We start from the raw sequence: 226,888 nt of genomic DNA, 5'->3' as shown, positions 1-226,888 counted from the left end.
ACCCCCAGGCAGGAGCCCGGGGGGACGCTTCACAGAGGTAGAAGAAGTGACATCAGGATTTCTACAAAGGTATAAAACTCACAACGCAGTGCATGTTTGTGGAGCAGGTAGCTCCCAGGCTGGGGGAGCCGGGAGACCTGCCCCCAGGAGCCCAGGCCACACGCTGGCCAGGCAGGGGTCTCGACCCGGGCTCAGCACGCACCCAGCCTGGGGCACACAGGCACCTCTGCCCACCTCAGGGCCGGGCGGCGGCTGGACAACAGCATTCCGGACACGTGGCCACCCTGCCACACCCCTCCTGGTGTCCGTCCTGGCAGCAACAAAGGGCACAAGGGGAGGTTGAGGGCCCAGCCTGTGCCCAGCACCCCCTGGGCCATCTGCAGGGGTGGGGCAGGGGCCACGCAGCAGGAACAGACATCAGGGGACAGGAGGGGCCACACCCCTGCTAGGAGGACCCCCTCAAGGCGCTCCAGTCCACACCAACAGACGCCGAGGGCCCTCTGCCCCGCACCCCTGCTGGGGACAGGGGCCCCAGAGGCACAGGGCCGGAGGAAGCCCGCAGTGTCCCAGAGCCACCACCAGACAAGAACACAACCCGCCAGGCCCCAGGCCGGCCGCAGCCCCGCCGTGCCCCTCGCCACCTAAGGCCACCCCAAACCGACACCAAACCAAACAGAAAGAGGAAAAAGGCACAGCTTTGTTTTCCGTTTTGCTAAAACACTTTACGTCTGTCTGTATTATCCAGATTAACAAAATCTGAGAGCTGCAAGAAAATAGGGGGCCGATTTCTGTACAGTCTACAAAACTCCCACCCCCGACGGGGGCTGGGCGCCACCAGGGAGAATGTACAGGGCAGCGCGGGGTCTGTACAATGTTCCGCAGGTTATCTCAGCCGCTCACAGTCCCCAGGGCCCCTCGGGTGGCCAGGCGCGGCCGGCTCAAAGCGCCTCTGATGACGCGCCCTCCAGGGCCCTGCACATGGCACCCAGGTCCGTGGCCCACGCCGCCTGCCACTCCCCCGCAAAGCGAGGGGCCTCTGCGGGCCTCTACGCCCCTCCAGCCACCACCTTCCTCCCCGACTCTGGGCCACTCCCACTCCCAAAAGCCCCTGCCTGCGACCTGGGGCAGCGAGTGGGCACTTGGAAGGCGCCCCGCTCCTACACTGGACGCTGCTGGCAAGCTGCTCCCGCCTGCGCCCGCCCAGGAGTGCCCTCGGGGCGGAAACGACGTTCAGTCAGGGTCTCCCTCCAGACTCCAAACCAACCCTCCATCCCCCGGCACCCACCCCTACCAAACTGGGCCGGAAGTAGTGCATATTCTAGACCACACAGGTGTGTGTGTGTGTGTGTAGGTATCAACTACCGTTTTGTCCCAAGAGTTAAAGTCATGCAGAGTGCTATTCTGTCTAAATAACTTATTAAAAAATAGGTCGGCTTCAGGCTGGGAGAAGCTACGGGCTCGGTGGTGCGGGCGTCAGCCTGGGTTGGTCAAGATTCACAGGACAGAGCCCGGCCGCTGTGGGGCAGAAAGTTCCCAGGGAGGTCCGGGAGCGGCCACCACGCCCGATCGAGCTGGCCCTGGGGGAGCGGGGGCCCCCACGGCCGCCTCCACCTTGCCCTCCTGGAGGGCCCTGACCGCGGCTGGACCACACGTCGCTATGGGAACCACACCTGGATGACGACGCCAATCAGCAAAGTCCGGGCGGAGGGGGGGCAGGTACCGAAAGGAAAGAGGGGGTGATCAACGTCGAAGCAGAGCTGGACTGGGGGAAGCGAGGGGCGAGGTGGACAGCAGGGCTCCAGAGAGCGGGGCACGGGCCGGGGCGCTCACCAGTCTAGGTCCAGTCTGGGCAGGGCGGGGGCGGGGGGCTGCGGGCATGCGGCATGCTGCAGCCAGGCCACATCCTCGGCATGCACGGAGCAAAGCGGCCGTGGGCAGCCCGGGGCCCGGGGCGCAGCAGGCCACGCCCACTGGGGGGCGGACGGCCGAGCCCCGCCCCACTGCCGGCCGGGGGTCTGCTGGGCGTCGGGGGCCTCACCCCAGAGGCTCTGTGCTTGGTGGGCAAGGCGGGGCCCCTGGCCACCTCGGGGCTGAGCGGGATGGGGCCGCTCCGGCTGGGGCCAGCAGCTGCGTGGGCTCGCGACGGCCCACGCTGTCACTCTTCAGGGCGTGGCCCGACCCAGGGCGGGCAGGGGGCGTGGCTGGAGGGACCACCCACCTTCCCGCGTGTCACCGATGCACACCGGCCCGGCATCCCCCAGGAACCAGCCAAGGAACCGTGTGGTGTCGAAAAGGGAGGAGCCCAACACACACACCAAGGTGAGCGTCTGAAAGCGGCCCGGGCGGCGGGCGGGGCGGGCACAGGCGGGCGGGCGGGCGGGGTGGAGGGCGGACGGCGGCGGTCACTCCTCACGCAGCTGCAGGCGGTAGCGGTGGTAGCGGACCTGGAAGAAGAGGCGCTCGGCCAGCGAGAGGGTCATGCCGGGCATCACGTGGCGGTCGCTTGAGCCCATGTGTCTGAAGCCCAGCGACTCGTAGAGCTTGTGGGCGGCCGCCTTGACGGCCGTGGTGCCCAGCACCACCGCGGAGTAGTCATGCGCCAGGGCGAACTCCAGCACCTTGCGGCCGAGAGCCTTGGCGATGCCCCTGCCGCGGAAGCGCGAGTCCACGGACATGCGCAGCAGCTCCACCGTGTTGTCCGCCGCGTGCGCCCGCGCCGCCACGATGCCCACCACGTTGCCGTCCAGCACGGCCACCCAGAAGCAGGAGCCTGCGGGGAAAAGGGAAGAGGTCAGGGCCACGGGCACCACCGCCTTCCGGCCAGCCCGCAGGGCCCCTCTGGGCCGAGCACCGGGCCCCACCTGCCTGCCACCCGCAGCAGCCCTGGAGCCACCCTGCCCCTGGGCCTGAGGCTGTGCAGCGAGCCCTGTGGTCAGGCCAGCCACCCCCACCCCAGGCCCAGACCCATCGCAGCCCGGTGCAGGGCAGGAGGGGGCATGGGGAGACCTCTGGGGAACCGAGAGGTGCAGGAGGGTCAGAGGGACGAAGCCTGGAGGGGAGAGCCGTATTCTCCAGTGACCCGAGGCCCAGGTGCTCCAGGAGGCTAGACCAGCATGGTGCCCATCCAGGGAGCCTGGCCTGTGCCCGCCCTGCCCACAGCCACACCAGCCCCCACTGCCACATTCTCCCCATCGGAGGCCTAACCTCCCCCTAAAGCACCTTCATGTGACCCCACCAGGAAGACACTTGTCTCCCGTCCGCTGGGTCCCCCCTGCCTGCTTCCCCAGCATGCCCCACCCCCCTGCCACCCCAGCCTGTCACCTCTGTGGGGGTCTCCTTACCGCCGAACCCCAAGACTGAGCCCGGGCACCCAGCCAGAGCTCGGGAATGACCACACCCCGCCCACTGACCTGCCCACTGGCCAGGGGCGCGGGCTCTCCCCACCCACCCAGCCCGGGTCAGAGGTCAGCACAGGCTCAGTTTCCCCAGAGCAGAGGCAGCCCCCACAAGCCCCAGTGCAGCCCATCAGCTGCCGCTCAGCCTCCCCGCCCCCGTGGGGTCTTCCTGCAGACCCCCCAGCTGTCTCAGCCCACCTGATCTCACATCCAGGGGGACTGCGCCCCAGAGACGGGGGGCCATTCCAGGCTTTGGTGCAAGGCAGACCTGGGCTGAAGCTCCAGGACGCTGATAAGATGCTTTGTTTTGGGCTTGGAAGAGGGTCACGCAGAACCGAGGGTGCCCAAGGCCTGCCAGGTGGCTTCAGGGCTGAGAAGGACCAGCCGCCATGGCCCGGAGCTGGTCACGCTGGGCAGCTCAGCCCTGCCCCGGGAGCCTTGCTTCCCCTGCCCAGCTGCCCTTCCCTGCCACCCGCCAGGGTCCTACTAGACCCTCACCAGCCATTCAGGCCCCTCTCCACACAGACCTTCCTGCACCTGGGGTACCCTCACATCCCAACTCTGGGCACACAGAAAAGCCTGCCCCTGCCCCCAGGCCAGCCTGAAGCATAAACTCCCTGGAGGGGATGGCTCCAGAGCAGGTGCCAGCCCCTCCATCTACAGAAAGCCAGGGCCGGGGCGAGATCCTGGGATTAGTAAGTGGCCCAGGGACCAGAAGTGGAAGCCGTGACATGAGACCCCCATTCTCCTAGGGTTCTCATCCCCCCACCGTGGGGTCCCCTGTCCTGCCACTCAGGGCCCCAGCATTCCGGGCCAGCCCAGGACCCACGAGACGCACCGAATGGGCCCCTGGGGGGTGAGACGGGCACCAGGCGACAGGCAGCAGCAGCCCGAGCAGCAGGGCGGGTCAGCGTGGCCCAGGGCCAGCTTGGGCCAGCAGCGCCCGGCCCTCAGAGGACACAGGACGGAAGCCAGGGACGCTCTGGGAGGAGGACCCAGTCCTGCCAGCCCGGCCCTGCCAGCCTGCGGCACCCCACCCCCCGGCCAGCGCCCTCGTCCCTAGGAGGCTCAGTTCACGCTGCGCCCGGCCCAGGCCATCCGGTGCCCACCGGAGGCTGCTGGGGCGGGGGCGGCTCTGCGGGGAGGAAGGGCTGGGGGGCGGGGGCAGGGGCGGGGCCCGGAGCCTCACCGGGGGGCTTCATGTAGTACTGCTCGATGTCGGCCATGTCCGTGTGCAGCGCGCAGTCCAGGTAGGCGAGGACCACCTTCCGGCTGTAGTAATAGCGCAGGGCCAGCAGCCCTGCGGGCACCAGGCAGGTCAGCAGCAGCGAGCGCGTCAGGGCGAAGCAGAGCGCTGCGGGGAGAGGGCGCGCTCAGTGCCCTCTGGGGCGGGGCCTGCGGGCCACCCGAGTCCCGCACCGCACTGGCCCCTGGTCGATAACCACCGGGGCCATGGGCAGAGAAGACCCCAAGCGCAGAGCCCGGCCCGTTTTCTCTGGAAGAGCAAAGACCATCGCAGCTGCCGCTTCCACTTGGCCCTGTGGGCAAACTTCTCGTCCGTGAGGACACGATGCCGTCACCCCTGACATCAGGACTTCCAAGTGTCCTGAGCACAGCAGCGGCCTCTGGCAGACTGCCCTCAACCGCTGGCAGGCACAGATCAGGGCATGACTACGGAGGGGGGGAGCCCTGCCCATCACCCCAGACCCTTAGCTGGGTCCATATCCTGGCCTACATGAGGCTGGGGGGAGTCAAAGAGCCGGCAGGCCAGGCACCGTCCCTCTCTTGGGAACTTGGGGGGCCCCACCCCAGCCAAGAACCCTCAGGGCCGGCCTCTGGGCGTCGTGAGGGCAGGGGCCAGGGAGGAAGGCCGAACCGGGCCTCCAGCGCTCGGAGGCAGACGTGCCTGCAGTCAAAGGCCTCTGCTGCGTGACCTTGGGAAGTCCCACCCGCCCAGCCTCAAGCTCCACATCTACGAAATGGGGAGAATCGCCCTCCCGCTGCAAGGCCTCAAGGGGCCAAGCCTCAAAGCCCCCCACTGGGGCGCCCGCGTCAGGCCCACCGCCCCTCGCCCAGCCTCCTCGGCGCGCTCCCTCCGCCCGGCACCCCGGGGAGCTGGCTGCCTGCCCCTCATAAATTAGCACTTGGAGCCGGCGAGGCAACCTCCCCCGCCGGGTGGATTATATATAGTTACACGCGCCAGGCGCGGGGCCTCGGCGGCGGGCGCTACCTGCTGCTCCCCCGCCCCCACCCGGGATGACCGGGGAGGAGACGCGGGTGGAGACCCCAGTCCTCCCCGCCCGCAGCCCCTGCACCCGGCCCACACCGGTTCCCACGCCCCCGCCCAGCGCGCCTTGGCCCGGAGCCCGGACCGGCCCCAGCGCCGGGGGCCACCTCGCCCCGGGGCCGCCGCAGAACATGCGCGTCCAAGGGGAAGGCAGGGGTCCGCCTCCTTCCCGGGCAGAGACCCGGGGCCGAGGTGGGGGGGCGGGGGGCGAGAGGGCCGGAGAGAGCCCCGTGCGCGTCCCCAGAGGGCCGGGCGGGCGCGGACTGCGGCAGGCCGGGGTGCACCCCGCGGCCCCGACCCCGCCGCCCCGCCGGGTCCCCGCGCACTGACCGGCCAGCAGGGCGTAGAGCAGCTGCGCGCGCGGGTGCTGCCGCAGGCCGCGGAAGGCCGTGTTGGGGATGCGCTCCATGATGCCGTCGTAGAAGATGCGGCGCGCAGCCTCCTGCTCCGCCGCGCGGAACTCGCGGATGTACACGCCGCGCCCCTCGGGCGGCTCCGCGCCCCCGGCGCCGCCGAGAGCCTGGGGGCCCGGCGCGGGCGGGGGAGCGGCGGGGGCGGCGGCCGGCCCGGGGGCAGCGGGCAGCGGGGGCCACATGGCGCCGGCGGCGGCGAGCAGCGCGTCCTTCTGGGCCCCCGGCAGCGCCTCATGGTCCTCGGCGGCCACGATCTTCGTCTCGCAGACCATGTCGGGAGGCCCACAATGCATGCACCCGGCCGGGCGGCGCAGCGCAGGGACGCGGGCCGGGCGGCGGGCCCAGGGCAAGGGCGCGGCGCCCTAGGACCCGCGGCGGCGGCGGCGGCAGCGGCGGCGGCTCAGGAGCGCGGGGCGGAGGCGGCGGGCGGCCGGGGCGCGCGCAGGGAGCTGCGCCGCATTTTGGAGAAGTATTTATAATGCAGCGGCGCCGGTGCAGTCGCGGCGCCCGGGGTCCCGCAGGGTCCTAGCGTCCACTGCATTGGCTGCCGAGGGTCACCATGTGATCTCGAGGGTGGGAGCAGACGCCGCCCCCGCGCCCGCCCGATGGCACACTCGGGCGCTGCACCGCGGCCGGCCGGGGGCGGCGCGGGCGTCCCCGGGGCGCGACGGAGCGGCCGAGTCCCCGCGAAGCCGGCCGGGGACGAGCGAGCGTGCGGCCGGGGGTCGCGGCCGGGGTCCCGGCCCGGAACGGGCGCTCCGTGGGACTCCCGGCCGGGCGCCTCCCGCCAGGGCCCTGCGCCCCCGCGCGCGCCGCCGGTGAGCGCTCGGGCCTGGGGCCGCGCCACCGGACCCCGCACCGCCTCGTCCTCTTGCTCGTCCTCCTCGGCCACCGGGCGCTGTCACGGAAGCGTCTCCGTCTCCATCTCCCGCCCCTTTGTCTGAACGCGGCGCTTGACCGAGATCCTGGGGAGGGGGCGCCCCGGCTTGCCCCGCCCGGCGCCCCTGGGAACCTGCGCCCGGGGCCGCACGGGCTGGCGGCGCGGGGACGCGATCAGAGCGGGGTCCGATGCCCACGCCGCCCGCAGCCTAGCGGGTCCCCGCGCCCGGATGCCGGATCCCCAGCGCCGGCGCGGGGGCGCGGGGCCCGCAGGACCCCTCCCGGCTCGGCCCCCGCCCTCCGAGGCCCGCGCATGCGCCCCGCGATCTCGGTGCAGGTGCAGGGAGGGCGCTCGGGGCGCGCGCCCCGGGCCCCCGCGAGCCCCCCGCGCCGACGCCGCGGGCAGGAGGCGAGGGGGGCAAGTGGAAGGGGAAGGGCGGGAGTCCCAGGCCCGCCCCCAGAGCCTGACGAGCCCAGCCCCCCGGTATCCCCGCACCCCCCTTCCCCGCGTCGCCCCAGTTCCCCACAAGTGACCCCGCGGGCCGGCCTGGAGCGGAGCTCACACCCGCCAGAGTGGACAGCAAGCCTCGGGCTCCAGGCTTGAGGACCCTCTGGCCGCTGGGGCCCAGTGAGGCGGCGGCGGTCACCCAGAGGCCAGGAAAGAGACCGCCCCTCGCGGAGTCGCCCTGAGGGACCCAGGGGGCGCGAGAAGAGGGAGGACCCGGGGCCCAAAGCGCTGGGTCCTAGCGGGAGGGGCAGCCGAGCTGGGGCGTCACGCACTCGCAGTGTTTCGTGTGTCAGGATTTGCCCGGGGTCCGCCTGTGACTTAACAGGAGAGCCGGGTGGGATCACGGACAATGTTAGGGGCCCTCATCCAGCCGTTCAGACAGCCCTCCACACGCCGCCCGGGGCTGCCCCGCGCCGCGCGCCGGGCTCTCAGGCATCCTGAGGATGGCCGGCTCCACGGCAGGAGGAAGGTCGCAGCCAGAGGACAGCGTGTAAGGAGTCCAGGAAGGAAGAGGGGCGGGTGTGGGAGCGCCGGGGCAGCGTCCTGACACTCGCCCCTAGATCCGGGTCTGCAGGGGTCCCTACAGGCCAGTGGCCTCTGCTGGCCGTTGTCAGTCGCTCAGTCATGTCCCACCCTTGTAGCCCCCCAGGCTCCTCTGTCCATGAGATTCTCCAGGCAAGAATACTGGAGTGTTCACCATGCTCTTCAGGAGATCCTCCCGACCCAGGGATGGAACCCGGGTCTCCTGCACTGCAGGCGGATTCTTTACCAGCTGAGCTGCCAGGTCTTTCCCGGTCCATAACCAGCCCTGCCCCTCCAGGCCCAGAGAAGGAGGGGGGCCTGGGCCCCCACTCAGCCTGACCTTGTAGGGCACCCTCCTGCCTTAGTGGGTTGAGCTCACCCTCCAGCCTGCACAAGGCTGGGAAGGGCCACGGCGCCTTGAGGCAGTGGTCCAGCCCCTGGCTGGGAAGAGAGAGCGCCTGGACCAGGTGGGGAGGGACAAGGCTGGCCCCCAAGGAGGCCTGCCCGGGTTCTGGACTTCAGGGGGCTGCGAGTTGGGGAGAAGGAAGAGGGGAGAGGTGCGGGCAGCTGGGCAGTCCCAGGCCCTGCTGCCCGGCCTCAGTCCAGGGCCCAGGGAGGGGAGTCCCCTCGCGCAGCTGGACTGGGGGCAGGGTCCTGGGTGCTGTCAGGAGCCTGGGGCGGGCGGAGTCCAGCTGTCTTCCCAGCACCCCCGGGGTCACTCACCCTGGCCCACCCCACAAATTCCCGCCCGTGCCTCTTGACTTTGGCTGACCCAACTACCCTGGCCTGACGCCTACCAGAGCCCCACGGGTCCCCGATGGGGGTAGTGGGGGTCCTCTGAGCACAGCAAGACCCCCGTCCAGACCCCAGAGTGGGGAGGAGGAGGGCCCAGCACAGGACCGTTCGTTGAGTGGGAGAACTCCCACCCTGGGGGAAGGGGACCCAGAGCAGAGAGGGTCCTCGGGATCCTAGGGAGAGGAGGACCTGGGAGGGCTGCAGAGGTGGTGGGGGTGCTGGCGAAGTGAGCCCTGGAAGGCGAAGAAAACCAGGATCAGACTTGGGGCGGGCGGCCAGGGCCCAGCCCACGGGAGCTCTTCCCAGAGAACGTGAAGGAAGGAAGCAAGAGAAACCAACTGCCCAGCTGGAGGCCTGGGTCCTCTGCTTAGAACCTGCCAGGTGGCTCGCTGGGCCCTGGGCTCTAAGAGCTCCTGAGGGCAGGGAGGGCGTGACGCTCCTGACCCGCCTGCTGTACCCAGGCTGCCTGCTCCTAACCGGGAATCTGTGACGCAGCACCCGGCCTTCCCACCGAAGCTCTGCTCTCCCGATGCTTTACAGGCTGGGGGCTGGGGGCTGGGGGCTGGGTGCAGGAGCCGCCAGTCACAGAGGGCAGCACTCCAGCTGGACTTCGGGACCAAGGAGAATAAGCTGGGACAAGGGCGGAAGAGCAAAGTGGGTGGTGGAGGCCGCGTGGGAACTCCGTGGAGAGGGACAGCACGTGCGAAGGCCCGGGGGTAGCGGGGACTACGAGGCCAATGTGCTTGCAGAAATTTTCAGACGGCTGATTTACCACACGGTTGTCTAGGGAGCTATTTGCAGGCAGGCCACCGCGAGAAGATGTGTGGAATCTAAGAAGCAGTGCCTCCAAACGAGAAGTATGAAGGTGGGCAGTGGGAACGCCCAGCTGGTTGGGAGACAGAGGGCACAGGCTGGGGGGGACACGCTGGGAAGGACCAGACTGCTGGAGGATGGACGGACATGACGAAGGCAGACGAGTGGGAATGATCAAGTGAACAGTCTGCAGGGGCAGCAAGCGCTGCCCCAGAGGTGACGCCGTCCCAGCTCACGCGGCCCCAACACGGCCACGAAGACGCTCTTGGTCCAGTCAGCAGAAAGCGGCGGTACTGCTCAGGACAGAGCCAGGATGTCCTTGGCCTTGCCTGCACACAAGGCTAAACCCTTCCCGGGGCCCCAGCGGCTTCTCCAGCACCACCCCCGAGCGGGCCTTCCCCACCTCAACAGACTCGCTCCCACCAAGGTTGCGTGGCCAGGGCTGCCCACCCCAGGGGGCCCGCCTGGGGCCTTGCTCGGCCTCCAGGGCCTGCGACAGGCTGGCTTCTGCCCAAAGCCCCCCAGGGGGCTCCGCTCCCTCCCTGCCCTGTGAATGCCCCCTCCTCGGGGGCATCACCTCCCCGCCCCCACCCCCGAGCCCCAGGGGCCTTCTCTCCCCAGCGCCTTCCCAGGTGTGTCTGCCCCGCGGCCTCCTGGGCCTCTCTGCTCACCCTTGTCCCCCAGCCCTGGCCCCTCACTCCCGACGACGCCGACTCTGCCCCCAGCCCGAGTCGATCCTCGGCCAGCAGCCAGGAAGGTCCGGCTCAGACAGACTTCAGCCTGCCCACCTGCCTGTCCTTCACGCCGCCCGCCGCCCTCTGCGGGCAGACGGCTCTGCCGCCGCCTAGCCCTTCAGCCTGCGGCCCCTGCCACCCCGCCTGGCAGGGCTGTCTCTTCCTCCCAAAGGGCACCCCCTGCAGAGGTTTTCCATGAGGACCCCTCCTTTCTGTTCACAGGGGCTCCAGTTGGAGCCAGGCTTTGGGGCTGCCCGGCGCAGTTAAACTTCTATTTTAGATAAACCGGTGATTTTCAGGTTAAATGTGTCCCGAGTACTTCCTGGGACGCGCTACACTAAGAAGTGCCTGCCTGCTCCCTCAAAAGGGCTCAGCGATCCTCGAATCTGGGCTCCCTGGCAGCCAGGAATGGCCACATGACGGAGGCCAACCCGTGGGACGTGGCCACTCTCTGGCAGTGCCCTGATGAAGGTGCCTGTTTCTGCCACCCTCTGCTCCTTTGGGGGCCCCAGGACAGGCGGCCCCGGTCCCTGCCCCCCACGCCCAGGCCCAAAGGCCACCGAGGCTGCCTGCGGCTCCAGCTCTCCCTCCCCCAGGCCTCGCTCTGGCCTGACTGAAATCAGCCCATGGGCATCCTCACCCTCAGACATCGAGCTCAGCCCCCCTTGAAGCCAAGGTAGGACTCTGGTTTGTTCCCTGTGGTCCTGACATCTGGAGCAGCACCCACAGGCTAGGCGGGTCCAGCAGAAGAGAAGAGGACAGGAGGGAAGTCACAGTCAAGGGTTGGGAAGCCACTGGGGTAAGGAAGGGCCTGGACAAAACATCTGAACAGCTGTGTGCACCCAGACGCCAAGGACAGGACAGGCTGGGCTGGGGACTGGGGTCACCCTCCCGGGCAGGGGACCAGGAGTGTCCAGCTCTGGCCACCTTGGATAGCAGCGCCAGGCACAGAGATGGCCATGGCCAAGTGCACCCTCCACGCTAAAAAGGAAGTGCAGACAGGGAACAGGGGAGGCCCCTGGAAGGCGGTGGCCACCGTGCCCACGGGTGCACACCCCTAGCCTGGTGCCAGGGTGGGAGAGCTGCCCGGCGGGGAAACCCAGGCCCAGGCAGGGACTCCAGGGGACGACGGTGGGCGCTGGTGGCCAGAGCAGGGACACAGGACACCAGCGTGGGGACCAGGCTTTTATTGGTGAGAGCACGTCCTGGTGGGTCCTCAGTGCCCGGCCGGCCAGCAGGCACACAGGGCCCGGCGCTCAGCCTGCAGCAGGAGGCTGTCCGTCTGCAAAGCAATGACGGGTGTGAGAGCTCCACCAGGCGGCACCCAGAGACCCGATCCCGGGGGCCGCCCAGCTCCCAGCTTCCCCCCAAGACCTGCCGGCTCCCAGGACTCCTGACGCCTGAACCCAACTGTGTCCGGACAACCCCCAGCCCCAGTCCCGCAGACTGACTGCAGGAGACGCTCAGCTGCCCCCCAGACCTCCCTGCACTCTCCCTGCCTCTGCTGCTCCTACCCTGGGCGCAGCCTCCTTGAGCCCCACACCTAGACAACTCTTCCGGCTTCTCTTTCAGGGACCCCTCTGTCCTGACAGCTCCTCCAGCCCCCCAGGGTGGGCTGGCCGCGGGGGCGTCTGGTGGCTCCAGATGCATCCCCAGGGGGCACTCCAGGTCTGGGGGAGCCCTTGGGAACTGGGAGAAGAGGGAGCAGGGCAGGGTGTCCCATTCTTCCTACTTCTCCCCTTCCCAGAAATACACCTTTCTGTTACAAACTTCCTTGGCTGGGGCCCAGCGACAGTGGAGGGGAGGGGGCACTGTTCATTCCATACTTGGGGGGTGACTCCGGGCACCCGGGCCTGCACCCACCCCCTGCAGAGGAGGCGGGGTGGGGGGGGTGGGGGGGGGGTGGGGGGGAAGCCCCCAGACAGCTGGGCCCAAGCTGGCCTTCCAGCCCACTCGGACGGTCTCCTGCCCCACCCTCTCTGCCCACTGGGAAAGGCTGGCTTGGGACAAGCTGTCCTTTCCGGTGACCTCGGGAAAGGAGCCAGGGAGGCCACCGGGAGGAGCGGAACGGGGCAGATTCCACCCTCCACCCTCCCTGCACCCCTCGGGAGGCTCACCCGAGCGTCCAGGCTGTAGGCCGTCTTGCGCAGGTCCTGCAGGGCGCGCTGCATGAACTCGAAAGCGTGGCAGTCCACGCACGGGCGGCCTGCGCGGGGGTCGGGGTGGGGGACCCGGGTCAGGGCGCGCTCGCAGCCGGGTCCCCCCAACCCCGGGCAGCGGCCTCCACGCACCCCCCGCCTCCCGCCCGCGGGGACGCCCGGACCACCGGGGAACAAAGGCGAGCCACGCCCCTCCCGCGCGCCCGAGTGGGGTCAGGGCCCCCGGGGACCCCTCCGCGTGCGCGCGCGGCACCTACTCTGAGCGGGGACGGCGCTCCCGGCGGCGGGCTCGGCGCGGGCCTGGGCGCCCAGCAGCGTGGCGCTCAGTAGCAGCAGCAGCAGCAGCAGCCGCGGCGGCGGCGACCTCGGGGGTCCGCACGGCGGCAGGGGGGCCATGGCCGAGCGGAGGGAGCCCGGGCGCCCTGCAGGAGCCGACAGTCAGCGGCGTCCGCCCCTTGGGCAGGCGGACCCCGACCCCGAGCTCGGTTTCGCGCGACCCACCCGCCCCGAACCCCCAGGACCCGTGAGCCACCTCCAGGGCCCCGCCCCCAGGGACGAGCGAACCCCCCTCAACCCCGCCCCCCGGGTCTGGAGGCTCCCCACGCCCCCGAGCCCCCACTCCCGCCACGCCCCCCGGGCTCTGCGACCCCTTCTCTCTCCCGCGTTCTCCGTCCAGTGAGGCCCCGTCCCGCCCTTACCGCGGTTGGGGGACCCCGCGACAGCGGCGCGGCGACTCGAGAAAGACGCGCTGCGGCCGAAGCGCACCGCGCATGCGCCCCGACCCCGCCCCAGCACCCCCCCACACACACAGCACCCCTCCCTCCCCCCGCAGCCAACGTCGTCGTCATGGAAACCCCGGGACCGCGCGAACCGCTCGCTTAAAGGGACCGAGGTGATGGCTCCAGACTGGGTACGCGCGGCCCCGGTCGGGATCCGCACCCAGGCGCCGTCAGCCCTACCCTACAGGCATGGGCTCCTGAGGGCTGCTTGGAGGAGGCGGCACCTGGACAGCAGCTCCAGAGCCACTGCCGGCGGCCCGAGGACCCGGGTGTCCCTGGAACGATACCGAGGTAGAGCGCTCGGTACCCGCCCGGGGCTGGGGGACAGCGAAATGCAAACGCGCGGCCTCTGCGCCCAGTGGGCCAGTGGGTCCAGTCAGGGCGGGTTGCTCCGGGGAGCTCGGCTTCGGGAGCGACCCAGGTCCGGGGGGCCATCCGGTCTCCGCCCCTCGCCCCGGCTCAGCCTCGTGCCTGACCTTCAGGCCAGAGGCACAGGTAAGAAACCATCGGGCTGCCCGGTCCCCTCCAGCGCTCCGTGTCCGGACACACTCCACGGCGGCTACGTGACCTGGGACGGTTCGCGTGGCCTCTCTGCGTCCTTTGCTCCCGAGCGATCACACAAGGTCGTAGGTAAAGAGCCGAGTGTGGCCCCCGCGGGCGCCCCGAGGCGCGCGGGAACCACCCGTCCTTCTGAGAAGGGTGCTGCCTACTTGGCGTCCACCGGATCTTCACGAGGCGCAGCCCCGATGCGGAGGAGGCGACCTCCGGGTCGTGCGCCCTGGAGCCGCCAGCGGCCCGCGCGGCGCGGGGCAGCGCTGGGCCCCCTTGGTGGGGGCAGCGCCGGGCTGAACGGCCTCCACCCCACCCCCGGGCCTTGGGTCGGGTGGAGGCCGGGCATGGGATGGGACGTTCGCGGCCCCGACCGGACGCGGGCGCGCTGGCCTAGGGGCGGGGCAGGGCTCGCGATAGCCACACTCTGCTCCCCATCGGGCTCCGGGGAGGGCTGGGCTGGGCAGGGAGCGTCCGGAAACTCCGACGGGCCGCCTTCCCGGACGCGCGCGTTTCCGCGCCCTTCGTCCAGAGCCCCGCGGCGCGGTCCAGCCTCACCGTCCCTGCCCCGCTCGCTCTCGGGCCTCGGCTGCGTCCTCCCTGCGACCGAGCGGGTACCGAGAGGACCGCGCCGCCGGCCCGCGGGGGCGGCACCGCAGGGTTGCCTGGGTCCTGAGTCCCTGCCCCACTCCCGCCCGCGCCGGGGTCCCCGCGCCGCGCCGGCCCCCGCCCCTCCCCGGGTACCGACCTTCCGTCTCCACTGGGTCTTCCGCAAGCCGGCTGTGAATTCTTTCATATCCCAGGGGGCCAAACTTCCTGAGCCCCTCGACTCCCCATCACTTCTCCCTGTCCAGTTTCTCCCCCTTCCTCTTTTAAAATGCCTTTATTTTTGGCTGTTGTGGGTCTGCGGGCGGGCTTTGTCTAGTTGCCTGGCGGGCGCTTCTCACTGCAGTGTTTCTCCTGCTGTTGAGCTCGGGCTCAGTGGTCCCACAGCGGGCGCAGTCTGCCCAGACCGGGGGCTGACCCTGTGTCCCCTGCGTAGGCAAGCGGATTGTTAACCACTAGACCACCAGGCAAGTCCTTTCTCGAGCCCACACCTGTTGCCTGGGTTGCCAGCAGCTGTCCGGCTGGAGATGGACGCGGAGAGGTGTGGTCCACGTGAGCATGGCCGGTGCGTGAGTCCAGGAAGCCCTGGGAGCGACTGGCTTTGATGGCGCAGAGCCCCCAACCCCTCGGCGCCCTCCACTGTGGAGCCGCGGCCAGGGGCATCTGATCAGGGCCCGGGAGGAGGCTGCCTCCTGCTCCTCGTGCTCGCCGCCCCGGGCGTCGTCTGGGGACCCTGGCCCCGGTCCGGAGGAGATCCGCCCCCAGACTCACCGCGCCCACTCTGGGCTGTCACCTACCCCCTGCACTTACACCACCACCACCCCGCCCCCGCCAGGGGAAGCCCAGTGGGGAGGTGGAGCCCAGGGGGGTTGCCAGTGAGCAAGCGGGCACAGAAACGGAGGAGGGGAAGGTGTATGTGCTTGGAGGTGGGGGGAGGGCAGGCTGGTTTCCAGCGGCAGAGGCTCTGCCAGCAAACAGCGGGCGGAGAGGAGTGCGAGCCCGGCTTCCGGCACCCCGGGTGAGCGGCTTGGGCGCAGCGTGAGTCCCCCGCAGGCCTCTCTGCTCGCCTGCAAGCCTGCGGGTGGACTGTCTTGACACTGTAGGGGCAAGAGTGGCTGTAGCACAGACGCTACAAACAAAACCCACACCACTGGAAGCACCAAGAATGTGTCGCGGGGAAGTTGCTTTAAAATGGCTCTGGACTAGGGATGCTCCCACAAGTGGCGGAAGAAAATTCACATGCTACTTGGAAGAAAGCATCTTCATCTCGGGCCTTGGAAAACCGGAGCGAAATGGATAAAAACACACAATCCAGCTCCATGCTGTCTGCAAGAGGCTCGCTTTATTTTTTTATTTGCGTCTTTTTAAAAAGCGTGTTTATTTATTAGGCTGTGTCAGCTCTGAGCTGTGTCCTCGTTTGTTGCAGGGTTGAGACTCTGTCTGTGGCTCTCTAGTCACAGAGGGCAGGCTTACGGCTCCCCAGCTTGTGGGATCTTCGTTCCCCACCAGGGATTGAGCCCCCATCCCCTGCCTTGCAAGGCAGATTCTTAACCACTGGACACCAGCAAAGTCCATCCCTGAAAGAGGCTCAGTTTAAATCCAAAGACACAAATAGATCAAAGGCGAAAGGATGAGAAAAGGTATTCCCTGCAAATAATAATTAGAAGAGAGCCAGGGTGACTAAACCATGGCCAGACAAAAAGGAGTTTACATCAGAAAAGTTTACAGTAGACAAGGACATTATCACATGTTAATAAAAAGTTTGATAAGGCAGGAAGATATGGAAAATATACATGTTAACACACCTAAGGACAGACTGTGAAAATACACGAAGCAAAACTAACAGAATGTAAGAGACAGTTCTCCAGTAACAATAAACTTGAACACCCCACTCATAGTATGGGACAGAACAACCAGAGGACAAGTCAGGAAACAGGACTTGCCAACCAGGTCTAACGGACGCGTCCAGGACACCCACCTAATGACACCCAACCTTCTCAGGCACACGTGGGATGCTTTCCAGGAGAAACATTGTCACTAATTAAGTCTTCATAGATTTGGGGGCAGGGAGGCACTGCACAGCTTGTGAGATTTTAATTCTCAACCAGGGATTGAACCCAGGCCCTCAGCAGCAAGAGCATAGAATCCCAGCTGCTGAATCACCAGGGAATTCCCATCAATAGACTTTAAAAGCTGCTGCTGCTACTGCTGCTAAGTCGCTTCAGTCGTGTCCAACTCTATGCGACCCCATAGACAACAGCCCACCAGGCTGCCCCGTCCCTGGGATTCTCCAGGCAAGAACACTGGAGTGGGTTGCCATTTCCTTCTCCAATCTTTAAAAGCTAGATGCCATAAAAAGTGTATTCTTTGACCGCAGCAGAAACTGGAACTCAATAACAGAAGGAAAAGCGAACATTGAAGAATCAGAGGATCAAAGGAGAAATCACAAGGGAACTTAGAAATGACTTGGAGAGGAATGAAAAGAAAACAAAACGCACCAACATGTACGGGACGCTGCGAGAGCAGTGATGAGAGGGAAATTATAGCTATAAACACTTACATTAAAAGAAAAAGATCAAACCAACTGCCTAATTTTACAACTTAAGGAACTAGAAAAAGAGGAACAAGCAACCTAACACGAAGGAGGGCATCCCACGGTGGTCCCAGACTCTACTCTCGCTACTGAGGACATGGGCTCAATCCCTGGTCAGGGAACTAAGGTCCCGCAAGCTGGGTGCTGTGGCCAAAAAGAAAAAGCCTAGCAGAAGGAAAGAAAGATTAGGATGGAGATACAATGAAAGAGCTAGAGACTAGAAAAACCATAGAGAGAGATCAATGGGACAAAAAGTTGGTGCTTTGAAAAGAGCAACATACTTGAGAAACCATTAACCAAATGGACTAAGAAAAAAGGAGAGAAGACACAAATTACTAAAATCAGACACGAAGTGTGGAGGCATTCCTACCGATTCAGCAGAAATGAAAAGGATTAAAAGAGAATATTGTGAGCAGCTGTGCGCCAGCAGGTTGGGTCGGCTGGATGAAATACACAGATTTCTACAACAATGGGGAAGTGAGGAGATTGCGTCAGCGATCAACAAAAAAAGCCCTGGGTCTGATGGCTTCACTGGCGAATTCTAGCAAACATTTAAAGAAGCATTAACACCAAACCTTCTCAAACTTTTCCCCAAAATTGAAGAGTATAAAATAGTTCCTAACTCATTCCATGAAGCCAACCTACCAAGGCCAGAGAGACCCTCCAAGAAAACCACAGACCAACGGTTCTTATGAACATTGAGGCAAAACTCCTCAACAGAATCCAAGCATCCTGGACTCGGCAGCAGCGTAGAAGAACTGGCTGGGAGCCGGCGCAGCAGGGATCCCAGGGCGGGGGCGGGACTCCGTTCCGGATTCCGGTGTCAGAGACGGTGTGTTTACTCTGTGCAAGTTCAGCTGTGTGTTTACGCTGGGTGCACGTTCCTGTACGTATTTACTAAGAAAAGTTACGTATAGTTCTAAACAAAGAATGACACAAAATAGACACGCATTCAGAGACAGAACGTCCTTAGGAAGGAAATTCTGAAGGATGTAGTTCAGGCTGAGATAAGAGATCCGAAATGGAAGATCTGGAACTAAGCGGGGGGCACAGTGAGAGGAGAACCTGGGAGTGAGTATAAAGAGGCTGTGATTCGGCTAAACAACAGTAGGAATTAAAATACCAGAATTAAAAAAACAGAATTAAAATACCGGGCAACATGTAAATCAAGAAGGGGTAAATGGGGTTAAAGTGCTCTGGATAAAATACCCTTTCAAGGATCTGTATTTCTGGTAGGACAGTGAAAGCATCATTAAATATATTTTGTCACTTTTTTTTACGTTCATTCAGGTGTGGTTGACTTGTAATACACAATTTGATCGATTTTGATATACTTATAGGTGGGAAAATTAATAAAGGGAAACCTCACTAAAATGGGAGTTGGGAGGCCAGAAGGGGGCGCTCTCTGCAGTACCACTTAAAATCAGTCACCGGAAGAATTCATCACAGGTCCCCGCAGGAAAACTGGGTTTCCCTGGTGGTTCTGCAGGTAAAGAATCCGCCTGCAATGTGGGAGACCTGGGTTGGGAAGACCCGCTGGAGAAGGGATAGGCTTCCCACTCCAGTATTCTTGGTGGCTCAGCTGGTAAAGAATCTGTCTACAATGCAGGGGATTCCTGAGTCGGGAAGATCCCTTGGAGAAGGGAAGGGCTGCCCACTCCAGCATTCTTGGCCTTCCCTGGTGGCTCAGATGGTAAAGAAACCGCCTGCAATGCGGGAGACCTGGGTTGATCCCTGGTCGGGAAGATCCCCTGGAGAAGGGAAGGCTCCCCGCTCCGGTATCCTGGCCTTTGCAGCGCATGTTTGTCCCAAACCGCAATTCTCTGCTATTCTCCGTTCTACACAGCCCATGGGGGCGCAGTCAGACGGCTGAGCAACTTTCGCTTTCAATTTCACAGGGAAACATGTGCCTGGAATCTCCTACAAGCAGTCACCGCCCCAGCAACTTCGACAGAAACCACCCCCACTCTGAACTCTCACTTTTCTCCAGTGGACTTTGGTTCAGAACAACCCTCCCAACATCCACTTTTTTCTCTAGAAAATCACGTGCTTCTCCTTTGTTAGACCCGCCTCTGGCCTTTGTATTGCATCTTTGTCCCACACTGCAATTCTCTGCTATTCTCCAGCAAACTCTTTTGCTGCTAAGAACTTTTATTTTTAAGGCCAGCATGCACCTGTGAGGCCTCACCTCCTGAAGGTGGGAGCACCCCACCCCACCCCTGCCCGAACACCCTCGGCCTCTTGTTGGTCGCCACCTCCTCTCACTGGCTTCTCCCCCAGAACAACCGGTCTGCTTTCAGTTGCTAGTTTGCATTTTCTACAACTTTATGTAAGTGGAATCATGCCATATATTCCACTTTTTGTCTGTTTTTATTTTTTGGCGACATCATGCAGCATGCGGCATCTTAGTTCCCCCACCAGGGATCACGCCTGCACCGCCCGTGCCCCCTGTGCCCCCTGCACTCCTGAGCAGAGTCTTAACCACTGACTGCCAGGGAGGTCCCTTTGTCTGACTTCTTTAAATTAGTAAAATTACTTTGAGATTTGTCTATGTTGTTGGGCTCATCAATAGCGCATTCTTTTAAGAATAAAAAGAGAAAAGAAAAAAAAATTTTTTAATAGTGCATTCTTTTTATTGGTGAGCAGTGTTCCATTGTTTGGAAAAACCACAATTTGTGCATTTGTTTGATGATAGACATTTGGGTAATGTCCAGCATTTGGCCATTACAAGTAAAGCTGCTCTGAGTATTCACGTACAATTCTTTATACTGACATGTGCTTTCATTTGGGGTTTTTAATATCACTACTTAATACCTTTTCATCTTTCTCCTAGCTTTCCAGCTATTTCAGATAGTTGTATAACCTTTAATGCCCTTGTGTCTTACCTTGTCATCTGTCTTATTTCTGGTTCAGTTCCCAATTGATTTTTTCTTCTTTATTATGAGTTGTATGTTCCTGCTCCTTTACATTTATGGTAATTTTGTTGGATGCCAGATATTGTACTGTTTATAATGTTGGGTCGCTGGGATTTGTTTCTTTTTTAATGTTTTTGAGCTTTGTTCTGTAATGCACTTAAGTCACCTGGAAATAATCTGATCCTTTTGGGTCTTCCTTTTAAGTTTAACTAGATAGGCTTGGAACACTCCTTGTGTGTCTATGTGTGTGTTAGTCCCTCAGTCGTGTCTGACTGACTCCATGGACAGTAGCCTACCAAGCTCCTCTATCCATGGGATTCTCCCAGTAAGAGTACTGGAGGGGTTGCCATGCCCTTCTCCAGGGCATATTCCTCACCCGGGGATGGAACCCAGGTCTCTCGCACTGCAGCCATGTTCTTGACCATCTCAGCCACCAGGGAAGCTCAGAAAACTCCTTGGTCTGGGCCTGTCTGACCCTGTTACTAAAGCAGTAGCTTTCTGAGCGCTCCGCTCGATGCCCCGTGGCCGCTGGAAACACAGCCCATTTCTGGCCCCGTGAGGGCTGTTCGGGGTCGCGCCCAGCCTTGGGCGCTCGGTTCACATGCTGAGGGCCTGATGGGACACAGGGCAGAGCCTGAGAGCTGAGCCTCTTCTCTCTACAGCTCCACCCTAGAAGTTCCAGTCCCCGTGCGCCCCCAAGTCAGAACGCTGTCTCCTCAAGTCAGGGTACACCAGTGGTCTTGGGGTTCCTCCTCCCTGTCCCACAGATGGAACGTTCCTCCAGGGGCAGGTCAGCCAACCGTGGACCGGTCTTGCTACCTCCCTTCTCCACTGTTCTGCAGTGCTTATCTCCACCTGAAAAGCTTTGGTTTGTATATTGTCCAATATTTTTAGATGTTTAAAGTAGTCATAGGCTGATGCAAAGAGCTGATTAATCAGAAAAGACCCTGATGCTGGGAAAGACTGAGGGCAGGAGGAGAAGGGGGCAACAGAGGATGAGATGGCTGGATGGCATCACCGACTCAATGGACATGAGTTGGAGTGAACTCCAGGAGATGGTGATGGACAGGGAGGCCTGGCATGCTGCGGCTCATGGGGTCACAAAGAGTCGGACACGACTAAGCGACTGGACAACAATAACTGATTTCTACAACAAAGTGGTAGGCCACATGAACACACGTTGAAATCGGTATTATTCGTTTTAGATTGTAATAAGTGAAGCAGTGAATCACAATCATCCATTGTGATTGCTGGGGAAACTACTGAAAAAAAGAAGGAAACAGTGAATAACTTGTAAACTAATGTGCGTGATAAAATGAGCGGTAAAGAAGAACCAATCCAAAAGAAGACAGAAAAGGAGAGAACCAATATGTCAGCGATTTTTATTCAACAATAATGGACAAAATGTTCCAGGTGGTGGACACAGACTGTCACTCTTAAAAAACGACAATGAAACCAACACAGCTACATGCTGTTTATATGGACACACTGCACCCTAAGGAGACAGAAAGGGTGAGAGTAGAAGAGTGGACAGGACTTCCCGGGGGTCCAGTGTCTGAGAATCTGCCCGCCAGCGCTGGGGACACGAGTTTGATCCCTGGCCCGGGAAGAGCCCACCTGCGGCAGGGTCCCCAAGCCCGTCACAACTACTGAGCCCGTGCCCCCCAACAAGAGAAGCCACCCCAGTGAGAGACCCAGCATCGCCACAAAGACCCAGCACAGCCAACAATAAATGAATTAACTAAATTTGTTTAAAAAAGAATGGATCAAAGCTATACCATGTAAATACTCATTAAAAAGCAAGGCTAGGATCACTATGTTAGTATCAGATAAAATGGATCTTAAGGCAAGCACAGAAAAGACACAGATGAATCCACTCTGATGGTCGGAGACTTCCATGGCCCGGTCAGCAAGGAGATCCTGCAGGCAGAGATCAGGAAGGCCGTGGGTGAACTCGGCGCCACCGTGAACCTCACATACCAGACATCTACAGACAGCATGCTCCAGAGCAAGACACGCTTTCTCCTGGATGTCCCTGCCGCTCCAGGGGTTAAGAATCCGCCTGCCAGTGCAGGGACCACAGGTCCCGTCCCTGGTCCCACGTGCCGTGAAGCAGCCAGGCCTGGGCACAGCTGAGAGCCCATGCTCTGCAACGAGAGAGGCCGCCACCCTGAGGAGCCACGCACCGTGGCTCGAGAGGGGCCCCTGCTCCCACACACAGCTTGAGGGAGCCTGTGCAGCAATGGAGACGCAGCACAGCCAGGAGTAAAGAAATGCATAAATAAAGACGCATTCTTCTCACCCTCACTGGGAACGCTCATCAGGACAGACAACACTCTGGGCTGAAACACACTCCCTGACAAACTCAGAATCGCAGAAATCACACAGTGTCTGCCCTGACACCGCAGTGGAACTGAAGTGGAAACCAGAGGCAGGAAGATAACTGGAAAATCTCCCAACACTTGGAGACTTTAGAACACACGCCTGGAAATTCCCGGGCAGTCCACTGGTTAGGACACTCCATGCTTTCCCCTCCAAGGCCTCAGATTCAATCCCCCGTCAGGAACTAAGATCCTACGAGCTGAACCAGAGCCACGAGCACCCCCCCCCCAAAAAAAACCAAAAACAACAGCCACAAGAAAACCTACACACTGCTAAAAAGCACATGAATCGAGGAACTCTCAAGAGAAATTAAAAATAATTTGAACTAAATGACTAAATAAAAAGGAAACACAACTAATCAAAATGTGTGGGATTCAGCAAAAGCAGTGCTTAGAGGGAAATTTATAGCATTGCTTGCATATGTTAGAACAGAAGAGGCTCTGTGGGCAACCATCTAAGCTTCCACCTTCGGAAACGAGAAAACGAAGAGCAAGTTAAATCCAAAGTCAGCAGAAGAGAAGAATTTTAAAAAGTGAGAGCGGAAATTAGTGAAATGGAAAAGAGTAGTGTGCTGAAACAAAACCCGTGTTTTATGACAAAACGGAATCGTTTTCCGTTTTCTCGTTGAAGCACAGCTGATTTAAAGGTTGTGTTCATTACTGCCTTACAGCAGACGGATTCAGTTATCCGCACGCAGCCGCTCTTTTACCCTTTCCCATTATGGCTTCTGTGCTGAGCAGCAGGGCCGTGTTGTCTGCTCGGTCCACTGACATATATAGACGCTCACACCTTCTAGCTGCAACTTCCCGTACCCCTGTCCTTTCCCTGTCGTGATTCTGGACGAAACAAGAAATATTTGAACGTACCGTTTTTCTCTGCCCATCTGGGCCCCCTCCCGCCCCTCGAGTAAAGGCTGAGTGCCTGCCTTCACCAGACCCCAGGAGAGAAACTTTCTTCTCGCCCTAGTGAGGGGCCACGGCCCACCCTCGCCGGGTGTGTGCAGGCCTGGACTGCACGGCCTGTGGCTGAGCCGTCTGACGTACAGCCTCTGTCTCAACAGCTCACATACCTCGCTCTGACCTCTGGCGGGCAGGCCCGAGAGCTGAAAGACTGTCTCCCGGGTTAGGCTTATCAGGTTGGTGCCAATAAAAATTTCCCTTTCTTTCTTAGATCAATTATTGATGAGTCTTCTGTCGATGCTAGCCTGGGGTATCAGAGACAACCCACACTCCCCAGAGGACAGCTGGAGTTCGCCCCTGTGAAATGGAATATTTCCGGCCACATCAATAAACAAAGACGTCTCGGCCGTCAGGGGTTTCGGCCCTCCAAACGTGCATTTCTGAGCCCGGGAACGACAGAGCCCGCTATCAGCCAGTGAGCTGCCACCGCGAGCCGCCACCACTCCCTCCAGTGAGTGAAGAACTAAGGACGCATAGCATCCAATCGCAGGACGCCGGCCCAGAAGGCTGAGATGCGTGTGCAAGGAGTGATCTCAGGGGCCCACACGCCTGGCCCTGCCCGTGCAGGTGGCGCCAGCGGTAAAGAACGCCTGCCCAGCGCCGAAAGCCGCCTCTTACCATGTGTGAAACGTGACCAGTGCGAGTTTGATGCGTGAAGCAGGGCGCTCAAAGCCAGTTCTCTGGGACAACCCAAGGGATGCGGTTGGGGAGGGAGGTGGGAGGGGGCTTCAGGACGGGGGACACGTGCACCCGTGGGTGATTCACATGGATGTATGGCAAAAACCAGCACAATATTGTAAAGTAATTATCCTCCAGTTAAAAGAAAAGAAAAGAAACTGCCAGCCAATGCAGGAGACATGAGACGTGGGTTTGATCCCTGGGATGGGAAGGTCTTCTGGAGGAGTAAATGGCAACCCATTCCAGTATTCTTGGGCCTCCCTGGTGGCTCAGATGGTAAAGAATCTGCCTGCAATGCAGGAGACCTGGGTTCGATCTCTGCTTTGGGAAGATCTCCTGGAGAAGTAAATGGCTACCCATTCCTGTAATCTTGCCTGGAGAATCCCATAGACAGAGGAGCCTGACTGGCTACAGTCCATGGGATCGCAAAGAGTCAGACACAACTGAAGCGACTAAGCACATACCTAGCAAAGTGCTAAATACCTTAGCTTGAGATATCTGGCTTTCCTTAACTACAATAATCCTTTGCTGTTCAGACTACCACCGCTTGTTACAAACTTCTCTCCGCCCCACCCGCCTCCTCAGGACAGTTCTCCCAGGATCACTTGAGATGCTGTCTCCCAGGCTTAAAGTCCTAAAAATTCCCACCAAATAAAATGTAACTCTCAACTTCGGGGTTGTGGCTATTTTTGTTTAAGTTGACACCCGACCCTGTGCTCAATACCTCGGGGACCGCGGGCCCCACTGGCTCCTCGGTGCCCCCGGGGTGTTCCGGTGGGCTCTCCTCCTGGCCAACCCTCACTGCTCTTAAGGGATGATCCTGACATTTTTATTCAAGCGGTTTCTACTTGACCTGTAGCCTTTCCGGGCCGGTGCATTTCCTAGTCAGGGACCCAGGAGGACAGGAAGAAGGCCCAGGGAAACAGGTGTGGCCGGTTTGTTAAGTTTTGCTTAAGCTGGAAAAAAAAAAAAGTTGCTATATGGTCTGAATAAACCCTCTGGCAGTGAAAGGGCAGATCGAGTTAATTCCGTTCCCAAGAACAGGGCGACCTGGGTTCAGGCCCTGGATGGGCAGATCCGCTGGAGAAGGGAAAGGCTGCCCACTCCAGTATTCTTGGGCTCAGCTGGTAAAGAATCCGCCTGCAATGCGGGAGACGTGGGTTTGATATCTGGGTTGGAAAGATTCCCTGGAGAAGGGAACTGCTCCCCACCCCAGTATTCTGGCCTGGAGAATTCCAAGGACTGTATAGTTCATGGGGTCGCGGAGAGTCGGCCACGCCTGAGCAACTTCCACTTTCACGACCAGGGACGTCTGCTCCTTCCAGCCGCAAGTGCCCCCGGGTGACTGGGAGCCCGGTGGGGGTGTCCTGGAGCCCCGAGCACCGCGGCAGTTTCAGCCAGAGGGAGAGACCCGACCCAGAAGAGAGTCAGCAGCCCCCCGCCCCCGGCCCGGGAGACTCCGCGGGGGTCTCGGCGCAGACCCGAGCATGCGCACTGCCTCGCCGAGATTCCTCCCGGAGCTCGGCTCACGGCTCACCGCCGACTTGGGCGCCGCGCCGCAAAGGCCCAGCAGTCCCGCGCGGACGAGGGCGCCAGCTGAGCTCAGACACCGGCACGTGTGTGCACGCCTGCGGCCTTCCCTGGGAAGTGAAGGGGCCACCCCGAGGCTCTCCCGGCTTCACTGAACTTTGTAGGCACAGAGAAAGGCGAGAGGACAAGGTCCGTCCCTGTTGGCAGGTCTCTGGGACCCCTGCCCACAGGGTCTGCGGGATACAAGGGGGATCACAGCTCTCCTCTTCTAAAATAGATCCCCGGGACTGGAGAGACTTCTAAATTATTAAACTTCTAGAGAGTTCTCATCCTATTATTGTACCTTTTTAAATTGGTATGCAAAAGCCCCCAAAAGTTCAAAACACCCAAACAGCTTCATCTAGGGGTGCTGCAGAAGGGTAGTGACAGGTAAGGGGTGTAAAAGTGCCTACGCAAACAGAACCCCTGACACTGACCTCACCTCTGCTCCCTCCACGCTCCCGTACTGATGCCCATTCCGGTCTGCCGTCTGAATGGCCTTCCATCCCGAAGAAACCATTCAGTGGTCACCTTTAGAAATGGGACCACCTAAGGCTGGAGGCGAGCCTCTTCACATCAAGGTTGGAACTGAGGGCCGTAGGTAAAGAATTTCTTAAAACCAGGTAGGATCAAGCTGGTTTTAGAAAAGGCAGAGGAACCAAAGATAAATTGCCAACATCCGCTGGATCATCGAAAAAGGAAGAGAGTTCCAGAAAAACATCTATTTCTGCTTTATTGACTATGCCAAAGCCTTTGACTGTGTGGATCACAAAAAACTGGAAAATTCTGAAAGAGATGGGAATACCAGACCACCTGACCTGCCTCTTGAGAAACCTATATGCAGGTCAGGAAGCAACAGTTAGAACTGGACGTGGAACAACAGACTGGTTCCATATAGCAAAAGGAGTACGTCAAGGCTGTATATTGTCACCCTGCTGATTTAACTTATATGCAGAGTACATCATGAGAAACGCTGGGCTGGAGGAAGCACAAGCTGGAATCAAGATTGCTGGGAGAAATATCAATAACCTCAGATATGCAGATGACACCACCCTTATGGCAGAAAGTGAAGAGGAACTAAAAGCCTCTTGATCAGAGTGAAAGAGGAGAGTGAAAAAGTTGGCTTAAAGCTCAACATTCAGAAAACTAAGATCATGGCATCTGGTCCCATCACTTCATGGAAAATAGATGGGGAAACAGTGGAAACAGGGTCAGACTTTATTTTTTGGGGCTCCAAAATCACTACAGATGGTGATTGCAGCCATGAAATTAAAAGACGCTTACTCCTTGGAAGGAAAGTTATGACCAACCTAGATAGCATAGTAAAAAGCAGAGACATTACTTTGCCAACAAAGGGCCATCTAGGCTATGGCCCTTTGGCTAAGGCCAAAAGGCTATGGCTTTTCCAGTGGTCATGTATGGATGTAAGAGTTGGACTGTGAAGAAAGCTGAGCACCAAAGAGTTGATGCTTTGGAACTGTGGTGTTGGAGAAGACTCTTGAGAGTCCCTTGGACTGCAAGGAGATCCAACCAGTCCATCCTAAAGGAGATCAGTCCTGGGTGTTCTTTGGAAGGAATGATGCTGAAGCTGAAACTCCAATACTTAGGCCACCTCATGCGAAGAGTTGACTCATTGGAAAAGACCCTGATGCTGGGAGGGATTGGGGGCAGGAGGAGAAGGGGATGACAGAGGATGAGATGGCTGGATGGCATCACTGACTCGATGAATGTGAGTTTGGGTAAACTCCAGGAGATGGTGATGGACAGGGTGGCCTGGCGTGCTGGGATTCATGGGGTCACAAAGAGTCAGACACGACTGAGCGACTGAACTGAACTGAGGATCCTCTCAGGTTTTTTTTAAGTAGATTACCAAGATCAAAGGCCACTGGTCGGACTGAACTAAACATAGCTGATATTCAGAGCCTGGGAGGATTTTTTTTTTTTTTTTTTGCCTTCTCCGCTAAGCTAGATGAGGGAAAGTGAAACATTCCAAGGCCCCTTGGACACCAAGATAAAAACAGTCCATCCTAAACGAAATCAGCCCTCAATAATCATTGGAAAGACTGATGCTTAAGCTGAAGCTCCAATACTTTGACCAGCTGATGTGAAGAGCCAGCTTATTAGGGAAAAAAAATGACGCTGCAAGACTGCGGGCAGAAGCGGGTGGTAGAGGATGAGATGGTTGCATGGCATCACTGACTCAACGGACAGAAGTTTGAGCAAACTCGGGGAGACGGTGAAGGACAGGGAAGCCTGGCGTGCTGCGGTCCATGGGGTCGCAAGGAGTTGGACACGACTGAGCGACTGAACAATAAAATGTTCCAGCAGGTGGACGGGTATGTCGGCACTTTGGTGTCATTTTCCCTGCAGTGGCCACCCCATTCTTTGACGAATTAAGAGTTGTCCTTATTTCACAAATCTAGTCTTTACCGGACTGAGATGAGGCGCCAGAAAAACTCAAAGCCCATCAATCTTTTTACCGCTCCTCAGACTTCCCTTACTTAGCTTGAGACTTAAATATATATTATATATTAATATTGTGGCCTTCAGGAAACAGAAGTTACTCCTAGAACTTGCCTTTTTCCTCCTCTGCGTCTGAGATGTAAATGGCCCACCTAGTCTTCTCCAGAAACACTTATCTAGACCACCTTTTGAAATTGCAAATTTCAGGTAAGTAACTCTTCTCAAAAGAGAGAAACAAAAGTGGGATAGGTGCTTGAAACTTGACTTGTCAAGGACAAGTCTTGTGTCTTTTCCATAAGTATCAGTGAAAAGACTTTCGCCATCTAAACAGGTGACCTTTGTTTGTTCTATGGGGCAGAAACCCAATTTGAATCCAACTTTTTTTTTAGCCACACCATGAGGCTTGCAGGATCTCAGTTCCCAGACCAGGGATTGAACCCAGGCCACAGTAGGGACAGCCTGGAATCCTAACCACTAGGCTGCCAGGGAAACCAACCTCTTTTGCAACCGATGGGTTTTGTATTACTGTACCTGATTCATGGATGAAATTTGGGGATGCAAAGTGATGCCAAAACTCAGTCTCTGTGAACCAGCACTGAACTGAATCTTGGAGACAAGAGTTTTAGGTGAAGCAGGAAAGTTTTATTGCTTTGCCAAGCAGAGAGGGCCACTACCGGCTAAAGCCCTGAAAAGTATGACGGGTTGGGGAGTGGGGGGCGCATCATGAGGCAACCTGTAGTCAAGGGGACACAGGAAGGTTGTGTGTCCAGGAGCCCACAGGGCCCTGTTTGGTTTCAGAAGTACAGGATCTCTGTGGTATGAATCCACGTGTGTGTGTGCACTGCAGGCATGTGGTCCTGCCAAAATTAATTGGTAAAAGAGCTCTAATTGGCTAATACTGAAATGAACTTCAGGATCACATGATCCAGGATTTACTTCTGTTCTTGGCTGCCCCGGGTCTTTGTTGCCGCGTGTGGGTTTTCTCTGGCTGCGGTCACCGCGGCGCGCAGGCTTCTCACCACACTGCTGGTGCCTTACTCACTCAGGCATGTCCAGCTCTTTGTGACCCTATGAACTGTTGCCCACCAGCCTCCTCTGTCCATGGGATTCTCCAGGCAAGAACACTGGAGTGGGTTGCCATTTCCTTTCCAAGGGATCTACCCGACCCAGGAATTGAACTTGAGTCTTCTGCCTTTCGGGCAGATTCTTTACCCACTGAGTTTCTCATCACACGAAGTTTCTCCTGTTGTGAAGCGCAGGCTCTAGGGCGTGCATGGGCTCAGCAGTCCTGGCACACCGGCTTAGTTACCCTGCAGCCTGTGGAATCTTCCCAAACCAGGGCTTGAATCCATGATCCCCCCGTTAGCTGGCAGATTCTTAACCACTGGGATCACTAGGGAAGTCCCTGGGATTAATTTTTAATGAATGAAAACAAACTTGGTTTAATCACTGTATCTCTAGACTCATTAACATTAATATTTTCATTGTACTTAGGTTTCAGTTCAGTTCAGTCGCTCAGTCGTGTCTGACTCTTTGCGACCCCATGAATTGAAGTACGCCAGGCTTCCCTGTCCATCACCAACTCCTGGAGTTCACCCAAATTCATGTCCATCGAGTCGATGATACCATCCAGCCATCTCATCCTCTGTTGTCCCCTTCTCCTCCTGCCCCCAATCCCTCCCAGCATTAGAGTATTTTCCAATGAGTCAACTCTTCGCATGAGGTGGCCAAAGTATTGGAGTTTCAGCTTCAGCATCAGTCCTTCCAAAGAACACCCAGGACCAATCTCCTTTAGAATGGACTGGTTGGATCTCCTTGCAGTCCAAGGGACTCTCAAGAGTCTTCTCCAACACCACAGTTCCAAAGCATCAACTCTTTGGTGCTCAGCTTTCTTCACAGTCCAACTCTCACATCCATACATGACCACTGGAAAAACCATAGCCTTGACTAGACGGCCCTTTGTTGGCAAAGTAATGTCTCTGCTTTTTACTATGCTATCTAGGTTGGTCATACCTTTCCTTCCAAGGAGTAAGTATCTTTTAATTTCATGGTTGGAGTCCCCATCTGTAGTGATTTTAGAGCCCCCAAAAATAAAGTCAGCCACTGTTTCCCCATCTAATTCCCATGAAATGATAGGACCAGATGCCATGATCTTAGTTTTCTGAATGTTGAGCTTTAAGCCAACTTTTTCACTCTCCTCTTTCACTCTCATCAAGAGGCTTTTTAAGTTCTTCTTCACTTTCTGCCATAAGGACTTAGGTAGGTTTACTAGAAGTCAAATTTTAAGATCTGATAATTCCTGTTACAAAATTTGTCAGCAACAAAGATAACTTGAGATGATAAAACTCAAACTCAAATAGGGCAGGACCCATGCAAACTTCTCTTCTGGTGCGCAGAGGCAGAGTCAAAGCTTGTAAGTAAATGTCAATGAAGTAAGAGCTTTTAGATGAACTCTTTAGGAGTAATCGGCTTCCCTTGTGGCTCAGCTGGTAAAGAATCTGCCCGCCAAGGCGGGAGACCTGGGTTCGATCCCTGGGTTGGGAAGATCCCCTGGAGAAAGGAAAGGCTACCCACTCTAGTATTCTGGTCTGGAGAATTCCATATAGTTCATGAGGTTGCAAAGAGTCGGACACGACCCAGCGACTTTCACACACACACACACTACGAGTAATTATGTTTTAGGACTGCCTACTTGAAATGGTTTCTCCAGATTTTTGGTAACTTGAAACAGCGCAAATAAGATGCAGGTGTGGAGTGGAAAAAAAAAAAAGTACAACTTGAAAGTTATGTTTTATTTGGTAGACAAAACTGAGGACTTAAGTCCAGGACACAGCATCTCAGCTAACCCTGAGACTGCTCTCAAGAGGTAAGGGAGGAGCCAGGATATACAGCAAGTTTTGTAACAGAGACTAGGTAGTTGGGACATCTGGTGACTCAGCGGCAGTCCGCCCGCAATGCAGGCGACCCGGAGGCCAGCTGGCCCTGATGGGAAGGGTGTGATGGGCCCGCTGCCCTCCCCACAGCCCGGGCTCCCTGACCCTCTGCCCCCAGGGGTCTGGGTGAAGGGGCAAGGCTGGAGCCTGTGGCCCAGAGGGGAGAGCTGGGGCGCTTGGGCCACAGGTTCCGGCGGGGCGGGGCAGACGGAAGGCAAGTCTGCGCGGTGAGGAGCTCTCCCCTACAGCAGCGCCCTCCCTCCCCGGGCCGTGGGCTGGAGCCCCAGGTCCGCCCAGCCCGAGGTCAGGCCCGAGGCTGGCTGGAGCCTAAGGGCGCTAAGAACCGCCCCCCTCAGCACCCACCAAGCAGGGCCGACTCCCTTTCAGATGGGGCTCCCACCGCCCGGAAGGGCACTTACGCTCGGGCCCCGGGGGTGCTCCCTGAGACTGGCCAGGAGCCCGCAGGCTGGACGTGTGGCGCGCAGGGCCCTGCGCACTGGGCCCCGCGCCGGCTCTCCGTCCGCAGCGCGCGCCCGGCGCAGCGCGACCCCCCACCCGAGGCCGCCAGGGCGAAGGCTCGGGCAGGACAAGCTCCCCCCGTGTCCCCAGCAGCTGGGGCAGCGCCAGGCCCGCGGCGGGGGGCGCGCGCGGACGCGCTGGACGGGCGCGGGCTGGACCCCAGCCGCCCTAGCTTGGCGAAGACTCCCGACCAGCACAGCCTGAGGGACCCGGGTCGCGGCCGCCCTCGGGCGCTCGTCCCGCGGGGAAGGGGCCGGTTCGCGCGGCCGCGCCCGCCGGCCACTCCACACCCTGGACTAGCGGCGCCGACGCCAGGCCGCCGTGCCCACGCCCCCGTGACGTCATCTTCCGCGACCCGGGAGGCCGGGCCGCAGGCGCCGCCATGTTACCTTACGGCCGCCGCCGAGAGGACCTCGCACCGCCACGAAGCCACTCACCGAGGCCCCGCCCCCTCCGGTGACGTCACCGCGGCGCGCCGGGCGGGCGCCGCCATGTTGGGGGTCCTCGCCGCGGGCGCGTAGGTGTCCTCATAAGATGCCGGCTCGGCAGCGCTCAGCTTTTTTCCCCCCAAGATGGCGTCCATGCGGGAGAGCGACACAGGCCTGTGGCTGCACAACAAGCTGGGGGCCACGGACGAGCTGTGGGCGCCGCCCAGCATCGCGTCCCTGCTTACGGCCGCGGTCATCGACAACATCCGCCTCTGCTTCCACGGCCTCTCGTCGGCCGTGAAGCTCAAGCTGCTGCTCGGGACGCTGCACCTCCCGCGCCGCACGGTGGACGAGGTGAGGCGGGCGGCGGTGCGGACGCGAGAGCGCGGCGCTCGCGGCCCCCTCGCGCGCAGCCGCCTCTCCCCTCCGCTCGCGCCCCTCGTACCCTCTGCCGCCCGGGCCGCGCCCCCTCCTCGGCCCTCCCCGCGCTGGAGGGGCTCGGGCGCCGGCCTCGCTCCCTCAGCTTCTGGGGTCTCCGCCCGGTTGGGTCACCTGGCGCTCCGGGGTCTTGCCACGCGCTCGCGTTTTTCGCCTCGTTCTCGTCAGTGGGTCTGTCCTCTTTTTTTTTTTCTCCTTAACGGTACATTATGTCACTTTTTGCGCAAAATAAGGAGTTTTTCAACACGGTGAGGCACTGTCCTCGTTCACGCGCGCTCCGGCTCCCGGCTCCGCGCCTCTGCCGCTCTCGTAGTTCGCGGGGGTTTCCTGCCCCGTCGTGCGCGGGACGTCTGGCGCGTCCAGTCACTGCAGTCGCTCAGGCGTGTCCGGCTCTTGGCGACCCCATGGACTGCAGCACCCAGGCCTCCCCGGCCATCACCAGCTCCGGGAGTTTACTCGGACTCGTAGGTGATGCCATGCAGCCGTCTCGTCCTCTGTCGTCCCCTCTCCTCCTGCCCCCGGTCCCTCCCAGCATCAGGGGCTCTTCCCGAGAGTCAGGTCTTCGCATGAGGGGCCACAGTATCGGAGCCTCAGCATCTGCCGTGCGCAGGAGTGCACAGTGGTCGGCTGACCGAGCCGCACGGCAACCCGCCCGTGCCCCTCACGCTGCTTAGGGAGCAGCAGGCTGCGTCCGGAGCCCCCGCCCCTGCGCCCGCTGCCGGGGGAGGGGACCGCCTCCCCGCCCCGCTTTGCGACGTGTCAGTCGGCTGTGCCTTTTCCAGCCGTCCACTGGGGTTTCCCCTGCTTTGAGCTGGACGTCACGGTGTGGTGTCGGGTGTTTTGTGTGAGGGGTGTGGGTGTGTCTGTCTGCTTCCGGGGACACCTTTGACAAAGGCATCCGGCAGGCGGCCCCCGCCGTGGTTTAATTTTCACCGCCGGATGGCATTCCGTTCCCTTAGTATGCGTGTGGTTGAGCACCTTTTCCCATGTTGGTTCAGTGTTCTTTTTTGTGAATTGTCCGTCCAAAAGTTGTTTTCCTCATTGTGGTTTTTTTTTCATTGTCTTGTAGGAGCTTTTGAAAGTTTATTTATGCGTTGGTGCAGCAGGTAGCTGGTAGGATCTTAGTTCCCTTCTTCCTGCAGTGGAAGCTTGGAGTCCTAACCACACCCACAGGGAGTCCCACTTTGTAGGAGTTTTTTTAAAACATAAATTTTGAATAGTAATCTTTTTTCCCACTTATTTATGTTACAAATGTCTTCCAGTTGTGTCTTGACCTAGCTTTCTTCGCAGAGTCTTTGGATCCTAGAAGCTCTTAGCTGTAACTAGGCAGCTGTACTTCTCCTAGGATATGCTTGTGGGGGGGGCTCCCTGATGTCTGGTTTTGCCTTTCACTTCTGCAAAGCATTTCTTTGGTGCAGAGCCCTCCAGGAACCTGGCCTAGGGTGGGTGGAAGTTTGCACCACCACCCCACCCTCCACCAACCTATTTATTAACCATACTTGTCCTGAGTTCATGGCCAAACTTTAAGAAAAAGCGATTTGGGGCTTAGGCCATTTTGCCATCTAAGCCTGGCCACAAAGTTTGCCCTTGAGCAGGTCTTAGTAATTAATGATCTTGAGGGAAGTGACAGAAGGCAGGAGCAAAGGAAAAGCAGTCAAGGGACTGTTGTTCAGTCACGCAGTTGTATCCGACTTTTTGCAACCCCATGGACTGCAGCACACCAGGCCTCCCTGTCCCTCACTATCTCCCAGAGCTTGCTCAAACTCATGACCATGGAGTCTGTGATGCCATCCAACCATCATCCTCTGTCATCCTCTTCTCCCGCCTTCAGTCCTTCCCAGCATTAGGGTCTTTTCCAATGAGTCAGTTCTTCACATCAGGTGGCCAAAGTATTGGAGTTTCAGCTTCATCATCAATCCTTCCAATGAATATTCAGGACTGATTTCCTTTAGGATGGACTGATTTGATCTTCTTGCTGTCCAAGGGACTCTCAAGAGTCTGGTCCAGCACCACAGTTCAAAAGCATCAATTCTTTGTTACTCAGCTTTCTTTATGATCCAACTCTCACATCCATACATGACCACTGGGAAAACCATAGTCTTGACTGTATGGACCCTTGTCAGCAAAGTAATGTCTCTGCAGTCAAGAAAGCGTAGTTGCCATAAAACACACTCCTAGTTCTTCCTCAAGGGCTATTCATAACAATCTGATACCTGTCTTTGAGTTCTGCAAGAACTAAGGCCCCCACCCAGGTAGAGGATGGAGTGGTAATCTTGACACCTGGGACTCAGTCAGCTAAAGGTTGCCCTTTCATGAATATGCAGGCAGCCTCGCTTAGGGTAGCTTTCTCCTCACTTGCTGCAAGTGATGAATCCCTCCTTTCCCACCGTTTAGCTTGGTTGTGTCTTTTGGCTCAGTGCCAACCAGGAAGTGACCCGGTTTTGTTAGCAGTTGTGGGAAGGGTGAACGTGAACGAATGTTGAATTTACCGAATGTTTTTAATGTCTGTTGGCATATTGGTTGCCACATTTACAAAGTAGCATTAATTGCTAGCCAGCCTAGCTTCCGTGAGGTAAACCTAACTTGGTCATTTTATGTGTAGGACTGTGTCATCCTGATGGGCTTCCCAGGTGGTGCAGTGGTGAAGAACCCGCCTGCCAGAACAGGAGACACTAGAGATGTGGGTTTGATCCCTGGGTCGGGAAGATCCCCTGGAGAAGGAAACGGCAACCCACTCCAGTGTTTTTGCCTGGAGAACCCCATGGGCAGAGGAGCCTGGCGGGCTGCAGTCCACGGGGTTGCAAAGAGTCGGACGTGACTGAGCGCACGTGCAGCGCCGTGCTTGTTGTCCTGACGTTTCGTGTAGGGATTTTGTGTCTGTGTTCATGAGTGAGATTAACTCTAGTTTTACTTGCCTGGGCGGTCTTCGTTAGATACTGGTATTGAATTTCTTTATAAACGCGGTGGTAATACGGCTTCTGTTTTCCTCTCTTTTAGAAATTTTGTTTAATAGTGGAATTATTTCTTCCTAAATGTTTGGTAGAACTTAAGTAATAAGCCAGCTAGGGGACTGGATTTTCCCTGTGGGAAGATATTTGAGTATTGATGTTTGGTTTGATGTTCTTCTTAACTTTTCTGGGTGCTGTATATTTTCTAGTGGTTTGGCAGTTTGTATTGAAACTGCAGCCTTGTTAGCATACAGTGGATGACAGCCCTTTTTCATCTTGGAATGTGAGAAGCATGCGCCCTGGGGTTTCCTCCCCCTGGTTTCCCCCGGGATTTATCTCAGCAGATGTTTGTCAGCCTCAGGAGACTTTGCCAAGTATCACCTTTTGACTTTGTTCATTGTTCTGTTATCTGTTCATTTTCTGTTCGCTCATCTTGGTTATTTCTTTATTTTTAAGGTTTGTTTACTTACGCATTTTATTTTTCGGCTGTGGTGGGTCTTGTTGCTGCGCTCGGGCTTTTTCTGGCTGCGTGGAGAGGCGGCTCCTCTCCAGTGTGGCGCGTGGGCGCCCACTGCAGGGCCCTTCTCTTGTGTGGCCCATGGGCTCCGTCACCCTTCAGCGTGAGGGGTCTTCCTGGACCAGGGATCAAGCTGGTGTCCGCTGTGTTGCAAGGTGGGTTCTTAACCACTCGACCCCAGAGGAGCCCATGTTCACTAATTCTTGTACTTTAATTATTTTCTTCCTTTGTTTGGTATTTATGTTGTTCCTTTTCTGATCTCTTAATGTAGATATTGATCTCATTTTCCTTTTCTAAAATATTCATATTAAGTCAGGTTTTCTTCTCTTACGTCTTTAGCTGTGTCCTACAAATGTTGATAGTGTTATCATTACCAAGGCACACTATTTTGTAATTTCTATGATGATTTCCTCACTGACGTCTTTGTAATTTAAAATGTTTTTTAATTTTTGTACATTAGAGGGAGAGAGGTTTTACTTATGTTTTTACTAGTAATTTCTAGCTGGGATGAGTGCTTGTCAGAGAATATAGTCTGTTATTTCAGTCATTTGAAATGTAAGAGTTGCTTAATGGCAAAATATACGGTCAGTTTTCATAAGCATGGCAAGTGAGTTTGAGAAGCATTTTTTTCATCTAGTGTTGCAACCCATTGCCCAGTATATATTCAGTAGGTCAAATTTGTTTAATCGTCTGTATCAATGTGTATGCTTATCTCTGTTACGATTATACCTTTGTTTTTTTATCAGCTTCTGCTTTCTGCACTGTGAAGCCGTGTTACTAGGTGTGCACAAGTTGAGCACTGTAACTCTTGCCTTGTGAATGGACAACAGATCCTTGTGTGAAGGTCTCTGTAGCTGGCAATGTAGTGTCTGTGTTTTTTGGTCCAGCATTGATAGAAGTATACCAGCTTTCTTTGGTTGATTCCTCTGTAGTTTATTCTTGGAGTTTGCCTGTCATTACAAGAAATTATAATGAAAAATTTACTTAGCTAGATTGAAAGAACTAGGCCTTTCTGGATAATTTACTTTTCTGAAAGGCATTTTTATTTATATATTTAGTGTTAAACTTTTTATTCCAAAACATCCTAATTTACTTAGCTATCTTAGTTACTTTTCTTCAGTTATGTGAGGGTCTGATACCTTAGGGGACAGCTTTCTGTTCTTTTTTATGTGGGACCATAGATGAAGGGACACCAGGTAGCTGGGCTGCGTGTGCTCCACCCTGATGGCAGAAAGGGAAGAGACACTGAAGAACCTCTTGATGAATGTGGAAGAGGAAACTGAAAAGGCTGGCTTAAAACTCGGCATTCAAAACGCCAAGATCATGGTATCTGATCCCATCATTTCCTGACAGATGGATGGGGGAACATTGGAAGCAGGGATAGATTCTACTTTCCTGGGTCCAGACCCAGTGTGGACTATGATTACAGTCATGAAATTAAAAGACACTTGCTCCTTGGAAGGAAAGCAGTGACAAACCTAGACAACGTATTAAAAAGAAAAGACATCACTTTGCTAAGAAAGGTCCCTCTAGTCAAGGCTATGGCTTTCCCAGTGGTCATGTATGGATGTGAGAGTTGGACTATAAAGAAAGCTGAGCGCAAAAGAATTGATGCTTTTGAACTGTGGTGCTGGAGAAGACTCTTGAGAGTCCCTTGGACTGCAAGGAGATCCAACCAGTCCATCCTAAAGGAGATCAGTCCTGGGTGTTCACTGGAAAGATTGATGCTGAAGCTCCAATACTTTGGCCACCTGGTGTGAAGAGCCGATTCACTGGAAAAGACTGATGCTAGGAAAGACTGAAAGAGAAGGAAGAAGCAGGCGGCAGAGATGAGATGGTTCAATAGCATCACCACCTCAGTGGACATGGGTTTGAGCAAACTCTGGGACATGGTGAGGGACAGGGAGGCCTGGCGTGCTGCAGTCCTTGAGTTTGCCAAGAGTCAGACATGACTGAGCCCCTGAACAGCAGCATGTGTCCCACGCTGGGTCAGGGTTCTCCAGAGAAACAGGGCCGACAGGACGCCCGTGTGCGCCGTGTGTGCGCTCTGTGCTCAGCTCAGTGTCCGACTCCCTGCGGCCCCACCGACTGCAGCCCGCCAGGCTCCTCTATCCGTGGGATTCTCCAGCAAGAATCCTGGAGTGGGTTGCCATGCCCCACTCCAGGGGATCTTCCCAACCCAGAGATTGAACCCCGAGTTTCCTGCCTCTCTTGCATTGCAGGCAGATTCTTTACCATGGATCCATCAGGGAAGCCTTATGTGTACCTATATATGCCACGTAGAGGGGGAGAGAGAAAGAGGTCCTGGCTTTATTAAAAGGAATTGGCTTATGACAGCCTCCTGAAAAGGCCCAGGATCTGCAGCCAGCAAGTTTGAGACCAGTCTGAAAAACCAGCAGGCCAGAGAAGGGCCAGTATCTCAGTAAAGTCCCAGGGTTGGGAAAGATCAGTCTCAGCTTAGTAGTCAGGCTGGAGGAGTTCGATCTACTAGCCTGTCTGCTCTGTTCAGGTCTTCAGTTGATTGAATGAGGGGCAGCCACGTGGGGAGGGCGGTCCGCCTCACTCCCTGCAATTCCGGGGTTGATCTGATATAGGCACACCCTCAGACACATCCAGAACAGCTTTGGACCCCTTGGCCCAGGCCTGTGAGTGTAAACATTATATGCAGCATCTGCTCCAGCTTGTGTTTCTTAATGAAATCTTCAAACCATTCCACGTGTTTTGTGATGTATCTGTTTCTCTTTAAAGCTAAGTAAACCAAATAGGAAAAGGAGTATGTCAAGGCTATATATTGTCACCCTGCTTATTTAACTTCTATGCAGAGTACATCATGAGAAACGCTGGGCTGGAAGAAGCACAAGCTGGAATCAAAATTGCTGGGAGAAATATCAATAACCTCAGATATGCAGATGACACCACCCTTATGGCAGAAAGTGAAGAGGAACTAAAAAGCCTCTTGATGAAAGTGAAAGAGGAGAGAGAAAAAGTTGGCTTAAAGCTCAACATTCACAAAACTAAGATCATGGCATCTGGTCCCATCACTTCGTGGGAAATAGATGGGGAAACAGTGGAAACAGTGTCAGACTTTATTTTGGGGGTTCCAAAATCACTGCAGATGGTGACTGCAGCCATGAAATTAAAAGACGCTTACTCCTTGGAAGAAAAATTATGACCAACCTAGATAGCATATTCAAAAGCAGACATTACTGTGCCAACAAAGGTCCATCTAGTCAAGGCTATGGTTTCTCCTGTGGTCATGTATGGATGTGAGAGTTGGACTGTGAAGAAGGCTGAGCGCCGAAGAATTGATGCTTTTGAACTGTGGTGTTGGAGGAGACTCTTGAGAGTCCCTTGGACTGCAAGGAGATCCAACCAGTCCATCCTAAAGGAGACCAGTCCTGGGATTTCTTTGGAAGGACTGATGCTGAAGCTGAAACTCCAATACTTAGGCCACCTCATGCAAAGAGTTGACTCATTGGAAAAGACTCTGATGCTGGGAGGGATTGGAGGCAGGAGGAGAAGGGGACGCCAGAGGATGAGATGGCTGGATGGCATCACCGACTCGATGGACATGAGTTTGGGTGAACTCTGGGAGTTGGTGATGGACAGGGAGGCCTGGCGTGCTGCGATTCATGGGGTCATGAAGAATCAGACACGACTGAGTGACTGAACTGAACTGAATCAAGAGTTCTTAACTAATGCCAGGGAGGTAGAAAAGGTAGTCTGATAACCCAGTATTTTAGGTTTATTCATTGAAGTGGGTACAGAAGTGATTTAGGGCCCCTTCCTCTAAGAATTTTGAAATTGGTTCAGGAAGTCAGAAAGACGTCAGGAGGCAGTGTCCATAGGTGTCTGGCTAACTGCCAAGTGTCAAAAAGCATAAATACTGACTTCATGATGTTTTAGCTGAATTTGAAAGGGCTTTGAGGAAACGAGATGCTCTGCTAATAAAACCAGGGATGGCTCTTGTCTGAGCCCTTATCATTGCCACCATAGGAGATTTGAGGGATGGTTTTAGGGATGACTGATATAATGCTTTAAATCGTAAAGTTATCCCGCTTGCAAGACTTCCGTGGGATCCCTGTAATCCCCGACAGGGTCAGCTGTGGTTCGTCGCCTGGGAAACCAGGCCAGACGCCCAGTGAAGGAGAGACTGTTCTGCCCACACGCGCACCACCGCTGACTGCAGCCAGGATGCGTTTTGGGGAAGACGTTTTGTAAAAGGGATCCTCCAGAGTCCGCTGGGCTTCCTGAAACTGCGCTTGTCTTTCCCCTGATGATCGGGAGCAGGTGTCGCTCCGGACCTGGCCTGTCGCCCGGGGCCTGTCCTTGCTGTGGCCGCAGTCGGCTGTGAGGCTCCCCTCCGTGTGCTCTGCAGCCACTTCGGTGTTTTCTGACGGCTTCTTCCTCTCTTGGGATCTGGGCAGCCTCTGAGTTACCGTCTCTTCCTTCTCCTATTGTTAAGCTGATTTACTGCCAAAAATAAATAAGTTAAGAAGATTTTTTAACTTTACATTCCCATTTCCCTCCATAGTCTCATCAGTTCACTTCTCTCTCACCCCCATTCCTACTCGCACTTCCCCCACAGGCAGCAGCTTTCCCTGTTCTTCTTGTGCAGACATTTTAAAAAATTGATCCTGCAAAGTCTGTTGGGCTTCCTGAAATTATGTCTTTCAACATGTGTATTGTTTTTAGGGACTTTTTCGCAGTCTAAGTGCAGCTGATGTAAACGTGGTTTTTGATCTGGCTTTCACTCGGCAGCAGCGTTGCAGACCCACGTGTGTGTGATGTGTGTGAGCGGCTCGTAACTTCCTGCTGACGGGCGTCCTCCGGAGCGGACACGTTCCACGTGTGCACTGTGGCCGACTCTAGAGGCAGAGCCCGGGGCGGACGGCCAGGTTTGGTGGCGGAAACCGCCAGACTGCTTTCCGAGGCATTGGTCTCATTTATTTCACTGTCCCGCTTGGCGCGTGAAGGCCGTGAGTAGATTTCAGATTCAGTTTTTCTGTCGTCCCTAACGATGTTGAGCATGTCTGGCAGAGTGTTCAAACTGAAGAGAGGTGGCATCTATTTTTAAATGATTTAAATTAATTGTCTTCTGTAGCTCGCTCAGCTTTTTTGCACAAAACCTATTTTTAATATTCATCCATGTTGCTGTTCATCTAATCCAGGGGTTGACAGACTGAGGCCTGCGACTTGTTTTCTGTGTGATCTTTGAACAGACTGTTTTGAACCTTATTAAAGGGTTGGTTAAAAAAGACAGCAGAGCCTGGGTGGCCCCAAGGCCTCAGGCAGTCCCTGTCCAGCTGGCCACTGTCACCGCTGTGCGTCGCCCTCCAGCCCAGGTGGCGACAGGCCGAGACCCGGGGCTCCTTAGTTACCATGCATGCCTGGCTGCAGCTGCAGAGGCGGCGAGGCGCACCTCTGCTCGGTGCCCCACCCGGCTGTGCGCCGAGCCTGCCTCTGGAAAGCTGCTGGCGGGAGGCGCCGCCTTGTGTGCCTTTGCGGGCCTCTGGCCACGTGTGCCCCCTTCTCTGGTGTCTGCTTTGTTCGTTGCCCCTTAGTAACGCCCGCCTGTGTTTCTGCCGTCCTGTTGTGGGTCGGCGGGGGCTCTTTGTGCATTTTGACGTTAAACGCTGCTGGGTTTGAACGTTACAAATCTGCCATCTTGCTACCGCCTGCTACATTTTCCTTTTGCTCATCACTTAGGCACCCGAATTAAAAGACGCTTACTCCTTGGAAGGAAAGTTATGACCAACCTAGATAGCATATTGAAAAGCAGAGACATTACTTTGCCAACAAAGGTCCATCTAGTCAAGGCTATGGTTTTTCCTGTGGTCATGTATGGATGTGAGAGTTGGACTGTGAAGAAGGCTGAGCACTGAAGAATTGATGCTCCGGCGAGGGCCGCGGGCCTGTGCCGCCAGCCCTTCTCCGCCCGCCTGTGCTCCTGGGGCCGAAGTGGCCCCTGCCCCGCCCTCCCCCACGGGGAACTGTCTGCTTCTGCGTTTATTTTACACTTCTTTTATGTTGAATGAGGGCGAGTATCCTTTGCAATTTTAAGAGTTTTAAATCATTTTTCTAATGGTAAAGTTTTAAAAATTGGCATGTAGAATCAGTCTCTTTGTTTGTTCTTTATGTATAGTAGAGACATCTATACAATATAACACGTGTGTGTGTGTTTAATTAATTGCCTGTGATAGGAGTTACAAATTTTTTCCACTCAGTGTGACATTCCTCTTGATTTCATTTATGGGATTGGATTTTTTTGTGTAATATTTCATAGAAAAAATACTTAAGTGGTAAACTTCAAGCTCTTGTCTTTTATGGCTCCTCAGTTTAGAATCGTAACTCCCGAGGACTTGCCCTCACCAGTCACACAAAAGAGAGACTTCTATGGTCCTTCCAGGGCCTTTATGTCTCATTTCTGAAATTGAAATGCGATTCGTTTGAAGTTTATCTGGGAATGCAGTGAGAGGTGAGGGCCGTGTCTAGCCCACGTGGCATTTGTAACTGCGGCGTCTGGCAGGACCGACCTTTCTCGCCTTAGCTGCTTTTACAACTTCTTACTTGTACTGCTTTTCTCACAGGAAGGTAGAATCAGACTGTAGTTTTGTGAAGGAAATATTCCTGCAGCTTGAGTGGGGCCCCCCGGACTTAGAGGTTACTGAAGGACAGCGCCCATCCATACGGTACTGGGGGCACCACGCACTTCGTCTCTGTTGTCCATTCCGGCTCTGGGGGCTCCTGGCCATTGGAGGGTGTTCTTAGACATTGCGTGATGCCTTAAGTCTATTTCTTGGTACGGTCTTCTTATTGCTTTTGTTACCTCCTGTTGTCTTGCCGTGTCTAAACTCATTTCTCTGCTTTATCTCCTCATTTTGTAGAGTTTAAAAGTTCTTGGCACTGTAAGCAGTCAGAGACGCCGTGTGCTCGGTGGGGGCGCACCCCGTGGACACTGGTGTTTTCCGCCCTTTGCTCTTCCCGTGTGACTCTGGCTGCCCCTCTCCTGGTTCCTCCCTGACTGTGACTCCGCTCGACTGAAGCAGGCGCTCGCGAGTGTGGCTCTTCCAGGAGCTCCGTGTCGGGGGGCCGGGCCGAGGACTGTCCTTGCCCCTGCCGGCTTCCTCTCCACAGAGCCCAGCTCTGTCGCCCAGAACTGACACCTGGGCACGTGACGCGCAGCCAGGCCGGGGACATGCCGCCTCCAGGCGGGAGCCCAGGTGTGCCGCCAGTTTTGGGGACGGCTGCGGGCTCTGGCTCCGCTGCAGCCCCCTGTTCTTTGCTCATAGTTTTTCAGACTGAGATACTCAGGTTAGATTCACTCTTGAAACGCATAGACCAGTGGTTCGGGCGCCTCACAACGCTGTCTGAGACCAGAACACTTGTGCCGCCTGGAGGAGCGACGCCGAGCTCGCCGGCAGTCTGTCCCCGCGCCACCTGCAGCCCTGGGACTGCCGTCCGCCGCCCGCGCCTGCGGGGTAACCTGTCCTGGTGCGTCACCTGCGCAGAGCCGCGCGGCGTGTGCGCTCAAGTCTGGCTGCCTTCACAGAGCTTCCGTGGCTCGCCCGTGTTACCATGTGTGTCCTTGAGCTGCCAGGCCAGTGTTCCCTTGTGCGGATGAAGCTTTCGTCAGATGATGGCCTTGGAGTCGCTGCTGCTCTGGGGGTGCTATGAAGACAGCTGTCTGCCTGCAAACTTGGGAGGACGGGTGCTCCAGTCTCCGGGTCTGGGCCCCAGCATGGAGCTGCTGGCCCTCGTGCTCCACGGGGTCTGTCTTTTTCTTTAATTTTGGTTGTGCCTTGCAGCCTGTGGGATCTTGGTTCCCCGGGCAGGGGTGAACCCGGCCCTCCACAGTGAGAGCACGGCCTCCTCGCGGGAGGCCTCCAAGGGGCCCTGTGTCGGTCTTCTTGAGGAGCGGCCAGGTGGTTCTCCAAACGCTGCGCCATGTGCCTGGCCCGCCGCCCCGGCCCCCTCTTGTGATCCTGGGCCTGGGCGCGGGGCGGCCGCCCTGCCATCCGCCCGCCTGGGTTCCGCGGTCCCGACGGTGCCCAGGGCCCAGCCTGCCTATGGAGCCCCTGGTGAGCCAGGGTGTGAGGCGGGGCGTTCTTGTTCTGCGTTTTCTAGATTTAGTTTGTCGCGGACACGTTCTTACCGTCTAACTCATTCTAGTAAGTGACAGATGAAAGTGTTTTTCATTTCATAGCTTTTGTTTTTAACGGAGGAAAGAGTGAAGCTCAGCTAAATCAAAGGGGCAGGGTAGCAGACGCCGTAATAGCCCCACCACCAGCATTAAATGAAAAAAAGGACGCTTACCGTTTAGTCACATGGTGAGAGAACACGTTTCCGGGTATTTCAGGGTGCAGCCCTTGAGAGCTGGGTCAGCTGGCCCTCGACCCTGCCCGCGGCCAGCAGGAGGGACCGGTGTCGGGCACCAAGGCCGGGCCTCGTGCTCTGAGCCCTGGACACCGGCAGGCAGCCAGGCGTGCTGAACAGGGGCTGGGCCCAGGTGGGAGGGCCCCCTGTTCCCGAGGGCCGTGCTGGGGGGTTTGGTCTGCGGGGTGGGGCCAGGGGTCGGGCGAGTCTGGCTCTGTCTGGGCCCCAAGCTGCAGGGAGTGGGGACACTCAGCCGCTGGCGGCCTGGGGAGGTGGCTGGGGCCTCAGCAGACGCAGCCACAGCCCAGGCCCAGGACCCTGTCACCGGGGCCTCGGGAGGCCGGCCTCCCCAGGTACTGCTCCGTCCCAGGAGCCCAGTTGTGGCCTCGGCCCGGGCCTCCCGGCAGCCCCTGCCCGCTCCCTGCCCGCCAGGACCGCGCTCCACTGCCTACCCTGGCCAGCTCCCGCACCTGCTGCCCCATCTGCCGGCTCCCGTTCTGCCTGCCGCGCGCTGGGAGGCCCCCTTGAGACTGGCCCCTCAGCGCCCCCTGGAGCCCCGCAGGTCTGACGCGGGCCCACGTGTGAGACGGCCAGGTGCTCAGAGGCCCAGCTCGGCGCCTGCCCTCAGACCCGCGCGGGCAGCACGGGGTGGGCCCAGACACGCGCCTGTGCTCTCTCGCAGATGAAGGGCGCGCTCACGGAGATCATCCAGCTCGCCACCCTGGACTCGGACCCCTGGGTGCTCATGGTGGCTGACATCCTGAAGTCCTTTCCTGACACCGGGGCCCTTAACCTGGATCTGGAGGAGCAGAACCCCAACGTCCAAGACATCTTAGGAGAGCTCAGAGAGAAGGGTAGGTCGGGTGTGTGGTCTGCGGGGGAGGGGGGCCTGCCCTGACAGCGCTCCTGAGGTGATTGTCGGTCTCCCCCTCCCCGGCTTGGGCGCCGTGGTGACCTGTCCTCGCCCCACACAGCCCTCCCCTCAGCTCCGGGCGGGCTGTACCCCGGAGCCTGGGTGCTCCCTGGCACCGGCTGGCCGCTTCTGAGCGCGTGCTGAAAACACCTGCAACGCATCTGTTTAGAACACGAACTCCAAACCACTTATGCACTGCTTGCAAACAGACAGGGGAGCACGTGGAGGCGGGAGGCCTGTCCCTCCCCGAAGCCTCTAGTTTGGAGAACTAGCACCGCAGCCCCGGGAAGGCAGGCCCGCGCCCCGGGGCTGCTGCAGGGCCGGCAGCCTGGGCGTCCGGGGTGGCTGCCCGCGCCTGCTCCCAGCCCTGAGGTGGCCGCTCCCACTCTGCAGCCTTGCGCTCGCTCAGTGGCCGCCCCAGAGCACCGGAGCCCACACCCGGGTGTCTGTGTCCCAGGGACCAGCTCGTCCAGGCCTCCCGGGTGTGCGCCCGGGGGGGAGGGGCCCACTCTGTCTGTAGCCCTGGGGAGATTTGGAGTGCTCCCCCGGGGCCGGGAGCATGGGGCCGTCTGCTTTCTGCTTTCCCTGGGCCTTGCTCTTGAGCTCTCGGCCCCAGCTTACACACGGGCCAGGACACGGGCCTGGGTGCTGCTCCCGGGGGCCAGGGGCCAGCAGGGCCCAGGAGCGTCCCCCAACGGGGTGGGCGGGGGGAGACCCGGGACGGCCGCGGGCGCCCTCTGCTTGCTCTGGGCGTGCACGGAGCGCCGTCCAGACACAGCCATGAGGACGCCAGCTGTGCTGGGCCAGGGGCTCTGGCCTTCAAGCCGCTCCCAGGGGATTCTGGTGCCCTTGGGCCCAGGTCGGTGGCCCTGACTGCTGGGTGAGGGCAGGCGTGCGGTCAGCGGGTACTTGTTCTCTGTTTTGAGTTCAAAGCAGAAGCTCCATGAACATAAATAGGAAACTGCGCCTCTACATTGGCTGTGGAAATGGGGCCTGCGTGTGGAGGTGCACCTCCTGACACGCCGGCTCTCCGAGCAGTGAACGAGTGTGAGGCGTCCGCCATGCTCCCGCTGGAGTGCCAGTACCTGAACAAAAACGCCCTGACGACACTCGCGGGCCCCCTCACCCCCCCGGTGAAGCACTTTCAGCTGAAACGGAAGCCGAAGAGCGCCACGCTGAGGGCCGAGCTGCTGCAAAAGTGTGAGTGCCGGGCCTCTGTCTGCCCGGGGCTGGGGGTACCCAGGGCCTCTGTCCGCCCGGGGCTGGGGGTACCCGGGGCCTCTGTCCGCCCGGGGCTGCGGCCAGCCTGCGCAGCCAGGCCTGGGAGGTCCTGCAGGCTTTGGGAGACTGGCTGCTGGCAAACCACGCCTTTTGTCCCATGTCAGTAGTTTTTGTTCTGAAGTTTCCTTCAGGTTTTACGGTTCCTAATTATCTTTTAAAGACAGTGTCCTACATCGTTTTTTCTATTAGAAATTCATTGATTGCTGTGCTAAACTGCATGTTCTAAAAATCTCCTGTAGAAACTTGCTAGTTTTCAGGTGAAAGTATTTATAATCTTTGTTCCAAAAATGATGTCTGAACCAGCTGAATCACCCAGGTGATGAGACAGTTACTCCCTTGACTGTTCTGGAGTTGCAAATGGCCTGAATTTGACTATAAAGATGTTTGGTCATTTTCTTAAACGTTTCCATAAGTAGCAGCTATAAAATGTACGTAGAAGGTGCTTGTTGGAAAAGAGGCTAGGATATTGATTCTTTCAACCGATAGCAGACTTCATTTTAAGTGGTTCTGGTATTGGTGTCAATAAGTGTGTAAGTGGCCTGTTTTCAAAGAATCAGATAAAGCACCGCCACCATGGCTCCCCTGGACAGCATCCAGGGTCCGCAGTGGTCTGCAGCCTTGTGGAGCTGGGGCCTCGACCCCGCTCCCCAACCAGGGAGGAGCCCCCGCTGTCCGCTCCCCTGTGAGCCCACGGTCAGAGGCGCTGCCCTTGGGAGCGCTGACACAGCACTTGTCTTCCAGCCACCGAGACAGCCCAGCAGCTCAAGAGGAGCGCGGGCGTGCCCTTCCACGCCAAAGGCCGGGGGCTGCTCCGCAAGATGGACACCACGAGTAAGGCCACCACCCAGGGCGGGGGGTCTGGGAAGGCGCGGCCGTCTGCAGCCGACAGGGCCCTGCCGTGTGGACTGGGGGGCTCTTCCGCCCTGCCGAGGAGGGACCTGGCTGGCCCGGGACGGCCCGGCTTCTCCGTGCGAAGCTCCGACGGCCCCCTGGCCTACCTCGGGGCTGGAGCTCCCCCTGTGCTGTCTGCCTGGCCCGGCTGGGCCTAGCCCATAGGCGGGGGCCGGAGAGGGCAGTAGCCGTGCTGCAGGGGGCCCGCCCCGCCCCCTGGGGCCCCGTCTTCCTCTCCAGCCCAGGCTGGGCCTGACCTCCACAGGGGCTCGGGGGCTCCCCGCTGCCCGCTGGGCCTGCTGAGGACCCGCGAGCACTGGTGTCCGCTGATGGGTGCTGGGCCGGGCCCAGCGGCGGGAAGGCACCGTCCCTCGTGCGTCAGGGACCCCGCGGGGGATGGGGGCGGTGCTGGTGCAGCTGGGACGGCCCCGCCTTGGGGTCTGCATGCCCCCTGCCCTCACGGATACCTAGGACCCTGGGGGCATGGAGGAGGGTGCGGGGACTCACCGGGCAGCGCCTGAAGCCCCTAACAGCCGCCGCCGCCCCCCCCCCAAGCTCCACTCAAAGGCATCCCGAAGCAGGCACCCTTCAGGAGCCCCACCGCCCCCAGTGTCTTCAGCCCCGCCGGGAACCGCACGCCCATCCCACCGTCCAGGACGCCCCTGCGGAAGGAGAGGGGTGTGAAGGTGGGCACAGGCCCCACGCGGCCCCGGGCTGGCCTGGTGCGCCTTCGCCAAGGCTGAGGGGCTTCTGTTTGTCTGCAGCTCCTGGACATCTCCGAGCTGGATGTGGTTGGTGCCGGCCGGGAGGCCAAGAGGCGCAGGAGGGCCCTGGGTGCGTACTCGGCCGCCTGTGCCCACAGGCGGCCTCGTCTCCTGAGACCGGCCCGGCTGCCCCTTGAGGCAGCCGTGTCTTTGGGGGCCCATCGCCCCGGCTGGGGGTGCTGAGGCCATGCTCTGCCCGCAGACACGGAGGCGGTGGAGAAGCCTGCCAAGGAGGAGACGGTCGTGGAGAATGCCACCCCCGACTACGCGGCCGGCCTGGTGTCCACGCAGGTAGGGCTGCGGGCCCTGGGTGGCGGAGCGGGTTCCCTGTCCTAGCGTTAGCCGCTGGGGCGTGTCCACGGGGACACACGCAGGAGATTGGGGGCCTAGGGGGCCCTGGTTGGACACTGGCACAGAGCGGGGGGCTCCTTGGCGTCCCCTCAGTCCCGCGGCACGGCCAGTTAGCCTCACAGGAGGGCGTCCCTGCGCCGAGGCCCCCCTGTTGTGGGGGCCGCACAGGCGGGCACCGGGTGTCACCTTGTCCGTCAGTCTCCTCCGTGGAGCGTTGCAGAGCTGTGTGTTCTCACGGTCTTAAAGGTCTGGGTTTATCACATGCTTGTGGTAAGAAAAGCATCATTGGATTCTTTACTCAAAGATGGCTCGTTTGAGGGGCGGGGGGTGTCCCTGACCAGACGGGACGGCCCGGCCAGGCCCCCAGCCCACGGGGAGGCTCCAGGCTGGGGGTCAGGCCCTGAGGGGTCAGGGCCCAGGGCTCCTCTGGGAGGAACGTGGCCTCTGTGTTCCAGAAACTCGGGTCTCTGAATAGTGAGCCCGCGCTGCCCTCCACGAGCTACCTGCCGGCGACGCCCAGCGTGGTCCCGGCCTCATCCTACGTTCCCAGCTCCGAGACGCCGCCAGGTGAGCGGCCCGCCGCCCTTCCCCGGGACCTGCGGCTCGCTTTGGGGGCAGGGGGCCGGGCCGTGGACCAGAGCGCGTCCACTTCTCGTTCGGGGGCTGGACGCAGAGCGGGGGATCTCGGGCCTCAGCAGGCTCCGCTCTGCTCGCAGCCCCGTCTTCGCGGGACGCCAGCCTGCAGGCCAGCCGCCCCCCCGAGGAGCCCGGCGCGCCGAGCCCAGCGCTCCCGGCGCAGTTTAAGCAGCGGGCGCCCCTGTACAACAGCGGGCCCAGCCCCGCGGCGCCCCCGCCCGCCGCGCCCCCCTCGCCCCTGACGCCCACCACGCCCCCAGCCGCCGCCCCTGCCGCCCAGACGCCTCCGGTGGCCATGGTGGCCCCCCAGGCCCAGCAGGCCCCCGCCCAGCAGCAGCCCAAAAAGAACCTGTCGCTCACGGTAGGTGGGGGGGCTGGGGTGCTGGCGGCGCCCGGGGAGGGGGTACCCAGTGCCCACACCAGCCTCCCCACAGAGGGAGCAGATGTTCGCGGCGCAGGAGATGTTCAAGACGGCCAACAAGGTCACGCGGCCAGAGAAGGCGCTCATCCTGGGCTTCATGGCGGGCTCCCGAGGTGGGTCAGGGGCGGGGCCTGGTCCTGCGGGGGCGGGGTGGAGCCGGTGGGCTGGAGGCGGGGCCTGGCCCTGCGGGGGCGGGGTGGAGGCGGGGCCTGGCCCTGCGGGGGCGGGGTGGAGGCGGGGCCTGGCCCTGCGGGGGCGGGGTGGAGGCGGGGCCTGGTCCGGCGGGGGCGGGGTGGAGCCGGTGGGCTGGAGGCGGGGCCTGGCCCTGCGGGGGCGGGGTGGAGCCGGTGGGCTGGAGGCGGGGCCTGGTCCTGCGGGGGCGGGGTGGAGCCGGTGGGCTGGAGGCGGGGCCTGGCCCGGCGGGGGCGGGGTGGAGGCGGGGCCTGGCCCGGCGGGGGCGGGGTGGAGCCGGTGGGCTGGAGGCGGGGCCTGGCCCTGCGGGGGCGGGGCCGGCCCTGTGGCCCCGGGTCCCCGCCCAGCGGCCCCCGCCCGCCCCCACAGAGAACCCGTGCCAGGAGCAGGGCGACGTGATCCAGATCAAGCTGAGCGAGCACACGGAGGACCTGCCCAAGTCGGACGGCCAGGGCAGCACCACCATGCTGGTGGACACGGTCTTCGAGATGAACTACGCCACCGGCCAGTGGACGCGCTTCAAGAAGTACAAGCCCATGGCCAACGTGTCCTAGGGCCGCCGGGCGCGTCCCCGCCCACTTACGCTTTAGATCCGGTTTCTCTGGGGCGTCCTGGACTTGTTTTCTAAATTTTAATATGGGTCCTTTTTGTGTGATTTAAGACACTTTTGGATTCAATATTACATTTTTGAATGTTAAACTTAGCCAAAAAAAAGTAACTTCTTAATCTTGGCCACAGCTCCTCCTGTTAGACTTGGGCCTTTTCTTAGTTTTTCTTAAATCCCGCTGACCTGGAGGGCTTTCCTGCTAGGGCAGCACGGGCCCCCCGCAGGGTTGAGGGACCAAAGGTGGCGCCCGCGGTGGTTGGGAGCTGGGTGGGGCCGGCCCGGGACCCAGGGTGGGCCGTGCTCACGCTCACGGGTTTTGTGTTTGCCTTTTGTACGGCTGTGAGCATGTAAGACCAGTCCTTGGGCACCTGTTTTCATTGTAAAGACGACCTAATTAAAGTTTAGCTTTTCTAAAGAACCACCATCAGAGCTGTTTCCAGCCAGCTCGACCTCTCTGCTTCGGGGAGGGGGGACGGGGGTGGGGGATGCACACCAGAGGCTCTGAGTCAGGAGACCCAGGGGCCTTGGGGCTGAGGCGCGCGAAGCCTCCTCTTCTGACTCGGCCACGTTTGGGGGGGCAGGGGCAGAATCAGAGCCCCCCCCCCCCCGCCACCACCACTTCCAGGGCCACCGTGGCCTCTCCCCGGACGTCAGGACGGTGTCAGATGCTCAGAGCAACAGACGATTCCGGGGTGGGGCGGGACGGCCCGGAGTCCAGGCTTAGTACCCCTGCTTCTGCTGAAGGGGGCTGCGGCTTCAATCCTGGACGGGACCTAGGACTCCACATGTGCAGCGCGATCCCCCCCCCCCCCGCAAAAAAATTGGGAAAATTGGAAAAAAAAAAAACTTAAAACACAATCCCACATAAAATAAGTTTAAGAAAAAAGCCTTTAAATTTTTTTTAATACAAAAATACTCATACAATCTTTCAGACACAATTTCCGACCTTAAAACGCTATTTCCCCCCAAACAGCGAATCTACATTTCAGTATATCCCCCAGAAGTGAAGTTCAAGTTCTTAAGTCTGTCAGAACTGGCGGTAGCACCGGGTACCCCAGAGCTGGAGCCTGGCCCCCTTGCGGGCGACCGACACTGACACAGTGTGCTGCTCGAGTTGTCTCGGCTCCCTTCTCGGCAGGGCGGTGGGCACCGTGCCGCCCGCAGACAGCGTTGTACGTGAGCGTGTCCTCGTTCGCTACACGTCTCGTAGGGTCAAGAATTTGGCACCTGACAGTCTCTGTACTGAGTGGTAAGAACAGGCTTGTCTTACTCCCGAACGTGAGGTGGCTGGAGAAGGGGCTGCACACATGTGGCCGTTCGCCAGCTGGGGGGGTGGGTCCTGGGATGGTGGCGGGCTGACCCCCACCCCCTGGGAGGACAGGATAGGGGCCGGGAGGCTGTCGGCACCCGGGGAGCCTGTCCACCCCTGTGCTGAGTCCCGAGGCCCTCAGGCAGCTTTCTTTTGTTTCGGCCTCACATTAACACCAAGAACGGAGACTGAGGTTCAGAGCAGACTGAATTCCCCACGTCCAGCGCCCCTCTGATTCGGGGCAGAGGCCTCAACAGAGGGAGGCCGGGGCCCCGCCGGGAGGGCCCTTCTCCGCTGCTCTTCCAGGCCCGGGTTCTGCTCAGAGCTGTGAATTGGCTTCTTAGAGACTCAGAACTTAGTGTTATTTGCTCATTAGTTTATAATAATTTTTGGAAAAAGGGCAACCACATCTAAAGTAAGTTTTCCAGTATTTCCTTCAGAAAAATCATAAAAGAATTTGGAAATATCAGTGATTCAAAGATCACAAAACTTGACTACTGTCAAATATAAGTTAACCTGCACCCACCTGTGCCCAAAGTGCAGCAGCAGCTGCAAGAGCAGCGGCAGTGCTCTGGTGGGCAGAGGCCCCTCCTGGCAGGAGAGGATGGGGGCCACTCCCCGGGCCTGGCTCTGCAGGGCAGGGCTACGCCCGGCCCCCCGAGCACAGGGCCTCAGGAGGTGACCTACGTCCTCCCAGTACTCTCCGGACGGAGTCTGAGAGACAGAGCTCTGCACAGAAATGCCCCCAGTCCCCCCAGAGATGGTGGGGCCGCTGAGGACGAGCTGCTTTTGCCTCTGGTCCCATGCGGTCACTCGTCCCAGGGTCACTAGAAAAGGGCCAGTGGGACGGCCTTGGTCAGCAGCACCCCCCCCACCCCGGTCTGTGCTCAGGAGGCCGCGGGAGCCTCAGACCCAGAACAGATTCTTCCCAGGGGTCAGGGATGCAGAGACCCCCCCCCCCCAACCCTGACGGCTCAGCACTGCATCACACACCCCGTGATTCTGCGGCGGGATGGCAAGACGAACGGGGCCTCAGGCGCGGTTTTCCGGGGCAGGTGTGTAAACCGCAGGATGTACGTCATCCAGGCAGTTTCAGTGAAAGGGTCAGAGAACAGCACCTGCTGAGTGGCCGCTCCCCTCATGTGGAGACGGGCAGGCAGGGGGGCTCCTGCTGGGATTGTGCCCGGGCCCAGGTCCACGCGGCGCCCCAGGGTGTCAGCCGGCTGTCGCAAGGCCAGGTGCCCACGCCCGGTGGCCCGGCCTGAGTGCCCCCACCGAGCCTGTCCGCCCAGCCCGGCTCCCGCTACCCCTGCCCAGGCAGCCTCTCCTCGGCCCGAAAGGGCTGTCCGGACACAGGTTCCCCTCAAGCTCCGAGCACAGCGGGGGCACCGGGCAGCCCAGGCTCCTCAGCAGGGCGCACGCCTGCTGCTCCATCCTGTGGCCGCGGGAACTCGGGGCGCACGGCGGGGGCACCGGGCAGCCCAGGCTCCTCAGCAGGGCGCACGCCCGCTGCTCCGGCCTGTGGCCGCGGGAACTCGGGGCGCACGGCGGGGGCACCGGGCAGCCCAGGCTCCTCAGCAGGGCGCACGCCCGCTGCTCCGGCCTGTGGCCGCGGGAACTCGGGGTGCACGGCGGGGGCACCGGGCAGCGCAGGCTCCTCCGCAGGGCGCACGCCCGCCGCTCCGGCCTGTGGCCGCGGGAACTCGGGACGCGTCAGTAAACAAGCACTGCACTCGGTGCTACTTTGTGAAACAAGTTTAGCAAAAATATATTGAGAGTAAAAGCCAGAAACTGGTAAAGAAAAACCAATCAAAACTATCCACAAATGCTTCCGTGTGAGGGCCCCTCGGGGAGCTGCCCAGGCCTGGGGTGCAGGCCTGCTGTGAGGCCAGATCCACAGCCAGAGCCGCGCCAGGGCTCACACACTATACTATCGGCTTCTCACTAGGATGGAAAAGAAGCACTTTGAGGAAAAACTTCACATTAGTACAAAAAAAAAAAACCATACAGCTGTTTCATAAGCGCAATAGTCAAAACCACGTTCCCAAGGCATCCTGGGTCCCGGTGCTTGCCAGGCCCCACCCTGGGCTCCTCTCCTGAGTGACGCGGGCGGGCAACGTCATGAAGACTGGGGATGAGAGACCCTCAGGGAAACACTATACCCCTCGGGTGAGAGAAATGCATTTCATGTGCCAGTTAATCTTCAGTCCTAAGCTCGGCCTAGAAGGACAGCGGGGCAGGGACGGCTGAGGTTCGAGTGTAGCTGTGATGCTGTGTAGTGAGGCTGTCTGTCCTGGGACGTCGGCGCCTCGCGGGGCGCCCACGTGGCTCGGACGGTCAGTGCGGGCGCAGCGGGCGCTGCTGAGATGGCTCAGTGGCAGGACGCTCCTCCGCGGGGAGGCCTGTGCGTCTGTGCCGGGGGCCAGGGGCGGGGTCCTCTGACACTGCCAGGCCCGGCCCCCCGCCCGCCCGCGGCCACCCCTGGTCGGACCCAGCCCCAGCCAGGCGCTATTTGCCTTCCATGACCCTGCGCCAACACCGCCGCCGCCGCCGCCGCCCCTTGGCCTTGCTGGGCCCCGGGCAGGGCTGCTCGGTCTTGGCGCTCCGGGCCGGCTCCGCCCGGAAGTCGTGCTCGCTGCAGTACAACCGCCCGTCCTGGGTGGAGCTGAAGGCCGCTGTGTCCTGGTGGTCCTTGCAGAAGGAGTTGGGGCAGAAGTGGCAGAAGGCAGTGGAGGGCTTGCCACACACGTCGCAGTGGTGCCAAGGGCACTCCCACTTCCCTGCAAGGACAGCGAGTGTCACGGGGGCTCAGGGTGGGGACTCACTTCAGCTCTCACTCCAGTGAGACGGGCCCTGCTTTGCACACGACTCGCAAAACATAAAAAAAGCTAAAGCTGGGGCTCAGAGACCTGGCGGGCAAGTGGGCCTGTGTCCATGGCCAGGCCACTGGCCGGCACGGCTGCTCCCAGGACCGAGAGTGGCTGGATCGAGCTTCCGGGGGCCCCACCTCGGATGTGCCCATGAAGGTGCTCTGTTTACCACCTGCCTGCCGGCCTGTCCTCCGCCCCCAGCTTCCTGTCCAGGCTCGTGTGTCCGCCTCCCTCCGGTCTGGGGCCAGGGCCTTGGGGCTCCCTCCTGACAGCAGCTGGCAGCGTCCCTCTCGAGAGCCCAGCGTCCTCCCCGCAGAGACTGGGGCACCACCCCCGACCCACCGAAGGGCCGCTTGCCCAAGCCCAGGCAGGGCAGGTGGTAGGCCTTGGTGCAGGACTTGCGGTCGCACAGCACCAGCTGGCCGCCGTCACCGCAGCGGAAGCACTCGTCCTCGGACGGCTTCTTCCCCTCGCCTCTCGTGCGGCGCCTCCTGGCCTTCTTCTTGGTCTTCTTGCCCTTCTCCTCCGAGGACGAGGCTGCTGACGTCTGCAACGGGGAAGCAGCACAGTCACCGCGGGCGCTGGGAGCCCAGGCGGGGCTGCAGGGGCCACCAAGGCCGCGGGCGTGCTGGTCCGTCCGCCTGGGGACCACGTGGCGCGTCCAGGCCCCGAAGGACCTCCTTCAGGATGCGAGAACACAGCCGAGCTGGGCAAGGCAGAGCAGGCAGGCACGCTGCAGCTCCAGGCCCGACGCCTGCGGCGACCCATGTCCTCGGGAGGACGCCGCTGTCCCCGCCCCCACCCCTGCTGGCACCGCAGGGAGCAGGGCTGTTGCCGGCATCACGCAGCTGGGACGCAGGCCTGGGGAGGTGGATCTGCAGACATGGGACACTGCAGACACAGGCGCGGGCAGCAGGCCCGGGCACAGACCCACCCTGACGGCCCTCGGCCTCGGCTCGTGGCCCCAGACCATGAGCCCCGTGACGCCGCGGCGGCCTCACCGCGCCCGCGGCCCGCGCCCGCCGCCACTCGCCCGCGGCGGCCTCACCGCGCCCGCGCCCCGCGCCCGCCACTCGCCTTCGGCCTCACCGCGCCCGCGCCCGCCCGCCGCCACTCGCCTTCGGCGGCCTCACCGCGCCCGCGCCCGCCCCCGCCACTCGCCTTCGGCGGCCTCACCGCGCCCGCGGCCCGCCCCCGCCACTCGCCTTCGGCGGCCTCACCGCGCCCGCGCCCGCCCCCGCCACTCGCCTTCGGCCTGTCGCCCAGGAAGCCGCTGCAGTTGGAGGCTCCGCAGCGGCACACCGTCTTCTCGTTGCCCAGACAGTCGAGGTTGTAGTTGAAGGTCAGCTCTGTCCCTGCGAGGGGACACGGCACTGGGGGCGCGGCCTCCCGTCCTCCCCGCCGAGAGCCTCGTGGCCGCGCAGGCAGCCCCGGAGCCTCCCAGCCCCCTCCGTGAAGGGGACGCTCCCAGCAAGACACACCTGCCCCACCACCCGCCCTCCTGGCCCACCACGCGGCCTGGGACGGGTCCTCAGAGTGCTGCCCCGCGTGCAGCCCGAGGCAGCGTACCTGCGGGGATGTCACACACGGCGAACAGGCCCACGCGCGTGTCCCCGTTCACTGTCCACTTGAGGGTCTCGCAGTTGGGCTGGCAGCTGTGGTTCATGAACCGGGAGTAGTTCCCCTTGGGGCCGGCGTCGATGATGCGGTCCTGCAAGGCACAACTCGGGCGTCACGGCCCCGCGGTGCGGCCAGCGCCCCCCCGAGGCTCTGCCCCGCGGAGAGCCGTGTCGAACTGGAAACCGTGGGCTCCCGTGGCTGCTCGGATGGGAGACCCCCAAACCAGTCCTGTTTCTCTGGCTCACGGAGGGCAGGTCAGCACCACAAGGAGAGACCGAGCGCTGGTGAGCGGGCGGCAGGGAGGGAGAGGTCAGGCGTCACCCCACCACCTAGAGGCATGCGCCGATGGGGGCGAGACAGACCCGCTGAAGACACGGACAAGCCTGCAGGTCCAGCCAGACCAGCAGCGGGGCAGACGAGTCAGGAGGACACGGGACTGCACTCGGGGGGAGGCCGGCCGTCCCACCACTGCTCCGAGAATCGCCCTTCTCTTCTCCGCTGTCCTGGGGAAGGGCCCTCACTGCCCGACTTGTGGGGTCTCAGTTCCGAGGCCAGGGATGGATCCCAGGCCCACGGCAGCGCCAGCGCCAGCCCCCAGGCGCAGGGCCCCCAGGAAAGCCCCTCTCGCTCGCTTTCCAAGTCTTCACAACGTTTGGCATCTTACAGTTTTGTTTTGCTTTTTTAAAATTGTATAAAGGTGTAGGTTTTTATTTACCCCGTTCAAAAACTTGGTCAGCTTCATCCATGAAACGATCCGTGCCGCACGGATCCCAGACACCTCTGTCCGCACAGCCTCTCCGTGAAACGATCCGTGCCGCACGGATCCCAGACACCTCTGTCCGCGCGGCCTCTCCGTGAAACAATCCGTGCCGCACGGATCCCAGACACCTCTGTCCGCACGGCCTCTCCGTGAAACAATCCGTGCCGCACGGATCCCAGACACCTCTGTCCGCACGGCCTCTCCGTGAAACAATCCGTGCCGCACGGATCCCAGAGACCTCTGTCCGCACGGCCTCTCCGTGAAACGATCCGTGCCACACGGATCCCAGAGACCTCTGTCCGCATGGCCTCTCCCCCAGGCCTCCTGCCTCTCCTGTCGCGCCTACTGAACATCCCTCTCCCGCCTCCCCACCTCTCCCGCCCGGTCTCGGCACGTCTGCTGCATCTGGGCAGTTTCTTGGGAGCTTCTTCAGCGGCAGAAACTTCCTCTGTCACCATCTAATTTTTCTTAACCCATCCAATGGGTTGACTTCAGTGAATTTATGGTAACTCCCAGTTTTGACCGTTTTATCAAATCTGCCTGATTTATTCCTCCGTATCTTGTTTTTCTGTCTCTAAATCTCACTTCATGGTTTTAACTGTTTTGTAACGTATCTAATACTTCTTTTCAGATCTGGGCTTCTTATCTCAGATTCTCACCACAGTGAAGCGTGTGTGAGGGTCTTCTCACAGAGACCTTGCTCTACTGCAAGGGAGGCACACTTAGGGAGGCAGGGCTTTTTCTTTGATTCTTGCAGGAAAAAGATGGAGGAGGAACCATTTCATGGGCTTTCTCTTTGCTTCGGCCAGGGCCCTCGGTGAATTATCATTTCAGGGACTGATTTGTGTGTTAAGTGATCAAACTGGCATTTCTCACAAGACAAGTAGTTCAAGTTTAGACTCTGAAACACAGGAAGGCACAGGCCTCGGGTTTTCATTTCTTATAAAATAACCTCCTTCACGACCACACCCCCAAGGAAGTGCGGGATGGCAGGGGGTGCAGACATTGGCCATCTCCTGCGGTGGCTGTGTCCCCTAGAGCCCCTGGAGAGGGCTGGTCAGCAGGGCGCTGTGTCCTGACGACCCTGCTCTCCTCCACCTCACCTATGACAGTCCAGCTCAGCACCGCTGAGAACACTGGTCCCCGCAGAGGACACACGTGCCAAACTGCTGACGGACGTGGGCTTCAGACAAGGAACAGATACCTCAGGAGTCTCCCCGTGTCCCTGAGGGCGGCCTCCTGAGCCCCCTTCTCTGACCCTGGGAGGACTGAGCGCATCAGGGACGCACGGGGCTCCCAGAAGCCCTTCACGGGCTGCACGGCGCTGGTCCCAGCCCCCAGGCAGTGGCCGCAGGCGTGTGAGACACAGCCGCGCTCACGGCACAGCAGCATCACGTGGCGTGCGGCCCGATGCCAGACGGCGCGCTCCTGTGCGGGGACGGCCTGGGCCGCGCGCGTTACCTTGTCTATGGTGAGCATGTAGAAGTGGGTGATGTCGTTCTCGTGCGCACGCTTGATCCTCGCCATGCACTCCTCCTCGTCAATCAGCTCGCCCACATACTCGTTCACAAACTCGCCCTGGAGGCCAGAGGGCGCGGTGGGGTGAGCAGCAGACCCTGCCGGGCACAGCCCGGAGCCCCACGTCCCCGCCCATCAGTCAGTCAGGTGACCACATACGCTCTGAAGGCTGTGGGTGAGGAGCTTCCCTCAGCACCCCGGAAGGAGCGACACGCCAGCCCCTGCCCCCCAGCGCCCATGGCCGGCACTGCAACACTCGCCCTCCCCAGCAGAGAGCAGGGTGGAGACCACCAAGCTCTCCCGCGAGAGCCCCTAAACCGGCAGTCAGGGCAAGACGAACGGGGCCGGGGCACGCGTCCTTCAAGCGCCTCTCAACTCCTCTGTCCTTCTCGACACTGCTGGGGTCAGCCGCGACAGGCAGCCTGAACGCGGATGCCGTGTGGTCCGTGTCTCCCCGGTAGCCTGGCCCCGCCTGCCCGGTCCTGGGACGGCCTCGTGAGAGCGACTCCACAGCACTGCTCAACGACACTCCGGCCACCCATCTCAGTAAACCTTTCACTTCCCAACGGCTGCCGTCAGAATTCTGACAGAAGGCCCGACTCGTGGAATTTCAGAGTTTTACTTCGGTAGACATCTTCCATTCAATGTTTTATAATATTCAATCGTAACAATTCATAACCCTTTTTTGAAATCCTGTTCTCAATGAGTGCAAAAGCAACATGAGCTAGGGAGTCTAGGAGGAGGAAGAGGCGAGTGAGCCCTCGATTTACACACACACGCTGTACACATTCACACATCAACGTTCATGCATGTGCTCACGCACACGTGCACGCACACACATTCACACACATGTACACGCACGCACACGTGCACACACATTTAACACTGCACGCACGCACCTTCCTGATGTCCCGCTTGGCCACCAGGCCCCAGCCCTTGCCGTCCGTCCTGACGATCTTGGTCTCGGGGTACTGGCGCTTGGTGAAGCACTGGTTCTGGCAGGACTCCCCCGCGGGGCAGACCTGCGGGTGGCACTCGAACATGAGCATGCGGTTCAGACACTGCGAGTCCGAGCCGCACGGGTTCTCGTCGGTGGGCTTGCAGTTGCACTTGGGGATCTCAGAGATGTCCGCCGTGTGGACCTGCACCTTCCCATAGGGCTTGTTCACCTGCGGGCAAGAGCCGAGCTCAGCCTCCTGTGAGCCCTCCTCTGGGCTGCCCCATAGCAGCAGTGTGCTCGCGAGAACCCCCAGGCGGGGCGCGCAGCCGCCGGGCCCTCTCCTCACAGGGGCAGGGCAGCCCCGGCCTCCTGAGCTCAGGGCAAACGCACAGGAAAGCGGCAGGGGAGCAGCGGCTGGGCGCAGGAAGAGCAGCCGGGAGGCTGTGGTGAGAGGCACCTGCTCACCGGTGCCCGGGTGGGGCGGAGGGGCTGGAACAGCCTCGGGAACCCCAGCACCACGTCACATCCCCTGTAGTTCCGTTCCAGGGGACTCATCCCAAAGCGAAGGCTAAATGCACGTTAGTCACAGACGCTGACCACGGCCCAGGTATGGGGAGCCAAGACGGAGCCCCTGACCTGCCTCGAGGCACAGCACGGGCGCCCACCCTGGCGGCACGGACCCACCCGGGGCCCCGGCTGGCAGCACGTGGGAACATGGCCCCTGCCCCGCCGCCTCGCTCCCCGCACCATCTGAAGAAGGTCCTCCTGGGTCGGGGGGCCTGGGCTGACCACCTCTCATCTGGGCTTATGTCTAGCGCTCGGCGGCAGCGAGTGGGGTTCAGGAGGATGGCCTGTCGTTCGCGCCCTGCTCTGGGCAGCCGGGCCAGCGCTGCAGTTCCACGGCTGACCACTGGGCTGAGCGCAGGCCTCCTGTGGGAAAGCCCTGCCCGCACCCTGGCCTTGAGCCAGAGGACACATGGCCAGTGGCAGCACCCACTCCCGCCTAGCACACCCGGCGCAGCTGTCCAGGAGGGACGCCTGCCGGGAGCAGCCCAGCCCCGCCGGAGCGGTCACCTTGATGTGCTTGTAGGGCGGGGGCCTGCGCTCGCTCTCCTGCGTCTCTCGGGCTTCCCTCTGAAGTTTGATTTCACGGAAACGCGCTTCAGCTTCTTGCAGTGCTAAAAGTCAACGAAGTGCCAGTAAAAGATTTTAGCAAATAGATACGTCCACCCATTACGGTCTGTACGTTAATGACTTTGTCTAGACTTTCATCTCACTGCCAAGTGTTGTCTCTGGTCTCCTTAAACCAGGAGGAGGCCACACGGCACCCACACAGACAGGGGCGCAGGACTGCCAGCCAGCAGCCAGCTTAAGAACCAGGGGGGCTCTGCAGGGCCTCCGGGCAAGGGGCGCTGACCCTGCCCTTGCCCAGCCACCCGCCCGGACCACCTCTCCTCGAGAAACCTGGGTGGGCCGTGTGCAGGAGCAGGGGCGGGTGCGCGGGGGGGGCAGGCTGCCTCCCCAGGGGGCGAGTGCCCAGGCCCCCTCACGTGCTGCCCTTCCTGACCCCTGCGTCCCCCAAACGAGGCCAGCCCTCTGTGCCCTCTGCCCCCACCCGGCTGTGGGGAGGAGCCCCCGTGACTGCTGACGGGGCAGCCCCGACAGCTGGTGCAGCAGCCACAGACTGCAGTGCACTCCCCGCACAGGAAGGGCGGGGAGAAACCCCTGCAGGCCAGTACTGAAGAGAGCTCTAATGCATGCTGGTGGCGGTCACCACAATGTTAGGAGACTTATTAGATGTCACGTCTTATCCTCTGCTTCAACAAACCTAGCCACAAGCATGGAAGCTACAGCTAGAAGAGAATGCTGCATCCAGCGTTTCCCACAGAAACCAAACACTGGAAACGAACTCAGCATTAGCAGAGGCCCCCAAGCACCGTGCCCGACCCCGCGGAGCCCCGTACCGTTTTTGAAGACTCTTCCGATCCCTCTGACCCCCTGGTAGCGGCTGCCCCGGTCCCCCTCCATGTACGGGAACACTCGCGCCTGATGCGTCCAGTAATAATCTTTAGACCCAAAGAAAAACACAGGGAATTCTCCAACCTCGTGCTTCATTTTCTGAATATTTGGGGGGACATTTTTGGGATGGCAAACTTCTGCCGGCCACCATCTATTATAAATATTAAAAACAGGGTTCACAGACTCTTCAGAGAGAGTGACAGAATTTCACTGCGTTCAGCTCTGTAAAGGAAAAGAAGACAGTGACCGCGGCGGCGGGCGGGCGCTTCCTCCCCCACCTGTAGTTCCCGAGCTTCACCCAGATGATGTCCTGGAAGTGCAGCTTCTTCCCAGCCCTGCAGTCGTTGCAGAACCAGCTGCCGTCCGGCATCTCGATGCTCAGGCAGTCGGGGTGGAAGGCCGCCGGGCAGGACTCGCAGCACAGCAGGCTCCCCCCTGCAACAAGGGTGCCCTTAGCCCCCCCGCCGCAGCCCCCCACCCCAATTCCCGGGATCTGCGTCACACAGGAGCACGCTTTCTTTTTAGCACGAAAGCCATCCCCCGAGTCTGTGGCACAACCGTGGTTAACTCAGAGACCACGAATGCGACTACGTGGGCAAACACGGACCGAAAGCGGGTGGACAGAGCTGGAGAAGGGCCACGGCTGGCTGGCCCTCGGCGCGCGGCCCCGGGACCGCCCGGGCCAGCCACGAGCGAGCGCGGGGCTGGGAGGCTCACCTTTGGAGCACACGAAGCACCAGCTCACGTTGACGTGCGCGTGGTGCCTCTTGCCCTTCCGGGCGGTGAAGTGGTTCGTGCAGATGATGCTGTTGGATGCGATCACCGAGCAGCCCGCGGCCAGACACGCATCCCCTCCATGGTAGGCGACGGGGCACCGGACACACCGCAGCATCTTACCTGGAGTGGACATGCCCACACCCCACACCTCAGCGGGGCAGCCGGGGGGGCCGGGCCTCCGCAGGCTCACAGCGCTGCTGCAGAAATACCCCGGGGGCAGCAGAAGAAAACAGGGACTCGGGTGGGAGGGTAAGAATACCGTTAGGCGTTGTGAAGACACATTTCCTTAAGGCAATGGTGATTCAACAAGGTATCAGAAACCATCAAGCATTTAATGCTGTTTTCTAAAAGGAGGTCAACCAGGGTTTCTCAGCCTGGGCACTGCGGCCCAATAGGGGCCCATGGGGGCTGCCCTGTGCACGCCAGCAGGGACCCCCAACACCTCTAGACACGGCCTTATGCCCCCTGGAGTGCAGGCCCCTGGTTGAGGACCACTGGTGTCAGGAAGCAGACACCAGCTGCCCTTGAGTCCCACAGACTCCACACTGTACGATACAGATGGGACTGGACTTGAAAATATGGTTCTCACACATGAAGGACCATCAAAGCCTGAACAAATAGAATCTGTCAAAAGGGCTCAGGCCCTCCTTCCTCAAGTCAGCAATCATTAGGATGACATTTAAGGCAGGAAGAAGGGAAATCAGGAGGAAAAACCCTAACCCCCACCGCGTCCAGTCAGTGACAGAAGATATCTAAACCTACGTGGGGCAAAGCTCTCCGGGACAAGCCTGCCACCCCGTGCCCCCTCGATGGCTCGGATCTGGTCACACCCGCATGGAGCTTCTCTGTACCTTTCGATGGCCTTGGGTTCGAGGGGTTGGAGGCGTGGCAACTCAGGCAGCTGTGAAGCGGGCATCGGAAGCCCCGGCTCTCGAACACCGTCAGGGGGAACCTGCGCACGCAGGCCTCGTGGTAGAACTTCCCACACTGCGACACCACGCAGCGCTTGACGTCACTCTTGCTCTCCTTACACACGAAGCAGGAGTGGATCCCTGGCGGCCGGGGCGAGAAGGGGCGCGGAGCAGGGCTGAGCCGCCGCGCCTCGGGCGGGGCACCGGCTCCTCCTCCAGCCCGCCGGCCCTCGAGGGGCCCTGCCCGCGGGGGTCTGACCAGGCTGCCCGGGAAGGGCTGCGCCCTCCAACAGGCGAGCAGCTGCAGGGAGGGGCTCCTCCAATTAACACCCCCTCTCCTTCCGTGGGGACGGCGCCCCACAGCCGGCGCCGCGATCTCCTCCTCCATCTGGACCCTTTCCGACGAGTCCGGACGCCCTCGGCCCGGATAGGGAAGAGGAGGTGGGCGGTGACCGCAGCCGCATGGGCCGTCCACGCCCCTCCCCAGACCGTGCAGCGAACCGGGAGGCAGAGACTGTGCGGTGCGGAGAAAGGGGCGGGGAAAGGGGCGGGGCGGGACGTACCTGAGGTGCACTCTCCGCACAGGAGCCGCCCCTCCGGCCTGCGGGAGAGGCCTAGGCAGGCCAGGTGGAAGGCGCCGCAGCAGGGGCCCTCGCACAGCACCAGGCTGCCCGGCTCCTCGCACAGCTGTGGGGAGAGGGCCAGAGGCTCAGGGGGTCCCCGCGCCCGCCGGCCTGGTGGAGGGAGGCCGCCCCGGCCCGGCCCGCCCCTCACCTGGCACACGTGCTCCTTCCTGGCGGTGGCTCCGCGTTCCGACCTCTTAGAGGAGACGGACGCCTCGGTCTGGGTTTCGTCAGCGCTCTCGTCCGGGGACTCCGGGGGTTCGTCTCCGGGGCCGTCCGAGACCTGGGAGGAAGGAGGCGGACGACAGTTCACAGTGGCCGCCAGCAGCCCCGCCGGCTCCCCCTCGGCGTGGGCCCGCTGCGCGCGTGCACACACGGGGAGCGGCTCCCCGCCTGGTGTGCAGGTCACGGTGCGCGTGGGCACACGCGCCACCTCTCGCCATGTTCCTTAAAAATGAAGCAACTTTTGTGAAAACCCAGTTTGCTCTTGCAGGTGAGTTAGGACAGGCATGGGGCCGACGAGCTTGACTTTTCTTACCCGATCAATAAAGGGTCAATGATCTTAGGCTAAGAGAGACGTGTCCACACCCAACGCGGTGTGTCAGATGCGGGCCTCTGGTCGGATGGGCAGCGGCTCCGCACGCGTGGCTACAACGCGTGCTCCGCCAAGGGCAGGGGCCGTCGTCCGGACATGCGGCCCAGTAACTGCCCAAGAGCCCCGCCCACCCAGTCCCACAGCCTCCTCCCTGCGGAGGGGCGGGGGGGGGGGGGGGGGGGGGGGGGCAGTGTCTGGGAGAGGCGGGCAAAGGCCCCTTCCTGCTGCTGGACACAGCCTTTCCCTCACAAGACCAGCAACAGTAAATCTTTATGGATAGAAACCAATAAATGTTTAATCAGAAACCTTAAATTCAAATTTTTTAAAGCCTAAAAAATACATTTAGTATTTACCGGATGTTAGGCAAATAAACACTGAAAACTGAATTTTCAGCACAGCAGAAGTAATAAGCTAATTTCCTGGACACCTCAATAACCACACCAACAAGTAATTATGACCCAGGCTTGCTGTTTACCAAGAACACAGAACTAGAAACTCAATTGGGCCACGTTTCTTTTTAAAAAAAAAACCAACAAAATAAACCCCGCAGCCAGTTCATCCAATTCTGGTTATCAGTGGCACTCCCCCAGGTTTACCTCCCTGAAATGACAGGGAGAAGCGGAAGGAAAAACCCCTGACGAACAAGGGGCTTCTGCTGACTTGAAATCCGGAGTTAAGGCGTGCCCTCTCTGGGGTGTGCAGGCTGCCTGGCGTCTGCGGGCGGCTGACGGACGTGGGCCCCCGTGCCAGCCTGGCCACGCGCCTAGGCCTGACGGAGCCCCATCTCCAGAGAAAGCAGCCTGTACCTTTGACTTCCCCACCTTCTCCCACAGGAAGGAGACGGTGTGGACGGCCACTGTCGCCCGAGGCCCTCCCTACGGCTCACCGCCGCCTCCTCCACACTGCTGCCCCAGAGAAGGCAGCCGGGAGAACGCCCGGAGTGCAAACCCTGTTTGACGTGTGTGTCCGAGGCACAAACAGGGCGAGCCCCAGGAGGGTCTGCACTGGTGCCAGGCAGCAGGCAGGCAGCAGGCGGGCAGCGGCCCCCCGGCCCTGGCCCCACACGGCCACTGGAGAACCGACCCACGGGAGGGCCTTCACGGGGACTCCCGGGACAAACCCGGCGCCTGACCCACCACCCAGGTCCTCCCCTCGACAAGGCTGCAACAAATCTAAAAGCTAAAAAAAAAAAAGAAAAAGAAAAAATGCACGGAGAGAAAGACAGAAAACACAGACCAGTCCAGGGTCAGAGGAAGGAACAGCACCTTTTATTTAAGATTTACAGAAAAAGTGAGCACGTTTCCACTTGGAGATATTCCTAAGTTAACAAAGTCTGGTTTGAGGAAATAAACACGGAGTACATATTTTTGAATGGAAATATAAATGTTCAAGACACACAGGAGGCGCGTTTTCTGCCGGGCTCTAAGATACACGTACAGCAGCAGACCTCACAACAGTGCAGTCCGTGGCGGGTGGGGAGGGTCCGCTGGCATCCCAGCGCGCCCCTGCCCGGGCCAGAGGCCGCCCGAGGCCCCCCGCGCGCCGGCCAGGGTCTGACGCGCGAGGGCGGAGCGCAGGCCGGGGTTGACGCACGAGGGCGGGGCGGGGCGGGCGGCACCGGCTCCGGCTGCAGCTCCACCTCCGGGGCACCAGGGCCGGGCTTACTCGGAGACACATTCACCTGCACGGTCCCAACACAGTCCCAACTCTCAGGCTACGACCTCTAGGGAGGCCTCCACATCCGACAGGAGGCCCCGGGAGAGACGCCCAGGGCCGGGCGGGGGCGCAGCTGCCCCCCACGCACACCCGCTACCTACGCGCCCCGCGGCCCGCGGCGGCAGGGACACGCTCCTGCAGGCTGGCGCGGTCTCCGGAGCGTGCCAGGGCCTTGTCAGCGAGACACCAACGGACACGTGCGCCTAGGGAACAGGCGACCCGACTGCTAGAAGCGACTCGGGACTCCCAGCAGGCCCTACGCTCGGACAGTGTTACACAGTGAGGTTCACATCTTTAACAAACATCCCTTCACAAGGGGACACTACATCAGTTTAGATACAATTACAGACCTTGAGCAACACAGTTCCATAACCGACATCACGTTTTTGTTCGAGTTGCGCTTTTGTAAAGGGGAATCAGATCACCAGACGCACGTTCACAGAGGGTGGGGTTGACAAATGATGCAACGCCTGTGCCTGGGAGCTTTAATAAGCTTAAAACCAAAAGACTAATCTCAAACAGGTCTTCCAAGTTGACATCACAGTGAAGTATCAGGGTGGAATGAAAATAATTCGTTAGTCATTCATCACCTGAAGTGCTACAATGCAAACAAAAGTTATTGGACATGTGTTACAGTGACCGTTCCTGGCTGCCCCAAGCCCGGGTCTGAGTCGGGAGAGCACAGCCTGGCCCTGTCCTCACACCATCTGACCAGGCGGCCCCCAGAACCCCAACAGCCCCCGGAGGCGCCCCAGCAGGTCGTGGGGCTGCTGCTCCACATTCAAGGCCGGCCCTCGTCACAGGTGAAAACGAGTCTCTACAACGTCCTGTGAACCCAGCGTGGTCCCAGCTGCGTCCCCAGCCGCTGCCACCTGCAGAGTGGGCTGGGGAGGGCCGCTGGGGAGGCCCCGCTGGCGGCTGTCAGCAGAGGCTGAGCCACCGAGCCCTCCCCACTGTTGCCCCCCATCCACTTCAGTCATTTCTGCAAGGTTCAAGATGCCCTGAATAAGCGGTTAGCACACGCTTCCAAACACGCACTAAAGAATAATGCGAAAGACCCCACACCTACACCAAGGCCAGAGAGAACCGTACACGTGGACCTAACACGGTTAGCTGCCTGTGGGAGATGGTCAACCTCTCGTCACTGGCAAGTCAACCAGTAGTAACTTCTACTATTCTAGGTGAAACAGCAAAAACAGTACTTAAGAGGGTGAAAATCAACTTTACTGACCAAAAACCTAAAATATACAGGAGTCAACATACTTCTTGGGAAAAACAATGAAAACCAATCACAAGTTTGACAGCACTTTGAGAAGCCTTTTGTAATAACACAGTAGTATTTCAACTCTTTTAGCAAAAAAACTGTAATTTAGCTTCATAATCTAATAGATAAACTGGGTCCTCAGAAATTACTTCTGTTCACAGATTTTTAAAAGCTGAGGTGATAAAACTATTGATTTTAAAAGCATAAACGCTAGTTTCACACTGAGTCAAGGCAGCTCTCATCCAGTCTGACACACGCGCATCCCTGACCGAACAAGCTGAGCAGTGCACTGACAGGTGAAGGACGCGCCTCAGAAGCGGGAGCCGGACGGCTAGGAAAGCAAGGCAATCCAGTCAACTCGCGAAGCCACAGTGACCGTGTCCGCCGCCCCCTCTCCTCCGGGGAAGGGCTGCTCTCTTGCCCAGCTGGGCCACACTCCCCTGCCCGAGCCCTCCAGAAGTGCCCGCCAAGCTGGCACTGCCTGACCAACAGAGGACACGCCACACTTAAAGCGCTCACACCGCTACTGAAAGGGACAAAGTCCCAGCACTCCGTCTGCCACAGCGGGGCCAACGTCCACTCACAGCCATCTTTGGGGAGAGAACCCTAATTTTAAGCTCATACGTGGGCACCTTTTATGTTTCTGGATCTAGATACTAACCGACAGCCTGAGTTTTCTTCTTTACACCATCTCTGAGACTCGCTGGGCGTGAGAGCTGCCCCGGTCTGGCCAGGCTCACGCGCTCCCGGTCCTGCGCCGAGGCGAGCAGCTGGGCCCAGAGACCCAGGGGTGGCAGGCCTCCCCCTCCTCCACCCTTCCTCCGCTGTGTCCAGCTGCTCCCATCCAAGACCTGACCACCAGACCTTTTCAACTGGCCACCCTTGTCCCCCATCCTGGACCTGAAGCACTCCGCCCGGAACATTCCTATGGTTCTGCATGGACTTCCATGAAGACCACAGCGCTGGGCCTCCCAGAGACCACTTGGGGGGCAGTCTAACCCCCAAGCCTGTGGGGTGGGGGTGGGGCGGACACGCCGAGCGCGAGACACCCTCTGCTGGGTGTTTACTCTCAGCTGGGAGGCACAGCGACGCGAGATGCTGGAGAGTGAGATGCAACCTCCCCTGACCCTCACGAGGACGCCTCACAGAAAGGCAGCGAGGTGAGGCAGCCTGCGGATGCCGGGGCCGCTGCGCTACAGTCTCAGGGCCCCTGCGTTTCTGGAATGGCCACCACCTCAACTTCTGGACATCCAGACACACATCCACCTATGGCCTCCTACTCTGCCAACACAGGTGTGGCGAGTGGAAGGGGTGGTCACGGCAGGGTACGCAGTGTAACCAGATTCACCTCAGCAACAGGCAGAAACAAACAGCAGAACTGACTTCAGGAGTGAGGACCGCCCACGTCACACAGCACGCCGTCCACCTGCACTCCCGCACACACTACTGCTCATCTCTAAGCCCTCTCCAACCTGGAGCCCCTTCCACTCAGCTCCTCCAGAAGCCAGAACGCCCTCTGGGGAGCTTGGCTCCCCCAGCACCCCAAAGTGAGACGCCACTGTGTCCGGAGCAGAACGATGCAGACACAGCTGCCCTTCCCACTGGCCACCCTCCCGACGTCCCAGCCTCTCTGCCCAGCCGAGGCTCTCCGTGTGGCCTCACGCCTGCTCTGCGCACCCTCCCCACTCCGCTGATGCAGACTGCGTGCTGCTCGTGGGGCACACTGAGTCCTCCCCATCAGAGGAAGGCTCGTCCGTGGCCGACTGTGGTGGCAGCTGGTGGGCTGGCCACAACTCAAACTTCCTCAAGCTATCATCTCACACGAGCCTCTTAACTCTGGTCACAGGCCTTCCACGGGGGAGTTTTACTCTGGGTAGTGGCTTTTTGGACTAGGTCATGTTTACCCTGCTGTTTTTTGACATTTTACAATTTAGTGACTGGTTTTGGGGAATCCTCCACCATTCCTCTAGGAGCCATGTGACCGCGACCATCCTGGAGGCCCATGTCCCGCTATGTCCGAGCAGGGTCACCGGCCAGCCGCAGGCAGCGCCGGAAGCGGGGCCATGCCCAGCACGTGCCGCCTCTGGGTCTACTTTAGCCCCATGAGCATCGTGCAGTCCCAAGGACCACTTTGCATGCCAAAGCAAAATGTATACTTTTGGATAAAAATGGAATGATGATGGTTTTATTGTTTTTATTGTTATAACCATTATTGTCACAATAGCGAACCACTAAGTCCTTGCAAGGCGCCAGGCAGCCCGAGCGCTTTACATGCGGTACATCACTTAATGGTTTAGAATACAAGTGTCAGTGAGAAACTCGCGTTAAACGTAAAACACATCTGAAGCGTCTACTCAGCTTGAGTCGAGTGCTACGCGCCTGGTAGCATGAAGAGCCCCCCGCCTCTGTGAGCTGATGGGCACGGAGGCCTCTCCCCACCATGCAGACACATGGGCCCCTGGGGCACACCAGGTGGCCACCTAAGACTGAGACATTTAATGTGATGGCTCATGTTCTACAAAAGCAACCGAGGGAGAGGTGGGAGTGAGTAACCTGGTGACGGGACTCCTGGAGAACCGCTGCTGCAGCAGGAGGCTGAGCGGCTCACGGCGACAGTGCAGGCGGCGGCTCCACACGCCCACTGCAGCTGGCGTCAGAGCAAAGCTGCTCAGTGAGAAAGGCAGAACCAAAAGCCTGCTGCCTTTTATGCTGGAGGTTAGTTTGCTATCTACAGGGCTGGGCACACTCCATCAGCAATGGCAGCAGCCACCAGGACTCTCAAGTGTGCTGCCTGTTCTTTGTGTTGAAGGTACAGATGCTGACATTTTTTTCAATAAAAATTCAGAAAGTTATGAACTAGAGAAGAAAAACGACCTCTAACAGAGTGAACCCCTTCAGTGTCCTGTCCTTGTCTCAGGCCCAGGACAGCCCCTGACCAAGGGCACCCTTTCGACCACTGGATATGAACGTGTTTCTGTTATGAGATGAATGTGACTGGTTAAATGGCCTCGATTAGGTATCTTACCTTGGTCTTAAAATTTATGTTTTCTTCATTGTATGTGTTATTAATACCAGTAAAAACAGATTATCACACATCTTCCGTAACTGCCTGTGAAAGGAGTACCACTGAGTGTGCATGACGACACGCCGCCTGCAGCAGACATCTCGGAAAATTACGTCATGTTAAGTGCAGCACAGAGCAGCCGAGTTCAAATCCAGCTTGGCTGATGTGGCTCCCACAAAAGCTGTTACCATGAAGGCGAAAAAAATAAGAATTTGCTCTACTAAGGGAATAAGAAACGAAATTACAAAACACTCATATCCCATTAACTCTTCCCAGGCCTCTGCCATGCAAGCGCGTGACTCCCATCTGTCCTCCTCGCAGACGCAGCGCTGCCACGGAAGGACCACTCTGCCGTGAGCTTGACTGGCCACACACCCCTGTTTGAGAGGTGTTCAGACCGCAGCATGACCTGCAACACCTGCAGATACCAACCCTGTGAGAGCGCCTTATTCTAACAATGGCAGTGAAAGGAGAAACTACAAACATGCAAAGGGCACGTGACCCACCCCGCACGGGGCCAGGCGAGCCCTGCCAACAGCAGCCCAGTGGTCACCCAGGGCCTACTGGAACCGGAGCTGGTTGTTTAGAGGGTTTCTTCTCACACTACACTGCCTCTCGTGCTCAAAAAAGGCACTTAGCCTGGCAGACACTGTGGCCGCACAATGGAGTGCAGTGGTGTTAACACAGACACAGACGAGCCTTCTAGCTCACCTAAAGTGAGTTTTAATAAACAATACAATTCTGTAAAAATGAATGCGAGATTTATATATGCTGCACAGAAGTGGCTAACAGAAAAAGCCTGGTAATCTAAACGTTTTTATGTGAGAGACAGAGCGCACACTGTGGAATCTATGTATCACCTTCAAAATGCAGAACGGTGTCTGCGTGTATCATCTCAATGTATTTAATACATGATATATAGGTATTCAATAACCTATCTACTTCTGAAGTTCCAAAAAATTAAAAATCAATTAAGTCTAATGACTGTAAAATGCTCCATCAGTCTTCCCAAGCTGAGACCAGATGTCTCAGCCAGGGAGACAAGGATCGCCCTGGTCCGAAGCAACCCAGGGCCCCGATGGACGTCCTCCCCTCCGCCCACCGGCCTGGGGCGCTGCTCCAGGTCCGCACCTCTGACCCACATGCCTCATGACAAGGAACAGGAGACGAGACCTCGGTGGCCTCGTGAGTTTCTGTTGATGGTATCTGTCAACAGTAGAACTAAAAAAACTCTACCAAATAAGTGAGCCAAAGTATGGAACCAGAAAAATTCATTAAAAAGTTCTTTACCAAAATAGCTAACTGAAGAGAAACGGTCTACAGAACTGAAGCTTATGCTCCTCTTCTTCACAACTGCAGATCACCTTTCACTTAGCGTTAGGATACTTGGACAAGAAATACAGGAAAAAGCTTTGTACGGAGCCTGCCTTTTCACGTGTCAGTCAGCTCCAGGGGCCCAGAGAGGCAGGCTACTGCCACGTCTGGAGAAAGACTGCGTCACCTGCGCTGGCTCAACAACAGGGAGCCACACAGGCCTGCGGGCACCGTCCCAGCCCTGCACTCCCCCGGCTGCCCACCAGCCTGAATGCACGCAGAGCCCTCGCCCCAGAAGGCCTGCCCACCTCTAATGGGCACGGGCACCAGAGTGTCCCCAGCACAGCCCGCGCTGGAGGCCACGTCAGCAGTGCCCCCTGCTGACCTGCCTGCTGCCTCAGAGCCCTGTGCCAAACAGCCCACGGTGAGCGTCTCTTCAAAGACGTTCTAGAGACAGGACTCACGTCCACCACGAGGAAAGGACCACAGGGACCAAGGTAACTGCATGCTTCTACCTGAAAATAAGCTCCTTGGGCAGTCCTGAAACTGGGAATCCCAAACTCCCTCTGCACAAAAAAAGACCAGACCTCCATCTGGAGGCTGCCTCCGTTTTGCTTTTGGTCACACAGAGAGGCAGGCTTGATGGTGCTCGTGGCGCCGCAGCCCACGGGTGTGAGAGCCTCCAGCAGCTCTGTCCACAGTGCAGACCACCAGGCCCACAAAGGAGGGCCACGGCCACGGCAGTCCTGACTCACCTCACCATCAAGCACTGAAGAACACTCCAAGCTAAGTATGAAGCTGGAGGCCCGCGGCCACGGACGCACAGGGCCTGGGCACAGCGGCCCGCCCTCCTGGGGGTGGCTGCCCTAGGCCCACGGGGTCAGGTCAGGCCCGTGTGGAACATCACAGACCAACATCTTGAAGACAGGTTCCAAGCACAATGAAATGCACCCGTCCTGAAGTGCAGCCACACACGTGCACCACACGCCGGGCGTGCTTCCACATGGAGCACACGCAGCCCACAGAACCTATCTCCCACTATCAGCTCTGACCTCTACCCCACTTCAACGTGGGCAACTACACAGCCTCCGTGTGAGTGCGTGCTGACCACCCTCATTAAGATTTTACCTCGTTCTCAGTTAAGGACGCGGAAGGAGACGAGCTTTTGCTAAAGGTGAGGGTGGTGGCGGCCGCTGCGGGGGCCCGGTGGCGCTTCTTCAGGGGCTTGCAGGCATCAGACAGGTGTTTCGTGGCTGTAAGATAATTTTGGTTTATAAAATAAAGTTTGAAACCTTAAACCTTCAATCTCCTTCCTGCTTTCAAAGTACCCCTTTAATAACCGAATTTCTAAAGATGAATTTTCTGGGCATTAACTCTTCGCTATAGAACGATGAGGGCTGGCGAGCTGGGTGGTGAACGGCCCGAAGCTCAGCCTGGGCCTCGCCAGCCCACCCACGCCTGGTGCCAGCGCCCTTGCCCGTTTCTCTGCAGCCAAGCCCCGACAGATCATCTCCCCTACAAGCAGCTCAGAACATCCCTGAGCACAGGGCAGTCAGGGTAACCACAGTACCACTCTCACACTCAAAAGTATCCACTCCATCAGCAAATGTCCACTCTGTTCAAACTACTTACAAATACCCGTTTTGCTTTTGTAAAAAAAGTCTGTTCAATTAACTTTTAAAAACCAGTATAGTTCTTTATGGAAAATAAGGAAAAGAGTCACTTTCAATCTTCTCTTACTCTGAATTTTATTTTCCTTTTAAATTAAGATTTGGAGATGGTAAGTATTCTTCAGACAGATACATCAAAAACATAATTAATGAAAAGGTTAAAAAAAAGTGGTGTGGTGGCCTGTTCCCCTTTATTGCTTTGACAGCTATTTTCCCCAAATATTTTAAGCTAGTTTTTTCAACACATAAAACAGAGATAATTAGTCATCACTTTCACTGTAGCAAATACACATGGAGAACTCGGTACTAAACACAGTGGAATTTACCGCAACAACTCGTACCATCAAGTCACAAGCCTTGACATTTCTGATTTGAATCACTTTTCAAGTATAACTTGAAACTGAAGACAATAAAGCCGGGTAGAAGTCAGAAGAGCGACTTGGGTGAGCAGCAGCCGAGCACTGCAGCGACTTCCCACCAAAGCAAGGACCCTGTCGGCACGGGCGCCTCCTCCCAGCTCAGCCTGCAGGCCCGGCCTCCCGCTCACCCGCCGCCCGCGCCCGCAGGGAGGCTCCCTGAGGACGGGGCCGGTGCTGCACCCCCAGCCCGCGGGCCTGGCAGCTGTGCTGACCGCATTACCTGCCTGGCTCTTCAGCGAGGACGCTGCCTCAAGGGCCTTGCACGAGGTCGTGCGGGCTGTTTTGTCAGTGATCGTCTCTCTCTGTTACAAAAAAAACGAGAGAAAGGGAAGAAGGAGGGAAGAACAAAGAAAAAGCAAAGAATGAAAGCAAGTCTCCAATGGGAACCAACACGGGGCTGGAAAGCCGTACCGCAGAAACGCTCCTGGGGACACGGGCTCCGCACAGCCGTCCTGCAGCTGCACATCGACCCCTCTCCATTCACAGGGGCCAATCTGCCCCCCCGGCCACCCCACGCACATGGAGAGCCTCCCGTGGGGCCTCCTCGGTGCACTGCCCACCCTGCCCTCAGACTGGAGCGGACTGACTCAGAGGCAGCCACCCTCCTGATTGAGGCCAAGCCCGGGATAACTCCACCCTCTCTCTCACTGATGGTTTCCAGTTCTGAGACCAGCTCCAGATAAAGCTCACACACAGAGACCATGAAAAAGCACATTTCACAATGGAATAGCAAAAAAGAATGAACATGCGTCTAGTGTTCAAATTCAAACACTGTGGTCTGGACAGCACTGTGGCGCCGCTGCCCCAGGCCACCTGCCGCCCAGGAGGCTGCCGGTTCCTGGGCACAGCGCCTGGGCACACCTGGGCACACCTGGGCACAGCGCCCGGGCCCAGCGACAGGCACAGCACACAGCACGCGCCCTGGCCACCCGTGCTCAGGGCACACTGGGGATGACGCGCGATGCGGCTCAGTGAGCGTCGTACAAACCGAACCAGCACCACCCCTCTTCTCAAAATCATGCACTATTTCCTGAGCTACTAGTTAGTAAATTTCTATCTAGCTACTTCATATGAATTTTGATATTTCAAATGTCTGGGGTCACACTTTTAGGTAAATGATTTACACGAAGATTCCAAAGCAACCAGTGTCTGCATGGCGGCCAGTAAAGGACCACTTCCAAGGCAGCAGCCGGAGGAGACCCTCAGCCCAGGCCCCGGTCACTGGACACAGGCGGCTCAGCGCGGGGGTCACCTGGCTCATTAGCTGGCTCACTGCTGGAGCCGACAAGGGCCCTGGAACAACGCTCTCCGGGCCAGAAGAACAGGGCGGGACCTGACTGCTCCCCTGAACTGCAAATACACCTTTAAAAAAATAAGGCAGATGATGGGGTGGCTACACTTCTGTGTTTGAGCAACATATGAGGTTTATTTTCCATTCTTTGAAATAAAGCAATTAAAAAAAAAAAGGCAATAAAAAGAACAACTTCTCAATTCACATCAGTGAAAGACAGTTTGGGAAATTCCCTGGCAGTCCGCTGGTTCTTCCACTGCAGGGGCCTGGGTTCAATCCGTGGTCAGGGACTAAGATCTCACATCCCACCACAAAAAGACCCCACAAGGCGCACAGCACAGTCAAAAAAGACAGGTTGCAGCGGCACTCAGAGCGATGAGTCCGAGTCCAGCCAGCCTGGAAGAGCCGCCCCTAGATACGCACGCGCTCGGCCGTGAGGCACGAAGCCTCATCTCGCTTCGTGACGACACGACCCAGGTCCGTCACAGAGGGCCCGGCAAAGCCCGCGTGCTCCTCACACACGGGCACCAACGCCGGGCACACAGGCCCGGCTCCCTGAGTCCCTGAGCCTCGGTCAGCTCCGTGTTCCTGCAGGCCCAGGCCAGCCCTGCCCTGGACACCACCGGCCCCTGCTAGAGCAGGTCCTGGGGCTGCCTTTGCATCGGTGCCTTCTTGGCGCATCAAACTGGTCTGCACAGCCTGCTTAGTATCCCTAATCACACAAACAATTGTATGCATTACTCATAAATGGGATGGGTTCATAAAACCTATTTTTAATGGATATTTCAACCTCTTGAAAAATAACATAGATAGTGGACTTTGACGTTCACCTGTCAACTCAGTATTTACACACAGACTGATATAGTCTTCACTGAAGAGTCACTTTAAACACGCGATTCTGCTGACTCAGAAACACCCAGTGGTACTCAGTGTTCAGACCTGCTAAATCCCCTGGCAGACAAACCCGTGCTCTGCTCAGCGGCCTCCGGGAAGGAGCTCCCCAAGGACCCCCCACGGCCCGGCCCGGCGCGATTACCTTCCGCAGGCCGTGCCTGTCAGTCCTGAGCCTCTTCCTGGGAGCCTCCTCAACTTCAGCGTCTCCGCTCAGGCCCTGTGTCCTCTTCGTGTGGCTCCTTTTCTTCCCATTTAAGTTACCTTGGGATGAGGATGGGGAAGCTGACGTGAAACCCTCCCACAAGCCGCCCCGGGGGCGCCAAGCAGCCGCTCAGCGCGCGCAGGTGCAGGTCCGGCTGTGACGGGCCCCCCGAAACCCTGCTCGTTTCCGGGCCCCAGGATCACAGGTGGAGCTCTGGGCACGTCCCACATGGTGAGCAGAAGCCCCGATCGCGCCCAGGGGCGAGCACCCTGCTATCGTTACACAGCGTGAATGTACCCAGGATTTTCACAAAATCCTTCGCTTATGTTCAAAGACTAGTGGAATTTAAGTCGAACTTAAAAAATATAAACGACTTGCTACTTTTAACACATTTCCTTAAAGAGGCATCTTAAGGAAAACGCTCCACGTCCATCTGCAAACTAAGCACTTTCTAAGCACATCACAAACTAAGCACATTTGTGGACTGTGCACATTAGGTGTCCCCAGGGAGACCACCTGACCCAAAACTTAAGGGGTCCAAACAGCACTGACAGAAAGGCAAGACGTAAGCTAAGAGTACAGGTCTAGAGAGAGGGCTGATCTGAGCACACCAAGGTCTATTCAATGCAAACCCAGGACCTGCCTGTGCAGGACCGCATTACAGAGGTTCAGGGTTTCCTCCTGGGCTGTGCGCCTCCCACCAGCATCCCGTGGGAGGGCGCTGTCGCCCTCAAGCCCTGCCGGGGCCGCAGGGTGCAGTGGCCAGAGGCTCAGGCCCCTGCGTCCGGAGGCCCTGCTCAACGTACAGGCCCGACAGTGCTCGCGGAGAGCCACGCTGGAGCGCTGGCCTCTCCAGCGCTGGACCCAGACCGGCTGAACTGGCCAGAGTGGCCTCCACTGAGCTCTGGGCCAGCACAGCACCAGGTGGCCTCAGGGAACACCAGGAGAGGCCCACAGAGCCGTGGCTGGTGGGGCCCACCGAGCTGCTGCCTGACCGTAACCAGCAAGGACCAAGGTTGGCCTGAGCTGCCAGGACCCCCTCAGGACCTGCATGCCAGGCAGAGAGCCCCCAGGGAGGTGAAGTCACTGTCCTTCCCCTCGCCAGGTCGTCTCTCACAGAAACAAGCAGGAGGGGCACCTGTGAGCCCGGCACTGACAGGCCGGGACCACAGGCACCGCATCCTGGGCATCAGCCCCGCGGCCCCTGCGGGAGGGCTCGAGGCTGGCAGAACAAACACACCAGACATCCCAGGGGCAGGGACCGCACCTGCCAATCACTCAGGCGGTCCTCGGTGACAGAGCGGACAATCAGGTCACACTCTTCAGGGGTGAGGAGACTCTGGCTTCAATAAAGCCCACCTATTCTTACATCAGCAGTCACTGAAAAGGGACCCTTTCCTAGATTTACATACTGATGAACTATCTGGTAAACTTTCTGCTTTTTAAAAAAAATACACAAATCCTAAACACCCTGCTATTCTGAATTATAGCATTTGCAACCAGCCCTGCACACACGAGTGAAGTTTTCTACTGGTGTCACTGGACGGTGCGTGGGGTCGAGAGTCCGCCAGCCAGGGTGGGGTCACTGGGGCACACGGGAGGGCGGCGCCCTCCTCCTGAGCTGGCCTCCGGCCCCCACGCGCACGCCCTGCACCTGGCCTCTCCAAAGTGCCTCAGGGGCGAGCCTCAAGAGATGTAGGCCTCTTCTCCATTTTCAACTGACGCCCAAACACGCCCACTTATGTCCACATCGTGGGCGTCAGTCCCCACCATGGGCGTCCGGCACGCGGATGGCACGGCTGCGGCTGTCACGTGTGTCCCCAAGCTCAGTGTGAAGCCCCCTCCTATCAGTGCCCGGGGCGAAGGGGCACCATGTTTTTTCACAATGACAACCAGAGGCTGCCCACACCCACTGCCAGGCCATGGCCAGCCTCCTCACCCGGTGAGCTTCCAAGCCCACAGCCCTGCCCCCAGGAGTGTGAGGGGCGGGAGCAGGACCTGCCAGGAGGCCTAACCCCGGCCCGTCAGGCGTGCCCCCGGCCCTGGAGGCCACACGGGCTGCCTGCCTCCCTCACACGTCCACCACGTGGCTCTGGCGACACCACGCTCAGGTGGCTTTATCGCGACCGCGGCACGCTGGGCAGGCCTGGCAGAGGATGCGGGCACAGAGGCGCCGTTACCAGAGTCTTCCTCGGACTGAGGAGGAGCCACGAGCGCAAACTTGGTGTGATAGCGCGCCTTCTGCTTCTCATTCAGCATGTTCCACTGCGACGCGAGCAGCTCCTCGATCTCCTCGGCAGAGGCGTCCGGGTGCTCAGCAACCACCTGCGGGCACAGGAGAGGGTAGGAAGAACCACGGGCACACTCATCTCCGCGTCCTGGAACCTCGTCCCAGAAGAGCTCCAAAGGAAAGCGGCGTCTCCCTGCCGTCGTAACCCACTGAAATCGGGGCTGGTGGGAGTGAGCCAACTGTATCTGTATAAACGCAGGAAATGATAAATGACGAAAGAGAAGAGTGCACTTTCCCCACATCAGCCGACGACGGGCGCCTTACGACTTCCCAGTGCCCTGCAGAAGCCGGCAGCAGGGTCGCAGAGCACTCTGGCCCTGCAGGGCCCCGGGGAGCCCCTTCCCAAGGCCTTCAGGAGCCCCCACCCGCACTGTGCGCCCCGGGCGGGGAGGAGGCCCCGCCGCCCGGTGACGAGGGGTGGGGTGGGTGGGCAGGGCCACGGCCCCTCCACCCCGCGGGCCCCACTCTGCTCCTCAGAGGTTCCGTGCGTGTCTGTGCGCCCCATGCTGAGGACCACACGAGAGGTCACTCACTGCGGCCAGAGCAGCCCCAGCCCACCTGGTACGGACGGCTCAGGAGCCGAGAACTGACTGCACACTATTAAGCGCTGACACTGACCGGGTGTCCCTGGCAGGCCGGCTGCCAGGCCTCGCCACAGGTCAGTGAAGCGAAGCCTGCCCACTCTGCCCACGGGCTCACGAGGACGCCACCCCGCACAGCTGCCACAGGAGCGACGGCATCGGTCAAGCTGGTGCCAGTCTGCTACCCCTGCCGCCCTGCACCCCCCACCGCTGTGGGGCCCGGCCACGCGAGAAGGGGTCACCGTGCCAGCCTCACCAAACACGGTTGCTAGTGAAAACTACTGGCAGTGGGCCTGAAGTGTGGTGCGCACTCCACAGTGACCACCGCCCTGCTGGAATAAATGACCTCAGACACACAAGGATTCACAAAACCAGCAGTCACAACCTCCCCAGCGAGCCAGCCACGTGGGGCAGGTGGCCAGGCCGGGAGCGCAGCGGGCGGAGTCCGAGAGCGGGGTGAGGAGGGAGCCACTGGGCAGAGCCCGGCCCGGGCCACATGCCCTTAGGGAGGAGGCGGGCAGCGAAGGCAGGCCCCACCCGGAGCTGGGAAGGCAGCAGTCGTCCCGGAGGAAGACCTCTACAGCCTGGTCAAGACCAAGTTCAGCGGGAGCAGGCTCCAGAAGATGCCTCAGGAAAGGCTCAACCATACACTGACGGACTCGGGGAACCGAAGGGCTGCCGACAAGCTCGATGGGAGGCGGCAACACTGGCCTGCCCTCGCCGCCCGCGGAGCAGCAGCAGAGCACACAGCCCGCCGCCCCTGCCCTCAGCCTCCTCCCAGCCTGCTCTGCCCCCCAGGCCCTGCCCTCTCTGCTCCCTCCAGACCTTCTAGAGGAAGGAGGGCGCCCCCCATGAGCATCTCAGGCCGGGGAGCCTCCCTGAGGGTCTCACCCCCGGAGCCGGGCAGCCCATCGGCCCCTGAGACAGTGCCCACCCGCCCTCCGAGGCTCCTGCCCACGCACGTCCCCCCACTGCAGAGGCCAGCGGGCGGCTTCAGGGTGCCCCTCCCGGCGAGGCTCGGCCCCCTGCTGCCTGGGTCCCTGCATGGTCAGCAGGGCGGAGCACTCCCTGGCCCCCCTCAGCACCCAGACAGGCAACAAGGGCGGGGTCTGCAGCTCGTGTCCCCTCGCCCAGCCCCTCCATCACAGTCATGGAAACCTTCCCCTCCTTGGAAAAAGGAAACATGGAAAGCCAGGTACCCACGAGCCCACAGCACAACTCGAGACCCCAGAAGTCCCTTGGAGAGGCTCTCCCGTCCTCGGCCTCCACACACTTGTACCCTGGAGAGCCTCCTGCTGTCTCAGACTCACAAAAACACTCCAGGGGCCCCCAAGACTTCGTGTCCAGGGTGTGGAGGGCCTCCGCCCTGGCCCGGGGACCACCTGCTGGGGGGCTGGCCTCCTGCTGTGATGGGGACCCCCCCGGCCACACACACACACACACACACACACACCTACTGGAGAGGCCACCCGGCGAGGAACGGAGGCCCCGTGGGCACCAGGATGTGGCACCTTGGGGAGGGTTCTCGGCCCCAGTCCAGCCCTCAGGTGACGCAGCCCCACCAGGCTGACATCTGAAAGCGACCTCACAAGAGACGCTGAGGCGGAACCACCTGGCCAAGCTGCTCCCGAAGTCCCAACCCACAGCCTCTGAGGCCGTCAGTGCAGGTGGCTGTTTCAGGCCCCTGCGCTCAGAGGTGACCTGTTACAAAGCAACAGGCGCCCAACACAAATGTACAAAGAACCGAGGCAGAAGCACCGCCACCCTCTAAAGCAGCTGTAAAAACCAGGGCAGATAAAGTGGGAAAATACCCTTTAAAAATCAGAAACTGTGCTGAAAACATCTGCTAATAAAACTGCTCCTGGGGACTCGCAGGTAGCCCAGAGGTTCAGAATCCACCTTCCAATGCAGGGGCAGGGGCTCAGTCCCCGGGGACTCGGCCGGTGGTCTGGCGGCTCAGAACCTGCCATCCAGCGCAGGGGCCAGGGGCTCAGGCCCCGGTCTGGGTGCTGAGGCCCCGCAGGCCACAGGGCAGCTAAGCCCGAGCAGCACAACTACTGAGCGTGCACCACAGCCAGAGACGCCCACGCACAACTCAGGCCCCACACGGCCAAACAAGCAGATCCAAGCGCCACGGACACTGGCGCCCTAAGCCAACGCTCCTCGCAGGAGGCCTGGAAGCCACATGCGGGCGCCGCCCGGCTGCTGGGGGCCACGCCCCCGGCCTAGTCCCGGCAGGAGCCTCGGCCCTGGGGACCCGCGTCCTGCACGCTCCTGTCCCTGGCCTCAGGGGGAGCTGGACTCCAGGAGGAGCCAGGGCTGCACGGCCAACCCGAGCCTGCTGTACAAAGACTAACGGGCACAGCGTGTAACAAAGAACGAAAGCCAATGCAAGGAGCACGGCCTCTTCTTCACCTGCAAGAACAAAGTTGGAAATTGCTTTTTTAAAAAAGCAGCAAGTGGCGACCAGATGTCCTTGATGGGCACAGTGACTCCAGAAAAGGAGACTCCACCCACTCCATTCCTCCAGGGCCGGCCACTGGTTCATTAACAACCAAATAAAAACCACCCTGGGGTGCACGGCCACTCTCCACAGGAAAAGAGCACCTAGAAAAAACCACCCTGGGGTGCACGGCCCCTCTCCACAGGAAAAGAGCACCTAGAAAAGCCAGATCCTTCTACAGGCTGCAGTCAGCAGTTTGGTGCACTCAAGACCAGCGTCACTCACTACAGAAGCAGCGCAGCACACCTGCAGGGACCGGCAGCACCGCGCTGACAGCGCCAGGCCCCGCCCGCAGGAGGGCAGGCCCGCGGCCCACCGGCAGAGGCAGGCCAGGCGGGCGTCTGGGTCTGCCGCGGGCCTGACTGTAGCCGCGCACCTGCAGTCTGGGCTGAGGGTGCACTAGGGTGCCCACAGCAAAGCTCTGGAGGGACGCTCAGACCAGAAAGGCTGTGCAGGGAGCTGCAGGGCTCCCTCACAGGAGCTGCAGGGCTGCGCCCATCGGCACCTGCTGGAGTGGTCGGCCTGCTTGCTCTCAGCACATACCTTAGTGCCAGAAGAGTTGACTAAGAGCAATTTGGGTCCCCACAGCAAAAAGGGTGTCCTCTGGAAAGCAGCCTGAGGTCTCCCTCATAAACTCAGATGAGTGCACATTCTAGGGAGATGCAGACTGGGAAGCGGCGCAAGCGCAGCTGGGGGGCAGGCTGTCACGGCGGCACCGCCTGGCACCTGAGCAGGCACAGGTCTGGATACGCCCAGCCTCTGTGGACAGAGGCGGGAGGCAGGGAGGCACAAGCGGGCAGCGGGCGAGCAGGCTACACTTTCACGCTTCGGCGATGGGATCTGAGGGTCCCTATCCTGGACGTGCAGCAAGGCCGCCTTCACGACTGAGGAACGCTGCAGGAGCGGACCACAGCCTGCCGGGCCTGCCAGAACGTCTTACAGCTTTGAACATTGTGCTAGGGCGAAATTTCTCTAGGGCAAATCCCTAGGGGTGAAATTTTAAGACAAAAAGAACATGCATCTTCAGGCTCACTAGGTACTGCCAATTTTCTCTTGAAACTAGATGTAAGCAATGACCCTCCACAGCCTTGCACGTGGATTCCCACTGCAGCCCCGGGCCCTTGGCCACAGAGGTGCTGGCCGTGCAGTGGCCGTGATGTGTGGTCCCTGCCGCCCCAGGCTCGGCAGCCGGTCAGCTCACTGGCACCTGGGGTCTCCTATGACCTGCTCTTCGCAAAGCCTCTCCCCTTCCTCCTCCAGGACTGTCCTGAGCTCTGCACACGCAGCTCTCGTTTCATTTTAACAACGTTCCTTTCCGGTTTGTGAACTGTTTGGCTGAAGAAGCCCTCCCTCTCCTAGACTGACAGAACTCTCCTCCTGGAGCCGCTGAGTTCTGAAGCCAGCAGTGTGGGCCAGCGCCGGCCCTGAGCGGCAGGCCCACTGCTGGCAGTAGGAGCGCTGCCTCTGTGCAGGGCCAGTCCTCGGGCCGAGCTTCCTGTCCAACGTGGCCATGCTAGCACCTGCTTAAAAAGGCAGACATTCCTGCTGGGAGCTTCCCTGGAGGACTCTGGAGTTAGGAGTTAACAGAGGGGGATGACAACTTTAGCTTCAGGACAGTGAGCCTTCCCATTAATCTCTACTTAGGCCGGCTGAAACATCGGTCATTTTTCTCCAAAGTCACACCTATTTTGTTACCTTCCCTCCTTGCGGCCTCACAGACAGGAGCCCGTGAGGCTCCGGGTCCCGGTGCTGGGCCGCTCCGTGTCGCCGCCTCCCGAAGGGCCGGGGCTCTGCCGCGGGCGTCCTCTCGCTGCTCGGCCTTCGCTGCGTCCAGCAGCGGCGGCGGCACAAGGGCGCCCCGTCCACGCCCGAGGGGCTCCCGCAGTGCCCTCAGCCGGCATGACGCTGACTGCTGCCGAGAATCACCCCTCAGCAGACCCCGTCTACTCCTGCCTGCTAACTTTGTACCAAAAAGCAATCACGACGAAGGGCCTCCCCAGGGGTCCAGGGGTGAGGAGTCAATGCTCCCACTGCCAGCCACTCAGGTTCAACCCCTGGTCACGGAACTAAGACCACAAAAGCCACACGGCGTGACCAAAAAAGCAATGACTTTTATCAAATGCTTTTTCTCCACCTACTGAGATGATTATTTAATCTGCAATGAGGAATCATAACAGGCGTTCTAATATCACACCTGCCTTGCAATCCTGAGAAGAGTCCCACCAACCCACTCATTTCAAGTAACAGCGAAGAACCAACAACACCGGCCTGAGAGCCCTTAAAGTGGAACCGAGACTTGACAATGTCCAAATAAGCTCAGCTCACTCTACGACAAGTGATTAAGAAGACTAGTCAAATGTTTAGCCACTGGCACCGGGCCGCCCTTCACACACCACAGCAGCAGTGCCAGCACGCGCAGGCCCGTGGCAGCGTCAGGTTCCGTAAACCCAATCTCGCACCACCTCCTGGGGAAGGTGCTAACCTGGGCTGGAGGTCAGGGTAAGGCCAAGCTTCTAGCAAAGAGCAGCCCACCTCCCGCTGTCCCTGGACCTTCCCACCATAGTCAGGAGGAATATTCTAGAGCACAAAGGCAAAGATCTCTGCCCCCAAGGGTTGCACTGGCTGCCCCCTAATGACACTTGCCCCTGAGACCCGCGTGTACAGAAGGCGCGCGACGGCCTGGCCGGCAGTGCTGGGGGCCGGGGCCGGGACCGGGGCCGGGCGCTGCAAGGATGGGCCTCACAGGCAGACCCCCGCATGAAGCACAACCCCTTAGAGCCATCCTTACACCGACCTCGTCCCTGTGCTTCTGACAGAAGACCAGGAACTGGGACGCCGCGTCGCCCCTCCGGCTCCTTGGGGTCGAGGCCGCGGCCTTCTTCCTGCCGAGGGGGGATCCCGCGCCCCTCCTGGAGTCGGCCTCGGCCACCTTCTGCGGCGTGGCCCGCCCCAGCCCCGGGTCGCCAGGGAGGTTCTCGGTGGAGCTGGACAGCTTGGCCCTCCTTCTCCTCTTGACAGGCGCGCCCTCCTCCCCTGAGGACTTAGGGCTGTCTGCAGCTTCTTCCTCGACTCCTGAGGGCTCTGCCGCTTCTCCCAGTGACTCTACAGCCACGCCCGCCTCCTTGGCCACGTGGGGGTTGAGGCGGAGCTGGTCCCCCACGTAGAGGAAGGTGAACTTGGCTTTCCGCTCCTCCACCGCCATGCGTGCGGCAGCCTCTGCCTGAACGAGGCCCATTTCCCACTGGGCCCTCAACTTCCCTGAAATGGGTTTCAACAGCTGCAAAGAAAACATGAGACACATGTAAGTTTCATCAAACAAACATTAAAGATTAACCCACTTTAAAGAAGGATACTTTTAGAATTTCAGGTAAATTTAGAAACCAAAAACTATAAAAACCAATTAACTTGAAGGTTTTAGAGTTCAGACCAGTATAACTGTTTCTTGAAATTAGAAATCAATTGCAATTACAACAAATACTTATATATAATATCATATATAGATATGTGTGTGTGTGTGTGTGTGCGCGCGTACATAAAGGAAAACAAAACTTAGAAAAACTATCTCTGGGAGTCATCAAAGGAGTAAACAGGATAAACCATGTGTCTAAACAAAGTTGCCGTACTGTGTAACACAGTGCGCTGGGCAGAGAGAGCAGTGACAGACATAAGAGGCCATTACAGTGTTTCAAGCAACCACAAGTTCAAAACAAGATAAATAATTAAGAATAAAAATAAAAGTTTCGTCTAAAATTGTACTTAAGGAACATCTGTCACCTTAATTTTCTCAGCTTTCGTGGGTGCCTGCTTGGCACTTTCCTGGCATAATTTTTCAAACTGTCCTTCTCCTTCAAAAGCTACAAGGCTCTTCTCAAATATCCAAGCTCTTTCTGGGGCATCACCAAAGAACTGTACGTGATACTGGCGTGCACTCTTTTTCTGACCTAGTTTTTAAAATAAAATGTTAGAACTTGAAAATTAGAATTTGGGATGAAATTAGGCAAATGTATTAATAATTACTGATATCAAGTTAGGAGTGGCTTTGAAGTCATTTTACTTGGTGCTGTTAGAATCCATTAACCACAAAATAAATCCTTTTTTTTCCCGACCACACTCTACAGCAAAAGGAGAAATGCGTTCAGGAGACTCAGGGCTCAAAGCTGGCCAGGAAAGACCACTAACCAGGTTCACAACTCATCTCCCTCCAAGAGCCACCGAAGAAGACACTCCATCAGTCAGAGCAGAGAGGACACCAGCCAGGAGGCCGGGCAGCCATGGGCTCACATCCCAGCCCCGCCCTCCCCACGCTGGGGGCTGGGGCAGCGCAAGGCCGCCAAGTGCCCCGGTGCTGAAGAAGCCACACCCCCGGCCCCTGCCCCGCACACAGGACACGACACGAGGCAGCAGAGCGCACTCCCCAGGGAACCAGCACACCACAGGAAACCCTGCCCGTGTTGTCTCTGCCCCAAAAGCTGGAGACTCCCTCAACCAGGCGACCACCAGCCAGCCAGCGCCTCTAAGACAAGCCAACAGCTCCCCCTACGGGCCGCAGGCAGCTGACTGCCATCCTCTGGAAAAAGGCCCAGAGCAGGCACCCCAGACCCAGAGTCCAAAGCACACAGAAGCCAACAGTCTCTGCAGGGCCACAGACACCACACCAGGAGGGCGTGGCGCTCGACAGAGAAGAACTCGAGTTTGCTGTCAGAAGAGAAGAACGAGAGAAAGCGCCATTTGAAATTTAACAATACCACCATGAAAATAAGTAACTGGCCTTCCAAAGAGAAAAACAGAGAAACTCATCAGAGAATTTACCAAACACAGGAACACGTGTCAGAACTAACCCCTCCCAGCACCTCACCCAACACCCAGGTCCGGGCACATCTTTGGGACAGTCGAGCTGCTGAGGGAAGGAGAGGCAGCTCCATGTTCATGAAATGACAAAGAGAACAGCAACTCTGGATGCTCGAAGGAAATGCAGTAATACCTTCAAAATTCTGAGAACTACGTTCAACATGAAACCCCACACCCAGTCAGACCGAAACGCGAGCGTGGCGGCAGCTGCACCCTGAGCCCGGGTCTCAAAGCGGCCCCAGCCTTCCTCAGGACGCAAAGCCACGCTGCAGCAAGACAGGAGAGCTGACCGCGAGAGAGCAAGCGTGGAGCCCAGGAACGATCGGTAACCAAGGAAAAGCATCTCACAGAGTCTCAGGTGCCTGCCGGCCAGTGACAGCAAAACAGGGGGAAGTGGGGCCCAGGAGCGCGAGGAAGGGGAGAGAGAAGGGGGGAACGGCCGCATGGGCTCTCCACGGAAGGAGAAGGCAGGCGAACACGAGATCCAAGCGGCAGAGGGGAGGCGGGACTCACACACAGCGGCCCATTTTTACCCCCAATCAGTGAAATTCACCACATGACAGGATGAGTTTTAAAGACAGAAGAATAAATACTTGAAAAAATTTAAGCTAAATGGCAGTGAACTATACAATTTCACAAGAAATGCAATAGTTATCTCCAGAAAAAAGACAAAAGGCTGTACAAGAAATAAAATGCAATTACAGAACACAGCTCTTTTTCACTGAATGATATTTACATGGTCAAAATTAAATGAACACTTATGTTTGATGTAATAAAAATAGTGAGTTAATTATATGGGAAGAATTGAAGGGAAAGAAACAGGAAATGATTGAAGAGATCAATCTTCATTTACCGTAACAGAAAGTCAACAGAAAATATCTAATGATAAAAGAGTAGCTAAAACCAAAAGAAAATGTTTAAAGAGTTAAAAATAATGACTTCTGGGGGGGCAGGGGACTATTTTTCACTATTAATCTCTCAGGACAATTTGACTTAAGTGTGTATACCTCTTTTGATTTTAAAATAGCTAAGATTCAAAACTATGTCAAGAGATTTGTGACTTCTTCCATTATTTTAGTATTTCGAAAGACCTCTTGATCATGAAAATGAATATAGATATATGCCATAGCATTTGCAGAATTAAGAAAAATGTTATAGTATATATGATGAAATAATATGAACGCACATAATTTTTTAAAATAAATAGCTAAAGACAGTAAAAATGCTCCTTACATGTCAGCTGGAAAAAAAAAAATCAGAGAATATGACAGGCTGATCCCAAGCTTATAAAATTAACATTTTTTAAGTTATTTTCTGCTCAGAAATGTCATAACAAACGTAACCCAACTTTCTCTTATTTTTAAGGTTTTTTTCTAAGCCATCTGAATCTCATTTTGGTCCAAATTGAGAGGAGAATCCCTTACTTTCTTTGACCACCATAACTAACCAACTGCCCCACCACCCGTTAGCAACCTTGGATTTTCATCCTGTGTAAGTTGGAGGAAAACATTGTTCACTGAGGCCCCACCCGCCCTCCGTCCTGAGAGAAGCTGGCCTCCACCACAAGCTCGGGCAGTTTAATGTTGTGCTGAGTTCGCTTCCTCCCCATCACGGCCCGTCAGGCGCAAGGTGGACCCTGAACCTGGGCGAGACCGAGCAGACCAGAGTCTGCTCCATGGGAAACAAAGGACAAGGGTGGCCAGGCCCACATTTCCTGGTTCGGTCCCTGGCGGGGGGTCACCGGAACCCCAGAACAGGTCAAGTAGAAACTGACAAAAACTCAAATAGGAAAGGGCATGTCCACCACCACAGCGGGAAACCCTAACTCACCTCTCTTCCTAGTTGACAGAACAAGCAGAAAGGAACAACCACAGTATCAACTCAGAAGGTGAGAAAGTCAGATTATCTGTAGTATTTTCAGAAAATGCTGGAATTTACAAATACAGCAATGAGGACTCCTTTCTCTATAATAACACAGAAAAGGCGAGAATAAGAGCCTCCACACAGAGAAGAGGCGGACCCGACACCCCAGTGTCTGCAGGGAGACCAGCAGGACCCAACGGAAGAGAGTCGGACCCAACGCCCCAGTGTCTGCAGGGAGACCAGCAGGATCCAGGTACACCAGGGAGACGGTAACGTTCCCAGGCTCAAGAGAATCCAGTCTTCTTAGGTGTAATACCCAAAACACCAGTCATCTCCTGATTCCAACCTAGAGGGTCAGGCCTCAGAGCTGCTGGCTCGTCCACGCATGCCCTGGAAGACAGTCGCCGAGTTCTGCTGCTACAAATGACAGAAACACGGTTAGATGCGCAAAGGAAATCTGAACTCTCTAAACAGCCGTGCTCTCTTCTGCACATAGATTCTACTTCAGTTTTTACAGCTCAAGTGCGGGCTTCCCTGGTGGCTCAGTGGTAAAGAATCCCCCTGCCAACGTAAGAGACACAAGTTCGATCCCTGATCTGGAAAGATCCCACATGCTGTGCAGCAACTAAGCCCAGGCACCATAACTACTGAGCCTGTCCTCCGAGCCCACGCGCTGCAACTCCTGAGCCTGGGCCTCCAGGCCCGTGCACCACCGCAGTGAGAAGCCCGCATGCTGCCACCAGAGAGGAGGCCCCCTCCCCACACCTGGGGAGACGCCCGAGCAACAAGAAGACCCAGCACCGCCAAAAATAAATGAATAAAATTATTTTTTAAGTAAAGCTTAAATGAGTTGCTACCGATTCAGACTCAAGTACGCCTGTAATCCCAAGTATGATAAGTAAAAAGCAGCACATACAGAAAGAGAAAATCGGGGGTGGGAATCAGGAGCAGGCTGAGGGAGTTCCATCTTACAGGAATCAAAAGGCCTTGCTTCCCAAGCCCCTGCTCGGCCAGCTCTGCACCCGAAGCCACCCTCCTCCACGCCGTCTTCCCAGCAAGGACTCCTGAACCTCAGGCCCGCCATCCCAGGTGCTGCAGAGGGAGCGGGGGCAGCGTGCCAGCAGGCCCGCATCACCCTCCGTCCTCTGCCTTCCGGGCCTGAGACACAACCAGAGCCCAGACCTGGGCGGCCACACACCACTCGCTACTAAAAGGACCCAGGCTTCCTCCGAGGAATAGCTGGTTCAAGGACTGGGGCAAAGAAAGTGTAAAGGGAGCCCGCAGCGTGGTTAGTGCTTACACACGTAAGGAAGTGCTCCAAGACAGACGGAGCCAGGGCAGGAGCACACAGCTGAAAGGGCCCCGTGGGCTCCCAGGGGCCACATCTGGAACAACGGGAGCATTAAAGAGGGTAAAGACTGCAACGTTCAATATCTAAGGAATCTCTTAGGAGGGAGCTCACCTTCACAGGAAAGCGCCAGCTCCTTAACCATGAAAAGAGGATAAAATGGAAAGCAGCATTCAACAGGCCAGTGGATCCTCAGGGAGGACCAAACCTCAGAGGAAGGCGGTCAGGGAGCCAGGCCCCAAGTGCAGCACGGGTCAGCCACCGAGACAGCGGCCACAGCCCACTAGACACTCTGGTCCACACCTTGTGGGCGGGGGCCACGGCACAGGCCAGCCCCACAGTCTCACAGGTTCCTCTGACCCCTTCACTTTCCAAAGGTCATCTGAGTCCCCTTGCAACTCATCCTGGCTCTCAGACTTCTGAGATGCTTTCCAAATGCACACTGTCAGTCCGCTGAAGCTGGCCTGTGCTGACCAAGGCTGCTCCCCCTGCAACCCAAGACAGTTCCTAGTGAAGCACACTGTTGGACTGAACCCCTTCTTTCAAGAAGGTCTCAGTGAAGGGCCAGGTCTGGGCCCTACCTGCATGGTGCTCGCCTGACTCTGTGGGCCTGAGTCTGCTCACAAGGCCAGGGCTGGGGGTCTGCTCTCACCCACAGGGACTGGGAGGGCACCCTGACTCAACCTCAGGGTGAAAAAAAGATCAAGCGCATGGCCACACTGGAGCTTCCCGGGAGATCTAAGCAAGGCCCCAAGAGACAAAGGGTCAGTTACTGATGGGCCGCTTTCTCACATGCAGGTGGGGTACTGGCCTTGTTCCAGGAGGACTCCCACTGACAAGTCAGGGTGAAGTGTCAGAATGGGTACAGCACCCACTCAGATGAGCTGGCAAAGGGGAATGTATTTATACACAAAAGAGAGAGAGAGAGCAGGTGAAACAAAGCATTTAAGGGTTGGCAAGTCTAGCTGAGAGTAGATGACATCCACAGCACTGTTCCACTCTGAACGGCGGGCTTGAAAAACTTCTAAATGGAAAAAATAATAATAATAAACAAAATATTTCACATGAAAACCAAGACAAGACAGAATCCAACTGTAACCACTTGGCATTGGGAAAGTTGGGGGGATACCTGGCAACATAAACATTGGAAGTTGGCACAAAATTATTAAAATTAAATCACCAAACACAAGGATTGTGCAGGGGAAATAACTGCTCAAACAGCAATGTTTTCAGGAAGAAGCCCAGAGGTGATCAGGGGAGAGGGGGTAGACACATTACAAAGTCTGGCTTTAAACGTTTCAAAAACAAGAGGACGATAGTAACATCTGAGCTCACTATCTCTGGGCTGAGATCTTTCCCCAAAAGTAGTGTTATCATCACCTTTGTCTTTCACACTCAGGAAGGACACCCTAATCATCTCTGGAGCTTAACAACGCTGCGTAGCAGCTTACTACAGGCTGAGCCGGGCCCCAGCAGCCGACTCTCCAGAGTCTGCACCTCAACCAGGAGGACACGGCTGCCGTTCCTTAAGCAAACGTGCACAAGTGCTGAGCCGGAGCACGCACACCAGTGGAGGTGTGTCAGTCTCACTCAGAGACGCTGCTCTCAGTTCAGTTCAGTCCAGTCATGGCTGACTCTTTGCGACCCCACAGACTGCAGCACATCAGGTCTCCCTGTCCATCACCAACTCCCAGAGCTTGCTCAAACTCAGGTCCACTGAGTCGGTGATGCCATCCAACCATCTCATCCTCTGTCGTCCCCTTCTCCTCCTGCCTTCAATCTTTCCCAGCATCAGGGTCTTTTCCAATGAGTCAGTTCTTTGCATCAGGTGGCCAAAGTATTAGAGCTTCATCTTCAGCATCAGTCTTTCCAATGAATATTCAGGGTTGATTTCCTTTAGGATGGACTGGTTGGATCTCCTTGCAATCCAAGGGACTCTCAAGAGTCTTCTTCAACACCACAGTTCAAAAGCATCGATTCTTTGGTGATCAGCTTTCTTTATAGTCCAACTCTCACATCCATACATGACCACTGGAAAAACCATAGCCTTGACTAGACGGACCTTTGTTGGCAAAGTAATGTCTCTGCTTTTTAATATGCTGTCTAGGTTTGTCATAGCTTTTCTTCCAAGGAGCAAGCGTCTTTTTTTAATTTCATGGCTGCAGTCACCATCTGCAGTGATTCTGGAGCCTCCCCAAAATAAAGTCTCTCACTGCTTCCACTGTTTCCCCATCTATTTGCCATGAAGTAATGAAGCTGCTGCAGACTACAGAAATGACTCAACCCTAAACCGGGGGACTGTGTAATGAAGTTAATTAAGCCCTGCAGCTGGAACAGAGAGACATGGAAAGACGCCTTCAGTTAGTACGGTCTGAGACACTGGCAGGCTGAAATGAGGCAGAAACCCCAGTGCTAAAGAGGCCCCCAAGAGACTGCACGTGATGCACTCTGCAGACAAGTGGTGTGGAGTCGAGGGGCCCGGAGGCTCTGCCTGGGCCACCAGGAGCTGGGAGGGAGGGCTGCCACCGAGACAGAAGGCCCACCCCAACCACAGCAGGGTAACCTGGCTTCTGCCTCAACTGGTATTTCTGTCGTACTCTGACCAAATCCAGAGGCCTCTGCGGTGCATCCTGGGGCCCCGGAAGCCCCGACAGGGACTCCGTGATGCTGGCAAGCTGAGGAAGCAACACATCCTGCACCAAGTCAGAACCGGAACCAGCCCACCGGCTCCTCCGCAGCCCCAGCATCCGGCACACCTGCACCGCACACACGCGTGCCGGGGTCTCGGGACACAGGAGAGGGCCTCATCCCCGTCTGCACCTCCCAAGTCTGCCTGCCAGGGGCACCACTGTGCTCCACTCCCAGCAGCAAGGCCCCGGCAAGGCTCAGGCCTCCAGCCAGAGGCCAAGAGGGGCCACTGGGGCAGGCCCCCTCCTACCTGCCCACACCTCTGGAGGGCACAGCCACCTGGGCCCCAACGTGGTCAGCTCCAGCCCTGCATCACCACATCTCAACTTCCTCACACCAAACTCAAAGTTTACTCTAGAAGAACTGTTTATGAGACACTCAAACCACTCGATTTTTTTTTTTTTCTCCAAAACCACATGAGATCTTACGTTTCATTGTCCAATTATTATTTCAGCATGTGCTCTAATCCGTATCATGACACATTACGTTCTTCATACTAGCTCTACCTTCTCTGATTTATAACTCAAATTTCATGACACCAAAGATGATTATTTCTAGTCTTTTTTCCTTTTTTCCCACCTAATAAAATAAACTGGGACATTTTTTAAACTAAAATGCAATATAAAATACTAATTTCTGAAAATCATGCTGACATAAGTAATTACTATATATCTAAATAATAATAAATTATCCTAAAACCTGAAAAACAAATGACAAGGCAAAGACCATTCTCCTTTAGTACTAATTCAATCAGATAAAGTACATACTAAGTTGGATATAAAAATAAAAACAATATGTCATGTCTGAATCACTAACTTCAAAGTTGCAAAATGAACCACAAAAAAAGTGTAACAATCCAACCCATCTCCACCAACAAGCCGGCTGAAATGATGTACGAATGGCCAATAAGCATGTGAGACGACGCCCCCGTCACTAGTCACTAGGGAGATGCACATCCACACCGCAGACAGCTCCGAAGCAGAGCGGGGCCATCAGGGTGTGGGGTGGGCCCTGAGGACCTGCCGCCTCGCGGGGACCGAGTTCCAGCTCTACAGAGCAAGCGGAGCTCTGGGCACAGGTGGCGGGGCCACTGCACAGCAGTGTGAATGTACTTCATACCACTCGTTTGAGCGCTCGGTTAAGATGGTAAATCTTATGTTTGTGCGTTAAAGCACAATAAAAAGGGGGAAATAAAGAACCGCAGTAGGGCTGCTGAAGGAAGAGGAAGAAAGAAGTTGGGAGATGAGAACAATGAAGTGCAGAAGACGAAGACGGAGAAGCAGCCCCCGGTATGCCCCCATGGTACCTTTCAGTCTGGTGTGGCTGTGCAGGAGAGGGTCGGCAGAGACCATGCAGGGCCACCACGGGTAGCCAGACACCTTGGACCACACCAGGTCCCCGACATCGTACTTCAGCAGCTGGCCTTTGTCTCTGCTGCTATTCGGACAGGATTCTCTCTTAGCTGGAATCTGAAAATGAACATGAGATACATTGAGTACCTAGCCCTAAATCCAGCTTCCTATCCACAGAAGACCAAGGGTGAGTCAGACCAGGGATCCCACACACACATGTGCACACACACACCTAAGCAGAAGTGTGCCTTCCCGCACGGTTCCCTCACTGTTTTTAGGTAACAGCCTTGACAGCACCTCATCAAAGCCGTTCCTCTCCTGCCCTCGGTTAAAAGGTCAGCAAGTACCTGGCACACAGAGGAGCCCACATCACAAAGGTCTCGCAGAAACCCTGTTCCTTGGCCTGGGGGAGGCCTTCAGTGGAGCTTTATTCACAGGCTGGACAAGAATTCTCATGGAATTCATCCTCTGGCCCTCCGCCCCTCTGACCCCTTGTCTGACAGTCAGTCCTCGGGAGAGAGGACCCCAGGAGGGCCAGGACACGGGGGCTCGGCAGAAGGCCCAGCCCCACCTCCACCACCCAAGGCCTGGGCTCTCGGAGCCTCAGCCTCTGCACCTCAGAACCCAGGCCAGGAGGAGGCTGAAGGCCTGGCAAGAGTGGCGCCCTCGCCAGGGGGCTGAGCACAGTCGAATCACTGACCGGCTTTAAGCCTCTGTCCTACACACGTGCATGGAGGAGAGCGCGGTCGCCACGCCCCATCAGGGGGTAAGGGCTGGCACAGAGCCGGCCCATCACACAGTCCTACAAAGATGCCAGCTCTCAAGCTGCGTCACAACATCCCAGCATCACACTGAGTGTCACCTCGGCCTCATGCCCATGCCCTCAAGAGGCAAAGTATTGTCCCCACTCGGAGGGTGCAGACTCAGAGAGACAAAAGCAGATGACTTGCCCAAGTTTTAACAAAATCAACCAGCAGCCTCTTCCCTATAAAGGAGCACGGATCCATCAGGGGGCTTCAAGCAGGGCCGTATCAGCCCAGGCCACCACCACTGTGAGCCGCCCCGCACCCCCCACCCCAGCACTCAGCAGACACTTTTAAACCCTGAAGGTCTTCATTATTTCAACTCCTCCAGAGAAATGTCGGTCCTTTCCCATCGTATCTGTGGGACCGTAAACAAGATTCCTCACTATAATTTTACAGTGATTACTCCAGCCTTGGTGCCCCTACTCCTGAAAGCGGGCCTGGAGTTTCACCTGGCCAGCGCACAGAGGCCTGCCAGACCCTGTTTATGCAGACCACCAGCTCAGGAACAGGGGCGCCACAAAGCCCTCTGCAGCTCCTCTGCCAGGGTCAAGGTTCCCGCGTGTCATTGAAGACTTGTGGCATAAACACCATGTTTTCGTCCCACATTCCCACCCCAGCCTTCAAATGAATGCATGCATTCATTCAAATGAACATGCGTTCACGCGCACTCCAGCACCGCGCTCCACGCTGGGGACCAAGAGCATGCAGGCGGAAGGCAGGCCCCGTGCTCACTGGGGCGAGCCGTTTGCAGGGCCCCTGCAGGGGGCAGTGACCCCCGGATGGACAGTGACCGAGGGGAAGCCAGCAGGAGCACTCCTCAGACAGCACAGACCGAGGAAGCCCCACAGGGTCCCCCACTGACCGCCATCAGGCGGAGAGGAGCTCTGTGAAACAGGACCGCCTGAAGGCCAAGGGCTCTGGAATGGCCAGGCCCAGATTCAGAACCTCATGCGGTCCTCACACTTCGTCTCCAGGCCTTGGTGCTGCTCAACAGGATGTGAATGTCCCCACCGCAAGCCCTCAGGGCAAGTGGAGAGCAGGCAGCGGGGGCCGCGCCTACCTCCTATTGCTTCTCACATGTCGCGTGTCCTCCGAGGCCCCCTGCCACCCGCCCAGAGCCCCTCGTTCACAAATACCTTTTTGTCCACGGGACTGGAGACCCTGGACACCAGGGCGGCCTCCCCGAGGCTGTGCTCCAGCACAGGGCCACGCTGTGCGCTCCTCTTGCGGCTCCTCCGGGCCTTGTGCTCTGGTCTCTGTCCATCTGCTTCCGAAAGGGACACGGCGGCCGCACCATCGCCACATATGGAGGACTCAAAGAGAGGTTTCCCATTCATGTAGGTTTTGGTGATTTTCAGCTTAATTTCTGGAGAGCCATTTTTGACGGGGGTAGTGTGAGGTGGGGTCCCAAGTCCCTTCACTTCCTGGGATTCAAAACGCAGTTTAGCATCGTGAGCACCAGGCTCTCCATTGAAGACGCGGGAGGTGAGGTCTTTCAGCCTCTCGGCCGGGATGAACGGCAGCGCGTCGTGGCCGTTGAACTTCTGCACGACCCCATCCTGCAGGCCGGCCGAGAGCTGGGCTTTGCTCAGGAACACAGAGCACTCACGGCTCACGTCGCAGCTCGGGGTCTTCCCGTTGGCACTGCCCAGGACTTCCGGGGCCTGCTTCATCTTCACGCACTTCACCACCTTTGGAGCAGAAAGAGGGCTTTTCCTGACGCTGAATTCCATTCAGCCTAGGTGCCTCCGTCTCAGAACACTGCAGCGTTAGAAAAAGAGGAGAAAAGAAAAATCTTAATTTCAAACCTAAGATGAGTACGCCAATGGAACTCTATACATTTGGGGAGTTTCGGGGATTTTGAGGCAATTTATGGTGTTTCCTGTGATTTCGGTCCCAACACGCAGTTCTAATATCACAGAAATGACAGGAGTCACAAAACCACAAAGTGAAAGGATGAGGACCAGTTTTTTGCGGCAGAACACAAAAGTCAGGCGCGGAAAGGAAGTCACGCCACTGCCCCCAGAGCCCTCGGGAAACGGAGGCTGCCCCTCCACCTGCCGCCAAGGCAGCACTGGAGGCGGCCAGTGCAAAGCCAGGCCTGAGCAGAGGACAAGAGGAGGGACCCGAGAGACAGCTGAAAGCAGGGCCTGGCAGGGCTCCGGGCCTGCCCACAGCCACTGGGCAGCAAAGCTTAAGCCCAGACGGACAGGGAAGGTGGCGGCAGGCCCCCTGCCATCGGCCTGGCCCACGCTAACTGTGGGGACGAGGAGGGGGCGCAACATCAAGGACACTCAGCTCTCCTTGGACGGGGCGCACCAAGGACCGCGCACGGCACCCAGGGCCAGACGGGCTGCCTGAGCCCCACGGGCAGAGGGGCTTCCCCGGGAGCCGCCGCCCCTCACTCAGGATACCCAGTGAAGGCAGCTCACAGGGAACAGGCCAGCGCCCACTCCGCTGGGAAGACCCCCCCGCAAGAGCACACCACGACGGCAGCAAGGAGGCCCTCCAGGATGAGCTACCGGGGAGAAGCAGAGCACCAAGACGGAGTGCCCCCATCGGGGTGCCCTCGATGGACAGCACTGCACCGGAGCTCAGCCCTGCCACCACCAAGAGACCACCACACCGAGACACCCCCTGGGGGGCCAAGCGCGCAGCTGGGCCAGCTCTGTGGGAGCCGGGCAGTGGGGGGCCGCCCCCACACCGAGCACAGGCCAGGACCGTTCGCTGTAACCCACATGGGGTTTTTAAGGCAAGTCTGAGTGGGTTCCCAGTCCCACTCACATCAGGTTGACTGGACAGAAAGAGAAGCCGACGACCTCGAGGCACAGCAGGGCGCGTGTGGCCGGTGAGCAGGGGACACGGACCCCGCCCAGCCCCAGGGTCCACACGGCCTGCGCACAGGGCCGCAAGCCCACTCTTACAGACAAACCGCAGCTCTGGCAGCCCAGCGGCCAGGACTCCGCGCTTTCACTTTTGGGAGCCTGGGTTCAGTCCCTACTTGGGAACCGGGATCCCACAAGTCACGCAGTGAGGGCCTTCCCCCACCAAAAAACAAGAGAAAATATCAAAACCCCAAAAGAAATGCCACCTCACACAGCACCTATGAGGATGGCTACCCACTATCAAAACACGGAAAGCAGGGCCTCGGGGGGACACGAGGAGCCTGGAGCCCTGTGCACGGGGGCGGGGACAGGAAGGAAAACAGCAGGGCTTCCTCAGAGCACCCACAGGACCAACGAGCCCACCCGACACACTAGGGAACGGAAGGCAGGCATGGGGGGTATCGCTGCCCTGTGTCCATCCACAGAGCGGGGCGTGCTGCAGCCTCGGACAGGAAGGGGAGGCGGCTACCTGCCACACGCGGATCCTGAGGACGTTACGCTGAGTGAGCAGTACGCCAGTCACAAAAGGCTAACAAATGCTGTGTGGCTGCATTCTCATGCGTAGTCAAATCCACAGACAGAAAGCAGGAAGGCGGATGCCAGGACCTGAGGGAGGGCAGGACAGGGAGCTGGTGTTTTAATGGGGGCCAAGTTCCAGGCTCACAAGACGAAACCGTTCTGGTGGCGATGGCTGCAACACCGTGCATGTACTTAACACCCTCAACTGCACATTTAAACATGGTTAGGAGGGGGGACTTGCCTGTGGTCCAGCGGCTAAGACTCCGTATTTGCAACGCAGGGGACCTGGGTTCGATCCCTGGTCAAAGAACTAGATTCTACACGCTACAACGAAGAGCTCCTGTGCAACAACTGAAAGATCACACGTGCCTCAGCTAAGACCCAGCACAGCCGAGTAATTCGCTCAGATGGTTAAGACAGTAAATGTTACGAGAATTTTAACACAACTGAAAGAAAAAGACTACTCAAGAAGAACATAATGGGAAAAAAGAGTGTCTCCAGGCGCATCACTCACAATATACAGGATAAAACCAGGACGCGTGCTCATCTCCTGCCAAAGTACTAAAATTGCAACTAGCTGTTAAAAACCATCAACAGGAGGATGCTGGAACCCACCAAAAAAAAGATACCCGACGTCCAAAGACAAAGAAGCAGCCATAGCAAGACGGCAGGAGGAGCTCATTCAGGATAAAATCAACACTACACTCGGGGGGGCGGGTGACCCACAGACTGGAAAACAGGAACACCAAAGAAGCGCAAGCACTGCTGTGAAGGCTCTGGGCCCCACGTGAGGCTTCCCAGCCTGGGGATCCAACAAAGGGGCGGGGCATCCAGCCTTGAGGGCCAGTGGAACTTGATTACAGGCCTTCCAGAGGACTGGGGGAAACAGAGATTCCACCAGATCAGTTCAGTCACTCAATCGTGTCTGACTCTTTGCGACCCCATGAACCGCAGCACACCAGGCCTCCCTGTCCATCACCAACTCCCGGAGCTTCCTCAAACCCACGTCCATGGAGTCGGTGATGCCATCCAACCATCTCATCCTCTGTCGTCCCCTTCTCCTCCTGCCTTCAATCTTTCCCAGCATCAGGGTCTTTTCCAATGAGTCAGTTCTTTGCATCAGGTGGCCAAAGTGCTGGAGTTTCAGCTTCAGCATCAGTCCTTCCAATGAATATTCAGGACTGATTTCCTTTACGATGGACTGGTTTGATCTCCTTGCAGTCCAAGAGACTCTCAAGAGTCTTCTCCAGCACCGCAGTTCAAAAGCATCAATTCTTCAGTGCCCAGCTTTCTTTATGGTCCAGCTCTCACATCCATACATGACTACTGGGAAAACCATAGCCTTGCCTAGACGGACCTTTGTGGGTTGGTCACGGTTTTTCTTCCAAAGAGCAAGCGTCTTTTAATTTCATGGCTGCTGTCACTGTCCCCAGTGATTTTGGAGTCCAAGAAAACAAAGTCTCTCACTGTTTCCATTGTTTCCCCATCTATCTGCCATGAAGTGATGGGACTGGATGCCATGAACTTCGTTTTTTGAATGCTGAGCTTCAAGCCAGCTTTCTCCCTCTCCTCTTTCACTTTAATCAAGAAGCTCTCCAGTTCCTCTTTGCTTTCTTCCCTTTCATAAGGGTGGTGTCAAATGCGTATCTGAGGTTACTGATATTTCTCCTGGAAATCTTGATTCCAGCTTGTGCTTCATCCAGTCTGGCATTTTGCATGATGTACTCTGCATATAAGTTAAATAAGCAGGGTGACAATATACACACTTGATGTACTCCTTTCCCAATTTGGAACCAGTCTGTTCCACGTCCAGTTCTAACTGTTGCTTCTTGACCTGCATACAGATTTCTCAGGAGGCAGGTCAGGTGGTCTGGTATTCCCATCTCTTTCAGAATTTTCCAGTTTGTTGTGATCCACCCAGTCAAAAGCTTTGGCATGGTCAATAAAGCAGAAGTAGATGTTTTTCTGGAACTCTCTTGCTTTTTCTATGATCCAACTGATGTTGGCAATTTGATCTCTGGTTCCTCTGCCTTTTCTAAATCCAGCTTGAACATCTGGAAATTCTCGGTTCATGTACTGTTGAAGCCTTGCCTGGAGAATTTTGAGCATTACTTTTGTTAGCATGTGAAATGAGTGCAATTGTGCGGTAGTTTGAACATTCTTTGGCATTGCCTATGTTTAGGATTGGAATGAAAATTGACATTTTCCAGTACTGTGGTCACTGCTGAGTTTTCCAAATTTGCTGGCGTATTAGGGACAGCACTTTCACAGCATCATCTTTTAGGATTTGAAGTAGCTCAGCTGGAATTCCATCACCTCCGCTAGCTTTGCTTGTAGTGATGCTTCCTAAGACCCACTTGACTTCGCATTCCAGGATGTCTGGCTCTAAGTGAGCGATCACACCATCGTGATTATCTGGGTCATGAAGATCTTTTTTGGATAGTTCTTCCGTGTATTCTTGCCACCTCTTAATATCTTCTGCTTAAGATATCTTAATATCTTTTGCTTAATATCTTCTGTTAGGTCCCTACCATTTCTGTCCTTTATTGAGCCCATCTTTGCATGAAATGTTCCCTTAGTATCTCTGATTTTCTTGAAGAGATCTCTAGTCTTTCCCATTCTGTTGTTTTCCTCTATTTCTTTGCATTGATTGCTGAGGAAGGCTTTCTTATCTCTCCTTGCTGTTCTATGGAGCTCTGCGTTCAGATGGATGTATCGCCCCTTTTTTCCTCTGCCTTTCACTTGTTTTCTCAGCTAGTAAGGCCTCCTCAGACGACCATTCTGCCTTCTTGCATTTCTTTTTCTTGGGGATGGTTTTGATTACCGCCTCCTGTACAATGTCATGAACCTCTGTCCATGGTTCTTCAGGCACTCTATCAGATCTAATCCCTTGACTCTATTTGTCACTGTGTGCTGTATAATTGTAAGGGATTTGATTTAGGTCACACCTGAATGGTCCAGTGGTTTTCCCTACTTTCTTCAATTTAAGTCTGAATTTGGCAATAAGGAATTCATGCTCTGAGCCACAGACAGCTCCCCGTCTTATTTTCGCTGACTGTACAGACGTTCTCCATCTTTGGCTGCAAAGAATATAATCTGTCTGATTTCAGTATTGACCATGTGGTGATGTCCATGTGTAGAGTCATCTCTTGTGTTACTGGAAAAGAGTGTTTGCTATACCAGTGCACTCTCTTGGCGAAACTCTGTCAGCCTTTGCCCTGCTTCATTTTGGACTCCAAGGTCAAACCTGCCTGTTACTCCGGCCACCTCTTAACTTCCTACTTTCGCATTCCAGTCCCCTATGATGAAAAGGACATCTTTTTTCTGGTGTTAGTTCTAGAAGGTCTTGAAGGTCATCACTAAACTGTTCAGTTTCTTTGGCATTAGTGGTTGGGGCATAGATTTGGATTACTGTGATACTGAATGGTTTGCCTTGGAAATGAACAGAGATCATTCTGTCATTTTTGAGATTACACCCAAGTACTGCATTTTGGATTCTTCTGTTGACTGTAAGGGCTACCCGATTTCTTCTAAGAGATTCTATTCTTGCCCACAGTGTAGATATAATGGTCATCTGAGTTAAATTCACCCATTCCAGTCCATTTCAGTTCACTGATTCCTAAAATGTCAATGTTCACTCTTGCCATCTCCTGTCTGACCACTTCCAATTTCCCTTGATTCATGGACCTGACATTCCAGGTTCCTATGTAATATTGTTTTTTATAGCACTGGACTTTACTTCTATCACCAGTCATGTCCACAACTGGGCGCTGTTTTCAGTTTGGTTGTGTCTTCATTCTTTCTGGAGCTGTTTCTCCATTGATCTCTAGTAGCATATTGGGCAACTACCGACCTGGGAGTTCATCTTTCAGCGTCCTATCTTTTTGCCTTTTCATGCTGTCCATGGGGTTCTCAAGGCAGGAATGCTGAAGTGGCTTTCCATTGCCTTCTCCAGTGGACCACGTTTGTCAGAACTCTCCACCGTGACCTGCCCATCTCAGGTGGCCCCACACGGCACAGCTCACAGTTTCACTGAGTTAGACAAGGCTGTGGTCCACGTGTTCAGTTTGGTTAGTTTTCTGTGACTGTGGTTTTCATTCTGTCTGCCCTCTGATGGATACGGATAAGAGGCTTGTGGAAGCTTCCTGATGGAAGAGACTGACTGTGGGGGAATCTGGGTCTTGTTCTGATGGGCGGGGCTGAGTTCCCTCCCTGTTGTTTGGCCTGAGCCCAAACTATGCTAGGGATAATGCCAGTAATGGTGGCCTTCTGGAAAAGGACTTACACCCACACTGCTGTATTCAGTGCCCCTGACCCCACAGGCCACTGTCAGCCCACGCCTCCACCGGAGGCTCCTGGACGCTCCCAGGCACGGCTGGCTCGGTCTCTTGTGGGGCACTGCTCCTCTTTCCTGGCTCCTGGTGCGCAAGCTTTTGCCTGTGCCCTGCAATGGCCTGTCTCCCCGGTCCTGTGGAAGCTCCACAGTCAAGCCCCACTGGCCTCCAAAGTCAAATTCCCTGGATGTTCTCAGTGCCCGCCAGAGGAAGACCCAGTTTCTCCCTTTTTCAGTCCCTCTCATCAAAAAGCTTACATAAGCTTCTTAGCCTCAGCCATCAGAGGCCAGACAGAAGAAGCACTCTCAGAGCAGCTAAAACAAAAACAGATTACAGAAAGTTAACCATAACAAAAAAGCAGAAAGTTATGTCCCAGGTGAAGGGACAAAATAAAACCCCAGAAAAACAACAAAATGAAGTGGAGACAGGCAACCTTCCAGAAAAAGAATTCAGAATAATGATAATGAAGATGATCCAGGATCTCGAGAAAATGATGGAGGCAAACACTTAGAAAATTCAAGAAATGTTTACCAAAGACCTAGAAGAACTAAAGAACAAACAAACAGAGATTAATAACACACTGGAAGGAATCATCAGCAGAATAACTGAGGCAGAAGGACAGATAAATGACCTGGAGGACAGAATGGTGGAAGTCACTGCCACAGAACAGAATATAGAAAAAAGAACGAAAAGAAATGAACACAGCCTAAGAGACTGCTGGGACAACATTAAACGCACCAACATTGGCATTACAGGGGTCCCAGAAGGAGAAGAGAAAGGACCTGAGAAAATATTTGAAGAGATAATAGCTGAAAACTTCCTGAACATGGGAAAGGAAAGAGTCAACCAAGTCCAGGAAGCACAGAGTCCCAGGAAGGATAAACTCAGAGAGGAATACACCGAGACACATAGCAACCAAGCTGACAAAAATTAAAGACAGAGATAAAGCATGAAAAGCAACAAGGGAAAAACGATAAATAACATACAAGGGAACTCCCATCAGGCTGATTTCCTAAGAGAAACTCTACAAGTCAGAAGGGAATGGCATGCTACATTTTAAATGATGAAAGGGAATCACCTATAACCAAGAATACTCTACCCAGCAAGACTCTCCTTCAGATTTGATGGAGAAATCAAAAGCTTTCCAGACAAGCAAAAGTTAAGAGAATTCAGCACCACCAAACCAGCTTTACAACAAATGCAAAAGGAATTTCTCTAGACGGGAAATACAGAGAAGGAAAAGACCTACAGAAAATAAACCCAAACAATGAGAAAACAGTAATAGGATCACACCTATCAATCATTCCCTTAAATGCAAATGGAGTAAATGCACCAACCGAAAGACAGACTGGCTGAGTGGATGAAAACACATGCACGCACGCACCTTCACTTATCACAACACTCTGCCTGACCCCCAAACTGTATGTAACTATTTTATATTGTTAAGTTAATCATGTTCCCATTATGGCTTGCAATTGTAATTATCTTTTACTTTTTGTCTGGTTATTGATTGAGAAAACCTATGACCAACCTAGACAGCATATTAAAAAGCAGAGACATTAACTTTACCAACAAAGGTCCATCTAGTCAAAGCTATGGTTTTTCCAGTAGTCAGGTATGGATGCGAGAGTTGGACTATAAAGAAAGCTGAGCACGGAAGAATGATGCTTCTGAACTGTGGTGTTGGAGAAGACTCTTGAGAGTCCCTTGGACTGCAAGGAGATCCAACCAGTCCATCCTAAAGGAGATCAGTTCTGAATATTCACTGGAAGGACTGATGCTGAAGCTGAAGCTCCAATACTTTGGCCATTTGATGCGAAGAGCTGACTCATTGGAAAAGACCCTGATGCTGGGAAAGATTGAAGGTAGGAGGAGATGGGGACAACAGAGGATGAGATGGCTGGATGGCATTACTGACTCGATGGATATGAGTTTCAGCAAGCTCCAGGAGTTGGTGATGGACAGGGAGGCCTGGCGTGCTGAAGTCCATGGGGTAGCAAAGAGTTGAATATGACTGAGTGACTGAACTGAACTGATTGTGAAACCCGATTGTGAAAACCAATAAACATCTTTTACTATTGTGATTATGTAATTATTATTCAATACCATTGTATCATGATTGGTCAACAGAAAAACAAAAGAACTCTATATCACCAAAACTAGGATCTAACAGAAAAACCTGTTATCACTTTTTAAAATCCAGATGTGTTACAGAAGTATCTTGAAGTTCTTTTCAAAAATACAAATGCTCAGCTATTGCTTTTTCCTCCAGACATGTTCCTAATGAGCAGCCATGTTTAAAAACAACCCAACTATATGATGCTCTTTTACTTCTGTCTAGTTTGTTTCACTTTTTCTATTTCATATGCATCTGAAACATAGTAAGCTAACTACACTTCAGTAAAATACATATATTATTAAAAAAAGAAACTTGAAAATGGATCAGTAGAAATGATCTTTTAAAAAGAGTAAAATTATTAAAAAAAAAAAAAGAAGAAGAAGAAACAGAGCCTCCGTGATCTGTTTTGTTGTTCAGTCGCTCAGTCGTGTCCGACTCCTTGCGACCCCACGGACTGCAGCACGCCGGGCCTCCCTGTCTATCACCAACTCCCGGAGTTTCCTCAAACTCATGTCCATCGAGTCGGTGATGCCATCCAGCCATCTCATCCTCTGTCTTCCCTTCTCCTCCCGCCTTCAATCTTTCCCAGTATCAGGGTCTTTTCAAATGAGTCAGCTGTTTGCATCAGGTGGCCAAAGTATTGAAGCTTCAGCATCGGTCCTTCCAATGAATATTCAGGACTGATCTCCTTTAGGATGGACTAGTTTGATCTCCTTGCAGTCCAAGGGATTATCAAGAATCTTCTCCAACACCACAGTTCAAAAGCATCAATTTTTCAGTGCTCAGCCTTTCTTTCTGTCCAGCTCTCACATCCATCCATGACTACTGAAAAAAATCATGGCTCTGACTATACAGACCTTTGTAGGTAATATCTCTAGTACTGTCTATAGAGGATGTCAGAGTTTCAATACTCTGTCTAGGTTTGTCATTGCTTTTCTCCCAAGGAGCAAGCATCTTTTAATCTCATGGCTGTAGTAACCATCTGCAGTGATTTTGGAGCCCAAGAAAATAAAATCTGTCACTGTTTCCATTGTTTCCCCATCTATTTGCCATGAAGTGATGGGACTGGATGCCATGATCTTCATTTTTTGAATGTTGAGTTTTAAGCCAGCTTTTTCACTCTCCTCATTCACATTCATCAAGAGGCTCTTCAATTCCCCTTCATTTTCTGCCATAAGGGTGGTGTCATCTGCATATCTGAGGTTATTGATATTTCTCCCAGCAAGCTTGTGCTATAGACCAACATCAAAGGGTCTGGATTCCCACTCCTACCCAGAGGAGAGGGAAGAAACAATGAGATAGAAAAAAACATTTGGGAAAAATTAAACAGAAAACTTTTCCGATTCAGTGAGACATAAATTCAGAGATTCAAGAAGCTCACCAAATCTCAGCAGAAGTGAAGTGAACTGAAAGTCACTGAGTCGTGCCTGACTCTTTGCAACCCCATGAACTATATATATATATATAGTCCATGGAATTCTTTAGGCCAGAATACTGGAGTGGGGAGCCTTTCCCTTCTCCAGCGGATCTTCCCAACCCAGGGATCGAACCCAGGTCTCCTGCATTACAGGTGGATTCTTTACCAGTTGAGCCACAAGGGAAGCCCAAATCTCAGCAGGATATATGTAAAAGAACCCACACCCAGGTATAGTCAGTTCAGTTCAGTTCAGTCGCTCAATCGTGTCTGACTCTTTGCAACCCCATGAATTGCAGCACACCAGGCCTCCCTGTCCATCACCAACTCCCGGAGTTCACTCAGATTCACGTCCATCGAGTCAGTGATGCCATCCAGCCATCTCATCCTCTGTCATCCCCTTCTCCTCCTGCCCCCAATCCCTCCCAGCATCAGAGTCTTTTCCAATGAGTCAACTCTTCGCATGAGGTGGCCAAAGTACTGGAGTTTCAGCTTTAGCATCATTCCTTCCAAAGAGATCCCAGGGCTGATCTCCTTCAGAATGGACTGGTTGGATCTCCTTGTAGTCTAAGGGATTCTCAAGAGTCTCCTCCAACACCACAGTTCAAAAGCATCAATTCTTTGGTGCTCAGCTTTCTTCATAGTCCAACTCTCACATCCACACGTGACCACTGGAAAAACCAAAGCCTTGACTAGACGGACCTTTATTGGCAAAGTAATGTCTTTGCTTTTCAATATGCTATCTAGGTTGGTCATAACTTTTCTTGCAAGGAGTAAGCGTCTTTTAATTTCATGGCTGCAGTCACCATCTGCAGTGATTTTGGAGCCCCCCAAAATAAAGTCTGACACTGTTTCCACTGTTTCCCCATGTATTTCCAATGAAGTGATGGGACCAGATCCCATGATCTTTGTTTTCTGAATGTTGACCTTTAAGCCAACTTTTCCACTCTCCTCTTTCACTCTCATCAAGAGGCTTTTTAGTTCCTCTTCACGTTCTGCCATAAGGGTGGTGTCATCTGCATATCTGAAGTTATTGATATTTCTCCCGGCAATCTTGATTCCAGCTTGTGCTTCTTCCAGCCCAGCACTTCTCATGATGTACTCTGCATATAAGTTAAATAAGCAGGGTGACAATATACAGCCTTGACGTACTCCTTTTCCTATTTGGAACCAGTCTGTTGTTCCATGTCCAGTTCTAACTGTTGCTTCCTGACCTGCATATAGGTTTCTCAAGAGGCAGGTCAGGTGGTCTGGTATTCCCATTTCTTTCAGAATTTTCCACAGTTTATTGTGATCCACACAGTCAAAGGCTTTGGCATAGTCGATAAAGCAGAAATAGATGTTTTTCTGGAACTCTCTTGCTTTTTCCCTGATCCAGCAGATGTTGGCAATTTGGTCTCTGGTTCCTCTGCCTTTTCTAAAACAAGCTTGAACAACTGGAAGTTCACTGTTCACGTATTGCTGAAGCCTGGCTTGGAGAATTTTGAACATTACTTTACTGGTGTGTGAGATGAGTGCAATTGTGCGGTAGTTTGAGCATTCTTTGGCATTGCCTTTCTTTGGGACTGGAATGAAAATTGACCTTTTCCAGTCCTGTGGCCACTGCTGAGTTTTCCAATTTGCTGGCGTATTGAGTGCAGCACTTTCACAGCATCATCTTTCAGGATTTGAAATAGCTCAACTGGAATTCCATCACCTCCACTAGCTTTGTTCGTAGTGATGCTTTCTAAGGCCCACTTGACTTCACATTCCAGGATGTCTGGCTCTAGGTGAGTGATCACACCATCGTGATTATCTGGGTCGTGAAGATCTTTTTGGTACAGTTCTTCTGTGTATTCTTGCCACCTCTTCTTAGTATCTTCTGCTTCTGTTAGGTCCATACCATTTCTGTCCTTTATCGAGCCCATCTTTGCATGAAATGTTCCCTTGGTATCTCTAATTTTCTTGATAATTTTCTAATTATCTCCAGTCTTTCCCATTCTGTTGTTTTCTTCTATATAGTCAATGGAAACATTTAAACCAAGATAAAGAAAAACCCTGAAGAGCAGAAGGGGAAAAAAGGTCCATTAAATACAAAACAATGACATGGATGGTCATTCAACTTCTCATGAGAAATAGAAGCCAGCCATGATTAGAGTAATGGGGAGAAGAAAAAAAAACTGTCCCCCGGCATCTGATATCCAGAAAAAATATTCTGCAAGAATGATGACTAAATATATTTTAAAAGAAATACCAATTAAGAAGTTGTTGCCATCAGATCTTCACTATGAGAAATGCTAACAGAAGTTAGCATTCTCGAGGTTGATGAGAAATGAGACCAGACTGACATGGGACCTTTAGGAAGAAATGAAGGACACCGTTTCACCAGAAACGGTGAACGAGAGTGAGGCTACCTGTTCCTCAGCTTCTAACATTCAGGTGACTACAGCAGAAGACGCAACGCCGCGCTACACCCTCACAGACACGACACAGGCAACAGCCGCAGCACCCGTGCTTGCTGCCCAGAGGCTCCGCGAGCTCCAAGGAGCCTGTGCAAGTGAAGGATGTGAACGGCAGCCCCGGTCAGAGCAACAGCTAAGACCACGACGCTAAGAGACAGAGCCGACAGACGGGTAACCAAGAGGCCAGTCCCAACACTGAAGTCTGGAATACTTACACAAAGATTCAGATTTCTGGCTCCCCTGGATTTAATGCCAGGCGTAGGTGATTGTTATCTACATGTGAACCACATTTTCAAGATTGCCTGTTCCTGTTGGAATTTTCAAGTTTCTTTTAAATCTTTGCATATATCAGACACAACTATTAAATATCTGGTCTTTGCAGACCTGTGTCTACTGCTGGTGCTTTATTTTCACTCAAGGTACTGTTTCTCTGTGCATCTGGTCTGTTTCCCTCCCTCAACTTGAAACTGTGGGCTGCTCACTACTTTTCAGGATTCCATCTGGGACAACGCTTGAAGGCATGGCCCCCTAGAGAGGGTCCACTCTCACTTCCAAATGGCACTGACCATTGACTTGATCTTTCAAGGAGCTTTCATTTTTTACCAAGATTATACCAATAAGTTAGAAAATCTTTCATTCTATCTAGCACTCCGAGAAAAACATAAAACCCAACCAAGAGGTAGAAAACCTGCAAAGCCCACAAAAATCACGGAAGAACGGTCCAGAGGGCTTCACTGGCTCAGTGACCCTCAATCGGGGGAGAGGGATGAGTTTTAGAAGCAGAACAGTACAAAGAACGACAGGGCACATGTGCACGCCCACCAGTCCAAAGTGACAGCTTTCAGCACCTCGCCACATTTGCTTCAAGCTTTTCTGACATAAAAGAAGACCTCTGGACAATGTGCGCCTCCAGCCGAGGACAGGCAAGACGGGCTCAGGGCACCCAGAGCCCCAGGCGAGAAAAGCCAGGCTCAGCCTAGCAGGCTGCCTACCGCCCACCACACACCCACAGCAGTGTCCTGGGGCTCTGGTTCTTCGTGCCCACAGCACCCATTGGGAGCCCCAAGTCCAACAGCTAGAAGCCAAACACAAGCTCCCAGCGCAGCGCCACCTCCCACAGGCCTTGGACAGGGTGACTAAGGAAAACAAAGATGGCATCTGCCTGTTCAGGAAGCCCAAGTCCCACTCAGTCCCCCACCATCGGTTCACAAACCACCCTTCCAGGCTATGGAACACACCCAGGAATGGAGAACTGCTGCATGGGGTTTGCATGCCAAGAAATGCTACCACACCGGACCTGCGATTCGATCAACACATGCTGATTTCCACTGTGTTGATATAAAAAACAAGCACAACTCAGTCTTTCCAACTGCTGTGTATTAGTCATCACGTAAACGCAGCATTCCTATTGTTTAAATTGCTCCACAGCATGGAAAGTGACGGAGAGCTTCCCAAACATTACTACGTAAGGCCGGCATACCTCTCCCACCAAAGCCAGAGAAGTAGTACAAAAGAAAGCTATCGACCAAGATCAGTAGAGTAGGACCGTAAAAAAAATATGACATAACAGAAGCAAATCAAACCCAGTTATTGCCATACGTAGTAAAATAAGGTATCACAGCTACAGAGCGTTTATTCACAAATGATGGCTCAACATTAGGATGAACTCCGTTACCATTTTAACACGTTTCAGGAGATTTCTGGTGAAGATGGCCAAATTATTATTTTTTTTAAAGAAAAAAAAAAAGTGAGCTATATATATCACCTGATTCAAAACAAGAGAGGGAAATCTCCAGATCCAGAAATGAGATGGGAAGAGCAATGAGCCTCCGGGCACGGCAGCAAGGGACAGGACACAGGCCTCTGAGCCAGGCCTGGAGCAGCGGGCAGGGCCAGGTGGGCGCCCGGGCCCCAGAGAGCTGCGGGCTCAGAGGGCGCAGAGTGCGGGACTGTGGCCTGGGCCAGCCTTGGGCTCCACCACTGCCTCCTCTCAGCAAGTGGCCGCCCCCACGCTGCAGCTCCTGGGGACTGAGCACCAGCCTCGCCACAGGTCAGCGGTCAGAGCGCTGTGTGCTGAGCCGCTCCTCCAGCAGCCCGGGGCTGGGCCCACAGCAAACACCCCCAGAGGCCCCTGGAGAGACAGTCACCCTCAAAAACTGCCTCGGAAGGCGGTGGGGGCCCAAACCCCGAGCCAAGAAACAAACGGTGGTCCTGGGAGGAATGATGCTGCGTAGCCCTGCCAGGCAGCTGGGACTGCTCAGGGGCTTCTCCACTCCAGAGCCGGCCTGGGGCATGCCCCGTGGAGGACCGCAGGGAGAGCAGTCAGTCCACGCCGCTCAGCACGGCCAGAATCCACCACACTGACGGCACCAGCTGCCCGAGCGGATGCGGAGCAGCAGGAAGTCTCCTCACTGCTGCTGGGAACACAGTTTGGTGGTTGCTCACAACACTGAACATACTCTCATCATATGATCCAGCAATCCCACTCCTTGGAATTTACCCAAGGAAGCTGAAAACTTACATCCACAGAAAAACCTGCATATGGAGGTTTATATCAGTTTTATTTCATCACTGCCGAAAGCTGGGAGCAATCAAGGTGTCCTTCAGCAGGTGAATGAACTGATAAACCGAGATCCTCAGACAATGGAATGTTATTCTGCCTTAAAGAGGAATGAAGCATTGAGACACGTCACAGCGCGCGCTCACCCGCATGCACTGCACTAGGCGGAAGCTGCTGCTCACTGAAGGGCAGCGCTGACGGCTGCACTGTGTCGCACCACGGCCGCCGCGGCTCAGCTGGTAAAGCGCCTGCGACGTGGGGGCCTGCGCTCGAGCCCTCAGCTGGAAAGATCCCCTGGAGAAGGGAACAGCTATCCACTCCAATATTCTGGTCTGGAGAATTCCACGACTATATAGTCCATGAGGTCACAAAGAGTCGGACGCAACTTTCACTTTTTCACACAGCTTGCAGGATATTAAGTTCCCCGACCAGAGGTTGAACCCATGCCCTCAGCAGTGAAATTGCAGAGTCCTAACCAGGGGACTTCCTCAGTGATCAATGCAAAGAAATACAGGAAAACAACAGAATGGGAAAGACTAGAGATCTCTTCAAGAAAATGAGAGATACCAAGGGAACATTTCCTGCAAAGATGGGCACAATAAAGGAGAGAAACAGTATGGGTCTAACAGAAGCAGAAGATAGTAAGAAAAGGTGGCAAGAATACACAGAAGAACTATCCAAAAAAGATCTTCATGACCCAGATAACCACAATGGCGTGATCACTCACCTAGAGCCAGACATCCTGCAGTGCGAAGTCAAGTGGGCCTTAGGAAGCATCACTACGAACAAAGCTAGTGGAAGTGATGGAATTCCAGCTGAGCTACTTCAAATCCTGAAAGATGATGCTGTGAAAGTGCTGCACTCAATACGCCAGCAAATTTGGAAAACTGAGGAGTGGCCACAGGACTGGAAAAGGTCAGTTTTCATTCCAATACCAAAGAAAGGCAATGCCAAAGAATGTTTAAACTACCTCACAACTGCACTCATCTCACACACTAGCAAAGTAATGCTCAAAATTTTCCAATCCAGGCATCAACTGTCCGTGAACCATGAACTTCCAGATGTTCAAGCTGGATTTAGAAAAGGCAGAGGAACCAAACTGCCAACATCCACTGGATCATAGAAAAAGCAAGCGAGTTCCAGAAAAACATCTATTTCTGCTTTATTGACTACACCAAAGTCTTTGACTGTGTGGATCAGAACAAACTGTGGAAAATTCTTCAAGAGATGGGAATACCAGACCACCTGACCTGCCTCTTGAGAAATCTGTATGCAGGCCAAGAAGCAACAGTTGGAACTGCTTATGGAATAACAGACTGGTTCCAAATAGGAAAAGGAGTACGTCAAGGCTGTATACTGTTACCCTGCTTGTTTAACTTACGTGCAGAGTACATCATGAGAAATGCTGGGCTAGATGAAGCACAAGCTGGAATCAAGATTGCCAGGAGAAATATCTATAACCTCAGAAATGCAGATGACACCACCCTTATGGCAGAAAGTGAAGAACTAAAGAGCCTCTTGATGAAAGTGAAAGAGAGTGAAAAAGTTGGCTTAAAACTCAACATTCAGAAAACTAAGATCATGGCATCCAGTCCCATCACTTCGTGGCAAATAGATGGGGAAACAATGGAAACAGTGACATATTTTATTTTCTTGGGCTCCAGAATCACTGCAGATGGTGAATGCAGCCATAAAATTAAAAGACGCTTGCCCCTTGGAAGAAAAGCTATGACCAACCTAGACAGCATATTAAAAAGCAGAGACATTACTTTGCCAACAAAGGACCATCTAGTCAAAGCTATGGTTTTTCCAGTGGTCATGTATGGATGTGAGAGTTGAACTGTAAGGAAAGCTGAGCACAAGAATTGATGCTTTTGAACTGTGGTGTTGGAGAAGACTCTTGAGAGTTGCTTGGACTGCAAGGAGATCAAACCAGTCAATCCTGAAGGAAATCAGCCCTGAATATTCATAGGAAGGACTGATGCTGAAGCTGAAACTGCAATACTTTGGCCACCTGATGCAAAGAACTGACTCATTTGAAAAGGCTCTGATGCTGGGAAAGATTGGAGGCAGGAGGAAAAGGGGACGACAAAAGATGAGATGGTTGGATGGCATCACTGACTCCATGGACATGAGTTTGAGGAAGCTCTGGGAGTTGGTGATAGACAGGGAGGCCTGGCGTGCTGAAGTCCATGGAGTCGCAAAGAGTCAGACACGACTGAGCGACTGAACTGAACTGAACCACTGGACCACCAGGGAACTCCCTGACTGCATTTATATGAGGTCCCGAGAGTAATCAAATTCATAGAGACAGGAAGTACTGATAGAAAGGCAGCTTGCAAGGGAATGGGGAAAAGAGAATGAAGAGCTGGTGTTCAACTGGAAAACAGTTTCTGTCTCACAAGATGGAAAAGCTCTGAAGCAGGTGGCAGTAATGGGTGCACAATAATGCGGATGTACTTAATACCCCTGAACTGTGCATGTAATGACGGTTAAGATGCCAATTTTTTGCACACATACACATGTGAAGAACATTCTGCTTTCAGGGAGTTTACACTCCCCTGGAGTTCCAGGAGAAACTAGGAAGGATCTGGGAAAGGAAGTTTACAAAAAGATGATGATGGAAATTTTTCCAGAGATGAAAAAAAACCTAAGTATTCAGATTAAAAAGGGCACCCAGGGTTCTGAGCAAGATAAAGAGAAACAAATCAATACCTAAACACACACTTTTGTGAATATGAAGGACAAAAAAGAAAATCTTCACACCTAAGTCCCCATAAAGAATAAGTTAATGGACAGACTTCAGCACGAGAGGAACCGAAACACAGGCTTTGTGCGGCCTCAACTGAGAGAAGCAGATGGCGGAGCCTCTGCAAAGTGCTCAGGGAAGAGAGAATTTCTCCTCTAAATTATTACTAAGCATGAGCCAAAGTGTATATTCAGACATGCGAAAACTAAGGGAGTTTAATATACATATTCCTTTCACAAAAGAAATGCTAAAAGATATACTAGAGCAAAAATACAAACCCAGAGGAAAAACACAGGACGCAGAAAATAGGGGGGAGTGGTAATTCTAAAACCACTTTTGTATTTAAAAAAATGTGAGGCTTCCTTTCTCACATTTACTTACACTCCTTATAGAAACCCCAACTAAAATGACAGCCAAGAATCTCAGGGACTTCCCTGGTGGTCCAGCAGTTAAGAGTCTGCCGTGCAATGCAGGGGATGAGGGCTTGATCCCCGGTCGGGGAACTAACACCCAGCATGCCGCGGGCCAACTAAGCTCACACAGCTGAGCCGCGCAGCCCACGTGCCGCAGCCGGGGTCTGTGCGCCAAGACAAAAGACCCCCACGACGCAGCAAAGATCTGACGCAGCCAGGTAAATAAGTAAGTACTTTCAAAAAAGAATTACAAACGAAGGGTCAATCCACAAGGACAAAGACAACAGAGGAGTGGGTCAGGAGAGCGAACGTGGGGTAGCTGAAGGGAAGAGTCACCTCTCCAAGAGGCAAGCTGCTGCTGCTGCTGCTGCTGCAGGGAGGCTGGCGGCTTAGGGCACCTTTTGTCTACAAAGCCTTTCCCTTTTAAAATGTCTAAAAATGCAACATACAGTCGTTATAAAAGGAAAGAAAACCCTGATGCCCTTACAGTGAAAACGGAAAACGTGTCAGTTAAAGCAGAAACTAACAGCTCAGAGTGACGCATGGTTTTCCACGGGGAGCCAAGCGTCACCGTGCAGCCTCATGGAACAAGCTCTGAAGACGGCGTAACCCACTCCATGCACGTCACAGACGCTCCACTGCCGGCGCTGGCATGGCAAGCAGCTGGGGAGGCCACGGGGAACAGAGGAGGGGTGTCCACGATGAAGGGAAAAGCACCACTCTCCCAAGAAGTGCCCGGATGACACGACATGGTTTAGAACCAGCCAGTGCGCATAGGCCCGTTTCCAACATGCGGAAGCAGGGCAGTAAACAGAGCACACACCTTGCTCCTGGGGAGCTGATATTCCAGAGGGGGAGACGAAGGGTCTAAGGTACAGACGGGCAGAGGGGAAGGGAAGGCCTGGGGGAGGGTGGAAGGGTGGCAGAAGAGCGTCCTCCCTGCGCTCAGGAGGCCGCCGCGCCCGCCCTCCCGGAGCTCCAGGTGTAGCTGCAGCCTGCGGAGCCCAGGCTGCAATGCTGAGCCGAGTCCCCAGGGGCAGGCTCAGTCCGGACAGCAGGCAGGCCTCGCCCAGAGCCCAGAGAGGCACCAAGCTCGTCACTCGTCCGGAAGCAGAAGAGAGACTTAAATGGAAAAGTCAAGTCTGCAAGCATGACGGAAGCGTGCACACACACTCCCTAACACTGCCTTGCTTTCCAACAATTTGCACACGTCTCCCTGGAACAGACTGGTGCTGCCTTCGCAGAATGACCATAGGACCTCCAGTCTCAGGGCAAAAAACTCCGTGTGGAGCAGCGGGATCAGCATGGAGTCTGCTACAGAACAGGGGCTGAGGACCCAACAGCTCGTCACTCTGCCAGACTCTCTACTGAGAGGCTTTAGTTTACAGAATGGAGAACTCACTCACAGCAAAAGTTTTGCTCCTTCTGCAGACAGTAAGGCCTTTGTAACGGACCTGCTCCTCATTTTGTGCTCACTTCAGAGAAGCTCGAGGCCAGCCCCGGGCACAGCCACCCGGGTGCTCTCTGCCTGTGGCCCGTCCCTAGCCTTGTGCGGACACTCAGGCTGGTGCCACCCCCGGCCCCAGGCCTGCTTGTCCTCTCGTCTCTGTGCAGAGCGGCAAATCTCGGGACCCCTCGCACTCTGCCAGGGATGGAAAATGGAGCAGCTGCAGCTGGGAACAATCAAGAAGTCCCTCAACTGCCACGCGAACCAGCAATCCCACTCCTAGAACCTACCCAAGAGAGAACTAAAAACATATATTCATACAAAAACTTGTACAAGAATTTTCACAAAATTATTTTTCAAAAGGAAAAAAAAACAACCCAATGTCCTAACAACTGATAAACAGATGAGATCAGAAGTGATCTGGACTCTGCTGGCATCCAGTGGTTAGGACCCCATGCTTCTCCTGCCGGGGGCCCAGGTGTGACCCCTGGCTGGGGGAACTGAGATCCCACAAGCCACCTGGCGGGGGAAAAAGTGGACCCTGCCATACAATGGGACATTCAGTCATAAAAATGAAATACTGACACATGCCATAACACGGACAAACCTCAAGGCTTCAGAAACACCGCTGAGCTGAAGAAGCCAGTCACAGAAAGCCACTTACCACACGACTCTGTCTCTACAGCACGTCTAGAACAGGAGAGTCCAGAGACAGAAAGGAGAGTGGTGGCTGGGGACACGCAGGAAGGAGGGGTGACTGCTCAGCAGGCACCGGGCTTCCTACTGGGGTGACAAAAATATTCAGGATTTAGATAGTGGTGATGGTTGCATTAACACTGTACCGACAATGTACTAAAAAACCACCCAATTATGTACTTCACAAGAGCTTAACTGATTAATTTTATGTTAATTTTTAAACTATCAAATCTTTTGTTGAGTAGGAAAGGCGTCATCATATTAAGATGTATCATTCACATATCTGTAAGGTATTTCCTATTTTCCCTCTAAAATATGCCTTACAAGGCATAATAGCAGGGGCATGTGCTACACGACACTGGGAGCCCGAAGTCTGAAGACCAAAGTCCCAACCGCCCCACCCATAGCCTGGCAGCCAGCGGGAGAAGTGGCGCGCACTCAAAGGACGGGGGCGCCGGAGCGGGCGCTCCAGGCAGCAGACTGCAAAACAGCCCGCTGAGGCCACCTGCCAGGACACTGCCGGTGGGTCCCAACCCATCGGCCCTCGGCGAAGCCCCCACCCAGAGCCCCGTCGTCAGCTCCGGGACCTCCATCTCAACAGCGGGCCTGCAACGAGGGCCATTAGGCATCTGGGGAGAATTTAACTTGAGAGATAAAAATGTAAAAGCAAAAGAAAGCTAGGAATCTAGAGGAACACACCAGAGGGAAAGAGAAAACCCGCCAAGCACACACACTTGTCCTCGGCTCGCTCGGGCCACCCTGGAGCCTGGGCGCCTCCAGGAGGAGGTTAGGTGGCTGGGGACACGGCAGTGGAGAGACTTTTCACACTAAACTTTTCAACTCTGAAGCATGTGAACATATTATCTATTTATAGTTTTTCTTTCGATTTTTAAAGGAACATTGTGAAAATGTAAAAATATTTCCAAAATAATTAAAAAATCACTGCTCTCTTTGTAACTGCATTCCACAACCACTAAGGGGACAAACAGAGAGACCCAGATATCATGGTCCCTACAGAACTGCCAGAGCAGGAGAAAGGAGGGGTGGAGGCAGGAAAGGAGACAGAAGGAGAAGAAAGACGAGGGGAGGAGGAAGAGGAAACCTAAGGAAAAAGGAAAGTAAATGAGGAAGGGGCAGGAAGGAAGCAGCACGGGGCAGAAAAAGGAAAAAATCTGAAGACCACGCTAACGAAACATCCATGTGGCACAAGTTCCAGAAACACAAGATTTTTAAAATTCTGTAAGAGACCTGAACTGACATTCCTCCACAGAAGGCACACAGATGGGCAACAGGCACAGGAAAAGATGCTCAGGAAGCGCAAATGAAACCATGATGAGCCTCCACCTCATACCTGTCAGGATGGCTATCATCAGAAAGAGATCACAAGCGCTGGCGAGGCCACAGGGAAAAGGGAGCCCTTGCGCACTGCTGGTGGGCGTGTAAGCCGGCACAGCGACTGCGAGGAGAGAGCAGACTCCTCAGGAATGGAAACCGGAGCTGCTGTGGGACGCAGAAAGCCCACCTCTGAGGACGCACCAGACGGAAACGAGCCCAGACACTGAAGACGCGTCCGCAGATTCACGTTCTGCATCATCACTCCCAACAGTCCACGCGTGGAGACAAATGGAAAAAGAAGATGGGCTTTAGGGACTTCCCTGGTGGTCCAGCGGCTAAGGCTCCATGCTCCCAATGCAGGTGGCCAGGGCGCAATCCCTGGTGGGAGAACTAAGATCCTGCACGTCACACAGAGTGGCCAAAAAAAAGGGAGGGGCTTATGCATATGGTGGAATATTATTCAGGCATTAAAAACGAATTCTGCCATTTGCACATGGATCAGCCCAGAGGACGTTCTATTAAACTGTTGCATGCTCTCACTTATACGTGAAATCTAAAATAAAAGTCACACTCATAGAAGCAGAGAGTAGAATGGGCGGTTGGTTGCCAGAAGCTGAGGGGCAGGAGAGACCGAGAGGTACTGCCAAAGGGACAGACGTTCGTTTGTGAGATGAGCAAGTTCTAAAGACACACAGTCCAGGGACTATAATCAGAACAGCGGGCTTCGTACTCGAAACTTGCTGGGAGAGAAAATGTGATGCATGCTCACCCCCCACACACAAAAGGGAACTAAGGGAGGAGACAGATGTGTTAACTTGATTAGAGTGACCACTTTACGGTGCATATGATGGATCGAATCCTTACATTGTACACAATTTTTTCAGTCCTAATTCCTTTTCTTTTCCAGTTTTATTGAGATGCATGCAGTCATGCAGCACTGTATAAATTTCAGGCCTTCCCATATGGCACAGTTGTAAAGAATCCACCTGCCAATTCAGGAGACACAAGAGACTTTGGGAAGATCCCCTGGAGCAGGAAATGGCACCCTAATCCAGTATTCTGGGCCAGAAAATGCCATGGATGAAGAAGCCTGGTGGGCTACAGTCCAGGGGTCACAAAGAGTGGGACGCGACTGAGCACGCACACACGCTGTGTAAGTTGAAGGTGTATGGTACGATGATTCTGATGTACACAAGGAAATGATTTCCACGCTAAGTTCAGTGAACATCCATCACCTCACAGACACATGATGAGAATTCTGAGGGCTCACTCTCAACCCCCACGGAGAGCTGCCTGTCACACCCCTAGACACTGCACACTGAAAACTGAAGATTTTACTTGTCAATTACACCATAATAAAGCTGGGGGAAATATAAACAAGTGCAGTCAAGATTTATAAACATCAGGAAAGAAATAAGATGCCCAGAATCAAGAGGTTGAAGAGACCCACTGAGCACTCCACAGGATGAACACAAAAGAGACCACGTGGTTTGGGGTGAAGGTAGGTGACAAGCCAGCATCAGTTATCTTAAAAAAGGAAACACTCATGAAAAACCCCCGAATAACAAAGCACTATCGTCAGATTTTTCCGCTATTTTCATTTTTGGCCACATCGCTCAGCTTGTGGGATCTTATTTCCCTGACCAGGGATTGAACTCATGCCCTCAGCAGTGAAAGGAAGGCGTCCTAACCACTACACCAACAGGGAATTCCCATCTTCAGTTTTTTGAGAGAAGCTATTTTCAATCTAAATTACGTATCTAGACAAGCTATCATCAAGTTTAAGCACAGAACAGATCATTTTGGCAGGCAAGGTCTCTAAAATTTAACACTGCCTCCCACACTTTCTGAGATAACCCCCCAAAAGACGTACCACCAAAACATGAAGGCAAACCTTGGAAGACATGAGACCTAAGGGGTGAGTGGTCTCCCGCAGAAGACGAAGCGCCTGCAGACGTGCCACAGGTCTAGGAAGCCCCGTCTGGAGCAGGAAGACAAACAGTTCCAGCAGACAGGCTCCCTGAGGGAAAAACGCGTAACTGACCATCTCAAAAGGCTTTTTACACAACTCATCTGGAAAACCTGAGCCTGCATTAGTAACAGATGCATGGAAAACTAAGCAAATAGACAAAAAAAAAAAAAAAAATTTTCACTAGGAAAATAGTGTTCAGCTAAACAATGTAACAATTAATAAATATCCATTCAAACCAAAAATTGTTGGAACTCCCTGGTGGTCCAGCGATTAGGAATCTGCACTTTCACTGCCAGGTTTAATCCTTGGTCGGAGAACTAAGATCCCACAAGTCTTGCAGTGCAGCCAAAACACAAAACAAAATTTTTAAAATAAATAAATAAAAACTGTTAAAACTGTGGTATATTAGGTGGGAGAGGGATTATGGGGGGGGCACATGTATACCCATGGCTGATTCATGTCAACGTATGGCAAAAAAAAAATCACAATATTGTAAAATAATTAATCTCCAATTAAAATAAATTTTTTTAAATTAAAAAAAAAAAGAGTCAAACAAAACCTGTGGCATATTAAAGATGGCCAAAAATTCTTTGTCATCCCCCCACCAAGAGATAAAGTCTGTTTCTCCACATCCTTGATCCTGGCCCAGGCCTGTGGCTGCTCCCAACTGCACACAGCAAGATCAATGTCAAGCCAGAGCTGGCCTCACCTCCGAAAGGACTGGCAGGGCTTCCCTGGTGGCCCAGGGGTTACGCCTCGGCTTCCCCTGCGGGTCACAGGTCCAATCCTTGGCTGGGGAAACTAAGATCCTGCATGCCACACGGTCGAAAAACAAATAAATCAAACACATCCTTTTTTTTTTAAGTGTTTTTATAAATAAATAAAAGGCTTGTCCGCAGGGAAGCTCCTTGACGGCTGAGTGGTTAGGACTCCGGGCTTCCACTGTCGTGGGCCAGTTTCAAGCCCAGGCAGCGGACCTGAGATCCCACAAGCCGCGTGGTGCAGCCAAGACACAAGCAAAAAGCAAGAGGACCGGCAGCTTCACTTCCTGCGGCAGGAAGCAGCCACCATGCTGTGAGGAGGCCCAAGCTGCCTCAAGGGCGGCCCAAGCCGGGGAGCATGGCGGACCCGGGCCAACAGCCCCCAGCACCGGGCACCTGGGGAGGGACGCAGACCGACAGCACGTGGGCAGTGACAGGTGAGCCCTGGCACACAAGGCCACACTGCGAGACTAAACACACACACCGCTGTGCTCTCAGCCACGGCGCTCTGGAACAGCTCATCAGGAAGGCGCAGACAGCCGGACACCACTGGACTCGGAAGACCGGGGAAGGGGAAGTGGGGCGGAAAGAACACTAAATTCTTATCTCTTGAAGATAGAACTGAACACATAACACACAAAACTCAAAGTTCTCAACTCTGTAAAATAGGCAAGTTTTTTTTTTAATAGATAGATATAAGAAACAGTTGAAAGAGCAAAGCAGCTGTCTCCTTGGAATAGTCACCTAGACTGCTGCATCTCATTCTGACCCTCACAGAGGGAACTGTCTTTAGGGCACCTGGTTCAGTCTGATGAATGAAAATCAAACAGGAAATATATCCCTAAACATGTGGTTGGTAAGATTACAGTTATCTCAGTTTCCTCCCACTTTTCTGATTCATACAAATTTTTCATGAAATGTATTCTGATTACAAGAGATAAATGTTCTGGCTGCAGCAGCTCTGCTGCCGCAGGCGGCTCTCCGGGTGCGGCGTGTGGGGGGCCGCTCCGGACCAGGAGCGGCCGCAGCCCCGGCACTGGGCGGGCCGAGTCCGAGCCCCTGGCCCCCAGGGGCGTCCTGATCAAAACACCAGTTGCTGCTTGAGCTCACTGTTCACCTTGACAATCCGTCAAGGAACCACACGCCCTTGAAAAGCAGCTTTCCACAAACTCTACGCTGGAATCCACAACTGTTTCTGCTACCTCATTCCCGTGCTGGGAACTCACAGAGGGAGGGGAGGGGAGGGGGTGCCAGGCCTCGGACACCGGCCGAAGACCAGCAGCTCGGGCCCTCTGCCGACAGGGCTGCTGTGAGCACCCGGGGCCTGAGACATGCACACGGGCTCAGCCTCTGCGCTGCACAAACAGAACACCGGTCACGTCTTCAAAGAAGTTATAAGAAGCTGAACTTAAATAAATACTTTTTTATACAGATTTCAGAACTCAACAGAAGAGAATCCATAAACTGTCAACATGAGGCCTAATCCCAAGGAGTCTTCCGCAATCAGGGACAATTTCCGATGCAGAATAAAGAGGGGAACCCTCAGGGGCGCGCCCTTGGGGTCTCCCTGAGCTCCCCTGCGGGCACTGCTCCCCCAGGCCCCCGCCTCGCACCTGAGGAAGAGCAAAGAGTCTGAAGCCGGCCAGTGCTCCCGCCCCAGGACCCCAGCCACAGAGCAGTCAGAGATCTTGGCACCCCACACTGGGCAGGGCCCAGGCTCCAAGTCACACAGACGGGACCCCTGCGGGCCCGGAGCAAGCTGCTCCACACGGACGTGCCCAGGGTCCTCAGTGCCCACTAAAGGCATGCAGGTGGTGCTGTCCTTGGGGCACTGTGGGGAGCAGGGGCGAGGGCCGCCAGCAAGGAGCCTCCACTCACAGGGAGGACAGGTGGGGGACAGCAAGCCGGGAGTCCAGAGAGAAAGGGCAGTGACAGTGTGGGCGCCCCGGAGAAACTGACCTGGGGGTGAAGGCATCGACGACAGTTTTAAAAATTCCTCTTTAACCTTGTCCTTGTTTCTAAACCTCGAAACCCAAGTAAATGAAATCTCACAAGAATAGATCTTGTTTGGACAGTGAATGGGCTTCTGTCTGGCTTTGTCAGACAGAAACTCAGGGGTCACTGACACCCTCCCCACAACCCACGGGCCTCGTGGCTTGACTGCAGGCCCTTCCCGCTGACTCCTCTGCGGAACCCGCGCCCCTCAGCAGGGCCGCGCCAGGCCTGAGCGCTGGGCCTTCGGGGAACTCCAGGCACAGTTCTCAGCGCGGCGGGCTCAGGCACCCTGCAAAGGCGGCCACCTGCCCTGGAGCTCAGGCCTCGGGAGGCAGAAGGTGGGCCCCAGCCCGTGCTTCTAAGACGGTCCGGGGTGGCCCACACGGCCAGTCTGGGAACCAGGTCTGGAGGACCAGGTTACCGGGCAGCGACCTGGCTCACCCCGAGGCTTCCTTCTCGCTCGGAGCGTGTACCTGTGCGCTGCCACCAGGAGCAGGGGCGCGGGAACGTACCAAGCACTCGGCTCTCAGGTCTCCAGTCAAAGGTTATGTGCCCCTTTCCACTGTCCAAAGCAAACCACGAAGCCACACCCAATTTCAAGGGGGGCAGTCTGCCCAGTCCTATGGCGCACTCAGAGAGACAGCTGGGGAGACTAACGCAGACAGCCAGCACACACAGGCCACCTCCCATGGCCTCGCCCCAATCCTCCCCACACCAGCTCAGACAACCCTGAGAAACGCGCTTTCCAAAGCAAACAGACGCGCATCGCCCACCCTCACACGCCCGCCTGAACCCGCAAGGCCTCACGCTCCTCTGCAGATGAAAGTGCTCCGTGCAGCCTCCACAGCCTGCTCTGCACTCAGTGCCCTCCCCTCTGACCTTCGGCCCTCTCCTGCCACGGGCTCTCCGCCGGCGTGCCCTCTTCTAGAGCCCTCACCACCCGACGCGGGCCCTCTTCCACGCTCTGTACCCGCCTCAGCCCCCAGGCAGGCATGACGCCCTGTGGATGTACAGATGGACCAAGTGCAGCAGAGTCTGCAGCAAGTCTCCTTCACGACTTTCCCCCTCTGTCATGGAGACCACGAATGCACGAACCTGCTCCGTGTGCCGCCGCACCCAGGCCAGCCCGCCCAGCCGCTCCCTCGCCACACAACTGGGAAGCAAGCCCCAGACGGTGGGGCACTTTTTGACAAATTCTGTATGCGGCTCTACAAGACACAAATTCCTTTCTTAAACAAAACCACTGTAACAGCTGAAAGCAGGAAAGCTCCCGAATGAGAACCGAGGCCGTGTCCCACTGTCACAAACACACAAGTCGCGCTCCGCCTCACCCCCACCTAACTGGCCTGCCCGGGAGACACACAGCCCCGCTGCGGGTGGGCGACCGGCCGGGGTGCCTCCAGGAGCCTGCATGGCCCACACTCCCCTTCTTCTCCGGTGGAGGAGGCCTGTCGCCAGTCCTGCAGGGCCGCGCGTCCTCAGCCAACGGCGACCCTGCAGCGCAGCCTCCTGTGCTCCTTTCCCCACCCCGGATCTCCTGGTGAATGCTTATGGGACCAAAGGCCTGATCAGTTTTCAGGTTCGGTTATTGAGCAAGACAGTTTCACGGATTTTTCAAAGATGTAATCTTCTGTCCACCATCTCTCCCGTTACAGCCCCCTCACAGGTCTGTCAAGTCCAGGGGACCAAGGACACGAGTTCTGGCTCATCAATGGAACACAGCTAATTTCCTAATTCTCCATGAATGGAGGAATGCCACCAGAAGTACATGGCCATACTAACGAAATATAACGGCCCATCCTCCTATTCCTGTCTAGACGGTCTGATGTTCAAATGTCCCCTGAGAGGCAGAACAATGAGTTCCCAGAGCACAGAAGCAGAGGTCAGGCCCTGCAGGAGGTCCAGCACTTACAGCCTGTGACTCTGGGTCAGTACTTAACATCTCTGGGATTCAGCTTCCTGCTGTGAGGATTCAGTGAGAGGAGGGAACGAAGATTTGCTGCTCTAAGACACAGGGGGAGCCACTCTGCACAGATGGCACCGACTTCCCATCTTTGGGGGGATGCAAACGGGGGGCTGTTATTTCTTCTTTTCTTTTTCTGCTGTGCACCCTGGGGGATCTTGGTTCCCCAGGAAGGACTGGACCCAGGCCCTCAGCAGGGCAACCAGGCAGTCCTAACCACCACACCACCAGGGAATTTCCAGGAAGCTCTTATTTCTAACACATACTTTTATCGTAAAAACCCAGGAATTCAATTTTTATTAAATAAAAATCTTTAGGGAACTTCCCCGGTGGTCTAGTGGCTAAGACTCCGAGCTCCCAATGCAGGGGGCCTGGGTTTGATCCCTTGTCAGGGAACTAGATTCCATATGCCACAACTTAAAAAAAAAAATTCCCCCGGCACAACTAAGATCCAGCACAGCCATATACACACACATACACACACACACACACACACACACACACATATATATATATATCTTTGGGAAAACAGAAGACTCAAAAGTATGAACATCTCCACGAGTTAACTCTCAGTTAACACTGGGCGCCGCTTGAAGCCCAGAAGACAACTTAGAGCTCACCCTGAAAAACTCAGAACCTGGAGACGTGAAGGGTGAGAGCCCAAGCCATGTGCTGCCAGGACAGGGCCTGGCGCTCAGAGGAACAGCCAACCTGGGAGCATCCCAAGTGCCGTGGATACAGCGCTGGCAGCACCGGCGGGGAAAGGGGACGGAGGGAGCCACGCGGCAGAGCGCAGCTCATCCTGGGGGCAGCAGCATGGCGATGAGACCTCAGAGCAGCTGCAAGGGGCCCGCCAGTGAAGACCTCAGGAAAACACAGGGCCCTCACACCATGCCCAAGACCAAGGGCTTCCTCCTCTATGAATAGGAAGGCACCAGGGACACCTCTCAGCTGGTAGGTGAGATCAGTTTCTTTTTGAAGGTACCAAGGTAAATCAGAAATGAGGCCCACTTTCCATTTTACTAGCTTGCAGTGAGATGAAAATGGTGCCCTCTCAAATCTTTCGAAATGTCAATGTTAGGGTCACTCAGCCGTCCCCCCTTACCCTCAGCGCCATGCGCTGCCCCAGCCCATCAGGGCCACGCCGGCCCTCTCTCCTGCATCGGTCCACCCTTCCTGGAGACTCCCTGGGTCTGGGGAAGGCCATCGTCCTCAAGCACTGGCTTACCAGCTTCCTCTCTGGCCTCTCTCACCTGCCCTGGGCCTCCTCCACCTTTGCCACCTCACACCAGGGCAGCAAGCACAGTCACACCACTGCCCTCGATCCACACCACTTCTCACGCACTGGCCAGCACACAAGGGGCTGAGAGTCTTCATACAGTCACTGAAGGACTGACATTCACTCAAGTACTGTTCAAGGCACTGGGAGCCTGACAGTAGTTAAAGCCAAAAGGAGAAAAATCTCCACTGTTATAGACCTCTTGATGCAGTCTGGCACACAGACAAATAAGGAAAACACCCGGAATGTCAGAGGATACAAGCTAGGCAAAAGAAGTGGAGGCAGACGGGTAGGGCCAGACAGCAAAAGGATATCATAAATCAGGGGTCAAGGGTGGTGCCTGAGAAGGGAAGTTTAAGCAAAGACGTAAAGGCAGGTAAAGAGCCAGCCAGGCAGGTGTCTGAGTAGAAGGAACTGCAGATGCAGGGGCCAGGGGCCAAGCGTGGCTGCAGTGCCTGACACAGGCCAGAGGCGAGCGCGGCTGAGACAGAGGCCGGGCGGGCCGGGAGGGGGCCAGCCAAGCACCAGAGCTCAAGACACACTCCTGAGGGCTCCCAAGGCAGGCTGGGGTCTGGGGCCACTTTCTAGGAGTGAGGTGCACGATGAGAGCTGAACGAGAAGGAATGCATAGGAAAGCCAGTGGTGCCCACATAGGCACTGGAGTCTCTGTGTGTGTGTGAGGGTCACAGGGGAATGCGGAGGTAAAACTGACCGAGCAGAGGCCCAAGGAAAAGCTCAGCCACAACAAAGGGCTGAAAAGACCAGGTGAGATCAAGCTAAGGAGTGCAGTGAGGGAACTCCCACTGCCATCCAGCGGTTAGGACTGCAAGCTTGCACCGCGGAGGACCCAGGTTCAATTCCCGGTTGGGGAACTGAGACCCCACAAGTTGCACAGCACAGCCAAAAAAAAAAAAAAGTGCAGTGAGAGGCAGAAAGAGCAGTGAGAGATTGGTCTTGAACCCCAAAGGGCCCTGAGATCCCTGAAAAGTGGGCTCTCACAGAACCACACGCGCATTTCAGAAAGACAGGCAGAGCACGGAGAGATGACTGAGGGGAGGAAAGCTGGAGTCAGAAACACTTTTCCTGACCTGTCAGCCTCCGTAACACAACAGCAAACACAAGTGAAAAATCAATTAAAATGTGAAACGCTGCTGATAGAAACATACCCTTAACAGCATAACAAACTTATTTCATACCATTGATTCTTTCTGTGACAACCCAGTTAACTTAAAAATTGAGCTCCCAACTCCTTCCAAGAAGACAAAACATTCTTCTCTCCACATCCACCAGGGAAGTTTCACCACTAGGGCTGTTGGGCACCAGGCTGGCACTCAGCTCAACCACCACTTAGCCGTTTCCATCCTTGTATACCTTGTTGAAAGTATTAAGTATTACAGACATTCAGGCGCTCTGAAAAATTCATCTTTGGCCCTTTGCTTTCTGGAAGACAGACTCAAGAACAATACTAATTTGAGATATCTTGAATTTTTTAACTGGCAAAGCAAATCTCATCAAATCAATCAGCTCCTTCAAACGCTATACTGTAACCAACAGACAAGTGCAAAATGCTGACCAATCGCTGGGGTAACTCATTTGAGTCTTTTTCTCCCCAAAGTGCTTACCCTAAATAACAATTCCTAAAAACAAAATTAACAAATCACATAAAGACAGTTTGCAAAGTATAAACATAATCCTCTGGAACTTCCATGTCACCTCCTGCTTCTGTATATTTTATATTTTTACTTTGCCCAGGGACAGGGAGAGAGGTACGGTAGAAACATCACTGCTTGATTCATCCTGGTGGTACATACAGGTCTGTTCTGTTACTTGTTGTACTTATATGCTTGCAATATTTCACAGTTAATTTTTATTTAACATTTGAGTTAGCTACAAAGACAAAAGGAAAAGAAAGGAAACAGGCCTTCCTGGCAAACAGTGTCTTGGCTCCCTGATTAAAGCAGGGAGACCTTAAGCCAGCCCCTTACTTTCCATATTCAGTTACTTCCAGAAGGGCCCTTTCTGCTTCACCAGGACTTAAAAAAAGAGAAGCAAACAGGCCACATGCTGGCATTAAAATGGGTTGTTTGTCCCAAGTCATAAGCCCATTTACTCAGCACTCACTGAGTGCCTGCCATAGGAAGGCATGAGCAGAGGCCAGATCGCCCGAGACTGTAAGAATCCTACCTCCAAGAGCTCATCCAACAGGGAAAAAGGTAACATAAGGCCACTGAAGGGCTGAGTCCTCTGTGTTCAAAATGGGAGGACAGGGCTCCCCAGTGGTTAGGAACCTACCTGCCAGTGCAGGAGATACAGGTCTGATCCCTGGTCCGGGAAGACTCCACATGCCTCGGAGAAATTACGTGACAAACTACGAAAGCCTGAGCACGCACAGCCCGTACTCTGCAAAGAGAGTAGCCCCTGCAAGCCACAACTAGAGACAGCCTGTGCAAGTGCAAGGAGGACTCAGCACAGCCAAAAATAAAAATAAAATTCAAATAATAAAAAAAACTTTAAGGAAAAGACAAGCAGTGGTCCACACACAACACCAGTCCATGCAGAGGCCTGGATCAAGACAGGGCACCACATATTTGAGGAACAAGGACCCAATTACTGCAGCCGGGCAAGGAGTGAAGCTTAGAAGACTAAGAGGCTTATCCAAAATTGCATACATTCTATAGCCAAGCATTATATCCAAACAAAAAACAAAAATCAACCAACCAAAAACCATATACCAGAATATGTAAGTAAAAAGCTTAATAACTTCAACTCCCACTGATTAAATGTTTACTTAGAATTGTTTACTGAGAAAGGTTGTCTAGATTAAAAATGGCAGGAGAAAATAAATTTGGAACTTTAGCTTCACCTTAGCACATGCTTGTATGTGCTCAAGGACAACCCCAATCTCATACAGCAACATTTTATTAGTGTTTTCTATCCCCTCACCAGCACTTCTTAGTAAATATAACTTCACCTACTTTTACCTGTTTTAAACTGAAGCGTCAAGCCATAAAAAAGGAAGTAACTAGTTAGTTTACATTATGCCATATGAGTAAGCCTTTTAAAACTGGACTACTTGTAGGGGCTTCCCTGGTGGCTCAGTGGTACAGAATTTGCCTGCCAAAGCAGGAGACATGGGTTCCATCCCTGGTCTGGGAAGATCCCACGTGCTGCAGAGCAACTAAGCCCGTGCGCCACGAGTGACCCTCGGACCTGTGCTGCACAAGCGGAGCCACTTCAAGAAGAAGCCCACGAACCACAACTAGAGAGTAGCCCCCACTCTCCACAACCAGAGAAGGGCCTGAGCAGCAACAAGGACCCAGCATGCCCAAAAGTAAATATTTTTTTTTAATTGGACTACTTGCAGGAGGAGAGGTCATTTGAATAGGTGGCAGGCTTGACCCACTCTTCCCTAAGTCACAAGATCTCTAATTCCTAACGTGTAAGTCTAGCAATTCCGACTTATTCCTCATTTGAGTCCTCACATTTAAGCAGGTACTATTTTAACAGCCCTGTTTAAATCGGTGGAATAAAACCCATAAACCTAGTAGTCACATATGGTAACCTGTTTAACTCACTGTTTTGTTCTGTTGTGTCTCCATAAATTTCAAATTATGTTAGTTTAGACATAACATATATCACAAATGTGCACACAGAATAATAAACTGCCCATCATTTTTTTTTTGGTAGTGCCACACAGCATGTGGGATCTTAGTTCCCTGACCAGGGATCAAACCCATGGCCCTGCACTGGAAGCGAAGAGTCTTAACCACTGGACCACCAGGGAATATCAAGCCCATCACTTTTTGAAATTCAGAAAGTTATTTTTCTGATACTTTTAAATTGGAATGTTCACCACTGGAATCCCAGCCCAGCCTGATCTGCAGTAATGCAGTTAGGAGGCGAGGATTTTTGTATTATATAGATCAGAGTTCTTAAAAAAAAAAAAAAAAAAAGCTTACAGAAACTCATAAACGTGCAGAAAGTACTCACTTTACCAACCACTGGCCCAAAACTGAAGGCTGCGGAGCGTCTGAGAAAATGGAAGAAAAGAAAAGGAAATGACTCAAAGTAATCGTGCTTAAGGCCTGAGTCCTCTTCACTTCCAGGCGGCAGTTTAGATTTGAACTCCGGTCGGTGGTGGGGCGCCGGAGCACGCACGGAGCACACCAGGAAAGGGCTGCGCTCCCACGACTGGTTTCCTCCGAGCTACTGGTTGGAGTGGTGCTTTTTCATGTTGCTCTGGTCACACTTACACATGTAACGAGGACATGGGAAACATTTGGGAAAATGAAAGCGCTGCATAAATGAGATGGCTCCTAACTATCTTCCATCTCGACCATCTCATTTTAAAATACATAAATATGACGGTCCGTGTTATCAACGCGCAGTGGCAACGTTAACTTTTTAAGTCGTTGGGCGATTAGGGAACACGTATCTCGGCGTTTAAGTCATTTAAAAGTCAAGGCCTTAGAGCGCGGGGTTGTCAGTCCTCAAGAACTTCCCTAACCTCGCTCTGAAGTCCCCCGAACCGAGGGGGTCCCCGGTTCTGGGACGCGCGCACACGCGCCCCGAGCCCTCATCACCTGCCTAAGCAGCACTAACTTGTCAAGCCTGTGGCCGCTCACGTCCCGGCACCGGCGCGGACACCGGGGGAGCAGACGCCGGCGGCACCGGCTCCTGTGCCCTCTGCCCGGGCTCGAGACCCGCGTGTCTTCAACGCCGAGATTTTTTTTAACTGCCCTCTGGCGAGCGGGGCAGAGCCTGCCGGGCGGCCCCGGCCGCTCCATCGCGCGCGCCCCCGGGGCCCCGTGAGGGAACCACCGTCCGGCCGAGCGCGGGCGGCCGAAGGCCGGCAGCCCCCGGGCGGGGTCCCCGCGCCGCCACCTGCCAGGCCTGGGGCTCCCGGCGCCCGCGCTGACCAACGGCCGGCAGCCCGAGTGTCAACCGGGGCCTTGGCGGACAAAAAAGCGCCTCCCCGCGGCCCCGGCCGCCCCTCCCGCCGCCGCCCGGCCCCGGCCCCGACCCGCGCCTCACAAAGGCCGGCCCGGCCCGCTCGGCGCCGCAGCGAACAAAGGCCGCCGGCCCGCGTCGGGCCGGCACAGGTGCAGCCGCCGGCCGCCGGGCCCAACATGGCCGCGCCCGCCCGGCCCCTCAGCCCCTCAGCCCCTCAGCCCCTCAGCCCTCCGCCCCTCAGGCCCGCGGCGGTTGGGCCAGCGGCGCCAGTGACCTGTTGTGCGGCGCATCCTCAGGCGGCGGCGGCTCTCCGGCGCGGCGGCTCCGGCGGCGGCGGCGGCCGGGAAGGGGGCCGGGGCCGGGACCGCGCGGGGGAGGGAGGCAGGGCCGAGGGAGGGGAGGGGAGGGGGCGGCGGCGGCGGCGGCGGCGGCGGGCGCAGCGCGGCCAGGCCGAGGCTCTCCGCGCGCGGCGCCGACCCCGCCCCCGCGCCTCCCGCCCGCCGCCGCCGCCGCCGGGCCGCCGCCGCCTCGCAGAAGCCGCGGGAAAGTGCGCGCCGCTGATTGGCTGCGGCGCCCGCGGGGCTGCGGCCGGGCTTTTCAAATCCGCGCGGGGCGGGGCGGCGGCGGCGGCCCGGCGGGCGGGCGGGGGCCCCGGGGCCGGGGGTCTGGGACAACGGCCGGCCGCTGGGGTGCCGAGGGCGCGGGCCGCGGAAGGGGGCGCGGGAACCCCGCGAGCCGCCTCAGCCTGGCGCCGGGCGCGCGCCCCGCTCCCGCTACTCGGCACGGGCGCGCGCCAGGCGGCGGCTCAACCGAAAGCCCGGAGCCCGGAGCCAGACCCCTGAGCGCGCGCGCGCGCGGTGACGTCACGGCCGCGCGCCCAATCGCCGCTGGCGAGGTCGCCCCGCGCGAGCGCGGCCCCGGCGGCCCTCCAGCCGGGACATGGGAGGTGGCGCCCTCCCAGCCGCCCCGCGCGCCGTGCGCAGGGGGTCCGCCCGTGCTGGCCGCGGGGCTCGCGCCCCAACAGTCATTCGCGCCAGTGGCTCGGGGTCCCAGGCCAGCAGGAGCCCTGGCGGGGGTGGGTACCTGGTCTGGTCGTGCCGCCGCGATCCGGGAGGGCGGAGGTCAGGCTCCAGCCGGCCCCGCCGGCGAATCCCAGCCGGAACTCGCAGGGGAGCTTTGTGGAGGGGGCTCCCAGTGCAGAGGTCCTCGCCGTGCCTGCGCTCCTGGATCCCACATTACAAACTGGGCATAGATGGTCACAAACGACAGGGCGGCTGGCGCGGTGGAGAGGAGGCGGGTGGCTCCTTCTGCAGAATATCTGCAGGGCGAGGATTCAGCCCGTTTCCCCCACCGCCCAGGCTCCTGTCTGGCTGGTCTGGATCTGGGGGTGGTGGGGAAATCCGTGGTCAGAAACAGGTCTCGTCTCAGGCCCCCAAACTGCTGGGGGCTTGTGCCATTCTAGTGAGGCTGGGGCGGGGAAGAACGGCAGGGCAGGCCCAGGAGTGCCAGCCCATGGTCAGGGGCCAGCTTTGGGAAGATCACTGTAGCATGCCGTGAGGACAGTGGGCTGGTGCATAGGGTGGACAGAGTGTGCCAATCGGGGCCCTGTTCAAGGACGGTCTTCCTATCCAGCCTCAGCTCCAGAGAGCCACCTCATCGCTGGTCTCCCCCGTCCCAGGGGCAGCCACTCGCGGTGTCCAGCTGAAAGGGATTACAGGGATTACAGGATTGTTCATCCTTCCGTCCAAGAGCCATATGGTGAGGTCCTACTGTGTGCTGCCCCCTTGCAGCGTGCTGGGGAGCCTCAGCTGCCAGAAAAGACACCCCTCCCCCATCTGGCACTGCCAGGACTCACCTCTGGCCTCCAGGAGCCCCTGGAAGGTGTTTGCTAGGCGCTGGCCCGTTCACATTTGCACTTTGCCGTATCTCTAGGCTGTAGGGAGAAGACTAGTTGCCTCTCTGGCTCTGGAATCCCTATGGGGCACAAGCCTGAAAACTGCTTGCCTCCTCAGTAGCTTTAAATCACGGCAGTACAAGACAGATACCACCACATCTCTTTTGATTTCACAGATTTGGAATTAGGGCTCCTCTTAAAAAAAAAAAAAATTGCATTTAGAATAGTGCGATCAACATGTAAATTTATTCAAAACATGAAAGCGTGTGTTTGGATTTTCTTGAAAGTTATTTGGGGCTGGCTGATCTTTTCCCGCCCAGCGCAGGCCTCCCTGGGCCAGCCCTGCTGTCTTGTGGGGGTCCCGAGCCCTTTTCATCGAATCTGGCCAGCTGGACAGCCCCAGCCCTGCACACTCTGGGGCCTCTGCCGTGGAGAGTGTATTTCCCACAATTGGGTCTCCATCCGTGCAGAGGAGAAAGAGGCCCTCACAGGACTGACAGGTAGGCTTCTGGTTGGGGAGGCCCAGGGCAGTGGGAGCCCCAAGGCCAGTGGGCCCAGAGGGCTGCGGGGCACTCAAGGACGTCAGCAGCTGGGGCTGAAGCTTGTTTTCGGCCTCTTGGAGACTCAGTCACTTCTCCAAATGAAAGCGCCACACTCGGAGAGGAGAGATTACAGAAGACCAAGGGACTGCGAGTCTGCTCCCGATGTGAAGTAGTGACCACACAGGAGAGGATTTCAGAGGGCAAATCCAGCCTTGCTCTGACCTTTTGGGGTTCAGCGGTCCTCCATCTCAGCCCCCAGCTGCTGCCCCCCACCCAGCCTCTCCGACCAAGGCCACGCTGGCAAGGCATTTAGGACCAGGGTACCCCACGCCTGGCTGCTAGCTCTGGGACCAGCCCAGCCGACAGAACAAGGGGTCAAACGGAGCTGGGCATTCCCTGGCCACGAGGTCTGCAACCAGGCCACCTCTGGCTGCCTGCTGTCTGTTACCACCCACCAGGGCATACAGCTCTAGGAGGCCCGACCCGCTCCATGATTTTCATGTGACCCGGGCTGGAGCCCACTCTGCCTCCCTGCTCCCCATCGACCCAGGCCCAGGCCTCCCTGTCAGAGCTGCTACCAGAGGCCAAGCCCAGGCCCCTTAGCTAAAGGAGTCCCTGAGCCCCGGTTTGGCCACCCCATCCCCCATCAGAGCCAGGGTCCCCCAGAGGCCAGGCTCATTGCTGTTTCCATGGGGATGTGTGCACTCTGACCCCAGCCTTTCTCCATCCCTGGCCAAAGAAAGAGGGCTTCCAAGTGGAAACCAGTGGTCTCAAGCTGCCCCTCCTCCCGTGCCCCAGGTGGCCCCTGCCTCCAAGGAGGGGAGGGGAGAGACCCTCCTTTCTCAGCCCAGGGCAGACCAGAACCCAGGCCTAACGGGCAGGGGGCCTCACACCCCAGGCCTTCTCTGCGGCCCCTTCCCAGCTCGGACCTGTGTTCCCTAGGCTAACAGCCTGCCCTTCCAAAGGCCCAGCTCGCCTCAGCTCCTGCCAGGCCCAAGCACCACTTCAGCTCCCTGGGCCAGCCCACAGAGCCAGCAGGGCGTAAGGCCCCTGGGTCACGTGGGCCAACCCGCCATTGAGCAGGGCCCCCGGCAGGCCAGGAGATGGACATGGAGACTGAAGCCCTGCTGAAAAGCCCCCCGCCCAAGTCCTGGCTGGGAGGCCTGAGCCAGAGGCCTCCCAGCTTCCCTGCCCACCTCCTCTCCAGCCGCCTCGGGGCTGACTTCTAGGAGCCCTGAGAAGCCTGCAGTGTCTGTCCTAAGCCTCCAGGAGGAAACCGCAGCCCAGGACAGTGGGCCGCTCCTGAGGGCAACCTCAGAACCATCTTCCCCACCCCCACCAAAGTCCCCTTCCGGCCGAGGGCTCACCCCTCCTCCTAAGTCCTCCACTGAGCCGGCCGCTCCTTCCCTGCCACTCTGCCCCTCCCCCACAGGCCCTTAGTTCAGCTTCTTACTAGGAATTAGGAGGCAGCTTTCAACCCACCGATTTCTCTTCCTTTAGTTTATTCTCTGCACCCAGCCAGGGGAACTTTTCTAAACCACAGTATGTCACCCACCTGCGTAAAATCCTGCTATGGCTCCCCAGCGCCCTTAACACAAAGCCCACTCCTCAGTGAGACTTGAATCCTACATTCAGGAATGGGGAAGACGTGGAGCTGTGCCTCTCCAGCCCACCCCTCTCCCCAGAGCTTGTTGTTCAGTTGCTCAGTCGTGTCCAACTCTGCAACCCCATGGACTGTAGCACACCAGGCTTCCCTGTCCTTCACTGTTTCCCAGAGTTTGCACAAACTCATGTCCATTGAGTCAGTGATAAATCCAACCATCTCATTCTCTGTCGTCCCCTTCTGCCTTCAATTTTTCCCAGCATCAGGGTCTTTTCCAATGAGTCAGCTCTTAGCATCAGGTGGCCAAAGTACTGGAGCTTCAGCTTCAGCTTCAGCATTAATCCTTCCAATGAATATTCAGTGTTGATTTTCTTTAGGATGGACTGGTTGGATCTTGCAGTCCAAGGGCAGGGGGCCTCCCACCCCAGGCCTTCTCTGCGGCCCCTTCCCAGCTCGGACCTGTGTTCCCTAGGCTAACAACCTGCCCTTCCAAAGGCCCAGCTTGCCTCAGCTCCTGCCAGGCCCAATCTTCTCCAATACTACAGTTAAAAAGCATCAATTTTTCAACGCTCAGCTTTCTTTATGGTCCAACTCTCATATCCATACAAGACTAATGGAAAAACCATAGCTTTTACTAGATGGACGTTTGTCAGCAAAGTAATGTCGCTGCTTTTTAATATGCTGTCTAGGTTTGTCATAGCTTTTCTTCCAAGGAGCAACTGCTTTTTAATTTCATGGCTGCCGTCACTGTCCACAGTGATTTTGGAGCCCAAGAAAATAAAGTCTGTCACTGTTTCCATAGTTTCCCCAGCTATTTGCCATAAAGTGATGGGACTAGATGCCATGAGCTTAGTTTTTTGGAGAGCTCCTCACCAACAAAGTTGACTCCCCACTGGATATGCCCCTTGGACAGCCACATGGACCCACCCCTGGACATGTACCAAACTGAACTTCTCCCCTTCCCATCCCCATGCCAGCTCTCAGTGGGGACACTACTCTCTCCAGAAGCCTCCCCCATCCCTGCTTCATCTGCTTGAGTCCCCTGGGGTTTATCTCCAGGTGCCAGTGCTGCCTGGGGACAGACTGCTGGGCCTCCAGTCCTGGTTCCCCCTGTGGGGGCACCTGAGGACCGCTGATAAGGTGCCACAGGACAACACAAAGTTGTTCTCTAAGATCTGGAGGCCAGAAGCCTGAAACCAAGGTGCCTGGCCCTAGCTTCTGGTGGGGCCGCAGTCCTTGTGCTCTTTGGTCTGTGTCTGCATCACTCCACTCCCAGGCTCTATCTTCACAGGGCCTCCTCCCTGCATCATCACCTGACTCTGGTTTCTCTTCCTGCAAGGTCACCAGTGATTGGATTAGGGCCACCTAATGACCCCATTTTGACGACATCCACAAAGACCCTGTTTCCAATTCAGGTTGCATTCACAGGGTGGGAGTTTATACTCGCACATGCCTTTTGTGGGGACACAGTTCAAACTACAGCCCCTCTCTAGCTGCATAAACTTGGCAGGTTGTGAGGCGTGTGTGTGTGTGTGTGTGTGTGTGTGTGTGTGTGTGTGTGTCTGTGACAGAGAGAGCGCGAGAGAGAAATGGTAACACCAATAGCGCATTGCCCGCAGCCCGCCTCCCTGGAGGGTGCCAGCTCGCGCGTGCCGGGCTGCCCTTCTCCGCAACCGCTGGGCTGGGGACGGTGGGAGCCGGACGCTGCGGCGGCAGGAACCCAGAGCTTAGAGACCTGTCGGGAGAGTAGGCCGAAACGGTCCTGCCGCCCCGGCCCCGCCCCCCAGTCCCGCTCCCGCATTGGCCACGCGCCTCCAGGCCCCGCCCACCACTCGGGGCCCGCCCACCGCCCCGACCGCCTTCCACCCCGCGGCCCGCAGGGCTGCGTGGTTTTCGCGTCTGTTGAGAGTCTCTGGGAAGGAAGGGAAGGCCGCCAGAGAACCGAAAGCAATGGTGGGAAGACGGGGATCTCCACCTTGCCCTCAGCCCCGCCTGCGAACCCTGCACCCCCAATCTCCACGGGGACTGCCCTGATCCAGGACCAGCCAGGGCAGCGCCTCTTCACTTTCGGCCAGTTAGTTCAGTGGCTCAGTCGTCTCCGACTCTTTGCGACCCCCTGGACTGCAGCACGCCAGGCTTCCCTGTCCATCACAACTCTGGGAGCTTGCTCAAACTCATATCCATCCAGTCGGTGATGCCATCCAACCATCTCATCTTCTGTCGTCCCCTTCTCCCACCATCAATCTTTCCCAGCATCAGGGTCTTTTCTAATGAGTCAGTTCTTCACAACAGGTGGCCAAAGTATTGGAGCTTTAGCTTCAGTATCAGTCCTTCCAATGAATGTTCAGGGTTAATTTCCTCAGGACTGACTGGTTTGATCTCCTTGCAGTCCAAGGGACTCTCAAGAGTCTTCTCCAACACCACAGTCAAAAGCATCAGTTCTTCGATGCTCAGCTTTCTTCATGGTCCAATTCTCACATCCATCCATGACTACTGGAAAAACCATACATAGCTTTGACTAGATGGACCTTTGTTGGCAAAATAATGTCTTTGCGTTTTAACATGCTGTCTAGGTTGGTAATAGCTTTTCTTCCAAGGAGCAGGCGTCTTTTAATTTCATGGCTGCAGTCACCATCTGCAGTGATTTTCGCGCCCCCCAAAATAAAGTCTGTCACTCTTTCCATTGTTTCCCCATCTATTTGCCATGAAGTGATGGGACCGTATGCCATGATCTTTGTTTTTTGAATGTTGAATTTTAAGCGAGCTTTTTCACTCTCCCCTTTCACTTTCATCAAGAAGCTCTTCAGTTCCTCTTCACTTTCAGCCATAAGGGTAGTGTCATATGCATATATGAGGTTATTGATATTTCTCCCGGCAATCCTGATTCCAGCTTGTGCTTCATCCAGCCCTGCGTTTCGCATGATGTACTCTGCACATAAGTTAAATAAGCAGGGTGACAATATACAGCCTTGACGTATTCCTTTCCCAATATGGAACCAGTCTGTTGTTCCATGTCCATTTCTAACTGTTGCTTCCTGACCTACATACAGATTCCTCAGGAGGCATTAAGGTGGTCTGGTATTCCCATCTCTTAAAGAATTTTCCACAGTTTGTTGTGATCTACACAGTCAAAAGCTTTGGCGTAGTCAATAAAGCAATAAAGAGGTAGACGTTTTTCTGGAATTCTCTTGCTTTTTCAATGATCCAGCAGATGTTGGCAATGTGATCTCTGGTTCCTCTGCCTTTTCTAAATCCAGCTTGAACATCTGGAAGTTCTCGGTTCACGGACTGTGGCCAGCACTCACCCGTGTCCCCTAGTGTGGACGCCTTACATTTCCCCAGTAGCTGTGTCAAAACTAGGAAACCGGGGCTTCACTGGTGGCTTTGTGGTAAAGAATCCACCTGCCAGTGCAGAGACACGGGGTGGATCCATGGTCTGGGAGGACATTGCGTGATACGAGCAACTGAGCCTGTGCTCCAGAGCCCAGGAACTGCAACTACTGAGAACTGAGTGCCCTAGAACCCATGCTCTGCAACAAGAGACGCCACTGCAATGTTCTAGAAGCCCACACACCACAACTAGAGAAAAGCTTGCATAGCAACACAAACTCAGCGCAGCCAAAATTAAATAACAACAACAACAAACTAGGAAACCAACATTGATCTGTTACCATTAACTAATTCCCAGACTTGATTCAGAGCTCACCGGTTTTCCCACAAATGTAGACTCTCAGGCAAATCTGACAGAGACTTCTGCTGTAAGAGAGACGATGGGACCAGACTGCCCCTCCCACTGTAAACAACTTGGAGGAAACAGATGAGGCACCCATTTTCAGGTGGTGGGGAAAGGGACGAGCAGGACTCAGCTCCCTGGACAAGGGAAGTTTATGAGGTATACCTTGAGCCCCGCCCCCTGCCCGCCCAGCTTTCTATCTCCCATGGCACAGAGGAACAGAATCCACGCAGGACAGCCTGTACCGCTGAGTGGAGAGACAGAGATGTGGCTGGAGTCTATGGGGAAGACACTGGAGGAGAGGCCGGTGTGCAGAGGGGAGTCCAAGATGTCCCACTGTCCTTGGCTGGGGTAAGGGCCCCAGATTGACCAAAAAACTGCTATGGGAGCTGGGGCCTGGCCCAGTAGGGGCCCTGTCATGAACGTGCCCGGCTGAACAGCCGAGACACCGGGATCCTGCCCTGGGAACTGGGGCTGCACCTTTAGTAAGACATTCCCAGTCCTACCCTGTCCTGCTACCTACTACTGCGTGACCTTAGACCCGGTGGTTCAAAACCACAGTGCACATCGCCTGCTGCTTGCCATTGTGCTGTCAGGAACTCGGGAGTGGGGAGCTGGATAACTAAGGCTCAAGGTCTCTCGTGAGGCCACAAACTGTCACCCAGGGCTGCCGTCATCCAAAGGCTTGAACGGGGGTGTTCCCTGCTGGTCCAGTGGTTAAGGCTCTGCGCCATCACTGCAGGAAGCAGATTCCATCCCTGGTCGGGGAACCAGGATCCTGCATGACTTGCAGTGCAGCCAAAAAAAAATTAATTTGATTTTTAAAAGCAAAAAAATAAAGGCTTCACTGGATGGACTGCTTTAGTCATATGTGTTGGAACCTGATAAGGAGAAAAAGAGAAATGGGACAGAAAAAAAACATTGACAAGATAATGCCAAGTTTTTCCCAAAGTTGACAAAAACACTGACTTACATATCCAAGAAGCTCAGCTAACCCCAAGCAGGAGTCAGTCTGTCGGGATGTGAACCACAGGCAAACCCTTCACAGTCAAACCAGAGGGGCCGGCAGGGAGGAGAGAGACAGCAGTCTCAGGACCTCCCTGTGGCCCAGTGGCTGAGAGTCAGTTCTCCCAATGCAGGGGGCCGGGGTTCGACCCCTGGTCAGGGCACTAGATCCCACAGCTAACAAATATCCCTCATGCTGCAACTAAAGGCCCAGCACAACCAGATAAATACTTTGGAAAGAGAGACACTGGTCTTGAACAACGGCAGTCCAAATGTCACTCTTTTACCAAGTCTGTCCAAAAAAGAAAAGAGCACTGTGAAAACAATGACTTGTCCGAGTCTCATATAGGGAACTCCTTAGCCTCTGGGTGGCTGTGCCTCTGAGGGGGACCCACCAGGAGTGAGGTGGCAGTACAGGGAACAGCTGACCGAGGAATGACAAGGACAGATGGAACTTGGACACGTGGCAGAGGGCCGTGGCAGACTTGGGGAAAAGAGACCATTCAGTAAGGAGGCCTGGGGCCTTCCTTGGCAGCTCCGTGGTAAGGAACCCGCCTGCCAGCGCAGGAGATGCGGGTTCAATTCCTGATCTGGGAGGATACCACACGCCACAGAGCAACTCCCGAAGCCAGTGTGCCCTAGAGCCCTTGCTCCCCAACAAGAAAAGCCACCACGAGAAGTCCGTGAATCGCAACTGGAGAGTTGCCCCGCTCCCTGAAACTAGAGAAAAAGCCCAGCAGAGCCAAAATAAATAAATAAATACAATTTTAAAAAAATAAGGAAGCCTGGGAAAATAAATTATCCATAAGGCGAAAAAATGAAGCTGGGCTTGTACCTCACACTACATGCAAGAAGGCCTGGAAACTCTAAATGGATCAAGATCTTAAACAGGAAAAGGAAATGTTCAAATCTTTTGGTAGGGGATATAAGTGAATACACTTTCGACCTTCAGTCAGGAAAAGATTTTGCCCTAAGCGCAGGGGAGAATCTGTTAGTTGTCAAAGGGACCACGTTACTGTACTACAGCGAGGGACTTCTGCTGCATCAGGAACATCCAGAGTAAGCTTGAAGAGCAAGCCAGTGGCCACCTAATTTATGACAAAATCACCCCTGCAATTCAGTGGGATAGGTTAGTTATCTGCTTCTGTAACGAATTCTTTAAAACTCAGTGGCTTAAAACCACCCAAATTTATCATCGTAAAGTTCTGTAGGTCAGAAGTCTGACACAAGTCTCACTGTGGTAAAATCAAGTGTCGTCATTCCTTTGGGGTGGGGGTGGCTAGGAAAGGATTCATTTCCTTGTCTTTCCAGCTTCGAGAGGCTGCTCGCTTCCCTGGCTCAAGGCCCCTTCTTTCTCCACTGAAGCAGGCACTGCTGCCTGAAAGCCCTCACACCCATCACCCCGGTCCTCTCCTTTGTGGTCAGGCCGCCCTGCCCCCTCACTTCTGTCTCTCTCTTGCATTTCTAAGAAAGCTGATGGTTACACTGGGCCCAGTGGAATAATCCAGAGGAAACTCGCATCTGAAGATCCTTCACATAATCCCCTTTTCTGCAAAATCCCTTTTTCTGTACAAAGTAGCATAATTGCAAGTCCCAGAATTAGGATGGAATGCAGACGTCTTCGGGGACCGCTACTCTGCCTACGGAAGGTGAAGGGAGAAGGTCTTTTCCATAAGCGGTGCTGGATCCATTCTGTACCCACAGGGGAAAAATCATCCTTGATCCCTGCCTCGCAACACACAAAACAAAGAAACACCATTCAAATGATCACAAGCCTAAATGTGAAAGAGAACAATTGGGGCTTCACCCAGTGGTCTAGGGGTTAAGGATTCCCCTGGCAATGCAGGAAACACTGGTTTGATCCCTGGTCCAGGAAGATCCCACATGCCTCAGGGCAACTAATCCCGTGGCCACAACTGCTGAGCCAAGAGCAGCAACTCGTGACGCCCGAGAGCCTGCGCTCTTCACCCAGAAGCCACTGCAAGCAGAAGCCTATACGCCGCAACTCGAGAGCAAGCCCCATTCTCTACAACTAGAGAAAGCCCGAACACCATGAAGATCCAGCACAGCCAAAAATAAACACTTTGCTTAAAAAAAAAAAAAGAACAATTAGGTTTCTAGAATAAAACATGAGAATATCTTCAGGACCTTCGGGTAGCAAAGATTTCTTCAATCACAAAAAGCAGTCACCAAAAAAGAAAAAAATTAAAGCATTAAAATCAAGAAATTTTCTTCATCAAAAGACACCATTAGGAGCTGAAAAGGTAATCCTGAGTAAGAAAATGCTTGAAATACATATAACCTAAGGGCCCATATCTAGAATATACAAAGAACTCTCACAAGCCAGAATGAAAAAGGCAGATGACCAATGGGGAAATGGACAAGAAAGCAGCCTTACACAGGCACTCCATCAAAGAAGAGGGCCAAATGCTCAGATGTATACGAAAAAGTGCCTAAAGATCCTTACTCATGAGAGGAATCCAAGACGGAGCCACGCTGTGCCCCCACCTTCGAGAGTGACTGGAACTCTGGGGACCTGGGCTCCTGCTCCGCTGGTGGCCAGGTAAGCTGGTAGGAACATTCTGGAAACCAGCTGTCAGTACTTAGTAATGCTGAGCTTAAGCACAGCCTCCGACCAGCAGTTCTTCTATCAGAGGCATTAACTGCATGCAGCAAAGCCACACGCGAGAATATTAACGGTGTCATTCGTTAGAACGGCTGAATATGGAGAATCCATCAACCACAGCGCTGATAAATCAACTGTATGTTCATATAAGCGGGCTTCCCTGGTGGCTCAGACAGTAAAGAATCCACCTGAAATGCAGGAGCCCCAGGTTGAATCCCTGGGTCAGGAAGATCCCCAGAGAAGTCAATGGCAACCCACCCCAGTATTCTTGCCTGGAGAATCCCATGGACAGAGGAGCCTGGAGGGCTGCAGTCCATGGGTTGCAAAGAGTCAGACACGACTGAGCGACTAAGCAGGCATATTCATATGATGGGACACTGCCTAACAATGAAAAACAGCAAACTAACGTTACCATTGGTTTGTTATGCTGACGACAAAACACTACGTGCGAGCAGCTGGGTTTCCTTTAAGTACTAACAGGCACACTAGTTGGTTCCATTTATGTAAAGTAAAAGAACAGGCAAAAGTTCCTTTCTTATAACGTTGGGCTTTTTTTGTTCTTGTTGTTGGTTTTGGCTGGGTCTTCACTGCCGCACGAGGGCTTTCTCTGGTTGCGGTGCGCGGGGGCTTCTCACTGGGGTGGCTTCTTGCTGCAGAGCACAGGCTCCGGGGTGCCTGGTTCAGCAGCTGCAGCACTGGGGCTGCAGCTGGCAGGCTCCAGGGCGCAGGCTCCGTAGGTGTGGTGCAAGGGCTAAGCTTCCCCGTGGCGCGTGGAATCTTCCCCCACCAGGGACTGGACCTGTGTCCTCTGGATTGGCAGGCCAGTCCTTAACCACTGGACCACCAGGGCAGTTTGCTGAAGTGATTTTTGAGGTTGAAGTTATAACAGAGGTTATTTCTGAGAAGGGGTGACGTTGGAGCAGGCATGGAGAGGTGTCTGCAGGGCTGGTGCCCTTCTGCCTTGATTAGCGTAGGGGCCGAACGGGTGTGTGCATGATGGAAGATGCTTCAGACTGCACACTTGGGACTTGGACACTGCACTACACGCACGCTGAGGTAAAATTAAATTTTAAAATTAAGGCATTTGAAGATTTGTAGAAAGGTTTTCCAGTAAACCCAGGGCTTTGCTATGAAGAGGTGGGGACAGGGTGGGTGTCGCTGTCGGGAACCAGCAGGTGCGACTGCGGCCCCACACTTTCTACCCTTGGGTCTCGGGACTCAAACACACGTCCCTCCCATATCCAGCCCACAGCCACCATCCCGCCTGAGCAGAGGGTGCCCTGCTTGCGCGTGGCAGCCTGCTGCAGGAAGGCACACCTGGGCCCTCTCCCCAAAGGCCGTGCCCTCCAGCCTCGCCTCAGGCCCTTCTCCGGGGCTCACCGGTGCAGGCCACGCCCACCACCACCGTCTGCTGTATTCATAAGCAGGCCTCTTGCCAGCTCATCTGCCCTGGCACCCGACTCAAATTCCCTTCAGGTTCAAAAGGCCCCACAAGGCGGTGACCCTGCAACCTTCCGCTGTCCCAAGCCACCCCCACCTCCTCCAGCCTTCCCCTCCTCCCCAGTTTCGAGCTCCCTCAGGTCTTACATAAAGCCCCTGACTTGCACACACCGTGACTCCGCCCTCTCCCTTCATCACACCTCTGGGCAAAACCGCAACCTGGTTCAATCCAGTTCTGCCCGCCTTCACCTGGGGCGTGGCCGAACAGCACACGGTCCTGACAGTCCTCTTCCGGTATCCTGACCCCTAACCTGATTCCCTAAGCGGATCTCTATTCTGAACCTCTGATCCGATCCCTATTTTGATCCCTAACCTCCCGTGATCTCTAACCTGACTCCTTAACCCGATTCCTAACCTGATCCTCTACCTCCCCGAGTGGAGCAGGTGCGCTTCCCGGACGTCCCTCCTTGTTTTCTCTCCACTGTCACTTGAGTAAAAAGGTGCTGCTGCTGCTAAGGCGCTTCAGTCGTGTCCGACTCGGTGCGACCCCATAGACGGCAGCCCACCAGGCTCCCCCGTCCCTGGGATTCTCCAGGCAAGAACACTGGAGTGGGTTGCCATTCCCTTCTCCAATGCATGCAAGTGAAAAGTGAAAGTGAAGTCGCTCAGTCGTGTCCGATTCTTAGCGACCTCATGGACCGCAGCCCACCAGGCTCCTCCGTCCATGGGATTTTCCAGGCAAGAGCACTGGAGTGGGGTGCCATTGCCTTCTCCGTAAAAAGGTGTAAATTTACACAAATGACACTTGTGTAAATGTGCAGCGACTATGAAAGTTTATGTACAGTGTGTGGGGCGGAAAAGGGAGCCTCCCAAAGAGAAAAAAGCAAAAGGCAGAAAGAGCTCATTTTAAACTCACTGCACCAGCTTCTGCATTCTCGGACTGTAGCCTGAAGAGAGGCGGGGCAGGAAGGCAAACTTCATCTGGCATTAAGGGTGTTCCCAGCCGCCACCAGGACGCCAGATTTCTGTTCGTTTGTACTTGTTTTTATAGACTTGAAATGGCTACAGGGAGCATACATTCTTTCTATAGTAATCAGGAAACCCAGTAAAGCTATTGATGGTTGAAAAACGAGTTTCTCTAACACTGTACCCTGCCCAGTTTGCAGACAGCATCAGAGATGGTGCCCAGAGGCCCCAGACACGGCGCCCCCACCCCTCTATGACGACCCTCGTTTTGGTTTTCTCCTTTCCACTCCACCCGGCTGGGCCAAGGGTGCCATCCCAAGTGCAGGGGAGCAGCATTGCTGTTTGAAGTCCTGCAGACTGACTCTTGTGCCCATTGGCTGGCCACTGCCTCCTGCTCTGCCCGGTCTCAGGCCAGGTGGAACCCTGAAGCATTACCAAGAAGCAGCTTTGACTCTCACCCCCTCTGCCTCTCAACAGCTGGGGGACAGCTTTGGGGCAGAGCCCTCGGAAGCTCAGGGCCAATGTCAGTTCCTAGTACTAAGACACGCCATACTCCTACCCTTTGGGCGTTAAAAGCCCAGTCCTGTCCAACTCTGAGGGCCTGCTGGCCCTGGCTTGGGCCTAGCCCTCGGTTGGCAGGGAAGGGGTAGGACTATCCTTCCTTGTGACCCCCTTCTCCCCTCCCCATCCTGAGGCACGGATAGGAACCCGGCTTTATGGATTGTTGGCAAGGGGGTGAAGGGTCGGGGTGGGGCCTGGATTTCAAGCATCTGTGAGCTTAGATTAACCCTGAATTTAAGGCCACAGCACTCACCGCCCAGGGCCAATACAGGCACGTCTGACATCTTCAAGGTGCCCTGCACTGACAAGCATCACCCTCTCCCGCCTGAGGTGGGGACTGCGGCCAACCTGGCCCAGCACCTGGCAGCTCTGGAAAGCTATTTCCTCTTGACAGGAAGGGCTGAGTGTTGGGGGAGCCTCCTGGGGAGACTGCCATTCCAGCAGCTGCTGAAGACTGGGGCGCCGGCTTTGATGGGGAGCTCCCCACTCCTGCACTGCGGAGCACAGGCGCACACTGTTGCAAAGTGCAGGACCTCGCCAAGTGGCGCCCTCTGCGAACAGGATAGGCAGACAGAGGAGCGAGGACTGAAAAGATCTTCCAGGCGGAGGAGGGCCTGAGAGGGGCAAAGGCTGGAGGTGGGGTGCGGAGCAGGGTGGGGCCTCCCCGGGAAGGGCTGACGTGCAGGCCGGTGGGGCTGACCTGCTGGGGAGGCCACCCCTGGGCCCCGGGAGCCGCCGACCCCCACGGCCCCCAGCCTGCTTTTCTTGCATCACCTCATCGACCCCCCGACGACCAGCTGTGGGGAGGGGGAGGCGGGGCACAAAGATCGGGGGTGCGCAGTCTCTGCCGCCCGGGAGCAAGCGCGTGAGCGGCCAGCGGGGAGGACCCGCGTACCAGGGACGCCGCCCTGAAGCCGGGGTTCTTGGTGTGGCGTGCGACAGCCCGGACTGGGCCGAGCCCGAGCAGGGGGCTCAGCCGGACAGGCCCGGCCGCCGACGCCCCTCGTTCCCCGGCGGGGCCCGACCCCAGAGGCCCGGGAGGGAGGTGCCAGGCGACCCTGCGGAGTCCTCTCCAGCCGCACGGCCACCTCACGCCCGCGCTACCGCCGCGGGGGCGCAGACGCGGAACGACGCAGCGCGCGTGCGCCACGGTCAACCAGCCGGCGAGGCCGAGCGGCCAGCCCAGAATGCAGCGCGGCGCAGGGGCAGCCGGCCGCGGGGCACGCCGGGACGGGCAGGCGGCGGCCGGCCGCGGGGCACGCCGGGACCAGCAGTCCGCGGCAGCGTGGGCCCGCCCCTCAGCTGGCCGGCGCCGAGCGCCCGAGGGGCCCAATGGGAGCGACGACCCGGCCGTCCCGCCCCGCGCAGCCGGACGTCGATGCCGGGACAGGGCTGCTGCCGACGCCGGGTCCTTGAGCTGAGCGCCCGCCGCCTGCCCCCAACCGCCGCCCTCAACCGTCCGCAGGCGGGCCGAGGCGCTGCGGGCCGGCGAGGAGCCGCCGCCGCCACCGCAGCAGGAGGAGGCCGGGAGGCCGGCGCGCTGGGCACATGGCGTCCATCTTACTGAGGAGTTGTCGCGGCCGCGGGCCCGCTCGCCTCCCGCCGCCCCGCTCCGCCGCGCCGAGGGGTAAGCGGCCGGCGCTCGGCCGACGGCGCGGGGCTGGGGCCGGGGGCCGGGGGCCGGGATGGGCGGGTCGCCCCCTCAGACGGGGCGGGTCGCGGGGCTCGGACCCAGCCCAGAGCCGGGGTCCCACGGAGCGGGGGGTGCCTTGAGGGGCCTCGCCCGTCCGCCCTGCCCTGGCCGGCCGTTCGCCCCGGGGGTGGGGAGCGCCCGGGCCGTGGGTGCGAGCGGGTGCGGGCCCGTGACCCATTCGTGCTGTGACCTTAGTCGCCCGGCCACCGGCCGCTGTGTCGGGAAAGTTTTGAAGAGAGCGCGCTGACAGCCAGCCTGGGGCGGTGTCGGCGCTCCCACCTCGTGGTCGAGCCGGGCGGACCTGGCGCCTACTCGCGAGGCCAGTCTTGCCCTCGGGCCGCGTTCGGGGCTGCAGAGATGGCGGGGGGCACAGCGGGCACTGGTTCCCGTCCTGGGGGACGTCCGTGGGACCGATACCCTTATGGCGTTCCACATGGGGCCCGGGCCCTTTCTCTCTGTCCTCAGGCAGGTCTCCTTGTCCCTGGAGCTTCAGAGACGCTAGCTGGGACCCGGAGACCGCACCTGAGGCCGGGCTCTCTGGAGCCCACATGCAGGGCGCCTAGACCTGCTCTCCGTGTCCCCTTTTATATTACCCTTTCTCAGTTTGTTGCTTATTATTTTGTCCAAAATAATATTGAGATTCTCGAGTAAAATTACCTGCTTCAAGGTATTTACCCTTTGTAAAGGCACCCTAGAAAACACGGTTCTTGTCATTTTTGACACTGATGGCTGATCAGCTGCTTAGACCTTTGGAGCCAGGAGGAGGGCGTGGAGCCGCAGTGAACACTCCTCTGGGAACCCAGAGTCTGGCTGCCCAGTCCAGCTTGTAGTCCTCGCCTCTCTCTCAGGGCTCTCTCTCTCTTTTCTTCCTGCTTAAGGATGGTAGTAAAGATACTTTGGCCGCACACATTTCTGTAGCATGATTTACAGTTTAAAAGTTAGCTGAATTTGTTTTGGGCTTGAATCATTCCAGGAACACAGGTGTTTCCATAGTAACTAAGCCATGAAGGGGTGAGAGGTGGTCGGGGCCCAGGGCTGGGCTGTAGGGAGCCAGTCCCAGAGCCCTGGAAATGATGCTCCCAGCTGAGCTCGGGGCAGCCTGTTTCTGAAGCACATTTCCCCCATTATTAACATCTTACATCAGTTTGAGTCTTGTCATAATTAGTAAACCCACAGTATTACATAATGCATAAGGTATTCAGGTTTCCCTTATTCCACACATAGTTTATTCTGATGTCCTTTATTTTTGTCCCAGGACCCCATCCAGGACACCCCATTACATTTAGTCACAATTTCTTTTTGGTCTCTTGGCTGTAATGGTTCCCCAGACTTTCCTTGACAGTTTTGAGGAGGTCTGGTCAGGCACATTGTAGGACCCACCTGTTGGGATTTGTCTGCTGCTTTTCTCATGGTTGGACTGAGGTTTGGGGTTTTGGGGAGGAAGATCCCGGAGGTGAAGTGTGTCCTTATCCCTTCCATGTAGGGTGCCTCCTGCAGCAGGACTTACATGGCCCGCTGGCCTTGATCAGCGGGCTCAGGTGGTGTCTACTGTAGAGTTACTTCCTGCCCTTTTGCACACTGTGCTCTTTGGGAGGAAGTTACTGTATGTGGTGTGGACTTGGGAGTCGGCTGGGACTTGTAGAGGTGGGCTGACCCGATTTGCCAGGGACTGGGTGTGAGACAGAAGGCCTGGCCTCCCGCCATTATTGAAACAAGGGAGCGGGCTGGGGAGCCAGGAGTTCTTAGAGCTGTTGCGTGTGAGGTGCCCGTTGGACCTGAGGGCCTCGTGTACCCACGTGTGTTCAGGTACGGAGTGCCTGGGGAGGATCCTGCTGTAGCTTAGCAGGGAGAACCCAGAGAACGTGGTTCCTGGAAGCCAGGTGAATAAAAGTGTGAGACAGGAAGAAATGAGTTTGGTCTCTTTTCCCCATCCTGGGTTCCTGGCAGAGCCCCTAAAACCCTAGGAATTTCCTGAATGATAAGCAGATCTTTTGCTATTCACAATGAGCCCATTCCCCATACCAGAGTCTGCTTTAGCTGCGAACCTGTAACTAGAGGGTGGGGCCTTCCAGACCCACAAGGAGGGGAAGGGTCTGGAGACGGAGCTCAGCTGCCAGTGACCAAGGGTGTGATTGACAGTACCTAGGCCCTGAAGATAGGATAAGGCAATGGCAACCCACTCCAGTACTCTTGCCTGGGGAATCTCATGGACGAAGGAGCCTGGTAGGGTGCAGTCCGTGGGGTCGCTAAGAGTCGGACACGACTGAGCGACTTCACTTTCACTTTTCACTTTAATGCATTGGAGAAGGAAATGGCAACCCACTCCAGTATTCTTGCCTGGAGAATCCCAGGGATGGCAGAGCCTGGGGGCCTGCGGTCTATGGGGTCGCACAGAGTAGGACACGACTGAAGCGACTTAGCAGCAGCAGCAGGTCCTGAAGATAGGGACTCGGGAACAGGAGGCTTGGGGAGCTTTTGGACTGGGGGTGCCTGCCAGGCAGCGGGGACAGGAGCTCCTGTACCCAAGGACTCTCCCAGATCTCACACTATATCCCTTTCCATCTGGTTGTTCATCTGTATCCTTTATAATAAACTGCGGTATTGGCTTGAGTACTTTCCTGGGTTCTGGGGGGCATTCTAGCAAATTATCAAAACTGAAGGGGTCATGGGAACTCCCAGATTTGTAGTTGGCAGAAGTGTGGGTAGCCTGCAGACCCCATTTGCAACTGGCATTTGAAGTGGTGACAGTCTTGTGGGACGGAGCCCTTCACCTGTGGTTCTGCACTCCCTCTGGAGAGTTAGAGTAGAATTGAGTTGTAGGAGACGCAGCTAGGGTCAGAGGTGGAGGGTGGGTGTTGGGGAAGAGACCACAGAAGGGCCCTCAGGAGGACCGAGTGGCCTGGCAGCCTCCTGCAGAGCCTGGAGCCCACTCTGAGTTTACTGTGAAGGCTTCTGAGTGGGGAGAGCAGGGGAAGGAGCTGCCAGGGCCAGGGGAGGGGCAGGCCAGGGGGCGCTGGGTGCTGTGGCAGCTGGTCTGGTTGTTGCAAGGTTGTGGGGAGGCTTCTGTTTGGGAGACAAGGTAGACCTTGGCTGGAGTGAGGGCTTGGGAACTAGAGTTAGAGAAAGCCTTAGAAGTGTATCAGAATCCTAAAATGTGCTGTGTGCTCATCAACATGGTTTATCCAAGAAACGGCTGACTCTTGGTTTTGGTTTTCCTGGTCATTCTCATAACCCCCACCCTTCACATGGGCATGGAGGCTGTTGGGTCATTTGGATGGGGCCCTTGCCATCTAGTCAAAGCTATGGTTTTTCCAGTAGTCATGTATGGATGTGAGAGTTGGACTGTAAAGAAAGCTGAACGCTGAAGAATGGATGCTTTTGAACTGTGGTGCTGGAGAAGACTCGAGAGTCCCTTGGACTGCAAGGAGATCAAACCAGTCAATCCTGAAGGAAATCAGTCTTGAATATTCACTGGAAGGACTGATGCTGAAGCTGAAACTCCAATACTTTGGCCACCTGCTGTGAAGAGCTGACACATTGGAAAAGACCCTGATGCTGGGAAAGACTGAAGGCAGGAGGAGAGAAGGGGACCACAGAGGATGAAAAGTAGAATTGAGTTGAGGAGACAACATGACTTTGAGTAAACTCCGTGAGTTGGTGATGGACAGGGAAGCCTGGCGTGCTGCAGTCCATGGGGTTGCAAAGAGTCGGACACAACTGAGCAACTGAACTGAACTGACCTGATGTGACCTTGCTTGCTCTGTGCAGCTGTCTGCCTGTTGGGGGTCACGTGTGCCCTGCCTCTTCCACCAGAGGCAGCTGGAGTGAGTCAGGGTGGTCCCACCTGGGGAGACCTGAAGGCCCAGGCTCCCTGGGCCCACGGCCACTAGAGTCTGGTCCCCCACTTAAGGTGCGTTCAGCCAGGGATGCTCCCAAGACACTGCATTCCGCCCGGGGCAGAGCCCTCACCTCACAGCACTCAGAGTGGGCTTCCAGAAGCTTGCTCCACAGAAGGAAGAGATGCCTGCATAAAGCCACTGTTTGAGACTGACTTTGTTTTTTCTGTTTTTGTCACAGGTCCTGCTGGGGATCTGGCCTGCCTCAGTGGTGCCAGCGCTGTGGGGTTGATGAGCTATGTGTGAGTAAATGAACGTCACTTTCTGCTTGTTTAAACGTGGGGGCTTGAAAGTGCTCAGGTGTTGTGGTTCTTGGCTTGTGTAGGTGGTATATCCTGCTTTGTTCTCTTAAACCTGTATCTTTGCATCTTGACATATGTAGCCATGTACTTTAGTGAATATTTGGGAAATAAACACTCATAATCCCATACCTGTTACAGGTATTATTAGCCTTTTTGGTGTATTATTCTGGTCTTTTTTTTAAGTGATTTATTAGGCTGTGCTGAGTCTTAGTTGTGGCATGTGGGATTTAGTTCCCTCTCAAGGATCGAACCCGGGCCCCCTGCATTGGGAGCGTGGAGCCTTAGCCCCTGGAGCACAGGAAGTCCCTTGTATCTGTGCTCTAAACCTGCAGTGGTGTCTGCTGTCTGCACAGTTGCTGAGTCTCCTCCATCCTCATGCAGCTGCTGTTTCCAGGGGCTTCTCTGTGAACACACACAGACCCTCCCCCGCACCACGCTTGGTCCTTCCCAGAGGACCCTGTGGATTGATCATGGGGCTTTCCCTACTGGCTCTGAGGCCAGATCTGGAGTGTGGTGGGAGGTCTGTGGTACTGCTGAGAGGCGGGAGGGCTTCCTGGAGGGAGTGGCTCCTACAGGCTTCCCCGTTTCTTCCCGTGGGGCTGCTGCACTCTCCCTGTCTGCCATCACCCCTGCCTGCACCCCAGGCTTGGTCTCCTGACCCTCACCTGTGTGGCAGGGCGTCCACGTCCACCTGCCCTGGTGCCTGGAGTGGACACCCACGATCCTTCTTGTGTGAGAGTGTCCAGCCCCTTACAACCCCTTGTCCCTGGAGCTGGGGGTGCTTTGGGTTCTTCCGTTGATCTGTTGCCTCCTCTTGGCTCTGAAAGTCCGGGAGGGCGCTTCCTGTGACAGATCTGATTCCCTAAAACAAAGACGGCACAAGCTGCACACGCGTGGCTGTTAAAGCACAAGCGTGTGTAAGCGTATTTTCAGTTTTTGGTTCTAACATCAAGTGCTAGAATGAGGAGCTGGCCCAGCCTCTCTGCCTGAGAGCAGCTCCTTCGTGGAGGGGCAGGGGTGCATGTGCAGTGTGTGATGGGGACATGACGTGGTGTTTTCAAAAGCCCCTCCCTGCAGCAGCCCCTGCCGGCCCCTCTTGCTGCCGGGGTGCTCCCAGCTAGCTCTGGGCTTTGATTTGATTAGGCTTCTCTCCTGACAGTCCCCAGACTTTGTTGCCATGAAATCTCTTTATGATGTGGAGGTATTAGCATGCGAGCCTAGAACCTCTCTGCCCTTGCTAAAGTGCGCCCTTCCAGCTGTCAGAGCTCTCAGTGACCTCTGTAACCTGCGGCTGGCATTCCGGGGGCTGGGGGCCCAGGGAGGTGACTGGGGGATTGCTGTGCAGGGTGTGGTCCCGCAGGGTGAGCTGTCGGGTTTTGGCATGAAGTTTTTGGGTTTAAGGTAGTGACTGCCAAACAGGTTAGCGCTGCGTGTGGACTGGCCTCACCGTATGGACCAGCCCGGTGGCGGGGGCAGTGCCTTGGGTCAGCAACCCCAGCGCTTGTGGGGCTGGTGCGCCCGCCGCCCTTGGGCAGGGAGGGTCCACCCCTGGTGGCGCCTCTGTTCTCCACTGCCTTCCAGATGATCTGAATGAGTTCAGTTCTGAAATGGTCTTTTGGGGATTGTAACTGGTATGTCATTAAACTTGTAACATCACTTGGAATATTATTTGTAGTCTTTCCACGGTAAGTTGTTTTCTTTATTTAGACTTTCTCTCTTTGGGAAAAGAGTGTGTCCTGTTCTTTGCGTAGGCAGAGTGCGCGGCCTTTAAGACAGTTCCCAGATGTGCTCCATTTGGAGGTGCTGGGGCTCCCTCAGTGTTAGCTTTCTCGGTGACTGTTGGTGGCATGTATGTCACTCGCTTGGGTGTGGTCTCCGGAGTGGCCACCTTGCACAGCTCTGTGAGTTGTTTTTAGTTCATCTGCTTGTTAATCGCCAAGTGCACCGTAATGTGTTTTTTTGTCTTTTCCTTCCCAATGCATTTGCTTCTGTTGTAGTTTTTTCAGTCTCAGTAGCCAGGTCTGTTATCAGAGAACTGTAGTCATTCGTGCATTATCATGACAGCAGAAAATAGTGACTCTAGCGTCGTATAAATTCACAGCATTTAGAAAGTTAAAGTGCCTAACAAGGCTGTCCTGTGGCCTCCAAGGCTCCAGTGGGTGTTGTGGGCAGCGGTCCCCGGGTCCCAGCCGACGGGCACGTTGTTCTGTGGCCGATGATGGGGTCCCCTTGGGTCCCTGGGCACCTGTACTTTGGGGACAGCTCCTGGGTCATAGTGCCTGTTGCTGCATCCTGCCTTCCCTTTCCTCTTTGCCCTGAGGAGCTGAGGGGGCACAGAGGTTGGCACCCACCTGGCCTGACCTCGGGCCGCTGTCTTGGTACGCTGACCCCTGGGTTGGCAGGTGTGTACGGGGTCAAGTCGTGGCTGTGTGGAGAGCTGGTCAGGTCCCTGTGGCGGGCGCCTTGGGCGCAGGGATGCTCTTCTGGCCCTGCTTCACTTCTCTTCTGGAAGGTGTTGGCAGGGTGCTGGGCTGAGGTGGACGTGTGTCCGGGTCCTCAGGGCAGACAGGCAGGGCCTCCTCCAGCAACATGTGTTTCCTGTTGAGACACTGCTTTCACCTAGCGTGGTGTGTACACACACACACTCACTCTCTCTCTGAAGATGGTTTATCCCGAAAGAGAGAAGGAAAAGAAAGGCTGCAGGGCCTGGGGTGGGTGGTGGGTGGTGGGGTCCTGGCTCTGCACAGCTGAGGGGCCGACGCTTCCAGGACATGGACGCCTGGGCCCTGGCGGCAGGGGAGAGTGGGAGCTGCCCAGGGAGAGAGGCAGCGGTGCCCAGGTTAGTTTTGTTTTGATGGAGATTTTTTTAGTGATAAATTATATAATTTGTACTTTTTGAAAATAGCTGGATCTCCCTGGCTAGACGGTTGATAACCTCTCGAACGTGCCTGAAGGCAGCCAGATTCCTGGGCCCTCATGGCCCTCGCCCGATGCACCCTAGGCTGCTCTGCTGGGTCTGCCTTCCTGGGTCTCTGTCCTTGCCTCCTGGCTGTCCCTTGTCACTGATGTCACACCTCGTGGAAGCCACTTGCCTCCTAGGTAAAGGGGTTGGAAAAGTGGATAGTTAAGTCTGGTGAAGTTTGTGGGTGGGGGCCCTGCTGGGCTCTGGGCGAGGCCGTTCTCCAGCCACTGGGACTCGGGACAGGGCAGGGCTGAAGGACCGGTGGGACAGGACCGGCCTGGCCCTTTAAGGCAGAACCAAGGGCCTGGAACAGAAGAGAGGCCACGGCTGCCCCTGCCCAGCTGGCCAGAGCCAAGGCGGCCATGCAGTGCCCCTGCGTGCAAGGGCAGAGCTTCCTCCTCCCCGACCGGTGGCGTCTCCACCCCAAGCGTGCCCGAGGAGCTTTCCGGGGTTCATCCCCAAGGGATGCTCGCGAAGCAGGGAGGCTGCCTGTCCCAGGTCACATGGCAGTCGTCAGCGGAACTGGAGTTTGACCTGGGCCAGGCTGCGCAGACCTTGAGTCCCTGCTGCTGGCAACAGACCAGGTGTGCAGAGACGACCGGACAGGTGGGAAGAAGCTGGGGTGTGCTCGCAGTAAACGGCCGTGTCTCTGGGCCTCTGGCCACCCCAGGGTGGACTTGTGCGTGAGAGGGAGAGGTCTCTAAGGGACAGGGGAGATACGAAGACGTGAAACACAGAACTGTGCACGTAAATATTGTCTCAGCGATGGATTCCAAGAGGCCTTCTGCCACTGGAGGGGGGCCTCTTGGTTGTGCCCAGACCTGGGGTCATGCTAGGTCTGGATGGGCACTGAGAGCTGGGGAATGCCCGGCGCAGGCTCCACAAACTCAGGCTGCCAGCGACCCTCCTCGAGCGGCCGTCTGCAGGCAGACCCTGAGGGCACAGCCGCGTGGCTCTGGAGGAGCACGCTGGTTTTCTCTTGCTGCCGCAGGTTCGGGTGCCCTGCAGGCCTGATGTGGTGCCAGTGGAGACGGTGCCGAGGTGTGCAGGCAGCTCACCCGTTCCTCGCTGGGCCTCCTGGAGCCGGCGGTCTAGTGGGAGGTGGTCCACATGTGAGGATTTGAGACAGCGGGCACAAGGGTGGCCCTGCAGGTCAGGGGCCGAGGAAGTGCCGGTCAGAGCCCTCCCTGCGGGGTGTCCGGCGGGCACAGGCCTGGGCCTGGCCGAGGGGGCGGTGTGGGAGGAGGGGCGGGCCTGGGCTGCGGGCTCTACTCTGTGCGTTTGTCCTGCACAGAGGCATTTGGTCCACTGATGCACGGGTCCGGCTCACTCTTGACTGGAACATTCTCCCTAAATTTCAGAACTTGCTCAGGAGCCGTAAGGTCTTGGTAGAAACTCGCCTCTTAGGGGAAAGCACTGGCCGGCCCTCCCCCCCCCCCACCCCGCCCAGAGGCTGGGTCTGTCTGATCTGGGGGTTGAGCCTTTGCTGGTTGGTTGTGTCTGACCTGCCCCTTTGAGGCTGCGGGCACCGGCCAGCCCCCCTGGCCTCCCGCAGGACCTCTGTGAGCGGCCCCTTCGCCTCTGACGGTGGGCGTGGCTCCCTGTCAGCAAGGGGCCGGGAGTCTGTCTGTCCAGCTGGGACAGTTGGCTGGGAGGTGTGACTGGGCCGCTGGGCCCTCTCGGCAGGCGGCTGGCGCCTCACCGGACTTCTTTTCTTCTTCCTCAAGGCCACTTCCGTTGGGCGGCTGTGCTCCCGTCCACCCCATGTACCTCTCCCTCCGCGCCGACCCCCTGGGCTGCTGGACGCTGAGGCCCAAGCGCGCGTGCGCGGTGCTTGCGGGGCCGAGGCTCCTCCCTGTGCGCTGCTGGCACTCCTCGCGCCCGCTGGGCGATGACTCCGTGGTGGAGAAGTCCCTCCGGTCCCTCAAGGACAAGAACAAGAAGCTGGAGGAAGGCGGCCCCGTGTACAGCCCACCCGCACAGGCGGCGGTGAGGAAGCCCCTGGGGCAGCGAGTCCTGGACGAGCTGAAGCACTACTACCACGGCTTCCGCCTGCTCTGGATCGACACCAAGATCGCGGCGCGCATGCTCTGGCGCATCCTCCACGGCCACAGCCTGACCCGCCGCGAGCGCAGGCAGGTAATGGGCGCGTCCGCACCACCCGCGAAGAGGGACCCGGCTCTGGAAGCATAGCTGACCAGGGCTGGGGCAGCAGGGCACTAAGACCCCCTGTGTCGGAGAATAAACAGTCGGGGCCCTCCTGGGGAGCCGTGGGGAGTCCGACGGGGCTCTTCCCTTTCTCCTCCGCAATTGTGTGTGGTTCCATGTTTTTTTCAAGATATTTAAATATCAAATTTTCCTTTATAGGAAAATACGCACCCTAAAATTTATTTTTAACCATTTTAAATAAACAGTCTGTGACATTGTCCATTCACATTGTGGTGAAGTCGGTACCACCAGAACTGTTTTCATCTTTTCCTCAGCTGAAACTGCCTTCTTTAAATAACATTTGCCGTCTCTTGCCCCCAGCCTCTGGCCCCACCATTCTACTTCCTGTGTCTTAATCTGACTCCTCTGGAAGTCAGAGGAGTGACACCGCATATCAATGGAATTGCAGAGGATCTGTCCTTCATGACTGGCTGGTTTCACTGAGCAGACTGTCCTAAAGGTTCACCCTTGTGGTGACAGGTGTCAGAATCTCCTTCCTTTTTAAGGCTGCATAACTTTTCACCCTGTGGATAGACCACAGTCTAGTTTATTCATTTATCCATCTGTGGACATTTGGATTGTTTCTGTATTTTGTCTATTGTAGGTAAATGGAATTTTAAAAACTTCATTTTCCATTTGTTTATTGAGAGTATAGAGAAACAGTTGATTTTTATCAGCGTGTGGAATACGAGGGGTGGCTGCAGGCCTCCTTGGGGCCTCACTGAGGGCCAGTCCTCAGGGCATGGTCTTGTCCAGCTCTCTGCCGGGCCAGGGGGCAACTGCTGAAGCCCTGGGCCGGCCCAGTTGCAGCAGCTGCTGGTGACGGGTCCTACTTCTCGTACAGAGTTAGCTCCCACCCAGCTTTTCTTTTCCTTTTTTAAACTCTTTTGGCCATATCCCACACAGCATGGGTGATAGATCCCCAGCCAGGGATCTGACCCGTGCCCCCTGCAGTGGGAGCGAGGAATCCTAACCACTGGCCTGCCAGGGGAGCCCCTGCACCCAGGTTTTCTGAAACTCCAAGGTTTGGCCCCTGGGGTGCCTGTGGAGCCTTGTCCGCTCCCCGGGAGGGCCCACCACCGCTCCCCTGGCCGTTATGGAAGCCGTGCTCCCCAGTCACCCTCGCCCTCTGCCTGTCCAGTTCCTCCGCATCTGCGCCGACCTCTTCCGCCTGGTGCCCTTCCTGGTCTTTGTGGTGGTGCCCTTCATGGAGTTCCTGCTGCCTGTCGCTGTGAAGCTCTTCCCCAACATGCTGCCGTCCACGTTCGAGACCCAGTCCAGCAAGGTGACCGGCCTGTTCCAGACCCAGCTTGAAGTAGTTACAAAGCTGCATTGTTCAAGTGTGTCATAGGTTACAGCTTCTCTAGAGCAGTGTTCCCCAAGCCACAGATGGAGACCCGTTCATGGGGGATGACACGGCTCTAGGGTAAGGTGGGCCGACCGAGGCCCACACCGGGCCCCCCCCCACCCCGGCACTAAGGCCTTTTGGGGACACGCGTGCCCTGCTGTGTGTGTACTGTCTGATGGCCTTCATGTTTCCTGTGGCTCAGCCCACAGGGTCTGAAAAGCTTTACTGGCTGGCTGTTTATGGAATTGCTGGGTCCTTTCTGTGGTGGGGGTTGTGGGGGGCAGGAGTGTGACACAGAATTCCCTAAGTCATGAGCTGGAAAGCTTTGGAACACAGCTCAGCAGTGGAGGAGTGCTGTCAGGAGGCATCTGGGAGGCTGGGTGCAGTGCCCTCTCTGACCTCACAGGAGGAGAGGCTGAAGAAGGAGCTGCGGGTCAAGCTGGAGCTGGCCAAGTTCCTTCAGGACACCATCGAGGAGATGGCCCTGAAGAACAAGGCTGCCAAGGGGAGCGCCACCAAAGACTTCTCAGTGTTCTTCCAGAAGGTGCTGTGGTGCTTTGTCCCTGTGGCTGGGCCTGTGGTCCCCAGAGCTGGTTAGCGGCTGGGGCCCCTGCCTTCTCGGGAGGCGCTCCTTGTCGCCCTTCCCCCCTTTCACTGTGCGCGGTGTGGGTGGGGTTCAGGGCCAGGGCTGGAGGGCTGTAACTGGTCCCGCCCGCGCCTGTGGAGGCCACACCGCTGTCCACCAGCCTCGTCTGGGCCTCCAGACTGCAGCGGCCCTGGGGGAGGACCGGGGGCCCACAGTTGTGACAAGCGGGGCCCGGGCTGGGGAGGAGGGGCCTCCTGCCCCACATGGAGAGGCCCCGGCGTCTCCCTGCCGGCCGTCCCTGTCCCGCTGGCCCAGCATGCGAGGCCCGGGGCCGGACCCCGCGTGCTGCGTGGCGCCCAGGGGCCGCGCCCTGTGGGTCCCTGAGCGTTGAGCTGCCCTTCTGCTTTGTCCTGACTTAAGGCGTGTGCCCGGGAATTGTGGGGGTGCTGCGGGCACACAGCCTGCCTGCCGTGGGGGTGCCTGCTGGTAGTGACCCTTACGATGGCTCCTGCAGATCCGAGAGACGGGCGAGAGACCCAGCAATGAGGAAATCATGCGTTTTTCTAAGTTGTTTGAGGACGAGCTGACCCTGGACAACCTCACGCGCCCGCAGCTGGTGGCGCTGTGCAAGCTGCTGGAGCTGCAGTCCATCGGCACCAACAACTTCCTGCGCTTCCAGCTCACCATGAGGCTGCGCTCCATCAAGGCAGACGACAAGGTGGGCGCGTGTCCGGGCTCCGGGGCGAGTGCTGGGGTCACATGGGGTTCCGCCGCCATGACAGCCCATCTCCGTGATAGGAAGTAGTGACTGAGAAGGTGGGTTTTATGGCGGCCTAACATTTCATTATACAGCATATCATAATTTATTAACCGTTACTTTAACTAATCTTGTGCTTCCCTAAAGAGCACTCTAATTAACACTTTTTAATGTAGATTTTGCTCCAGATCTTTGATAGATCCTATAGAAATAGTGACCTAGAATTGGGGCCTCGCGACTAAAGGGCAGGAAGTCAAAAGCAGGTCCTGACCACGACCTGGTTGCCCCCTGGCCTGCAGCGCGCCTCGAGTGTGCGTCTCCCGGGGAGAGGTCCCGAGGAGCCCCTCGTCCTCTCTGGAGCACCTTCGGCCTTCAGTCTGTGGCACCTGGTGTCTGAGCTGCGCCAGCCTCTGCTGTTGACTTAACGGCTTCTGTCCTCACGGCTGCCGTGTGTGCTCACTGGTGTTCTGACCTGCGCGGACGGCCTCCTGTCTCACAGCCGGTGTGCTCAGTCCTGACTCGGCTCCTGGTTCTCCTGTCTGCTTTATGTTCCTCTTAGTCTCTTTCCTTGCCTTCTTTTGCATTAATTAGGTGTTTACTCTTACGTTCTCTTTCCATTAGCTTGTTATTTACTTGTTACCTGAGCTGTTTCTCTAGAGTTTACAGCTGGCTTCCCTGAGCACAGGAGTCTGGCAAAGTAGATGCTTTTCCCGCCACACGCGTGCTGGGGCCCCGCGGGGTCCCCGCCGCACTTGCCTTCTCCCTTGCAAGTGTTGTCTGCGTTTCTGCACCCGAGCTAATGTCTGTGCTCCACCGTGTGTTTCTCCTCCTGACCCCGGGCCTTCCTGCCTGTTTCCACCGGGCCGATTCCTCCACTGGACGAGTCCCCTCTGTATTAGCCTCCCTCCTGCAGGGTGTCGCTGGGCAGAGGACCCAGGGCTTACGGGTCTCTTTCACGTTTAAAGACGCCGCCGAGCGCATGTCCGCCGCCAGGCCTGCTGCTGTCCTCTGAAGACGCCATCTTTCTCTGCAGTGCCTCAGAGTTTGCATTTATCAGTTTCGCAGTAATGTCCCAAGGAGGTGTTTCTGTGCTCCTGTTTCCTGGTTCTGGTGCTTCCGTCGTCTCATTAAATGCCACTCCCCCAGTACATCTAGTTACCTAGCCTCTCTTCCTCTTGAGCTGATTACTCTTAAATCCATTCTCTGAGATTCCCGTTTTCAGGTAAAATCTTCTGTCTTGTTCTCCAGAAGCAGATCAGCACCGCTTTCCGTAAGCATGAAGAGACAGGGTGCTTCCGCTCTGTGGAAAGCCTGCAGTGTGGCTGCCCCCCTGGGGACAGGCGGCCTGACCTCAGTGCTGGGATTCCTGGGAGGTGGGGGGCAGCCAGACCTCTCCTGTTGAGAAGTGGACGGGGCATACTTTCCTCCTGACATGAGGTGAAAACATGCATAAGAAGCCTGGAAAGCAGGGAGAAGCCCCTGAGACCCTAGGAATGACACGGGAGGTCTTTGTGCCTCAGAGACCCAGCCTTGGGCCTGAAGAAGCCAGAAGTCACTGATGAGGACAGACCCCGAAAGCCCGCCCTCTGACCCAGGGAGAGGGGCTGCCTGGCAGGCAGAAGGCGCCCAAGAGTGCCTGTGCCGCTGCAGCCAGGCGCCACGGGGAGCCGCGTCCCCGCACGCGCCGGTGGTGGGGCCGACAGTGGGGCTCTGTCAGTGAGGTCTGCGAGGGCTGGCTCGTTCCCCCATCCCGTCCTCCCTGCTAGAGTGGCGTGGAGGGGCCAGGCAGCAGGCTCTCCTGCCCCTCCCAGCCAGCGAGCATGCTTACGGGGGCCCAGAGTCCACCCACCTGGTCCAGCCATCAGAAGAGCCTCTGCCCCAGCCTCAGTGGAGGCCACGTCGCACTTGTTCCAGAACACGCCCAGGATGCAATTTACGGGTACGACTGAGTGACCTCACAGAGAGCTCAGGGCCATTGGAGGGAGCGTGTGCTCACAGTTCCCAGAAACGGGGCTGGGAAATGAGGGGAGGTGGGGCCGTGGTTCAGGCCTGTACCCCTGGTGGGGTTGGAGTGGCCAGCTGGAGGCGTTGCTGATTGGCCAGGAAGGGAAACAGAGGTCGGGGTCTGTGGTTGGAGAGTTTGAAACACGAGTTCTGCACACCCAGGAAAGCCCACAGGGGCGATGCAGACAACTGTGGCTGTTAGTTTGGATTGGTAGATGCCCGCCTGTCCGTTCTGCGCCTGTGAACGTGGGATGGCACACCCCCGCCAGAGTGCTGTAGGAGGGAGCCCGCTAGGACAGAAGGCGAGAGCGCCAGGACCTTGTGACCCCAACCCGGAGTGTCCACCCTCCTTTGAAAATCACTCCTCGTGCTAAGAACCAGGAGGAAGGACCTCGGTGAGAAAAGGCAGTTGGTGGGCGCCAGCACCGAGTGGACAGATACAGTGGGGCGTGTTGACCATTGGCTGTTTGCCAGATACAGTAAAAGACGTGAATTTACAGACTTAAGAAACCAGGTGAATCCCAGACAGGATGTACCACAGAAATCCACACGAAGACAATCAGATGAACAGACTTTAAAGACAATCTGAAGGTGACGAGAGAGACTGCAGGACAGACAGTTTGAATGAGAGTGCGTTTCTCGTCAGAAGCCTGGAGGCCGGGAAGAGCTGGAAAGTTTCTTTGTGTGCTGGAAAAAAAGAACTGTCAACTCAGTCCTGTACTCAGCAAAAATAAAAATTAAAAACTGAGAAAAAACTGGGATGAGGGGGAGGTCAGGATGTTCTCAGATGAAGGAAAACCAAGCTTGTGGTGGAGCATCAGGAAGCGACTATGTGTGACAAGCAACGGGCTTCGCTCCTGCTGGCGAGCCGTCCTCGTGAGGGGAGGCGTGACGGTGGAAGCAGGGACGGACTCTGTGTCCGGAGTGGCGTTGGGACGAGCTCAGCCTGCGGGGGAGGGTGGGGTGAGGCCCCTGCGCGTCGCCTCGGGACGAGGTGGACGCATCCTGCCATCAGAGCAGCCCCTGGAGAAGGACGTGGTGGCGCACAGGGCGTGAGCGCAGAGGGGCACACTCACTGCTGCAGGACGGCAGGGCGAGTCCTCACGCTGCGTCTCATGACCACTCAGCGCTGGAGACAAGCCAGACGCCCCACCCTGGGCGAGCGGTGGGAGCAGGACCATTGTGGGTGCAGCGTGCTCACCAACACAGGGGCTGCATGGGTCTCCAGGGCCTCCCAGAAGCTTCCGCAGTGTGCGGACGACAGAGGGCAGAGCAGACTCATGCCCGGGGGTGGCTGTGTCTGAAGGGGCCTTGTGAGGTCCTCGTGGGTGCGGCTTGGCATTGCCTTCCGCCTGTGCCCTGAGACCACCCGTCAGGTGTGATGGGGACTCGCACAGCTGCATGTGGTGCTACGGCTGTCCCCGGGTTGATGGGGGGCACTGTTGCCCATCATCCTTCTCTGCCGTTCCTCATCCCTGCACAGGCTCCTCGAGACCCCGGTGCCATGCCGTCTGCCTCGGGCACTCCTGTGTGCTTCCTGCTCGGGTCACTGCAGCCTCAGGCTGCACAGGGAGGTTCAGGAGGCATCTTGAGCGCAGTTCCCCCAGTCCAGTCCTTCCTCTCCCATTCCGGGAACACAGAGGATGCTGGCTGGGTGGGGGGACGAGAGGACTGCGGGGCTCAGGCAGGCGGGGCCTGGGCCTGGTGAGCGCCTTTCATCCTGCAGTGGGTCCTGCCCTTGACCTTCAGGTCCAGCCCGCTGTCAGACTGTCTGGTCCCTGCAAACTCAGAACTAGCACCTTGGGTGGGTGGGGGGGTGTTTGTCTCGTGTTTGGCAGAGTGTGTTAGGAAGGTTCTAATCACACACTTAGACTTGTGTGTGCATGCAGACAGCGTAGAGCCTCCCTGAGGAGGGTGAGCCCTCCAGAGGTCACCAGCTTTTTCCTTTGACAGCTGATTGCTGAGGAGGGCGTGGACAGCCTGAACGTCAAGGAGCTGCAGGCGGCGTGTCGGGCGCGAGGCATGCGGGCCCTGGGCGTCACAGAAGACCGCCTGCGGGGCCAGCTGAAGCAGGTGCGTGGGCAGGGCCCTGGGCCACCCTCACGGACTCTGGGTCGCCACTGGAGTCTTTCCTGCCGCTCCACCTGGTCTTGTGAGGATGCCCAAGGGCCAGGCCAGCTTCCTGTGAGATTCCCGCGTGTCCCTCTGCTGAGGCCGGGGGTGTGGGCAAATGAGACCCAGGCCAGCACGACCTCTGAAGGCCCTGCTCTGAGCAGCCCCTGGAGTCTCGTCCTGCTCAGTGTTTCCCAGTTCCCACGGCTTCGCCTCAGGGCATCTGTCACTCGTGGGACTGAGGGGGGCAGCGGGTGTGAGTGTGGCGGCCGATAGACCCCTTGTAGGGCTTGAGGCGTTTCTGGAAAAGCTCACTCGGGTGACGGGGTCCACTCAGGTGCTGCTGTGGCTGTCGCTGCCAGCCTGCACCCCGCTCCCCTCCCCAACGCAAACCAGAGCAGGGGAGGGTTTGGCCAGGCCCTGTGGGCGCCCAGGCCGGAGGTGAGCCTGGGTCTCGCACTCCCGCTTGCAGTGGCTCGAGCTGCATCTGCACCAGGAGATCCCGACGTCGCTGCTCATCCTGTCCCGGGCCATGTACCTTCCCGAGACCCTGTCACCCGCCGACCAGCTCAAGTCTACCCTGCAGACCCTCCCAGAGATCGTGGTGCGTGTGGCCGGGCCCTCTGCTGCTCGCTGTCAGGCCCCTCACTGCTCGGGGAGACGCCCCCAGCTCTCTGTCTTGTCTGTCTTTCTCCCCCTGAGGGCCCTGCGTGACATGGGAAGGTGGCCCTTGGGGTCCTCCTTGGGAAGCAGGCCTGGAGGGGACGACGCCCAGAGGCACAGGTTGGGCCCCGGGGCTGCGTTGGTGGGGACACCTGCCCCATGTCAGGGCACGCTCACGGGCTCCCCTCCCTGAAGGCCAAGGAAGCCCAGGTGAAGGTGGCCGAGGTGGAAGGTGAGCAGGTGGACAACAAGGCGAAGTTGGAGGCCACGCTGCAGGAGGAGGCGGCTATCCAGCAGGAGCATCGCGAGAAGGAGCTGCAGCGGAAGAGCCAGGCGGCCGTGGCCCAGGCAGCGGTGAGCAGGCAGGGCGGGCGTGGGCGGTGGGGGGGTAAAGCAGGCGCTGCCAGCCTGGCCTGAGGCCCTGAAGCTGAGGATTGATGCCCTGTGGACGCTGGGGCCTGGAGGAGCGGCGTGAGTGTGCCTCACCCCGCTCGGCACTGGCTTGGAGCGTCCTGCAGGGGAGCCTCGTGAGGTTGGGCTTGCTGCCAGCCGGCCAGGCTCCGCAGACCTCCACCCTCACGGAGACGGCCCTCTGGCCTGCGGTGTGTCTGCCAGTGTGGACACCCCAGAAGGCTGCGGTCCTGCAGGGGGTGCTGAGCCGGCAGCGGCCTTGCGTTTCAGAAGGAAGTGGAGCCTGAGGTGGTGGCCGAAGGTGCCCCGGGGAGGCCGGTGGCTGAGCTGCAGCCGGAAGAGTCTGCTGTGACCCTGCCTTCCGAGGTCCTGAAGGACAGCGCACCCGTCCTGGAAGGCTTGAAGGTAACAGCGCTCACCAGAGGGAGCGGTGTGCAGCCACCAGACGCCAGTGGCTCCAGGGGCTCCCGAGGACGCGGGCCTGGACGGCTGCAGCCTGGCTGCGGAGGGTGATGGTGGATGGTCGCAGGGCGTGGAGAGCGAGCCCGGAGGGGAGGCGGCCTGGCCTTGGCTCAGACCGTGCTCCTCGGGCAGGACGCCCAGCAGGGACGCTGGTGTGGTCCTTGCGGAGGCCCACCTTGCTGTCACCTTCCGACGTGCTGCGTGCTCGCTTCTGGCAGCCTCGCCGTCCTACCGTGACCCACACTCGGGGACGCCCCCGCCGCCCGGTGGGCCTTGGTACAGGGGCATGGGAGGCGGAGCAGCTTCTGAAGGCGCTGGGGGTGGGGGGGTGGGGCGTGCTCACAGGCAGGTGCAGCGTCATCAACAGCTGGAGTAGGAGAGAGGAAGCAGGGCACAGGTTGTGTCTGGGGGTTGGGGTGGGGGGCCCTGTGAGGTCGCGCCTTCAACACCTGGGTGGGGCTGGGCTTCGTGAGGTGTGCTGACGGCCCAGGGGGTACAGTATGAGGATGGAGCTCTGAGGGGCAGCATGGGGTCATCGGAGGTGGAGGGGAAAGCCCCACTGCAGGGCCTCGGAGGAGCTGGGGGACGTGAGCCCTCCAGGCCGGTGGGTAGGAAGGGCCTGTGATGGGGCACGGGGTGGAGAAAAGCTGTTTACGTGACAAGAGAAAGCATGAAGCATCAGTTTGGAGCGTCCTGCTGAAGTGAGCTGTGTCTGCAGGCGCAGCTTTGTGGGGGCAGTGGTGCACGGGGCTGGCGTAGCCTGGCATATGCCCAGTGGGCTCTGCTTCACCTGGTGATGGCCTGGAAGACAGGTGAAGACCAGCACTCCACGTCACTGATGTGAGGCTCGAGGAAAGAGGCTCCTGGGAGCCTGGGCCGACCTCGGCTCAAAAGGAGACCTGGGAAGGGTCAGGACCAAGGAGCCAGGGTCATTGTGAAGGCAGTTGGGGGCTGAGGCGGGAAGCGAAACAGAGGTGGGGTCTGGTCGGGGCCGCAGAGCGTGGCCTGGAGGAAAGGCTCACCAGTCCGCGCTCGGGCCAGGACGGTTGGCTGTTTTTGTGGAGAGAGAGGCATCCCGTTGCCACCGGATTAAGGATTGAGACAGAGAAGGATGATTCAGCTCTCAGGAGAGCTTGTGAACTAAGGGTTGCCAAGGATGACTTAGCAGGAAGCACACAAAACTTCAAACAAAGAACCTCAGTTCGTGAGAAAGATGCATCAGAGAGCAGGGCAGCACTGTTTCCTGTCTGCAGTGCAGGGGTCTTGGGGTGTCGGCCGTCTGCAGGGACAGAGAACCTGAGGAGCTCCAGGAAACTGTTGCTGAAAACCTCACCACAGGGACAGGCCTTCAGGGCAGCGGTGCTGGTGTGCGCATGGAGGGCAGAAGCCCTTCCTGCGCCGCACACACTCTCGGCAGGAAGCGGAGGAGGAGGAGGACCCTGAGGTGAGCGCCTCCCGGGGCCACGCCAGGGCCATCAGAGCTGCTGCAGCAGGGCTCTGTCCTGAGCAGAGTGCGGCTCTCCGCGAACTCCAGGACCTGAGGTGCGCCTGCTCTGTAAGAAGGACGGTGCGTCGCGACCAGCTGCCCTGGCAGTCAGTGGTCAAGAGTCCGCCTGCCTGTGCAGGGGGCGCGGTTCCATCCCTGATCCAGGAGGGTCCCACATGCTCAGCCCGCGAACCGCCGCTGCTGAAGCCCACATGCTCTGGGCCTGTGCTCTGCGCCAAGAGAAGCCAGCGCAAGTAGAGAAGGCCCGCACGCGGCAGCAAAGACCCAGTGCAATCAGAATGATTAACCAGGTGTTCATGAATAAGGATTAACGTGACCATAAAGTTAAGTTAGAAAATGCATCGCGATCCGGTGGGGTTTGTCTACGGAATACAGAAATATTAGTGTCACGAGCACATTAACAGACTCAAGAGTGAGACCGTGAGCGGTCATCTCAGCAGACTTGTGGAAAGCACTGGGCTGATCTCAGCCCTGTCCTCAGCTGACATGGGGGTGAGCCTTCTGACCGCAGGGCCGTGAGGGGCGCCCCTGATCAGAGGACCCCAACAGCTGGGGGTGTCTGCACCCTACCTGCTCCGCATCGGCCGCAGGGTCCGGCCAGGATGGTTAGACGAGGAAAAGATGAAGTCGCGTGGAGGTGGACTGTTCACAGATGACATGACCACCTGAGAGTGCATAGTACTTAGTGCTAGAGATGAACAACCAAGTTGAAATTTTCAGAAACATATCACGGGTAGATCATACCCCAAAAGTGAACTACTTGGGATAAATTTGGAAATAGGCATGAAGACTTGTACAGGATGCTATAAACTGTTGTTGAGGTAAATCAGTAAGTAGCGAGCTTCACTGCACTCTTGGACATGAAGACTCAATGTTGGTAAGACGTAATTCTCCCCAGCTAATGCTCAAAATTCTCCAAGCCAGGCTTCAGCAATACTTGAACCGTGAACTTTCAGATGTTCAAGCTGGTTTTAGAAAAGGCAGAGGAACCAGAGATCAAATTGCGAACATCCGCTGGATCATTGAAAAAGCAAGAGAATTCCAGAAAAATATCTATTTATGCTTTATTGATATGCCAAAGCCTTTGACTGTGTGGATCACAATAAACTGTGGAAAATTCTGAAAGAGATGGGAATACCAGACCACCTGACCTGCCTCTTGAGAAACCTATATGCAGGTCAGGAAGCAACAGTTAGAACTGGACATGGAACAACAGACTGGTTCCAAATAGGAAAAGGAGTACGTCAAGGCTGTATCTTGTCACCCTGCTTATTTAACTTACATGAAGAGTACATCATGAGAAACGCTGGGCTGGAAGAAGCACAAACTGGAATCAAGATTGCCGGGAGAAATATCAATAACCTAAGATACGCAGATGACACCACCCTTATGGCAGAAAGTGAAGAGGAACTAAAAAGCCTCTTGATGAAGGTGAAAGAGGAGAGTGGAAAAGTTGGCTTAAAGGTCAACATTCAGAAAACTAAGATCATGGCATCCGGTCCCATCACTTCATGGGAAATAGATGGGGAAACAGTGGAAGCAGTGTCAGACTTTATTTTGGGGGGCTCCAAAATCACTGCAGATGGTGATTGCAGCCATGAAATTAAAAGACACTTAATCCTGGAAAGTTATGACCAACCTAGATAGCATATTGAAAAGCAGAGACATTACTTTGCCAACAAAGGTCCGTCTAGTCAAGGCTATGGTTTTTCCAGTGGTCACGTATGGATGTGAGAGTTGGACTGTGAAGAAGGCTGAGTGCCGAAGAATTGATGCTTTTGAACTGTGGTGTTGGAGAAGACTCTTGAGAGTCCCTTGGACTGCAAGGAGATCCAACCAGTCCATTCTAAAGGAGATTGGTCCTGGGTGTTCTTTGGAAGGACTGATGCTGAAGCTGAAACTCCAGTACTTTGGCCACCTCATGCAAAGAGCTGACTCATTGGAAAAGACTCTGATGCTGGGAGGGATTGGGGGCAGGAGGAGAAGGGGATGACAGAGGATGAGATGGCTGGATGGCATCACCGACTCGATGGATGTGAGTTTGAACTCTGGGAGTTGGTGATGGACAGGGAGGCCTGGTGTGCTGTGATTCATGGGGTCGCAAAGAGTCGGACATGACTAAGCAACTGAACTGAACTGATCTGTGGATTCAAGACCACCACAATCCCAGCATCCTTTGTTGTTGACATTGACAAGCTTATTCTAACGTATATGGAAATTAAAGGGACCAGAGGATGAGATGGTTGGATGGCATCACTGACTCAATGGACGTGAGTTTGAATGAACTCCGAGAGTTGATGATGGACAGGGAGGCCTGGGGTGCTGCAGTCCGTGGGGTTGCAGAAAGTCAGACATGACCGAGCAACTGAGCAACAACAGAGAAGAGCCGTGGTGGTGGGCGAACAGGCTCCTTGTGCTGGCGGATGGAATTGTACATGGCAGTTAAAGGAACACGCCGTCACGGTGAATCTCAGAGTGATGGAGCTCGAGCCGTGTGACGCCGTTTGTCAGAATCCCAGCAATGAGTCTGTCGTGACAGAAGTCCCAGGGTGGGGGGGTTCCTGACACGAGGAAACCTCTGGGGTGATGCTGCTTCTCGGTCGGGCGGTGGTGGCTCTGTGGGTGTCTGCCAGACATGCCTGCACAGGCGCCCTCAGACGTGGGGGGCGCCACCTGCGTGGACACGGCTCGGAGAGAAAGGTGGCCAGCCGTTCCAGGGAAGCCAGTTACTCCCTTTCACATAGGTTTTTTTGGTTTGCTGGTTTGTTTTGTTTCCAGGAAGAGGAAATAACTCAAGAGGAAATTGACGTACTCAGCAACGCGTGCTCGAAACTGAAGGAGCAGAAGAAATCCCTGACGAAGGAGAAGGAGGAGCTGGAGCTGCTAAAGGGGGACGTCCAGGACTACAGCCAGGTGGGGCGCGCTCAGCACCTGGCCACACCTCCAGCAGGCTAGGCCCGCTGGCCCACAGGTCTTCGGAGGGAAAACTGAGTTTCAGGAAATCCTACTCGGCAGCTCCTCCAGCATTCCCGTGGGCCACATCCCCTGGAATGCTGGCCACTCGCCCTTGTAGGCGGTGACCAGGCATCTTTTCAGTTTCTAAACATGCGAAGGCATCAGGTGAACAGCCTGGTCGCTTGGTATGTGAAACCTTATGTTTGTTCCTGACTTCCCAAAAGGGACTTCCTTACATCCTAGTTCTTTTTTTCTTTTTGAGATTGGTAAAAATAATTTGCCATTTTCTCCTCCTCCTTGTGGTAGCCCTCTCATTGTGGGGGTCCTCTAATCCCCATGTCACCTCCCATTGTTCCCGGTAACACTTGCTCATAGGGAAAGCAGACATTCGCATTCCTTGATTGTTTTATCCATTAGGAAAACAGTCAGGGTTCAGAAAAGAGTCCGAATTTCCTTTGATATGAAAACTGTGTTTGAGTTTTCAAAGATGAGAGCAGACCTGCGTGGTGGACAGGCATCAGTGGACAGCTGAGTGGCTGGAGTCGGCGGGCCTGCTCCACCACAGCCCAGACCTCTCCACCTCCATGATGTGGTCTGGACTGACCCACTTACTTTAAAAAAGTCAAGTTAAGGTTTCGCCTTAAGATGGTCTATTTACAACTAAATAATTTTATTAGGATTTACAGGAGATCAAGAAGGAACTTTCAAAGACTGGTGAGGAAATGTATGTGGAAGAGTCTAAAGCCAGCAAGAGGCTGACCAAGCGTGTGCAGCAAATGATCGGGCAGATGGACAGCCTGCTGGCGCAGCTGGAGGCCGACCAGAAGGCGGGCAGGCTTGGCCCCGCCGCCGAGGCTGCGCCTGCAGGGTGAGTGAGCGCCCTGGACTCTGGCCCGTGGCCTCTGACTCGGTGCCGTTCTCAACCTGGGTACCCACCAGCCACCCCTTCCTTCCCTCTGATCTAGCAGCTGCAGCTTCTCCACGATGCTATCACTGAAGCGGCTCTGAGTCAGGTCTTCCTAGCACACTGCGTGCGTGCACACGTGCAGACACAGTGTACACATGCAGATGTGCACAGGCACTGCACATGCGCAGACACGTGCACATGCAGACCCATGTGCACACATGCAGACCCATGCACACGTGGAGACACTGCACATGCAGACACGTGCACACACGCAGACGTGCACACACAGGCACTGCACACGCGCAAGCACTGCACATGCAGATGTGCACACGCGCAGACACTGCACGCACACAGGCACGTGCTCACATGCATGCACTGCACACACGCAGACAGTGCGCGTGCACAGTGTGGTGCTGCTGACGCGTGGGGAAGGCCTCGGGCAGCTTGCCTGGTCTCTCTGCATCCGCCCCTCCCGCCCCTCTCTCAGGCCGCCGTCGCCGGTCATTCAGAGCCTCTGTGGGTCGCAGCGCCCCCAGCCTCAGCCCTGCTTGGCGCCCTCAGAGCATTGCGCTGCCCCCTCCCTCAGCCACTGCAGTCATGACCCCGTGCAGGGGCCAGTGTCCCCTCAGGCCAAACTGCTGAGCACTGTGGGCGCACCTGCCTTCATGTGTCAGAGGGCAGTGTGGCTCCTCTGGCCCCTCCCACCCTGCCCCGGGCACAGACAGGCCTGAGGACCCCCTGTCCTCATCGCCCCGGAGAGGCTTGGCGTGCCAGGCGGCTGTGCGCAACCGGCGACCACCCAGAGTGGTGGCTTCTGCCCGTGTCCGTGCTGGAGTGGTGGCCTCGGCCCCTTTTTCTGCGCTGGCCAGGGGTCCCCAGCTGACGGGGCAGGGGGCCCTGGGTGGAGGGCTGCCAGGTCAGGTCTGGGCTGCTGGCCCACGGGGGTGAGGTGCCATGTGCAGGCTGTGTCCCCAGGGAGACGGTGATCAGCGTCTCTGAGCTCATCAGCGCCATGAAGCAGATCAAGCACATTCCCGAGAGCAAGCTGCTGAGCCTGGCCTCAGCCCTGGACGACAACAAGGATGGGAAGGTCAACATCGATGATCTCGTCAAGGTGGGTCACGGGCCCCTGAGGCCTGAGAGGCACCCGGCCTCCAGTGCTGGGGCTCCACCTTGGTCAAGAGCCTGTGGGCTCTGGCGTCTCTGTGGCTCCTGTGTCTCCAGACCAGTGGGGACTCTCACCCAGAACACCAGCTGCCGTGGCCCAGCACCCTCATCCTGGTGCTGCAGGACCTGCCCGCAGCCCTCCTGGGTGCTCCTGGCGCTCTGCCCCGCGGGGCCTGGCCTGCAGCCTCTGGGCTGTGCAGCCCACCTGCCTGCGGCCCTGGGTCCCGGGAGGCCCAGCTGGCGCCCTGCCCAGGCCTGTGACCTCGGGCCTCCTGCCCCCCCGAGCCCCTTTGCCGGCCGTGTGTGGCCTGGGCTCTGGAGTCTTTTGGCTCCTTGGGGTGGCGGGGTCTGGTCCTCAGAAGGCCAGGGTGGGTGGAGGACCCCAGCCCCCAGGGGGACGGTGCCGAGGGCCTGCCTGGCCAGTCGCCACATCTCGCTGGCTGTGCTCTCAGGGGAGCCTCTGCCGTGAGGGGCAGAGCAGCCTGAGCCCTGCGCCCCCTCCCATGTGCACAGGTCATCGAGCTGGTGGACAAAGAAGATGTCCACATCTCCACCAGCCAGGTGGCCGAGATCGTGGCCACGCTGGAGAAGGAGGAGAAGGTGGAGGAGAAGGAGAAGGCCAAGGAGAAGGCGGAGAAGGAGGCGGCCGAGGTGCAGAACTAGGGCCGGCCCAGCCCTCCGGCACACGGGCCTCCACGCGCTCCCTCCCACCGCAGTGGTCCCAACATTATGCTGATTGTTTTGAAGTGATCCTTAGTGACGGAACTAATATTTTATCAGGAATAAATCAGAAACTTCACAATCAAGTGATTTTTAACATTCATCATTCCATGAAGATTGAGTCAGCCCGGAGCCCCCGTGCCCATCCAGGGAGGCTTCTTTGGGTCAGCGGGGGGCCCAGCGCTGTGGGGTCCCGGCCGTGGCAGGCAAGGGTGGCGGCCAGTGGGGGTTGTGGCCCTGCACAGCCCCCCGGCTCCTGAGGCGGCTCGGGCCTCCCTGCTCGCCCCTCGGTGGCGTCTGCCTCGGAGGAGGGGACCTGCCGCAGGGGTGCCCCAGGCAGACACAGCCTTCTCGGCCTGGAGAAGCTGCTTCGTGTGTCACAGACTTGGACTCCTAAGCATCGGCGTGAACCAGTGAGCAGACCATGCCCGCCATCTCCACGGCTCCTGGGAACCTCATCTGATGCTCTCGTGTGGGCATCCATGTCCTTTTCTGAGTGACCTTGGATTCTCACCTAATCCTTCAACTAGCTAGCGTGGAGCTTCCTCATGCGCCAATCTGCCCAGCTGAGCAAAGTGAGCGTCAGTTACGCCGGGAGAGGTGCTGATGAAGCCCTTGGAGATGAAGCCTCCCCTGTGCAGGAATCAGTCGTGCTTCTAGACTGGGATGTCATCGCCTCACCCCCAGCCCCGGGTGTTCAGATGGATTTTACCGCGTGTCTCACCCCAGAGGCTGTGGGGGCGCTTGAGGGGCCTGTGTCCGCCTGAGGCCCCTGGCCACGGGCATGTGGCAGGTCCAGGAGCCGGGTGGCTGTCGCCCAGCACCGTCTGGCTCTTCCTCTGGAGGCTTGGGCAAGGCCGGCCTGAGCGCTCCGTGGTGAACCAGCGTGGGCCCTGGGAGACCTGGGGCTGGTGGGGCTGGCGGGGCTGGCGGGGCTGGCGGGACGAGCGAAGGGGACAGCTTCCAGATGACTTGAAACCTTGTGCTCAGCCGCTGACGGACCTTGGACGAGAGGAGTACCTCTGAGTCCTCCAGTGGACACCCTTGTGAGCGGGCAGTGGGCGCTAAAGGGTTTTTATTTCAGTTATTTAAGGGGGCGTGTTCTAGACGCTTCCTTGGTATTTATGAATTATCTCGCGTGTTTAGTGGCCTGGTTTTCCGCTGCAGTAGTCTGCTTGCTGTGACCCTCGCAGTGGCCGGCATGCTTGAGGAGAGGCTAGTCTTTCCCGGCCCTGTCCTCACCTTGCCGCCTTCGCCTGGCACCCAGGGCAGCCCCCTCATGCTCTCAAGCCCCCGATCCCCTGGCAGCACCCCCACCCCGGCACGGCGGGACCCTTCTCTGGCATCTGTACCTGGGCCTGTCTGCTGCAGGCTTCCCCTTCGAGTCGCTTGTTTTTACTGTCCTGAACTTTATTTATTGCAGCTGAGCTGAGTGCCCGGGTGCAGCTGTACGGGTGAACAGTGCTGGGAGTGAGCGTGGGGTGTGACGCGGCGTCGGGGCGGCTGTCTGTCGGCTGGGTGCCCGGGGCCTGCACCCGCCTTCCTGAGCTTTCTCAGGAGCATGCTCAAGTCCCCGGGGCTTTGACACCATGCCCGCTGGAAGCACGGTTCTCCCTGCTTTGCACACCTGAACACCCCCCGTTATTAAGGATTCAGGAGACTGACGTAGCTCCCAGAGTCGCTTTGGAATATCCAGTTCCGGATTTTAAAAGCGAAGAACACCGTGCAGTTTGTGCAGCGTCACCTCCAGGCAGCGGCCCTCACAGCGGCCCTCACGGCGGCCAGGACCGGCTCCCCTGAGGGCCTCCTCCTCAGGCTCTGTGTCAGCGCCTTTTTTAGAAATAGCATTTTTTATTAAAATATCAAACTCATGTTCGGGTAACAGCTCAGAGCACGATTTCTGAATCATGTGGCCCGTCCACAGTTGGGGTGGGAAGTGGCAGGGCTGTCTGAGCGTCTGGCTCCAGCTGCGCTCCAGCCCGGCCTCTGGGGTCGCCTGCCCTGGGAGTGCGCGTCCCGCCTGTCCCCGCAGACTGTGCTGGAGACTAGACCCTCGATTTCATGTGAGGAGAAGGGTGAATAAAGTGCTGTCTTGTATGACTGGACTGTCACGGGATCCTCTGTCTGACCAGGTTTCTGCGGCAGCCTCTCCTCCCCACAGCCCTCAGTGGGCCTGGGGGGTGGTCCCCAGTGGGCAGGGCTGGGACCCTGGCCAAGGGATCACCAGGAGGGGGAAATCCTGAGAGACGGAGGGCCCCTGGGGTCGGGGGAAGCACCTGCCAGGGCCTACCCTTGTCTGAGGGGTCCCGAGGCCCTGCAGGCTCCCCAACACCTGGGCAGAGCCAAGAGAACCAGCCAGGCCTGCCACCCCCAGGCCCACATTTCGGCTCCAGGGGTGTGCCCTGCCTGGGCAGACAACTGACGCCCAGCCAGGAGGGCCGCCGGGCAGATGGTTCAAGGAGCAAGACAGGCCCCGTCCTGTCGCCCTCCCTCCCAGCGGGGAAGTCTGGCCTGCCGCAGGCGGCCTCCCCCCTGCACTGGCTGCAGCCCCACGGGGGGTTCATTCCGCCTTTGCTGATCCCCAACACCCTGTGCCCCTGAGCGGCCACTTATTTCCGCCCCGTGGGTTCTGCACTCACGTGCGGCTCGTGACCGGGTGGGAGGAGGATGGTCCCTGCGGATGCATAGACAAGCGGCTGCTGGGCTGCAGTGGCTCCCGTCCGAGGTTCAGCTCACCGCAGCAGGCACCAGACCCCCTATGCTGTGCACTGAATGTGTCCACTCTGCTGGGAGGTGGCCAGGGACAAGGGCTGCATGAGCTGCAGGCACAAGCTGGTGCCCTGGGGCAAGAGGCTTCTCACGTGCGCAGTTGAGAAGGCCGCATGAAGGGGCACCAGGAGGCACAGCTGACAGAGGGTGGGGCAGGAGTGGCTTACGGAGTTGGGGCTGTAGTCAGGGGACTCTGCAGCAAACCTGAAGGGATGCTTCTGGCCAAACTGAAGTCAAAATGAGTATCCATAACAGTGAAGACTTAATCGATTGTAAAAAAAAATCCACACATCCAGGTGACGCTGAGGAAGCTCCGTCCTTGTCAACAGAGTGACAGAACAGGTGATGGACGGGAAGGAACTGGGGGCACCCGGCCTTTTCAGGAGGAAGTGGAGCCCATCCCAGGAAGCTCTTCAGGGAGAATTCCAGCCCGTGGACTGGCTGGGAGAAAGGCTGGGAGCCACCTGTGCTGGGTGCAGCCTCCCAGGATGACCGTCATGGGGACAGGGAGCTGGAGCGGCCGGTGGGGAGCTGGGTGTGAGGGCTGCCAGCCGTGTGCCCCAGGCACTGCCTCATGCCCAGCCAGGGAAGTCTGACCCACAGGAGCCACCAGCGTGTCCATGGCCGTGCCCCTCCACAAGCCACATGCAGCAGAGGAGGGCAGGGCTGTTTCAGATGAGGCCTGGGGAGGGACAGCCAGATAGGCTCCTGATTTACAGCCTGCTCTCAGTGGCTGGGGACCTTCGTTCCCGGTGGGGGCACATGTTTTTACCTGTGTGATGCCGCAGCCTCCCCAAGACGGCGGCGGAGAAGTAGCTGTGGCCAAGGGCGTTCATGCACCTGCCTGGGGAAGAGGACACTGCGAGGTCGGTGTCCAGCCTGGCAAGGTGGGCAGGCGGCCTCCACAGGGTGGGAACAGGATTCCGAAAGCGAGGGGGTCAAGACGGAGGTGCAGACACACCAGCCAGGTGATGCATCCCAGGGGCCCTGAAGGGAAGGCAGAGGGCGAGGCCAGGCCAAGAGTCCAGGATTGGAGACTGGGGGCTCTAGAGCTTCCGAGAGCGGGCAGGTGTTTGTGTCTTGCACCTTAAGCACTGCGGCCCGCCCCGGGCCTGGGCGGGACCCCCACCTGCTTGCCGCGGGTGGGGACGGGGCCAGGTGGGCGAGGAGCGGAGCAGCGATGGAGGCGGGGCCGCGGGTGGAGGTGGGGCCAGGCTGGCGATGGGCGGGGCCAGGCTGATGGGCGGGGGCGGGGCGGGGGCTTGAGGGGCGTGCAGGTGCGGGCGCGCGGAGGAGTGGGCTGGCCACTGTCCGGCCCCGCTGCCTGGCGTCCCAGCCTACCCGCCGGGGCCCGTTTCTCCGGTCAGAGGCCAGCCATGGGTCTCTGTCCTGTGTCCCAGGAGGCCGCCCCCGCGCCGGCCCCCGGACCCCTGGCTGTTCAGACAGCGCACCGAGCCCCCAGCCCCGGGCCAGGCTGGAGAGGAGCCCGGGGCGCGGCGGGGACGCTGCCCGGCCGGCGCTAGAGGGCGCGCCTCGCCCGCGCTGCGCCCCTCCCGGCCTCGCCCGCGCCTTCCGTGCTCTGGCCTTCCCTGGCCTCCTTGCCCTCTCCGCCGCTATCGCCGCGTGTAACCCCCGAGCACTGGACACAAACACGGGGTCTCTGGCAGGCTGGAGAGGCTTGGGAGGGGCCGGAGGCGCTTTCCCGAGTGGTCAGGCTTTGGGCGGCGCCGTTATCCAGAGGCAAGCCCCTACCTAGCAGCCTCTCCTGGTCTCCAGAAAGAGGGCCCAGAAACCCCTCACTTGAAAGTTGAGCTGAACACAGCGATAAAGGGAGTAAGTTTCTTTGAAGCCAGAATAAAAATTCACAGTGCCCAGCGGCTGGCTTGTCCCTCAAGATGCTGGGACATGAGGGACAGAGGGGCACCAGGTCGCACACCAGGGGTGCAGTGGGGAGCGACAGCCAGCCCTGGCCAGTGCTCAGTCCCAGGAGTCCGCACAGCCACCTGCCCCTGAACCCACCCTAGCCTCCCCCTGGGCACCACCGTAGCCTCCTCCACGAAGCTTTCCCAGACTCACCCCCACCACTGCTGCATGGGTGCTCTGCTGTCGTGCCTCCCTCAGTCTCTGAACTCTGCAGTAGGCGGGCCCAGATCCTGTTACTGGGCCTCAGCTCCCTGACTGACCAGCTAGAGTACTGGCATACAGTGCCTGCTGGAAGTTGTGCAGGGGGCGATGGTGGGGCCCAAGAGGGTGCCAGGCCTGGGATGGGGAGGGAAGCCAGCCAGGAGCAGGAGTGTGGCCAGGACTGCAGATTGTCGGAGCCCTGGGCTTTGTTTACATGGGGTTCCATGGCCGGGGGTGGGGGTGGTGGGGGCAGCCACCTCGAAGCCTCCCTTTCCCCAACTGACTGGGTCAGCAGACAAAGGGGACGGGGTGGGGGCGGGGGCCTTGGAACCAGCAATAGGTACCTGGACTTGACTCCCCAGAGTCCCTGAACTCCATGAGCTGGGGACAGACAGGATGGCCAGGCCCAGCCTCTCCTCACTGCCCCTTCCCACAAACACATCATCTGCATCCCCTGCCCTTGAAGACCCCAGACCAAGACAGTGAAAACCACCAGTGACCTCCTGTGGCGGGCCCCCGTGCCAGAGATCTGGGCCGGAAAGCCCCGGAGAGTGAGACCCAGGCAGCCAGTCCAGTCTGGAGGCCCCCCCCCCCTCCTGGTGCAACCAGGGAACCCACCCTGCTCAGGGGACAGATGATGGGACCTGTCCCAGGAGGGTAGGGAGGACCTGGGAGCTGCCTGGGACCCCACGACAAGAAAGACAAGAGAGACAAGAGAGCACGGATCTGAACCAGGTGTCTGTTTATTTTTTGGAAAGCACGTCTGCCGGTTTGGCCCCCACAAGGCAGGGGTCCCTGAGAACAGAGACCACGCTGAGCCTGCTGACAAGCAGAGAACAGCCGCCCAAACTCAGGGCCATTAACAGTACAAAAAGTAACAAAACTGAATCTGTGGCTTTCTCTCCCAAGCTTTGAAAGGTAGCAGTCTGAGCTATAAAAGTCTAGAAGCATTGCGTAAGAAGTGTTAAATCTACAGCAAATACATCTTGTAAAAACTCAATAAATTATATATATAGATATATATAAACTTGTAACATCTAATAACATCTGAACCTGCATTCAGGGGTGGCCCCCCCTGAAATTGCCTCCCTGCCTGGAACACATGGCAATTAGAAGAAATTGTATGAAAATACCAGCTTGCTTTGAAGTCTAAAAAAATAAATCTCCTAGAGAAAAATCCTATAGAAATCTACTTCTCCTGCAAAAGAAGGCCAAAGGAAATAAAATATCCTCATGGAATCATCTCAAACTATTAATGACCCTTTAGGGTGCCTGGGGGTTGGCTCCAGCCTTGGGGTGCAGGCTTGGAGGCACCCTCAGCAATCCCCTAAACGAAGCATAAACCTTTTCACTGTTAATAAGTTAAACCTCTGCCATGCGGCTGGCTAAACACTAGGGCCCTGGGGAGCGACGGGACATGGCTCTGGGGGTCGATAAATAACTTTACAAATATACAGGTCCAAGGACAGAAAAGCCCCTCCCTACTCCGTGGTTTCTGCGTTTGTCTCAACAGCGAGTCCCCTGGGCCTCCCCAGGCTAAGGGGCCCCGCCCCCTGCCCCTGCCCCCTCAGGGTCCCGAGCCTCAGTTGTACCGGCCTGCCTTCTCCCGTATAGATATTTATATATATATGTATGTGTATATCATATACACAGCATCTATTTATATAAATGTACACTCATTTCTGGAATAAACCTTTCAGATAGAAGTTAAAGGCTCCCGCCTTCAGGTACCCGTAATTTCAGTCTCTGGGGGGGCAGGGTGGGGAGTGGGGAGGCCTGGAGGTGGGGGCTGCTAACACCCCAGGCGGAAGGTGCCACTTGTGGGGGGAGGTGCGCCACACGGGGGCTTCCCTGTAGGCTCAGCTTGGGCGCTTGGAGGGGCCTCGGCCCGCTCTGGACACAGAGCCTGGCCAGCACCCCCCCACCCCGGTGCTCCCTGTGGGGGGCCGCGGGCGGGGCAGGGAGCCCGGAGAGGGGCCACATGGGAGGAGCCCCTTACATTCTACGTTTGGTCCCTGGTGCTGCCAGTCCAGGTGGCCAAGAGGTCACCGCACAGCAGGGCGAGCACCCCAGGGACCCCAGAGCACACATGCGTGCGTGCACGCACGCCCACACACACGCACACACACACAAGTGATGCTGTCTGTCCATCCGTCCATCCGTCCACCCGTTCCAGGTCTTGGGTCCGGGCCGGCGGGACCCGGTGATCATGGCACGCCAGCGGCAGCACGGTGGGCTGGGGTCTGTTCTCACATTGATGGGGGCTCGGCCGGCTGGCCGCGGCCCTTCACGTCCGCGAGCCTCCGCTGCCAGATGGGGCCGGGGGCAGCAGGTCGTGAGCGAACACGGAGTCGTCCCCCGAGGAGCCGGAGCTGGGGGTGTCCTGGCCGCCCGGCGAGTACTGCTCGAAGGGCACCGACAGGTCCAGGTACTCCTGCGGGCGGCAGGCGGGCTGCGGTCAGCGCGGCACCGGCTCCGCACGGGAGCCCTCGCGGGGCGGGGCGGGGCGGACCCACACTCACGTCGGTGGACGTCACGGTGAGCACGCGGTCCAGGTCCTCCACCAGCTGCTTGAAGGTGGGCCTCTGCGAGGGCGCGGCGTGCCAGCACTCGCGCATGATCATGTACCTGAGGGAAACGCAGGTCGGCCCCGCCCTGCGTTCCCAGCGCCCAGCCCTCGGGGCTGGCCTCCCCCTCCCCCGCGGCGGGCGCGCACTCACAGGTCATGCGTGCAGTTGGCCGGCTTGTCCATGCGGTGGCCTTCCTTCAGCAGCTTGAAGAGCTCCTCCACGGGGATGCCGGGGTACGGCGAGCCCCCCAGCGTGAAGATCTCCCAGAGCAGGACCCCGAAGGACCAGCTGTGGGTGGTGGGGGGCACGGCCGCGTCAGCCCTGGAACAGACCCCACCGGAGCGCAGGGCTCGGGCCAGGGGGCTGCCCCCAAGAGCTTCCCGGTGCCTGACCCCAGCGGCCTGTGCTCCACCCCCCGCCCATGCCCCTGCCAAGTCTGGGGCCACATACACGTCACTTTGGTGGGTGTAGACGCGGTCAAACAAGGCCTCGGGTGCCATCCACTTCACGGGCAGGCGGCCCTGGGGGAGGAAGGGGCGTGTTGGCTGCCAGGCGCCCTCCTGGCTCGAGGGCCCCCACCTCCTCGGGCTGAGCTCACGTTTGTGGTCTTCTTGTAGTAGTCGAGGTTGTGCACGTCACGAGCCAGGCCGAAGTCGGCGATTTTCATCACGTTGTCCTCGGTCACCAGCACGTTGCGGGCCGCCAGGTCCCTATGGATGCACTGGGGGTGGAGGGCGCGGGTTTGAGCCAGTCCCACAGCCTCTCCAACCACCGCGCCCTGTCCCCCCACCCCCCGGCCCCGCTCACCTTCTGTGAGGCCAGGTACTCCATGCCCCGCGCCACCTGGTAGGCGCAGGACACCAGGTCTTTGAAGGTGAGCTGCTCCTCGGGCAGCCGGCAGGTGTCGAAGGAGTAGTCAGTGCCCGGGGGCCGCCGCGCCCGCAGGTATTCCCGCAGGTTGCCCTTGGCCGCGTACTCCACGAGCACGTACAGGGGCCCTGGGGGCGGGGGAGGGGCTCAGAGGGGCGCCCTGCCCGCCTCCCACCGCCCCGCCCCCCGCGGCCCCGCCCCCGCGCGGCCCCGCCCACGGCCCTCACCGCCCTGAGTGCAGGCTACTCCCACCGCTCCGCATGAAGCCCACCCACCTCCCCGCGTGCGGCCCCGCCCACGTGCAGGCCCCGCCCACCGCCTGCATGCGGCCCCGCCCACGGCCCTCAGCGCCCCGAGTGCACAGGCCCCACCCACCGCCCCGCCTGCAGAGCCCCGCTCTCACCGCCCTGCGTGCAGGCGCCTAGCAGGTTGATAATGTTCTTGTGTTTTCCGATCATCTTCATCATCTCCATCTCGGACACCAGGTCCGATAAGTCCTTATCCGTGGCGTCATCTGTGCGGGGATGGGCAGCGGAGTCAGGCAGGGCCGTCCAGCCTGGCATGGGCCCCCTGGCCACATCCCACCTAACCATCACCTTTCAGCATCTTCACGGCCACCGTGACAGGCTTGGCAGCTCGGTCCTTGTCGATGCCAATGGCCTCTGCCATGACCACCTGGCCGAAGCAGCCCTCCCCGAGAGGCTTGCCCAGGGTCAGCCTGGTAGCAGAAGCAGAGGGGCCATGAGCACACCTGCCTGCTTGAGGCCGTCTTCCAGGCAGCGCGAGGGCAGGCCGCCACCTCCAGGAAGCCCTCCACACTCGCCCCGGCAGCCCTGCTAATGCTGATAAAGGACACTACCCCCTGACCTCTTGACTGTGAGGGCACTTTTCCAAGAGTGGGTCCCCCCTCACCCGTCTCAGAGGGGGCGTCCAGCCCCATGTTCATCAGAGGCCTAACTGACTCCCATCTGAATTCAGTCAGGCCCGAGTGGGAACCCCTCCCCACCGTGGGACCCCCACCCTCTGTGCCCCCACACCCCCCACCGGGGCAGGGCCCCAGGCCTGCGCACACTACTGACCGGGCCCGGGACAGCTCCCACTTGGGGTCGGCGGGCAGCTCGAGCTCAGAGACGTTGGCCAGGGTGGGGCCCTCGCCCGAGGACAGCCGGGCAATGCGTACCAGCGGTGTGTTGGAGCTCATGGATGAGCTGGACTCCAAGGACACCTGCTGGGTCAGCAGGGGCAGGTTGGTGCCGCGGGGCCGGGCAGCCAGGGCCCGGAGTGCGGCTCCCACAGACCACGTGCCTGAGCAGGGCCTGACTTCTGCCCCTGTGGTGCTGAGTGGGGGTTTTTAACACGTTTTGCCTCGGAGTAACCTGGCTCTGCGGAGTGACTGTGAAGACCAGGGAGGGCTCGGCTCACACCCCTATGTCCTCAGACTCTACAGACCGGACGCACTCAGGGGAAGGGGCAGCGGGCCGGGCAAGGGCACGGGCGGGCTCGGAACCTGGTATCTACTTTCTGTTACCTGTCGTTTGAGCGGGAAGCGGGAGACCTTGTGCACCGCAGGTGAGCCCAGGCCCTTCTTGGGGGGGCTCCTCAGGCGGAAGAGCGTGACGGCGGCCACGGCCAGGATGAAGAGGAGGAAGCCCAGCCCGTAGCTGAGGATGCCCGCGAACACACCACCAGCCTCACTGGCTTCCACCAGCTCCTCCTCAGCTGCAAAGACACAGGTGTCGGCGGCCTGGCCCAGCATCGCGGGAGCCCGCGCGCTGCCCCAAGCCGGAGCTGCGGGCACGGTGTGGGGCCCAGGACAGGGTACAGACCCCACCCCCGGTGGGGTTGGGGGGAGTGCCAAGGCCTCATTGAGTCTTCAGCAGCCAGAAGTGCGCAGGCCACGAGGAGCAGACAGACCCAGGAGAGAAGAGAGCCCAGCAGAGCCAGCGGCACCCTCACCCGCCGCCCGGGAGACGCCAGTGCCACCGCATCAGCTGCCGGGGACCCCGCTGGGCCGGGGCGCTATGGGCGGAGGCCCGTCTGGGCCGAGACAGGGCCGAGTGGACTTTGCCCGCAGGCCGGGTGCAGAACCCGGCCGGAGGGCTCTGCAGTCCCCTGGCCTCTCCGGCAGCACTGGCGCGTCCCGAGCCCCAAAAGGACAGAGCGAGAGCGGCAGAAGCTGGTACCTGGCAGCACCACCAGCCACGCAGAGTGATGGGAAAACCCGATAGAATTGCCCGCCAGACACGTGTACTCCCCCGCGTCCTCAAAGGTGACATTGCGCAAGGATAGAACCTCTAGCTCCTTGTCGGTGGTGTTAGCGCCCGCCGTCTACAAAGAGAGAACACAGCGCGATAGGAGAGTGCCAAGAGCAGCCCACGGGCACCGCAGCCAGAGTCCACTCGGCGCCGATCCGGCCAGGCTGCAAGGAAAACGCCGCCACCACCACCAAAACTGCGGCCACCACGGCCGAGCAGCCTCTGCCCCGCGCGTCCACACCGAGCCCGAAGCCAGTCCCTCCACCGGCGAGTCCTCTGTCCCAGGTGAGCCAGACGTGTTGGCCGTCAGCATAGCAGGCAGGGCGAGCGTGCACCGGGGGAAGGGGGCAGGTTGGGGGGGCAGGTGGGTGGGGGGGGGGCGGCAACAGAGCCGGGCAGAAGTGAGCAGCCGTGGGATCCGGGGCCAGAGACAGAGGAGGGGACAGAGAGACGGACAGACAGAGAGAAAGAGCGCACGTGTTAGAGCAGCTGCAGGCGGGAGCTCAGGCCCGGCCCTGGGGCAAGAGCATCGGGGGCACAAACGGGGTGCAGGTGGGTCAGCGCAGGCCGTGGGGGATCAGAGCAGGCAGTCACAATGGAGGCCGGGGGGGTCAAGGTGCAGAGGCGGCCACGCCGGGAGCACAGTGTGAGCCAGGGACGTGGGGCGGGAGTGGTGGGGCGTGCGGGTGGGCACAGGGCCAGGGCATCGGAGCTGGAGCTCGGCGTGCCAGGCAGGCATGGGACAGAGCTGTTACCTGCTGGGGGCCCGTGAACACGCAGCCAAAAGGCCTTCTCAGCCACGCCTATGAAATTGGAGGCTCGACAGAGGTACTCGCCCCCATCACGCTCGGACACATTGGCCAGGCGGAGGCGGGCGTCGGCCTCCGCACTCTCACTGATCCACGACTGCAGGGACAAGAGACCCGGCTCAGGCGCGGGGGCCCCGCCGGACACACGGGCGTGACTGCTGAGGAGCTGGCCCTCGCCCGACCCCGAGGAACGGGTGGGCAGACCAGGCGGCGCCAGCCAGGAGGGCTGCCTGGAGGAGGCATGGAGACACCTCACGGCGGGCGCTGTGCTCACACTGGACACAGCTGCCCGTCATGCACCCCCGCCGCCCACTGACCCTCAGAGAGGCCCTCCTCGGGTCGCTCAGGCCACCCACCCCTGGGGTCCCAGCTGCAATGCTGCCAGGCCTGAGAGCTCCGGGCACCACCCCGCCCCCAGTCTGTACTCCCAATCCCGCCCCTCAGCCCCATCGTGTGTCTTAACAGATGTTTCTCTTTGGGCAGCAAATGTCGCAATCGCCCCAACTCGGGTGGCCCACACCCCTGGGGCCGTGGGAACCGAGCGGACACAGCCCTGCCCTGAGGGCCCAGGGAGGCGCCTGGGCAGACGGTGGAGAGCTCCGCTCTGGGTCTGCAGGCCAACGTGGACAAACCCTGCCCCCCAGGCCCAGCCCGACAGGCCTCCGGCCTGGCACACCCTCCCCGCCCAGCCGGCCGGCGGCAGTGCCCACCTTGAGCACGGTGACGTAGGGCGTGCCGTCGGGCCCCACCTTGCTGCCGTTCACCTCCACGTGCTTGAGCCACTGGATGTGGGGCTGGGCATCGCTGTAGACCTTGCAGTGGAACTCCACATCGCTGCCCAGCACGGCCGTCTGGTTGGCGGGCAGCCCGGCCTGTAGGATGGGCCGGTGCGGAGAGCGCTCTGCGGGGCGCGGGGAGGGCTTCAGAGGCTGCCGGCCTGCGCGCCGCCCCGGCCCCCGCCCCCACGTCCGGGGCCTCACCCAGCACGTCCAGGGTGTAGGTCTGCTGGATTCTGCCCAACTTGTTCTCCACGACGCACGTGTAGTTGCCGCGGTCCGAGGGCACCACGCTCTCCATGACCAGGCTCCACTGCTGGTGCCGCAGCTGCGGGTGGACTCGGGTGAGCGGGCGCCGAGCCCCGCGCCCACCCCCGCCCCGCGCGCCCGCCCCCGCCCCCACCCCCCGCCCCGCGCCCCCACCCTCCGCGGGCCCACCTTGATTCCCCCGATGCGGTGCTCGCCCCGGAACTCCTTGCCGTTCTTCAGCCAGGTGATGGATGGCGTGGGGTTGCCAGCAGCCGGGCAGCGGAAGCGAACCGTGTTGGCGGCCGGCACCGCTAGCAGCTTCTTGTCCATCCGCTCAGGCCGCGTCCAGTAAGGGGCCCCAGCTGTCCGGGGAGGGAGGGAAGGCTGTGACGGGGTGGGGTGGGTAGAGACTTGCCTGTCCCCCTCCAGCCTGTTTCCCGCCTGCGGAGGGGATGTCAGCCTTTTGAAGACCCCCGTCCAGGGCTGGACGAGCTTCCAGTAGCCTGAATGCCACCTCTGGGCATGCCCAAAGCCAGGTCCCCTCACCTCCCTCAAACGCCAGCTCCAGTTGGGGGGTCCAGGGCACCGCACTGTGACCCAGGATGCAGAGGTGTCTCAGGATCACCACCAACTGGCACAGGGACCAGGGCACACCAGGTGAGGACGCCCGGCTCGATGGATGGGCACCACCCAGCCACCCAGAGAACCCAGAGCCTTGAGGCCGGCTGGGAGCCCGCAGGCATCTGCGAGACCCCAGGCCACGCTCTGCCCCGTGGGTGACAGGACATTGGGAGGCCCTGCTCCCCACCCTGCCTTCCGGGACTGTCCAGCCCCACCCTCACAGCCCAGCTGGTTTTTCTCCTTTGGGCTGGGGAGGCCAGCAGCCCCACCAGCTGCCTGGCTCCCTGTGCTGCAGCCACAGGGGAAGACCACCCCCAGAGTGGGCGGGACCCACCAGGGTGGAGGGAGAAGACGGACAGGGCACCCACTGGGTCCCCTCACCTCCACCCCACCCCACATCTCGTGGCATCGCAAACTCAGTTCCTCCAAAAGCAGACAGCCCACCTCCCCAGACCGGCCCCTCCACGCTGGGCAAAGCCCCCTGCCACTTGCTGTTCCAGGCCCAGGTACCTGGGTGCTGGCACTCGCAAGCTGCCACGAAGAACCACTGTGGCAGCCCCTTCCCAGTACACGTACCTGCGCCCGACACCCACGGCCCCGCTGGCACCCACAGCCTGCTGGCACCCAGACACCCTGATGCCCACGGCCACGCTGGCACCCAGACACCCACAGACACCCTAACACCCACAGCCACAATGGCACCCACGCCCACGCTGGCACCCAGACACCCACAGACACCCTAACACCCACAGCCACAATGGCACCCATGGCCACGCTGGCACCCAGACACACTGACACCCACGGCCACGCTGGCACCCACGGCCCCGCTGGCACCCAGACACCCTGATGCCCACGGCCATGCTGGCACCCCGACACCCACGGCCACGCTGACCCATGGCCACGCTGGCACCCAGACACCCTGATACGCACGGCCACCCTGGCACCCATGGCCATGCTGGCACCCATGGCCACGCTGGCCCTCATGGCCACACTGGCACCCTGACACCCATGGCCACATTGGCACCCAGACACCCAAACACCCACAGACACCCGGACACCCCGACACCCACGGCCACGCTGGCACCCATGGGCACGCTGGCACTCACAGCCACGCCGGCACCCTGACACCCATGGCCACGCTGGCACCCAGACACCCCGACACCCATGGCCACGCTGGCCCTCATGGCCACGCTGGCACCCTGACACCCACAGCCACGCTGGTGCCCAGACACCCAGAGACACCCTGACATCCATGGACACCCTGATGGCCACATGGACACCAGACACTTACAGCCACTCAACACCCATGTCCTCCCCCTTTTGCCTAGGCTATCCCAGGTGCCTCCCATTTGCCTGAACCCGTCTGCCTCCCCCTGCCCTGGTTCACGCACACGTGGGAGTGACCCCAAGCCTGGCCCCCCAGCCCTGGCCACACCAGCCCCCTGGGTGCTCCTGGAGCCCTGGCCCCCGGCCCCGCAGCACAGTGTGCCCCCCACGCCTCACCTGCCCCCAGAGCCTGGGGTAGGCACCCGTCACCCCACACGGAGGTGGTCCCCAGGCCTCGGTCTCGTGGGGCGGGCGGGGCGGGGCCCCAGTGGGCAGGCAGGCCCCCACTTGCGCAGCCCCATGCACCTGAAGCCCGGTCTCACCTGTGTCCTCGGCCTCGTCGTCCCCACCTTCGTCGTCCCCCGAGGACGGAGCATCTGTAACACAGGTGAGAGGGCAATGCGAGGAGCGGCCTACGGCCGGGCCTCCCCACGCCTCCCCACTGGAGCGCCGCGCCCTCGCCTCTACCTGTCACGCGCACGCTAAAGAGGCACAGCAGCCGCTGGGAGAGGCGCTGGCGGCAGCCGTAGGCCCCAGCGTCCTCGTGGGAGGCGTTAAGCACCTGCAGCCGCTGCGGCCCCACCAGGACGCGGTCCGAGGGCACCAGGCCCACGCCGTCCTTCATCCAGATGGTGGGCTCTGTGGGCACCCCCGCCGGCAAGCGGCAGCTCAGCTCCACGGTGTCCCCGCTGCCAAAGGCCCGCTCCTGAGGGCTGGGCTCGGGGCCTGGGACCTCTGCGGGCAAGATGCGGGTGTGAGGCAGGTGTCCCCAGACAGCACCGGACGCACCGGGCCGTTTGGGGCCTGGAGGCGGGGACTGGGGAAACAGTCCTGCCAGCCGTCCCATAGGGCGGGCTGGGGCAGGGATGACCATCAGCGGTGCCAGGGCCGACCCTCCTATGTTGGCGACCCGCAAAGAGACGGGTGGGGGCCTGCGCCAGTCAAACGCTGCGTGGACATGGGACACTCCGGAGTGTCGTGAAGTCCTCCTGCTTTTTTTCCAACCACTTGGAAATGTTAAAGATCCACGCTGACCTCACAGGCTCAGCGTGGCGGGAAGTGGGCGCGCGTGCGTGGCTGACCTCGTGGAGACGTCAGCTGGGGATGACACAGGGAAGGGACAAGGCAACTTATCCCAGGAGGGGGTGCCCCTCACCCCGGGACCTGAGAACAGATACTGCCCAGCATACAAAGGAGCAGCCCAAACTTCCCAGAACGTTTGGGTGCTGAGACGGGAAAGGCCAGCCTGGGGTGGAGGTCCTCAGGGGCCTGGCCGGTCTACACGCCGATCCAGAAGGGAGCGTCTTGGACCTCAACTAGCCTCAGCAGTGAGCACCAGGAAAGGGATCAGAAATGCATGCGGGTGTGGAACCGGGTCTGGCTGGTGGGATGAGGGGACTGAGAACCCCACGTTACAGACGGGGACGCAGGTGGGAGGAGGAGGGCTCCAGGCTTGGCCGGCGGAGGGGCCAGCATAGGACCCCCAGGCCAGGCAGGCAACCCCAGCCCACCTCCCCCGCAGGTGCCAAGAAGCTGGGCTGGAGGGTCCTTGTGGATGTCCGCTAGGCCCCCGGGCCCTCCCCCTGCCCAGCGCCCACCCAGATCCCAAGGGGCCAACAAGGCCCAAGACCCAGGGGCTGACCGCCCGCCCAGGTCTCGCTGCCAGGGCGGACAATGCCTGGGCAGCCTGGGCTTCAGGCCCGGGACAGGGCTGGGTGGTCCTGCCGCGCAGACCCAGCTGGGTTCGCCGCACCCTTACTTGTCATTCTGCTGACGCGTGGCCTAGATTCGAGGCCCAGCTGCCCACTCTGGCCACGCCAACTCCTCGGACAGGCCCTGCTCAGCCTGCCCACCTCGGAGGCCCACCGGCTCAGGGCCCACCAGGGGGGTCCTTCAACTGTCTGTGGCGTCTGCATCCCCTGGGCCCCCAGGCAGGGGCTCCCGGCCTGACAGGCAGCCCCCAGTCCCAGCCACGGTGTCGTGCGGGGACCACCCAGGGCTGGGAGCCGGCTGAGGCCCCCCAGAAGGCCAAGAACAGGCTAGGTGTGGCCGCCTCGGCCTCAGGCCCCGGCCCAAGGGCAACAGCGGTTGGTTCCGGGTTGGTCTGGGAGGAGATGGCAGATCAAGCCACCCGCACAAGTATCCGCTTCAACCCGGTCCAGCAGGGGCTGGGAGGATTCAGAACGGACCCCAGGCCGGACTCGCCTGCAGCCATCGCTGGTGGGGGGGCGGGGGGAGGAGGGGCCTGGACCCAGCCGAGGGCCAACCTCTGACCTGCCCACCATCCTGCCCCACCACATGGCCGCAGACCCAGGCAGGGATGATGGTGGCATCACCCCTTCCTGCAGGTCCAGCCCACCAGGCCCACCCTGCGCCACAGGGGACCCGGGGAGACCAGGAAGGGCCAAGAGGATGGTCAGAGAGGAGATACAGAGTGACGGACAGGACGCAGCGGGCAGTCTGCCTTGGGGTCGGGGGGAGGGGGCATGTGCCGGAGACTACTCAGCCCCCTGTCCCCAAGGACTTCGGGAAAAGCCTTCCTTGATCCATACAAGAGGGCCTTCCCATACCCGCACAGCCACAGGGGCCACACCTGGCGGACAACAAACGTCGTCTGTGCCTGGTGGGTGCCCGGGTGCCACGTGCCAGCGTCTGTCCCCGAGGGCCCACAGCACCTGCTCCCGCCTGCACCCCCAAAGCCTAAGCTAATTGAGGGGCGCCAAGGGGTACCATGCCCTGGAAAAGCCACGCCAGGCCCTCCTCTGGCCCTGTCTCCCAGGCCCAGAATCCCTGTGACCCTGCCACTCACCACCGGTGACTCAGTTTCCCCCGCTGTCAGAACAGGGAGGCCACCCAAGTAGGGGACTTGAGACCCATTCTGCCCTGGGGCTACACCCCAGGATTGCTGTCCACCCGGCCAGAGCTGGAGCCCATCTGTGGGGAAGGCCGCAGCCTCTGCTGGGGGAACTTGCTCCTGGTCTGGGGTCACTTCAGGTTTGGAGTCACTTCAGTTGTTCCGTCGCTCAGTCCTGTCCAGCTCTTTGTGACCCCAAAGACTGCAGCACGCCAGGCTCCTCTGTCCTTCACCATCTCCTGGAGTTTGCTCAAACTCACATCCTACAGTTCACTCATTCACTACAGCTGAGGCCCCCTCAACGCATGGGGGTGTGCCTGGGTCGGGGGAGACCAGGAGAACAAGGATTGAATTCAGACCTGATTCAAAGGAGCCCCCTGGAGCTGCTGGAAGAGACGAGCCCTCGGGTCCTGGACGCGCAAAGCTCTCCGCCACCAGGTACATGCTTTCAACAGCCCAGAGGGCACCCCAACAGGGGCCCTGAAGTCAGGGCCTTCCCCTCTCTCCCCTGGCCCCACCCAGAAAGAATCTGAAAGGTTTGGTAACAAAGTTAGAAAAAGAAAGGGGTGGGATTCGGAGGCCTGACTAATTCGGAGGCTAATGAGGGTTTACAGGATTATCCAGCCTAATCCTCCTACAACCGGCCACCAGGACTCCTGGACAGGCAAGGAAACTGAGGCTTCGGGCAAGCACCCGACCTGGGGCCCAGCAGGGCCTGGGGCTAAGGGCCCGCCCCTGAGAGAGGCTCCCCACCACCAGCCATCATTCCCTTTGGAATCCAGGCCGCCCCTCCCCCAAACCCCTGCCTCGCACTGTGTCCCCACCTCCTCAACGAGACCCCAGCTCCTCTCTGGGCCCAACTGTAAAATAGGGTGTGCTGGGCCCCAGACACGGCCCCACATGGGACTTGAGGGCCTGGGGGGTAGGGCGGGGACGCTCTGCAGCTCCACGCAGGGGCTCAGAGGCCAGAAGTCCAGCCTCGGGCTCAGCCCAGGTTAATGAACCACCCAGAGGCCCGTGGGGCTCAAAGTCCAGCCCTGCCGAGGAGCAGGCAGGGGAGGCTGCCACCAGGGCCTTCCTGAGACCTGCCCTGAGCCTCCAGGGACCCCTCCCTGAAGGGTAGGGGCCCCTGCCCATGCCCTCACTGAGAACCTGGCTCCACGTGGAGAGGAAGGCTCCCGGGATGGCCGGGGCAGTCCTGCTGTGGAACCTCCTCCACTGTCCTTGACCTCTGCCGACTCCGTGCCATAACTTATGGTCCTGGGAGAGAGCCAGGCTGGGACCTTTGTAAATTTCACGAGGCCTCTGCAGCTCCTTCAGGAACCGGATTAAGTTTATTGATCTTTCAACTGGCTACCTGTTTCGCCAACTTTCCTGCGGAGGCAAGGGCCCGGTCCTCGGTCTTTCCACCCCAGGCCCGCATCTGGTGGGGACGCCGGCAGTCCCTTAAGGTGGGGCGGGCGTTGGGGGGGCCCGCTGCTCGTCCCCCCCCTCCAACCCCCGCCCAACTCTGCACCGCAGGGGGTCCAGGAGGCCCGGGCCCCGCCCCCCGCCCCTCCCCCGGGGCTAGTTGACATTCCCCAGCCGTAGGGAGTAATATCTTTATCTGAATGCGAATGCTAATTCGCCCCCCCCCACCCCCCGCGGCCGCCTATTCGGCGCCCCTGGAAGCGGGGGCCGCCCTAGCAGGCGCTAAAAGCGCGCGCTGACCTCCCGACGGCCTCTGTCACGCCGCTGAATGACACGCACATTCAAGCGCCGGGCCCACTTTCATTCATAAAAAAATGACATTGTTCCGGGAGGCCGCCGCCGCCGCCGCCGCAGGAAGGGGCGCGGGGGGCTCGGGGAGGGGCGGGCCGCCATCTGCCTGCGTCCAGCCCGCGGCCGCCGCCTCCCTGGCACCGCGCGCCCGCAGCCGCCCGGCTCACACCTCCCCGCGAGGCCGGGCCGCCATCAATGCGCGTCTGTGGCCGCGCCGAGGTACAAAGGAGCGGCTGTTCGGGTCCCGCCCGGGTGGGGCGTGAGCTCACCGGGCGAAGGCCTCCCTCTGCGCGGCCGCCCGGCTGGGGACCGGGGTGCGCTCAGCCCTCGCACGCGCCGACCCTCTCCAGCGCCCCAAAGTCGTCGGTCTCCAGGCGGGCGGGCTCCCTACGGCCGCCCCCCGGGCCTCCCCTCTCTGCCCGGCCGCCACCGGGAGCCTGGCAGAGCGCGTGCCGGACGTGGGCACCCGGAGCGCTCGGCCGGGGGGCTGTGCGCGCTTGCACCTCGGGGGGCCCGGCGCGTGTGCGGGGCGGGGCCCGGCGCCAAGACGCGCTTCAGACCCTCCGCTGCCGACCCTCGACGTCCCGCCGAACCTTGGTCGCCAGAGGGGGACCACAGCCCCACGCCGCTCGGGCATGCGCGCTAACCACTTCCCAGCCCGGCCTGGCGCCCCAGGGGGGCAGTCATCTTAACTCACGGGGCGTGAGAGCTGGGATGGGGGGAACGGAGGCACCAGAAGGTGTCACCTGGTCGTGCAGGCCACTGAGGGGCTGGGGCCCAGCCGCGGGCTGACGCACTTTCATACCCTCCCTTCAAAGTCCAGAGTCTGCTTTGGCTGCAGCTGGCCATGAACTGGGGCCCGAAGGGGGCTGGGGAAGCGGCACCAACAACAGCAGGAACTTTCTGTCAGTGCGGACCCCGCAGAACAATGGGAATCGTGGAGACGCAGCCCCCAAGCCCTCCCGACCGCGCCCGGGGGGCCGGCTGGGGAGCGGCGGGGGGCGGGGAGCGCGGATGCCACCGCGGTGCCCAGCTCGCCGCCACAGCCTCGTACTTGGGTGGCAGCCCTGCGGCTCCAGGCGCCCCACAAACTGCCGCGCCAGCTCTGGCCCCGATCCCCGGGGAGGGCGGGCGGCAGAAACCCGGACGCCGGCCCCGCGATGCCAGCGCAGAGCGTGCCCTGGGGCCCACTCAGACATCCAACGCCCCACACCCACCTCGGCGCCCGTTCCCCGGCCCCGCCGCCGCCGCCCGCCGGGTCCCTGCGTACCTGCCGCTCTCCGCGCGACGCGGGGCTCCACGCCCGGGGACCCGAGGACGGCGCCGGTCATGACCGCCACTGCCACGCAAAACGCGAGGGCGCGAGCCGGGGCGCCCATCGCGGGGGCGGGGGGTGCGGCGTCCTCAGGCGGCGCGCGCCAGCATGCTGCCCCCCATGGCCCGGCTCTAGCACCGGCGGGAGGAGGGCGCCGCTGCGGAGTCTGCGGGAGGAAGCAGGCAACTCGTTACGCGGGCGGGCCGGGGCGCGCAGGGGCGGAGGCGGCAGTGGCCGGGCTCCCGCGCCCCGGCCCCTCCGATCCCCGGCCGCCCCGCCCGCCCGCCGTCGCCGCCCAGGGCTCCCGGGCCGCTTGGCGCCGGCCGCCGCCTCCCCACCGCGGTCCCTCCTCCCCCTTCCCTCCCTGGCTGCTGCAGAGCCCTCCCAGGGCGGCGACGGCGGCGGCGGCAAACTTTCCAGAGCGGGAAGCCCGCGCCCCGGCCGGGCCCCACCGCAGACACCGCTTGGGATCCGAGCCCGCCGCGCGCTCCGGATCCCTCGCGCCCGCCGGGTCCCCACGCACCGACCTGGCGGCCCCGGGCGCCCGACTCGCTGAGCGCGGCTCCCGATCGCGCCCGCCGCGCGCCGGCCCAGCGCCTGAGCCTCGTTCCTCCGGCCGTCCGCTCGGCAGTGCTTGGTGCGCCCGGCCGAGCTGGACCGCGCGGCGTCAGCTGCCCACGCCGCCGCCGTCGCCGCCGCCGCCGCCGCCGCCGCGCACTGAGCCCGGGCGGCCGGGCGCGCAGCAGCCAGTGGGGGCCGGCCCGCTCCCGCCCCGCCCCGCCCCGGCCACGCCCGCCCCGACTCGCGGGGCGCTGGGAAACGCCCCTCCCCTGGGGCGGTCCGGGGGCGGGGCCGCGGCCGGCCTGGCCCCGGCCCGCGGAGGGGATTAGAGGGGGCGGGGCGGGGCGGGGGCGCCCGGCGGTCTCTGAGGGCGTGGGAGCCGGCTCCTCCGCGAGGCCCCCCGTCGCACCGTCGGGCCCCCCCGCACAGAGAGGCCGAGCGCGGGTTTCTCTGCACAGCGCGCTGTCCCGGTGGCCACCGGGCTGCCGACCAGGGGCTCAGGCCCGGGGAAGGCTGGGTGGAGAGGGGGCGTAGAGAGGGGTGGTCTCTGCGGGTGAGACTTGTCAGGGAGGCTTCACCGAGACGGAGCCGCACAGGCTAGGTCCCGCGGCGTGAGCAGCCCAGAAAGCCTGGAACCAAGGCCAGTTCGGCCTGCCCGCCTGGGGTTGGGTTGCTAGGGGCCTGCACTCCCGGGAGCTGGGGGCCTGCTGCTGCATTTATGAAGCGCCTGCTGCGTGCTCGCAGAGCTCAGCTGCCTGAGTTCCTGGCCTCACCCATGCACACTCCACCCCGGGGAAAGTTTGGAGACAGGGTGCTTGCTGCACATGAGCGTGGAGAGCGGGGCTGGGCGGCCCTGGGTGCAGGACCTCGACTCTAGGGCTCTGAGGAAGGCCGAGGCGGGGGGCTGGTGGCAAAGCCTGAGATGCCTGGAGTGGGCAGAAGGGGACCTGGGGCACGTAAGGCAGGAGGGACCTGCAGGAGCAAGACGGGGGAGAAGGTGCCCCTGGGCCTGCCTCTGGGCCCCGCAGCCAAGCACCTCTGGCTTCTCAGACTCCGTGTGCCCATCAGCAAATTGGTCAAGGAGAGTGCCTCTGACCTGCTGCTCCAGCCATCCCGCTGTTCCAGGTGCAGCCTGGAGACATCCCAGCCTTTGGGGCTAGACCTTGGGACCCTGAAGTGTCGCAAGGAAAAGTCAAGTCTGACTCTATGTTGGAACTATTTGTTTGACTTGCTTGCCGTTCCTTATTTTTTTTATTACAATCATACAGAATGACCTGCCTTGGAGAATCCTGCTCCTCTGCCTGTTAAAAAGTGCCTTGGTTGAGAACCCTGTCCACCTTCCTCCAGATGGCAGGGAGGAAGAAATCAACACATCATCCTGCCTAAGGCTTGCCATTCTAGGAGGTATTTGCAACATTCATGGACTTTTTCCTTTGCTTCCTCACCTCCCCCATCCCTGATCTGTAAAAGAAGCTGGCATCCAGACCCCAATGAGATCGCTGTTGTGAGACGTTACTGTGCCACCTTCTCAGTCACCTGCTCTCAACCCCTCGTCTCTGGTTCACTGACCTGCCGCGCGGAGAGCAGAGCAAGCTTGGACTTGCTCACGGAAGGGCCGACTGCTCTGTGCCCGCCCAGCAGATCAGCGCCTGTGCTGTGTGCCGCCTGGCTTGCCTGCTCTGGTCAAGCCCACATTCCCCAGACTGGCCAGGGGCACCATCCGCTTCCATGTGGGTCTGGCTGGTGGGCATGGCTAACAGGCGAGGGTGGAGGGCACTCCCACTGTGCCCCCCAGAGTGGGCCGTGAGCCCCCGCTCCCTCCAGCGAAGGGCCCTGGTTGACCTCTGGGTGCTCGACACCCTGGATTCCCTTCCCAGGGCTGCTGCACAAATTCCCACAAACTGCTTGGCTGAAATTTCATCTCTCCCAGTTCTAGGGGCCAACAGTCTGAAATCAAGGTGTCAGTGGGGCTGTCCCCTGGCCCACACTCCCCAGCCCCATCTCAGACTCTAGGGGAGGGTCCTTCCCGCCTCTTCCTGCCGCTGGCGGTTCCTGGCTGTCCTTGGCTTGTGGCTGCATCCACCCCAATCTCTCCCTCCATAGCCACATGGTTTTTCTTCTGTTGTATAAGGACACTTGTCTTTGGATGTAGGGCCACCCAGATAATCCAGGGTGATCTCTTGATCTCATGAGCTTAATTTAATGACTGTAAAAGACTTTTTTTCCAAATAAGGTCGCATTCCCAGGCTCCAGGAGCAGATCTCCCTTTTGGAGGCCCCCTCCTGCCCTTCACCATACCTCCCCCCGTGGTGGCTGGTACCTTTGGTGCTGCCCACGGTTTGAAGTGGTCGCTCCACGGCAGCCTGTCTCCAACGGCACCATCGGGTGGCATCTAGGTCAGAGTTCAGGAGCATTTTCATGGCTCTTGGCAGAGGACTCTGCCAAATTGCTTCCAGAGGGTCTGACACTGCTCTTGCCAGCCCCGGAGGAGTCGCTGCCCACTTGGCCCCACCCTTGTCACCAGGGGAGGGCACTGCTCGAAGGCATTTTTATTATTCTTGACAAAATAATTTTATTTGTTCACAATTATTGTTTCCAAGTCAGCACGCTCAGCTGGAGCAAGCCGTCCCCTGGGACCTTCTTCAGACGGCGGGAGTGCCCCCATGCCGGTTCCCTGGGATGGCCAATGGAGGTGGCCTCCAAAGTGCCCCTGGTAGCCAGGGTTTCGTCACAGCCTGTTGACAGGGCATCTCCCCCGAGACCCCCTGCAGCTCGGCCAGGCTGAGTCCTCCTCAGGCCCACTGGAGCCCAGGGCTTGCTGTTGACCCCTCCCTGCCCACTCCCCACCCCCCAAACACTGACCCCACCTCCCAAGGACCACAGCACTGGGAAGGAAGGTGGGTGTGGAGGCTGAGGGCAGCGAGGCCCAGCCCAGCCCGGTGGGTGAGTCAGAGCTGGGTGGCCCTGCGTGCTGGGGCTTGTGCGGGTGAGCGGGCTGCCGTGGGCCCTGGGTGCGGATCCCAGCGGGCTGTCAGCACCCAGCAGCCCCCTCCGCCCCTCCTCACCCTCCAGCCCGTCCTGGGCTGACACTGGGTTCACGGCGCCAAGGTGCACTCAGCTCGGGGCAGTTTCAATCCCTGCCCCGCCTGCATCCACAGCTCTCCTGCCCACTGTGGCCGCCACAGAGCCGGGGGCCAGAGCTAAGCCGGGGACCCGGGCAGGGGAGCCCCAGCCAGAGCCTCCCACTCAGCCCCCTCAGGGACTAAGGCCCAGGGAGGGGCTGCCGTGAACTCGGGACTGGGCTCGGGGAGACCGAGGCCTTCAGGTGTCCGGTGCCCAGCTCCTCTTCCAGGAGGCTCTGGGGAACCCCCGCAGGGCCGGCTCAGTCTCCGAGCTCCCCCCTTCTCCCAGCACACGTCCCCACCGTCTTTGGAAGTCACTGCCACCCCTGCCTGCTGTCAGGGCCCAGGACCTGGGCCCCAGGGCTCAGAGCAGGTAAACAAGGGATGAGCAGGGGCCCCTGGGACACCCTGCCGGGCTGGGCTGAACTAGGTCCCTCCCCCCAAGGAAAAACAAGCGGACCTGAGAGAGGTCGTGTCTGACTCTTTGTGACCCATGGACTATAGCCCGCCAGGCTCCTCTGTCCATGGAATTCTCCAGGCAAGAATACTGGAGTGGGCAGCCATTCCTTTCTCCAGGGGATCTTCCCAACCCAGGGATCAAATATGGCCTCCTGCATTGCAGGCAGATTCTTTACCATCTGAGCCACCAGGGAAGCCCTGTTGTACATCGTGGGTGATTTCTGCCTTTTAAATTCATTCTCTGAAAATAAAAAGCACAGTTGACTTGCTCATTATAGCAGAGATTTTAAAGAACATGGAAAAGAGAAATTCCAAGGTCTGCTGGCCAACACTAACTGTTGTACAAGGTCCATAATTTTAGCTCCGAGCTTCCTGGCAGGCTGAGCAAAAAGGGCGACACCGTGAATCACGTGTTGTTGGAGGCTGTCTTCTTGGATGTGCGCTGGCAGGGTGCAGGTAGTCCTGCCCTTGGTTCACGCTGAATGCTAGACCTCAAATCCTGACTTTGGGTTTGGAAAATGTGGTTGCTCCCAGAGGAGCAATAAAAGAGCAGTGCTGTCTGTAGACAGGAGAGTGACGGTGGTGGGGGGGTGTGGCGTGGGTTCTCCTGGGTGCCATCCCAGCTAGGGGGAGGGGGCCCAGAGAGGTCTACCCCCCAACCCCTACTGGAGCCTGGCACAGAGGGCTGCCTCAAAGCGCACAAGGGCAGGAGGTGCTGGCTGGGGGAGAGTCTGGCTGGGGAGGGCCAGCCCGGCGCGCCGGTGGCCCCCAGGGGGGTGGGCTGGGGAAGGAGGGCGGTGGAGAAGGACCACAGCTGGCCAGGGAGGGGTTAAGGCCTCCACAGCTCCCGGGGCTGGCGGGGGCCAGGCCGGTAGCCGCTGAGCAGCTCAGAAATCTATTTTCCTAAGCGCTTGGCATTTGCCTGAAACCTCAAGTGTATTTTCCCTAAGTTTTATTTTTTCTTTGACCCCAAACTCTGGTAAATTTAAGGGAAATTTAATTATGGTGTTTTGGGTCCATTTACACTTAAACCTTCTCAGCATTTTTTCCAGGACCCTTTTGGAGTTCAGCACGTCTTGGGAGCCTTCTAAATGAGCGTTTTTATTATTATTATTTTTTGAAAAGGCTTTACTCCCCCTGCCCCCACCCCCCAGGACCAGCCTTCCTGCCAAGAATAAACAAGGCTGACTCCACAGGCTCCGGCTGAATTAGGAATCCATCCCCGGCCGCCAGGCCAGCCCCACAGCACGTCACGCCCTCCTCCGTCCGCCAGGCAGCCTTCGCCCTCCGAGCAATGCCCCTTCCCCTGGGTCCTGTTGGCCCTCCCGGGAGGGGGGTGTCACCTGCTCCGGGAGCCTCAGCCACACGCCCTCCCGGGGCGGGGGGACCTCAATCCTTTGCTCTTGGCCCTGCCGGTCCCTGCACGGGTCACCCACGGACCAGCCTCCGCCTGCTGCCAGCCAGAACCCAGGAGTTCTGAGTGGCCACAGGATCCCACAGGTGGCAGTGGCCTCAGCATCTGTGGCTGGAGGCTGTGGACACTGTCTGGTCCAGGCTGGGGCCAGGACATGCCCCCCAGGAGGCAGACTGGGGCACCCCACAACTTGTGGACCTGGGGACAGAAGGACCGAATTCTGGGGTTATGTGGTCCCTGGCAAAGAGCCCGCAGGGGCCACCTGCTCACACCGGCTGTAGTGTCGGTCCTGTGTGACGGGGGGAACCCGGGGGCGAAGAGCCACAGCGGGGGCAGCCCAGGGCGTGGAGCCTCAGGGGAGGACCCTAGGGTGTGGAGCTGAAGCTGGCAGAGCCTCCCTGGGGACGCAGCGGCCAGGCGCAGCTGCCCACTGCGGGCAGGTTTCCTGGCCTTGGGGAAGGTGCGTGTTCCCTGCGCTGTGTGGCCCTGGGGGTTCTGGGAGAGAAGGCTTTGGCTGGACTCTGCTAACCACAGACCCCACGGCCTCCTATCTCCCCCAGTAGCCACTGGGAAGGAGGGATGGGAGCGGTGGTCCCCGGGACTCCTTCCCAAGCCCAGGTGTTGGGGCTTTAAGGAGAGGGACTGTAGTTCGTGAGGGGTCTTGCCCAAGAACATGCTCCTGCGGGAAACCTGCTCTAGTCACACCCCCGCCAGGGAAATGGGGCTTCTCTGGGCACCCCCAGGCCTTGAGCAGCCCCAGGCCCCGGTCCCTGGATGCTTGGAGCCCCAGGAGCCATGGCGCACACGGGCTCTGGGAGGCACGTATTTAAGCTGAAGAGCTGCCTGAGCGGCCAGCACGGCCCGTTTTACACAAGGGTACGCTGAGGTGCAGCGGCGTGGAGCGCCTCCCCGGGGTCTGCCCCACACCGTCTGCCGAGCGCTCGCTCAGAGCCAGGCCAAGCGGTCCTCCCAGAGGGAGATCTTCCAGGGCCGGGGCGGAGGATGCCCTGGCCTCCTCCTCGCCCCCCACCCCCGGCCCCCAGCCTCCGGGGGCTCCTCTGCCTAACGGCCAGCCCTCCGGGGCCGAGTGCAGGGGCCAGTGGGGCCACGGCTGCTGGAGGGTGCGCATCCAGCCTGCGTTGTGTCTGAGGGCCACCTCTGCCCGCGCTGGCCCCTCCCAGCGCTCAGAGGCCCCCTAATAGAGACATCTTTGAGGGGCCTCCTGAAGCCCCCCGCCCCTGCCTGCCTGCCCCAGAGCCCAAGTCCGCTGACAACTTTATTGTCCTCCCAGCCTGGCCTGCAGGCGCTGAGGGCGTGGTCCAGATAGACCTGGGGGACTCGCAGACAGCCAACCACCGCCCAGGCAGAGGGTGGCTGAGTGAGATAAACGATCCCCACCCCCTGCCCGCAGGGCCACGCCCATACCTGCTCTGTGCCCAGATCTGACCGGACCACCCAACAGCCCACCGCCAGGGAGTGGCCTCCTGGGGACCCCCAGGCTTGGGGTGAAAGTGGGTGGGGGCGGCCTCCCGGCCAGGTGAGACCCCCCAAAGCTCTGGGGCCGGGGTCGCCCCAGGCTCCCCTCCTGCTGCCACACTGCTCCAGGGAGCACCCCCAGGGCTCGGCCGGAGCCAACCCTGCCCCAGTTTCCAGCCACGCCTGCCCTGAGGACCGGTCACCCCCACCCTCCCTGGGCCAGGGTCAGCCTCGAGCCAGACTGGGTGGGGGTGGAGTGCCCCAGGCCAAGGTTATCTCAGGATGAGGGTCTGGGTTGTCTCAGCTCAGATCAAAGAGCCTTATCTGGCCAGCGCTCCCTTCCCATCCCACCAGCCTCCAGTCCTGCCTCCCAGCCTAACCCTCCCCCACCCCGCTCCAGATGCCTCCCAGGCCGTCCAGCACAGCCCTGATCCACAGCCCCGCAGGGCCCTGGTCTCCGACGAGGCCCTGACTAGCCTCCCCAAGCGCGTGGCCGGGGAGCGCCCTGCCCGGTCAGCAGTGGAGGGCCATGGGGCTGGGTCTCTGGACCGTGTGGTCCACCCCCAGGGTGGGCAGTACAGCGAGCGGCTGCGACAGCGGGCAGGTGGCCCGGCGGCCGGGGGAGCCAGGCATGTGCACACTCGCGTACGTCTGCACGCACGTGTGTGCGTGTGTCCGCCAGCCTCCTGGCTCCTGGGGGCAGCCTGGGCCCAAGCCCTCAGCACGGAGAGCCAGCAGAGGCCCATCAAGCTTCTGTGGGCCCCAGCCTCCCGTCCTGCTGACTAGCCCTGCAAGCTCCTGCTGTGGATGCCGCCCGCCCGCCCGAGCAGTGAGGGCCCAGCCGGACCCAGCCAGGCCCAGGAAGCTGGGTCAGAGCAAGACTGGGCGGGGTCCCCACCGTGCCCGAGTGCGCGCCCTGTGAGGGCAGGGGCTTCAGATCCCAGCACGGCCCGGCCCAGGCTCGCACACCTGTGTCTGCACGTGTGTGTGTGTGCTCGTGCGTGTGTGCCCTGCCGCTCCAGCTGACAGTCTCCACACAGGGATCTGGGTGTCCCCGTCCCCACAGCCGCCCCCATCACCTGGCCAAGGGCCACCTTTGGCCTTGCAGACTCTGAGCCAGCCCAGTTCCCAGACTAGCCACAAAGGCGGGCTGCCCCTGGCCCTGTGGACCTGTGGGGCTGAGAAGAGGAAGCTCAGGTGGACAGAGACGCTGTCTGCCCGCTCCAGAGGAGCACACAGCTCGTCAAGGAGGCCTCCCCACGTGCTGTGGCTGTGAAGTCCTGCTGCTCCCAGGCACCCTGCCCTGACTTGCACAGGTTGCCTCCTGCGATGCTTGCCCTCAGAGAAGCCCCCAGGGCTTAGGCCTTGGGCTGGCCTTGGTGCTCAATGTTTATCGTTCTGGTGGGGGGCCTGCTTATCCTGGCCGAGGGCCAGGCACCCAGCCCCAGGGCGTGAAGAGTCCAGGGCCCCAGCTCACGCCCCTGCCATCGGCGGGCCACATTCTGTGCCCATGGACAGGTGCAGCTGGGGGACAGGCCTCACCAGGGCTGGCTAGGAGAGGGGCTGTCCACACTCCTTGCTGGGGTGAAGCAGCCCCCCCACCAGGTACTTGGGTGGCCCCCTAGCTGCATCCAGCCCACCGAGGGTGGGGCATGTGCACGCAGTCATCCAATCCTGTCCAGTTCTTTGCAACCCCGGCGGACTGTAGCCCCATGAGATTGTCTAGGTAGGAATAGCGGAGCAGGTTGCCATTTCCTTGTCCAGGGGATCTTCCTGACCCAGGGATTGAACCCACATCTCCTGCAGCTCCTGCATCGCAGGTGGTTTCTTTACCACTGAGCCCCTTGGGAGGGCTTCACCAAGGGTGCGTGAGTGTGTGCGTGCATGCGTGCATACTGGTCGCTTCAGTCGTGTCCGACTCTTTGCGACCCTATGGACTATAGCCCACCCAGCTCCTCTGTCCATGGGATTCTCCAGGCAAGAATACTGGAGTGGGTTGCTACTTCCTCCTCCAGGGGATCTTCCGGCCCAGGGATTGAACCTGTCTGCTGCTGCTGCTGCTGTGTCGCTTCAGTCGTGTCCGACTCTGTGCAACCCTGTAGACGGCAGCCCACCAGGCTCCCCCGTCCCTGGGATTCTCCAGGCAAGAACACTGGAGTGGGTTGCCATTCCCTTCTCCAATGCATCAAAGTGAAAAGTGAAAGTGAAGTCGCTCAGTCGTGTCAGACTCTTCGCGACCCCATGGACTGCAGCCCACCAGGCTCCTCCGTCCATGGGATTTTCCAGGCAAGAGCACTGGAGTGGGCTGCCATTGCCTTCTCCTGTGTCTTCTGAGTCTCCTGCATTGCAGACAGATTCTTTACCCACTTAGCCACCTGGGAAGCCCCCTACTGAGGTTGCAGAAAGCAATGAATCTTCAAAACCAAGAGCTGGTGGAAAGCCTCAGACATCCCCTGGTCCCCACGCCTTCGTCCCTGCCCTAACCCTGTCCAGCCCCGGCCCGTCCACCGTCACCGCCAGGACAGCCTTAGTCCAACCCCCAGAACAAGGTAGCTCCCCCCAGGGGTCACAGGCGGGTGGCAGGAGCCCTCCCGTCAGCTCCCTGTGACTCTGCAGCGCCCACTCCAGGGAGGCCCCTGGACACCTGGCCTCGTGGACCTGGGGGCTCAGAGTGTCTCTCCTTCCCCTAAGATGTGCTTACCTGCACACACACACAGACACGCATGCTCACACCCACCACGCAGCCCAGACACTTCTCGTAAATTGCTCCAGGGATTGCAGGCTGCTCTCTGCTTTGAGCCCACAGAACTGGTAGAGCCAGAAACCCAGCTCCTAAGGCAGGTGGAGACTCGACGGGGGCCGGCCCACCCCCGGGGCCTCTCGGTTCGGGCCCTCCCACCCCCAGATGACCCTCAGCAGTAGGGGGCCAGGCCCGAGACCACCTGCTGCTTTGCCACAGGCCTCCATAGAGGTGCCCTCCAGCCCCGCCCAGACCCACCCTCCCCGCCCCAGAGGGAGATGGTCCCGGCTCTGCGGGCTCCTGAGGGGTGGCTGCGGCCTGTTCATGAAGTGAGGACGGCAAAGGGGAGAAGAGCCACGGGCCGAGGTGACCGGGCAGGCCAGGGGCGGGCTGGCCCAGGTCCCTTCCTGTGCCCCCTGCAGTTCCTCCATAGAGGGGGCTCCTCCAGAACCAGGTGGGCCCCCACCAGCAGCCAGCTGACTCAGAGACCTGGGCCGAGCCCCTGGGGACAGAGGCTGCGAGGTTTCTGGGATGTACATTTGTGACCCACAGGGCTGGCGCTGAGGGGTCAGGGGCTATCCCGGGGGAAGCTGTAGCACGCAGGCCACTGGTGCCAGCCTGTGCCCGGGCAGACCTTGCTAGTCAACTGCAGCACCGTCTCTGCCGCCACGGCCGCGGTCTCAGCCCCTGTCCTCCAGACGGCTGCCCCCTACCCGGGGACTGGAAACCCACTGCCGAGTCTGCCTGCAGCCCCCCATGGCCAGGCCTGCAAAGGCCTCAGCCGGGCCCTCTCTCCCCACGCCATCCAGCCTCCACCCAGGTCTTTAGTGCTGCCCCCCAGGGCTCTGCCCTCTATCCTGGACTCCTGGGAGTCCCCGTATTCGAGGTGCGGAGGCCGAGGTGACCGGGGGACAGAGTCCGGCTGAGTCTCCTGAGCCCTTGCCAACCTGGCGTTGGGCGCTGGGACTGGAGGCCTCTGGCCCCAAGAAAGCAGGCCCTGCGGCCCCAAGAAAGGCGAGGGCTCTCGGGCCAGAGCAGCTGCGGGGCTGGAGCCGGCCGCCGGCCCTCCCTCGCGGCTTGGAGCGGAGCCTGAGGGACAGCTGGCCACATGCGGGGCTTCCTCTCTGCTCGGGTGGGGCTCCCACAGCGCCCCCGGGATGACCAGCACCCCCTGGTCGCGTGCTGCTGCCAGCTGGGGCTGGGGCCGGCCGGCAAGGCCACGTCTGTCTCGCCAGGTGGTCAGGACTAGCAGAGCACAGCGCCCGCTGACGGCGTCCCAAACAAAGCCACCTTCCCGGGCTCACCCGCCAGGCCCCGGCGCCCACCGAGCCCCCAGCCACCCGCCTCCGGCCAGGGCCCTGCTCTCCGGGAGCACCCGGGCAGGGCAGACCTCAGGGAGTCCAGTGGGATGCCAGGCGTGTCCCCTGCTCAGGGCAGGACGCGTCACCAAGTCCAGCACTCACCATGGCTGCTCTGCCCAGGTCTCCAAGGCTGGCCTCCGCTAGAAGCTCTCAGGAGCAAAAAGGGCACCCCTCCTCCTAGGAGGCAGCTCAGACTCAGGGAAGAGCCCAGGTCCTCGCCCTTGCAGACAGGTGGCCTGGGTGCTTGTATGGACAGGGCAGGATCTGGGCTGGCCAGCTGGAAGAACAGAGTGGCTCAGAGCTGCCCCACCCCGGGTCCAGGAGCCGTCCTGATGAGGGCTAGGACTGCAGGTCCAGGGGCGGAGGCTCTGCTGGGGCTGAGGGGGCGGGGGCCTTGGGTCCCCATCCAGGCATCGGGGCTGAGACAGAAGGAGATCGTGTCTGCGGGAGCAGGCCCAAGGGCATCTGCTGTGCAGGTTTGAGCTTCAAGCTGCTGAGAAGACACACCTTTTTCACAGTGGATTTATTTAGGCCAAGAAAAAAGGAGCATTCCTAAGCCCGCGTGTTGCTGTTGTTCAGTCGCTCAGTCGTGTCCGACTCTGTGAGCCCACGGACTGCAGCACACCAGGCTTCCCTGTCCATCACCAACTCCCGGAGCTTGCTCAAACTCATGTCCATTGAGTCGGTGATGCCATCCAGCCATCTCATCCTCTGTCGTCCCCTTCTGCTCCTGCCTTCAATCTTCCCCACCATCAGGGTCTTTTCCAATGAGTCAGCTCTTCACATCAGGTGGCCAAAGTATTGGAGCTTCACCATCAACATCAGTCCTTCCAATGGACATTCAGGGCTGATCTCCTTCAGGACTGACTGGTTTGATCTCCTTGCAGTCCAAGCAGCTCTCAAGAATCTTCTCCAACACCACAGTGCAAAAGCATCAATTCTTCGGCGCTCAGCCTTCTTTATAGTACAACTCTCACACCCATACATGACCACTGGAAAAACCATAGCTTTGACTAGACGGACCTTTGTTGGCAAAGTAGCATCTCTCCTTTTTAATATGCTGTCTTTGTTGGTCATAGCTTTTCTTCCAAGGAGCAAGTGTCTTTTAATTTCAAGGCTGCACTCACTGTCCCCAGTGATTTTGGAGCCCAAGAGAATAGTCTGTTTCCATTTTTTCCCCATCTATTTGCCATGAAGTGATGGGACTGGATGCCATAATCTTAATTTTTTGAATGTTGAGCTTTAAGCCTACTTTTTCACTCTCCTCTTTCACTTTCATCAACAGGCTCTTTAGCTCCTCTTTGCTTTCTTCATAAGTGTGGTGTCACCTGCCTATCTGAGGTTATTGACATCTCTTCCAGCAATCTTGATTCCAGCTTGTGATTCATCCAGCCTGGCATTTCTCATAATGTGCTCTGCATAGAAGTTAAATAAGCATGGTGGTAATATACAGCCTTGATGTACTCCCTTCCCAATTTGGAACCAGTCCATTGTTCCATATCCTGAGCCTTTGGGGGGCAGATTTTTTGCACTTTCCTGGATCCTGAGTTCCCTGGCAGCCAGGGCAAGGAGAGAAAGAAGATGCTGCTATGGGCTGTGGCTGGCGAGATGGGGAGCCCTTGGGCATCTGTGGCCTCCTTCCCTCCCAGAGCTGAGACCAGGGCCCCACCCTGCAGGTGGGCCCCAGAAGGGACTGGAGAGCCACCTCGTGACCTCAGAACAGGGGCTGAGCCATGCTGGTCACCCCTAGCTGGGGCCCGGACCCCACCCCAGGCAAAGTGGAGCTGAGGGGTGCCCGGGGTTATCTGGGGCTCAAGGAGCTGGCCCAGGCCTGGGCACGGGGAGACAGGGGTGGGGCAGGGCCTCCGGGGTGGGCCGAGCCCTGCTGACTCCTGTCCCCTCCCAGAGCCGCCTGACAGGCCTCCCTGCCCCGCCCCACCCTGACCCCTCCATCCCTCCTCCTCTGTAGGCAGATAGTCCTGCCCAGCGTGGGCTCCCAACTGAACCCCCACCAGGCAGGGGGCTTGCCCAGCACCCTCCCTGACCACCCTCCTGCCGGCCACTCCTCATGTACCTTGAGACCACCACCACCCGGCAGGGCCTTCCTCTCCCCGGAGCCCAGCTCCCTCACCTCCCTGGCACCCAGCTCACCCGCTCAGGGCTCCTGCGGGGCCAGCTGTGCCCTCTCAGCCCCGGGCAAGCGCCCAGAGGAAAGCTCAGCTCCAGGGAGCCCCTCTTTGGCCCCACAGCCTGGACACGGGCCGTGGTGTGGAGTTGCCCCGGGGCTTGGGAGGGCGGAGGGTGAGGGGTTGGCAGTGAGGAGCCTGGCTCAACCCGCAGGCCGCAGAGCAGGGATGGGCCTTGGGCTGTGTGGGCCCCCAAGGCGAGGCCCACCAGGCTGGCCACAAGGGCAGGGCCCACCAGGCTGGCCCCAGGACAAGGCCACCAGGAGGCTGGGCCCCAGGGCAGGGGCCCCCAGGCTGGCCCTAGGACAAGGCCCACCAGGAGGCCAGCCCCTGGGGCGGGGCCATCAGGAGACCGGCCCCCGGATGGGGCCCATCTGGAGGCTGGCCCCCAGGGTGGGCAGTCCTAGAGCTGCCCCAGCAGCATGTCCTTGTCCTCTGCACACAGCCAAGGCCTGGCTGCCTCCCCAGCGCCACCCGCCTGACGAGGAGCGCGAGATGGAGGCCAGCAGGGGCCCTGGGCAGGCGGCCCCGGGCCTGCATACCCCACTCCGCTGGCCCAGCCTGCCCCGTGCTTCCTGTCAAAGGCAAAGTTGGCGAGGGTTCCCACGAAGGGGCCGCCGGCAGGCCTGTGGGGCCGGCGAGGATAGCTGGGCAGGCCCTGGGGGTCCTGACTTGGATGTCCTCTAGACGTGGGGCAGCGAGGGGCCAGGCCTGGGCTCCCCAGCCACACCAAAGGCCTCCCGTGCTGGGCCCCGCCCCGCCCTCAGCCTCAGCGCCAGCGCCGGACACAAGAGTCAGCGCTCCTGCCCTGTAGCCGCCCCTCAGCGCCTCTGTGCACCCGGCGCTGCTTACAGCCCTGGGGGCTCCCAGGAGGACACAGACCAAGGCCGGCCTCCAGGGCTGGATGGTCGCGGGACACGCCCCGCGGTGGTGCGGGCTGGGGGTCGGGGGCCCCTCCACGCGAGGACGGCGGCCACACGGGCTGACCATGGGTGTCCACGGGCGACAGAGCAGAGCCAGGCAGGGGGATGCGCGGGGCCGGGCCGGGGGCCTAGCGGCCGGGGTGCGGGAGGGGAAGGCAGCCAGGGGGCTTCCTTCCAGCAGGGTGTCAGCTGCGGCAGGGTCCCGAGCTGGGGTGGGGCTGATCCGACCAGGGTCTCAGGGCAGAGGCTGGAGCCTGGAGGGGCTTCTGGGGGGCAGTGGGCTGCATTCTGGATGCGTTGTGCAGGCAGAGGGCCAGTGGTGCCTTGGGCAGCTGTCCCTAGCAGCAGGCTTCCTTTTCCCGCCTTTGGCCCTTTGGCCCTGGATCAGGTCCAGACGGTGAGGATGACTTGCTCAGGCCGCTCTTCGGAGCCCTGGGGCGGGGGCGGGGGTGGTCCATGCAGTCAGTGTGGCCAGCGCCTGCGGGGAGGCCTGCCTGAGACTTCCCCCCAACACCTCCCTGGAGGTTCCCACAAAGCCCAGACCCCGCGCCCCACACCATCCCACCTTACTCGCCTGGGTGCCCTGACACCTGTCTGTCTTGGGGAGGGAGGCCCCTGTGACCACCTGGGGTACACAGCAGACCTGGCAGGCTGCCCATCCTGCCCAAGGACACCCCTACTCTCTCTGGACCCCCGGCAGCCCTCCCACCCCAGGCCACAGCGGGGGAGCTCCTCTTCCCAGGAGGAAGGAAGGAGGTGTCCGCCCCATGCCGCCCGCAGGCCCCGTGCCAGCCTGTCCGGCCCGTGAGCTCTCGCCAGCGAGGCCAGGCCGCCAGCACTTTGTGCCCGCTGGGCTCCCCCGCCTCCTGGGACCACCCCTCCCGGGCTCAGGTTCCCTGGCGGCCTGCCCGACAGCCTCCCCCCGGGGGCCCGAGATGAGGCCCCCGGCATGGCCTGTAGAAAGGAAGGGCTGAGCCTGGCCTCAGAGGACCAGCACCCCGCCCAGTGACCCTGTCCGGCTGGAGGTGGACGTTGACAGGAGCCCCCTGGCCCGCCCCTGACCTCTGCAGCTCCCTGGGGCAGGGGGGCCGGGGGGGACCCCAGATCCAAGGAGGGGATGGTCTCAGGGCCTCACACCTCCCCAGGGGGGGCCAGACGCGCTTCCCCTGCCCTCCCCTCTGCAGGGCTATGTGAGGGCACCGTGCCCTCTCTGGGGTCCTGGGCACGTGGCCAACGGCTCATTTGCATGGAAACCTGGATTCCTCGGCTGTGTGAGGACACCCTGAGGGCCGGCTCAGGATGGGCACCGGGCACAGAGCACCTGCAGGGCTGATGGTCCGGGTGATGGACGCGGGGAGGCACACCCAGGGGAGACCGCAGGGCAGGAATAGGGCAGCTGGCGGGCAGGCCCGCTGGGTGCCTCCAGGCAGCGAGGGGGCGGGGAAGGGATGGGCGGGCAGGGCGAGGTCAGCTGGCTGGTGGACGGAGGAGGAGCTGGCCTTCGATCCCCATCCCGGGGCGGGGGCAGCCCCCAGGCTCTGGGCGGGGGCGTGACATGATCCGATTAAGATGCCACTCTCTGACTGTGGTGGGGCAAGTGAGGAGACTGACTGGCCCTGCGGTCAGTGGGTCAGTCGAGGGGCCTGAGGCCCACGTCCGCTCGGGCCCGGGGTGGAGGGGGGCGCGTGCGCAGGGCCCATGCTAGCAGCTGACGGTGGCGCTGGAAGGGGGCTGGGACAGAGGAGGGGTCCCGAGCGGAGGGCGCTGACGGCTCAATCCCGCCCGTCACCGCTCAATGGCCCCTTGTCCCCGGCCATTGAGCGCGGCGTTCGGGCCCCCTGGCGACGCCCGGCCACGGCCATCTCCGGGGAGGCAGGAATGCAGCGGGCGGGGCCCGGGCTGGGGGTGGGGGTGCCCGTTCTCACGCCCGGGGCCACTCAGGCTGACTCAATTGGAATTTAAATGCTGGCCATTGTTGTCCCCAGAATGGCCAGGAGTCAGCGCTGCCCTGGGGCCTGGACCCGGCCTGCACTGGAGCAGCAGCCAACCCAGCAGGCCAGCCCCGCTCTCCTGAAGGGCTGTTCCTTGCCCCCTCCTCCAGGCAGCCCTCCTGGACTCCTCTAGTCCTCTCTACCGGTCCTCCAGCTCCAGCTCTGCCTGTGCTGGGGGTGGGTGGGCAGGGTCCCCTCCAGGGCTGGGCCCTGACAGAGACATCTACACTCCCCAGGGAGCCTTGCCCATGGGCTGCTGTCTTCACGACTGGCCCCGAGCCCAGCCTCTTCCTGGGCTCCTGGGCAGGGGGTGGAGGTGTGCAGGGCTGTGCTCTCAGTCAGAGCAGCTTTCTGAGCACAAGCCCCCTTTTGGCTGGCACCCTGGTGACAATCACGCACACCCTGAGCTCTGGGTTTATAGGGTGGGGCATCCAGGGTTAGGGCTGACGGCACGTGGGAGCCCCCAGATCATGAATCTCAGACCCACCAGCAGCGTCACTCCTCTGGTTGTCTCCTGGTTCAAACTGGGACCCTGGGAAGGTACAATCAAGGCTGGCACCTGGGTTGTGGGGGGACACACACGAGACCACAGGCTGGCCTGCACCCCCATCACCCAGGCCCGGGGCCGCGAACCCCGTGTCACCGCTGGACACCCCAGTCTGCAGCCTGAGCTGGCCCCCTGCCCCTGTGGAGCCTTCCGGGTGAGACGCCCCCAAGGCCCCTGACGCAGCTGGGTGGCCGTGTCCCCCGGCTCTCCCGCCATCCGGCCTGTCCCCAGCCCCGGCTCCCTCCCAGGGCGGAGGACGCTCGGCTTGCCCCCCAGCCCCTTCCCACCACCTCTTCCTCCGCTGAGACTTCATTCATTTATTTATTTGCTGAACCTCTGACGTCCCTGAAAGAGGCCTTTGTCCGCTCAGACAATCAATGGCACAAATGGAAATGAAGTTGTGTTTGAGGAAAGTCTAGAGTGTGTTGTGGGGGGGGAGTGGTCCAGGCTGGGGGGTGGGGGGACCCTGGGGGTGGGGCACGCGGCCAGAGCGGAGGCTGCCAGGGGGACCCTGGGCGTGCTCACCCCAGGCCTGGCCGCAAGCCCTCTGAGAGCTGCACATGCCCACACGGAGAGGACACGGATCAGGGAGGGCAATAAGGACCAGTCCTCGCAGCCACCTGGCAGCACCGCCTGCGCCTTCTCGGCGGCCGAGCTGGGGGCGGGGAGCGGGGACCCGAGCACACGGCCCTCTGCCCGGGCCCTGACCGCCCCACGCGGGACCCTGCGAAACTGCGGGGGCCCTGAGGTTGGGCAGAGGCTGGGCAGGGGTGGTTTAACTGTAAGGACTTTTTCACTGCGGTGAGACAGGAAGGTTATGCGGGGCGGAGGGGGCTTCCAGGCCAGGGAGGAGGTGAACAGGGTCCCGGTGGGAGGCGAGGAGGCTTGGATCGGGTGGTGGCTCCGAGGCTGAGAAGCTTCTGGAATGTCTCGAGGGCAGAGCCCAGTGGACATGCTGTGGGTGTCAGGGAGAAGGTGAGGGGTTGGCTTGAGGTTGCCTGAGTCCTCCCTGCTGACCCCGCACCCTCTCCACCCTGAACCGCCCAACAGAACGGAGTCCCTGGGTCAGGACCCACAGCACACCAGCTCACACTCAGGACTGATGGTGCGTGAGGGCCTTGGTGGCCACCAGACAAAGCTGGGACCCCGAGAGCATCTTTGCAGAGGGTTTCCTGGTGGCGGTGTTTGTGGTCGGATGGAGAAGCCTGGCTGACAGGCTGGGGCAGGAGGCCTGCGTTCTCTCAGGCTGGGCCTGGGCCTGGGCCCTGGGCCCGGTGGGGATGGGGAGGGGTGGGAGGGGCGCCCTGCCGCCCTGGGCGGCCGGCAACGCTGAGCCAGCACCGGCCACCTCCTCGCGGCACAGCGCCCGCAGCACCCGACGCAGACGCAGATGCGGCCCGTCCACAGTCAGGGGCGGCCAGAGTTAGGAGGCGTCAGGGTCAGCGGCCAGCCTGGCGGAGCACGAGGGCGGCGGTGCCGGCCAGGGCTGTCGGCCCAGGGTCTGCTTGTCCATGCGGCTGTGCCCGCCTGGCTGAGGCTGACTGGACTCCAGCCTTGACCTTAGCCCCTGTGACCCTGTCTTCCAGAGTCAGGACAGTCGAGGGAAGGGCCCCAGGGCCCCAGCTGGACCCACCCCCAGGGGCCCCCGTCTCCCAGTAGGGGGTGCTGACCACCTTCAAGCTCCATGGGGAGGCCTGAGCCCCCAGTTGGGTCCCACAGGTCAGTCCCCTCTGGAGACACCCCCGATGCTGGGGTCGATCGGCCCGTCCAAGGACCTCGGGGGTGAGGCTGGACCTGCGTATCCAAGGTCATGCCCTCGGAGGACATCTGCCCTCGATGTGTCGATGGCCGTGTGCCCAAAGGGTGCAGCTGGGAAGCCCATCTCAGACCCCAGGGGCCGCCACAGGGGAAAGGTATAGGCTGCCTGCTGGGTGGCCTGCAGAAGGTCCCAGGCAGCCCCATCTGGCTGTGACCTCCACCCTCCAGAGCCTGCAGAGCTCCGCCCGCCCCCTTGCCCCGGGCCTGCGAGGTGCCTTCATCAAACCGGGCGCAGTGGTTTTGATGAGCTCGGGCTGGTGTCCGAGGCCAGGGTCCCAGTGAGCCGGGCTTCTCAGGAACGCTGGAGCTCCGGGCCACAGGCAGAACCACACGGTCTCTCTTCCGGGCTCTTTCTGGGACCTGGGTCTCCCCCGGGCCTGCAGAGTGACTGACCACAGCCCCCGGGACCTACAGCTCGGGACTCAGGGCCATGGGCTGCCCTGGTGGGAGGGGGCAGCTAAGCCCAGGGGAGACCTGAGGTCAAGCTGGAGGCCAGTGTCCTGAGAGCCCCCGGCGGGCGTGTGGCTAGGGCTGGAGGGGACATTTGCGGATGGAGGGCAGGACGAGAGAACCCTAGGGCGGAGGACAGGGCCGTCCGCTTGTCGGCTGGGGACCTCAGGAGGCGACGAGGACCCCCACGTGCTGCCGAAGCGCCCAGGAAGGCAGCAGGACCCGGCGGTCAGTGGCAAGGCTGAGGATGCAGGGCAAGCCGAGAGCATTCCCGGGGACAGGCCCAGCCCCGTGCGCTGCCTGGACCAGGGAGCCCGCTCTGGGGAACTGGGGGCCGGCCGAAGGCCAGGCAGGCTGGGGGGCTCTGGGAACACAAGCCACTTGGGCCCCTCCCCATGCCCGCCTCACTCTGTTCTGGGGGCCCAACACCCATCCCCCTCACTCAGTCGTGGGGGCCCTGAACACACACCCCATGCCTGGGAGCCCTCATCATGGGCAGTGAGGGCTGGGGGGCAGGCCCTGAGCCGTGGGCTCAGAAGGGGCTTCCCAGGCAGGCCCCAGCCAGGCAGGGGTTTCAGAGGCGAGGATGCGCGTGGCCAGCGCAGGGGTGGTGCCTGCAGGGCCCCGGGCGGAGGGACCGCAGCTGGGTGGGGTCACCCCCGGGGACGGTCTGGCCCAGGTGCCCGCAGGAGGTGGCGTGAGAGCGGTAAGCCCACACCGGGTGCCCCGCTGCCTGCGGCCCCCCTCCTGACCCAGATCTCACGGTGTCTGAGCAGGCAGGGGCGGGGATCCAAGGTCGCCCCTCCGCTCGGATGCTGAGCGCGTGGCCCCTCACGCAGATGGGGCACAAGGCCTACTGGGCCCTCCCCTCCCGCCGCCTCTCCCACCCTCCCCCCAACCCTGGAAGCGGCTGCAGGCCCCCCCAGGTCTGGCCCCCGCCCGGATCTGGGACGGATCGCCCCGGGAGGGGCTGGGGACCAGGGTGCCGTCTCTGGGGACGGCCAGCCTGGCTGCGGATGGGGGATGGCGGGCTCGGGTTTCTGCTTGGCCCCTTCCCAGGCGCCAACACCTGGCCTGGGTGCGACGGGCCCTTTCTGCCGCGGGTACAGATAGCGCCCGCTGCGCTCACCGGCTGTCCGGGGGACAAGGGCTGGCACCAGGCTCCTGCCGGGCCAGGGGGTGGACGCGGCAGGCCAGGGCCCCCGGGGGGGGCAGAGAGATGGGAAGCCTGCCGCCATGGCATCAGCTCCGCTCAGGGGTGCAACTCGCTCGGGCTCACGAATGGCCCCAAAACCCAGTGCCCCAAGCGGACTGCGGGGAGGGGGCATCCTGGAGGGGCAGGGGGTAGGGGTCCAGTGACGTCCCCCCCTCTCCAAAACATGAACCACCCCCACACCCGACCGGCCCCAAACCCGGGCCCAACAATGCAGCAGAAGAGAGCAGGCAGGGAGGCCCTGGCCAGCCCAGCTCAGCTGGGCACCCAGCTCCCCGGTCTGGTGCCCAGCTCCCCGGTCTGGCTCTTGTGATCCCGGCCCCGCCCTGCAAGCAGGGGAAACCTTAGTGGCTGCGAGACCTCCACAGCCTCAGTGTCCCGCTCTGAGAGATGGGCTGGTTGCTCCGCGAGCCCCCGCCATCGCTGGGTCTTGGCAGCTGTGTCTGAGTGCCCGCGCCGTGGACGGCTGGGAACTGGGTCACCGTGTGGCCCCCAGACCTCTCTGTGCAGACTCAGCCCCTCCACGGCTGCATGCTGGAATTCACCGTGCCCATCCACACACTCACACATGCACCCCCTGTGCCCGCACGCCTGTGTGCACAGAAGGAGCGGGCTGGGGCCCACAGTGGGACTGACTGGTCAGGCTCTGGGCCCCGGGGTTACTCCAAGTGGTGCGGTCAGCAGGGTCACAGTGCTCACCGGCCGGGAAGCCGAGGCCTCCCACCCAACCACACCCCCCACCTACCAGGGCTCTCAGGGCCCCGTGGGCTGAGATGGGGCCTCTGCCCGCCAAGACCCTGCACACCCCTTCAGTGTCTGGGCCCCACTGCCCCGGTCTGCAGCTGGCCAGGGCAGAAGCGAGAGCGCAGACCGCCCTGTGAGCCGGGCCTGGGGCCCCAGAAACTGCGAGGCCCCACGCTGACAGCCCCCCATCGGGTGGGGCCCACAGCCCTGGACCTCAGGGTCCCTGCAGAGATGGGCAGCCTCTCCGAGGCCACACAGCTCCCCCGGGTGGGAGGCAAACAGGGCAGTGGCAGCCCAGCCCCAGCCCCCCAGCCCCCGCTCACGGCCCACCGGCACTCAGTCTGGCCAGGGCCCTCCCGACCCCCAGCCCTGTGCTGTGCTGGGCCCCGTCACCATGGGGAGGCCTCAGTTCTGAGCCAGGGCCCTGCCTGGGCCACGGCTCCCGCGTGACCCGAAGCCCCGGGGGGCAGGAGGTTTCAACAGCCCACGAGTCCCCAGGGAAGCCCTGAGCAGGGCACCACGGGCGGGCCTGGGAGTTTCTGGCGGAGCCTCTGAGTCCTGCCACCTTGCTGCCCCTCCTCCTCATTGAGCTCCCTGGGCTGAGAGCCGGGAGGGTCAGGGCACGGGCCCCTTTGGCCCCTCACCCCAGTCCCCAGGCCTCAGGTTGCTCTTCATGTGCAAAGCTGAGGTGAGGGCACCCCTGCGTCCAAGCCCCACGAGGCTGCAGACCCAGCCAGGTGCTGGAAGGGGCGCTCCATTGTCTGCGTCCGAGGCCCAGGTGCCCGTGACGGGTAGCATGGGGAGGGGACGACCTGGACAGACCACCGGCCCCAGCACCACCCTCATCTGGCCCTACCCTGGTCCTCGGACCCCAGCCCCTGCCCTACACTCGGGGAGTCCTGACTTCTGAGTGCAGGGTGGGGGAACCCCCTCCGCAGGTGGGCACATTCAGGGAGTCCCCTGAGTGGGGGTGAGGTGGGGGTGGCATGGGGAACCCCCCTCCGCAGGTGGGCACATTCAGGGAGCCCAGGGCCTCTCCCCGGGAATGGTCCCAAGTCACCCCACCCAAGCCAGCCCCGCCCCCACCCCGCCCCCGCGCCCCCCTGGCGCGCAGCCCAGCGGCCGCGGAGCTCATTAGCACAGCGGCAGCCCCGCCGAGCTCGCTTTAATTGGGGCCGGCAGGACGTGAGAACCCGGGGACCCCGTGCCCGGGCTGGGGGGGAGGGGGCGCCCGCCCGAGCCGCCCGCAGCCCGCGGCCCCGGATTAGCGCGGCTCAATGGCCCCAGCCAGCGGTAATTAAAGCTGCCCGCCCGCCCGCGCCCGCGCCCGCGCGGCAGAGCAGAGCGCACTGTGCGCCCCGCGCCCGGGGCGGGGCCTGCCCCAGCGTCCGCCCCGGGGGGCTCGGCCGACAGTCCGTCACGGGGCGGCGGGGTCTGGCTTCTGAGCGCGGTGTGAACCGGCCGGCCGCTCCAGCGCCCTCCCAGAACCCCGCAGGCTTGCCGCTGCCTCGGGCCTCCCAGCAGCTGCCCCAGGGCCCAGCGAGGTGGCTGGACACCGCAGCCTGAGACCCAGCTCCGGCTGAGCCCGCGCGGGTCCGTGTGTGTGCTGGGTGGGTCCCAGGGGGCTGGGGCCTGCAGGACACCATGACCTTGGTTTCTCTTGACCTCCCCCGGGTTCCCTGTTGCCCAAGGCCCACACCTCGGGGTCCTGGGGCCTAGAGGAGGTTCAGGCTGGGATGTAGGGCCCACCCTGGTCCAAAGAGGGGTGTAGGGGACAGTGCCAGAGTGTACCCCAAAAGAGCGGTTCCAGAGGGTTCCTGGTGAACCCTGCTCTGGGCTGGCCCCGGGGGGCAGGTGGTGAAGCAGAGTGAGAGGCTAGGGGAGGTGGGCACACCGAGGGCAAAGGAAGGGGTGCGGCTGACGCAGGAGGCCTGGGCGCCGGGCAGCCGGCGTCTGCGTCCGTGGGAAGAGGAGGGCCCAGGGGTCCTCGCTGCGGACAGGCCCACGGTGGAGCAACTCTCTCGACCAGTCACCCCCCACGCCAACCCTGTCATTACTCGATCGGGTTTCCCGCTGCAAACCCCAGGCTCCGTGCGGTTTCTCCAGAGTCACAGGATCTGGCCAGGCCTGTCCTTGTCCTGGCCAGGGGGGTGGGGGCCCCTGGAGGGGGTGTCTCCCCTGTCTCCTGCCTTGCCCAGAGGCGAAGGGGTCAGGGCTGGTCCACACCTCCCTCGGCCAGCAAAGGCAATGCTCCTGGACTCAGCGTCATCCCTCTAGGGGCCAGGAATCAGGGAGCCTCTGTCTCGGGCCTCCCACAGCTCAGGGTGCCCCTTAACGCTCCACGGGCCCCATGCCAGGACTGAAGCTGGTCCTGAGCCATCTGGGGCCCAGGCACGCGGTGGGGGCCCAGGGACACACAGGAGCAGAGCTTTGGGCCCGAGGAGGTGGTGGCTGGGTCTGCCCTCAGGCAAGATCTCAGAGGCAGCCAGGGCAACCCTGGAGGGCCCCATAGGCCCCAAGAGTTAGCCTTCCTGCGATGGGTCATTGAGTGACTCACAATGGCCCCCCTGCCTGGGTGTGCTCGGACACCATGCCTGCAGCGCCCCCCTACCCATCCGACAGGCCTGCCCAGCACCCCCACCCTGGCCCCTGTGGGTGCTGGGCGGCCACAGGAACTGGGGCTGTCAATGTTTTACCAGCAGACTTGAGAGGCCATCCTGACTCGGGGTGGTAGCAAGAGTGGGGCCCTCGGCCGCCTGGGTCTGGTTTGGCCACATTTTTCTCTTGGGAGACAGGCCTGTTGCTTCCTCTGCGAACATGTTTACTCTCCCCAGGGCGGGGGTGCTGGCCGCGGCACATGAGCCTGCGTGTGCATGCGTGTGCATGTGTGTGCAGGCGTAGCACATGGGGCCCTGGGCTCGGGTCCCAGGGGGCAGGTGGGGCTTTGAGCCAGACCGCAGCCCCTGATCAGTAACTGAGACCCTGAGAGAGGAGGCCCAGTCCAGACCGTACCGGGGGTGTCAGGACCCCTCCTCCCCAGGAGGCCCCCCGGCCAGGCAGGGGCCTGGGAGAGGGTGAGGAGGAGATCCTGGGTGAGGGAGGCGGGGGCCAGGGCCCCTCACGGTGTGACCCCACCCCACACCTCAGTGTCCCCCTCTGTGAAGTGGGGTAACAGCAGCACCTCCCCGTGATGTAAGCTGAGTCAAGTGTCCCAGGGGTCTGGCGCTCAGCTCCTGTGTCTTCCCCGGTTCTTCTGCACCCTGCTGCCTCCTGTCTTCTCCGGGACCCCCTCAAGAGTCACCGACCCCGGGGCCCAGGAGCTGTTTCCAGAGAGCAGGCAGAGCCACCCGAGAAGGGTGATAATTTCCCTCCCGTGTGATCTGGGGGCCAGGAGCTGCCCGCAGGGAGCGCAGACAGCAGAGAGAAGGCCTGGGGGGAGCGGGAGGCGAGAGGGAGGCGTGGGCTGGCCGGCAGGAGTTCCAGGAGCTGCGGGACCCTCGGCCAGGCCGCCCGGCCTTTCGGCCACTCAGAAGCTTTGCTTTGGCCGGAAGGGGTCCGGGGCTCTCCCCGTCGACCCCCGGAAGCCAGGCAGGAGGGAGGGCTCTGCGGGGTGGGCACCCAGGGCCACCTCCTGCCCGGCGGCCCCTCGGCTCCCAAGCGGGCCGAAGCCCTGATGAGGCCGGACCCCGGGACGGGAGGGGTGGGGAAAGGCAGAAGCCGGGGTCCCGCGGGGGAGGGGTCCTCCCCTCCCCTCCCCCGACCCCGCGCCTCCCCCACTCCCCTCCCCCGGCGCCCGCCCCTCCCCGGCTCCGGTCCGGCCTGCGCGGGGGCGGGCCGGCGGAAAGGGCGCCCCGGGCGCCGCTCAAAGGGCCGCTAATGTTCGCTAATCCGGGCCTTTCAGGCGGCTGCGGCCCCGGCTGTTGGCCCAACAACAGGCGTCTGAAAGGGGGGCGAGGGGGCCGCTGCCCCGGCCGCCCCGCCCCCGACCCCGGCGGCCCCGGGAGGACGGGCCGCAGGCCGGGCCGCAGGTGCGCCCGCGCCCCCGGGGAGAAGCGCCATCCCGAGGAGGCCGAGGCGGGCCCGGCCGGTCCGCCCCTCCGGCGGCGCGGCGGTTCCCAGGCCCCGGGCGGGGCGCGGGGGCCTCCCGTCGCAGACGGGCCGGGCCCCTCCGGAGCGTGACCCCGGCTTTCAGCGCCGCCCCTGGCCCGGCCCCAGCGCCTCGTTAGGGATTTAATTAAGGAGCCGCCGGGGATTTGCATAATCTCCGAGTCGGGCTGGGAAGCCCCGGGCTTGTTGCGGAGGGGGGTGGGGGGCGCGGGGAGGAGCCGGCCGAGGTCCTCTGCGGGCTGGGGTGTCCCAGTCCGCCCGACGGATGCACGGAAGGGGCCTGGACGTGGTGAGGGGACAGGTCAAGGCAAGGGGACGCTGTTGTATTGGAGCCGCCCTGGGATTCCCCATCTCAGCCAGAGGGTCCCGCCTCCTCCCCCGCTGACCCGCGAGCTGTGGACTCAGCTGGGCCTGGGCCCCCCAGGCCAGGCAAGCGGAGGGGCCGCGGGCATCAGGCCCCCCCGCCCCGCCCTGCCCCCAGGCAAACAGTGAGTGCAAACATTCCAGCCCCTGCCCGGCCCTGGGGAGCAACAGGGCGCGCGCCTTCCCACAGGTCCTTGGCGCCTGCCCCGCGGCTGGTGGCAGCCGGGCTCCGGGGCTCTGGCCGTCGGGGGTGGGGGAGGGGTCAGAGCAGAGTGCTGGCACACGGTGGGCACGCCCTCCCGGGTCACAGTGCCTGTCTTGCAGAGGGCAGGGACCGGTCTAGCACCCGTGCCCCCTTTATGGTGGAGCGTGTGCTGACCACTGTGTGGGTGGGAGTGGCCCCAGACAGGTCCTTGGACCTTGGCCCTGAGCGCAGAGGTTAGAGAGGAGCCTGCCTGCCCGGCGGGCCTGCTCTTGGGCCCTCGGGGTCAGCAAAGCCAGCCCTGCAGGGCTGTGTTCCCAGAGCCTCTGTCTCTCTAGGCAGTCCTGATCCGGGAGACTGAGGCTCTGGCGGGGGGTCGAGGAGGGTGGTACGGCCTTACCTGCTGCCCGCTGTCACGGCAGGCAGGACAGGAGTGCCATAGTGTGGCCGCCGGAGGGTGGCCAGGCCTCAACCACGGCACCGGCAGCTCCCCTCCCAGCGCCTGGCACCTGACTGCCCTGTGGGCATTCCCACAGCCTTCAAAGGGCACTGTGGGGCCTGCACGGGCAGGGCCTTTCATCTCGTGGGTGGCCAGCTGGGGGCTGGATGATCCAGGGGGTTAGAGCCACCACCCAGGCCCTTTCCCTGGCACCCTCCTGGCACTTGGCCTGGCTCAGGGTCTGCCCTCTGCTGATGCCCAAAGCTCCACTCCTCTGCACACTGGGGTGCCGAATCCAATCTCGGAGACAAGCGTTCTGGGTGAAGTAGAACAGGACAGCTTTATGCCTCTGCCAGGCGACGGGGGCCACAGCAGGCCAACGCCCCGAAAGCCACGTGTCCCAGCCTGGGGGAGGCACTGAGAAGTTTTACAGGGATTGTGCGGAGAGGACGCGGTCAGCGGGGGGACGCTCTTCTGGTGGGTCAGTGGCGTGGTGTGTAGGCGTCAGCATCGTCAACCCTGACGTCTAGCTCGTGGGGTCTACATGCCTGTGGGCAGCTCAGCGCGGTTAAACATGAACTTCTCCACCTGGAGGGGGTTCCGGTGTCTGTGGAACAGCTGGCAGATGTCGTTGCGTGGACCTGCTGGTGGGGAGCCAGGCTCTCACCCCACGTCTGCTCTTGTCTGTCTGTGTCTCCCTGGTCTCACAGCCCCTCCCTCCCCTAATGAACTGCTCGGACATGCCCACTGGACCTCAGGAAAGGGGCCTGGAGGCTGAGTGGAGGGTGGTTCCTGTCATGAGAGGCCTGGAGCCCACGGGCCCTGCTTGGTGTCCCTGCCTTGGCAGTTGGCTCCCGGGGTCTCTGCGTCAAGACCCTGCAGTGCCCGTGAGGCTGGAGCTCCCGGAGCCCTGTGCCTCGAGCCCTGTTGCCCCTGCGGCCCTCAGGCCAGTGCCTGCTCCTCGTCCATGGCCCCACGGCCTTCCCCGAGCCCTCACTGGCCGCCCCCTGCCCTCACAGGGGGTCTTTTTCACACGCTGTGGTCTGTCGTCACTGGGAGGCTGGCCCCACCCCAGCCCATCCCGTTCTTGGGACCCCACTCTAAGTTGCAGGGCAGGTGTGACGAGCGGTCGATGCCTCATGGGGTTGCCATCTGCAAAGGGCTGTGTGACCCCCGGAGAGCCCGTTTCTCCAGCTGGGAACCACCCCCCACCCCACTTCCAGATCCCCAGAGAGGACAGGTGATGCCTGAGTGAGCCCGGCACACAGGTGCTCACTCAGACTGCCCCGTGCTGGCCTAGGCCTGGACCCCAGGGGCTACACTGTGAGGACCCCACCCAGGCCCACTGTGGAGCATGACTGCGAGGGACCTCCCCTCTGCTGCCGCCCAGAAGGACGGCAGGGGGGCAGGACCCGGAGGGGGACTGTGGTCGGTCTGAGCCCTGGTGACCCATTTCAGCCTAGTCAGTTCCAGGGGGCATCCTCTGGGCTGGGTGTGAGGCTGGGAGGAGGGAGCAGTGTGAACCAAGCCTGGCAGGTGGGCTTGGGGACCTTGGTTGTCCCTGGAGCTTTGCCAGGGCTCCCGGAGACGAGGAGCTGCCTGGGCACAAGTCTGGGTCTCAGCAGGGCACCTTCTTCCAGCTCTTTGTGCCCCTGAGAACCTGCACTCACCTCAGCGCGGGGCTGGGGTCAGGAGGGCGCCAGCTGCCAGGACTGGAGGGGGCGGGGGGCCGGACGGGACCCGGGAGGGGACAGCCCCGGGCCAGTCTGATGGGCATTCTGGAGTGAGGGGGGTGCCGGCTCACAAGGAAGCCCACCGGGCCCTGTGTCCAGCCAAGGTGCCCGGAAAGTCCAGAGGAGCCTTTGCCCCGCACCAGAGACGAGCCAGGTGCTGTCCTGCGGGCGGCTGTCACCCGGCAGCGTGCAGGCAACGCAGGAGCTCCAGCTGCCGTGCCCGCTGTGCCTTTGTGGGGCTCGGAGTGATGAGGTGGGTGTTCTGGAAGAGCTGGGGGGCCCAGGACCCCGCTCAGGGAGCCCCGGCCGGGTCAAGCAGCTGGGGCGGCAAGGCTAGAGGCCATGAAGGGCCACCCTGGAGGGGTGACTCGTGGGAGCAGCCCGCCCACCGCCCCAGGGTCGCCTCTCGCCCAGCAAGCCTGGGTCTGCATGGAATGGAGCTGAGCCCACTCACTTCCAGTTAAACCGTCTAAATATTATCCCAGGCCACTCTGCGGCTCTCTCCCCAGAGCTGGAGCAGCCAGGAGCAGGTGGAGGCCTGGCTGGGGTAGGGGACCCCTGAGGGCAGGCCGAGGTTGTGGCCCCGGGTGCCGCTGCTCTGAGGGGTCAGAGGGGTCGGCCCGGGGCAGGAGCCTCCCCGCTGGGCTCTGGGCGCAGACCCCCACGCGCTCTGGGAGCAGCGGGGACCTGGCCGTGTCTCAGGCTCTGGGGGGCTCGGGCGAGGCCTTTGCGTGCCCCCTGGGCTAAGGGCCGATCCCTCTTGAAGGGACCTTTCTCCCGGCCCGGGTGCGGCGGAGCCCCCCGCCCGCCCGGTGCCCAGGCTGGCTGCCGGCGCCTCGCGGCCGGCCGGCCACAGCCCTGATGTTGCTTTAATAAAACAAAGTTTTTCTTTCGTTCGCGGCCTCCAGTGGTGAAAGGGCCGATTTACGGAGCGCCGCGCCCCCCTGCCCCTCCCGCGCGGTGGCGCGGCCCGGCCGGGTAATTTATAGCTTCTCCTCCGCGCACTCGCCGCGGCCGCATGACTGGGGCCATTTATCCCGGCCCCCCCGCCGGCGGCCGCGCGCACGCCCTCCCGCCCCGGCGCCTTCCCTGTGAGGACGGGTGGAAACCCCGCGGAACCCCGGGTGGAAACAGACCGCCCGCTGGCGCCCCGGCGGCCCGCGGCCACCGCCCAATGGCCAGACCTGACAGCTCCATCCCGTCAGCCGGACCTCAGGTTCCCCTGGGAGTACCGCCCGCCTGGAGGAGGGGGCCTTGATCACATCCCGGTAACGACGTCCTGCTCGGAGGCTTCCAGGTCCAGGGCGGGCCTGCAGCCAGGACGTGGCTTCACTCATTGAAACGGCCGGTGTGTGCGGGGTGCCCTGCCCACCCGCGGACCCCCAGCCCGAGGACGACGGGGTGAGGGTGCCCGTTCGGGGCCAGGCCTTCTCCAAAAGGCACTGGGGGCCCTGGAGAGAGGCTGAGGCTCAGGACCCCAGGCAGGGGGCATGCTATTGTGGGCAGGACTCAGGGGGCTCCCGTGGAGGCCCCGGGCTGTGGCCAGTCCTCTTAGAGGGGCCTGCTGCCCGTGGACGTGGACATGGCCGCCACACGCGTGTCCGCGGGCATTTGTAGACCCAGGCCCTGCTCTGGGTCGGCACAGGCAGGCCTGCTGGTGCGCGCGAGGCGTGAGCGCGGAGGAGCACAGACAGGACATGGGGACGCAGGGACGCACAGGAGCGCGGACTCGGACGGCGTGCTCCCTGAGCGTCCGCACGGTGATGGACATCCTGGTCGGTGCCCAGAGGCTGCGAGGGTCATGCCGGCTCCTGGTTCAGGCCCACCCCCGGAGTCCTCCTTGAGTCTGGTCACCCTGTAAACATCAGGGCACCTCCGGATGGACCTTGGCTTCCTCCCCACACTCCTGGGCCGTCACAGGGGCCCCTCGCTGGCCTCCTTGCGTCCACCTGGCCCCCGTGGTCCATCAGTGGCCGAGCCCCTGGCAGACGTGTGCAGCACCTCTGCCAAACTCCAGGCCCCACTGGGCAGGACCGCATGCAGGATGCTCAGGTGCCCCGAGACCACCCCCTATCGCTCACCGAGGAGCGTGGGAGATGCCCACCCACACCTGGCCTCCCCCCGGGGTGCGCCTGTCTTGGAGAGACGGAGGCGAGGTGGTGAAAAGGCCACTGAAACGTACGGAGGGAGGCGGCCACTGGCCTAACAACTGGCTCACGCTGTTTCTTGGGCCCACAAGGGCTCCAGTTTCCCTCTGCCTGGGTGTGCCCGGGGGCTTTGTGTAGGAGGGGGTGGTCCCCCCTCTGCAGGTGACACTCGGCGGGCAGGGTCGCAGGCCAGGTAGCGGGGAAGACCATCCACAGCGCTGGGCAGACAGGGTCAGGGTCTTGCAGGCGGGGGTCTGGGGCTGTCCGGGGCCTCCGTCTCACCCAGCGCTGCGGGCGGGGGACTGGATATGGGCTGCCCAGGCTGGGGGCATCTGAGACCTGGGTCTCTTTGGAGGAGAGAGTTTGCCCTTCCCTCCCAGCCTGTTGGGGTCAGTGGTGGGGCCTGGCAGCATGGGCAGCCCCGGGTGAGGACCCGACAGGGTTAAGCGGCTGCCTGCGGCCTCACCGTTACAGTCAGGCATTAAAACCCCATCTCCTGCCTGTGTCCCAGCCCTCCTGGGGCCTCCCAGGCCTTTGTCTCACTTTCTAAGAGTCTGACAGGACCTGCCGGGTGGGGGCCCAGGAAGCGAGGGGCACGGCACACAAAGCCCCCCAGCCCTGGCGCCTCCTCTGCCAGGGTGCCAGCCCAGAGCCGCTCCCAGGATGCCCTCCCCGGGGGCTGGCATGGTCCAGGCCAGGCGGCGGCCCCCAGGCCCAGCCTGGGACGGATCCACCCTGGCCGCACCCCCAGGCCACCCCTGGGCTGTTCCCAGGCCCATGGCGGCGAGCCCCCAGCCCCCTGCATTTGCCCACGCTCCACTGAAGGTTGCTAGGAGCCAGGCGGGGGTGGGGGCGTGCAGCGGGCGGAGGACCCAGGCAGGGGGCGGACGCCCAGGGACAAAGCCAGCCTGTGATTAAGTCATCTGTCCGTTGGCGCCCCACGCATCCCCCCGGCCAACAGAAGGCCACTCCCGCCACGCCCTGCGGTCACTGCGAACCACCCCCCCCTCCCCAGCCCTGTGCCCCCTGGCCAGGCTCAAAGCCCCCCGCTGAGGTCCGGGGGTCTGCCCCTGCCCACCCTCCCCTGCCGTGGAGCCTCCAGTCCCCAGGTACCCCTGGCACCCTCCTGAGGGCGACTGCAGCCAGGACACCCAGCCTGGGGCCCCCAGCGGTTCTGTAGGCAGAAGGCCCCAGGTCGGGGCTGCCCTGGCCCGCTTACCCCCAGCCCTCTTCCAGCCCCACAGTCAGCTCCGCTCCGAGCTGGGGGTGCTGTCACAGGGCCCGAGGAGCTGGCCGGTGTGGGGTGAGGGCCCCTTCACTTAGCGAAGGCCATGGGGGTCGGTCCACGAGCCCCTCGCTGACCTTTCTGCTGCTCCCAGTGTCTCCCCGCCCCCCACCCCAGGGGCCTCGCCCTCCTCGCGGCCTCCTGGGGGGGCTGGTCTCTGTCCCACCTCCAGGGAGGGGGCTCTGGCTTCAGGGCCCCACGCTCTCTGCATAGCCCCCTGCCACTTCAAAGGAGGAGTCCAGCCTTGGGGGGACCCTGGGAGGGCACCAGGGCAGAGGGGGCACAGGAAACCATAAATCAGCGTCTTCACTGCCCCTCACCACCAGGCACCTGTGGGGTGCTGACCCTCACCACTGGGCACTTATGGGGCAGTGACCTCTCACCACTGGGCACCTACAGGGTGCTGACCCTCACTACTGGGCACCTGTGGGGTGCTGATCTCTCACCACTGGGCACCTACAGGGCACTGACCCTCACCACCAGGCACCTGTGGGGTGCTGACCCTCACCATTGGGCACCTACAGGGTGCTGACCCTCACTACTGGGCACCTGTGGGGTGCTGATCTCTCACCACTGGGCACCTACAGGGCACTGACCCTCACCACCAGGCACCTGTGGGGTGCTGACCCTCACCATTGGGCACCTACAGGGTGCTGACCTCTCACTACTGGGCGCCTGTGGGGCACTGCTCCAGCCACACCAGGACCTGGGATCCCCCTTTGGTCTCCAGTTAGTGGGTGCCCCCAGGGAAGCTTTTGCTTTTCCAGAGCCAACTTGGAGTGGGGGTGCCGTGGGCCCTGCAGGCACCGCACCCCTGAAGTGGGCACCGTTCCCTCTGGGCCTGCCCCGGATGGGTGGGATCTCCGCCTGGGCTGAGCCTGGTCAGATGGGGTTTCAGGATGGGGCGGGGACTTCCTGGGATTTGCTGCTAATCAGGGCCTTGGGCAGGGAAGTTCATGTGTGGGTCCAACAGGTTATCTCTCCCCGGGAAAGGGGTGGAGGGGGTTGAGGTGCAGGGGCCAGGAAGGTGGGCACCAAGGGCCTCGGGTGGCCTGCGGGTGAAAAGGCTGGTGGGGCAGGCTCCACAGGTCGGGGACCCCCGGAGGGCCTGCCAGCGGGGAGGGCTCCCGTGTGTGACCCCTTCTCCCCAGGGAGACCCCTTTGCCTGGGGGACATGTGAGAGTGGGGGCAGCCCTCCTGATCCTCCTTCCAGTGCTCATGGGGAGACATGGGGCTGGGGTACAGCTGCGCCCCGGGTCTTGCCAGAACCCCGCTTCCCATCCCGGGACTCCAGTTGCTCTGCACTCAGTCCCATCTCTGGCAGAGGTGTGTTCTGGGGCCGGCCTCCTTGGTCCTGGCCTCTTTTTCTGGTTCCATCTTGTGTGGGCTGGGGGTCAGGGAGGCCGAGAAAAGCCTGCCTGCCTTGCCTGCCCCCGGTCCAGCATGTGTCCACTCTGCAGCCCCCAGGGTGCCCCGCGGTCACGGGACGGGCGGCCCTGGCCCAGGTGCGCCCTGGGCGGTGGGGGGTGAGGACCCCAGGTGTCCGGCCCTCCCCTGGGCCTCCGAGTGCTCCCGAGGGGAGGGGAGGAGGCAGCTGCCCTCAGCCAGCCCCCTCACAATCCATCTGGGAGGGACACCTTCAAATTGACTCTCTCTCACGGCCTGGCTGGAGCCGGGCGGCAGTGGCGGAGCTGGCAGAGGCCGGAGGCCTGCGGTGCAGGGGGAGCAGGCTGTGGGTGGACGTGTCAGCCCTCGAGCCCCCGGGGTGGGCGGAGCGGGTGAGGGGGCGCTCTCGAGACGCTCAGCCCGCGCCTGCTGCTACCTCCATCCTGCCGAGGCCTGTCCCAGCCCAGCCTTCCCGGAACCCCAGGCTGCAGGGCTGGGTGGGGGGGTCTGTGCCCCCCTTATGCTGGCTGGAGCCTTCTGTGAGGTTCCCCCACCCCGTGGGCCTGAGGCAGGCCCAGGCCAGATGGGTTCGTTCAGGCCTGCCCCAGGGCCCTGCAACAGAGAGGGACGCGTCTCCATCCCTGACCCGGCCCGGCCGTTCCGAGGCAAGCCTCCCTCAGCTTCCTCCTCGGGGTCCCAGGCTTTCCCCACGTGTGTGGGTGCGTCCCAGGACTGGCTCTCACCACGTTCCCCCCTGGTCTTGGCCCCTAAAATCTCACCCAACACCTGCCATCTGCCTGGGGAAGCCCGCCGCCCACCTCCCCCCAGGGCTGAAGCGCTGGTCCCCAGCCGTGCCTGCGACCCCGTGGTGCAGGGTCAGAGGATGAAAGTGAAAGTGGTTCCATCGTGTCAGCTGCTCCCAGCCCCAGGGACAGCACAGCGCGCGGTCAGCAGGTGTTTGTCACATGGACGGAGGGCCCCTGGAAGCCTTCGATGGACGCTGGGTCCCGTGGTGAGGTGGAGTATGGGGGGCAGAGGAGCAGGTGTGGAGCCAGGGGACTCGGTAGGTCCGCAAGGCCACAGTGGGGGCACAGGGGGGCGGGTGCAGGCGGCTGAGCACGCACTGCAGGCGAGGAGGCGGGAGCAGCTGGTGGGCACTCGGTGTGGCGGGTGGACGGTGGGTGGAGGGCTGAGTCCCTGAAGGACGAACCCAGAAACGGAAGCGTGTCTCCCGGAATCCTGGAACCCCACACGGGGCGAGTGCGCTGTTCGGAGCCACCAGGAAGGTGGTAGGAGTCCCGGGGGAGAGAGCGCTTGGCCTGATCCACCCACCCGCGGAGAGGGTGGCTGGGCACCTGCCTGGGCCTGGCAGCCTTGGGAGGTGGAGCGTGGGGGTCCCGGGGAGGGAAATGCTGGGAGGGGAGAGTTTCCGCGTGGTTGGGGCTTCCGGCCCTGGGATCCTGGAGCAGAGTTGGGGCCATTGGTGGGCACGCAGTGGGTGGGGAGCACCTTGCTTGCCTCAGTGGGCCCCGAGGAACCCCCCTGCTGCCACTGCTCCCAGCGGGCACAGGGCCGAAGGATGATGTCACGTCTGTGGCGGGGGCCCCGGAGCCTGGCACGGGCCCCCGCCTCAACCCTGCCAGCCTCTGCTCCCCCAGCTCACCCCGAGGTTACTGAGCGGGCGGGCACCATCTCCTGGGCAGCCTCACGTGGTCTTCCTGAGTCCCTGGCCTCCTTGCTGGGCAGTGGAGCCTGGCCGGGGCCAAGCCTGCCCACCCTCTGGGGTTTGGGGCAGTTTGTGAGGAGATGGGCCAGGCTAGGGGCAGAAAGTGGGGGTCAGGGCGGCGCCTCCCCCAGCAGCTGGAGCAGGGGAGGCCGAGGCAGAAGCCCAGGATGCCAGGGTCCCCCGGGACGCCACCAGCCCTCCGAGCCCTGGACACTCCGGAGGGGACCCTCTGCCTGATGCCTACCTTGCCGGCAGGCAGGCCACTGAGGCCGGGCGCTGGCAGGGCCAGGGAAGACTCGCGGCACTGGCTCCAGGCCCCCAGGTTCGATGGCCAGCTTGCCTCCTGGCGCTGGCCAGCCTGGCCGTCACCAACGCCCCGGAGGCACAGGGCTGCCCCTCACACCCTCCTCCCACCATCTCCTCAGAGGTGATGGGGTCCCCAGGCGGACACAGAGGCAAACATGAGATTGCGGCCCCTCAAGGCCCCTTGCCGTCTGGCCCATCCCTGCCTCACCACGCGGGGGCCTGTGGCCGCCCTGCCCTCTGAGCAGGGCTGAGGTGGGTGATGTGCCAGAGGGCAGAGGGGGGTCCCAGGCAGACAGGACTGCTGTACCCGCGGGCAGAGCCGGGGAGGCTGAGCGGGCACACCTCATCAGGGGTGGACTTTGGAAGCCGCGTTGCTGGCTGCCCACCGACCTTCCTCCTCCGTGGTCCGCCCCACGCGTGCGCTGCTCCTGGGGGCTGGGTCTGTGTGTGTGTGTGTAGGGGGGAAGCCAGGGCCTCCGGCTGCCCATCAGTGTCCTCGGCCAGGTCCTGACCACCCCAGGCCTTGTCCAGCCCCTGCTGGGTGCGTCCCTGCCTGGCAGGGGCCGGACAGGTTCTGGGAGACGGCTCTCTCCTGGGCAGCGTGGTCCAGGCCCCTCCTGATCCGGGCCCTTGGCGAGCGGCCCCCGGCCCTGACACACGGGCTCCTGCTCGCCCCCTCTGGGGCCTGGGCCAGCCGCCCTCACAGCTTGGAAGGGCCCCCAGGTCAGGTAACTGGCTGTCGCGTCAGGCTTTGCGG

At 59.0% G+C, this 226,888-nt stretch overlaps 6 protein-coding genes and 1 non-coding gene across 30 annotated transcripts; 2 read left to right on the top strand and 5 right to left on the bottom strand.

The window, feature by feature from the left end:
- Positions 1-696: 696 nt before the first annotated feature.
- NAT8L (N-acetyltransferase 8 like) lies at positions 697-6,667 on the bottom strand. The gene is made up of 3 exons (XM_006046283.3): positions 6,013-6,667; positions 4,585-4,749; positions 697-2,770 (listed from the first exon to the last, which is right to left on the bottom strand). Exons 1-3 carry the CDS (start codon positions 6,386-6,388, stop codon positions 2,403-2,405), a joined length of 909 nt encoding a protein of 302 aa, XP_006046345.2. The 5' UTR covers positions 6,389-6,667; the 3' UTR covers positions 697-2,402.
- Positions 6,668-11,518: 4,851 nt separating this feature from the next.
- On the bottom strand, positions 11,519-33,105 carry C7H4orf48 (chromosome 7 C4orf48 homolog). 8 transcript variants are annotated; one of them, XM_044946300.1, is made up of 5 exons: positions 32,431-33,105; positions 12,763-12,927; positions 12,464-12,552; positions 11,861-12,035; positions 11,519-11,628 (listed from the first exon to the last, which is right to left on the bottom strand). In XM_044946300.1, the coding sequence occupies exons 2-5, from the start codon at positions 12,899-12,901 to the stop codon at positions 11,603-11,605; spliced, it is 429 nt and encodes a 142-aa protein (XP_044802235.1). In that variant the 5' UTR covers positions 12,902-12,927; positions 32,431-33,105; the 3' UTR covers positions 11,519-11,602. The 8 variants fall into 8 exon arrangements, with proteins under 8 accessions (XP_044802235.1, XP_025146315.1, XP_025146313.1 ...); XM_025290530.2 differs by lacking the exon at positions 32,431-33,105 and adding an exon at positions 14,582-15,020; XM_025290528.2 differs by lacking the exon at positions 32,431-33,105 and adding an exon at positions 13,761-14,210.
- Positions 31,935-50,631, top strand: NELFA (negative elongation factor complex member A). Its single transcript, XM_025290527.2, has 11 exons — positions 31,935-32,232; positions 44,840-45,011; positions 46,109-46,270; positions 47,093-47,182; positions 47,798-47,928; positions 48,007-48,076; positions 48,209-48,297; positions 48,813-48,924; positions 49,074-49,354; positions 49,428-49,527; positions 49,976-50,631. Exons 1-11 carry the CDS (start codon positions 32,023-32,025, stop codon positions 50,158-50,160), a joined length of 1,602 nt encoding a protein of 533 aa, XP_025146312.1. The 5' UTR covers positions 31,935-32,022; the 3' UTR covers positions 50,161-50,631.
- A 2,631-nt stretch (positions 50,632-53,262) lies between these two features.
- On the bottom strand, positions 53,263-130,452 carry NSD2 (nuclear receptor binding SET domain protein 2). 8 transcript variants are annotated; one of them, XM_025290520.2, is made up of 23 exons: positions 129,141-129,168; positions 115,814-115,932; positions 95,405-96,029; positions 93,417-93,579; positions 85,138-85,304; positions 84,158-84,640; positions 78,170-78,314; positions 75,930-76,048; positions 73,823-73,904; positions 72,642-72,766; positions 63,712-63,843; positions 63,501-63,624; positions 62,878-63,078; positions 61,967-62,146; positions 61,528-61,684; positions 61,195-61,400; positions 60,305-60,408; positions 59,190-59,459; positions 58,234-58,350; positions 55,962-56,103; positions 55,641-55,747; positions 54,735-54,939; positions 53,263-54,302 (listed from the first exon to the last, which is right to left on the bottom strand). In XM_025290520.2, the coding sequence occupies exons 3-23, from the start codon at positions 95,999-96,001 to the stop codon at positions 54,031-54,033; spliced, it is 4,098 nt and encodes a 1,365-aa protein (XP_025146305.2). In that variant the 5' UTR covers positions 96,002-96,029; positions 115,814-115,932; positions 129,141-129,168; the 3' UTR covers positions 53,263-54,030. The 8 variants fall into 8 exon arrangements, 7 of the variants coding, with proteins under 7 accessions (XP_025146305.2, XP_025146306.2, XP_044802231.1 ...); XM_025290521.2 differs by lacking the exons at positions 115,814-115,932; positions 129,141-129,168 and adding an exon at positions 130,378-130,452; XM_044946296.1 differs by lacking the exon at positions 61,967-62,146 and having other exon boundaries at positions 129,141-129,170.
- LOC112586301 lies at positions 56,181-56,304 on the bottom strand. Its single transcript, XR_003110767.1, has one exon. It is a non-coding gene; the product is annotated as a small Cajal body-specific RNA 23 (non-coding RNA).
- Positions 130,453-145,817: 15,365 nt separating the features above from the next.
- On the top strand, positions 145,818-173,233 carry LETM1 (leucine zipper and EF-hand containing transmembrane protein 1). 3 transcript variants are annotated; one of them, XM_025290517.2, is made up of 14 exons: positions 145,819-146,100; positions 150,244-150,304; positions 155,054-155,465; positions 156,676-156,819; positions 157,289-157,426; positions 157,983-158,186; positions 162,183-162,302; positions 162,814-162,945; positions 163,200-163,358; positions 163,689-163,820; positions 168,163-168,297; positions 169,017-169,207; positions 170,222-170,360; positions 170,927-173,233. In XM_025290517.2, exons 1-14 carry the CDS (start codon positions 146,022-146,024, stop codon positions 171,074-171,076), a joined length of 2,196 nt encoding a protein of 731 aa, XP_025146302.1. In that variant the 5' UTR covers positions 145,819-146,021; the 3' UTR covers positions 171,077-173,233. The 3 variants fall into 3 exon arrangements, with proteins under 3 accessions (XP_025146303.1, XP_025146302.1, XP_025146301.1); XM_025290516.2 differs by having other exon boundaries at positions 145,820-146,100; positions 163,686-163,820; XM_025290518.2 differs by lacking the exon at positions 163,689-163,820 and having other exon boundaries at positions 145,818-146,100.
- A 3,512-nt stretch (positions 173,234-176,745) lies between these two features.
- FGFR3 (fibroblast growth factor receptor 3) lies at positions 176,746-192,159 on the bottom strand. 8 transcript variants are annotated; one of them, XM_025290509.2, is made up of 18 exons: positions 191,960-192,159; positions 191,388-191,598; positions 185,971-186,237; positions 185,826-185,879; positions 183,745-183,917; positions 183,511-183,634; positions 183,241-183,431; positions 182,477-182,627; positions 180,989-181,185; positions 180,546-180,691; positions 180,063-180,184; positions 179,870-179,980; positions 179,404-179,594; positions 179,195-179,317; positions 179,047-179,117; positions 178,747-178,884; positions 178,549-178,654; positions 176,746-178,460 (listed from the first exon to the last, which is right to left on the bottom strand). In XM_025290509.2, exons 2-18 carry the CDS (start codon positions 191,494-191,496, stop codon positions 178,314-178,316), a joined length of 2,421 nt encoding a protein of 806 aa, XP_025146294.1. In that variant the 5' UTR covers positions 191,497-191,598; positions 191,960-192,159; the 3' UTR covers positions 176,746-178,313. The 8 variants fall into 8 exon arrangements, with proteins under 8 accessions (XP_025146294.1, XP_006045035.2, XP_025146295.1 ...); XM_006044973.3 differs by having other exon boundaries at positions 180,546-180,694; positions 180,995-181,185; XM_025290510.2 differs by having other exon boundaries at positions 180,995-181,185.
- Between the last annotated feature and the right edge of the window lie 34,729 nt (positions 192,160-226,888).

This window comes from Bubalus bubalis, chromosome 7, assembly GCF_019923935.1.
Source record: "Bubalus bubalis isolate 160015118507 breed Murrah chromosome 7, NDDB_SH_1, whole genome shotgun sequence".
NCBI lineage: Eukaryota > Metazoa > Chordata > Mammalia > Artiodactyla > Bovidae > Bubalus > Bubalus bubalis.
This window is presented reverse-complemented; position numbering and strand designations above follow the sequence as displayed.

Coding starts and splice junctions, on each gene's coding strand:
- FGFR3 (XM_025290509.2), bottom strand. CDS start 191,496: ATGGGCGCCCCGGCTCGCGCCCTCGCGTTTTGCGTGGCAGTGGCGGTC. Junction 180,692..180,988: donor CGCTCAAACGACAGGTAACA/GAAAGTAGATAC, acceptor CTGACCCAGCAG/GTGTCCTTGGAGTCCAGCTC. Junction 180,185..180,545: donor TGGGAGCTGTCCCGGGCCCG/GTCAGTAGTGTG, acceptor TTCTGCTACCAG/GCTGACCCTGGGCAAGCCTC.
- NELFA (XM_025290527.2), top strand. CDS start 32,023: ATGGCGTCCATGCGGGAGAGCGACACAGGCCTGTGGCTGCACAACAAG. Junction 46,271..47,092: donor GGCCGAGCTGCTGCAAAAGT/GTGAGTGCCGGG, acceptor CTTGTCTTCCAG/CCACCGAGACAGCCCAGCAG. Junction 48,077..48,208: donor GAGGCGCAGGAGGGCCCTGG/GTGCGTACTCGG, acceptor CTCTGCCCGCAG/ACACGGAGGCGGTGGAGAAG.
- NAT8L (XM_006046283.3), bottom strand. CDS start 6,388: ATGCATTGTGGGCCTCCCGACATGGTCTGCGAGACGAAGATCGTGGCC. Junction 4,750..6,012: donor GCTCTACGCCCTGCTGGCCG/GTCAGTGCGCGG, acceptor CTCTCCCCGCAG/CGCTCTGCTTCGCCCTGACG. Junction 2,771..4,584: donor GTACTACATGAAGCCCCCCG/GTGAGGCTCCGG, acceptor TTTTCCCCGCAG/GCTCCTGCTTCTGGGTGGCC.
- NSD2 (XM_025290521.2), bottom strand. CDS start 96,001: ATGGAATTCAGCGTCAGGAAAAGCCCTCTTTCTGCTCCAAAGGTGGTG. Junction 93,580..95,404: donor CCAGTCCCGTGGACAAAAAG/GTATTTGTGAAC, acceptor GTTCATTTTCAG/ATTCCAGCTAAGAGAGAATC. Junction 61,685..61,966: donor GTGCTTCGTGTGCTCCAAAG/GTGAGCCTCCCA, acceptor CCCTTGTTGCAG/GGGGGAGCCTGCTGTGCTGC.
- C7H4orf48 (XM_044946298.1), bottom strand. CDS start 13,719: ATGGCCCCCCGGACCTGGGTCGCTCCCGAAGCCGAGCTCCCCGGAGCA. Junction 12,928..13,508: donor GCTCTGGAGCTGCTGTCCAG/GTGCCGCCTCCT, acceptor CGGCTCCTGCAG/GGCGCCCGGGCTCCCTCCGC. Junction 12,553..12,762: donor GAGCGCCGTCCCCGCTCAGA/GTAGGTGCCGCG, acceptor ACCCCCGCGCAG/GCCGCCCGTGCGTGGACTGC.
- LETM1 (XM_025290516.2), top strand. CDS start 146,022: ATGGCGTCCATCTTACTGAGGAGTTGTCGCGGCCGCGGGCCCGCTCGC. Junction 155,466..156,675: donor CCCGCCGCGAGCGCAGGCAG/GTAATGGGCGCG, acceptor CTGCCTGTCCAG/TTCCTCCGCATCTGCGCCGA. Junction 163,359..163,685: donor CGGCCGTGGCCCAGGCAGCG/GTGAGCAGGCAG, acceptor CTTGCGTTTCAG/AAGGAAGTGGAGCCTGAGGT.